Source organism: Myotis myotis, unplaced genomic scaffold (assembly GCF_014108235.1).
Source record: "Myotis myotis isolate mMyoMyo1 unplaced genomic scaffold, mMyoMyo1.p scaffold_m19_p_20, whole genome shotgun sequence".
Lineage (NCBI taxonomy): Eukaryota > Metazoa > Chordata > Mammalia > Chiroptera > Vespertilionidae > Myotis > Myotis myotis.
The window spans coordinates 718,750-985,082 of NW_023416325.1; the positions used below are offsets into that span (position 1 = coordinate 718,750).

General features: G+C 58.4%; 15 protein-coding genes across 27 annotated transcripts; 10 read left to right on the forward strand and 5 right to left on the reverse strand.

Annotated features, from left to right (window-relative positions):
• Nucleotides 1–3,262: 3,262 nt before the first annotated feature.
• SLC35E4 (solute carrier family 35 member E4) lies at nt 3,263–11,077 on the reverse strand. The gene is made up of 2 exons (XM_036353797.1): nt 9,843–11,077; nt 3,263–4,241 (listed from the first exon to the last, which is right to left on the reverse strand). The coding sequence occupies exons 1-2, from the start codon at nt 10,459–10,461 to the stop codon at nt 3,808–3,810; spliced, it is 1,053 nt and encodes a 350-aa protein (XP_036209690.1). The 5' UTR covers nt 10,462–11,077; the 3' UTR covers nt 3,263–3,807.
• A 2,353-nt stretch (nt 11,078–13,430) lies between these two features.
• Nucleotides 13,431–25,197, reverse strand: TCN2 (transcobalamin 2). Of its 2 annotated transcripts, none has more exons than XM_036353789.1 (10): nt 25,058–25,197; nt 24,585–24,830; nt 21,630–21,822; nt 20,559–20,728; nt 19,557–19,718; nt 19,183–19,355; nt 18,863–19,049; nt 17,555–17,726; nt 16,121–16,236; nt 13,431–14,005 (listed from the first exon to the last, which is right to left on the reverse strand). In XM_036353789.1, exons 2-10 carry the CDS (start codon nt 24,646–24,648, stop codon nt 13,944–13,946), a joined length of 1,299 nt encoding a protein of 432 aa, XP_036209682.1. In that variant the 5' UTR covers nt 24,649–24,830; nt 25,058–25,197; the 3' UTR covers nt 13,431–13,943. The 2 variants fall into 2 exon arrangements, with proteins under 2 accessions (XP_036209682.1, XP_036209683.1); XM_036353790.1 differs by having other exon boundaries at nt 24,585–24,789; nt 25,058–25,142.
• Nucleotides 25,198–30,406: 5,209 nt separating this feature from the next.
• PES1 (pescadillo ribosomal biogenesis factor 1) lies at nt 30,407–41,527 on the forward strand. 2 transcript variants are annotated; one of them, XM_036353783.1, is made up of 15 exons: nt 30,407–30,556; nt 32,075–32,154; nt 32,878–33,031; nt 34,653–34,762; nt 35,896–36,067; nt 36,155–36,244; nt 37,315–37,431; nt 37,548–37,622; nt 37,962–38,048; nt 38,151–38,281; nt 38,466–38,591; nt 38,694–38,878; nt 39,323–39,492; nt 39,592–39,753; nt 40,664–41,527. In XM_036353783.1, the coding sequence occupies exons 1-15, from the start codon at nt 30,533–30,535 to the stop codon at nt 40,745–40,747; spliced, it is 1,767 nt and encodes a 588-aa protein (XP_036209676.1). In that variant the 5' UTR covers nt 30,407–30,532; the 3' UTR covers nt 40,748–41,527. The 2 variants fall into 2 exon arrangements, with proteins under 2 accessions (XP_036209676.1, XP_036209677.1); XM_036353784.1 differs by having other exon boundaries at nt 39,595–39,753.
• A 1,499-nt stretch (nt 41,528–43,026) lies between these two features.
• On the forward strand, nt 43,027–53,747 carry GAL3ST1 (galactose-3-O-sulfotransferase 1). Of its 2 annotated transcripts, XM_036353798.1 has the most exons (4): nt 43,031–43,205; nt 46,091–46,169; nt 50,575–50,714; nt 51,539–53,746. In XM_036353798.1, exons 3-4 carry the CDS (start codon nt 50,584–50,586, stop codon nt 52,689–52,691), a joined length of 1,284 nt encoding a protein of 427 aa, XP_036209691.1. In that variant the 5' UTR covers nt 43,031–43,205; nt 46,091–46,169; nt 50,575–50,583; the 3' UTR covers nt 52,692–53,746. The 2 variants fall into 2 exon arrangements, with proteins under 2 accessions (XP_036209692.1, XP_036209691.1); XM_036353799.1 differs by lacking the exon at nt 46,091–46,169 and having other exon boundaries at nt 43,027–43,205; nt 51,539–53,747.
• A 5,718-nt stretch (nt 53,748–59,465) lies between these two features.
• Nucleotides 59,466–81,227, forward strand: LOC118678298 (SEC14-like protein 4). Of its 2 annotated transcripts, XM_036353792.1 has the most exons (13): nt 59,466–59,576; nt 61,303–61,378; nt 62,788–62,831; nt 63,116–63,175; nt 63,292–63,480; nt 64,135–64,230; nt 64,536–64,596; nt 65,653–65,736; nt 66,042–66,148; nt 66,214–66,353; nt 66,451–66,620; nt 67,114–67,817; nt 81,181–81,227. In XM_036353792.1, the coding sequence occupies exons 1-12, from the start codon at nt 59,523–59,525 to the stop codon at nt 67,251–67,253; spliced, it is 1,221 nt and encodes a 406-aa protein (XP_036209685.1). In that variant the 5' UTR covers nt 59,466–59,522; the 3' UTR covers nt 67,254–67,817; nt 81,181–81,227. The 2 variants fall into 2 exon arrangements, with proteins under 2 accessions (XP_036209685.1, XP_036209684.1); XM_036353791.1 differs by lacking the exon at nt 81,181–81,227 and having other exon boundaries at nt 64,135–64,235; nt 64,487–64,596; nt 67,114–68,293.
• Nucleotides 72,213–81,813, forward strand: SEC14L3 (SEC14 like lipid binding 3). Its single transcript, XM_036353795.1, has 12 exons — nt 72,213–72,309; nt 73,979–74,054; nt 74,308–74,351; nt 74,472–74,531; nt 75,502–75,690; nt 76,835–76,930; nt 77,418–77,478; nt 78,347–78,430; nt 79,217–79,323; nt 79,697–79,836; nt 79,941–80,110; nt 81,181–81,813. The coding sequence occupies exons 1-12, from the start codon at nt 72,256–72,258 to the stop codon at nt 81,300–81,302; spliced, it is 1,203 nt and encodes a 400-aa protein (XP_036209688.1). The 5' UTR covers nt 72,213–72,255; the 3' UTR covers nt 81,303–81,813.
• A 2,962-nt stretch (nt 81,814–84,775) lies between these two features.
• On the reverse strand, nt 84,776–87,793 carry MTFP1 (mitochondrial fission process 1). Its single transcript, XM_036353812.1, has 4 exons — nt 87,657–87,793; nt 86,865–86,992; nt 86,295–86,527; nt 84,776–85,365 (listed from the first exon to the last, which is right to left on the reverse strand). Exons 1-4 carry the CDS (start codon nt 87,721–87,723, stop codon nt 85,293–85,295), a joined length of 501 nt encoding a protein of 166 aa, XP_036209705.1. The 5' UTR covers nt 87,724–87,793; the 3' UTR covers nt 84,776–85,292.
• Nucleotides 87,794–89,556: 1,763 nt separating this feature from the next.
• On the reverse strand, nt 89,557–112,672 carry SEC14L2 (SEC14 like lipid binding 2). 2 transcript variants are annotated; one of them, XM_036353794.1, is made up of 13 exons: nt 112,520–112,577; nt 109,908–109,981; nt 109,727–109,802; nt 103,803–103,846; nt 103,119–103,178; nt 102,670–102,858; nt 100,949–101,044; nt 100,720–100,780; nt 100,277–100,360; nt 96,938–97,044; nt 96,718–96,857; nt 96,407–96,576; nt 90,957–91,122 (listed from the first exon to the last, which is right to left on the reverse strand). In XM_036353794.1, exons 2-13 carry the CDS (start codon nt 109,908–109,910, stop codon nt 90,992–90,994), a joined length of 1,161 nt encoding a protein of 386 aa, XP_036209687.1. In that variant the 5' UTR covers nt 109,911–109,981; nt 112,520–112,577; the 3' UTR covers nt 90,957–90,991. The 2 variants fall into 2 exon arrangements, with proteins under 2 accessions (XP_036209686.1, XP_036209687.1); XM_036353793.1 differs by lacking the exon at nt 109,908–109,981 and having other exon boundaries at nt 89,557–91,122; nt 112,520–112,672.
• An 11,009-nt stretch (nt 112,673–123,681) lies between these two features.
• On the forward strand, nt 123,682–129,985 carry RNF215 (ring finger protein 215). Of its 2 annotated transcripts, XM_036353788.1 has the most exons (9): nt 123,682–124,064; nt 124,321–124,464; nt 124,940–125,011; nt 125,093–125,178; nt 125,656–125,812; nt 128,523–128,642; nt 128,716–128,859; nt 129,069–129,171; nt 129,257–129,425. In XM_036353788.1, the coding sequence occupies exons 1-9, from the start codon at nt 123,780–123,782 to the stop codon at nt 129,277–129,279; spliced, it is 1,134 nt and encodes a 377-aa protein (XP_036209681.1). In that variant the 5' UTR covers nt 123,682–123,779; the 3' UTR covers nt 129,280–129,425. The 2 variants fall into 2 exon arrangements, with proteins under 2 accessions (XP_036209681.1, XP_036209680.1); XM_036353787.1 differs by having other exon boundaries at nt 129,069–129,985.
• Nucleotides 129,986–130,640: 655 nt separating this feature from the next.
• Nucleotides 130,641–142,157, reverse strand: CCDC157 (coiled-coil domain containing 157). Of its 2 annotated transcripts, XM_036353781.1 has the most exons (11): nt 141,960–142,157; nt 139,711–139,969; nt 137,551–137,722; nt 136,185–136,830; nt 135,432–135,509; nt 134,900–135,090; nt 133,644–133,820; nt 133,327–133,495; nt 132,307–132,446; nt 131,855–131,943; nt 130,641–131,762 (listed from the first exon to the last, which is right to left on the reverse strand). In XM_036353781.1, exons 1-11 carry the CDS (start codon nt 142,003–142,005, stop codon nt 131,513–131,515), a joined length of 2,217 nt encoding a protein of 738 aa, XP_036209674.1. In that variant the 5' UTR covers nt 142,006–142,157; the 3' UTR covers nt 130,641–131,512. The 2 variants fall into 2 exon arrangements, with proteins under 2 accessions (XP_036209674.1, XP_036209675.1); XM_036353782.1 differs by lacking the exons at nt 130,641–131,762; nt 131,855–131,943; nt 132,307–132,446 and adding an exon at nt 132,473–132,958.
• A 65-nt stretch (nt 142,158–142,222) lies between these two features.
• Nucleotides 142,223–159,888, forward strand: SF3A1 (splicing factor 3a subunit 1). Its single transcript, XM_036353780.1, has 16 exons — nt 142,223–142,362; nt 144,511–144,632; nt 148,948–149,155; nt 150,281–150,538; nt 151,483–151,557; nt 152,567–152,717; nt 153,041–153,234; nt 154,073–154,190; nt 154,466–154,651; nt 155,290–155,411; nt 155,513–155,758; nt 156,287–156,494; nt 156,989–157,143; nt 158,369–158,470; nt 158,565–158,636; nt 159,389–159,888. The coding sequence occupies exons 1-16, from the start codon at nt 142,300–142,302 to the stop codon at nt 159,488–159,490; spliced, it is 2,382 nt and encodes a 793-aa protein (XP_036209673.1). The 5' UTR covers nt 142,223–142,299; the 3' UTR covers nt 159,491–159,888.
• Nucleotides 159,889–165,268: 5,380 nt separating this feature from the next.
• On the forward strand, nt 165,269–190,386 carry TBC1D10A (TBC1 domain family member 10A). 2 transcript variants are annotated; one of them, XM_036353785.1, is made up of 9 exons: nt 165,269–165,576; nt 180,968–181,067; nt 184,956–185,063; nt 186,987–187,093; nt 187,698–187,812; nt 187,892–187,957; nt 188,586–188,775; nt 188,895–189,049; nt 189,549–190,386. In XM_036353785.1, exons 1-9 carry the CDS (start codon nt 165,368–165,370, stop codon nt 190,023–190,025), a joined length of 1,527 nt encoding a protein of 508 aa, XP_036209678.1. In that variant the 5' UTR covers nt 165,269–165,367; the 3' UTR covers nt 190,026–190,386. The 2 variants fall into 2 exon arrangements, with proteins under 2 accessions (XP_036209678.1, XP_036209679.1); XM_036353786.1 differs by lacking the exon at nt 165,269–165,576 and adding an exon at nt 180,815–180,834.
• Nucleotides 190,387–190,531: 145 nt separating this feature from the next.
• CASTOR1 (cytosolic arginine sensor for mTORC1 subunit 1) lies at nt 190,532–197,477 on the forward strand. 4 transcript variants are annotated; one of them, XM_036353803.1, is made up of 10 exons: nt 192,865–193,002; nt 193,557–193,627; nt 194,464–194,528; nt 194,642–194,829; nt 194,916–195,048; nt 195,310–195,433; nt 195,841–195,954; nt 196,062–196,144; nt 196,232–196,326; nt 196,441–197,471. In XM_036353803.1, exons 1-10 carry the CDS (start codon nt 192,997–192,999, stop codon nt 196,507–196,509), a joined length of 948 nt encoding a protein of 315 aa, XP_036209696.1. In that variant the 5' UTR covers nt 192,865–192,996; the 3' UTR covers nt 196,510–197,471. The 4 variants fall into 4 exon arrangements, with proteins under 4 accessions (XP_036209697.1, XP_036209695.1, XP_036209696.1 ...); XM_036353804.1 differs by lacking the exon at nt 194,916–195,048 and having other exon boundaries at nt 190,532–192,970; nt 194,504–194,528; nt 196,441–197,477; XM_036353802.1 differs by lacking the exon at nt 194,464–194,528 and having other exon boundaries at nt 190,532–192,970; nt 196,441–197,468.
• Nucleotides 197,478–209,051: 11,574 nt separating this feature from the next.
• Nucleotides 209,052–213,667, forward strand: OSM (oncostatin M). Of its 2 annotated transcripts, none has more exons than XM_036353800.1 (3): nt 209,052–209,996; nt 210,390–211,503; nt 212,119–213,667. In XM_036353800.1, exons 2-3 carry the CDS (start codon nt 211,048–211,050, stop codon nt 212,668–212,670), a joined length of 1,008 nt encoding a protein of 335 aa, XP_036209693.1. In that variant the 5' UTR covers nt 209,052–209,996; nt 210,390–211,047; the 3' UTR covers nt 212,671–213,667. The 2 variants fall into 2 exon arrangements, with proteins under 2 accessions (XP_036209693.1, XP_036209694.1); XM_036353801.1 differs by having other exon boundaries at nt 211,370–211,503.
• Nucleotides 213,668–228,922: 15,255 nt separating this feature from the next.
• On the forward strand, nt 228,923–234,937 carry LIF (LIF interleukin 6 family cytokine). Its single transcript, XM_036353807.1, has 3 exons — nt 228,923–229,043; nt 230,724–230,902; nt 231,535–234,937. Exons 1-3 carry the CDS (start codon nt 229,025–229,027, stop codon nt 231,943–231,945), a joined length of 609 nt encoding a protein of 202 aa, XP_036209700.1. The 5' UTR covers nt 228,923–229,024; the 3' UTR covers nt 231,946–234,937.
• The last annotated feature ends 31,396 nt before the right edge of the window (nt 234,938–266,333 follow it).

Consider the following 266,333-nt stretch of genomic DNA (forward strand, 5'->3'; position numbering starts at 1 on the left):
ACCACATAACATTTTTTAACTTTTTTTCCGCAAGTGCTGTTGTACATAAGGTCTTGGCAGCCCCCCACCAGCCTTTGCTGGAAGGCGGCATTCGCTTCTCTAGGGCACCCGTGGCGGGAAGGCCTGCCAGCAGGCCCGGGGTTCCTCTCCTAGGCCCTGGCTCAGAAGGCTGGAGCTGCAGGCCCACACCTCGCCTCGTACCAGCGGTGGCCATTTCCTTTTTTCTCTTCATCTCAGTTGCTTGGCCCCGGAGCAGATCCATTCACAGAATGTATGCGGCAGAGTAAGGAGATTAAGGGCCCTGAGTTCCAGCTCGAGGCCTAGAGAATGAATGAAGGGTCTTGGAAACTGGAGGGGGGAGGGCGGGGGGTAGGTCATGGAGAAGAGGGAGCTTGAGAAATGGATCCCACAGAGTTGCAAGTTTCAACTTCAGTCTGAGGCTTCACTGGGGGCGGGGCCAGATGGAAAAGCACAGAATCACTTCCCTCAGTCTGTCTGTCCTGAAGCCGTAATGCTTTCAGGCATAACATTTGGGGATAATTGTCACCCCAGTTCAATACAACTGATGGTGCTGGGCCCAGGACACGGCCCCCCTGTCCCCTGCTCACCCGGACCGCAGCAATAGCTCTTCCCTGGCCTCCCTGCCCCTTCGGTATCTCCTCCACACAGGATCCAGACCGAACTGAAGGGCCGTTATCAGGAAATGTTTCTCCAACATCCTGGCTCTTGCCTGCCGCTCAGAACCTTCCATGTCTCTCCATGGTGTTTGGTGTTTCCAGGAAGTATCTGCAACCAAGCGGGGAGAGCGCGAGTTGCTGGGTCCCTCAGCTGACTTGGGAGCAGAGAAGGAAGCGAGAAGAGTCCTTGTTTGCCCCGCCCCCGGAATGGCAACCCCAGAGCCCTTTGGGGAGGGGGCCGGGGCTCCTGGCAGCTGAGGCTGAGACAAGGCCGCAGCTTTGTTCTGAATTCACAATGGCAGGATGCCCAGCTCAGAGCCAGCTTCCCCGGCTTCCTCCCAGGCAGGGCAGGGTGGTGGGAGCTGGGGTGTCCCTCCCGCCTGCAGCCCTGGGGGCCCTCCCTGTGCAGTGAAGGCTGGGGGTCGGGGAGCATGAGAAGCCTTGGGGGAGAAACGACGGCATCTGGAGTGAGCTGATGCCGTCTCCTAACTTTCCTTGAGGCGGCCTCCCGGGGTGAGACGGGGGTAGGCTCTGCGGCTGCTCCCAGTTCACAAACAGGCACAGGAGGGGGAGGCCCCGGCCCCGGGTCGCACGGCTTAGACGTGCCAGAGCTGGGATTTGAACCCACTCCCACCCCTGCTCTTGGCTATTCGTCTCTTCTGCCTGCTTCATCCATGTCCGTGCTGGGGAGACAGCAGCGGAGGGGACAGTGGCCTCAGCCTTCCCCGGGCCCAGTCTGGTGAGGAGGAGGCGATAAACCAGCGCTGAGAATGGAAGGGGCACAGGGCCCTGCCTGCAGAAATGCAGGGAGCTGCGGGTGACCTTTGACTCGGCGTGGCCAGGGGCAAAGCAGGGCTGGAGGTAGAACTGCCCAAGGAAGGTGACGGCTGTTATCCTGAGTCCCCAGGAGGCTCTGCCCGCCCAAAGCCGTCCATCCTTTGTCCCGTCTCGCCAAGCTGCGGATGGGACCCCGGAGGTGCCTGAGTGACACCAGGACAGGGCTGGGCCACGGGCATCTCTGAGTCACAGGGAGGGGGGTGGTGAGTGACTCACCCTGGGCCCACTTCCCTCTACAAGGCCAGCCTGGATGGAGGCCAGGGCCAGGAAACCCTGCATCTGTCCTTCCTGGGCCAGGTGACTCCCAGGCCTTCCCTGCCCTCATCCCCAGCCGTGGGCTCACACAGCTCTGCCTAGGGCTGGCTGGCATGGCAGTCCTGCAGGAATTCTGTCTGTGCGAAGGAATGAATGACTCCTCCCTGAGTCCCAGGTCCCTGGATCCCAGCCGCAACCTGGTCTAGCTCTCCTCCTCACGAAGCAAGCAGAGACTGTCTCCCTTTCCTGGTGGGCCTGGAGCCTCAGAGAAAGTGGGTGAGAAGATGATAGCCCAAGATGGGGGCCAAGCCAGCTGACACCATCACCCCCCTTCTTCTCGGGCCCTGCCCATCGGGCTTCTCACTGGAACCCTCTACTTGGGATCATCATACCCATTTTGCAGATACAGAAACTGAGGCTCAGGGAAGGGCGGCTACCCACCTAAGACACACAGTGAGGCGGGCAGAGCAGGATTTCCCCTAATCCAGGCAGGGTCCTTGTGGTTTTGGTTTTTTTGTTTTGTAGTTTTGGATTCTCACCTGAGGATATTTTCCCATTGATTTTTAGAGAGAGTGGAAGGAGGGGAGAGATAGAGAGAGAAACATCGATGTGAGAGAGACACATTGATTGGTTGCCTCCCGCACGGGCCCCGAACAGGGCCGGGGATGGAGCTTACAACTGAGGTACCTGACCTTGACCAGAATCAAACCTGGGACCCTTCAGTCCACAGGCCGGATGCTCTAGCTACTGAGCCAAACCAGGTGGGGCAGAAGGTGTGTGTTTTAGGAAGATCCTTCTGGGACCACGTGGAAGTTGGAGTGGAGGGCCCAGAGCAGAGCGGGGAGGAAGCCACTGCCTCCCTGATGGGCAGTGGTGGCCCGGCCAGTGGAGGGACTTTGGAGAAGGGGACAGGTCACAGTGCGTAAGGAAGGATGTCCGCATCTTTCTGTGGGTGGCTGGGGGCCAGTGAGCCCGTCACTCCCCCAGACAGTGGAACCTCGTTTCTCGAACGTCTCCCATCTCGAACAGTTCGCTTCTCAACCTGACAGCCCTTTCATGCCGATACCCATATGACAGTCAAGCATCTCTCAGGTGACAAGGGAGAGCTCGCGAGTATGAGTCTGGTTACCACCGTTAACATCTCAGGATCTGGGGCTCTGAATATTTTCATGGTTTCTTTGCTTTTGTTGCTGCCTATAATTATTATTAAATTTTCGTTTTTTAAAACATTTTTCATTTTTTTATGTACGTTTCCTTTCTTAGTAAATTTTCATGTCCTTTTGTTTTTAAGGTGTTTGTTTATAGATTAAACAGTACAATATATAAGAAAGGTTAAAACGGGATCATTGGGGGGTCTGGAATAGATTAATTTACATGATTTCTAGGGGGGCAAAAATGATTCAATTTTCGAACAGCCTTCCGGAACAAATTACGTTCGAGAAACGAGGTTCCGCTGTATTTCCCTGGCTGTCACCCTGAGGAATGACACGGGATACAAGCAAAAATAGTTTATTTGAGGGCGGAAGACCCAAAACTGGAGGGTCCAGGGATGAGGCTACAGCAGCTGCCGGGAATTGGCACAGATGACACGCTCTCCCCCCCAGGGGAGCCCAGCAGCAACAAGCCCGTCCCGGGGCCCCCCAGCTGCCTCCCCCACTTCCTGGAGGGAGGATTGTACAACCGCCAGGAATCGTCATCGTCGTCATCAGAACACGGAGAGGTCCTCAAAGTTTGGCCAACAGTTTTCGGCGTAGTCGTCGGGATTAATAATAATTACTCTGACAAGCACAGTGAGTGGCCAGGCGTGGACCCACCATCCAGTGGTGAGCGGGGCCTGGGGTGAGGGGAGGGTGGCAGGGACGGGGGGGGGGGGTCTCACTGGGAGGCCCCATGCAGCCCCCCAGGTGGCCTTTCCCGAAGGCACCTCGCCCTCCCAAGGCCGGGTGGCTGCCTGCTCTCCGCTTGTCCCACGGCCACTGGCCAAGGTTGGGTTCAGGCTGGGGGGCTGTCCCCGACGGCCCAGGCGCTCTCCCAGGCCTCAGAGACCCTTGCCAGGCTGGTTCCTCCGCCAGAAGCCCCAGCGGGCAGCCCAGGAGGCCACGACCTCGCAGTTGTGGTAAAGGAACATCCCCGCCAGGGTGAGTGCGATGCCCACGTAGCTGAGGGTGCTGAGGTGGCTGCCGAACAGGAGCCGGGACAGGACGAGGTTGCCCACGACAGTGAGGTTACCCAGGACGTGGACGGTGAGGGCGGAGGTGAGGGCCAGCAGGGAGAAGCTGGCCAGGTTGTAGAGCACGGACAGGAGGCAGCTGAGCAGGATGCAGGCCCAGAGGCGGCAGTCGGTGGGAGCCGGCGACAGGGCCACCCCGGCCTCCAGCACCAGGGCCGCGCCGGCCAGCAGGCAGAAGCTGGGCAGCGAGGTGGCGTACAGCAGGGTCACCGCGTCCAGCCGCTCCTCCTGCAGCAGGGCACCTGCAGGCGGACAGCACACATCAGCACCTGCACCAGGGGGGAGGAAACCCCACCTCGCCAACCCAGCCTGCCCCCCCCCTCTCCCACCCCACCTCCAGGAAGCCTGCCCACCCTCTCGGGCAGAGCTAGTGGCTCCTGCTCTGGAACGTGATAGTCAAGAGTCCGAATCACACTGCCTGCGTGGTGACCTCACTAGCTGTGGCCTGCCACTTAACCTCTGGAGGCCTCGGTCTCCTCCCCTGCAAAGTTAGGTGATAATAAAACCTGATACGGCCCAGCTGGCATGGTTGAGCGTTGGCCTAGGAACCAGGAGGTCTCTGTTCGATTCCCGGTCAGGGCACATGCCTGGGTTGTGGGCTCGATGGGTGGGGCGTGCAGGAGGCAGCCAATCCATGATTCCCATCATTGATGTTTATCTCTCTCTCTCTCTCTCTCTCTTTCTCTCCCCCCCTTCCTCTCTGAAATCAATCAAAATACATTTAAAAAATAATAAAAAATAAAACCTAATATGCAAGGGTTTGTATAAAGATTATAATAGATAGCATACATAAAGCCCTTTATAAGGTAAGTGCTCAGTAAATGTAAAAAAATAAAATAAATGGGCCTATTATCACCCATTTCAAACTGCTCCCATAGATTAAAACGATAACCTACAATGACTTCCAAATGACCAATAAACATGAAATGTGGCTCCCAAAAATCTTCAGGGGCTCCCCAGGCCCAGGGAACAATATCCTAGGTTCTTTTTTCTTTTTTTAAAAAATATATTCTTATTGATTTCAGAGAGGAAGGAAGAGGGAGAGAGAAATAGAAACATCAGTGATGAGAAAGAATCACTGATTAGCTGCCTCCTACACGCCCCACACTGGGAATCGAGCCCACAACCTGGGCATGTGCCCGACCTGGAATTGAACCCTGGCCTCCTGCTTTGTAGGTCGATGCTCAACCACTGAGCAACACCGGCCGGGCTATCCTAGGTTCTTAACCAGTGTAGAAGGCCCTGCACGAAGTGGTCCTGACCCACCTTTTTTGATCTCAGCCCTTATCACACCCACTGCCCCACAGTGGAGCTCCCACCACCATAGCAGGGACAGGCCAGCAGAAGTCCCCAGCTCTGCCACTTAATAGCCACGTGACCTTTATATTTAAAAAGAAAAAAAGAATTTTAAAATAATAAATTGTTTGAGTCAAATGTGGGGTCCGCTCATTGCTCCATCCACTTATGACCACGGGCATGACAAGAGAACAACAAAAGAGTCATTGTTTGCGCGTGGCTGTCATCCGCTAATCAGCATCTTCTGCTACCAACACTGGGGCTTGTCGGGATGGATCCAGGAGTAAGGGGAAAGCTTTCAGCTTTGCAAAGAAAGAGGGGAGGCCGGCCGGCGTGGCTCAGTGGTTGAGTGTCGACCTATGAACCAGGAGGCCACGGTTCAATTCCCAATCGGGGCACATGCCCGGGTTGGGGGCTCGCAGAAGGCAACCAAGTAATGATTCCCTCTCATCACTGATGCTTCTATCTCTCTCTCCCTCTCCCTTCCTCTCTGAAATCAATAAAAATATATTTTTTATTTTTTTTAAATATATTTTATTGATTTTTTAAAGAGAGAAAGGAGAGGGATAGAGCGTTTGAAACATCAATGAGAGAGAAACATCGACCAGCTGCCTCCTACACACCCCCTACTGGGGATGTGCCTGCAACCAAGGTATGTGCCCTTGACCGGAATCAAACCTGGGACCCTTCAGTTCGCAGGCCGACGTTCTATCCACTGAGCCAAACCGGTTAGGGCAATAAAAATATATTTTTTAAAAAAAGAAAGAATGGATTCTACCACCTTGCATATGTGTGAACATGCGTGTGGGTGTGTGTGTCTATGCGTACACATGTTATCACCCAGCCAGTTCACTTAGGAAGTGGTGCCCCTCATCAAAGTCAGACACCGCTCAGGGCAGTGGGAGTATTTGCACGAAGGCAATGATGGTTTGGGGGCTCGTCCAAGTTTTAGCGGCGAGAGATGAGTAACGGATTCAGGGGTTCTCCTCTCTGCATCTTCTGACACACACTTTCCAAAGAGCCACAGAGAGGCTTACTCATGGGCTACGCTTGGAATAGGAAATCTCTATTTCACTCTGATGTTTTGGCTTTGTTCTCTAGGCAACAGTCCCTCCGGCTAGAGCATTTCTAGAAATGAACAGATAATTGGAATACCTCCTGCTCGCTCACTGGCTCGCTCCAAATATAGCACCCTTAGGAGCTGCCTGTGGCCTGCATGTTCAAGGTCCAATCACGGGAAGGCGTTTAGGATTTCAGGTGCGACACAGCCAGGCAGGAGGGTCCTAGCCTCCTCACCCAGCCTCTGTCCCTGTTCTGCATCCCCCTCCCCCCCACCCCCAGTCCTCTGCCTCGCCTCCCTGCAGCCCAGGGAAAGAGGGGTGATCCTCGGTCAGAGGCGGCTCACTGCACCCGGGGCCCCCAAAATGCCAGCTCGCCATCCTGCCTCCTCAGCGACCCCTCCTCTGCCAGCCCCCTCCCCGCCGCCCCCCCCACAACCTTCCATTTCAACCTCTCCTTCTCCAAAGACATTTTTGTTTCAGCATCTGAACATACCAGGCTCTGCCGCATGTAGACAAACATGTTCTCTGACCCTGTTCTGCTGGGCCCCGGCCTTACTCCATTGCTAGCTGTGCGCTATCAGGCAAGCCACCCTCTCTCCAAGCCTTGTCTGCTCATGCGTAACAGGGCCAGGTGAGGTGCTGAGCACAGGGCCTGGTGCCCAGTGGTAACTGCTTACCACGGCAGCTGTCTCAATCCCCACACTCAACTCCTGTGGCCGATACCTGTGCCCTGGCACAGCCTGTTTCCTGCTCCCAGAGTGCCCTTGCCTCATTTTTCTATGTGAAGAGCTGGGCAGAGCATGTGTTTGCTACTAACATTATTTTTTTTTATTCTGAGAGGAAGAGAGAGGAAGAGATAAAAACATCAATGATGAGAGAGAATCCCTGATCGGCTGCCTCCTGCACACCCCACACCGGTGATCGAGCCCGCAACCTGGGCCTGTGCCCTGCATGGGAACTGAACCGTGACCTCCTGGTTCACAGGTCAATGCTCCACCACTGAGCCACGCCAGCCAGGCCTATTATTATATTTACTAGAGGCCCAGCGCCCCGCCCGAGACACCCTGCCCGCCCCAGTGTGTGTGTGTGTGGGGGGGGGGGGGGGCGGGGGATGAGAGGTGGTCAATGCACCTCATGGCGATGGCGACTGGTCGAGCGGTCATTCCGGTCGTTACGCTTATGGGCCCTGGCCTTTTATTATATAGGATTGTTACTGTCACCGCTGCATGCCTCTTGCCTCGGGCAGCCTTCTCTGTCTCCCCTATAGTCACTGCCCCGACCACACCTGTGTTTCTGAGGGCGTCTCCCCACCAGCCGCGAGCTCCGTGGACGGGGATCGGGAGGCTGCTCCTGATGCATAGGTGAGACAAGCTCACACCCACTTCCTAGCCTTCCTGTGAGTGGGGAGTTGGCCTCACTCCTCTCCCCTCGTACCCTCTCCCCACCCCCCGGGCCTGCAACTGGCCCAGGTGGGAGGGAGGCTGCTGGCCGTGCCCAGGACCGCTGGGGTGCTCCGCTTCCCGGACTACCATCCTCTGCTCCGATGGAGTCTGCTCTCGCGAAGGGAGCTGGTGTCGGCCATTTACACTCCAATCGGAAGCTTGCCCTGGCGCCTTTCCCCGAACTTCCGGAAGTAGAAACCTCCTCTTGCCCCAAACCCATGCCACCCCTCTGGCTCCAGTCTGTCCCTCCCCATCTCTGCGGGGCCTCCCTCTCTGTTTGGTGGGGGTCCAGCCTCCTCAGCGCCCTCATGAGCGCACTGAGCCATGCACAGAGGCTCACCATAGCCTCATCGCGGTCAGAGCCATTAATACATCTACAACTTAAGGTCCCAGGCCAGGTGCTGGGGACATGGCGACGCCCCAAGGCAGCCCATGCCTCTCAGAGCTCCTGTCTGACGGGACACAGACAGGTAACCAAGCGGCTATAACAGGGGGCGCTCAGAGGCTTGATGGGGGGCACAGAGGGTGCTGTGGGAGCCTGGAGCAAGCACCCAACCCACCTCCAGGGCCAGGTAGTTGACACGGGACAGATGGAAGGAGCTGGCAGAGGCCAAGAAGGGGCCTAATGCCAGGCACCCACCCCTCCGTGCCTGGGTGCCTAGGTTCTCACCGGCCATACCCATTCTGCAGGTGGGGGCTCCTTCTGGGGGAGCCTCAAGTCTGGAGCCTTCCCAGCCTGCGGCCCTGCGTGGGCTGGGAGGTGGGGTGGTGGGTGTGCCCAGAGGGTCAGGTTTCCCACTGTCTCCTCATGCCCAGAACCCAGGCCTGAGCTCCGGCACCCGCTCTCATATAACCTGAGGGCAAAAATAGAACGAGGCTCCCGCCCTGCCACAGAGCCTGGGCGGATGGGGACAGGGCCTGTCTCTGAAGATGCCAGGGCAGGGCCGGATCCCGGCTGCAACCTCCCCTGGCGGCAGGTCGCCCCAACCCCAGCCCAGTGCCCTTGGGGCACCCCTTCCTTCTCCCAGGACTGGGTCACAGGATCTCAGAGCGGGCAGGGACGAAGAGCCAGAGGCCCCTGGGACACGCCAACCCTTCTCCACCAAACAGATGGGGAGACCGAGGCCCAGACAAGCCCCAGACCTGCCCAAGGTCACCCAGTATGAGCAGAGGGGTGGTCTCCCTGCCCCGAGTGGGTGCCCTGGCCTCCCCCAAACCTCCCTTGGGTTTAGGCAGAGAGAGTGGGCTGTGACTCGGACTCCCCTCAGAGGAACAAGCAGGAAGGCGGCCTCCGCCCTCAGACAGGGTGAGTTAACAGGGTCTCGGCCTGGAGCCTCCACCGCCCTCTGCTCAGACCCTCCCTGTCTCCTTTCAGCAGAGGGGAAGTAACCCTGAGCAAATCACAAACCTCCCTGGGCCTCAGTTCCATCATCTATAAAATGGGAGTGAAGGTGGTGGTTGCCATGACGACTCAAGGTCAACACCCAGCACAGGGCCTGTTACACGGCAGCTCCCAGCAAACAGGAACCCTTCCCCGACTTAGCCAACGCCCTGGCCCTCCAAAGCCCAGCTCAAGGCCTTGCCCGCTTTCTCTCCTCCTGGTCCCCACGGTCGGGTCTCCCCCTGGGGCCACAGCCTTATGCTGCACCTAGGACAGCACGGAGATTGGCTGCCCGGGTTCCGATCGCACCTCCGCCGCTCACTGGCCACACCACCCAAGGCAACCCCTCGCCCCGTCAAATGGGGACAAGATGGTGATTTCCTTGATCGGGGCAGTACAGGGAGATCCAGCGAGATAAAGAGACAAGAAACACTGGACACAGATCAAGGGCAGCTATTATGAAATATTAGCCTAAGTCTGGGGCCTGGAACTCACTGCGTTGTTGGCTCTTTCTGGGTTTTCTCGGTTTCTGCCTCTTCCAAAGCCGCGAGGCTCAGTTGCTTCATCTGTAAAATGGGCTGCCGGCCACCTCCCTCTCAGGGCCACCGAGACCACATACCCACCGCCACCCCCGCCTCCTCAGACAGTGACCCGGGCACTCACTCTGCTGGATGGACTTGAGGCCACGGAGGCAGGTGGCAGCCAGCAGGAAGCCACAGCCAGCGGGCGGTGTCCGGAGCTCACCCGCCAGGCTGCAGGCAGCCCCCAGGCAGAGCGGGCCCATGGCGGCGAACTGCAGCGGGTGGTGACGCCGGCCCAGCAGCAGCGCCGACAGGGCCAGCGTGATCAGCGGTGTGGTCGTGGTGGCCAGCTGTGCCAGGTCCAGGGGCACCGTGCTCAGGCCCACGTTGCCGCAGGCCATCGAGGTGCCGAAGGTCAGGCTGAGCAGCAGCACCTGGCAGTGGGTACCGCCGGGCAGGGGGCGCCGGGCTCCCCGGTGGCACGCCAACGCCGCGGCCAGCATGTGCAGCGCCGAGAGCAGCAGCGGCCGCCCGAAGCCGTGCACCGTGAAAATCCACTTGTTGAGACTGGACATGCTGGCTCCCGCCAGCAGCCACACCAGGGCTGCCATGGCCACCCGGACACGGCCAGGCCGGCCAGGGGCCTGGGGGGTTTCGGGGGGCCACTCTGGGGAACCAGCCCCCCGAGCACTGCGGGCCACTGCCACTGTGTCCGCAGAGGTCATCCTGCTGTCATGGTGCTCCCGAGGACAGCGGCACATCCGTGCCCGTGGGGCTGGGGCAGGAGGCCAGCTCCCCAGAGCCACCAGAGAACCCTGCCCCCTGGTCCTGGCTTCTCAGATCCGGGCCTTCCTTTCAGACAGGTGAGCTAAGGGCCTGTTCTGCCAGGCCCGTGCCAGCCCAGGTCCAGGAGCTGTGCCGAGCCCAGGTCGCGGCTGCTGGGATGCCAGGCTCTCTGGCCTAGTAAGTTCCGGGCACCTCTGCCCTGTGCCAGGTGAAGTCTCTACTCTTCTCCCCACCTAGTGCCCACGCCAGGCTGAGAGAATCCCGGTTCTTCTTCCTCTTCCGTGCAGATTCCGGGACCTCCTGCGCGCATCTCCTGCGCGTTCAGGCCATGACCAGGCCCGGCCGGGGTAATCCAGGCTCCTGCACCCCGTGGTGTCCTGCGATGCCCAGTCGTCGCGGCTCCCTGCCTCCGTCAGTGCCCAGGCCCGCGCTCCGGCCGGTGCCGGGCGGTGAGCTCGGCTGGGCTCGACTCCGACTCCGGCGGGGACTGTCCTCCAGCTCCGGCTGCGGCTCCGGCAGCTGCGACGGGGAATCCGGCAGCCGCTCCCGCCCGCCGGCTCCAGCCCCGGCCCGTGCTCTTGGCCCCGCCTCCGCCGCCGCCCGCCCGCCCGCGCGCCCGCGCCCCACCGGGAAAGCTGGGCCCCGCCCCTGGCCAGGCCGCGCCCCCGGAGCCGCGAGGGATGTCTCGCCCCGCCCCTCGCCACCCTCCTTGATCCGCCTGGCATTCCCTCCATCAGCTGACCGCCCCCCACCGCCCCCAGCTGAGTGGTCAGCCTGTCTGTCCGCTCTCCCCGCACTCAGAGCCGAGGCGAGTCCCCAAAACAGGGAGGGCCACGGATGTATCTTTCTGAGATAAATAACAGGAGACGCCATCTCCTAGGACCCTCCCAGGGGTCCCCATCCCAGGACCCTTCTAGGGCTTCCCATCTCTGGCCACAGTTATCCGTGGGACCTCAGCATCCAGGAGAGTTGGACCACGGGGTCCCCTAAGGTCTCCCCATCGCCCCTCCCTAGTCCCAGCACCTCCTCCCTCCAGCAGCCCGGGCGGAGGAAGCTGAATCACCAAGGCCACCGCAGCTGCGGAAGCCGGGTACCGCTGGCCGCCATCCACCCCGGGCCGCCCGGTCCCACCTTCTGGGCACGCAGAGCTGACTCATCACTGGACTTCCCGGGGTCCACCCTCGGCCTCAGCTCTATCCAGCGGGACGGAGAGCCCTGGGTTGCCTGGGAGACGGGGCAGCGGCCACTAAGCCCTTGTCCCTTCCTGGGTCTCAGCCTTCCCCTCTGATCGAGGGATGCGCCGGGAAGGGCTCGCCAGGTGCCCAGTGCCGGCTGCCCGCGTCTTTCCTGACACGCGGCTTCCTTCCCTGCCGGACAGCGCTCACCCCCACCCACACTGGACAGGCTCACCCCCAGCCCCCCTCCCACTTGACTGGACGGGCTCACCCCCAGACTGCCTTTGATGACAGTAATCTGTCTGGACTCGCAGTGGTTCTCAACCTCCTGGCCCTTTAAATACAGTTCCTCATGTTGTGACGCAACCATAACATTATTTTCGTTGCTACTTCATAACTGTCATGTTGCTACTGCTATGAATCGTCATGTCAATATCCGATATGCAGGATGGTCTTAGGCGACCCCTGTGAAAGGGTCGTTCGACCGCCAAAGGGGTCGCGACCCACAGGTTGAGAACCGCTGGCTGGAGGAACAAGACCTCAAAGGGGGACCACTTAGCCCGGTCCCAGGCGCCCTCTGGTGGCCAGATCGCAGAATGGGGCACGCAGGAGACAGCCCATCCATGATTCTCATCCATGATTCTCTTATAGTTGCTCTCTCTCTCTCTCCCTCTCTAAAATCAATTAAAAATTTTTTTTTATTAAAGAAAGCCCAGTTTGGGGGGTTTCCCAATATGTGCCACCTGCCCTCTCTCTAACCTGGCCCAAGAGCAGCCGGGGCCGTTCTCCCCTGCATGGGAGGGGTCAGTTGGTATCTCAAGGGGTAGAGAGGTGGCAGGGTGGTGCAGTGGCAAGTGCTGAGGGCTGGGGTCAGTGGGTGAGGCGTGGGCCCTGCTACTTCTAGGCTGTGTGCAAGCTGCAGACCTCTCTGGGTCCCCACTTTCTGGAACAGGGCTGTCACGGGGAGTCACAGGGCAGGTCCTGAGTCCTCCTGGAAGTACCCCAGGCTGCGATGACGGGAGGACAAGTGAACAAGCACTCTGGGTTCTGGGCACAGACAATTCACCTTAAAAACGGAGGCCACTTTTCCATTTGGGCTTGCCCATAGTTCGATGTTTGGTTCAATACAAAAGAATGTTTTGCCTGGACAGTGTGGCTCAGTGGTTGAACTCGACCTATGAACCAGGAGGTCATGGTTGATTCTCGGTCAGGGCACATGCCTGGGTAGCAGGTTTGATCCTTGATGTGGGGCGTGCAGGAGGCAGCCGATCCGTGATTCTCTCTCACCATTGATGGTTCTATCTGTCTCCTTCTCCCTTCCTCTCTGAAATCAATACAAACATATTTATTTTTTACAAGGAATTTTTAAATCGCCTACTTCCCCTACCTGCCTGGACCCTACATATCTGACACTGGCGTTCTAGGAAGAGGCACCTGTTTCCTCTATGGTTTTGAGGACTGTGTGTGTGTCACCGTAAACCCCAACGGACGTGCTGCCGATCAGAGGGCCCCTCTGAGGGGTGTTCAGAGTGTCTCCCTGACCTGAACCCCACTTCCCAGAGGATATCCCAGAGCCCACAGCCTTCCCCCGGAGAGACAGGGCCCCCACACTCTGGCTGCCGAGGCCTGGGGTGCTGTCCTGACTGCACTGGGGAGAAGCCAGGAGTGGGAGCCCATGCTCCAGGACCCTGTCTCTGCCGTGTGATCATAACACTCATTGAAGCCCCCAGTTTTCAGTGATTGAGTGAAGGAGCCACGAGGGTACCCCGCACGTGCATAATCAACACTTTAATCATTTCAAAGGTAGGCTTTGAGCAGCCCTGCAGGGTCCTCGCCAGCTGCTATGCCACGGCTGGCTCTGAGGCCGCCGCCCTGACAGGGGACCTGAGAGCTGGGTTCAAGGCTCAGCCCCTGGGCTGCACCGGTCTCCTGGTAGGACCCCACGGCCACAGCGGGTGGTACTCACACTGCCAGAGGCCGGCGGACTTCTTGTGCTAAGGGGTCTGAGGTGCTTCATGCCCTTCAGACTACGAGTGCCCTTCGTGGGACGCCCGCAGGGCCAGGCTGGCCAGACCCAGCAGACAGACATCCCGGGGAGGGAGCCAGGCTCCCTACTCCCAGGCAGGCAGTGGCTTGGGAGCCTTGCAGGGGTGGTGGCTGGCTGATCCGGGGACATTGCTCCAAGTGCACATGAGGCGGCGGCAGGGCCAGGCACGTGCCTGGACGGAGGAGGGTAGAGGTGCAGAGATTGTTCGAGGCGGCCGGGGGAGGTGAGCTTGGGGCTACCAGGTAACCAGCCTCAGCTCAATGGTCTCTCCATCCTTGGGTCTGTAGTCAGCGATACCTGCAGAGACAGTTGGAGCAGGGGTGTTAACAGGCCAAGGTCCCCCCCCCCCCATCTCATCTTCTGGACCTCCAGCTGAGGTCAGGGTCCGTCAGATCTGCTCAGGGCTTGGTGTCCAGAGCCAGGTGACCCTCTGAACTCAGCTGTGACCTGGGATCCCCAAAGCCCACGGCCTCATTTTGCAGTGGGGCAGCCCCCAGAGGGTGGGGGTAGGGGCAAGCACACTGGATATCCGACGCAAGGTGAGAGGAACCAGGGACCCTGACAACACCCGGTGGGCACGGTCTCCATCGTCCCCAAGGGGCGGCCAGGAAGAGGGACTGGAGGGAGAGCCACAGAAGGAAGACTCCAGGGGCCAGCCTCCACTCACTGGAGACAACCCAGGCTCCAGCGTGACGCCTGGGGCCAAGCCCCAGCTCTGTCACTCACTATGGGTGTGACTTTGGCCGGATTATTTCACCTCCGTGAGTGCTGGTGACCCATTTCTGACGGAGGGATAATAAAGACATCACTAATGGGGCCTCCCTCTTCCTATGGGGGTGGGCTCCCTGCTGGATTAGAGGGCTAAGGGGTGGGCGGTGGAGGACACAACCACCCACGCCTGCCTCATGGCTGAGTCCACTGCCCACCCCTTGCCCCCCGGGCTACATGGTCCATATCAGTGATAGAGGCCGGATCTGCAGGCGTCATCTGCGGCGACCCCTTCGTTTAATTTATCAATCGGTTCAGAAGCCAGGCTTCTCCTGGGCTCCCCCAGAAAGTCCCCACCTTCCATAAAGCCCTTGGCTCAGCGGTGGGACATGGTAAGTGCTGACTAGAAGTCCCAGGGAGCAGGAGCAGGGACCAATGGCCTTGAAGAGCCTGTCCGCACCCCTAGGTTCATAGCAGCACAATTTACAACACTGCAGCTAAGATCTGGAGACAGCCTAAATGCCCATCAGCAGTGGATTATGAGTGGATTAGAAAACTGTGGTACATCTACACAATGGAATATTACACTGCTGTAAAAAAGAAGGAACTCTTACCATTTGCAACAGCATTGATCAGTGATGGCGAACCTTTTGAGCTCGGCGTGCCAGCATTTTGAAAAACCCTAACTTAACTCTGGTGCCGTGGCACATATAGAAATTTTTTGATCTTTGCAACCATAGTAAAACAAAGACTTACATTTTTGATATTTATTTTATATATTTAAATGCCATTTACCAAAGAAAAAATCAACCAAAAAAATGAGTTCGCGTGTCACCTCTGACACGCGTGTCATAGGTTCGCCATCACTGGCCTAGAGAGAGCTGGAGAGCATTATGCTAAGCGAAATCAGCCAGTCGGAGAAAGATAAACATCACATGATCTCACTCATGTGTGGGACATAATGATCTACATAAACTGATGAACGAAAGTGGATCCAGAGACAGGGTAGCACTGAGCGGACCGTCCAGCCTCAGAAGGAAGGTGGGGGAGGAGGGGTTAGAGATCAACCAAAGGACTTGTATGCATGCATATTAGCATAACCGATGGACACAGTGGACACGGACACTGGGGCGGTGGGGGCTTGTCCTCAGGGGTGGAAGTGGCGGGGTGGGGGTCAAATCGGGAATAAAGGAGACATGTGATACTTTAAACAATTCAAAAGAAAAGAGTCTATCTGGTGACTGGGCTGCGGCACAAGGATGCTCATGACAGTTTGGGCAGAAGATGTAAAATTGGAGACAGCCTAGCGGTCCACCCATCCCTCTCCATACACCCTCCCCCTTTCTTTCTTTCTTTCTTTCTTTCTTTCTTTCTTTCTTTCTTTCTTTCTTTCTTTCTTTCTTTCTTTTTGTTAATTCTCACTCGAGGATATTTTTTCCATTGATTTTTAGGGAGAGTGGAAGAGAGAGGGAGAGACAGAGAGAAACATCGATGTGAGAGAAACACATCGATCGGTTGCCTCCTGCACGAGCCCCGACCAGGGCCCGGGCCGGGGAGGAGCCTGCAAGCTTGAGCATCAGTGACTATGTGAGGCTGGAACCCAGGAAGGTTCAAGGGAAAGCTGGGGTGAGTTGTCAAAGCCTCACTTTGGGGGCAGGGCTGGTGTGGGGGGCACGCCCAGAGGTGGCCGGCCACCAGACTCACCTTGCTGCAGCGGGGTGTCGGGGGCTCGGATGAGCTGCCAGAACTCACGCTCTCCGACTTCTTTCCCCATCACAGAGGTCAGGTAGGGGCCTGACAAGGAGGCCTGGGTTCCGTACCTACCAAAGGGACAGGCAACGAGGGAGAAAAGGTGACTGTGGATCCCAGCGACCCAAGGACAGAAGTAGAGCTCAACCCACACTAGGAAACTCAGGGCCAGGGCTAGCCAAACCCTTCCTGGCCACCGTGCCATGGGTCTCACCTCCAACCCTCCTCTCCAGCCCCACTGTCACTGCCCATCAGGTGACTTCATCCCCTCTGTGCTGACCATGACCATGGCCTGCAGGAAAGGCACCTATTACATCATCAACCCCACAGCTGGGCCCCCTCTGAGGGTTGATGTTGAAGGGGTGAGAATCCGAAGCTGCCAGCATCACATAAAATGCCAGTGAGAGAGGGCGAAGCCAGTGTGCAGAGAGAAGCTGAACATGGGGGATAGAGGCACGTGGTGGTAGCACTGGGTCCCTGGTTCTGGAAGGCTCTGTGGCTCAGGGCCACTCCCTCTTCCTGTGGCTGGGTTGCTCAGTCTTCTCTCCGACTCTACATACGCCATGCTCCTCGTTATCAGAGAGCACTGGCGTTCGATTTCTCTTTTTAACATATTTTTATTGATTTTAGAGAGAAAGGGAGAGGGAGAGGGGGAGAGAGAGAGATAGAAACATCAATGATGAGAATCATTACTCAGCTGCCTCTTGCACACCCCTCACTGAGGAATTCAGCCCACAACCCCAGGCATGTGCCCTTGACCGGAATCGAACCTGGGACCCTTCAGTCCACAGGCTGACACTTAAAATTCCATGGGCCATGCCCCTCCTCTCTCCAAAAGGCTGATCAATGCTTTGGGTCTTCGGGAGAGAGGGTTTTTATAATTTTAAGAAACAGCAACCCATCCAGGGGGACTTAAGCAAAGGGAAAGCAATGTTTTAGGGGGTGTCACGAAGCCACCCCCTTTCCCAGTCATCTCCTCACTCTGTGGGGCCACAGGGTCCCTAACATTGTGTGGGGGGTCACATGGCTGCTCAGAGCACTTCTCTCTGAACACTGTCTGTCTCTGTTTTTCTCTCTTCTCTCTCTGTCTCTGTCTCTCTCGCCTGAAATTTCCTGGGTCCGGATGACCCCAAGGTGCCAGCGGTGGGCCCTTCCTGTCCATTGGGAAATCCAACTGGGGCCTCTCACACTGGGGCACATCTTTCTAGAGGAGAAGTCTGGGGCCTGGGTGACTGGAAGGAAGGCACTCAACTTCTCTGAGCCGGATTCCCCACTGGTAACATGAGAAGCACCCCCACCTTATTGAGGCGTGACCCCGTTTCAGGGATGTGGGGTTGGGTGGGGTGAGGGCCGGGAGGTGGTGGTGAAGGGGGTTGGGGGGGGTCTCACATGAATCCTCCGAGCTCCTGGGCCTTCATCAGAACCTCTTCCAAGGAGGACCCAGCGGGCACAGAGATGGAGTGTCTGTACGGAGGCCAGACACTGGGGACCTTCAGCATCACATGGATGAACTCTGGGACTTGCATCAGTGAGGGGGTCACCGTGGCTGGCTCCAACGTGACTGTCCCCGGGAGAGAGGAAGTGTCAGCCGGTGTGAGGGCGGGGGGCCTGGGTGTGAGTTCTCCTTTCTTCCCTTGAAGACACTGGGACCTACCAGGACCTCCTCCTTCCTTATGGTCCCATCTCCGTCAACACCACCGCCGCCTGCCCAGCTGAAACCTGGCTGCCAGCCGGGCCACCCCTGTACCTTAGCGCCCATGTCCCCAGCCCCCCAAGATCGGGCCCCTCCATGGTGTCTCTGCCTCCAGGATCCCCCCTCCCACCAATCAGGGGGCTCTTTCTAGAATCTGCACTTGCTCAGATTGCTCCCCTGTGCTCTCTGAGGGTCTCCTCTCCTTTGCATTCCCCTGCCTGCCACTCCAGTCCATCCTCCCAGGCCCCACTCTCCACCCCAATTCCAGTCTTTACACCTCTGTGCCTTTGCTCCTGTTGCCTCTTCTCTTCTCTGCCCTCCCTTTTGTCTTCGCCACCTGCAGATCCCACTCATCAACTCAAGTCCCTCTCCCAGAGGAAGCCCTGACTCGGGCTGCTCACTGGGACTCAGTATCTAGGTATATAAAAGCCTAAGTGACCGGACGACGAAACAACCGAATGACCAGCCAACCGGTCTCTATGACGCACACTGACCACCAGGGGGCAGATGCTCAATGCAGGAGCTGCCCCTGGTGGTCAGTGCGCTCCCACAGCCAACCTCCTACGGCCGGCCAACCTCCCGCAGTCCCTCCTCCCAGCCAGCCGGCCCCCGATCAGCCCCAATTGCCGGCCAGGCCGAGGGACCCCACCCATGCACGAATTCGTGCACTGGACCTCTTGTAATGTATAAGAGCTAACCAAAACATGTCACTCTCCATCCATCCATTCACTCACTCACTCACTCACTCACTCAAACATTTATCACAGAAGGGCGGGAGATTCCTGGCCTGCCCAGAGCTCTCCATTTGGTGTCTCCCTCCCCATACTGTGAGCTGCTGGAAGCTGTGACCACATCTTAGCTGCCAGTGTGTCCCACATACACTCACAAACCCCTGCTGACCCGACAAATCGGGACCAAACAACCGCCCCTCACTGGGCCAGGCAGACTTCCAGGAGCGCCCTGCAGATTGAAAACAGCCAAGCTCCCTTGAGAGGGGTGGCTACCTCTTGGTGCCAGGCAGTCTGGGGAGATGAGATCCACATAGCTCTTGTGGTTCAGGACAGGCAGGAGCTGGGAAATCATGAGAGCGTTCTGGAAGGCCCCGTCTTGCAGGCTGGCCAACAGAGCGGCCCTCGCGTTGAGGCATGCTGTGCCCAACTCCGCCCCGGGCATAGGGGAGGTCATCAGCAGCTGGTGACAGAGTCGGGGAGAGAGGAGGGGGAGGCGGGTCAGCCAGCAGGGAGAACCCAGGTCTCCCGGCGCCTGACGAGCCCGCCTCCCACCAGCCACCAGGTGGACCACAGTCCCAGAGCCTCTGTCCCACCTGCAGCGCCAGGGGGGTGCTGTAGACGTTCCCAAAGTAGCCCTCTGGGGTCTGGGCCTTCAGGACCTTCTCCTGCGCTGTCCTGATGGCCAGGGTGATCCGGTGCCTCAGGTCCGAGTTGAGGCTGGAGCGCTCCAGGCAGGTGAAGGCCAAGCCCGCTACGGCCACTGTGTCTGCAGGGGGCAGAGCCGATTGGAGCGGGGGTCAGGATCCCAGTCCAACTACAACGCTGGTCACAGCCGCTGCACCACACACAAGCCCTCGCTGTGGTGCTCCTGATGGACTCGATAAGCAGGGGTCCAGGGAAAGGTGAGCACAGGGCCCGAGGGGCTGGAGGAGCGCCAGCCTGGCCTAGCGGGGTCCGGCCCACTCACCCACAGAGAGGTGGCCCTGGTGGAGATGGTGGTCGTGTTCCACGGCATAGAGGAGCTTGCCGACCACGCTGTCATGGACCCTCTTCTGGTGGACACACAGGGCCAGGATGCTCAGGCCGTACTGGTAGTAACTGGTGTGGGGCTGGCCCTTGTGATCGTGCCCTGAGAAGGGGAGAACCAAGGGGTGAGGGTGGCACCCCAGGCCTGAGGGGTTGCCTCTCTCTATCCCTTCCCAGCAACCAGCCCCACCAGCACACAGGACGCTTGACCTATACTTTCCCAACACCCTCCTCTGGGTCATGGGATCCTTTGTCCCTTCGACCCAGGCTCGCAGAGGCCCAGTAAGCGTCAGGCGCTGTGCTTGGAGGTATGAATGCGGTGACCACAGGCAGGCGCCATGCAGCTGGGGCCTCTGACAATAACACAACCCACACTCGGGGGAGCACGACCAGAACTGAGATGTAGACGAGGTCCGAGGGGCGGTGTAACAGAGGCCCTTGAGTATCTGGGGAGTCAGGGCAGGAGTCTCCAAGGAGGTGATGCTGGGAGGGGAGGTGGGAGAGAGCTAGAGAGGAGGGAATCCTTCCACATACAAGGAACATATATGGAGACCCGGCTTTGGCAGCTAAGGAAGGCCAGTGTGGCGGGAGCCCATGGAGTAGGCGAATGGGCGAGCCAGAGAGTGGGCAGGCAGAAAAAGATCAGATTTATATTTAAAATGCTTGCTCTGTGTGTGCTGGGTCAAGTCCGGAGGAGGAAAGTTAGCAGAAAGAGGATGAGGAGTAACTAAGAAGAAGGCTGTGTTGTTGCCCCAAAGGCCGATAGTCAGTCAATCTCGGTGGCGTGTGGAGTGCAGGAAAGGCTTGATCAAGGAAGGCTACCGGGGCGGGCCCACGCCTCCAAGTGGACAGTGAGGTAAGGAGAATGGAGGGCAGGAGCGAGGCCTGGAGAGCAAGCCCACAGTTCTGATGAGCCCACCCCTGGCAGGCCGCGTCCCCTCACCAATGGCCCTCTTCTCATCCTCCAGGAACCGCTTCAACAGTGAGACCAGCCTGTCCCCCTTGTGGCCCCCGATAAACTCGCAGTTGGCCTTGAGCGCGAGCATGTAGAGAGCCAGCTGGCCCATGGAGGGCTTGGCCTGGAGGTCACTGTTGTCGTCGCTGGGGGCATGCCTAGGACAAAGTCAGTTAGCAACACTTCCAGGAGAAAATGCCACCCAGGTAAGCCTGGCTCGGGGTGCCGCCCCCTCCCCCACCAACATCACTAAGTGGAAAAAATACCAGCAGTTGGAAAATTTGCTAGAACCTTCCCCAACACAGATATAGCCAGTCAGGTAAGCTGTGAGGTGGATGCCACACATATTTCATAACGATGAAAAATTAAACTCAAGGACACACTCGAGGGTTCTCCCATCCAAATGGCCTGTGCCTGCCCCGCCATGTTGGTCACCCTTTGCCCACATACTCTTCCCTTCCTTTCGTCTCCCTGCCCTGCATCTACTTCTCAAGACAGAGGCCAAGAAGGAAATGCTCCGTGGTACTCCTGATCCTTCATCTCTCATCCAAATTCCCACACTGGACCTCAGAACAGGCCTCCCTTAATCCCCCTAGAAAGGGAGCACAGAGTCAGATGCTGCTTCTGAGCTCAGTTTGGAAGAGTGTGGTCATGGATTAGTGATGTCTGCCCCAGGCAATGGAATAGGAGCACAGACACAGATGCTGCTTCTGAGCTCAGTTTGGCCATGGATTAGTGATGTCTGCCCCAGGCCATGGAATAGGAGCACAGACACAGATGCTGCTTCTGAGCTCAGTATGGAGGAAGAGTGTGGTCATGGATTACTGATGTCTGCCTCAGGTATAGGAGGGTGCAGAAGCAGCACAGGGACCCTGTATTGGCATCTCCAGTCTAATCAAACCAATTCCATTCAACAGACGGAAAAAGGCGCAAGGGAGGTGAAATGTGTCTAAGGTCTCCCACCCAAGCAGTGACAGGCCCAAACCAGCATGCAGGTCCCCTGTCTCTTAGGATATGGAGCAAGACAGGGGGGAAAGAGAAGAGGGAGCATGGCGATACCTCAGGAGGCTCTGCTGGTAATCGACCTTGAGGCTGTGTAGGTAGAAGGCCTCCTTGGTGCTGGCCTCCACGCTGGAGAGGCGCAGGCCCACATAGATACTGGGGTTCAGGTGCTCCAGGGAGAGCTGGTCCATCCAGGGCAAGAGGCGCTGGCCGAGACTCTGCACCAGGCTGCTGTCCACCTCGGGGATGTCTGACGAAAGAGAACAGGCCACGTGAGGTCGCAGGGGCAGGCCACCAGCAAGGAGCTGCCTTTCCCTCACCAGGGCCTTCTCCTGGGAACACATGTCCCCACTCCACCTCCACCAGAACACACCCTGCGCGTATGGGGAAATCTGGCCATAAAGAAAGGCAGAGAGGTGAAGGGTGCAAAGCAGGCACCCCCAAACAGCAGTTGGTGGGGGCCAGGGAAGGGTGGTGGTAGGTCGAGGGCAGAGGAAGCTGGTTGCCAGGCAACTACTCCGCCCATCAGGAGTGACAGAGAGACTGGAGGCCAAGCCGAGTGGTGTGCCCCCCCCCCCCCGGGCACCATGCCTGACCCCATCTGGTCCTCACACCAGCCCCGTGATGAAGGTATTGCCAGCATTGCTTTGCACGCTCACCTCTGTCCAGCCTCTTCCCTCAGGGAAGGCACCTGAGCTGAGCAGGTGGCTTTGCAGTCACCTTGGACTCCTCCCCACCACCGGCCTCCAGGCCACTGCAGGGCTGTGCTCTGTCCTCTGGGCCCTGTCCCGGGATGTGAGCAGGCGGCCCCTCCCAAAGGGACTGCCGGCAGAGTGCCTCCTGGGCCTCCTCTCGCTCCCATGGCCCCATCTCTTCCGGTTTGGGTCCTACCGTCTTACATCTGTTTTCTCCAAATCATAGGTCTTTGTTGCTATGAGAGCAGGAAGGCAGGGGGAGTTCGGTGGGGGGGTAAGTGGGAATCGCTCTCCTTGCCCTTTCTATCTTAGAGTCTTTCTGTGTATCTGTCTCCATTTCTGTCTGTCTGTCTGTCTGTGTATCTGTCTCCATTTCTGTCTGTCTGTGTATCTGTCTCCATTTCTTTCTCTCTCTGTCTCTCGCTCTCGCTCTGAAGACCTGTTTCTACACTACTGTCTCTCTCTCTGGACATCTGCCCCCCGCCCCCCCCCCCCCCCACACACACACATTCCTTTCCTTGTCTCTTTTCTTCAAAATGGCAAAGGAATCCCTGCCCCACCCGGGGCTCTGACCTCGGGCAGGTGAGTCAGCCTGGGGGTTAGAAGAGATAAGAAGAGAAGCTGGAGCAGGAAACAGCCTCCCTCAAAGGAAGGCGCCAGGCAGATGCACCCAGGGTCATAAAGTGCCCTGGCCCAGCACCCTGGCCCCCTGGAGCCTCTGCGCCCAGGCGCCCAGCCCTGCCCGGCCCAGCCCTGCCCGCTGAGGCCTGCCTGGCATCGCCGCTCCGAGGCGCAGGAGCCCACCGAGCACAGGTGTGAGCGCAGCACCCCTGTACGTGACCCCGAGCGCGAAGCCGGTGAGGCAGGCGTGCGGCACACGCAGAGAGGCAGGCTGGGAGCGCTCTTGACCCATTTTGCAGGCACGGGAGTAAGGCTGAGAGCGACTGGGTGACTCAGCCACAGCAAGCAAGCCCACACACCCAGACCCGGGCTCTCCAGGTTCCCTGGGAAGGGGACTTTAAAAATGTTCACAATGGCCCTGGCCGGTGTTGCTCAGTGGATAGAGCGTCGGCCTGCGGACTGAAGGGTCCCAGGTTCGATTCCGGTCAAGGGCATGTACCTGGGTTGTAGGCTCCTCCCCGACCCAGGCCCTGGTCGAGGCTCGTGCAGGAGGCAACCAATTGATGTTTTTCTCTCACATCGATGTTTCTGTCTATCTTTCCCTCTCTCTAAAAATCAATGGAAAAATCAGGTGGGGTTTGAAAATAAAATAAATAAAATGTTCACAATCAGTGAGGTTGGGGACCGGGTTCTAGGTCTCCCCTGGGCACTGGCTAGACAGGAGCCGAGAGCCAAGGGCTACGGGGTCTGGTGGCACTGGAGGAATCCCGGCTGGAGGCTGCTGGTACCCCTGACCTGGCTGTGGGGTTCTGAGAACCGAGTTGGCAAAGCCAGATTCCTGGAAAGGGGCACCCTGGGCAGGTCACCTCGCCCCTCCAACCCCTGACTGCTTCACCCATCACGTGGCCATGACCGGACCTGCCTCTCGGTTTCTCCAAGGATCACAGGAGAGCCTGCTGGTGAGAGCGTACGGCAGGCATCACGCTACGGGCAGAGCGCAGAGGGAAGAGACAGGTGGGTGGCTCAGGCAGCCCCACGCCTGTCGCTCAGACTCACAGACAGGTCCCGAGAGGCCCCTGGGGTCCGGCCCTGGCACACGAGGAATACCATGCCCGTGTCTGACTGCGGCCGCCCTCCCTGCCCCTCTGGGACGCGTCTCCCCAGCAGGGTCTCCATCCTCACTTCCCTCGGCCGGTTTCTTTTCCTCTTTTTGGATCTCAGTTCCCGTGTTGCCCCCAGCTCCTTGGAGATCTTGCCCCCACCTCACTCCCTGAATCGGTGGCCTTCGATGACCTCAGCCCCCACACACAGAGCCGAATCGACTGCCTTCGTCTGTCCCTTCGCTAGAACGGAAGCTGTGGGAGGACAGGGACTGGCTCTGCTTCCCACGCCTGTCACCGAAGGCTCAACCAACGGGCGCTGAATGGATCAAGCACAGATGACTGAATGGCCAGAGGCGAGCGCCCGGTGGGGAGTCAGACCTGTGATTCATCTCAGCACATGTGCGGAATCCTGAGGTCCAGCTCAGCCCCGCCAAACCCAAACTGCCGCGAGAGCCCAAAGAGGCAGGCGGGTACTCGGACCCCGTCCCGCATCGCACCGCGGTTTCCCCAGCCATAGAAGGAGGGGCTCGAACAAGACGGTCCTTTCTCTAAGGACCCAGGAGGAAAGAGGCGCAGGGAGGTCTGTTACTCACTGCAGATGTCAGCCAGGGCCCCCAGGGCCCCCAGCAGGAGGAGGAGCGCCCCAAGGCGCCCCATGGCAGCAGCAGGTGGGTGAGCAGCAGCCGGGGACCTGGACGGGGAACTCCTGGGTTGGGCTGGCAGAGGCTGTCCTGACCACGGCTGGTCGCTGCTCCGAGAGAGGCGGGTGCTGTCACTGATTAATCTCTCCTCGTCTGGCTGCGAAGTCAGCAGAGACGAAAAGGGGGCAAGGTCTGTCGCTGAGGGGAAAGGAAGGCCAAAGATCAGAGGAAGAAAGGGCGCAGTGACCTTCCTGGAGGTAGGGGCAAGGGGAGGGGGAGGGCAGTAGGGGCGGTGTGTGGGGGACGTTTTGAAGCCAGCCACATGTGTCCTTCTGTCCGAAGGACCTGCCCAAGTCTACCTGACCGCACCTGCCGGGTACCCCCCAACTGCTCCAGCGGGGCACGGGCAGTGCGGGGGTGCCTACCTGCTGCCCCTCACAGAAGGAGCCCCTGGAAGTGCCTACACGGGCCTGGGACGGGGAGCAGAACTGGGAGCTGAGGTGGTCACGTGATCGAGACTGCTGAAGTCAGCTGTTATCTGCCCGCCCAGAAGGGTGGGGCTGGCTGAATCGGGACCAGACAGGCAAGATTTTTTAACCAAACGGAAAACTTGGAAGCATCCTGGAGACCAAACAAAACAAGTTAAGGGACAGGATTTAATCATTTGAAACACAAAGCCATGGGCTGCGGGGCTGTTTATCAGGACTAGAAAAGTAACCTAAAAAAAAAAAAAAAATCTCTGCAAGGAGAGAAAAGGAAGGATTTCTCATCTGCCCGGCCCCACAGGCAGATCAGTGTACAAGAGTTAACTCTGGCCATGCTGTGTGACCTCGGCCAGGTCACTTAACCTCTCTGAGCTGGAAATACTTTCTCCTGTGTGAGGTGAAACGTTGGGCAACATCCTTCTAACGAAGCTCCCTTCCAGCTCAACCTGTGAAGACGTTCCGCCCTTAAAACACTTCTAATCATTTCCAAATACGCTTTTTTTATTGCAATCATTTTATGGCAAATAGCCAAGGTTCATTCTTCCAAGATAACGTGGTGTGTGTTTGTTTGTTGTGCCTGACTTATCACAAGTCAAGCTCTGGGTATAGATAAATACAGTCATTTACCTCATGTCAATCAAGGATGGCCTGTATATACAGTCATTACCTCATGTCAATCAAGGATGGCCTGTATATACAGTCATTACCTCATGTCAATCAAGGATGGCCTGTATAGACAGTCATATACCTCATGTCAATCAAGGATGGCCTGTATATACAGTCATATACCTCATGTCAATCAAGGATGGCCTGTATATACAGTCATATACCTCATTTCAATCAAGGATGGCTTGTATATACAGTCATATACCTCATTTCAATCAAGGATGGCTTGTAATACAGTCATATACCTCATGTCAATCAAGGATGGCCTGTATATACAGTCATATACCTCATGTCAATCAAGGATGGCCTGTATATACAGTCATATACCTCATTTCAATCAAGGATGGCCTGTATAGACAGTCATATACCTCATTTCAATCAAGGATGGCCTGTATATACAGTCATATACCTCATGTCAATCAAGGATGGCCTGTATATACAGTCATATACCTCATGTCAATCAAGGATGGCCTGTATATACAGTCATATACCTCATGTCAATCAAGGATGGCCTGTATATACAGTCTTATACCTCATGTCAATCAAGGATGGCCTGTATATACAGTCATATACCTCATGTCAATCAAGGATGGCCTGTATATACAGTCATATACCTCATGTCAATCAAGGATGGCCTGTATAGACAGTCATATACCTCATGTCAATCAAGGATGGCCTGTATATACAGTCATATACCTCATGTCAATCAAGGATGGCCTGTATAGACAGTCATATACCTCATGTCAATCAAGGATGGCCTGTATAGACAGTCATATACCTCATTTCAATCAAGGATGGCTTGTAATACAGTCATATACCTCATGTCAATCAAGGATGGCCTGTATAGACAGTCATATACCTCATGTCAATCAAGGATGGCCTGTATAGACAGTCATATACCTCATGTCAATCAAGGATGGCCTGTATAGACAGTCATATACCTCATGCCAATCAAGGATGGCCTGTATAGACAGTCATATACCTCATGCCAATCAAGGATGGCCTGTATAGACAGTCATATACCTCATGCCAATCAAGGATGGCCTGTATAGACAGTCATATACCTCATGTCAATCAAGGATGGCCTGTATATACAGTCATATACCTCATGCCAATCAAGGATGGCCTGTATAGACAGTCATTACCTCATGTCAATCAAGGATGGCCTGTATAGACAGTCATTACCTCATGCCAATCAAGGATGGCCTGTATATACAGTCATATACCTCATGTCAATCAAGGATGGCCTGTATAGACAATGGCAGTCTCTTAAGCTTATAATGGAGCTGAACAAATTCCATTGCCCAGTGATGTTGAAGCCACCATAACATCATAGTGCAAATGCTACAAAAATCAGTAAGGCCGTGGTTGAGATGGCAAACAACGCTAACCCTGGGTGTGGATGTGGGTGGCATGGAGGAGCTCCTAAAGGTCATTCTTGAGGAACTGCCTAGTGAGGAGTTATTGGAAGTGGAACAGGAATGCATAGCTAAAGAAGAGGCAGAGAGCCCTAGCCGGTGTGGCTCAGTGGATAGAGCATTAGCCTGTGGACTAAAGAGTCCCAGGTTCGATCCCGGTCAAGTGCACATGCCCGGATTGTGAGCTCGATCCCCAATAGGGGGCACGTAGGAGGCAGCTAATCAATGATTCTCATCATTGATGTTTCTATCTTTCTCTCCTCCCTCTCCTTTTCTGTCTGAAATCAATTAAAAATATATTTTTAAAAAGTCATGTGGTAAGACGGGGATCTGGGACTGGCTCGCTTACTGCTTGACAAGCAAAGAGGGTGCCAGCCCAGACAACCTTAGCATATGGGGCTGATGCTCTAACCAGCTGAGCTACCCAGCCAGAGCTGAACACTTTTTTAAAAAAATATTTTTTTATTGATTTCAGGGAGGAAGGGAGAGATAGAAACATCAATGATTGATCGGCTGCCTCCTGCCCCCCACATTGGGGACTGAGCTTGCAACCCGGGCATGTGCCCTTGACTGGAATCGAACCTGGGACCCTTCAGTCTGCAGGCTTATGCTCTATCCACTGAGCCAAACCAGCTAGGGTGAGCTGAACACTTTTTATTGCAGTGTCACTGACGTAAAAATTAACATACAGTTAACGGCATATTGACAAGGGTATACAACTGGGAAACCATGACCACAGACAAGATTATGAGCATGCCCATCACTCTGAACACTTTCCTCCTGTTCCTTTGTAATGCCTCTCTCTCACTCCCTGCTTCCCTCTCACCCACTGCCTCCCTCTCACCCCTGCCTCCCTCTCACCCCCATCCTCCCCCATCCCTAGGCATCCATTGATCTACTTTCTGTCACTTTCCAGAACCTCATATTAATAGAATCATTCAGTATATAACACTTTTTTCCTAGCTTCTTTCATTCAGCATATTATTTTGAGATCTGTCCATGTTGCCCCATGTATTTTTATTGCTGAGTAATATCCCATTGTATGGATAGACCAACATTTGTTTATCCGCTCACCTATTGGCGGACATCGGGCTTTTATCGACTGGCTTCTTTTGCGTAGCAACATGCATTTAAAATGTATCCATGTCTTTCCATGGCTTGATAACACATTTCTTTTCATTGCTGAATAGTATTCCATTTTTTGGATTTACCACAGTGTACTAGGTGTACTGGTTAATAATGGGGATATTTTTTTCAATAGATGGAGTTAGACATATGTTGATATAGACGCGATTTGATATGTATGCAATTTTATTGTATTGACAACAAGCTTCAAACCTTTCTTGTCAAATTTTTTGAAAGTGTTAACATCACAGATATTTTTACGCTTAAAAATGTTGAATTTCATGCCAAAAAAAAGAGCATTTGAGGGAAGTTTTAATTCATTACTTTATTTTGAAGAAAAGTGCTGCTGAAAGCTTTGGGAAGCTTACGGTGAACATGCTCCATCTCAAGATACTTGTGAATGCTGGTTTAAATGCGTTAAAAGTGATGATTTCGATGTGAAAGACAAAGAACGTCCAGGTCAACCAAAAAAGTTTGAAGACCAACAATGACAAGCGTTATTGGATGAAGATGCGTGTCAAACTCAAAAACAACACACAGAAAGATTCAATGTTGCTCAGCAAACAATTTCCGATCGTTTACAAGCAATGGGAAAGGTTTTAAAGGATGGAAAATGGGTGCCATATCAACTGAACGAAAGACAAATGGAAAACCGAAAAGTCATCAGTGAAATGCTTCAACCGCATGAAAGAAAGTCTTTTTTGCATCGAATTGTGACTGGCGATGAAAAGTGGATTTATTTTGAGAATCCCAAACGCACAAAATCACGGGTTGATCCAGGTCAACCATCAACATCGACTGCAAGGCCAAATCGCTTTGGAAAGAAGACACTGCTCTGCGTTTGGTGGGGATCAGGAAGGTGTGGTGTATTATGAGCTTCTAAAACCAGGTGAAACCGTTAATACTGATCGCTACCGACAACAAATAATCAATTTGAACTACGCTTTGATCGTAAAAAGACCAGAATGGGCCAGAAGACACAGCAAAGTCATTTTGCTTCATGATGACGCAGCACCACACACTTCAAAAACAGTTAAAGACATGTTAAAGATCTTGCTTGGGAAGTATTAACCCACCCGCCATATTAACCAGACCTTGTTCCTTCAGATGACCACTTGTTTTCCAAACGTACGCAGAAGTGGAAAATTGGGGCTCTGAATGGTCTGCCTCAAAACATGGAAAGTTCTATTGGGACGGTCTCCACAAATCACCAGAAAGATGGGGGAAATGTGTAGCTAGCGGTGGACATTAATTTGAATAAAGCACTTTTGATATTTCTCTTGAAATTATCATGTTTTCTTTTATTACAAAAATCCGCATTTTTAACCGCTTAATAGCTAAATCCGAATACAGGTTAAAAATGGAGTTTGGAGGCCTGAAGAAGAACCCATTAAAGAAATTTAAAATCTTATCTACTTTCCAAACCACACCACCTTGGTGTGAATATTTGTAATAAATTTTGTAATTATCCTTTGAGGAACACAATACAAAATTCACGTGTACATAGTAAAAGCTAAGATGTGTTAAATGTACATTTAAATATACTCCGAGCTCTAGAACTCTGGTCTTTCATCTTTTTTTTTTTTTAAATTAAGATTTTTAAAAAAATTTTGTTTTATTTTTCATCATTTTTTCAACCCACCACTAAGGCTCAGAAAATATAAGTGGCCTCTCTGGTTTCCCTACCCCTGTAGGATAGAAGTCTGCTTTAGCTTAATTTTACCCACATAACAGCTTTATTTTACGTACATAATTAAAGGAAAAGCCCATGGCAACCGTTACCACGACAACAGAATGCGTTCGCTCCCCTCTAAACGCTGTTCCCCTCTGCTTCCCAGCAGGCACTGCGCTGTTTACAAGCCTTCCGCCCCTCTCCATCCCAGCATGCAACGGGGCTCAGACGCCGTGGGGTCGTCATCGGGATAGTTATAGATATGCCTTAATATCGTCCCTCGTTTAAACGTTGCAACGGTCTGCAATAGAGTCATAGGTGGAAAAAGCTCAACAGAACGGTCTTAGTGATTTTTTTTCCTCCTTAAATCGTGAAGAGGGAAGCCTCGTCTATGCCTAGACGCGCTCAGGCACCTCCTTGGGCAGCCTGCGCAGGCCGGCTGCGTGGGGGCCTCGGGGCTTGAGGCCGGGCACGTGCGAGAGGAAGTGGCGCTGTCAGTCCGCGCGGCGCTCCAGGCCCCATCAGCGTGGAGCCATGGGAGGCCTGGAGAAGAAGAAGGTGCGTGGGGGAGATCCCGGGGCGGGGTGGCGAGGGGGCCTCGGGAGGTGGGAAACGGGGCGCGACGGGGACTGGGGACCGCGCCCTGCCCCGGCCTTGGCCCCTCCTGGGGTCCGAGGATGGGCGAGGAAGGCCGTACTTGTCCGGTGACATCCTGGGGAGAGCCCTGGAGGAGGATTGTAAAAAGAGCCGATAACCGAGCGTAGCGCCCCCCGAAAAGCCGGTCTAGCCGACAGACAGCTGCTTACTGAGTAAAGAGTGATAAACATTGCGTAAAGTTCTCCGTTACGTCGAATTCATCATCTCAAAAAAACTTGTTACCCCCTTTTTTTTTTCTGGAACTAAAACTATCCAGGATGGTTAAATGTGCTGTGAAAAAGGGAGCAAACGAGGGGGGTGTGTGTTGGGAGACGGTGGGCGACCCGTAAACATACCCCCCAAGAGGCTGCAGGGTTACCTCTAGGGCTGCACTTAGCCGTGGAGGCCCTGCCCCCCGCCCCCCGGGAGAGATGGTGTTCAGAAAGGACATGCTGGGCGAGCCTTGCACGGAGCTCGGTACTGTGCACTGCTCCTCTTTACCAGGGAGACAAGAGATCTGAGTGCCAGGCAGCATCTTGGCGCCGTAGGCATCCAGATGGTTGCTCGGTTGGACCAGGCCTTTGGTTTTGATTGCCCTCCTGGCGTCTAGCTTAATGCTTGGAAGGTAGTAGAGGTCCTGTTATTGTCGGTTGAATGAATGAATGGGGAAGGGGAGAGGCTTTGTGGCTTAGAGCCTGTATTCGCAACCAGATGATATCACCCCCAGGGGAACAAACATTGGTTGGTGGGATGCGGGGTGGGGGGGGTGGGGGGGTGCCTTAGATATTACAATGGTTGCTGGCCCTCTAAAGGACCACATGATGCAAACAGATCTACAGTACATCTGTGGTATTAACCTTTTATGGGGCGGCTGTGAGAGGGGGCACTTAAGGGGGGAAAGGTCTAAAAAGGCTGTTGCTGGTGGGGGTGGGTGATTATAAAGGAAAAAGTTGGGAACACTGGCTTCGTGGAGTAGGCACTGAGGTTCTGGACTCAGACCTAGGTGTGACCCGCCCCAGCCCCAGCTCTTGAAAAGCTCTGTGAGCTGGGCAGGTTATTCCACTCAGACGCCTCCTCCCACGTGAAATGGGAGTTTAACGGCACCCACCTCCCAGTGTTGTGGGGATTCAGTGAGATAATGTGTGGAAGTCGCTCATCATAATGGCCAGCACTTGGAGCTACTACTAAGCGCTTGGCACAGCGCCTGATCCGTGGCAGCCTCGCGATCGCCAGCACCGTGCAGAGGTGTGTGTCCTTTATGCTGACCACTGCAGGGACGGTGCAGGGCAGCTCGTTCAGGCAGGCGGGCTCGCTCCCTACAGCCTTTCCTATCCCAGGGGCCACTTGTTCAGAGATGCTTGCTTCCGGCACCAGGCATGCCCAAGATCGAGGTCAGTCACTTCAGTCATTGCTAATGGAAATTTTTTTTTTCTCCCCTAGTATGAACGAGGCTCTGCCACCAACTACATCACCCGAAACAAAGCCCGGAAGAAGCTGCAGCTGAGCCTGCCTGACTTCAGGTGAGGTTGGGAAGGCGAGGAATGCCGGGGGTCGGGGGGTGTCTTGGGGAGTGAGTTACACAAGGAAAACGCAGCTGCATCCCTGTCTTCCCTGCGCTGCCACAAACTCCATCTGGAATTCTGATATCCCTCCTCTTTCTCACCTGGCCTAGCTCTAGTAAGCTACGCTTTGCCAGGTGTGGTCTGTTGGGGAAGCCGGAGGAGACCCGGGTTACGCTGCACTGAGTCATCAGGATGGGCCCACTGGTACAACACACCGCTGCTCTCTGTCTGGGTCTGTCACCCATCTCCTTCCTTCTGGCAGAAGAGACCCCTGGCCCTACAGCGAGGGGTTCTCAGCTCCTTGTGGAGTCAACGCCAGACTCCTGCACAGCTTGTAGGCCCTGCCACCTGGCCGCCTTCTAGTCCTTCAGGTGTGCCCAGCATTTCCCACCCTCACAGCCTTCGTTCTTCTCAGGATGCTCTTCCCACTGTGTATGGCTGCAAGGTTGGCTTCTCAGCCAGGCCTTTCCTGACTCCTCCTGCCGCCTGGCCCCTCTCACCATCCTCATCATTTCCTCCCTGGGGCTTGTGACAGTCTGCATCATGTGACTGCGTCTCCTCCCTAGGATGGGAGTTCTCCAAGGGCAGGCCCCGTGCTCCCTGTTTGGTGCTGTTTCCCGGGCCCCGCGTGGCGGGTGCTCAGCACGTTTACTGACGGAAGGAATGGCCTTTGTCTTGCAGGCGGCTGTGCATCCTGAAGGGCATCTATCCCCATGAGCCCAAACACAAGAAGAAGGTGAACAAGGGCTCCACGGCAGCCCGGACTTTCTACCTGATCAAGGACATCAAGTTCCTCCTCCACGAGCCCATCGTCAACAAGTTCCGGGAATACAAGGTGAGGCCGGGCTCGGGGGTCCGTCTGGATGGGTCCATCGCAGGTTAGGACCCGCCGGCTGTGACCTTGGCCGATTGGTCGGTCTCTGAGTAAGCCCGTGGGAGGAGTGTGCGAGGATTGACTGAGATCTCGTGTGGAAATCATTTGCACAGAACCTGGCAAGTGGTTAATGCTTTACCTGTTGTACTGTTCCCTTGGTTCTTTGGGAAAAGAGTGAATTTACTGCCTCTGAGGCAAGGATCGCGCTATCCAGGGCTCTCAGTGTGTTTTCTGCCCAGAGACACCACTGTTACTCAGTTCTTTCTGGAATTGCTCCCAGGAGACAAAGCTTTTCATTCCACAAGTAGAAACCATTAAGTGCTGAAATACCGCAGGGAAAGTAGAAACCTGTTTATGCCAAATGCAAATAACCGAAAGTAGACTGCTGAAACTGAAGCTTTTGCCAAGCAAGCAGGGCCAGGCTGAGGCCCTCCGTGGGAGGGGTGGGGCGCCACCTGGTGGCCACAGCTAGCTGCTGGCCCACCTGTCCAGCCAAGTCCACCAAGGTGGGTGGCTGGCCCTGTTTTGCTGCTGTTTTGTTGTTGTTGTTGTTTAACATTTATTTTTAATTGATTTCGGAGAGGAAGGGAGAGGGAGAGAGAGATAGAAACATCAGTGATGAGAATCATTGACCGGCTGCCTCCTGCACTCCCCACACTGGGGATCGAGCCTGCAACCCGGGTATGTGCCCTGACTGGGAATCGAACCGTGACCTCCAGGTTCATAGGTCAACGCTCAATCACTGGGCCACACCAGCCGGGCTGCTGCTGGGTTTTAAAACTACAGTCATGATCACCTAACGGTGCATTTCTCAGACAGATCCCCATCGTTAGGTGATTTCATCATAGTGTGTACTTACACACACCTAGACTGTACAGCCTACTCCACATCTAGGCTCTCTGGGATAGCCTCTTGCTCTGTGGCTACAGATCCATAACAGCACCGATACAAAACAACCTGAGGTTAAATCAAGCCCAGAGAACACGATGCCGTCAAGAGATGCAGTGAACGCGAGATGTATGAGGCCACTGCCAGTGTAACACAGCATGCGGTTTCACGGCAAACTTTTTTTATTTTTATGAGTAGAAACTGTGCACTTTAAAATCACGAAAGTATAGTACAGTAAATGCATAAACCAGTAACAGTCCTTTATTATCATTACCAAGTCATACGTCCTGTACATAGGGCGTGTACTTTCATACCACTAGCAGGGCAGTAGATGTGTTTACACCAGCATCACCACAAACACACGAGTAACGCATTGTGCTCCGACGGTACGATGGCTATGACGTCAACCAGCTGATAGGAATTTTTCAGCTCCGTTATAATCTCATGGGATCGCTGTTGTATATGTGGGCTCTGCATCGACTGGAATGTCGTTATTCGGGCTCTGGCCAGCAGGAGTCAGTTCTGATGTTCCTTAGAGTTGGCCGTTTTGCAAATCTTGGGCTGAGGGAGCAGGTGGCACAGCCACACAGCTTCAGGGGCTCTGAGAATCCTCCACCCCACGCATCCCTCCTCCACAGATGAGGGGTCCCCAGGAGCCCCTGCCCAGCATCAGCTGGCTCTTCCTCCCTTCTAGGTGTTCGTCCGGAAGCTCCGGAAGGCCTATGGGAAGAGTGAGTGGAACACCGTGGAGCGTCTGAAGGACAATAAGCCCAACTACAAGCTTGACCACATCGTCAAGGAGCGGTGAGCTGGGGGCTCAGTCTTCGCCCCGGGGGGACGGTGGGGAGCAAGCCCAAGACCCTGCCCAAGCTGCGAGCATCCCATTGGAGGAAGCAGACCAAAAACCAAACTGCCAAATTGCTGTAATGATTGCAAGTCATAATGAGTGCCAGGAGGGATCCTCACTGTGTGCAGGGAACTGGGGGACACATGTTAGTTGCAGGCTCATGAGAGGAGGTATCTCTGAGGAGAGAAGTTCAAGCCAGCCAGGGGAAGCTCAGTCCAAGCAGAGGCAACAGCATGTGCAAAGGCCCTGGGGTAAGAGAGCCTGAGTTCTGGGGAGTGCACATCGTGTACATGGTCAGACCTGGAGGGTACGGCTGGATCTTAACCGTCCCTTCTCCAGCCTCCTCACTAGTCCCACTCACTCATTGTCTAACTCAGTGGTTCTTAACCAGGTTTAAGAACGACTTGGATGGGAGGGTCTGCGGGTTTTTAATGGGTAGATGCCAGGGATGCTGCTAAACACCTCACGGTGCACAGGACAGTCTCATGACACGTATCAGCCTGGCCCCGAATGCTAATAGTGGTAAGATTCAGAAACCTTGGGCTGAATGAACGACCATCCTCTCTCGGGGGCTAATTGCCCGGGAACATTTAGCTCAGGCTCGATGGACTTGCCTTCATTGAGTCAGCCCAGCCAAGGGCTAGTGCAGGGAGAGCTGTGCTGGGAGCGCAACAGCTGGTATTCTCGCCACAGCCCCGCCACCCACAAGCTGCGTGGCCCCCACCCTCCACCGTGGCCTACCCGGGCAGCACCACATTTTTCTGCTTCCTGTCCCAGAACTCTAGGTAGATTTCCTTTGACCCGAAGTTTCCACCTTGAGAAAGAGAGCCATTGGCTTGGCCTGCCCTCTTTGACCACAACATATGAAAGTGGTCCAAGTCCAAGTCCTCGGTTTGCAGTGGGTTCTTGGGGACCCCATCAGGATTTCTCGGATCCTCAGAGCTAAGTGGGCAGTTCTGGTTCCCTGGTTCCTCCCAAGGCCGTGGGAGGCTGGTGCTGCCAGGCCCCTTCGTGGCAAGGCCTCGCTTGGGGGTGGGGCCCCCAGGGTGGCACGTAACCAAGCCTGAGCGTCTGCCCCCCGGCCACGCAGGTACCCCACCTTCATCGACGCCCTTCGGGACCTGGACGACGCCCTCTCCATGTGCTTCCTCTTCTCCACCTTCCCCCGGACCGGCAAGTGCCACGTGCAGACCATCCAGCTGTGCCGCAGGCTCACGGTGGAGTTCCTGCACTACGTCATCGCCGCCCGGGCCCTGCGCAAGGTGAGCACAGGGCCACCTGGCCGGGCCCCCCTGCTCTCCCTCGCCGTCCCCTTAGCTTTCACCAAGCTGCCCCCTCTCTCCTCCCAGGTCTTCCTGTCCATCAAAGGCATTTACTACCAGGCCGAGGTGCTCGGGCAGCCCATCGTGTGGATCACGCCCTATGCCTTCTCCCACGACGTGAGTGTGCCCGTGGGGCGGGGCTTGTGCTGGCGGTTCTCCCTCTGGCTCCCAGACAGATGAGGGCACGAGCAAAGAGGGGCTTTGGCTGTCCTGCGGAGTCCGGCACGTGCTGCGTTCCTAGGTGTTGGCTGGGGTGTGGGGTCAGGTAGGGAGGGTGCAACGCGGCGTTGTAATAAGAACTCAGCCAGCCTGGCTGCAGCACCCCCAGCCGGTTGGCCTTGAACACGCTCCTTCAGCGCTCTGTGCTCAGTTTAGGATGTGCTTCCACTTCCTACGCATTGTTGTGAGATTTCAGGAAAGAATTTTTCAAAGTGCCCTTTGGGATGAATGAATAGTTAGTGGCTGCTGGGGTCTGAACTGTGGGTCTCTCCTCTCCCCTGTTCTGCCCCTCCTCTCCTCCTCCTTCCTTCCTGCCTTCTCCACTCTGCCTTCCCTCCTTCCTCTCTGGCCCCCCTGCTCCTTCCTCCTCTCTGATGTCCCACCCCCGTGCTGCTCAGACTGGGCTTTGTACTTCGCCCAGCGGTGAATAGAGCCCTGTGGAGGCAGCCTCCGCCCAGCTGGCCTGGGGGAAGGGAACAGCCCCGATCCCTCCTTCCTCCACGCCCCTCCTCCCTCCCCAGGCAGCCCACTGCCGCTGCTTCCTCTCAGCAGGAGGATGGAGGACGGTACTGGGTTGTAGGTGAGGCCCTGATGTGCCCCCTTCCTCTAAGCGACCAGTGCTGGGTCCTCCAGGTAGACCCAGGCAGGTGGGGGGACCCCACTGCACACTGTGCTGTAGGAAATGGGGTTGGTGCTCAGATGCTTGCCAGGCCCATCAGGGGTCCTGCAGATGTTTTCGGAAGGACAGAGGTGTGAGTGTGGGCGCAGGTGGGGTACCTCTGGCCCCCGCGTCCCCTGTCCAGTGCCTCACTGGTTCCCGGAATGCCCCTGGGTGGGGACATGTCACACAGTCTCTTTCTGGGGGGCAGAGTTCCACGGCAGGGCTGCCCTGGAGGGTTCCTCACCTCGCGTGGGTTGTCATTGTCATCTTTGCGTCCATCTTGCTGACGTGCCTCCTGTGCCCCCAGCACCCGACAGACGTGGACTACAGGGTCATGGCCACCTTCACGGAGTTCTACACCACCCTGCTGGGCTTCGTCAACTTCCGCCTCTACCAGTCCCTCAACCTGCACTACCCCCCCAAGGTAGGGCCCGCCAGCCCAGCCCTGCCTCACTGCGCAGGGCCGCAGCCCGGCAGTCCCCACGTGGAGGCAGGGCTGGGCCGTGGCAGGCTTTCCCCTGACCTTCCCCTGCCTCCCAGCTTGAGGGTCAGGCCCACGCAGAGGTGAAGGCCCGTGAGGACAGCTATGCACTGGACTCTGAGAGCTCCATGGAGGTGAGAGCGGCTTCCGGAGCACGGGCCCTGCATCCCCAGGGGGGTGGGCCCTGCATCCCCCAGGAGGGTGGGCCCTGCATCCCCAGGGGGGTGGGCCCTGCATCCCCAGGGGGGTGGGCCCTGCTTCCCCCAGGGGGGTGGGCCCTGCATCCCCCAGGGGAGTCCTGGCCCGGGAGTGGTTGTGGCTACATGTGTGGTCTCGGGACTTCCCGCAGAGCCAAACCCACTGATGTCCAGGAACTATCACTGCCTCCCCTTCCCCACCCCAGCTACACCCTCAGATAAGCCCCCCCTAACCTCCCCAAGCAGCCGCCCTGCAGTCCTGCTTCTTTTCTGTAGAAACTGGCCGCCCTCAGCGCCAGTCTGGCCCGGGTGGTGGTGCCTGCAGAGGAGGAGGCCGAGTTGGACGAGTTTCCTGCCGACGGGGTGAGGACCGTGCTGCCTCAGAAGGAGCGGGGGCTGAGGGGTCTAGAGGAAGCTGCACGGGGCGAGGGCAGGCCTGACGGTGGAGGTGCCCTTGCTCCGCAGGAGACGGCGGCGCACGAGGAGGAGCGCAGGAAGGAGCTGCAGGCGCAGGAGCAGCAGAAGAAGCTCTTCGAGGGCCTCAAGTTCTTCCTGAACCGGGAGGTGCCCCGTGAGGCCCTGGCTTTCATCATCAGGTGGGAAGGCCCACAGCACTGGCCCTGCCGCTCTCCGGGCTGGGTCCTCCTGCCCAGGGCAGCCTGGGGGTCCTGGGAGTGGGGAGGGGACAGCTGTGTCCTAGGAGGGTGATCTTGGGGGCCAGCGGGTCCCAGGCAGCACCTCATGCCTGAGTACTTTCATGGGCTCCCCTTGTGCCTGTAGGAGTTTTGGGGGGGACGTGTCCTGGGACAAGTCTCTGTGCATCGGGGCCACCTATGACGTCACGGACTCCTGCATTACCCACCAGATTGTCGACCGGCCCGGGCAGCAGACCCCTGTCATCGGCAGGTAGGCCCCCAGGGCCCTCGCCTTTTGGGGTTCTGAGTGCAGAGGTCTGCGGGTGGAGTGGGGCCGCAGTGGCCCCTGACCCGTCTCCGCTGCCGCTGCCAGGTGCTACGTGCAGCCCCAGTGGGTGTTTGACTCTGTGAACGCCCGGCTCCTGCTCCCCGTGGCCGACTACTTCCCCGGGGTGCCGCTGCCCCCACACCTCTCCCCCTTCGTGTCCGAGAAGGAAGGAGACTACGTGCCCCCTGAGAAGATGAAGCTGCTGGCCCTGCAGCGGGGCGAGCACCCAGGTGAGGGGGTGGGGCTGGGCCGGGCGGGCGGGCCCCTCCGGGCTGGTCTGGGGATGGGGCCCCAGGGTGTTTCCCTTCTTGGCTACAAGGTGGCAAGCTCCAGAGGACAGGGCAGCAGGGCACAAACCCCGCTTTGGAGTGAGGTTTAGGGGACGGGGACGTCTGTGTTCTACAGCCTGCTGGTGATGTTCAGAGTAACTGGGCACAGAATGGGGTCTGGGAGTTGTCACTGTTCACATAGGAGGCGGCAGAGCTTGGGTGGGGGCCTGGGGTTTCCTCTGAAGGCAGCTGGGCTGGGAGGAGAGATGCCAGAGGGGGCGTGGCTGGGGCAGCCCTGCGCTGCCATGGAATGTCCCCGGGGCTGAAGGGGGGGCGGGGGTGGGGCTGGTGCACCAGGTGAAGAGCAGGCTCCCAGGGCGTTCTGCAGCCATCGGCTGTTTATAGGAAATTTGAATGAATCTGAAGAGGAGGAGGAGGAGGAGGAGGAGGAGGATGGTGATGGTGACGAAGAAGGAGAGAAGGAAGAGGAAGAGGAGGAAGATGTGGAGGCTGGCTCAGAAAAGGAGGAAGAGGCCCAGCTGACAGCTCTGGAGGAGCAGAGGATGGAGGGGAAGGTACTGGGGGGGGGGGGGCAGCTGTGCCCAGAGGGCAGGAGCCAGGGGCTGCGGGGTGGGTGGGGACCTGCACCCACTAGCTTCCACCTGTGTTCTCAGAAGCCCAGGGTGATGGCGGGCACCGTGAAGCTGGAGGACAAGCAGCGGCTGGCCCAGGAGGAGGAGAGTGAGGCCAAGCGCCTGGCCATCATGATGATGAAGAAGCGGGAGAAGTACCTCTACAACAAGATCATGTTTGGCAAGAGGCGCAAAATCCGGGAGGTGAGTCCCTGCCGCCTGCAGGCTGTGGCCCCGCAGGTGAACTCTGAGGCCAGCCGGCTCGCTGGGCGTCTGTGGGCCTCTCCTGCGAGGTTGCCGCCTGGCCCGGCCCACCTTCTGAGGCCCTCTCCCAGCCTGTGTGGGCATGGCTTCAGCCTCCCGCCTGCCCACTGGCTGTGGGGAGTCCGCAGGGGTCTGGGGACAGATCTGTCTCGGGACTCGGCCTGCTTTTATGAAGGACCATTGAACAGAAGTGCCTGAAGCCAGGGGGGCAGCGGGAGGTTTTGCCTAAGCTTCTATTTTGTTTCCTCTTAATCACAAAGCCACATATGTTCATTGCGGGGGGGAAGGGGGTGGGGAAGGGAGGGGAAGGGAGGGCGGAGGAGGTTTAAACAAAAATCACAGTTCTGTGCTTGGGAGTGGCTCGCCGTCCTGCCCTCGGGTGACCTGTAGTAGCAGCCCCGGGTCCTTTGTGCATGAAATAACACAGGTATTACTTGGGAGGCGTCGAGCTACGTACAGCATGGGGCAAAATAGGCTTATAGCTGGGAGTACACGGAACTCAGAGTTCGTTCTTGTGGTGGTGGTACTGTTTTCCCTACAAACTGCGGGAGCCTCCTCTGGCCCATGCCCTGCGTGCATTGGCTGACAGTGATGATTTAACCAGAGCATGAACTTCATACAGGACGCCAGCTGTGCCCTGCTGCTGGGATTAGATTCTTCTGTTTGTGGACATTCTTAGAAAACCCTGGACTGTCCCTGCCCCCCTCCCAAGTCTCTGTAGGGGTCACCTTAGGAATATGATTGCCGGGTTGGAAGGCCTGCCTGTTCTGTAAAGACATCCCAGGTGGCCCCGCGTCCCCTCTGCTCGCTTCCCCCCATCACGGCTGGGTCTCCCCCTTTGTCCTCACAGGCCAACAAGCTGGCGGAGAAGCGGAAAGCCCACGACGAGGCCGTGAGGGCCGAGAAGAAGGCCAAGAAGGCAAGGCCGGTGTGAGTGGCAGCGGCCGTTGGTGGGCCAGGCCAGCGCGGGATAGCTGGGCTTGCACAGGCAGGCGAGGACCCAGCCAGGTGGCAGAGCGGAGTCCCGGAGTCTCTGCTGTTTCCATCCCCTCCTCCCCCTGCCGGCCTGGCCGCCTCTCATGCTTCCGGCTGGGCCATGGGCAGCCCGGCTCCATTGGGTGGAATTCTGACAGAGAAGAGGCGCCTGCGCCCCACTGTCTCCCAGGAATCAGCAACACGGGGAGCAGGACCCCACCAGCCCTTCACCAGCGGCTCCCATTCACTCTGGCTTTCTGCAGCCCTCCCCCCTGTACCCACGCCCCCCCCCCACACACACACGTGATTCTCCGGGTGCTGTGATGGAGGGTGGGGAAGCATTTGTTATTAAACGGCTGGAGTCTTGCAGCCAATTGAACTCTGTGTTCATGAGCCTTCCTGAGGTTGGAGAAGAGCCACCTGGTGAGTGCCCTGTGCTCTAGGCTGCACACCCGGATGTTCACAGAGAAGGGCCTGGCCGCCGCTCCAAGCTCCCTGGATCCCAAGGGCCCCTTTGGGTCCGAGGATGCCAGAAGGTGGGTGCGTGGGTTCTGGGTTCGGATTCTGAAGGCAGTCTGCCCTCAGTTCCCAGTCCAGCCCCTTTTCAGTCTGACCTTGCTTCCGCACGTAAAATCAGGAGTAGAAATTCTGGGCCTGCTTCCCAGGGACGTGCGGAAGGATTCCATGACAGGCAGACTCCGTGGTGTTGGATGGCTAATAAAGTGCTCAGTAAACCGGCTGTGGTGGTCTTTACTTCCTGCTGGAGTCAGCCCAGCAGGTAGGCGCCCGTGCCTGAGGATCTGTGGGGTCTGGGCTCTTGGACAGGACGGCCGAGTAACCCCGTGTGGATGTAACAGCGGCCCAACTTGTTACCCTCGCTGGGCCATCCCTACAGCTTCCCACCCGACCTTGGCAATGCCCTTGCTGAGGCCCAGGGGGACAAGCCCTTGCCTGGGACTGCCAGTGCCTCATGGAAGAATCAGGGCTAGAAACTAGGCCCAGACCCTCCTGGGTCGGGCAGGGAGTTTCTGAATAGCCCTCCCCCCAACCCCCCTCCCAGGCTGGCCCAGCGGGCTGCGTGCTGTCAGGAGCATGGGCCAGGACAAAGAAGTATGGGTTGGGACCTGGTCACCTTCACATTGAGGCACTTGAAGGAGAGCCTTGGCCCTTGGCCCCTCGCTGCTCAGACTCTAGAAGTTTTCTGGGCAGTGGCTGCAGGCCCAGCCTGTGGAGGGGAAAGGCGGGAGCTTGGGCGGCTCTGGCTGAGGGAGCAGAGCCCAGGGCCCCTGTCTGGCTGTAGGGGAGGCTGTGTTCCATCTCGGATGCTCATGGTGGTGGGCGGTGCTTCCACAGGCAGGGCCAGGCCCCTGGAGGCAGCACCCAGTGTCCTGGGGCGGGGAGGGGGGGGGGGCGGGACCTGCCTGGGTGTAGGTGCATCCCAGGGCCATGGCACAGAGTGCCAGGGCAAGGCTGGAGGGCAGGCCCATCAGATACGGAAAAATCTGGCAGCCGTGATGTGGAATTTTCCCCATTCCAGAGTCGCCCAGTGACGGCGGGGGCGGTGGGGCTGTGACGCGGCCGGGACCCACTGGGCGTCCAGCTACTTCGGCGCTGCCTGCAGCTAGAGCTGAGCATTCTCGGTTGTGGGTGGGCAATAATGTCCCTTTCCTTGGCCCTCTGGTGCATGCCCCGGGCACTGTGCTCAGCTCCGATGGGCGCTGTGGAGAGCTGGGGTCAACTGAGACCAAGTGTCTGAGCAGTGGGAGAGGGGTCCCTTGCCTGAGCTTCCTTCGGGAATTCTGGCACCACCCCCGCCCCGTCCCCCGCATTCGTCTACATCTCAAACAAGTGTATCCCAGCCTGCGCTGACTCTGAGCAGGGGACCCAACCTCCCATTGAGCCCTCGGGGCTCCAGAACTCCCCATAGAAGTTAAGCAGCTCGTCTAGCCGCCTCCTTCCCAGAGCTGGGCTGCCCGCACCACCACCACGCCACCCGTTTCCTGGGCACCCTCGAATCCCCTCGGGCTAGGAGCTCAGCCGAGCCTCAGGGTCCGGCGGTGGGACAATGGCCCCGTTGGCGCATCCGAGACAAATGCGCCTTGTTGGGCCACTGGCGGGGGCGCGATGCTGAATGCGGCTTCTGTGCGCCCTGGGCGCGCGCCGAGGGCCCGGGAGGGGCCCGGGGCCCGGGGTGCCCATTGGCTGCAGAGCCGGGGGCTGGGCGAGGCTGCCGGCCGCACCTGGCCGAGCGAACGCGATCCGATCCGGCGGGCGCGGCGGCGTCGGGGGGCGGGGCGGGAGCATGGCCCAGGCCGGGCGGAGCAGGGGGCTCCGGTGGGTACGCCCCGCCGCCTAGTAAGCGCCCGGGCGGCGCGGCCCGGGCCGAGCCATCAAGCCCACGCCCCAGGAGGGGACAGGTACGTACTGGGGTGCACCCTGCCTCATCGCCCCAACCTCCAAATTGCAAGTCAGACCGGACTCTCAGACCCGAGTGGTTTAGGAGCGCGCTGAACTACAGCTTCGGGCCGGTGGCTGGGCTGGGGCCGGGGAGGGCGCAGGTGGGTCCTCACCCTGTCCTTGGTGTCTTCCCAGGGTCCCCCGTTTCCAGGGTTTCCCCATTCAGTCCACAGGGGATGGGTGGGGCTGGAGCTGGGCTGGAGCTGGAAGTCCATTAATGATTAATCTTTGGCCCAGCAGCCTGTGCTGGGAAGAGAGGCAGGAATCTCCCCTCTGCCCCCCAGCCTTCCCCCAGAAGCGGGGTTGTCCGAGCAGGGGCTGGGGACCTGGATAAGGGAGGGATCCCCTCTGCTTGGAGAAGGCCCTGACCTGTGCCACAGAGAGGCAAGGCCGCCAAGGAGAGGCTTGTGGGGATGGGACTAACGCTGGTCTCCAGGAGGGGCCCCCCGAGGAAACCCAACAGTTCCCCTGTTTCCCAGACCAGCGCCCAGGAAAGGGGACCAGCTTGGTGCCAAGCCAGCTGTGGTAACAGCTCGGAGCGAGACCGTGGTCCCTTCCCAATGGGAACCCTCTCCCCACCTGCCTCGAACCGGAGAGGTGATGGGTGCACATCTGGCAGCCATAACCCACACCGGTGAGAGGGTGGGAGAGAGGGAGGGAGGGAGAGAGGGTGACAGGCCTGACACCCGATCGCCTGGGTTGCCGAGGTGACAGGGGCCATGGAAATCCTCAGAAGGACAGTCCAGTTGGGAGAACCCAGCCTCTTCCTTTACGAAGGGAGTAGCCCGAGGCCCAGAGAGGGTCAGGCTGTGAGCGGGCCTGGGCCAGGGCAGCCCCGATCAGCTGCCCTGTGCCTTGCCCTGCAAAGGAGATGTGGCCACTATGCCCGGGATCCCGAGGGGAAACTGAGGCTCAGGGAGGTCCCGAGACTTGCCCGAAGTCACACAGTTCAAAGGTGGCTGCAAAGTGGGGCCCCTCTGGGGTCTGAGCCTCTCGAAGCTGTCTGGGCTGCCCCCAACCCCCGCCCCCTCGCCTCACCCCCTGGCTCCCAGCTCTGCCTGACACTCGGGCCTGAGCAGGCTGCTACGCGGGGAGCAGAGACAAGAGAGCCCTGTTCCCAGCTGCCACCTCGAGCAGATCCCTGCCTGAAGGAAATGCCCTGCGGACAGAGCAGCTTGCCTGCCTCCCCTGCATCCCCTCGTCCGATGGGTCAGGTCTGATGGTTGAGAGCTTGGGTCTGAAGCCCTTGTGCCACCCAGCGAGGGAGGAGTGTGTCCCCTGTGGTCCCTCCCTCTGTCTGGGGTCTAAGGGACTGAGTGTGCCACCCGGTGGGAGGGCCATTAACTGGGAGAAGGAGGCCCAGATGGTGGAATTCCGGCATGGCAGCGCAGGCTCTTTTTTTTTTTTTCTTTTTAAATATATTTTATTGATTTTTTAACAGAGAGGAAGGGAGAGGGATAGAGAGTCAGAAACATCGATGAGAGAGAAGCATTGACCAGCTGCCTCCTGCACACCCCCCACTGGGGATGTGCCCGCAACCAAGGCACATGCCCTTGACCGGAATCGAACCCGGGACCCTTCAGTCCACAGGCCGATGCTCTATCCGGTTTGGCCAGGCTCTTTTAAACAAATATTTTTATTGATTTGAGAGAGGAAGGGAAAGAGTGAGAGACATAGAAACATCAGTGATGAGAGAGAACCATTGATTGCCTCCTGCACGCCCCCACTGGGGATCGAGCCCACAACCCGGGCCTGTGCCCCGACCGGGAATGGAACCGTAGCCTCCTGGTTCATAGGTCGACGCTCAGCCACTGAGCCACGCCGGCCGGGCTATTGCTCTACTTCGTCTCCTCCAGCTGCCCTGTGAGAGTCGCCTCCGGCCACAGGAATCAGCCCTGGGCGCTCACCCCACCACTTCCCCTGCCAGGGTCCTGTTCCTGCGGGCACGCCGAGCACACAGCACGAGGCCCATTAGTCAGGGAGCCATTCGCGGGGAGCAGTGGTTCGTCAGCACGTTCTGCAGCCGATGGCTTTGGAGGCCCTTGGTCCTGGTCTCCTCGGGGCATTCCCCCGTCCTGTCTAGACCTTGGGAAAAACCAATAGCGTCTGGATTGGCCCCAACCCCTGGCGGACCTGGGCCACCATCCCTCACACAGGGGAGGAGGCGGGATTCTGGACTGTACTGTTCGATGGAGGACTCAGAACTTGTGAAATCTCATCAGACCCATCCTCCCAGCCTTGGTCAGGTGCTTCCCTCAAGAAGGCCTTGTGGGATGACCTGCTCACCCTCTGGGCTCCCCCAGATTTCAGACAAATGTTTCTCTGGTCGCGTCTCTTTGAGCCCTGGTTTTTGGCAAGTCCGAGTTTGGACTCTGTCCGGCTGTCTGCCCTCTGCTGACTGTGTGACCTTGGGCAGGTGAATTCCCCTCTCTGAGCCTTAGTTCCTTCCCCCAGGGAGTGGGGTAATGGGGGTGTTTGAGGCACAGGACAGTGTTAAATGAGATGTGATTCAAGGAGCAATCAGCCTCCCCACCCCAGGGGCTTCCTTGTCCCTCCCCGTGGCCTTTGAGCCTGTCACGGGCTCTCTGCAGGGCTCTGCGGCTACGTGTGTCCTTGGCCCAAGGACACCAGGGACCTTGCTGAGCCCTTGGATGAAGGATCTGCCCAGCCGCTGAGGTCCAGGGAGGGTCGGGGGCCACCCAAGGGGCAGAGGGTGCACCAGCAGGGTACAGGGACCTACCACCTGCTGTCCCCAGGGAGGGAACTCATGAATATTCACAGCCCGGAGCGGGAGGGAGCCAGCCGGCTTATTACTGGGTGTCATTGGAGCGTTCCTATTTCCCAGTGACCGCAGAGGCAGCCTGGGAGTCGGATGTGGCTCAGGCAGGGAGAGCAAAGGGGTAGCCAGCCCGTCAAGGCCCGAGGTAAGTGTGTCTGCCCCTGTCCCTGCCCTGAGGTCCCCGGGGCCAAGAGCTGCCCGGTGGTGATGCTCTGGGCCAGGAGGCTTTCCACCCTGGCCTGGGCTCCCTGTGCGCACGCGGTGGGGGATGAGTCCTGTTTCTCCTTCGTTCCGTGAAAGGTGCTCGTCCAGCCAAGCTGGAGGATTGCTGGGCCTGGCCTGGAGCCAGCCACTGGCACAGATGGAGGGCAGCGTGGCCGGGGTCACCCACAAGGGCAGGAACAGATGGGATGGGCTAGGAAAGCAGCACCGTCTGCCCCGCGTCCCTGGGACTATCACCACCGTAGGCAGGGGACGAAGGGGATCCGGTTCTAGTCCCGTCTCTGCTGCTGCTGTGCTGTGTGACCTTGAGGGTGGCCCTGCCCTCTCTGAGCCTCGGGCCACCCTGAGGTTGTCCTCAGTATCTCATGGACTAGGACCCGGGGCTGTCAGTTGCCTGCAATCCTCCATCGTGGGCGGGCAAGTCGGCATATACCTCGAAGGGACCGTGACTGGGATCCCGGGAGGGTAATAGTAATGATGATAATGACCGTGGTGGCAGCCCATGCTCAGCGCGTGTCTGCTCTGTGCCACCCCTGGGTCTGAGGATGGGCACTTGAGACTGTAATAGTTGCTGTCCGTTATGCACTCTGAGCACTGGAGGGAGAGTCCTCTTGCTCTGCCCTTTTCTCTTTTCAATATATTTTTATTGATTTCAGAGAAGAAGGGAGAGGGAGAGGGAAACATCAACGATGGGAGAGAGAATCATCGATTGGCTGCCTCCCGCACACCCCCACACTGCGGATTGAGCCCACAAGCCAGGTATATGCCCCAACGGGGAATCGAACGGTGACCTCTTGGTTCCTGGGTCGATGCTCAACCACTGAGCTACACCCGGCCGGGCTGTTGCTTTACTCTTAACGTCTCTCCCAGCGTCCCCGTGAGAGTGTCTCCAGCCACAGGACACTCACCCCACCGCTTTCCTGCGGGCACGCTAAGCACACAGCACCGAGGCCCATTAGTCAGGGAGCCATTCGTGGGGAATGTGGTTCCTCAGAACGTTCTGCAGCCGATGGCTCCGGAGACCCTTGATCTTGATCTCCGAGGGGGGATCTTCCCCGCTCTGCTCCCACAATTGCAGGTCCTTCTCCTTCCTCAGTCTTTCCCTGGTGACTCCAGCTGCTCCTCCAGCCTCAACTCACACCTCTGTGCCCCCGGCCCGCAGCAAGTGTGTCTCCCGCTCCCCCGCACGGAGGTGCGATGGTCAGCTTTGGGGGTGCAGAGGGTTTGCACACCACCCTGGGATGGGGGGAGGGTTGGCATCATCATTTTGGAGGGGATTTAAGGCCCAGAGAGGGGCACAGACTTGCCTCGGGCATCCAGCAAGGAAGCAGCAGAGCCGGGACTCAAACCCAGGCCCCTGGCCCCCAAGTGCTGGCGCAGGTGTTGTCCACCCTGGCCACGTTCTGCCCTGAGAGTCGTGAGGGTCCATTTGTCAAACGTTCACCGGGTGCCAGGCTCGGAGCGCTCGGGGCTGAATCACCATCAGGTTTGCCTGGGGCTGGGCACGGAGGGCATCCCTCCTCCCACACACCTGGGCCCAGGTCAGTCGTGATAATAATAATATGTATTGATTTCTGCCTGTGTACATGCATTCTCCCATTGAAATCTCGCAGCCTCATAATTATTCCTCTCCCCACACCCCCTACCCCCACCAGCCCGGCTCCTGCCTGCTAGTGCGCCCGTCGCTGGGCCTCAGTCTACCCAGGGGCTCTGCCTGGGATCACTAGGGTGCTGCCTGCCCTGATCTTGCTGTTGTGCCCATTGTGCATGGGAGACGGAGGCTTGGAGAGGCTGTGTGCTGTGCCCAAGTTCACAGCGGCCAGGCCGGAAGGGAACCAACCTCCCGTCTTGGGTGCCTCTGGCTGCTGAGGCCGGAGGGACCAGCCACCAGGGCCCTCCCTGCTTCCCCACCCTCTGCCCTGGCTGCCCCGGGCCCAGCCCACGGAGGCCAGACCCTGCTGTGCTGCTGAGCCTTCCGGATGGCACTTGCGGTTGCACACACCCTTCTTCCCAGAGGCTGGGGGCTGGGCCTGGGCTGCACCACACACCTGGGAGCTGTGCGCCGGAGGCTGGCAGACCTGGGTGTGAATTCCAGCCGCGAACCTGCCTTGTCTGTCCAGTGACCCTGGGCCAGTCACATCACCTCTGGGAGCCTCAGTTTCCCCATCTGCAGAGCGCAGGTGACAGTGGGGTCTGCCTCCCAGGGTGGCCGAGTGGAGTCAGTGAGATGTTCTGGAGAAGCCGCTGAGCCCAGAAGGTGGGACGGCCCAGGGCCCCCCTCCCGCTGGGTTGGAGGGAGCCCCAGTGGGAGAGTGAATGAATGAATGAATGAATGAGTGAGTGAGTGAGTGAGTGAGGGGGCTGGGAACACCTGGGCGGGGCCAGACGGGGCCTGATTGACGGCTCTGGGAGCCGGTCTGCCCCCTGCTGCCTGGCCTTCTGCTCGGAGCTTCTCAGCCTCCCTGAGTTCCTTCCAGAAGGTGCCCTGGTGAGTGGGGCTGCCGGTGGGGACGGGGCTGGCGGTTTTCCGAGGGCAGGACTCCTGAGCCCTCCTCACTCCGAAGTCAGGGGAGCCGAGGCCCCAGGTCCTGCTCGGGGTTTGGGCCGGAGTCTGAGGCGCTGGCTGGGCCCAGGACCCCGGGGAATGGAGGCCCCAGGGGGCGCTGGAGGCCTGGTGCAGGTCTGTTTAGGGGGGGAGGTGTGCAGTGGCCGCTCCTTGTTCAGGAGGTACAGCCCGCGGGTCCCCGGGGCCCAGGAGGGGCGGTCAGGGGCTCCTGCGACTGGACCCCAGGACAGGGCGGGGGGTTCCAGGGCCTGAGGCCACGCCTCTCCTTCCTGGGGCCCCTCCATGACCAGACCCTCCTAGCCGGTACCCCTCCACACACACAAGCCTTCTCATCTAGTATTTAAATCTATTTTATTGCCTTTTTCTGATTAAAAAGGTCATAAAATGCAGCCATTGCCCTGGCCAGCTTGGCTCAGTGGATAGAGCGTCGGCCTGCGGACTGAAGGGTCCCGGGTTCGATTCTGGTCAGGGGCGCGGACCTCGGTTGCAGCTCCCGGCCCTGGTCGAGGGCATGCGGGAGGCAGCCAATCGATGTGTCTCTCTCACATCCGTGCTTCTCTCTCTCTGTCTCCCTCTCCCTTCCATTCTCTCTAAAAATCAAACAAAAAAATATCCTTGGGTGAGGATTAAAAAAAAAAAAGAAAGAAAGAAAAAGCAGCCGTTGCAGGCCTGGCCGGGAGGTCCAGGGGGCTGAGTGTATTCTCAGACCCCGAGAGGCTGCGGGTTTGAAACCGAGTCCGGGCACACGCCTAGGTTGTGGGTTCGATCCCCGCTGGGTCCCACGTGTAACTTTTCCAGGGGAAGTACGTGGGGTTCTTTCCAGGCGGGTTACTTGGCCTCTGCCCCCAGGGACCGTGCTGACGTGACAATGCATGTAGTTACCGGGCAGCATGCGTGACCTCTTGTGGCCTCAGGGACCGAGGGCCCCATGCCAGGCGCCAGGACGGGAGTGGAAAGTTTTGTGCCTGGGCCCCTCGCTGGGCAGCTGGTGGGGAGGGTGCCGCCCGAGACGGTGGGACTGGCTGGGCTTTGGAAAGGAGGGGGGTCGTGGCCTCTCCCAGTCGTCAGCCCCAGCCCCGGGCCTGGGGGACGGGCGATGGGACAGGGTCTTCTTTTCCTTCTTCGGAAACGATTTCTTTATGAAGCCGAAAAGGGTGTAAAAAGGAAACATCCATGTACCCAACTCAGCTTCAAAATTAAAACTGAACCCAGCGCCCTGGCCGGTCTGGCTCAGCGGAGAGAGCGTCGGCCTGCGGACCAGAGGGTCCCGGGTTCGATTCCGGTCAAGGGCACGGACCTCAGTTGCAGGCTGAGTCCCCAGCCTGGGCCCTGATCGGGGCTCGTGCAGGAGGCAGCCCATCGATGTGTTTCTCCCATATCGATGTTTCTGTCTGTCTTTCCCTCTCTCCTCCACTCTCTCTAAAATAATCAGGGAAAAAACGTCCTCAGGCGAAGATTAACGAAAAACAACAACAAACAAAAATGGAACTGAGCAGTCGAAACGTCTCCTTGCGCCCCCCCGCCCTCCAACTTCTCTCAGCGTTGGCGTTGCCAGCCGTCTCCGTGTGCAACCCTGTCACCACATTTCTCCACATGTGTGTCTCTCTGTCCGCATTCTGCTGGGGGGCCGAGCTGGTGAAGGCAGGGCCCAATGTCCAAGGCTGCCCCTCAACCCAGCCAGGCCTGGGGCAGTGGTGGGCGCTCCCTGGGGCCGGCCTCCTGACACTTGCCCTGCTGTGTGCCCCTCCCCTCCCCCCGCCAGGTGTCTGAGATGCCGCTGCCTCAGAAGAAGCGCTGGGAGTCCATGGCCAAGGGGCTGGTGCTGGGAGCACTCTTCACCAGCTTCCTGCTGCTGCTGTACTCATACGCAGTCCCCCCACTGCACGCTGGCCTGCCATCTACGTGAGTGGCCCTCCTGGGTGACCAAGGGGAGGGGTGGGCCTGAGGGGGCACCCTGACCATGCTATGCTGAGGGCAGAACTCACTATGTGAGCCTGGGTCTCAGTGTTCGCATCTGTGAAATGGGTATAATTTCAGAGCCTGCCTTATGCAGCAGGGGAATCAGGTAACACCATCTGTGTATATGACTTGGATTTTTATCAACTGAGGCTCCAACGGGGCTGAGAGAGGTGCGGGGGGCGGGGGGCGGGGCGGTGACTTGTCCATGAGCACTCGGCTGGCACAGGGCCTGGATTCAAACTGGGGTCTGTTGGCCTCCAAGTCTGGCTCCTAACCATGAGGCCATCCCACCTTCCCACGGGGCTGCTCAGCCAAGGCCTGGCACAGCCCCTGCCCTTAGTTGGGTGGTATTAAGTTGAACTAGAGGAAATTCCTGATAATTGATCATTTTGGGTCAAAAATGGACCGTTTCTGGCCTACAGAATTTCACGTGGTTAAACCCAATGCCAATTCATGATAAATGTACCAGGATGCAGTGGCCACAAAGGAGACAAGACCCAGCATGCTGGTCTCTCTCTGACCTCACGCCAACACCACAAAAAGAGTGTGTTTTTCCCCCATTTTACACATGAGGAACGTGAGGCCGGAGAGGCCAAAGCAGTGGCCGAGGCTCTGCCGCCCGGAGGAAGGCCCTTCCGGTCCCGTCCCCATCCTGGCTCCTCCCGCCACCACCGTCCCCAACAACCCTGGACACCAGGGCCTGAGGTCCCCACACCGGGGGGCCCCGGCCACCCCTGAGGCTCTCCCCACCCCTCTGTGCCCTGCAGGACCCCGGAGGGCACCGCGTCCTGCTCCCCGGCCCCGGGCGAGTCGGAGACGGCGAGCCCCGCCAACGGCTCCTCGTTGTCGTCCTCGTCGGGGTGCCGGCCCCGCCGTGACATCGTGTTCATGAAGACGCACAAGACGGCCAGCAGCACGCTGCTCAACATCCTGTTCCGCTTCGGCCAGAAGCACGGGCTCAAGTTCGCCTTCCCCAACGGCCGCAACGACTTCGACTACCCGGCCTTCTTCGCGCGCAGCCTGGTGCAGGACTACCGGCCGGGCGCCTGCTTCAACATCATCTGCAACCACATGCGCTTCCACTACGACGAGGTGCGGGGCCTGGTGCGGCCCAACGCCACCTTCATCACGGTGCTGCGGGACCCCGCCCGCCTCTTCGAGTCCTCCTTCCACTACTTCGGCTCGGTGGTGCCCTTCACCTGGAAGCTCTCGGGCCGGGACAAGCTGGCCGAGTTCCTGCAAGACCCCGACCGCTACTACGACCCCCGCGGCTACAACGCCCACTACCTCCGCAACCTGCTCTTCTTCGACCTGGGCTACGACAGCGGCCTGGACCCCAGCAGCCCGCGGGTGCAGGAGCACATCCTGGAGGTGGAGCGCCGCTTCCACCTGGTGCTGCTGCAGGAATACTTCGACGAGTCCCTGGTGCTGCTCAAGGACCTGCTGTGCTGGGAGCTGGAGGACGTGCTGTACTTCAAGCTCAACGCCCGCCGCGCCTCGGCCGTGCCCCGCCTGTCGGGGGAGCTGTACCGGCGCGCCACGGCCTGGAACGTGCTGGATGCCCGCCTCTACCGCCACTTCAACGCCAGCTTCTGGCGCAAGGTGGAGGCGTTCGGGCGCGAGCGCATGGCCCGCGAGGTGGCCGCCCTGCGCCGGGCCAACGAGCGCATGCGGCGCATCTGCATCGACGGGGGCCGCGCCGTCGACGCCGCCGCCATCCAGGACGCGGCCATGCAGCCCTGGCAGCCGCTGGGCGCCAAGTCCATCCTGGGCTACAACCTCAAGAAGAGCATCGGGCGGCGGCACGCACAGCTCTGCCGTCGCATGCTCACGCCCGAGATCCAGTACCTGATGGACCTCGGCGTCAACCTGTGGGTCACCAGGCTCTGGAAGTTCGTGCGGGACTTTCTGCAGTGGTGACGGCCCGGGGCCCATCCCGCCGGGCAGGGACGGGCCGGCCTCCCCCCAGCCCCTCCTGGTGCCACCTCGGTCCCCGGGGGAAGGCGGGGCTGCCGTGGGGATGCCGCCAGCCAGGTCTGTGCCCACAGCGTCAGTATTTGACTAATTATTCCTTTTTTTAAAAAAATTAAATCCCCTGTTCTGTTCTACTTCCTGCCTCCCCGTAAAGGGGAGACCTCAGAAGTAAAGGCATTTCATGTTTTGTTAATCAGCGTCCGTGGTGGTGACTGCCGGGGCCCAGGTGGGGGTAACCGGTAGGGACTGGGGACCCCAAGGGAGCATGGTGGGCGCCTGTGTGACGATGTCTGTGGGACGGAGCCCCAGGGGGTGGCAAGGGCTTGGAGTGTTACATGCTGAAGTCCCGTGTGGCTGAAGGACTCCCATGCGCTACCAAGATGAGGAAGATCGTGTGTGTGTGTGTGTGTGTGTGTGTGTGTAAGTGTGAGTGTGAGATGATCCAGGGGATATACCAGTTGCTTCCTCCCACTGAACACTGGTTGTGTGCCCAGCACAGGCTAAGTACCTTGTGAGCATTATCTCAATTCATCTTCATTGAAACTCAGTGACATGGGGACTGTTATTATTTTTAAAAAAATTTTTAATCCTCACCTGAGGATATTTTTTCCATTGATTTTTAGAAACAGAATGGAAGGGAGAGAGAGAGAAAAAGAGAGAGAAAGAGAGAGAGAGAGAGAGAGAGAGAGACATCGATGTGAGAGACACACATTGGTTGCTTCTGGTGCCCTCTGACTGGGCCCAGGGATCGAACCTGCAACCTGGGTATGTGCCCTTGACCGGGAATCGAACCCGTGACCCTTCGGTGTGCAGGATGATGCTCTAATCACTGAGCAACGCCCACCAGGGCCCCGGGGGACTGTTACTCTTGCATGCCAGAGATGAGGAAGGGAGCTCAGAGCGGGGAAGTCACTTGGCCAAGATCACACGGCAAGTAAGTGATAAGATTGGAGCCGGGGCGGGGGCAGGCAGAGCGTGTGGCCACGTGGGGATAGAGTCCGTGTGTGTGTGTGTGTGTGTGTGTGTGTGTGAGAGAGAGAGAGAGAGAGAGAGAGAGAGAGAGAGAGAGAGAGGGAGGGAGCTGGGGAGCACTCAGTGGGGGACACTGAGCTGTGGCGCTGAGCCCAGGCCACAGGTTCTAGCAGAAGCTCATTCATCTCACAATAATGCTTGCGGCAGGCACAGTAACTCCCGTTTTGCAGATGTGGGGACTGACATTCTGAGAAGGGACTTGCCCAAGGTCACACCTCAAACCAAGAACTAAACCACCTCCCTGGGGCCCTGGGGCCCTCGCATCTCCAGTGCCTGTTTACCCCGACTCTGCCTGTCTCCCCCCCACCCCCTGACCACTCCAGCTGCCCCCCGCCCCCGCTGGTGCCCCAACCCTACCTAGGCCCTGGGCTCCCCTTCCACCCTGGACTGTTTCTTTTCTTTTCTTTTTTTGTTTAAGAACACAAGTTATTGTTATTTTTAAATAGATTTTTATTGATTTCAGAAAGGAAGGGAGAGGGAGAGAGATAGAGACATCAATGAGGAGCCCTAGCTGGTTTGCTCAGTGGTTAGAGCGACGCCCTGTGGACTAAAGGGTCCAGGATTTGATTCCGGTCCAGGGCACATGCCCGGGTTGTGGGCTCAATCCCCAGTAGGGGGCGTGCAGGAGCCAGTCAATCAACGATTCTCTGTCATCAGATGTTTCTATCTCTCCCTCTCCTTTCCTCTCTGAAATCAATAAAAATATAAAAGAGAAAGATTCTTAAAATAAATAAAAGTAATCCCCAGAAGACAAAAAAAAAAAGAAAAAAAAAGTGATCCCCAAGGGTCTCTGCGGCTGCTTGCAGCTTGCAGCTTGCAGGAGCCAGGCTGCTCTTGCCACAGCGAGGCAGCAGGGGGCGCCATGGTGCCGAATTTGGTCTTGGTCAGTCCTGCTATTTCTGTCCAGATGGGGGGCCACGATGACCAGTCATCTGTAGGCCTGACATGTGAAAGCCAGAGCGGGGGTCATGCTGTCCCCGGGGAGAAATTCAGTGGAACCACCTGTTCCTCTCCACTGTGGGTTGAATTGTATCCCCTAAAAGGAGATGTTGGCCCTGGCTGGTACGGCTCAGTGGGCTGAGCATCAGCCTGTGCACCGAAAGGTCCCGGGTTCAGTCAGGGCTCGTAATTGCACGCTCCATCCTTGGTCAGGGTGCAACTGATCGATGTTTCTCTTTCATAGTGATGCTTCTCTCTCTCTCTCCCCCCCTCTCCCTTCTCTCTCTCAAATCAATAAAAACATTAAAAAAAAGAGAGAGAGAGGTTGAATTGCTAACTTCCCCGGTTCCCTCTAACTGACTTTATTTGGAAATACAGTTTTTGTTCATGTCTTCAAGATGAGGTCATGTATGTAACACTTTCAACAAAAAAATATTATTAAGAAAAAAAATAAAAGCAGTTAAAAAAAAAGAGATGAGGCCATGAAGGTGGGCCCTAATCCAATATGGTTGGTGTTTTTTGTTTATTTTAAAACATATTTTTATTGATTTCAGAGAGGAAGGGAGAGGGAGAGAGAGATAGAAACATCAATGATGAGAGAAAATCATGGATCGGCTGCCTCCTGCATGCTCCCCACTGGGGATCGCGCCCGCAATCCGGGCCTGTGCCCTGCCTGGGAATCGAACCGCCACCCCCTGGTTCATAGGTTGACGCTCAACCACTGCATCACACCAGCCGGGCTGAAGAATTCAATTGTTGTGAAAGGCGGGTGAATCAGCCCTAGGATATGCATGGGGCGGGGCGGCCGGTGGGGAAGTGAGACCCCGAGAAACCCTGCCGCAGTGCCTGTTTCAGCCCCCAAGCTGTTCCCTGGCCAAGTCACGCGTGGGTGGGGAGGCACGCAGGGAGGTGGTGATTCCGAGAGGTGAGTGAGCAGCTTGGGGTCTCCTCTCCAGCCCGGAGCCTGAGCCAGGGGCTGCCACTCTGCAGACAGGATGGTTTCTGGGTTCAAGGGCCCTGGGCCCCAAAACCCAGCTGCAATGGAGGACCCCGCTGCTCTGTGGTATCAACTACCCCATCCACGCTCACATCTGTCTTTGACACGGTCTCCCTGGGAACGGGTCAAAGGCCAGAGCCATTGGCCCGATAATGGTGGTGTCCACAGCTGGTCACACCTGCTCCCTCTGACACTGTTGTCCCTCTCAAAGCACCCACGCCGGGCTCCCCAGCCCCTCCCCCAAACAGAGGAGCAGCACAGGGAGAGAGAGAGTCCCACACACTGCCCACCTGCTGTTCCGTGGCTTGGGAAGGCCAGGGACCCCCCGGATTTTGTAGGGAAAGAGACCCACTGTGGCCCCAGATCCCTCACCCACTCTTCCCCCTTGTGCGTCAGGTGTTTGGGTCAGGTTCCCCTTGCCCCTCCCTCTCCCTCCCAGGCCCTTGTGGGAGCAAAGAGTCTGGGGGATGTGGTCATATCAGACCCCATCTTTCCCTGGAGTCACCCTGAGTGAGGGGAGAGCCAAGGAGACCCTCCCGCAGCTGTCCTGAGCCTAATCTCCACTCCCCGGGGCCCAGGCAGGAGCCCACCGCTGCCCGGGCAACTGGGCCAGGCAGACACTCCCTCCCGATCCTTCCTCCCAAGGTCACCCAAGCCCAGGCCTATGTATTCGGAGGAGTGTCCAGTGGCATCTGTCCAGCTAGATGTCCACAGGGTGGGCGCTATTTAGCCACGATGTGGGGCACAGCAGGCAGGACTCCTGCCAAGCCTGGTTGCACCCCAAAAATGGGGATGCCATTCACCCAGCAGGCTTTGTTTCGCTGGCAGGATCCAGGCTTGAATGAGGACTGCAGGAAGGGCACCTGTAGCCAGAGAGACATGCCAGCTGTTTTCCGAACCTCTGGCAGGTGGGAGGAGGAGGGACTGCCGTGAGGGAGCAGGTGTGATGTCAGGGTTACATCCCATGACAACACCCTCATTGCAGTCCAACTTCTCAGCCCACACACCACGGAAGACGGGGAGTTGTCCGTCTCCCAAAACACGGGCACCCAGATGGTGAGAACAAAGGTCCTCCACGCCCAGCAAGAGCTGTGCTGGGAAAACAGGGGCTGGAGGGGGCCGGGAGCCCCATGGCCTGGTGAGCACCTGGCCCTGTACCAACCTGCCTGGTCCCAGCCCTGGCTTTGCTGCTGGCTGGTGTGAGACCTTTAACGGTGCTTCCCTCGCCCGGCCAGCCTGGCTCAGTGGTTGAGCATCCACCTATGAACCAGGTTCGATTCCCGGTCAGGACACATGCCCGGGTTGCAGGCCCGCTCCCCAATGTGGAGCGTGCAGAAGGCAGCAGATCCATGATTCCCTCTCATCATTGAGGTTTCTCTCTCTCTCTCTCTCTCTCTCTCTCTCTCTCTCTCTCTCTCTCTCTCTCTCTCTCTCCCTCTCTCTTCCTCTCTGAAATCAATAAAAATATAACAGCCCTGACTTGTTTGGCTCAGTGGATAGAGCGTCGGCCGGCGGACGGAAGGGTCCCAGGTTTGATTCCGGTCAAGGGCATGTACCATGGTTGTGGGCACCTCCCCAGTAGGGGGTGTGCAGGAGGCAGCTGATCGAGGTTTCTGACTCTCTATCCCTCTCCCTTCCTCTCTGTAAAAAAAATCAATAAAGATTATTTAAAAAATAAATAAATAAAAATATAACAGAAAAGGTGAAGGGCTTAAGAAGTGCACATTGGCAGTTGCAAAACAGTCGCGGGGTGTGTCAATAAAGTATAGCGTAGGGAACAGAGTCAAGAATGTGACGTAGGGAACCAGGTGCTGGAGACATGGGGGAGCGGGGGCGGGGTGGCGGAAGACACCTCGCAGAGTGTGTGACTGCCAACCACTATGATGCGCGCCTGAAACTAATGCACGGTGATGTTGCACGTAAACTGCGATGGAAAAATAAAACTGTAAAACAATAGCCAGGTTACCTGTGTGACTCCCATGACCTGAGCTAATATTGACAAAGCCCTTAGAACAGGGCCTGGCCAATAAGGACTTCTCTTTGCAGGTGACCTGCTACCTGTGGCATTTTAGAAACACGGCTTCCTACGCCTCAGGAACTGGGGGACGTTGGGGAGATATTCCTTTTCTTGTCTGGCCCTCCTCGGACCCGTGGACTTGGTTTTGCATCCCAAAAGCATAAGGCATCTGTAACGTGATCCCGTCTCTTCCCAGTTGTTCTGTGGGTGTGGTTTTTTTTCCATGTCCTTATAAACGCTCCGGCAGCCACAGTCAGCACCAGGGTCTCCTGAGAAATTGCTTCCAATTTTCCTACTAACAAGACACAAACAACTTTAAACTGAAAATATTTTCCGTTACTGAGGACTATTCGTCAGCAAACTATCGAAGGACCCTAACGCATATTGTCAGGTGGTTTTCTAGAAAAGCAGAACCAATTTCCAGCCCTGCCAGCAACGTAGGAACGTCTCCTCTTCACCAACTTTGTGCTGTTAATCCTCATCCGGGGGTATCTTTCCCATTGCTTTTCAGAGAGGAAGGGAGAGGGAGGGAGAGATAGAAGCATCCATGATGAGAGAAAATCACGGACCGGCGGCCTCCTGCACGCCCCCTACTGGGGATCGAGCCCACCACCTGGGCACGTGCCCTCGACCGGAATCGAACCCAGGACCCTTCAGTCCACAGGCCCACGCTCTATCCGCTGAGCCAAACTGGCTAGGGCAAAATAAAGTTTACTAATTTATAAACTTCTAAATCACAAAAAGGTAAAAGAAACAGGTAAAATCCATTTTTATCAATAGAAGACATTAAATAATGAAACATTAAATTTTTTGGATATTAGGTCTCCAAAACGTGGTGTATATTTTTCACTGACATCTCCATTCCCACTAGTGGCAAGCCACTTCTCCCAACCTCAACTGCCACCTGTGGCTGGGAAGCCCAGATGGGTGGACGAAAGCCTGAGACGTGCAGAGGGCAAAGGTCTGCCAGCCTGGTCCCCCACGCCTTTACCTTCACCTCCCACCTGCTTCTCTCTCTGGGAACTTTCTGCTCAGCCAACTTGAACTTTCTCACCTTCCCCAGGGACCTTTGCTTGGCTCTCAGGTGCCATCCCAGACACCTGTGTCAACAGCCTCCCACCCCCTGGCCTTCCAACACCCCCCCAGACCCTCCCGCCACCTCACCCCTGCAGCTTGCTGCTCTGCTGACAGCCTGGGCCTCCTTAGGATGAAGCAATGCTCCTACCAGCCAACACGCGCTGGGTGTGCGATGCCAGGCAAGCCCCCGGCGGGCCATCCCGGTTAATCCTCCAGAACATCTTGAGGCTGGAGCCACTCTGCACACGAGGGCTGTCCTATCAGTGGGTGAGCACGGCCAGGGTGTAGCCTGAGTTCCAGGTCAGGGGAAGGGGTGGGGGGCCACTCCGAGGGCTGAACCACGTTCATAAAAGCGCCCCCGTTTTGCTGGAAGGGGATCCCTGAAACTTGTCCGTGCCCTTGTTGCCCTCCCCCTGCCCTGCCCTGCCCTGTGGGAGCCTGTGGGAGCCCCTGGGAAGAGGAGGCCTGGAGGTGGGCGTTCATGCTTGCTGCCCTCACTGAAGTCTGCTCTGGGGCCCCTGTGGGGGCGTGTTACCTCCTGGCCCGGCTAGGGTGCATCTTGGGGACAGACGGTGGCAACCATCCCAGAGGGGAGGGGAAACCATCGGGCGGGACGGGGCGGGGCAGACCCGGGGCGGGACCAGCATCTGACCTCAGGGCCAAAACCAGGCCCAGGGAGCACCCTGAGCCGCAAAAGCGGGCGCCCTCAGGCACCATGAGCGGCCGAGTCGGGGACCTGAGCCCTCAGCAGCAGGAGGCCCTGGCCAGGGTGAGGTTCTTCGGGGGTGGGGGGCAGGGCCAGGAGGCTTGGCTTGCCCGCCCCCCCCCCCCCAGCAGCCTGATGCTGGAGCCCCTACTGTACGGAGGGGAAAGGGGACCCTGGAGAGCGCCCCTGCCCAGCCGTGGGCACCTGTGCCCAGTTGCTCGGCCACTGTGGACAGGACGCGGGACAGGAGCCCTTCTCTGGGCCACACTGGGGCCCGACCCAGCTCCCCACTCCTGCCGGCTCCTGGCCACAGAGCCCCCTGGCGCCTATCCCCTGCTGGGGGTGAGGAGTGGGAAGGGGTGGGAAGGGGAGGGGCCCCCCTCCCCCCCTGCCTGTCCTGCTTCTGGACAGTTTAGGGGCAAACAGACTCCCAGATCTCCCGCCCAGATTGCAACATTTGTTTGGCTTCTCTGGGTGGCCTTCTGACTCACCAGGGCCTATGTGGTCTCCAGATCGCCAATGTTTTCATTAAAGGGGAAGGGAAAGGTTGGGGTGATCTCAAGAGGGTCCGCAGGGTAGGCCACACCTGGGAGGGTCCTGGCCGTAGGGAAAGGGGGAGCATGTCCAAGTCATTGGTGCCACAGCATGAATGGGGTTTGCAGGTGGCCAGGGGCTGGGGCTGTGACCTCAGGGTGGGGGGAGGGAGGAGGGAGGCCCAGCCCTGGCTGGCACGTGGGCACTGAAGGGCAGCCTCGGGCTTGTGGGGAAGGGTTTCTGTTGTGGCTCCTCCCCTCCGAGGCCCTGAGGGCCCCCCGCAGAGCCGAATGGGCGCCTCTGGTGGAGGAGGGGCCCTGGGTGAATTCCTACTGGAGGAGAGATGGGTCCCAGGTGAATGATGGGGGCCCTGGGGGGATCCCCAGGTAAAGGAGGAGGTCCCAGGAGCAGAGGGTCCCAGATGAAGGCAGGGTTCTCAGGTGAAAGAGAGCGGGCCCCCGGTGAACCCTCCCCCTCCCCCTCCCACACTGGCAATGGCCTCAGAGAAGCCAGGCACTGGGCCCCTAGCAGGGACTGGACACTTGGCCTTTGGGGGTAAATTCCGGTGGCGATGCTTTAAGCAATGTAAAGAGACTTTAGTCTTAGTTTCATCGTTATTCGAAAGAAATGGGCGCTACTTTTAAAATTAGGGGGCAAGAGCCCAGCTGGCAGGCTCGGTGGTTGAGCGTCGACCTGTGAACCAGGAGATCACGGTTCGATTCGCGGTCAGGGCACATGCCTGGGTTGTGGACTCCATCCCCAGTGGGGAGGCGTGCAGGAGGCAGCCGATCCATGGTTCTCCCTCATCATGGATGATTCTCTCTCTCTCCCTCTCCCTTCCTCTCTGAAATCAATGAAAACATATTTCAAATCATAGATGCAGTATCAGGGGCAACGCTCCTAAAATGTCCTGGTTGGCCTGCATCAAATTCACCAGGGATCTCTGCAGAAATAGGGATAGCAGGGCCCCACCTCAGGCTTATAGAGTGAGGGTCTTGGGGGACAGAGATCCCCCGAAGTTTGAGAAGGACACAACTCTTTCTGCCATGGTGGGATGGGAGGGTGGGTGTGCTCCATTCCCAGGTGGCAGAATGATACAGGTAGCCGCTGCGGACTGTGCAGTCCCTGGGCAGGGTCCCTGGGCAGGGCTGACTGGCTGACTGAGGGTGGGCAGGGTCGGGGATGGGGATGGGGTTGGGGGCCCTGGGGATCATGGCAACCCCTCTGACAATCATATCCCTCCCCTCCCCCCCAGTTCCAGGACAACCTCCAGGACCTGCTGCCCACCATGCCCAAAGCTGACGACCACTTCCTCCTGCGCTGGCTGCGAGGTGAGGGCCTCAGGAGAGGGTGTGGGAGACTTTGGGGGACAGAGCGATAAAGAACACGGGCTCTGAGCCCAGCCAGCGTGGCTCCGTGATTGAGCATCGGCCTATGAACCAGGAGGTGAGGGTTCGATTCCCGGTCAGGGCATGTACCTGGGTTGCGGGCTCGATCCCCAGTGGGGGGCGTGCAGGAGGCAGCCGATCCATGATTCTCTCTCATCATTGCTGTTTCTCTCTCTCGCTCCCTCTCCCTTCTTCTCTGAAATCAATACAAATATATTTTAAAAAGAAAAAAAAGAACTCGGGCTCTGGAGCCCGCCCACTTGGGGCTGGAATCTGAGCTCCCCTTCAGGCTGAGCCTCGGTTTCTTCATCTGCAAATGTGGGATGAGGCCGCCGCCCACTGGCGGTTGTGAGTGTTAAAGGAGAGGGTGTAGAGCCTGGCACCGGCTGGGCACGGGTCGAGGCGAGCTCACAGTTAGCACCTCCCTCGGGAGTTCTCGGGATGACAGGCCTGGCCAGGCCTTGAGTCAGACGTCGCTGAACACGGTCTCGGGGCACCTGCCTCTGAGCCTGTCTCCAGGTCCCTGAAGACAAGGCTGTGTGTCCCCGTAGAGAACCTGGCAGCAAGCAGATGCCCCACAAACACCCCAGGAAGTGGATGTAATGAAAGGTGGGGGAGTTTCTTCCAGGAATGGCTGAGCCCGTGTAAAACGATTAGAATAACAGAAACCCTCCGGGGCTTAGGGGAACCCTGATTTCGACTCAGCGCACCCTGGGGGACGGATTTTGAACTTGATCATTAAGACAGAGCTGGTGGCCTTGGTGGGTTTTCTCTGGAGGTGGGTCCTGGTCAGGGCAGAGAAAGCTTCGTGGTCTCTCTCTCTCTCTCTCTCTTCCCTCCCTGCCTTCCATTCTCTAAAAAAGCAATGGAAAAAATACTCTTGGGTGAGGATTAACAACAAAGGTATTATTCCCATTTAACAGAGTAAAAAACTAAGGCTCAGAGAAGTTAAGCAATAGGCTTAAGGTTGCACAGCAAATAAAAGGACAAAACTAGACTTCAAGTCCAAATCATTCCTGACTCCAAAGCCCAAGCTGTTCAGCAGGGGATCGAACCCACAGCCCTGACATAGTGGGACGACACTCTAACCAACTGAGCTACCAGTTTAGGGTCAGACCGACCTTTAGAATGAAGAGTTTAAAAAGCCCTGCAAACCGAAATCAAGACTTTCTCCAAAGCCTTCTAGAGAATTAAAGATCCTCCCATTTTCACAGACTTGCCAGACCCCCAGTGGATCCTTGGGGTGTCGGGAACAGACAGGGGGCCCCCCACAATGTCCTCATGAGTTTTTCAGAGAATAGCTTGCTCTAGACCCAGCCTCGAGCCTCCTCTTACCTTGACTCTTCCCGCAGCTCAGAACTTCGACCTGAAGAAATCCGAGGACATGCTCCGGAAGGTGAGGCCCCGTTCTCACGCGCTTGCCGCCTCCCGCACGCTGCACCCCAGGGATCAGCCACAAAGGGTGGGGGCCTCGCCCTGTCCTGTTGTCACGTTTCTTCTTCCCCCCTCCTTGGACCCCTTTCGGCATCGGACCTAGGCCCCCCACGGTCCTGCTCCCGGTGTCCGTCCCCCCCACCCCCTGTTCAGTGTCAGCAGAGCCCGGGGGATGCTGTGGCCGGTGGCTTCGAGCAGAGGGACCTTCGGGGCACACAGCCTCCAGGCCCTGCCCTGTCTCCACAGCACCTCGAGTTCCGGAAGCAACAGGACCTGGACAACATCCTCACGTGGCAGCCCTCAGAGGTGAGCCCCACACCATCCCCACCTCACTCCCCCCTCCCCCCCCCCCCCATGTCCAGCTGCCTGATGGAGCAGGGACATGGCCGGGGGGTCCGATTTGAGGGAGGACCTTACCCCAGGTGATCCAGCGGTATGACTCGGGCGGTCTGTGCGGCTACGACTACGAAGGCTGCCCCGTGTGGTTCGACATCATTGGGAGCCTGGACCCCAAGGGCCTCCTCCTGTCAGCCTCCAAGCAGGAGCTGATCCGGAAACGCATCAAGGTCTGTGAGCGGCTTTTGCAGGAGTGTGAGCTGCAGAGTCAGAAGGTGAGTGACCCGGGCTGGGGGTTGGGGAATGTCGGGGGGTAGGGGCGGGGAAGGGGGTCAAGTTAGGCCCACTCTGTCTAAAAGGTGGCACGGGGCCCAGCCGGTGTGGCTCAGTGGTTGAGGGTCGACCTATGAACTCAAGGCCACACAGCCTGCCAACAGCATAGCGCTGCAGACGCTGGTCAACGTAGTATCTATTACTGTATCTAAAGGTGCCTAATGATAAGGAACGAAGATTTTTTTAAAATATATTTTATTGATTTTTTACAGAGAGGAAGGGAGAGGGATACAGAGTTAGAAACATCGATGCGAGAGAAGCATCGATCAGCTGCCTCCTGCACGCCCCCTACTGGGGATGTGCCCGCAACCCAGGTACATGCCCTTGACCGGAATCGAACCTGGGACCCTTCAGTCCGCAGGCTGATGCTCTATCCGCTGAGCCAAACCGGTTAGGGCAGGAATGAAGATTTTTAATTGCATAGCTAACTCATTGCAGGGCTTAAATGCAGCATCTTCTCAGAGCCGCGGCAGGTGCATCTGCTGGGCAAACACTGCGGGCAGCCAGGGGTGGGGGTGGCAGGAAGGTAGGAGCCGGCCCAGGTCTCTGTGCCTGCATCTCCTGTCCGACCTATGTACCTGCTCCGTCCTACGCAGCTGGGCAGGAAGATCGAGACGGTGCTGATGGTGTTTGACCTGGAGGGGCTGGGCCTGCAACACCTGTGGAAGCCAGCTGTGGAGGTCTACCAGCAGGTAAGGTAAGCAGCTGGCTCGAGGTCAATAGGGAGCCACTGCCCACAGCAGCTTCAGTCCATGGAGGAGGGGAACCCCCGCCCCCAGGGGTCCCACCGAGCAGTCAGTGACGCCCACCTTAGGTACCTCCTGCAAGGAGGAAGAGGAGCAGGAGTCTCACAGAGGACGGGGTGGGTGCTCATGGGAAGGCGGGGTGGGCCAGGGGACAGGGGGAGGGGGGCTCTTGCCTCCGCAGCCTCAGAGGCCACCCATCCAGGCAGGAATGTTGGAGTGTGGCCTCAACCCGACTCTTCTTGACGTCACAGTTTTTCGCCAGCATGGAAGCAAATTATCCTGAGACAGTGAAGAATATACTTATTGTTCGAGGTGAGGATTAATGGGGCAGCGGGGAAGGAGTGGAGAATGGGGGTGGGCCGTGGGTAAGCCACCACATTCAGGGCTTCTGAAACCAACCTTTGTGAAGAATGGGTGTTTTTTGTTGTTGTTGGTTTGTTGGTTTTTTGGTGCGTGGGTGTTTTAGCTCAGTGCTTCCCAGGCTGATATTTTGGGGCTATACAAAAGCCTGTGCAGCAATGTCAAATACGTCGTAAGTTTCTAAATGTTTGCTGTTATTTTCTTTACTTATCTGGGTGTGTGCACTGGTAACAAATGGTCTATGGGCCACACGGATTGGTGGACACACTTTGGGCGAGAATAGTCTCTGTCTGTGACAGCCGTATAGTGAGGGGGGTCACCGTATGTGCTCTGGGTCAGATACATACGGTGATGGGAAAACTGAGGCTCAGGAGGTTCCACAGGCTTGCTCAAAGTCACAGGGCTAGCTAGATTGGAAGCTATAGCCCTGTGACTGTGAGCAAGCCTGTGGAACCTCCTGAGCCTCAGTCTTCCCACTCTGTAAAATGGGGATGCGGTGGCACCTTCCCCATGAGACAGCTGTGAGGTGAAGTGAGACAGTCTGTGGAGAAGGCGTAGTACAGAGCCTGGCCCACAGAAAGGTCCTAGTAAGTGTGAGTGGTGCAGGTGGGACATGAGGCCTAAGGCAGATGCCCCACCTAGTTGCACCCAAGAGGAGCTCAAGGCAACCTGGGAAAACCTTGAGTGTGAAAAAGAAGAGGCGGCCACTGGGGAATCAACACTCCTGAAGCCCTACAGCTGAACAGGGAAGCCAGCCACGTATCGCGAGCCAGGCACGGTGCCAAGTGTTATGCATGCACTGTTATGTGGAATCTCCATTTTATATAGTTATAGTTAATAGCACTAAAGCTCAGAGAGGGTGAGTAACTAGCTGAAGGTCACACAGCACAAAGCGTCAGAATCTAGATCTGTCTAACTCCTGTCCGGCCCGCGCCCTCGAGTGGGACTTTACATCTAATCCCAAGTCCTTGCTGGGTCAGTTTCCCAAGGGAGTTTCCTGTGTTTCAGCCCCCAAGCTCTTCCCTGTGGCCTTCAACTTGGTCAAGTCGTTCATAACTGAGGAGACTCGACGGAAGATAGTGATTCTGGGCGGTGAGTGACGTGGCCTCCTGGCTGTGCCCATCTCCCCATCTGCCCAGGGAGCAGAGGTCAGTGCTCACGCCCCCATTTCTCTCTGGCTCATCCTCTTTACCCAGGCACTGACCTCGGCCTGACTCCACTGGCCTTTGCACACTCAGACCAGGCTTTGGGCCTGGACGCCAGCCTGGGTTGCCCTGCCACGCTCTCGGGTGCTCTCATGAGTAGGCACCCAGGGGAGCGAGCCAAGGGCACACCAGGGTCCCTTCCAGGGCTTGGCCCCCTCTGCCTTCTGTCGAGCCCCCCTCTTGCTCCCTCAGGCAACTGGAAGCAAGAGCTGCCAAAGTTCATCAGCCCCGACCAGCTACCTGTGGAATTTGGGGGGACCTTGACCGACCCCGATGGCAACCCCAAGTGCCTGACCAAGGTATGGGGGTGCCCAGAGGATGGGGAGTGAGGGTGGTGATGCCACTCACCCACTCTCACCCACAGATCAACTACGGAGGCCAAGTGCCCAAGAGCTACTACCTGCACAACCAGGTGAAGGTGCAGTATGAGCACACGGCGACCGTGGGCCGCGGCTCCTCCCTGCAGGTGGAGTTTGAGATTCTGTTCCCGGGCTGTGTGCTCAGGTAGGGACGGACGGTGGCCACTGACACCTGGGCACAGCTGGGAGGAGGCTGGAGCCCGGGTATCAGGTGGCCATCAGCGGCGCCCTGTCCCCTGCAGGTGGCAGTTTGAATCAGAGAGGGCGGACATCGGCTTCGGCGTTTTCCTGAAGACCAAGCAGGGGCAGCGGCAGCGGGTGGGGGAGATGACGGAGGTGCTGCCCAGCCAGCGCTACAACGCCCACCTGGTGCCCGAGGACGGGAGCCTCACCTGCCTCCAGGCCGGCGTCTGTAAGAGCCGTAGGGTCCACCAGGGTCGTTTGCTTCCTCCTGGCGAAGGGATGGGCTGACATGGGTGGCCAGTCTGGCTTCTCTCTTTGCCTTTTTTTAAAAAAAATATTTCAGGGCAGAAAGGAGAGGGAGAGAGAGATGGAAACATCAGTGAATGAGAGAGAATCGTTGATCGGCTGCCTCTTGCATGCCCCCTACTGGAGATCGAGCCTGCAACCTGGGCATAGGCCCTGACTGGGAATCGAACCGTGACCTTCTGGTTCAGAGGTCGCCACTCCACCACTGAGCCACGTCGGCCAGGCTATTCCTAATTCTTTAATGAGCACAAGCGTCATCCAAAGCTTTGGATGGCTGTGAGCCATGGGCTGGGGGCTGGGCAGTGGCTGACGCTCCAGCCCCATCCATAGTCCTGGGCGGCCAGTCCCCCAGGGCACCGGGTCTGCAGAGGGCTCGGGCTAGAGCTGCCTGATGGCTTCCTTCTCCGTCCTGGCAGACGTCCTGCGCTTCGACAACACCTACAGCCTGATTCACGCCAAGAAGGTCAGCTACACCGTGGAGGTGCTGCTCCCCGACAGGGCCTCCCAGGAGAAACTCCAGGGTCTCGAGGCGACAAAACCATCCCCGGCACAATGAAGACCCTGCTGCCTCTGCGCCTGGGTTCTCCACCCCCCTCTGCACCCACTCCCTGTCCCCTGCCCGCCCAGGCAGGGTGCTGCTGGGGGCGACCCAGAGGGCACTCACCTCCCATCGCCATCTCAGCTCCTCCTGGCACACCTGGCCCAGGGGCCAAGCAGGAGGTGACACCCTGAGGATCCCGACGGGCATCTGATTACCTGTCTGCAAAGGCGGGGGATGAGAACCCGAGGATGAACCAGCACCCACTGAGGAAGGATTCTGCCTGCAGAGCTGCCCGAGTCCCTCCTGACAACGCCCACCTGTCCCAGGACCACCCCCACCTGGCGCCCGGCGTGGCGGCCTGAGCCCCAGGCCTTGCAGGGAGCACAGCTTCAGGCCCTAAGAGCAGGGAGGCCGCGCTCTCTGCCGGAGGCGGCTCAGCGGGGACGGGCAGGGCCAGCTGGAGGCTTGAGAGTCTGCACAGGAGCTCCGACGCCATGAGGAGCAAACCAGCTAAATGATCAAAACGCTAGCGCCTGTGCGTGAGGCGCTCCTCGTCTGCCGGGGCGCATGAGTGGTTTGGTAAGAAAAGAGACTGCTGTGCCTGCATTAGGGAGATGGCCCGGGGCTGGGTGTCAGGCAGAAACCACGGGACATGGTGTTCCAGGGCTGCTCCCCCATCTCAGAGCGGGCTTTCCCACCACCTGGTGGCCCTTCGCTGTCACCCTCCGTGCAGCCTCCCAGATGCAGCCACATCTGGAGAACCCCGGGGCGCTCGGGCATCCCAGAGCCATTTCCGCTGCCCTTGGCAGGCTAGAGAGGGCACCGTGACCGGGGTTGGGGGGACCCTTTGCCAGGTTTTGCTGGGCCCACCTGTTGCTATGACAGAGGCTCACAATAGGTGACTTCCACCTTCACAATCCCCTGCCTAAAATCAAGCGGTTTAGCCCAGCTGTGGTGGCTCAGGGGTTGAGCATTGACTTATAAACCAGGAGGTCACGGTTCGATTCCTGGTCAGGGCACAGGCCTGGGTTGCGGGCTCGATCCCCAGTGTAGGGCGTGCAGGAGGCAGCCCATCCGTGATTCTCTCTCATCATTGATGTTTCTATCTCTCTCTCCCTCTCCCGTCCTCTCTGAAATCAATAAAGATATATTTTTTCAAAAAACGAAATAGCTCTGAGAGGCACTGGCTGGCTGAGGTTTGTTTCCTTGTTCATCCATTTATTCATCAATGTTTATGGAGCATCCGTCCAGCGCCAGGCACTGCAGGCCCCGGGGGCACCAGGCTACTGGGCTGGCCGGACCCCACTGGCAGGAAGGGTGCCTGTGTTAGAAGAGGCAGAAGTGACTGATGATCCATCACCGAGTGAGCATGTCATCACGGGTGCGCTGGGAGGGGCAGGAGCCAAATTCTGGGGGAGCATGCAACAAAGAAACCCGATGGGGGATCGGATGTGCTTTGCCCACAGGAGGGACCCCTGAAGGGAGAGCTGAAGCATGTGTGTGTGTGTGGCGGGGTGCCTCCCAGACAGGCATGGGGTGGGGGAGGCTGTGGGGTCTGAGCTGGAGGAAAGCCAGGAGGGCTCTCGGGTGACACTTGGGTGACAGCTGACTGATGTGTGTTATTTGCGAGCAACTGGGGACACTCAGTTGCTAATACAACCCTGTCATGATGCAGGTTATGCAACCGAGTCTGTTGTTTGTCAGGAAAGAATGGCAAGATCTTGGCAAGAGCCCGCAGGTCAAAACTCTTTACTCAGGATGAGGTGTTGGGAAATACCTGGCCTCACCTGTCAAGAAAACAGACAAGTCCTGGCTGGTGTGGCTCAGTGGATAGAGCGTCGGCCTGTGGACTGAAGGGTCCCAGGTTCGATTCCTGGTCAGGGCACATGCCCAGGTTGTGGGCTTGATCCCTAGTGGGGGACGTGCAGGAGGCAGCCAATCCATGATTCTCTCTCATTATTGATGTTTCCATCTCTCTTTCCCTCTCCCTTCCTCTCTGAAATCAATAAAGATTTATTTAAAAAAGAAAACAGACAATAAATGTAGGTGAGGGAGTGAAGAAGTCAGAACCCTCCCCCATTGCTAGCGGGGGTGTAAAATGGCGCGCCCGCTCTGGGAAGCAGTTTGGCTGCTCCTCAAAAGGATACGCAAAGAGTGACTATACGACCCAGCAAGGCTGCTCTTAAGGGTGTGCACAAGAGAACAGAAAAGATATGTTTCCACAGAAACTTGCACAAAAAATGTTCATCACAGCCTTCTTTATAACGGCCCCAAAGTGGCAACAACCCCAATGTCCCCCAAATGGGGAATGAATAAACAAGAATGTGGTGATTCTATACAAAAGAATATTCAGCCAGCCCCGGCCGGTGTGGCTCAGTGGTTGAGCGTCCACCTATGAACCAGGAGGTCACGGTTTGATTCCCAGTCAGGACACATGCCTGGCTTGCAGCTCAATCCCCGGTGGGGGGTGAGCAGGAGGCAGCCGATCAGTGATTCTCATCATTGATGTTTCTCTCTCTCCCTCTCCCTTCCTCTCTGATATATATATGATATATATATGTTTATATATATAAATAAACAAAGGAAATGGCCGAAACCGGTTTGGCTCAGTGGATAGAGCGTCAGCCTGCGGACTAAAAGGTCCCAGGTTCGATTCCAGTCGGGGGCATGTACCTGGGTTGCGGGCACATCCCCAGTGGGAGATGTGCAGGAGGCGGCTGATCGATGTTTCTCTCCCATCGATGTTTCTAACTCTCTATCTCCCTTCCTCTCTGTAAAAAATCAATAAAATATATTTTTAAAAAAAAGGAAATGAAAAAGGTAAAAGATGGAACACAGACTGTCCCCCAGGTGCTACCCAGAGCACCACTGGGACTCTGATGAGATGCTCCCCAATTCCCTTTCCATCCCCGCTTTTTAGGCCACCCCCGCCTCACCTTACTGTGGCCTGAGCCCCCATTTCCCTCTCCCCCCAACTTGCCTCTTCCCAGCCATGCTCAGGCCTTTGGCTAGGCTCGAGCTCCCCCTGAGCCCCTTCTGTGCTCCCCCCACTGGTTCTGGTGCGGCCCAGCTAGGGGAAGGCAGGCAGGAATGTCCGAGTGGCAGCCCTCTCACATGTCCTAGTGACCTCCCGGAAAGAGCGGTTCCAGGGTGCGGTGTGGGCGGCCCTGTCTACCTCCTGCAGCTGTTTGCTTATGTCCTGGTTGTCGCCATGGCCCCCTGGCCCCCTGAGAGCTTGGCAAAGAGGAGCTAAACACAACCTGGGGACTTATTTGAGAAGATGTGTCCCATGGGTGGGGGTGGGGATGGGGTTCTCTTCTGCCAGGGGCTTTGCCTCGGGGGAGGGAGATTAATTCCGAGGCCTCGAGACACCCTGCAGCCTGGGGGCCCCACCATGATGATTTGGAACAAGCATGTCAAACTTGTGGCCCGTGGGCCTCCTGCGTCATTTATTCGGCCCATGTTAGCCTTTGAGTTTAACATGCTTGCTTTAGACCCTTTATTGAGCACTAGGTATCAGGCACAAGGGTGAGCTCTCCCAGGGAAGGCAGGGCTTGGCTATGGGTCCAGAGTCAGAGAATCGAAGAAGTGGAAGGCCCGAGAGAGGGAGACAGCTTTCTGAGCCCCCCGCCTCCCTGGTGTGGCTCAGTGGTTGAGCGGCAACCTATGAACCAGGAAAAGCACTTTGTAGGGGTGTCTCTGAAAGGCCACAGCTGCTGAGAGGACCCCCAAACCCTCCCCCTGGCTCTCCCTGCCCAGCCTCTGAGGTGCCCAGAAGTAGCTGGGGCACCTCCCATGAGAGGGATTAGGGCGAGAGAAAGGAGACGGGTGAGAAACAGGCAGGATTAGGCTGGGAGAGGGCAGCGGGAGGAAGTGGGCGTGGGGGGCAGCTGAGGCCGTGCAGAAAGAGGCTGGAATGTGAAGTGGGGAGGGACGGGGTGTGGAGGGTTAGCTAACCGCCCCTGAGTGTTTGGGGCAGGCACCCCACATAGATGGAGATGCCACCACAGGCCCCTCCTCCTCTCGACCACCTCTATCAGGGCCCAGAGCAAGGGAGGTGTCCAGCACTACCCACATCCGCCAGCCTAAAGGGCCCGAGAGAGCCCGGGGGGGGGGGGCGGGGGGGCGGGCAGGATGCCCGAGGGCTAGGGGTCCTGGGCGAGCCCAGCTATTGGGGCCGAGGCCAGCCCAGGGGTGGTTTCAGCCCATGTGGCAGCCTCAAGGCCTGCAAGATGTGGCCACAGGGGCATGCTGTGGTCTCAGGCTGATGCATTATTTTTTTTAATATATATTTTTATTGATCTCAGAGAGGAAGGGAGAGGGGGAGATAGAAACATCAATGATAAGAGAGAATTATTGATGGGTCCCCCACTGGGGATGCAGCCCAAAACCCGGGCATGTGCCCTGACTCGGAAGCGAACCTGGGATCCTTCAGTCCACAGGCTGATGCTCTGTCCGCTGAGCCACACCAGCCAGGGCTCAAGCTGATGCATTCCTGACGGGCAGTCGTTAACAATGTGGCCTCTGCTTCTGACGGCTGAAGGAGAGTGATCCCTTAGATGGGTACAACCCTGGACAGTCTACATGGCTCATTAGATCTTCCCTCCAACCACGTAAGGAGGGCAGGGTAAGCGTTGACCCCCCACCCCCGCCCAACCCCCTATTCTATAAATGAGGCAGTGACCCTAAGATGTCATCGTAAAAGGGAGGCCTCTAGCCCGGCCGGTGGGGCTCAGCAGATTGAGCATGGCCTGTAGGGCCCAGCCTTGGTTCCCATGCCCTGGGAGGCCAGCCTCGTTCCCTCCCAGCCTCCGTGCCTGCCTGCCCCTCTGGCCCAGAGCCAAACACGGGACCTCACTTAATCCCAATTATGTAAGGTGCCACTCGACAGTTGTCCGGGGAGGAGGTGCCCGGAGCCACACCCAGCAAAGGGGCAAAAGGCCGGCTGGCTCAGGGCTCCAGACCAGGCTTGGCCGCTGCCTACAGTGGTCCCTCCTCCTCCAGCTCGCCCAGCACCATGAGCGGCCGAGTCGGAGACCTGAGCCCCAAGCAGGCAGAGACCCTGGCCAAGGTGAGAGTCCCTCCCCTGCAGCCCCAGGGAGGAGGGCTGGGGGGCAGAGGAGGGGCGGTGGCTGCCGCCCTGCCTTACTCTGTTGGCTCAGCATGTCCTCGACATTATCTCTCTGCCGTCACCTCTCCCAGGGTCAGGTCTCACAGTGACATCAGCCCTTTCCGGGGAAGGGGTTGAGGGACCAGCACTACGTCCGATCAGTAGTGGGGGGACCAGCTCAAGCCTGACCTCTTCTCGTTCAGGAGCCAGACCCAGAGCTTTCTCTGAAAGCTGCCCCCTTCCCCACCCTCCCAGGCCCCTCAGGTGGGAGCTGAAGGGTGCTGGTGGTGCCCTCCTGCGGTTCCCACCCCTCCCAGGACCCTGAGAGGTGACCGGTGTGTGAGAGCCAGGAAGACAGAGCAGGGGGAAGGAGGATACATGATCCTTAACCATGGTTTGGTAGAAGACAGGACTTTTTAGAAAGGCAGGAGAGCTCTAGCCAGTTTGGCTCAGTGGACAGAGCACTGGCCTTTGGACTGAAGGGTCCCAGGTTCGATTCCGGTCAAGGGCACATACCTCAGTTGCAGGCTCAATCCTCGTGTGGGAGGCAACCAATCAACGTATCTCTCTCACATCGATGTTTCTCTCTCTCTCTCTGCCTCTCCCTTCCACTCTCTCTGAAAAAAAATCAATGGAAATATATCCTCTGGTGAGGATTCACAAACAAACAGCAACCAAGAGGCAGGAGCCTGGGTGGGCTGACACACAGAAGGAATGAAGAGTACAGGAGTCTATCCTTATCCACCACATCGCTTTCCACGTTTTCAGTTACCCACTGTCAACCCCTGGTGGTCAGTGAGCTCCCACAGCCAACCTCCTGCGGCCGGCCAACCTCCCGTGGTTCCTTCCCCCCCTCCCCCTCCTGCGAGACGGCCCTGATCAGCCCCCATCACCGGCCAGGCCTAGTGATCCCACCTGTGCACGAATTCGTGCACCGGGCCTCTAGTATTGTTATAATTGTTCTGTTTTCGTATTGGTTATTGTTGGTCGTCTCTTACTGTGCCTAATTTATAAATTACACTTTATCATAGGTATGTATGAATAGGAAAAACCATAGCATATATAGCACTTAGCACTCTCTGTGGCTTCGGTATTCACTGAGGGTCTTAGAACGTATCCCCCATGGATAAGGGGCGACTACTGTATATCCATACTCCAGTCCACTTACCCACCCATTTATCCTTTCTTCCACCCACCGTCCCACCCCACCACCCATTTGTCCATCCCTCCTCCCATCCATTCACCCACCAAACTCTCCTTCCTCCTACTCACCCGCCCACCTCTCCTTTCCTCCACCCACTCACTCACTGATTTCTCCTTCCTTTTTTCCCATCACCCACCCACTCTCCATCCATCCATCCATCCATCCATCCATCCATCCATCCATCCTTCTTTCTACCCATTTACCCACCCATAAAGCCTTCCTTCCGTTCACCTACCCATCCATCCAACCACCCATCCAGTGATCTATGTCCCTTCCATTCCTCTGCCCGCCCACCCTTCCGTCATCGTGGGCCGGAAGCACGCAGAAGAGACGGGTTGAGGAAAACAGTCGCTGAGTCTCGGGGGGGGGGGGGGGGGCGCCCAGGCTCAGCGTGAAAACCACCTTCACCCGCTTCTCCCTTCCCAGTTCCGAGAGAACGTCCAGGACGTGTTGCCTGCCCTGCCCAACCCTGATGACCATTTCCTTCTACGCTGGCTCCGAGGTGAGGGCAGAGGCGGGAAAGCGCGAGGTGAGGGGGCGGCAAGAGGGTGCTGGTCCCAGAGGCTCCAGGACGGTGCACGGCCCTCAGGCTCCAAGCACACCCCCTGCTCCACACGTCCAGGTTCAGGAGAGGGCAGCGGGCAGGGAAGAAGGCCCCACCCAGGGCCCTCCGCAGCTCCCCTTGGCCAGGACCAGGACAAGGCCCCTGCCGGACAGTCTTTTCCCCACTCACTCCTTCCTCCATCTCCCCACAGCTCGGAACTTCAACCTGGAGAAAGCAGAGGCCATGCTCCGCAAGGTGGGACCCACGGCCTCCCCTGGACATTTGGGGAGGGGCTTCGTGGGAGGCCACGCACGCCTGCGGCCCCTGCTGCCCCTCCCGGGGTGCTGGGAGCCTGACCATTGCTCTCCCTTTCAGCACATGGAGTTCCGGAAGGCCATGGACATTGACCACATCCTCGACTGGCAGCCTCCAGAGGTGAGCCAGCACCTCCTCTCACACCCAGGTCTTTCCCAAACATACCGGGAAGCCGCCTCGGGGCTCACTGGGGACGTGAGTGAAGGGTGGGGAGCCCGAGGAGCCTGTGGAACCTCCTGGGCCTGCAGGTACCTCTCCTGGGGGCTTATGAGGTCCAGGCCTGGGGGTCAAGCCTTTACCTGCGTGAGTTCATTGGATCATCACAACCCTATGGGGGTGGGTCCTATTGTCCCATTTTACAGATGAGCACACTGAGGCCCAGCCAAGATTAAGCAGCTTACCCAAAGGCCCACCACCCTGAGGTGGGGCTGGGATTTGAGCTCAGGCCTGTGAGTCCCTGGACCCCCACAGTGAGCCTGTGCCCCTGCGCCCTCACCCCTGGGGCCTCGCTCAGAGGCTCCTGTCGGGGCGGGAAGGACAGTGAGCTCCCCAAGGCATCGGGAGGACAGCCCCGCCGCTGACATCCTAGTAAAGCAATGGCCATAGCTTCCTGGATGGAGTAAGAGCTCTAGACCAGCCGCTGCGCTTTGCCGGCATGACCTTGGAGACTGTCCCCAACAATCCCACGAGGGAGGAACTATCCAAACCATTTGGCAGCAGAGGAGGTGGAATGGTGCTCAGAGGGGGGCGCTGGGGGGAACCCATTGCTCAGGGATGCACAGCAGGGCAGCAGCGGTGTCTGTATTTGAAGCAGGTCGGTTGACCTTCAGGATCCATGTTTCCCATGACGCGTCCCTCCATGAAAAGGGACATGGGAGATGTCAGGGGCAGAACTAAGGAGCCCAGAGGCCTCGGGCCAGGCCCTGGCTTTGCTGTGTACCTGCTGAGCAAGGCCCTCCCCTGCAGGCCCTCGGTTTTCTCACCTGGACAAAAGTGTGTATAGGCTTGGGATACGCAGGGCCACCTAGCCTGGGGGTCCCCGGGGAGGTGTATCGTGCCAAGTTTCGTGTCTCTCTCTGTGTGACCCCAGGTGGTCCAGAAATACATGCCCGGGGGCTTGTGTGGCTATGACCGTGACGGCTGCCCCGTGTGGTACGACATCGCTGGTCCTCTGGACCCCAAAGGCCTGCTCTTCTCAGTCACCAAACAGGACCTGCTGAAGGCCAAGATGAGGGACCGTGAGCGCATCCTGCAACAGTGTGAACTGCAGACGGAGCGGGTGAGGCCTGGGCTGAGGGGGGCGGGCAGCTGGGGCGGGTGAGGCTGCCAGGGCACATGGTCCCAGGAGTAGCACCTACCTGTTCTACTATTATGGTCAGAGGGCTCTGGGGCCAAACCCCAGTTCTGCTACCTCCCAGCTGTGCAGCCTCGAATAGTCACTTCACCTCTTGGGTCGGTTTCCTCACCTAGAAAACGGTTCATCATAGATAACGGTTGCAAAGATTCGGTGAGATAATGCAAGTATACGGCCTCGCACACAGGGCCTAACCTCTTTCTCAGCCATGCCGGTTATTGTTACTCCTGCTGACTCATGGCCCCTGCTGTTTCGTGTATCTGGATCAGACTACCCCCAGCACACACACACCTGCCTGCCACGCTTCCCCTGGCTCTCTCCTATCTAAGCTTCAGGTCTCAACCTTAGATGTCACCTTCTCTGAGGCCCTCGTCTGGGCTAACGTGTGTTCCCACAGCTCCCACGCTGTCCCACCCCAGCACGCATCTCAGGACCATGATGACCTGGTGGCTTGTCCATCTCCCCAACGAGACTGTGAACTCTTTGAAGACAACAGTGTGGGTTATTGAGCATTTTGTGTTATGCTCTCAGCATCTGGCACACAATAGGTGCTCAGTAAACATCATCCGGACAAATGGAGGAATGAATGAATGAATGAATGAATGAATGAATGGCAGTATGAATGGATGGATGGATGGATAATGGATGGATGGATGAGTTAATGGATAGATGGATGGATGGATGAGTTAATGGATGGATGGATAGATGGATGGATGGATGGATGGATGGATGGATGGATGGATGGATAATGGATGGATGGATGAGTTAATGGATGGATGGATGAGTTAATGGATAGATGGATGGATGGATGAGTTAATGGATGGATAGATGGATGGATGGATAGATGGATGGATGGATGATGGATGGGTGGATGGATGGATAGATCAGTTAATGGATGGATGGATGGATAGATAGATAAAGGTATGCACTGTCTTGTTCATTCATTCATCTGAGGACAGAGTAGGGGGCTGGGAGAAACCCTGAGGTGTCATATGCTAGTGTCACCATGCCCCAAGTCCTGAGCCTGCACCCTGAGCCTGGGAACCGGTCCTTGCTCTCATCCTTGCAGCTGGGGAAGAGGATTGATACCATTGTGATGATATTTGACTGCGAGGGCCTGGGGCTGAAGCACTTCTGGAAACCTCTGGTGGATGTGTACCAGGAGGTGAGGAGAAAGCCCCATGGCACACCGCCCCCCACCCCCCGCATGGTTTAATGACCAGCTCGACTTGCTGTGACCTGGCTGTTTACTCACAGCCAAGATTTGGTAAAAGGTGGTAGCCTCCCGGGGCCCCAGCATGCGACTCAGGACCCAGAGACATGCTTCCTAGAAGGCCCCACAGGACAGGCCTCGGGGACAACACTGTATTGAGACCAGAGGGGCCAGTTTCCTCCACGGCCTTCCTAGCCCTGTCACCCCCAGCTCTGAATTGAGCAAGTCATTATTATGATGATACTATCACTACTGTAATCTTACTTCAAATGATTATTATGATATGGTTGCCATAGTCTGAGGTGAGAAGTTCCCCTCCAGGGGCCAGTAGAGGAGATGGAAAGGAGGGGAACCCGCCCTAGCTCTCTGGATTGCAAAGGCGATGGGGGTAGGGGAAGATGATGTGCAGGCTCTGAAGGTGTCTTTCTTGGTCCCACAGTTCTTTGCCCTCCTTGAAGAGAATTATCCGGAGACGCTGAAGTCCCTGTTCATTTTGAAAGGTGTGCGGCAAGTGACTTTTCTTTTTCCTCACCTGTACCCTGGGGATGAGAATAGCGCCTTCTTCCCTGGGTTTCAGGGAGACAGGTGGGTTGCTTGGCTGCGTGCAAATCACTTAGAGTGCCTAGCACAGAGCAAGTGCTCCCTACATGGAAGCTTCTGTGGTTGGCCTCACCGCACAAGGAGGCAGCTCCAGCCCCAGCTCTTTCAGGACCCCTTCCCCCCAGCTCTCCTGCCTCATTGATCTCTCCCTTCCTAAACTGCCTCTGGCCTTTCTTGTTTGCTGCCTTCTGGGGCCACCAGTTGTCCTGTGTGTATTCATCCTGTTTTCCTTGCTGGGTTTTCCACTCCTTGAAGTCTGGGGCCAGGTGGGTGATCCCTGGGTATTTGGGTGGTTGTCATTTGAGTGGGTGAAGGGAAGGATGGATGGATGTTTGATGGTTGGCTAGTTGATTGGTTGTTGATTGGTTAGTTGGTTGGTTGGTTAGTTGGTTGTCTAGCTGGCTAGCCAGTTAACTGGTTGTTTAATTGGTTTGTTGGTTTACTAATTAGCTGGTGTGTTAATTGGTTGTTTGACTATTAGATAGGTTGGGTGATTGGTTGGTGGGCTGGTTAGACAGTGAATTTATTGGAACTTTGTTGGCTGGTTGGTTGATTGGTTGGTTAATAGACTGGATGACTGATTGAATGGTTGATTAGTTGTTGCTTGTTGGTTGGTTGACCAGTTGGCTGGATGGTTTGTCAGGTGCAGGGCATTGAAGTTTGCCAAGGTAATTCACAATTCCGCCATATTGTTGGCTATGACTGTTATGGAGAGGGTGGGTCGATGGAACTCTTTTCTCCCCATTATCTTTGCTTGTATCTCTCCAGCCACCAAACTGTTCCCTGTGGGCTACAACCTCATGAAGCCCTTCCTGAGTGAAGACACTCGCAGGAAAATTATAGTGTTGGGAAGTAAGTAGTTCTAGTTGCATCCCCTGAGCTTTGTGCTTGAGCTTTGGGTCCATCACTACACCCAGAGACCCACACATCACCTCAAGGCAGAGACTCCTCCTTCTCAAGGGTGAGGCGGGTCTTACACTGTGGAGTCTACCCAGTGACCTCTGCCTCATTCCCTGTTATTGGTGACTAAGGCTTTCACGCCTTCCTCCTTATGGGTTTCAGTTGGTTGCTAGTCAACCTCTGGGCTACGGGCCTCAGTGTCCTTTCAACTCTCAGTACCTCTAAAGGCAATCTGGGCTTAGGAAGATGAGGAAAAAGAGCAGGAAAAGGAGACGTGATTCAGAGAAGGGAGGCTCAGCCAGAAGGGACTGGGTAAGTACATAATGCATGCATGAAAAATGCCTCATTGGGCAGCCATGAGAAATGATTTGCTGTCATGGGAAAGGTCGTTAAGCTTTTTAAAAAGTTGATTATAAAGAGGTGTGAATAGTTAAAAACAAGGTGCATTTCTAGAAGATACATTTCTGTGAGAGAATTAAAGAACTCTTATTCAACAACTGGAGACTCTCAAAAATGTGCAAACCCATCAGCCAAGGGGAAACATGTTTCCATAGCAACACGATGCCGGAAGACTCTTCCTGCAGCCTGAGGCCTGGGAGGCTGGGGAGTGGCCCTGGCTGCTGAGCTTCTGTGTGGTTTCTCCCTAAGCTCAGGTCCCCCTGGTGGGAGTGGGGGTGGGGGAGGGGGGGCAGGTTCCCTTCATGCCCAATAACTGTCCTTCAACGCCTCTGACCCCAGACAACTGGAAAGAAGGTTTGCTGAAATCCATCAGTCCTGAGGAACTGCCTGTCCAGTATGGGGGGACCATGACTGACCCAGATGGGAACCCCAAATGTTTAACTAAGGTACAGAGACCCCCTAAGACAGGGAGGGGAGGGGAGTAGAGCTGAGTTGCTTCCTCACCCACTCATTCGTTCCACAAATGTTTATGGAGCCCCTGTGAGCAAGTGTGGAATCGCACAGGCCCAGCCCTGCCTTTCAGCAGCTGTGCAGGCGAGCAAGGAATGAGGACATTTTGGCCCAGAGGGATGAGCTAGAGAAGGAAGTTCCCGGCCTGGAGGGTCAGGGTTGGGGCGCGGGGGTGGGGGTGGGGTGGGAGAGGACAGGATGAGCAGAAAACTTCCAGGAAATGGTGAAAGCATCTCAGGCAGATACAGCAGCATGAACAATGCAAGGGCTGGAAGCTGGGAGCCAGCCCATCCCATCCTATGTCCGCAGATCAACTACGGTGGGGAGGTCCCCAAGTCCATGTACGTGAGGGACCAGGTAAAGACTCAATACGAGCACTCCGTGCAGATCAGCCGCGGCTCCTCGCACCAGGTGGAGTATGAGATCCTGTTCCCGGGCTGTGTCCTCAGGTAGGGACAGGCCACTGACCCACCCCTGGCTGGGGACTAACCTTGGGGGACCCCTCAGACTGAGCGGTAGGTAACTTGTCCCTCGTCCCCCCACCCATGTCCAGGTGGCAGTTCTATTCAGATGGGGCGGACATCGGCTTCGGGATTTTCCTGAAGACCAAGATGGGGGAGCGGCAGAAGGCGGGGGAGATGACCGAGGTGCTGCCCACCCAGCGCTACAACGCTCACATGGTCCCGGAGGACGGGAGCCTCACCTGCTCGGAAGCTGGCGTCTGTAAGTGCACCCCGGCCGGGACCCAGCTCCTGGAAGCTGCCGTCACCTGTCCCAGGGTGTAGAGAAGGAAACAGAAGGGTGCTGCCCCCTGCCCCAGGCACACAGCTGAGGTTAGCGCCATTCATTCACAAAACTGCTCATTTGGCTCATCCTCACCCGAGGATATTTTTCCATTGATCTTTTAGAGAGAAACAGGGATGTGAGAGAAACACATCCATTGGTTGATTGGTTGATTGGTTGCCTCCTGCATGGCCCCTACCAGGGCCTGAGCCTGGGAGGAGCCTGCAACCAAGGTACCCGCCCTTCCTTGACCGGAATCGAACCCAGGACCCTTAGGTCCGCAGGCTGACGCTCTATCCACTGAGCCAAACTGGCCAGGGTTTAAAGCTGCTCATTTGGTCCACACTTGTGTGCACCAAGAGCCAGAGACCCACGGACCCTACAGGGGTTGAGAAACCTTGGTTCTTGGGACACAGGCAAGGGATGATGGGGCAGGTGCAACTCTCCCCAGGAGGAAGCTGGGCTCAGAGAAGTCAGTCAGCTTGTCCAGAGCCACACAGCCGCGTGCGGGGCCAGGATGCCACCTCAGCCTTGCGCTCGCCGTGTAACCTTGGGCAAAAGTCTTTCCGTCTGGACCCTTGGTTTGCACTCACCTGTGAAGCAGAAATTACAAGCCCTGCTTCTTGGGGTGCCTGTGGGGGAGGCAGAGGGCATGTGCAGGCTTGGCCCAGAACCCCAGGGGCCAGGAGGCCTCTGATGGCCCCCCGCCAACCCGCATTATGCAATCGTCCAGGTGTGAAGACAATGGGATGCCGTGGCTATTGTTCTGGTTGCCAGTTTGTGCAACTAAAGCCAGGCTGGACACAGGCCAGCAGGAGGTCAGTGTCTGTTTACAGGCCCTGTTCAGGGGTGGCCGTTCCCATGGGGAAGGAAACAGTCGTGGTGGGAACTTGACTCGGCTCGGCAAACACAGGAAGGGGAAACACAGCCAGTCCTCCCCCGTGGCTGGGGCAGGGACACAGGAGTGTAAAGCCAGGGCCAACCACCCGTCTGTCCCTCTGTTCCCCCAGACGTCCTGCGCTTCGACAACACCTATAGCTTTGTCCACACCAAGAAGATCAGCTTCACGGTGGAGGTACTGCTCCCAGACAAGGGCATGCAGAAATACGACGAGGAGCTCACCCCCATCTAGGCGCTGCGTCACTGCGCAGAGATCTCCGACCCCCTGCTTTGCCTATAGATCTCCTATCCTCCCGCCAGAAACTGATCATTAGTTCTCCTGAGCCTGACAGTAATGAGTAGAGAAGGAGCCACTTTGGGGGAAGATTCAGATGCTGTGGTCACATCAGGAAGGTATGAGAGACACAGACTTGGAGGCGGCCAATGTGGCAGAAGAGAAAGAAGCAAGGGTCAAAGCAAGATGTAGAGGTCACTGAAACCCTTGAAAGAAGTAGAAAAGTCAATCTCCTACCCTTTGCCCCCACATCTCCTAAGTTGCTTGAATTTCTTTCCTAAGAACTATGAGCCTGGCCAGCGTGGCTCAGTGGTTGAGCGTCGACCTATGAACCAGGAGGTCACGGTTCAATTCCGGGTTAGGGCACGGGGCTAGGTTGTAGACTCGATCCCCAGTGGGGGACATAGAGGAGGCAACCAATCCATGATTCTCTCTCATCATTGATATTTTTATCTTTCCCTCTCCCTTCCTCTCTGAAATCAATAAAAATATATTTAAAAAAAAAGAACTATGAGCAATTTGGGTTGGAGATGTATCTAAATTTGTTTTTTTACTTCTCCTCCCTGTATAGCAGATGTATGTAAGGAGTACAACTCCACAGTGTGTCCTTGTGAAGCTGAATGGAGATAGGGAGCAGGTGATCATGGACGGGCATGAGGGGAAGGCGCCTGCCTACCCGGGCAGATTTCAGCACCTTGGACAGGAGCAGAGCCCTGAATGGGGATGGACTGACTGTCCTGGAGACTCAGGCAATCAGCCCCCAGATTCCTGGCAGTGGCTGGCTGCCCCCTCGGGGTCCCTAGGCGATGCTTCCATGAAGACTCTATCTGATTCAGGGTGCAGAGCTCCCCCCCGTCCATCACTCCCACCCTCATTTCTTTCCCTTGGAACTTACAGCTTGTGTTTTAAACAAAGGGACTTTCCTGGGAACAAAGGAAGTCATATCCGACCCTAGCAGCTGTCTGGCGATAATGATGATGATGATGATGATGATGATAATAATAATAATAATAATAATCAGAGCTATCATTCAGCGAGTGCTGTGTACACACAGACTGCCAAGTGCTTTATGAGTTTAGCTTGTTTCACTCTCGTGCCTCCCCCGGGGCTGTTCATCGCGGCCACCTGATGGACAAGGGAACGAAGGCTCAGAGAGGTGAAGTCACTCACCCAACATCACACAGCTGTTCTGTAGCGGTTCCAAAACCCTACAGGTGGGGTTTTTTGTTTGCTTTTTCTTTACTCCAAAGACATTGTTCTTAATTGCCCCCTAATACCACTTCTCTAAGGCCCTTCTTGTACAAAGAAGGAGAGGAGGGGTGGCTTGTTTGTTCTAGACCCTCTAGTAGAAGTGGCCTGGAGGTCACCATCTCCAATCCACGTCTGTGGGTAGAGGAGGTGTTATGCCCACCGGGCAGCTGGAGCAATGGAGACACACAATGCTTAAGCCACTCGTCCAAGGAAACTCGCAGAAGGCCAGGCAGGGCTTGTGCCCCGAAGCCCAGCATCCTGCCCCTCCTGGCACGGCCTCTGGGAAGCACAGCCCCCTGACGCCCACCTGAACGCTGTGCTGCGAGTCAGGGACACAGACATGCTGGCTTGAGCCCCAGGTCCGGACACAGTCCATGCCTCTTGCCACATTAAGAACAGCCAAGTTGCCCGGCCGGCGTGGCCCAGTGGTTGAGCACTGACCTATGAACCAGGTCACAGTTTGATTCCTGGGCAGGGCACATGCCTGGGTTGCGGGCTTGATCCCCAGCGTGGGGCATGCAGAAGGCAGCCCATCCATGATTCTCTCTCATCACTGATGTTTCTCTCTCTCTCTTCCTGTCCCTTCCTCTCTGAAATCAATAAAAATAAATTAAAAGAAAGAAAGAAAGAAGGACAGCCAATGTTTGTGGAGCTCGCCCTGTGAGCCCCGCCCTGGCTGAATGCCTTCGCGAGCCATTTCTCCCGTAATCCTCACGGCCGCTGCGGGAGATCATCACGTAGAGTTGTACGTGAGGAGACCACAGCTCAGCCTGTGAGTCGGATCTGCCCCTGACGATGTAGAGAGCTGTGGGCTGGAAGGCAATAGTCAGTGCTGGGCTGGGGGAAAGGTGAGGTGAGGCAGTGGGAAGGTCAAAGGCTATGGGATGTTCTGTGTGAGTTTGGGCCAGTGACTCCGACTCCAGGAAACAGGGACCCAACCAGGATGGATGTGTTTGCCAGGAGTAAGTGAGCCGCACACATCACAGGAAGCACTTAGCACAGCGCCTGGCACATTCTAGGAGCAGTTCGCTAGTAGATGCAGCTCTCAAGAACCCTGGGAGCACTTTGAACCAGCTGGCATGGGCACCTCGGGAGATGCTGCCTCCTGGTGGTGATGCTGAGCATTGCGTGAAAGTGGACAGGGAGGGACCTGACTCCCAGCATGCTCTAGGGCGGAGGTTCTCAACCAGTGGGTCGCGACCCCTTTGGGCATGGGTTCTAACATGTGGGTTGCGACCCCTTGGGCATGGGTTCTCAAGCTGTGAACCCACAGGGAGCCGCCCAAGGCCGTGCGGATGGCCAGTGGCAGAGAGGCAGCCTGAGTTTCTGGATTCTTGCCTCTGACTAACTAGATAGGAAACATGCAGAGCTCAAAGGGGTCGCGACCCACAGGTTGAGAACCCATGCTCAAAGGGGTCGCGACCCACAGGTTGAGAACCCATGCCCAAGAGGTCGCGACCCACAGGTTGAGAACCCAATGGTTCTCGCTCATCATTGGCGTTTCTATCTCTCTTTCCCTCTCCCTTCCTCTCTGAAATCAATAAAAATATATTTTTTTAAAAAAGAGAAAGAACCTCCAGATCCAAGGAACCAGGAAGGACAGAATAGCTGGAGTAAAAATTGGGGGTGAGGTTGTGCAGATCCTGATGCAGGATCCCGGGCTCGGGTCTGGATGGTTTCAGAAGTAGTTGGCAAATAGAGAAGCTTGGAGGGAGGCAAGCCAGAGGCCGCTGCCCTCATGCTGGCCTGGAGGGGAGAGACAGGAGATGTGGGGGAAGAGCACTGGGGACAGAAGCGACTGGAGGGAGAGGGAGCAGCCAGGGAAGAGAGACAAGGGCCTGAGCCCGAACATCAGGTGCTGGGGCAGCAGCCACAGGTGGGCGCCCAACCTGGCAAGCAGGGGCTGCCTCCCAGGCCCTTCCCTTCTCCCTACCCAGCCGCCTCTGGAGAGGGGAGAGCAGACCGGGGCTGGGTCTGATCTGTGACCCTACAGGTTGGGAGGCCTCCCCTCCCAGAGGTGTGGGTGCAGGAGGCTGCAGCGCCAAGTGGACCAGAAAGGCCCAGCGCTGGCCACGGCGAGTGCCACCTGGCCCGAGCAGTCAGCCTCCGCCTCGGAGGGCCCCCAGCCCTGCTCTCCACCACCACATCCCTGCTCACCCCCAACAGGGAAGAAGAAAACGAAACTTCTTGAGGATTTATTAGACCAGGGCTGTCTTGCCTCCTAGTGCCCCGGGAATGGGCTGGCCAGAGACGCAGGGCTCAGGGTCCCCCACCGCGGCACACCCAGTGCCTGCTGCTCCCCTGTCCAGCCACGCTGCCATGGGGTGACTTGGCTGAGCCGCTGGGAGTCCTGGGTCCCCAGCTTGCCAAGTGATCGTGGCCATATTCCTCGCCCTCTCTGGGCTCAGTCCCCTTCTCCTCCATGGGAGGATGTTGCTTTCCTGTCAAAAAGACAAGGCTGGGCCCACCCAGTCCCACTGCCACTCGGTATCATGAATTCCGGGGTTCAGGGCTTGCCTCTGAGTCGCTGTGGCAGCTGCTCCTTGAGGCCTTTGTCGTTGTTCTCATCCAATTCACACCCACTCAGGTGCCAGGGCCTTACGGCCCCAAGGAGCCAAGCACTGAATCCCCAGACAGGAGGAGGAGGTTGGAAAACAGGGAGTGTGCCAACCTCCGGGCCAGGTGCCAGGCTGTGGGTCAGGAGGAGCTGGGCTTCTCCACTGAGGGGTACATCTTGCGCAGGCTAGAGTCCAGGAGGAAGTCCACTGACCTGTGGGGCGAGGGAGGGTGATGAACAAGTGACCAGTGGGGGAATGGGAGGCAGGTGGTCAGGGCTAGGGGAAGGGAGTCTCTGGATGCAGGGCACAGGTGCCATCCAGGTGGCGGCCATCACCCTCTTCTTTATTCCGTTAGGACAACCGAGGCACAGAGAGGGTACTAGACTCACTCATGGCCTCGGGGTCAGCTGTGTTCCATTGGAGAAAGACTCCTCCCACTCCATGTTGATCTGGCCCCATGTCTGGTTCTAAGTGCAAGCACATGACCCAAGCCTGGCCAATGAGAGAAGGGCAACTGGCTCAGGGGTGGATACCCAGTTTACAATGGGCCAATGACAGCCTTCCTTGGGATTTTTGCTGTCACTATTAAGAAGATTCCCATGGAGCTTGCTAAGATGGTGGGATGGAAGCTGGGAGCTGCTGGGGGCCATCTCTGCTCCCATGAGGGAAAAGTGTGAGTGAAGCCAACATGGGGGGTGGGGTGGAGAAAAGGGCAGCAAGATGGGGAGACCCAGACCCCCTAATGACACCATTTGGGTGCCTAGATCCAGCCATGCCTGAAAGCAGCTTAATGACTTTTCAGTTTCACAAAACAATTCCTACGTCTGTCACTAACACCCTCCAGGTGCACCTGCTCCTGCCTGCCTCTGGTTGTTTTGTAACACTACCTTTTTTTTTTTTCTGGGAATTTACTAGTCCTGTGTCCTATAGCCTCCAGGCAGCCCCGGCCTCTGCCTTTACTGCCAAAATACCTGCCAGATCATATGCCAAGGGCAAAGACTGTCCTTTCTACCTCTGGAGCCCCGAGTGCCAGCCCTGCCTTTGCTGCGATTGTTCTGTGCAAAGTGGGTACACCCCCTGCCTCCCAGGGCTTCTCTCCATCTGCAGAGAGAATGACCCTGAGGCTGGGAGTCGCGCCCACCTGTCGATGGGGTGGATGATGATGGGGATGACCAGCAGTCCCAGGGCAGTGGTGGTCCACTTGCGGGCAGCCAGAGGCCAGCGGGTGGCAGTGCCCAGGACGTACAGAGAGGCCGCGCACACACGGTTGATGGTGAAGCCTGGGATGGCCACCGAGGCCAGAGCCTGCCACACGAAGGTGTCCACCACAGCCACGGTCACCCTGGTGCGGCGGGTCGCTTCAGGGCCTGGCACCTGGTGGGCACAAGAGAAACTGAATTCAGCAGTGGCAGAGTGCGGGTGGGGGGAGGAGGGGGGAAGGGGAGGTGGGACAAACCTTGCTAGGATTGGGCTCTGGACTCTACCACATTTAGTGCTGGGGGTAGATTTGTCCACATGCAGGACTGGGGTATAAACAAATGTCACACGCAAGGCTGGGGGCGGGGGTGCACTATCCTACAAATAGGACTGGGGTAGGGACTGTCCACATGCTTTATCACAGTGATGGTATCACATGCAAGGCCGGGGACTAACCCACCCTGGGAATGGCCTGGGGGGGGGGGGGCGTGTCGAGGGGCAGGCTCGCACTCACCTCTCCTGCCTTCTTGCCCTTGTCAATGGCATCAGCCAGCACGTAGGAGCTGGACACCCCATAGCTCAGCCACACCACCGCCGCGGGCACCATGGAGCGGAAGGCCTCCCCCACCTCATTGGCGTAGCCTGGACAGAAGGGGACATTTAATTCCGGGGAGCAGCGATCGTTCCACCAGGGGGCGCTCCAGCCGGCTGGTTCTAGCCCCAGCCTGCAACACAGAAGCTGGATGACCTTAGACAAGGGATTGGATCTCTCTGAACCTGGAAAACGGCCACCCACGATGCCTACCTCAACGCTAGGGCCACTGTGGGAGAGCTGAGTGCAGTCACCGTGATCAGTCACTCGCCTGCCTTCCCAGTCTGGATTCTGGAAGCTTCTGCGCTAATGGGGGAACAGGCAGCCACAGACTGAGCTCCAGGTACTCGGGCTCCAATCAGAGCCCCAGCATGGCAGAGAAGGCAACCTGCTCACCCCATTCCCATTTCTCCCAGTAGGGTCCGAGCTTCAATCTGGGAGACTGGACCAGCAGCGACCCACCCCTCTCCCCTTCCCTACGCCCCCACCCCCCAAGGCAGGGCTGGGCCAACCAGAGCTGTGTGACCTTGGGCAAGCCCCTAACCCTCTCTGAGCCCAATCTCTGGTCTGGGCAGAATGAGAACTAAGAGGGAATCATCCCACCTTCTCCAGGATCCAGAACTGGGGTACGAACTGGCAAACCGTGACCCCTGCTCCCCAGCTACAGGGTGGGGGAGTCGCCGTGCCCCTCGTGCCCCTTGCCCCCGCTCTCACCCAGGTATCGCACCCACGTGTCCCGGAAAAGGTCGCGCTCAGCACCCTGCGGGGACGACTCGGACATGGCCCTTCCGCGGAGGCCCCGGCCACTGCAGCCGGTCCAGCCACCACTGCCGCTTCAGCTTCCCCAAGCCCTCCTCCGGTCCAAGGTGGCCGGACGGACTGAAGGTCCCGGACTGAAGGACGGGCAGGTCGCGCTGTCACCAAAAGCAGGGAGCGTCTGTAAATTCCCCCGCGCACCAAAGCCCCTCTCCCAGGCTTGGATCTTACAGATTTCCTTCACGTTTTCTAGGGCTTTCGAGGGTTGGCACGATCCTCTCCCAGGACTGGCTGTGGTTCAAATGGAAGATCCTGTCCTTCCCAGCTGCACGTCAGAGCCGTGTGACCTCACGCTTCTGTGCTTCTTTGAGCCTCACTTTATTCATTTCTTACACGGGGTGCACCCCGGCGTCCACTTCCGGGACGAGGGTGAATAACAAGTCATCTTTGCCTGTGTTTTCTACCGGCCAGACCGTTGGCCAAAGACTAACAGCTGAAGACTTTACCGGGAAAAGACTCTGTAGACTGATTACTTCCTTAAACCCTCCCATCAACCGGTGACCCCCACTTTTCAGACGAGGAAATAGAGGCTCAGAAAAGATGGGGCACTTTCCCAGGTCATACAGCTGCTATGCTGCGATGCCACCGGCATTGGCTCCAGATCCCGTGCTCTTAGATCTCAGTCAGCGAGGCTGGGAGAGTGAGTGGTGAGCACCTGGTGAGATGGATACTTGGGCTCTGAAGTCCCTTCCCGACACGTGCCATGGTCATCGGTCAGCACTGACATCTAAACCGGATCATTTTGAACACTGGACAGAACCTTTTGGGGACAAGACCTTGAATGAATGAATGAATGAATGAATGCATCATGAGGCCAGGGAAACAGGATTGTGATGCAAGACTTCAGGGAAATGAGCAGAACAGAATGAGCGGGCTTGGGGGGCAGTGATGACTAAGGAGGGAGCTCTTCCCCTGCTGAACTTCAGTTTACCCATGTGAGCCATGAGTTCAGCTTTGTGAATATTTGGGGGGGGGGGGGTGTAGGGGGGGTAGAGCAAGCAAAGACACAGCCATTAAAGACAGGCAGTCCTGGGTTCCAGTCCCAGTTGTGCCACCTATTACCTGCTGGCCACCGCTGTAAAAAAAAAAAAAAAAAAAAAGATTAATATTTACTGCGTGCTCACGTGTACCAGGCTCTTTTCCAAGCGCTTTGCACATATTATTTCTTTGTAAGTACAGAGGTGTGTGTTCATTAAAGAATTAGCTTTTATTATCATTAAATAACTTTGGAAAAAATGAAGGCGACTCACTCCCTCCTGAGGGTCTCCTTTTCAGCCCTGGGAGTCGCTGTCTCCGTAGGGTCGGGTTCGACAGCCTGATCAGCGGTGACCTCTCGGGAAGCGGGGCTCGGGGCTCAAAGAGATACCCAGCCCCTGACTCACTGGCAGTGCAGGCGCAGAATTAGAAGACGGTCCCTAACACCACGTGATCGTTCCTCCCCCGCCTCCCTGCCTATTCGGTCCCACCGCGGGCACCGCGCTCGCCAGACCCACGTGTGTCTGCGCGCAAGAACCGCCTGGCGCCCTGCGCACCCTTAGAAACCCGAGTGGGGCGGGGCTTCCGCCCTGACCGTGAAGGCGACCAGAGCACTCTTAGTGCCCTTAGCAAAGATGGCGGAAGACAGCCCACCGGGTAGGCCAATCAGGAGGCGAGTTGGCCGCTGGGCGCCAGAAAGCGCACGCCAGAGAAGAGCCGGGAGTGGTTGCTGCGCATGCGCCCCGCCTACTATTGGCGGATAGATGTCGCTAAGCTCAGGGCTCTGGGTGATGCGTGAGCAGCGAAGAACCAGCCGGTAGGCATGGACTTCCACTTTCTGTGCATTGAACGTTGCTTTATTCATTGGTTAATTTTCCTAACAGAGCGTTGTAAACCAAGGTCGGGATGTCCTCCTGAGTATTCTGGCTGGGACCCATGCGGGCTCAGGGGCTCCCCCCCTCCTCCTGCTCCCTCCCGCTCCGCCAGGCCAGCTCCCCAGGCTGGGCTGCCTGCTCGTGTTCTGTGCCTCTGTGCAGCCCAGGACCTGGTGTGCGTTTGCAGGAGGTGGGATTGGGATAAGCGCGATGATTGCTCGAAGGGGCCTTGCCCTCCAGCTCCTGGTCGCTGAGCGGCCCCATGGCCGTCCCTGCTTGTCCCCGAGGGTGGAGGGGCCGGGGGCCTGCGAGGCTGTTTGTGGCGGCCCCCAGCCCCGGGCTCTCCCAGATGCTGGCCCTGCCTTTGGCTCCCTGCCCGGGCAGCCTCCCCGCCAGGCACTAGGAACCCATGGCGCCCACCATTCCCCTCTCCCAGAGATAGGAACTGCCCAGGCTTTGTTCGGGTCGACAGGGAGCGGGTCGGTGAGCACCGTGGACGGCTCAGACTTGGCAAATGCCCTCACTGAGTTCTACCGTCTGGATCCCACCTGTCATTTTTGTGTGGGGTGCTCACATGGGAGGCTGGAAACCTCAGGCTCACAGGCACCCCGAGCCTCCCTTCTCTCCCCAGAGCTGGGATCCCTGGAGGTAATTTCCCTGTGCTTTGTTTGCATTGGAGGACAGTGGCTAGGTACCGAAGCACACTGTCCCAGGAAGCTCTGAATCAATGACAATCATCAGTAATTAAATCGGCAGCCGTAGGGACCCCGGAGTTGCTGAAGTTCTCAAGGTGAGGGCAAGACCTGCCTGTGTACCCCTGAGTGGGAACTCTATGCCGACTGTGGGCCACCTCCTGAGCCGGAGGTGGGGGGGAAAGCCACAGGACCCCAGCCTCAGTGATAGAGTTTAGAAGCGCCTCTGACCCCCAGCGTAACTCTAGCAACTCCTTCTGCTGCTCATTATGATCTAAGCTTACGTATTCATTTGGTTGCAAGTTCCTCTCCCCTGCTGCTGGCTTCGCTGAAATGTTACGTTTCAGTCTCTCCCCTTTTTTCCAGTTTCTTCCCTACTGCCACCCCATGGGACCCCCTTCCTGTCTCAGCTGTCTCAGGTGGGTGCTGTAGGCACAGTTTTCAGGACAAACAGACCCCTTCACAGTGCCCAGCCCCTGGGGACTCCTTTGTAACTTGAAAGGCCGATAGACCCCCTCCTGCTCTGCTCCCTCTTCCTAACTCTGAAATGAAAACTCCCCAGATTCAAGCTGAGGTCTTCCTTCTAGCCCCAGTTCCTTTGGGCATCAGGGTGCTGGAAAAATGACTGCGACAGGGGACAGAAACTGACGGGGAGACACTGAGGGAGCCAGGCCTGCGGTGCGGGGAGGCATTACATTGGGGTGACCGCCCCCAGCTGTTCGATCTTCTCCTCTGAAGCTTTGTCTGGAAGCAGGACCTCCACCGTGAAGCTGACCTTCTTGGCATGAATGAAGCTGTAGGTGTTGTCAAACCGCAGGACATCTGAGGGGAGGCAGAAAACAGGGCGTTCAGGCGGTTCCGCCAAAGGGCTTGGGGGCAGTGATGTTTTTGGCTGAGCAAGGCCAGGTGTAGGTACTGAGGATGATGGTAGCATAAGCAGGGGCCCTTCACCTTCTGCAAATGCGTCTAGCTGGATGGACAAAGTGTTCCCTAGAACATGCCAAGTGCCAGATGAGTGAGAGAGAACCACTCCTGTAAAGCTTGGAAAGAGAGCGCCCTGTAGGGTGAAATTATGTGAAAGGCCTTTTAGAGGAGTTAGAGCTTGAACTGGGCCTTGAATGTGAGGCGTGGAGCCCAGTTGGCACGGCCCAGTGATTTGAGCATCGACCTAGGAACCTGGAGGTCTCGGTTCGATTCCCGGACAGGGCACATGCCGGGGTTGCGGGCTCCATCCCCAGTGGGGGGTGTGCAGGAGGCAGCCTATCAATGATTTTCTCTCATTATTGATGTTTCTATCTGTCTCCCTCTCCCTTCCTCTCTGAAATCCATAAAAGCGAGGCGTAGAATTCATAGCAGCGATCGGTCGTCGTTACAACAATAAGAGTAATGGTAACGATTGCTCTTTCTGTGAGTCAGCACTGGGTTGGTAATCTATACGTGTTATTTCACTATTTCTCAAAATAACTATGAGTTCAGCATGCGTCCTTGTTTTACGTCCTATAAAAGAGGAGGTTTGGGTCACACAGAGAGGAAGTGATAGAACTGGAATTTCCCTCTGGTCCGAACTGCTGCCTGACTCGGGCCCGGGAAAGAAAGCCCTGCCCTGTCCCGTTCCTGACAAAAGGTAAACTGTGCAAACTTTTCGAAGCAGGACTGTATCCCACAGGAAGATACACGGGCAAAGACGTTCATTGCACACCTGTTTGGGGGACTGAGCGCTTGGGAAAACGCCAGTGTTCTAAGGAGAATTGCTTACAAAGTTTATACTGCAACCCATATGATGAAATACTGTTCCGATGGAAAAGAAAGGAGTCAGCCTCCTAAGAAGTGGCTGGTGGAAATGGCCACAGTTATCCTTTGGCCAAAAAAAACACAACAGAACATGATGAATAGTTTGTAACGTTTGGGTTCATATAGATATGAAAATAACTGTGGGCTTTGCTGCTCTGTCTACCTGCACTCCCAGTTCTCTTGGGTGACAGACACTACTCAGGTGCCTGTTCCGAAAGGGAGGCTTTCACGTGGGGCCATACCACCCTGAACACGCCTGATCTTGTCTGCAAGGAACGTTTCTCAAGCCCTGTGACAAGTGTTACAACTTCAAAATTCCTGCCAACATACACTGAATGACAGACGTGAATGGGTACGTGTGTGTGCACGTCCTGTGTATTGGGGCAACACGTGATGCTTGTAAAGGGACAGGACTCTGATACGTGAATAGATAAGACCTGTTAGGGGCGGGTCCCTCTGCGGAGAGGAAACGGGGCCGACTGCGTTTAATCCAACCCCCTTTTTTGGAGAGTCTGTCCCATTTCGGTCCAATAACCCCTTCGAGAGAACAGAGTATGAGAACAAAACAACCAGCTCTGCCCCTTCTCCATCCTGGGCTTCTCTCACTTCTCCCAGCACAAACGGACAGACAGACTGTGCATTTGATCCCGATACTTCCCCTGGCCCCTTCCCCGCATAGCTTAGACTGAGGGTACACACACCACCCTCCATCTTCGTGGTGTGCAGTGAAGATTAGTCACTGATTCTCTCTTTGCCAGAGGCCTCTCAGGACCCCTGATCCTTCTGGAAAGAGGGGCGCTTCCACTCGGCTCTGGATGACAAAGCCTTAGCAACCAGGGTCCGTGGTACTAGAGGAGTCTTCGCGCTCTCGGATCAAGCACCATCGAGACGGCTCTGCCTCGCGTGATATTCTGCCCTCAGAAGCAGGGAGGGGCTGTTAGGAGGCCCAGGCCGAGGAAAGTGGAGTTCCTGGATTGCATGGCTTGTTTGGACACCAGTCTTGTATCACAGACTCGGAGAGCCCCCAGAATCCTCCAGGGGAGCGAGGGCTCCTCAACTTTTGCTGGGGAACTGACCCCTTGGGAATCTGATGCTTTCATCCGGAGATGAAATTCGCACACCATCTCCGATCCTCTGGGGCCCATCATGGACCCTCCGGGGCAGAGGTCCCCACTGGGAAAGGTGCCAATCTGAAGAGACTGGCTATAAGCATGCCCTCTCATGTATGTACTGAGAAATAGATATAGGGTATCTCCCCTAAAATGTATACACACTTAACCACTGACAGTTCAATGGCTGTTTCTTTCTTTACAGATTGAACCCATTGGAATTAATAATTATTCCAAAGGTGTGTATACATTTTTGGGGACACCCTGTATTCTAAAGTAACCTCTTTTAATTTCTCCAAATAAGGAGATGATACTGATTTTTAAAAATTATCTGTGTGAGTTGTTATATTTTAGGATAGTCAAGGGGACAATAAGATACTATTGTTATAAAGGGGGAGGTGTTTGTTCTTTAAGATTTATAATGACTGCTCTGGGGAGTCCCTGAACCCCAGATTAAGATTTCTTGCTCTGGCTCACTCCCCGAGTTTTAAGGAGAAGAGGAAAACTTAACTATTTAGGGGCACTTGCTCAAAAGCATTCAGAGAGCCCACCTGGCGTGGCTCAGGGGTTGAGCGTCGACCTATGAACCAGGAGGTGGCCCATTGATGTTTGTCTCATCAGTGTTTCTCTCCCTCTCCCTCTCCCTTCCTCTCTCTCTAAAATCAATAAAAACGGCCCAGCCGATGTGGCTCAGTGGTTGAGCATTGGCCTATGAACCAGGAGGTCACCGTTCGATTCCCGGTCAGGGCACATGCCCGGGTTGCAGGCTCGATCCCCAGTAGGGGGTGTGCAGGAGGCAGCCGATCGGTGATTCTCTCTCATCATTGATGTTTCTATCTCTCTCCCCCTCTCCCTTCCTCTCTGAAATCAATAAAAATATTTTAAAAATAAAATCAATAAAAACGTGTGTTTGTTTGTTAAAAGAAAGAAAGTCAAGCGTGTATGTACACAATGACGTGTGCTCTGCGGATGGCCGTATCCGGGCCGGTGCTAAGCGTGTTCTTGCTGAAGCGCACGTACAGTCTATGCCTTCTCCCCCGGGACCCAGCTGCTCACTAACAAGAATACTCTCCTCTCCGGGGAGCTGTATCACAGAACAGCTGTGAGGAGGTGGCGGCAGAGACTGGAAGTTGCCTAGGATGTGGGCGAGGATACAGAATCTGAGGCTGGGGTGCTGGTGTAGCCAAGCACCGAGGCCAGGACAGCTGCAGGCGGAGATCCTGGTGGCGCTGCTATGGAGATGGAGCCCAGGGCCTCTCCCACCTGCAGCACTGTCTCCGGGACGGCCCTTCTCCCCCAGGTCTTGCCCAGATAACGACCACGGTGGCTGAAGTGTGTTGAGGGCTTGGTGTGTGCCAGGCATCACGCTAAGCACTGCCAAGACCTCATCGCATGTAACCACCATGGGCCCCTCTGAGGCAGAGAACTTCATCCCCACCATGGCCATCAGGAAACGGAAGCTCGGGAAGGTTGAGTCACTTGCTTGAGGACTGGTTAGCTGTCAGGTTTAACTCACTGGTTTTCCACGCCTAACCCCTGAGCTCTGACACAACGTATAAGGAAACCAGTTCTACCATAGACGCATTGATAGAGATTCTACGGCATGTTTCCGGTCACATAAAAAACACACACCGACATTCCAAAATAAACACCCCAGCCACTTCTAATATTACACAAACATTGAAATAAATATGAGCTATACACACATTCAAGAAAGATGAATAGCCCGACCGGCGTGGCTCAGTGGTTGAGCATCAACCTATGAACCAGGAGGTCACCGTGCGATTCCCAGTCAGGGCACATGCCCGGGTTGCAGGCCCGATCCCCAGTAGGGGGCGTGCAGGAGGCAGCCGATCAGTGATTCTCTCTCATCATTGATGTTTCTATTCCTCTTGCCCTTTCCCTTCTGTGAAATTAATAAAATACATATACATATTTTTTAAAAGATTAACAAAAATAAAGTAAGATAATGATCTTCCAACCAGCTCATTTCAGTTCAGGGTCACCGGGGACCAGAGCCTCTCCCCAGCCCAGGGCACATGGCGTGAGCTAACTCCATTCCAATGAAGGGCACATTCACACACACTCATTCTCCTGGCACAATTGAGACACACCACTCACCTGACGTGTCCACCTTCGCAATGTGGGGAAACTCACGTAGACATGGGGACAGCGTGCAAACGCCACAGACAGTGGCCCCCGCCGGGAATTAATTTTTTTTTTCTTACCAACATTCTCATGAAACAACGTTGGACAAAATGACGTTATCCGAGGACCTGCCGTGGTGGTAAAAAAATGAACGCTTCTCTCTAAGCTTCCCACCGGGCCAGAGATAACTACCGTGAGCGTCAGCATGGATTCCCCAGAATTCTTTCCTACGTACACACTTTTTATTAACCGACGTGAGTGTGTACCGCATATGCTATGCTTCATGCTTTATTTTTTTAAAACATGTATCAGACATCTTACACGTCAACTTAGTCTCATTAACGGGTATGGATGGACCCACTGTGTGGATGGACCATAATTTAGTTAACAAGACCCTACTGAGGCCATGTCATGTGTTGCCAGCCTCCAGGTTGCTAAGCACATCCTAGTCTTTGTGTCTTTGTGTAGATAGCTCTGTAGGCTTACATTTCTAGACGTAGAATTGCTGAGTCCAAGGGAGTTCTGATTGATACTGCCAAGCTCAGCGAGATGTAATAGCTTTTCAAATGCCCATCTGCCATTCTTACTCCTCCTGAGTTAAAACTTCCTGTTCACGTGTTGTGCCACCTGGAGATGAGTGACGCCCCGAGGGCTCAAGGCTAGGCTTTCCCGGGCCCTGCTCACCCAGTGACCCCCTACACCCCGCCAGCCCGTCCTGCCGCTCTGACGCGTGGGGAAGAATTCCCAAGAGGTGGCTGATCGCCGTCACAACCCAGTTACACCTGGACCAGAGCGGATACAGTCCCCTGTCTTCACCCAGCTCTGTGACTCACTGCTACCCGGTAGGACCGGGTGAGAGTCCCACCCTGCTATTGACCAGCTATTAACCCCGCTATTGAACAAGTCAGGCCACCTGCCCGAGTCTTACGTCTCCCCACCTGCGCGGATGGGAGTTCCGCTTGCGGTTCTAACAGCCTGAGAGCCAACGTTCCTGGGGGGAGAGGGGCCTCCCCGGCAGGCGTCAAGGGTAGAGGCTTCAAGCCAAGATGGACACTTACAGATGCCAGGGGTGCTGCAGGTGAGGCTCCCGTCCTCGGGCACCAGGTGCGCATTGTACCTCTGGTTGGGCAGCACCTCCGTCATCTCCCCCGCCTTCTGCCGCTCCCCCATCTTGGTCTTCAGGAAAATCCCAAAACCGATGTCCGAGCCTTCCGACGTGAACTGCCACCTGCGCGGGACAGCCACCCTTTCAGACCGCAATTGGGGAGTCCCGGGGATCCCGCCCTGGGGCTGCTCCCCACCCGGGCCGGCCGCCAATGCCTGGGGCTGCAGGGCTGGGGCCTCCTGGAAGGATCCGGAACCTCCCTACCTGAGGACGCAGCCCGGGAAGAGGATCTCATACTCCACTTGGTGGGAGGAGGCGCGGGAGATCTGCACGCTGTGCTCGTACTGCTGCTTCAGCTGGTCGCGCACGTAATAGGTCTTGGGGATGTCGCCCCCCCAGTTGAGCTAGAGACGGAGCGTGCCGTGAGCCGGGGTGTGCGTCGCAGGCCGGCCTCCTGGTCACCTCCAGCCCCCGGGGCCCGTACCTTGGTTTTGCACTTGGGGTTTCCATCGGGATCGGTCATGGTGCCCCCGTACTCCACAGGCACCTGGTCGGCGCTGATGTATTTCAGCAACACTTCCTTCCAGTTTGCTGGCAGGGGAGGTAAGGAAGGAGAAAGAGGGGTCACCACCGTCTACACAAAAGAGGCAGGAAAACAACCACCATCCGCCCTCCCCCGCTCCCCCCAAAACACAGGCATTCAGAGCACTGACGCGCCCACAGCACATTCCCCTGTTGGGGGCAGTCTTCGCCCGAGGATTGCCCTGCCCCGCACCGCCCTGCCCTGCAGTCAGGGGGCCTGGGTCCCCATTGCCTCTGGCCAGGTTCTGGTGGGAGTGAAGTGACCGAAGCACCTGAGAGGGCATGTAAAACGCCCTGTACGCGGGCGAGTGGCTCACCCCCCCAGGGAGGTGATGCACACATCTGCAGGGCGACCAGGAGAGAACAAAGCAGGGAGGGCAGGGCACGCCCTGCAGAGGGAACAGCATGTGCGGCACAACCATGCAACACCCTCCCCCAGCTTCCGCTACACATAGTGCGCGCAATTGTGACTGAGTGAATGCACGCATCGCTGTAGGGCGACCCCTTCACATGGGTTCTCTTGGCTCAACCCCAGCCAGGATTTCACATCTGCTCCTGTTTTCTGGTTTTTGTTTTTTTTAGACCACTCAGCGGCCAAGATTTGGCTCTCTCTCTCTCTCTCTCTTTTTGGTAACCAAGCCTTTTCCTGACTAGGAGAGTTTGACTCTAGTGCAACCGATGCTGTGAACCACGTGTCCGCCATCCCAAAGTCCGCAACGAATACCAGCCAAGAACAATATTTTGATGGTGGAAACCTTTCCACGCTGACGCTAGAAGCCACACGAAGGCAGCAGCTCCAAGTCACGGGATGCAACCCGGTGGACTCTGCCACCGACGCCGGCTGGAAACCCACAGAGGCCGTCCGGGGCCTCCCAGACCTGGGACGGCAGGGGCCGAGTCCAAGTTCGTGCAACCCCTGTGGTCTCAGGGCGATGTAATCGGTGCTGCTAAGCTCCAGCAGCCGGCCCGAGTGCCTTTCCTCCCTCCCCTGGTGAAGAGGCTGGGCCTTGGCCCGAGGCGGGTTAGGTTGAGAGGGTTTTAGGTGTGGGTGGGAGAACAGGCTGCACCTCCTCCATGGCCTCGCTGCCCGGAAGCCTGTCTCTCATGCTCACGGTGGGTGGCAGCAGCCGAGAAGCCAACACCACCCGAGCCTTTGCGGGATTTTGTATGTCTCCCCGCAGAGCAGCGGCAGAGCTGGGATGGGGCGGGGGAATTCTCCCCATCTTACAGGGAGCGTCACTGAGGTGACGAGAGGCAGAGCCGAGATCAGAACCGAGAAGCCCCGGGCTTTCCAGGCTGCCTCCCCCCGCTCCCAGGACTCGCCGGCACACACTTGGAAATTCTCCACTTGCCACGTGTGGCCTGAAGGTGAACGTTGAGAAACCTCCCGCATCCCCGTTCCCCACGCCCACGCTCAAGCCCAGAGATGGCCTCGAGTCACCCATAATCTCCCTAGTCCCGAGCTACCCTTCTAGCCCCTTCTCCCACCACACACGCCACTTCCTGCTCCAGCACACGGGCTCCTGGCTGGGCCCTGGCTGGCATCTGATGGCTCCCACATCCCCAGGCTGGAGTCCTCCCCTCAGCTTCAGGTTCAAGTATCCCCAATATCTGTATAAGCTCACACTCTTTTTTTATTGATCTCAGAGAGGAAGGGAGAGAGAGATAGAAATATCCATGATGAGAGGGAATCATGGATCAGCTGCCTCCTGCACGCCCCCCACTGGGGATCGAGCCCACAACCCGGGCATGTGCCCTTGACCGGGATGCGAACCGTGACCTCCTGGTTCCTAGGTTAACGCTCACCCACTGAGCCGCACCGGCCGGGCTCTCACACACCCTTGAAACGCAGCCTCAAGCTCATTCTTCCCCTGGTCTTCCCCCATTGACCTCGTTGTTGCGTCAGAGCGACTGCCCCGCGCAGACAACTCATGCCAGACACGCGGATGTCATTCTCGGTTCCCCTTCCTCCTTTCCTACATCCCAGCGTTGGAGTTCTGCTGCTTTATTTCCCAAAGAAGTCCTTGGCCTGTCCTCCTCTCCTCGCCTCCGCCGCCCCCGCCCCCGCCCCCGCCCCCTCCCCGCTTGCAACACCTGCTGCCTGGGTGGTGGCCACAGAGGCCACTGGTATCTGCTCTTCACCATCTCCCCAGTGGGCTGTGTCTCCATGTAGGATCTGACCCGGTGCTCCCCTGCTCAGAACTCCCCGCTGGCTCCCAGGGCCTGCAGAGTCACGGCCCAGCCCCTTGGCCCCAGGTCCTCCGTGACCTGCTCCCGGCTCCCGGCTCCCGGCTCCCGGCTCCCGGCTCCCGGCTCCCTCTTCAGCCTCATCCCCTGCCCTGCACTCTACGGCTGCCCGTGCCATGGGGCGCGAGGCCTTTGCTCAATGCTGTTCCCTGTGCCGGGAAGCGCGCTGCCTTGCTTCATCCGGCTGCTCTTCCCCACGGCCTCACCTCCTCCCTAGATCGAGTGGGCCTGGTGTCTCCCTTCCCCAAGAGGCCCAGAGGCTGCAAGGGACTGGGTCCAATTCACCTGCGTAGCCTTGGCACCTCGTCCAGGGCCTGGCACCTGGTAAGTGCTCTCAGCGAGTTGCCCCCCAGCTGAGGGCACCCTCCGCTCCCGTGACCCGCGTGGCACCTTCTCTGGGCCATCGCTAGCGCCTTTTCTAGTCTGTAGCATCGCTTCCTCCCTGAAGGTCCTCTCTCCCCTGCGGCTCTGTAAGCTCCCTGATGGCCGTGCCTGACGTTTCATTCATCTTTGAATCTGCGATGCTGGGCTCAGCACTTCCTTCTAGATTGTCTGAGAGCAGGGGCTCTTATGGAGACAGATATGAAGCCCTCGCCAGTTTGGCCCAGTGGATGGAGAGTCTGCCCGCGGACTCAAGGGTCCCGGGTTCGATTCCCGTCAAGGGCATGCCCCTCGGCTTTGGTTGGGGCCTGGGCTGGAGACAGCCCATCGATGTTTCTCTCTCTCTCTTTCTCTCCCCTCTCTTCCTCTTTCTCTAAAAGTCCACGGGAAAATGACCTCGGGTGAGGATTAACAATAACTAAATAAAATACACTTAAAGAAAGAAAACAGATATGAAGACCCCAACCCAGCCCCAGCCTGCTCCCGGGCGCCACTGCCCCCAGAGCAGCAGAGGGGCCGTCCTCCCGCCCTGTGGCTGTGGCCCTCCCTCTAAAGCCATCCCAGGTGGGGCCGCAGGCCCCCTGCGGAGCTGAGAAGGGTCCCGGCTACTCACCCCCCAGGACCATGATCTTCTTGCGCGTTTCCTCGCTCAGGAAAGGTTTGACCAGATTGTAGGCCACGGGAAACAGCTTGGGGGCTGGAACAGAGGCCGACAGCGTGAGGCGGACGCAGCGCCCACCCTGTCCCCGACGGCACCGCCCTGGGTGCCCTGTGTCAGCCGCACATGCCCGAGCGCCCTGGAGCCCACGTGGCAGCCCAGGGGGTGAGGCTCAGCACGGGCACCTCGTTCATTTCCAGCTTCGCCCTCTGCACAGCGGGCAGAGTCAAGTGGGCCTCCCCCTGCTGGCCGGCCGGGAGGCACCGGTGCATCCTAAACACTGTATGGACCCTAAAGCCGTCTGCGCACGGCAGGGTCCCTCGGCTTCCCTGCTCCGGCTCCCGACGTGTCCCTCTCCCAAACCTGCCCATGACTTCCTCACGGAGGTCCCCACTTACCTTTAATGACAAAGAGACGCTTCAGTTTTTCGGGATAATTGTCCTCCACCATGCACAGAAACTGCGGGAACGAAGCACCGAGTCTGTGGGCGCAGACCTCCTCCAGGCCGGCCTGTGCCCCCATCGCCTCGCCCACCCACAGGGCATCCCGGCAGAGGGGCCCCCTTCCCTACTCTCTGCCCCACCTCCCCCTGTGCCCGCCTCCCCAGGCCGGCCCCCTGCCCCTCACCTCTATGTAGGTCTCCACAGCGGGCTTCCAGAGATGCCTGAGGCCGAGGCCCTCGCAGTCGTAAATCATGGTGATGCTGTCTACCCTCTTCCCCATCTGCAGGGCACAGAGGGGCAGAAAGTCACCACAGGCTCCGGCGCAGGAGCCCACCCGGTTCAGGGCAAATGCTGATGGCATCACGTGCTCATACTGCAGCCGGATATGGGGATAGGGGCAGGCCCCTGCCCGGCTGCTCCCGGCTCCCTCTTCAGCCTCACCCCCTGCCATCGCCTGCCATGCACTCTACAGCTGCCTGTGGCATGGCGTGCAAGGCCTTTGCTCAACGCGGTTCCTCCGCCTGAAACGGTGCTTGCCTGGCTTCCTCAGGCTACTCTCATCCATGGCGCTTGGCTGAGGGAGGTCTCACCTCCTCCCTAGATCAAGTGGACTTGGTGTCTCCCTTCCCAAAAGGCCTAGAGCTCTTGCCCGGCCCGCGTGGCTCAGTGGTTGAGCGTCGACCTGTGAACCAGGAGATCACAGTTCCGTTCCCGGACGGGGCACATGCCCAGGTTGTGGCTCAATCCCCCGGGTGGGGCGGGCAGGCGGCAGCCGAATCATGGTTCTCTCAGATCATGGATGTTTCTCTCTCTCCCTCTCCCTACCTCTCTGCAATCAGTAAAAATATATATTTAAAAACAAAACAAAACAAAAAGGCCTAGAGCTCTTCAAGAGACCTGGTCGAATCCACCTTTGCAGCGTTGGCACCTGGTCACGGTGTCCCCAGTGGAGATAAGCGTCCCAGGACCTCGCTGTGACCCAGGCAGGCCACCCTGCCCGCCTGGCTGTCTGTGTTCTCATCCAGTGACCCCCTGGGAGGATCCAGCTGGCATCTGAGGGCCCCTTGTTCTGCAGTCTGCCCTGTTCCTCCGGGGGCAGCACCACGGAGCGCTCGGACCGTGCGGCTTTGTGCAGCCGGTTCTCTGTGCACAGAGGTGCTCTCTGTCCAACCTAAGTCCTCCAGGGTGCATTCCAATCTCACGCCTCTTGGCCGCCCCAGCCCGAGGGGTCCCTGCACACACTAGCCTTCAGTGAGTGTGTGTGGGTGACAGTGTTGAAATGGCCCCCCGCTGATTGCACCAGGTCCTTGGATCTTTACAGTCGCTGAAGGGGAAGGAAGGAAGGAAGGAAGGAAGGAAGGAAGGAAGCAAGGAAGGAAGGAAGGAAGGAAGGAAGGAAGGAGGGAGGAGAGATCACGGTGGCAGCTCCAGCCTGCTCTCCACCACTTTCTCAGCGAGGAAATCAGATGGCCGTGTGCTTTTTAAAACACAGAGTTAGGGCAACACGGACTCTCCCTTTGCTCATCCGCACCCGCGACACCCAAACACTTGTCTGAGGACAAAGATCTCACTGGGGCCCAGATACACGAGAAGAATACCAGGAATGTTGTTAAGTTCTTTGGAAAGCTAAATCTATCCTGTTTAAAGGGCTGCCCTTTATTCGGAGATTTGGTCGTTCCTATGGTTTTGGGGGTTAATGATGGTCATGGTAGCTGGCAAAAAAAAAATTTTAAGTCCTTCCCGGGAAAAATAAAAATTTGGCAACATGTCAGTCCCTATGAGTTTGAAATGTCACTGTCCTGTGCCATCGAGGCCCAGGCCTCAGCCCCAAAGCCGTGGGTAAGTCCCCATGGGACATCCCTGCTGCCACGGGACCGCCTCTCCCGCCATCGGCCCGTCACTCGCCTTTTCTGTCTGGCGGTGACACTCCTGCAGCAGCCGCTCGCAGTCCCGCATCTTGGTCTTCAGCAGGTCCTGTTTGGTGGCCGAGAGGAGCAGACCCTTGGCATCCAGGGGCCCAATGATGTCGTACCAGATGGGAGAGCCCTCCTTGTCGAAGCCACACATGCCCCCCGTCAGGTACAGCCGGACCACCTGGGCCAAGACACGGAGAAGGCGCCTGGTCAGCAGGCGGGTCAGGCACCTTCCCCGTATCCCAGGGCCTCCCTCTGGGTTCCCCAGGCTCTCCCTCCACAGCCTTCCCCCGGGGGCCAATGGGCACCCGTCCTGGGGACCACGAGGGCCCACTTGGCATGGTCAGAGCTTTCTTCTGGGGTTCCAGGCCCACAGACCCAGCACACAGGTTGTGTGCCTCATGACCTCACCAGGGGGTGGCCAGGACCCTCTGTCCTCACCTCTGGCGGCTGCCAGTTTAGGACGTTGTCAATGTCCTTCTGCTTTCGGAACTCCACGTGCTGCAAACACACAATCAGGGCTTTAGAAAAGGGAGCCCAGCCCGGCGTGGCTCAGCGGGTGGCGTGTCAACCACGGCACCGGGAGGTCACCAGTTCGATTCCCGGTCAGGGCACATGCCCGGGTTGCGGGTTGCAGGCTCGATCCCCAGTATGGGACATGCAGGAGGCAGCCGATCAATGGTTCTTTCATCATGGATCTCTCTCTCCCTCTCCCTTCCTCTCTGAAATCAATAAAACTATTTCTTTTTTTTTTTTTTTTTAAGGGAAATCAGGGTAGGGGGACCTCTTAACAGATATCTAGGCTTAGCTGACAGCATGAAAGGGTGCGTCACGAGAAAGCGACTGGCAGGAATGCGAAGCAAGGCCCTGCCTCTTTCAGAGGTCTCGGCAGAACTCGCCTCCTCAGCCAGCCCAGGCCCCAGAAGGCTCTGTGCCCCAGGGGAGGGGATGCACTTTTCCCAGAGGGATCAGGCGGCCGTGGTTGGCTAACACGCAGAGATGTCACACCACGCCACAGGCCGTGATGGAGGTGGGCGGGAGGGGCGGAAGACGTTCCAGCCCAGTGCGATTCTGAGGGGGAGAGACGGAGGCCGCCCCAGGATCTGGAGGCAAAATGGACCTCACCTTCCGTAGCATGGCCTCAGACTTCTGCAGGTCGAAGCTTCTTGCTGTAACAGGGAAACGTGGTCAGGGTTAGGCCGGCAGACCGGGCGTCCAGGGACACAGAGAGCTTCCCTGTTCCCATTCTAGGGCCAGCTCCTCTCCGTCCACACCCCAGCTGGCTCTCAGATCACCCCCCAGGTCGAAGCTAATGTGAGGACCTTCACTGGAGGCGTCTAGAGCCGTGGTCGGCAAACTGCGGCTCACGAGCCACATGCGGCTCTTTGGCCCCTTGAGTGTGGCTCTTCCTAAGCCTTAGGAGTACCCTAGTTAAGTTAATAACAATGTACCTACCTATAGAGTTTAAGTTGAAAAAATTTGGCTCTCAAAAGAAATTTCAATCGTTGTACTGTTGATATTTGGCTCTGTTGACTAATGAGTTTGCCGACCACTGTTCTAGAGAACCACAGACCCTGGAGAGCAGGTCAAGGTTCGGGCATGTGGGAGCAGCATTGCAACTTCAGGGTCAAAAGAGTTTGGCCCCAGTGGGTGCAGTCAGGCGAAGGGTCTTATCTCTGCTCGGGGAAAGTGGACCCTGGACTCCCTTATCACTTAGCCTTCCCCTGACACAAAGCTAATCTCTCCCACAGTCTAACACCCAAACCTGAGAACTTGATACACAGTTCAAAGGTGAACTGGCCGGCCGGCGTGGCTCAGTGGTTGAGCGTTGACCTATGAACCAGGAGGTCACGGTTTGATTGCCGGTCAGGGCACATGTCCAGGTTGCGGGCTGGATCCCCAGTGCGGGGTGTGCAGGAGGCAGCGGATCCATGGTTCTCTCTCATCATGGATGTCTCATCTCTCTCTCCCTCGTCTTCCTCTCTGAAGCCAATATATATATATATATATTTTTTAAAAGATGAACATAGCTGCCCCATCATCTGGGGTAGAGCTGGCAGAACATCCCAGTAGGATGGAGGGGTTGGTGAGGTCCCAGTCAACCTGGCCATGTCTTGCAAGGACAGACGCATCCCCCAGTGGGACCCAGGGGGCCCTCCTGCCAGGATTCCTGGAACATTTCACACTAAAGCTCACCGAGGCCAACCTTATCTCATGCATGAACCCCCAAAAGTTGTCCCGCTAAAGCTCCAACACAAAGACCTCACCGACCCCCACAGCCACCTGCTCCCAGACAGTCTGAGTTGCCATTTGCACTCAGGGCTCCTCGTGATACCGAGTGCAGATCCACTCAGCGATGCTTAGGGAGTGGCCGTCAGCCATGTGACAACCTTCCCAACACTGGCAACCACTGTGCCCCCGCCCCGAGTCCCTTCCTCTGCCCAGCGCTGCCCCTTCGTGGGTCCTTCTGCCATTCCTCACAGCTCAGGTTCAAGTGCACCCACATAACTTCCTCTTGTACGCTTTCCAGTCTCCCAGAGCCCCTCTTCCATCGTGTTGCCCAGAGCTGAGCACGGCGCCAGGTGCTGCCTGCCCTTCTCCAGTAAAGCCCAAGGACCTTCTTGGCAATGGTCACCCCCTTCACTCAGGGGGGACTCAGAGTCAGCGGAACCCCCAAGTCCTTCTCAGCCGTCCTGCTGCTAAGCCTTCACCCCGATGTGGCGAGGTGGTTTTCTGGCTCCACCCCGATCCGATTTCATCTTGTTGCTGTCAGCTTAATTTCATCCTTAGTTTAAAGGGTTTGTGAGATACAGATTCTGGCCAATTCTGTCATCTGACCTATGAACGGTCCCTCCCAGCTGGGTGTCCTCTGTGGGTCTGACCAACACCAAGATCTGCCGGACGGCCCCAGAGCCTGGACCAGAGAGGCTGTCCTCTGGCCTTTTTTTTCTTAAATATACTTTTATTGATTTTAGAGAGGAAGGGAGATGGAGAGAGAGATAGAAACTTCAATGATGAAAGAGAATCATTGACAGGCTGCCTCCTGCACGCCCTACACTGGGAATCGAGCCCACAACCCGGGCATGTGCCCTGACCGGGAATCTAACCATGACCTCCTGGCTCATAGGTCGACGCTCAACCACTGAGCCACACCGGCCGGGTTGCTCTCTGGTCCTTTAAGCGCTGCTCCCAAAGGTGCCCAAGCATATTCTCTGTTAGCGTGAAATTCAGGGCACTCAGGATGCATCCAAAGGCTGCCCCGAGAGGCCTGACCAGCGCCCCACCTTTCATTGCTGCTGGACATACGTGTGTAGAACTGACCAGTCCTCACTGTGGACGGCCCATCATGTGCCAGCGTGGCAGCAGGGGCAGCTCTTAGAGGAACAGAATCTAGGTTTGCATCTCAGCCGCTCCCCATCCCTGCCTGACCTTGAACAAGATACCGCACTTCTCTGACAGAATTATCTAATGAGCTAGAAACGCGTGGAAGGTGCAAGGCAGCCTGCTCTCATGATGGGGAGCATGTGAAAGTGGGGATCCTCTGGAGGAGGGACACCCCTAACTGTGAGAAGAGACCTTATCTCCCCAGCGAACAGGAGTGGCGGTGGACTGTGAGCCCCCTTATCTCAGGGTGGCTCTCCAGTTAACCCTTATCTGCCAGGGTCCAACATCCAGGGGCTTCGAGGGCCCTCCCTTAGCCGCCACTTGCCTCCCGCAGCACCTGGCCTGGTCTCTCCCCACACCTGCTGAGTCAGGCCCCTCCAGGGCTCCTGCTGCCCTGGTCAGGGGCAGCTCGAAGCGTGGCTTAGGCCCCGGTTGGTGTGACTCAGTGGATAGAGAGGACTGCGGGGTCCCGGGTTTGATTCCAGTCAAGGGCATGTACCTCGGTTGCAGGGCTCGATTCCCTGCCCTGGTCGGGGGGCATGTGGGAGGCAACCAATTGATGTGTCTCTCTCACATCGATGTTTCTCTCTCTGTCTCGCTCCCTCTCCCTCCCACTAGCTCCAAAAAAATCAATGGACAAGTATCCTCGGGTGAGGATTAACCAAAAAATAAAACAAAACAAACAAACAAACAAATTTTAAAAAGGTAATGAAAATAAAGGAAGAAATTTAAAAAGCGTGGCCCAGGGCACGGCCTGAGAAGCCCACCTAGGAGTGACCATCGCAGTCTCTCATGTGATCACCCCCTAGGCCTGGAAACGGAGGTGACTCAGACCTGCTCTGCCACTTCCCAGGGTTCCACCACTTCCTTGTGTTTATCTTGTCACCTGACTCTCCTGGCTGGAGTGCCCGAGCCCAGCCGCCCGCGGGGAGAGGCCGTGGAGACCTGTGGGTCCGATCTCAGGGCCCGCGGCCAGGAGAACCCTGAGTCTGCCTAGTGGGGAGCGGGGAGGATGGTGCCCCAGCTCACACCTGGGTTAGAAGAAGCCATTCGAGGGCATGCACCTTACAGATGCTTCCTTTAGAACCAACGGGAAAAGGGAAAGGTTTCTAAAAAAATAAAAAAGAGAGAGGCAACAAAAACCCTAATTGAGATTCCTAGCAGAGTCTGACCAGCCTGAGCTCCTGCCCGGGAAATGGGAGGCACAAATGAGCTCCGAGGAGGTGCTCCTCCGTCCGCAGAGGCGCGGCTTGGCGTTCGGGGCAGCCGTGGCTTCCCGGAGAGGGCACTGGTTTCTGCCCTGATTCTGCTTCACATTAGCTGTGTGCCTTCAGGTAAGTGTCCTGCCCTCTCTGAGCCTCAGTGTTCTCATCTGGCACATGAGGGTGACCACACTCTGCAGTGATCCTGCAAAGAGAGAGGTGACCCCAGGCCTAGGGAGCTGGGGTGCCTGGGCGACCAGCAGCAGGAACCCAGGCTGACCTCCTCTTAGATCAGTGGTTCTCAATCTTGGCTGCACATTAGACTCACCTGGGAATCTTTTTAAAATCCTGATTTCTGGGCCTCATTCCAAAAAGATTCCCAGGTGATTCTAAAGTGCAGCCAAGGTTGAGAACCACTGTCTTAGATCAAAGAGCGAGCCCTAACTGGTTTGGCTCAGTAGATAGAGCATCAGACTGTGGACTGAAGGGCCCCAGGTTCGATTCCAGTCAAGGGCACATGCCTGGGTTGCAGGCCTGATCCCCAGTGGGGGGCATGCAGGAGGCAGTGCATGGGGCACTCTGATTGTCATGTATCTATAGATAAATAATCAGGGATGATTTGTACTTTAATTTTTGAACTATGGTTCCACATCACAACTTAATCTCTGCTAATCTAAGAAAGTGGAATTTATTCTCTATTATTTTTATGTCTAGTAATAAAGTTTCTATAAAGAAGGGAGGAAAAAGCGTGCCAAGCCGGTGTGGCTCAGTGATTGAGCATTGACCTATGAACCAGGAGGTCCGGTTCGATTCCCGGTCAGGGCACACGCCCAGGTTTTGGGTGAACAGGAGGCAGCCAATCAATGATTCTCTCTCATCACTGATGTTTCTATCTCTCTCTCCCTTCCTCTCTCTGAAATCAATAAAAATATATTTTAGAGAGAAAGAGAGAGAGAGAGACAGAGAGAGAGAGACAGAGAGAGGGAGAGAGAGCTGCCTTGCTGTTCACAGCTCTCTGAAACCACACTTCTCCACCTAACAGCAGTTGGGTAGTGGGTTTGATGATCTGGCTTCTCACTCTCTCCACCCACCCACTTGTAGCTACAGCCCTTCGGTAAACTGCTGGGCCAAAATCTCCTCCAGCCCTCTGGCTGGGTCGGCCAGGAAACCCAGCTCTCCACCTGCCCCGAGACTGTGCATGTGTGTGCATGTGTGTGAGTGTGTGTGTGTGTGCGTGTGCAAACTCTGCAGACACTGGCTGAGCATTTGGGGTGCGTGGGGCACTCTGATTGTCATGTATCTATAGATAAATAATCAGGGATGATTTGTACTTTAATTTTTGAACTATGGTTCCACATCACAACTTAATCTCTGCTAATCTAAGAAAGTGGAATTTATTCTCTATTATTTTTATGTCTAGTAATAAAGTTTCTATAAAGAAGGAAAAAAAAGCGTGCCAAGCCGGTGTGGCTCAGTGATTGAGCACTGACCTATGAACCAGGAGGTCCCGGTTCGATTCCCGGTCAGGGCACATGCCCAGGTTTCGGGCGAACAGGAGGCAGCCGATCCATGATTCTCTCTCATCACTGATGTTTCTATCTCTCTCTCCCTTTCCTTTCCTCTCTGAAATCAATAAAAATATATTTTTAAAAATGGGAAAAAAAGTGTTACAAGAACCAGAGAGGGAGCCACGTGACTGGAATCACAGAAGAGGAGAGAGAGGGTCAAGGACAGAAGGATCCCAGGCGTTAGGGTAGGGTTGAGTTTGACCCCGATGCGAATAGAAACATGGATCTCATGCTCTGAGCTCTGCCACGTGACATCTTACAACAGGCAGGTAGCCCTGTCTCGTCCTGCTGTCCCAGAGAGGGGGCGAGGGCAGATGCCCACCCCCTGGCCCAGGTGCCACAGCCAGGCCGGAGCAGGAGTGGAATTGGAACTCGGGACTCTGGAACCTGGCGGCGGCTTGAGGAGGGTCTTGTCCACCTAGCTCCGGCCGAGCCCCCCATGTTCCCCACCTTCAAGCTGCCTGCACTGCAGGTTGAAGCAGGAGGCCACAGAGGGGCCCAGCCTCGCCCAGAAGCCGGGACCCTGGTTCTAAGCCTGCCTCTGCCTGGGGCCTTTCTCGGCGTTTTCCTCCGCCTGTTTCCCCAAGCCCATCAGCAGAGTGGATGCAGAGCGCACTGGGCTGGGACTCAGCCAACCCGGGCTCTCTCGTCCCCACTCTTTGCCTGCAGCTCAAGCACTGTGTGGCTTGGGGCGAGTTACCTCACCTCTCTGAGCCTCAGTGTTATCTATGCAGTAGGAGGGTGAGGTTATGTAATTCCAGGGGCCCTTTTGCCCCTCGGGGTTGACAACTCCAGGTTCTCAGATGGCCAGGCCCGGGGTTTACAGAGGGTGCTGTTCTGTGACCCAGAACGAGCCCTGACCTGCCCCAGCTTCCCGCGGTCCCTCTCCCCTCACCTCGGAGCCAGCACAGCAGGAAATGGTCGTCTGGGTTCGGCAGGGTGGGCAGCACATCCCGGACATTCTCCCGAAACTGTAGAGAGAGGCGGCGGGGTGAGTGACAGGTCCCACCAGCTGCCCTCTGCCCAGGACTCTCCACTGGGGCTTTGCTGGCACCCCCTCCCCCTTCACCATTCACCATAAGTCAACTCTGCAGACGCTGGCTGAGCATTGGGGCTGCGAGGGGCACTCTGTCTGTCATGCGAATGGGAGCTGGGTAGCAGGAGAGGGTGGGAAGGTAGTGAGACACTGCCCCTGCCTGGCTGCGTGCCCGCCCCACTCCCTGTGGTGGGCCGGTGGGCATCATCTCAGCTAACTGAGATAGTAGACACTGTGGGACATGCCGCAATCATTTACCAGTGCCCAGCGCTGAACTTGGCACTTCTCTTATTCCTGCCTCACTCAGAGTCCCTAGAGGTATTACTGTCCCCATTTTACAGACGAGGGACTAGGAGCTCAGAGAGGTTAAGTAACATGCCTGAGGTTAAACAGCAGAGCTGGGCGCAAACCCGGGTCTGTCAGAGGCCAGAGCATACACTCTTTCATGGTTTTCCACACACCCACCTCCCTGCCCCCCCTGCAAAACCCCACTCAGTAATGGAAGGGAGAGCAATGTTCTTGGCACAGCAGAGTGAGGGAAGAGTTTGATTCTGATCGGGGCCAGGAACAGGGTGGTCTCACATGACTTCATATTTTTTTAAAAATGGCATTTGAGCCCGGCCGGTGTGGCTCAGTGGTTGAGCACTGACCTATGAACCAGGAGGTCGAGGTTCAAGTCCTGGTCAGGGCACATGCCCGGTTTTGGGGCTTGATTCCCCATGGGGGGTGGCGGGTGTGTGTGTGTGTGTGTGTGTGTGTGTGTGTGTGTGCAGGAGGCAGCCGATCAGTGATTGTCTCTCAACATTGGTGTTTTTGTCTCTCTCCCTCTCCCTTCCTCTCTGAAATCAATAAAAAAATATTTTTAAAAAATGGCATTTCAGCTGGTCTTGAAGGGCATCAAAGGCCGTGGGAGGAGGGAGGAGGGCTATCCAGGCGAAGGGAACAGTCCAGTGGGAAGCCATGACGGTGGGAAGATGCAGGGAGTGTCACACAGGGAAAGTGGACAGTGACCCCAAGGGCTGGCCACACCCACTTCCAACAGTTCACCACCCCGTATGCGAGCGCACCTGCTGCCAGGCCCTCCCTGGGCCGAACGCTCCCAGCCACTCACCTCTCCCTGTCACTGACCCACAGGGCGGCCGCAGGGGGGGCCAATGAGCACCAGCCACCTCTGCCCCTGGCCCAGGTCAGCCAAGCACTCGGACCATCCATCCCCCAACAACTGCCAGCAGCCCAGGCACACCGCTCAGCCTGGGCTCGGGCATGAAGCCACCACTGACCAAGGACCCTCCCTGGGCCCCCGTTTCCCGTGAAACCACCACCCAATCGAATCCCTTATCTGCCCGGCTTTCCCTGCAGGCCAGCAGTACAACCCGAAACCTTCCTTTGCAGCCTCCCTGGGAAGGGGCGGCCAGGCCTGCGCACAGCCTTCCTGGCCTGCGCACAGCCTTCCTGGCCCACGCGTGCCTCGACCTCTGCCATAGCAGGAGCCGTCTGTTTCCTTCAACGGTCCCAGCCATGGAGCCTGCAAACCTCGAGACCGGACCCAATCGGCCCTGGCTCCCCAAACAGCCAACCTCGCCCTAGCCTGTTTGGCTCAGTGGGTAGAGCGTCAGCCTGCGGACTGAAGGGTCCCGGGTTCGATTCTGGTTAGGGGCACATGCCCAGGGGTTGCCGGCTCGATCCCCAGTGTGGGGCATGCAGGAGGCAGCCGATCCATGATTCTCTCTCATCACTGATATTTCTATCTTCTCTCCCTCTCCCTTCCTCTCTGAAATCAATAAAAATATATTAAACAAACAAACAAACAAAAAAACCCCCAGCCAACCTCCCCTCTTCACACGGGCGACAGGGAAGTGGAGAGTCAGGGGGTGGGGGGCGGCAGCCCTCGAACTTTTGCCTCCTCCTCTGCCTGGGTGCCCAGGTGCCCAGGTGCCCAGGTGCCCAGGTGCCCAGGCAAAGCCAGGCTGACCTCCTGGCCTGGAGAGAGAGCCTCAGGCCGAGTCCCAGGCGGGAGAGGGGCGGGATGGCCGCCCAGCTCAGTGAGACTGGCCTCCGCTCCCACGAACCCCAACCCCCTGAGTCACCGCGGGATCCCAGACCTTGTTGCACAGCATCTGGTGCAACCGCCTCTCAGCTCATCAGGGGGCAGACGGGCGCAGGACGGGCTTGCCCACGGCCGGCGGGGGCCTTGGACCCCGGGCAGGGGCCACCCCGGGAGCTGTCCAGGGCCCTTCCCATCGGTGCCCCTGCCCTGGCGCAGGAAATCCTCCCGGAAATGGAAGGAAACCTGGGGCCCGGCTGCCAGGGCCCGGCTGCCAGCCCCGAGATGAATGTCGCCTTTGTGCCCCGAGCTGCCTCCAAGGGCTTTCGAGCCCCCACGTCTCCCCAGGTGGTACCTCGGGGGCCTCGCTCGGAGCTGGCACCGGCCGCGGTGCGCAAACTTCCCCGGGCGCCTGGGCGGGCGCGCGCGGGGGGGAGGGGGGCGCGCGGGGGGCGCGGGACCGGCGGGCCCAGGTGTCTCCGCTGCTGCTCCTGCCGCCGCCCAGGACCGGGACGGTCGCTCGTCCCCCCGCGCCCAGACCTCCCGGGCTGGCCGCCGGAGGGAAGGGGCCACCACCCCGGACCGGGCCGGGCCAGGATGGGGCTCACCTTGGCCAGAGCCTCCTCCTGCTTGGGGCTCAGGTCGCCGACTCTTCCGCTCATCTTGGCTCGGGCGGCGGCGGCGGCTGCAGTGGCTGATGGAGCTCGGACTGGTCTCTGCCTTCGGAGCAGCTAATGTCCCAGCCCCCGGCTGCCAAGCCCCGCCTTTTAAAGGATCCCAGCAGGGGGGGGGGATGCTCGGACTCCCCTTCGCCCTCCTGAGGTCGGAGACTGGGCAGGAGGCCAGCAGGAGCGCCCGGGCCCCGCCCGGCCAGAGGGCATCGGAAGAGCAGGAAGTCTGGATTGCAGTCCCAGATTTATCTCAAGCTCACAGTGTGCCGTGGACGAGACACCCTGAGCTCCCTGGGCCTCAGTTTCCCCACCTGAGTCCTGTCTAATGGGCTCTTCTAAGATCAGACCCCCATAGCACGGGACCTCTGTCCCCCAGACGCAGGGAGCTTGCCTGGGGTGTCCCTAGGGGAGGGGGTGGGCCGGGGGATCAGGTCCCCTAAGCCTGGCCATCACCCTGACTCTGGGAACGGTGGTATTCATGGGCCGTCTCTCTGGGGCCCTCGCCCTCTTCTGTTCTGCCCTGGGTTTTGGACAATGACGGGCCAACCCAGCTTAGGGCCTGTCGGCAGGGACAGCCTGACTCCTCCTGCGGGTCAGACAGGCCGAGGGGGCGAGGAAGTCCCTGGTCTTGGTCGCTCTTCCCACCCAGGGCCCTGTCCTTTGGGATCTGACCTTCCCCGCATGTTGAGAGCTGCTCCTAAGTTGCTCGCACCCTCCGTCAGCATGAGAACGCTGCCAAGGCCGAGCTTGAGTTCTAAATCCTCCACGTCGATGAGGCTTACTTAGTCAGCTAGCCGCGTCACCTCTGAATCCAGGCTTCTCCATTCACTCAGTGGAGGCAGATGATCTGGGCTTCCAGTCGGCAGGAGAGGGTAAAGGGAGGTAAGGGCGGGGCCCAGGACTGGGCTCCCCCCTGGGCTGCCCTGCTGCCTGCCTGGCCAGGTTTCCACCTCCGGGTGGGGGTGCAGGGTGGACAAGAAGGAAGAAAGTCATGGACCGCCCGGCCCGCTGTTGTAGCTCAGTGGCTGAGCGTTGGCCTATGGCCCAGGAGGTCAGGGCTCGATTCCCGGTGGGGGCACATGCCCAGGTTGCGGGCTCGATCTCCAGTGCGGGGTGTGCAGGAGGCAGCCGATCCATGATTCTGTCTCATCATGGATGTTTCTATCTCTCCCTCCCTCTCCCTTCCTCTCTGAAATCAATTTAAAATAAATAAATAAAAGTACAAGTCATGGCCCAGTGAAATTAGGCTTGCTGTCAGCTTATCTGCTGCCTCAACCCCTTCCCTCCTTACACCCAGGGGTCACAGCTACAGGTCTGACTGTCCTGCCGTACCCCAGTCACAGCCCCTTCCCCCAGAGAATGAGCCAGTTTCCTCCTCTCAGAACCCACAGCTCTCCCCTCCTACCTACCTACGCCACATGCCTGGGGGCATTCTTTCCTCCCACTGTGTACCAGGCTCGAGGCACTGTTCTGGGGTCAATGAATGAACTAGATACCAGCCTGCCCTTCCAGAGAGAAGACACATATGCACCATCACCTACAATGCCAGGGCCAGATGGATGTCCCAAGGAGAGGAGGTGGCAAGTGACCGGGACGGAGCCTAAGAGAGGGACCATTCGTTGGGGATTGGAAGAATCCTCGGGAGCTTCAGGAAGGAGTGGCATTGGAGCCGGGACTGAAAATGTGGGGCGGGAAGAAAATAGAAAGTTCCGTTCATTCCATGGGGACGCAAAGGCGTGAGCAAAGTTGTGGTGGTTGGTGGGAAACGTGAGGCGGGGAGAGAAGGTGGCAGGGGGGACCAGCAGAACCTCAAGGTGGCCCTGCTTACGGCCTTCACCCTGCTAGACCATCAGGTCCCGGGGCCTCGGGCCCTGTTCTACTCACCTCTGAACCCCCACAAGCCCGCTACCCCCGGCAGAGCATCTAGCACACATCTAGGCTGTTAAATAAATGTATGCTGGCCCGGCTGGTGTGGCTCAGTGGTTGGGCATCAGCCTATGAACCAGCAAGTCACGGTTCCATTCCCGGTCAAGGGCACATGCCCAGGTTGCAGGCTCGATCCCCAGTGTGGGGCGTGCAGGAGGCAGCCGATCGATGGTTCTCTCTCATCATGGATGTTTCTCTCGCTCTCCCTCTCCCTTCCTCTCTGAAGTCAATTTAAAAATATATATATATAAATAAATAAAGGAATCATCAGCTTTTGGCTTAGGGCAGGGCCTGGCTGCCTTCCTTGCTGGATATGTGGCCGGGACCTGTGCCTATGACCCTTCCTGGGGCAAGATGTTCATTTCAGTGTCAAAGGAAAATAGAGGAAAGACCCATATGTGGTTTTAGCACTTCACAGTTTACGAGGCCTTTTCAGGTCTAGCTGTTTATTTAAGCCCCCGGGGACCCCCCCGAGTTAGGAAGGTCAGGCGATCTATTGAGGAACCTGTGGGTAAGAGTGCGTGCAGAGTTGGGAATCCAAGTTCCAGGTTTCTAGACCATAGGTTGCCAGGTGCCCGTGGGCCAGGGACGGACTCACCTGGGAGCTGCCTGGAGAGGCTGCTCCGGAAGGACTGCACAGGGAAAACATTCACCCTGCAGGAATCAGCTCCAACCTCCCCCTTTACCCCCCCCCCCCCCGGAGTCTGGAGTTACCCTTCCTCCTCTTCCCTCCCCAGGTGCTGTGGATCCCTTCTCCTTCCTCCACTGAAATTTATCTATCGACCCCACTAGGAGCAGCTACTTAATCTGATCATATAAATCCCGGAGTAATCATCTGGTTAACTCCTCCGGGCTGGTTACTAAGAGAGAGAGCCCCTCTTCTACAGCCTCACCCTTTCTTTATCCCCCCAACCCCTGCCCAGCAACTAGGCCTCCCTGCTAGGTGTGTTGCTCCCCTGCTCAAGAATCTGCCATGGCTCCCTAGTTCCTTGACTCGCATTCAGGACCTACCCATATCCCTTGTGGCTTCGGCTGCCTCTCATTTCCCTTCACACACAACGTTCATTTCAGTGTGAGAAGCGCCCTGCTGCCCCTCACCCATTTCCTCCTCAGCGGTTCTCAACCTGTGGGTCTCGACCCCTTTGGTGGTTGAATGACCCTTTCACAGGGGTCGCCTAAGACCATCCTGCATATCAGATAGTTACATGACGATTCATAACAGTAGCAACATGACAGTTATGAAGTAGTCACGAAAATAATTTTATGGTTGGGTCACAACATGAGGCACTGTATTTAAAGGGCCAGAAGGTTGAGAACCACTGTGCTAGATCCTCCCTGGCCTGCAAAGCCCTGATCCAATGCCGTTTCCAGGAACCTCTCCCTGATCTACCGAAGCCAGGGTGACCTCTGCCCCCTAGTAGCCTCTGTCTCCTGACCTTGACACTGACACTGTGGGTTATCGTGGTGTCTATTAAGCAACAGCCTGGCCCAACAAGGAGAGCTCAGCCTCGGGGGGCCCGGCCGCCACCTGGCAGCTGGGGGATGGTTGTGCTTTCTGAGTGCACCTGGCTGGGAGGAGGTGTGAACAGCTGGAAGCAGGCTGCCTGAGCCCAGAGAGCTCAGAACAGAGGCTGACGGTTCTAGTCATGGGAGTCAGGGCTCTGGGGTTGGGATTCATCCGGGAAGCAGCTCCAGACACAGACAGGAGCACTGGACGGGGAGTCCAGAGCCTGGGTGCTCGGCCCAGTTCTTGAGTGAATGCACTTCAGTGACCAATCCGCGATGTGCACGCGGGGCCTCCTCAGGGCTGTTTGCCCTTGACCGCCTCTCCTCTACGACCAGGGTGTTGACCTGGAGATCAAAGGCTGCCGGGGGCCCTGGCCTCCGATTCTGCGGTGTCAGCGGGAACGGGCTGGTGCGGAGGTTGGCACGGGGGATGGCGAGTTGGAGGCAGCAGACTTTTAAACCCTTCAGCAAATATTTGTGGAACACTCTACCGCCACGAGGCCAGGGCAGCCCGTGTGCCGGCAGGCGGCCCGGGCAGTAAAGCCCTGCCTTGAGCCTCCTCGCCTCCCTGCCTCCTCCCGCCCCGCCAATGTGGGGCTGCAGGTGCCTCCAGTCCTTTCCCCACAAAGTGGGGGAGAAAGGAAGAAATCAGAACTTCCTGGAACTGCACAGCAGGGCCTGGAGTAGAATGAGGAAGCGATGGGCTCCCTCCTGTCCCTGCCCACCCCCACTCTCCCTCCTCCCCGCTCCCCCCCCCCCCCCTGCCCCAGACCTGGGAAGACAGAGCAGCTTTCATTCGTTTGCTCCCGTCGGTACTGTTTTGCAGTGTTCATGGCGCCAGGCATGGGGACGCCTCCGAGGATGAAGCCAAGTAGGCCCTGCCCTCAAGGACTTCCTGGTTATAGGGACTACGGGCCAGGCAGCGCCTATACCCACCTCCCCCTCACCCCCCGTACAGTGCAGACCGGAGGGGCGCCCAGGTTCCCCAGAGAACGGACGGCTGAGCAGGAGTCAGCCAGATTGGAGGGGGCAGGAGGCCTTTTCATTCATTTATTCACCCGCCCATTCATTCAGCACATGTTTCCCGGAGCACTGTGCCGATCACGGAGTAAAAGACTCTCCTCATGTCGCCCTGGCCGGGGAGCTCAGCTGGTTAGAGCTCAGTCCCCATACGCCAAGGTTCCAGGTTCGATCCCCGGGCAGGGCACATACAAGAAGCAACGAATGAATGCATCAATAAGTAGAACAACACATCGAGGTTTTTCTCCCGCCCCCTCTCTAATCTATAAATAAAACATTTAAAATATAGAAATAAAATAAAACTGCCTCCGTGGAACTTAGAGTACTGGGGGTGGGGAGCATGCCCAGGTTGAGATTGGGCTGTGGGGGCCAGATAAAGAACCGGAGTTCGGGGATATGGGGTGCAGGAGGCGTCTAGAAGGATCTTTGAGCCGAGAGGAGAGGCTATCCCGGGATCCCTGCGCTGGGGGCGCCCCAGGAACCGGGCGGGGAACAGGGATGGTGACAGGTCTTCTTCCTTCTCGGCCTCCCCCTGGGGCCTCCTATTGAACAAGGCTGGTCATTTGGGGGGAAATGTAATCCCTGGCTCTTTCCCAAGGCCCCCGTGAGAATTCCGAGGGAAATAATGGCTGGGAAGGTGATGGGCCCACACCTGTGCGGGTTGTTAATACTATTACGTGTTGTTTCTGAAGACACAACAGAAGCGGAGAACCTGAACCCCCCCCCCCCCCGGGCTCCTCCCAGGGGCCCCTTCCTCCTCACTGCTGCAGTCCACCTGGCTTTGTGAGGACACAAATCCTCTCCCCGCCCCGCTGCTTCCCACAGCCGAGCCCCTCATTAAGTCCCTTCCCTTCCCAGATATCCTGGTCTAATCCCTAAGCCCTTTCTCACCCGTCTCCAGTTGTCTCCTGGGGTCAAATCCCTCTAGAATGAGGTGGCCCAGTTACCTGTGAGCTCAGAGGCCGGGGGCAGGGAGCTGGGACTTGCAAACTCCCCCAGGGGACTGGGGGGCTGGGTGGGAACGGGCGGAGGGATGGTAATTGCAACATAGGCATGGGATGTAAAGGACAGCCTAGGACAGTGCTGGCGAACCTTTTGAGCTCGGCGTGTCAGCATTTTGAAAAACCCTAACTTAACTCTGGTGCCGTGTCACATAGAGAAATTTTTTGATATTTGCAACCATAGTTAAAAATATATATATATTTTTGATACTTATTTTATATATTTAAATGCCATTTAACAAAGAAAAAATCAACCAAAAAAATGAGTTCGCATGTCACCTCTGACACGCATGTCATAGGTTCGCCATCACTGGCCTAGGAAATACAGTCAATAGTATTTCTTTTCTTTCTTTCTTTTTTTCTTTTTTTTTACAGTCAATAGTACTGTAATGATTATGCATGGTGTCAGGTGGGCACTGGAAATATTACTGGGGTCGGGGGGGCGGAACACTTTGTAAAGTCTAACCACTATGCTGTATACCTGAAACCCATGCACATTAATGTTGACTATAAACTGTCATTGAACCAAAAAAAATTTAAAGAACTCCCCCAGAGGGCTAGGGAGGGGAGGGGAGGGGAGGGGCAGGGGGAGGGGCTGGAGCCCTGCCCCAACTCTGATACCTCCCTCCAGAAGAGTGGGGTCCTTTCTACCCCAACTCCCTGAATTCAAGATAGAATCCAGATTTATTCTTTTAAAATATATTTGTATTGATTTCAGAGAGAGGAAGGGAGAGGGAGAGGAAGATAAAAAACGTCCATGATGAGAGAGAATCATGGATCAGCTGCCTCCTGCACGCCCCCCACTGAGGATCAAGTCCGCAACCGGGGCCTGCGCCCTGACGGGGAATCAAACCGGTACCTCCTGGTTCCTAGCTGGACGCTCAACCACTGAGCCACGCCGGCCGGGCTAAGATTTCTCCAAGACAATTTGTTCTAGGTCCTGGGTCTCATGCCCACAGTGAAGGGAGGTCAGGAACCCCCAAGGTTCTGTAATATAGCCCCTAGCCTAGCCCCGCCCAGCCCCCTCCTGTTGTCACGGGGCCTCCCTCACGTCTCTGTACAAACAGCAGAAACCAACGCTATCGGCCCCCCCCCCCCCCCCGTGTGGCCCCTTCCCCAGGACTAGTCTGCCACCTGGTGGCCACTGAACTGCATGGCCCCTGGCTGCTCAGGAGGCCAAGGTTCAAGCTCAGGGCCGGCAGGCGGCAGGCACCTGCTGGCCAGTTCCCTGCCCTCTTCCTCCTGCCAGCACCACCGTCCGAGGGCTCCCGGAATGCCTTGTCTGTTCAGCACAGCCGGGTACCACGCTGGAGAGCCCATTCTCATGCCCAGGGAGCCCACAGCCCCCTCACACCCCCTGTTCCTGGCACTGAGTCTAAAACATTTCATGGCCCCGACCCTGTTCCCATTTGGGGCGACACCCCCCCCTCCTCACGCTTTCATTAGTTTCATTTCTTTCTAGGTCCTCCTACGGGAGAGAGGGGGGCAGTGGGGACCTCCAGACGGTCCACGGCCTGGCCCAGAGCCTGGACTCCAAGACAGGAGCCACTCAGAGCCACAGCATGTCTACGGAAAGGGCCGCCCCCCCCCCCCCCCCCCGCCTAAATCCTTGAGTCTCCCACTTCGCAGGTGGGCACAGGCCAGGCAGAGGGAGCTGGCTGGCCCAGAGGACACGGTGAGAGTGCCAGCCCTGCCCCCTGCCAGCTCCCCGCCCAGCCTCGGAAGAAAAGCAAGCTGGAACCCACCCGCAGGCCTGGCTCCTCTGGCTGAGCATCTGTCTGTCCGTCTGGGAACCTGGGGATCGGGGGGTCAGCACCAGGCCCGGGGGCTCCCCTCTTCTCCAGCTGGGATCCCTTCCTTCCCTCTGGGGTCCTCCAGGCTCCCCGGCTTCAGATGCTCTGCTCCCAAGCAGGGCCTTGCCCGGCACTCATCTCCCTGCAGCCAAGCTCTGGTGCCTTGCAGGCCCCGTTCCTGAGCCTACACTCCCTCCAGCGGCGACTTCTGGCTCCTCCGCCAGCCCCCACCCTACCCCACCCTACCCCACCCCACCCCACCCCAAGCAGAAGGCCGGGGCTGGGCTACACCCTCCCACGTGGAGACTACATTCTCAAGAACATGTCTCTTCCTGGGTAACCCAGGGTTGCCCTGCAGGGGGTAACCACAGGGTAGGAGCTCTGGTTACTTGCCAAGTTCACAAGGGCTCCCAGCTGCCACTGATGGGGGCTGGGATGTGTATGTTTGTGGGGAAACAGAAGCACATTCTAGGTCCGCGGGAACAGAGGTTGGGGAGGATCTTCGTCTGTTTGGTGTGTGTGTGTGTGTGTGTGTGTGTGTGTGTGTGTGTTGTGGGGGGGGGGGGACAGTGAAGACCCCCTGCCTGGCTGGGAGGTAGGGGACAAGTAGTGGGAATAGGCAGATGGGGAAGCCACAGACTGGCTAATTACAGGGTGTGTCCTGGCAGTCTTGTCTTTGGGGCTGACAGATGGGCTGGGACATTCAGAGTCCAAGAAGCAAGGCTCTCCATGGACACCAAGGGGCTTCCAACACTTGAGGAGTGATTTCATAACGAATGTGAGGACCTCACACAAAGAATAAAGGATGACATAGGCCCCCAGCCGGCTTGGCTCAGTGGCTAGAGCGTCAGCCTGCGGACTGGAGGGTCCCAAGTTCGATTCCAGTCAAGGGCACATGTCCAGGTTGCCGGCTCGGTCCCCGGTGGGGGGCGTGCAGGAGGCAGCTGATCAATGAGTCTCTCTCATCATTGATGTTTCTTTTTTTTAATCAAATCTTTATTGTTCAGATTATTACAGTTGTTCCTCTTTTTTCCCCCCCTCCATAGCTCCCCTCCACCCGGTTCCCACCCCACCCTCATTGATGCTTCTAGCTCTCTCTCCCTTCCTCTCTGAAATAAATAAAAAAACTATATATTTTTAAAAAGGTCATTAGAATTTGGATAGGAATTGTGTTGAATCTGTACGTTGTTGGGTAGTACTGCCTTTTTCACAAAACTAAATCTATCAGTTCATTAAGAGGGATGTCTTATTTGGGTCTCCTTTCATTTATTTCAGCAATGTTCTGTAGTTTTCAGTGCACAAGTCTTTCACCTCCTTGTTTCAATCTCTTCCCGGGTATTTAATTCTTTGGGATATTACTGTAAATGGAATTGCTGTCTGAATTTCCTTTTGGATTGTTTATTGCTGTTGTATACGACACAACAGATTTTTGTGCGTTAGTCTTATAAGTCCTGGTGGTTTTGAGCTTACAGAGCGTGTCTTATTTTGAAACTTGCTTTTTTTTTTTGTGCTCAGCCTTGCTACAATATCCATGGTGAGAAAGACAGATACCATATGATTTCCACTTACATGTGGAATCCAAGAAAACAGAATAAATGAACAAACTAAACCGAAATAAACTCAGAGATACAGAGAGCAAATTGATGTTTTCCAGATGGGAGGGAGGTGGGGGGATGGGCGGAAAAGTTGAAAGATGAAGAAGCACAAATGGCCGGTTATAAAAATAGTCACGCGCCCTGGCCGGGTGTCTCAGTTGATTAGAGCATCGTCCCATGCGCCAAAAGGTTGCGGGTTTTGACGGACAGTTTTTCATTTTATTGTTAACGAACTTTTTCAACCTTTTCCTTTACAGTCTGCTTTTCTGGATTAAGGAATCTCTGCTGGCCTTAAAGGAATCAAGATATTCTCCTATGTTTCTAAAAATGTTTAAAGTATGACGTTTCCTATTTAGGTCTCCAATCCACGTGAACTTGATGTCTTGTGCGTGAAATGCAGCAGGGGTCCCATGTCATGTCTTCTCTTATGGTTAACCCATTTTCTTGGCACAATTTATTTATTTATTTATTTATTTTTAAAAATATATTTTATTGAGTTTTTACAGAGAGGAAGGGAGAGGGATAGTTAGAAACATCGATGAGAGACAAACATCGATCAGCTGCCTCCTGCACACTCCCCACTGGGGATGTGCCGCAACCAAGGTATATGCCCTTGACCGGAATCGAACCTGGGGCCTTTGAGTCCACAGGCTGACGCTCTATCCACTGAGCCAAACTGGTTAGGGCTGTTGGCACAATTTATCCAACAGTCCATCATACTTCCTTCTCTCCCTCCTCCCAATGTGTTGCTGCCTCTGACACATCCATGTTTATGCGTGTGAGTCTGGTTCTGGTTTCTGTTTGAGGTCACATTTGTCTATTTTTTTTAAAAAAATATTTTTAATTGATTTCAGAGAGGAAGAGAGAGCAAGAGGGAGATAGAAACATCAATGATGAGAGAGACTCATGGATCGGCTGCCTCCAGCATGCCCCACACGGGGGATCGAGCCCGCAACCTGGGCATGTGCCCCGACCGGGAATCAAAACCTGACCTCCAGGTTCACAGGTTGACGCGCAACCACTGAGCCACGCCTGCTGGAATCTGTCTTGGGGCTAATATCATAATATCAATCTGTCTTTTGTTGTTGTCGTTAATCCTCACCCGAAGATATTTTTCCCATTGATGTTCAGGCAGAGTGGGAGGGGGTGGGAGAGAGAGAAACAGCGATGTAAGAGACACACTGATTGCCCCAGAGCTAGGAACCCAGCTTGCAACCAACCGAAATACGTGCCCTTGACAGGATTCCAACCCGGGACCCTCAGTCCACGGGCGGACGCTCCAAACCAGCCAGGGCAATAATATCAGGCTGTCTTATTCTCTCCATCTTCTTCTTCTTCTGGAGCATCTTGAGGATTCAGCATCGGTGGTTATACCGGAGTTCACCGTGACATCCCTTCGCTCTTCCTGTATGTTTGATACTTTTCATAATGGACTGTTAGGGAAAGACTGCCGTGGCTCAGCTTTGCCCTCTATCAACGTTCACTTTTTAAAAGGCTCTCAGACTGCGCCCGCTCTCAGCAGCTGCAGCCCTTGGAGGAAAGGAGGAGCCTTAGGATGGGCGGTGGGGCGTTCACATTCAGTGCAGGCATCAGAAGTCACTTGTGGGGGGAGAGACAGTGCTGGTCTTACGTCGTGCCCACTTCACAGCCCAGGAAAGCGCCTTCCCTGAGGCCCCAGCCTCTCCACCCCACGGAGGCGCTCCGTCTGGTCAGCATCCCCAGCCCCTCTCTCCGCCACTCCAGGACCCTGGCCTCAGGCTCCCCCGCCTGCCTCCCATGTCAGTCTCTGGTTCTCGGCCTCCCGGATTTGGTCTGGGGGAGAGGTAGTGGCTCAGGGAAGAGAGGGCTACCATTTGACCCAGGCCACACGGTGGGACCATCAGGCTACTCCAGCCTCCAGGCCCCTAGACATCCCTCCTTCCTACCCTTCTGCAGCCCTGATCAGTCTCCGCTACCCCGCCCCCCCACACACACCCCCCATAACACACACAGGTCACCCCTTCCAACGATCTCTCTTGCTTTCCTCTGTCCTGTCTTGGCTTCTTGACAATCCAACAGGCTGTGAGCGCCGCCTCTCTGACTGCCCGCTTCTGCCCGGGTGACCTGGGCTCTGCTGGTCTCCCGGGCCGCCTGCGCCAGAGTTCTCCGCGGCCACCAGGGGGCGCCCGAGCCGCCGAGAGTCCACCCCGCTCCCTGCGCCCCGCCCCGTCCGGCCTCAGCCCCGCCCCCTTCCGACGCCCCGCCCCGTCCGGCCTCGGCCCCGCCCCTCCCCGGCCGGCCAGGGCCTCGCTCGCTCTGCTGCCCCGGCGCCCAGGACCCCCGGTGCCCCGGTCTCAGCTGTTTGCTGGGTCCCGCCATGGGCCCCGCCGCCCGCCCCGCGCTGAGGCCGCCGCCGCCACCCCCTCCGCCGCCGCCGTCGCCGCTGCTGCTGCTGCTGCCCCTGCTGCCGCTCTGGCTGGGCCTGGCCGGGCCGGGCGCCGCGGCCGATGGCAGCGAACCCGCGGCCCGGGCGGGGCGGGGAGGGGCCCGCGCCGTGCGGGTGGACGTGCGGCTGCCGCGGCAGGACGCCCTGGTCCTGGAGGGCGTCAGAATCGGCCCCGAGGCCGACCCGGCGCCCCCGCTGCGCGGCCGTCTGCTGCTGGTGAGCGCCGCCCAGCCACCTGGCCCGGCCCCGCGACGCGGACCCCGCACCCAGATCCGGACCCCGCACCCACATCCCCAACAGCCCGGCGCCCCCGCCCCAGCCCGCCCAGGCCCTCAGCGTTCGGGCTTCTAAAACCTGAGATCCAGATGCCTTCCCTTCCAAGCTCGTTCCCAAACCCTGGCCTTGCATCCTCCGTGTGTCTGACCCTCCTAACATCCTCTCCTCCCTCTGCCCATGGCCCGTTGCCTCCCAGATGGACAACGTGGATGCTGAGAAGGAGGTGCCAGGGGGAGGCTGGATCGCAGTGGCCTACGTGGGCAAGGAGCAGGCGGCCCAGTTCCCGCAGGAGAGTCCCAGCGGCGGCCCGCGGGCCTATCCCAAGGCGCTGGTCCAGCAGGTGCAGGGGATGTATGTGGGGGAGGGGGTGGGAGGAAGGGGCGTCAAGGCACTTGCTAGATAGAGCCAGGCTGCCAAGTGGGACCCTAAGGAGCTTCCAGGAAACCCCTAGGCCTGGGTGGGGCCAGGGACCCCGGTTTGGACAATGGAGGCAGTGTGGTGTAGAAACAGGTGTGGGGGGCGGGGGGGGGGGTGGGGGGGGGGGAGTCAGAGAGTCAGGATGCTCCCCAAGCTCTGGGACTATCCAATGGGGAGTTCCCGAGGCGGGCGGAGGAGGGAGGGCACAGCATTGTCTGGGTCCCACAGGGCATCTGGGGGAAAGGCAGGAAGAATAAGGGTTTCTGCCCTTGACCTCGAGGAGGGTATAGCCGGTCCGCCCAGAGGAAAGGCTGCCTCCGACGCTAGGGGCCGAGAATAACTGGTGACAGGTGTGTGGGCAGCGCTGGGGCGTGGGCCAGCCTCTCTCTGTCCTGCAGATGCGGAGGGCCCTCTTCCTGGGGGCCTCGGCCCTGCTCCTCCTCATCTTGAACCACAACGTGGTCCGAGAGGTAAGCCGGAGGAGGCTTCGGGGCACAGGGGCTGGGGTGGGGTGGGGACCAAGGCCTCTGACCTCCCTGTGCCCCCCACAGCTAGACATATCCCAGCTTCTGCTCAGGCCCGTGATCGTCCTCCATTATTCATCCAACGTCACCAAACTGCTGGAGGCCCTGCTGCAGTGAGTCGGGGTTTGAGCTCCAAAGGGCGGGGCTGGGAGCCTGGGTGTTGAGGATGCCGGGCTTGGCCATGGGCTTGGCCATGGGCTTGGCCATGGGCTTGGGGCGGTGGGGTGGGGGGCAGTTGGGAACAGGGCCTTTCCTATTATCCTTACGGCTGAGCTGGAAGATGGGTGAGGAGACCTGAAGGAGGTGCCAGGCCTGCAGCGAGGCGGCCGCTCTGGGGGTAGAGGGCACTGGCTCTCGCAAGGAGGAAGCCTGGCACCTGATTGACAGGCTCCTCCCTGGGCTCGGGGGCCACCCTGGCCTGGCTGGTATGAGAACTGGGAAAACCTATAGCTGGGAAAGGCCTGGGGGCCGAAGCAGAAGGGGTGCAGAATGATAACTGGGGGGAGGAGGGGATGTGGGGGAGGGCGGTGGGGGGGTGGCTCACCTCCCAAGAGCCCTCCTGTCGAGCTCCTCTTGGCTTCCCCTCCCAGGAGGACCCAGGCCACAGCTGAGATCACGAGTGGAGCGTCCCTGTCGGCCAACATCGAGTGGAAGCTGACCCTGTGGACCACCTGCGGCCTCTCCAAGGATGGCTACGGAGGGTGGCAGGACCTGGTGTGCCTGGGAGGCAGCCGGGCCCAGGAGCAGGTGAGTGTGGGGCGAGGAGGCTCGGGTAGGACCACACCCAGGCCGTGTCTCCTGGAGGCTGGGCTACGTCGGATTTTCTCTGGATTCCCCAGTGCTCAGCGTCGAGAGGGTTCTGAGGGGTTCTGCCTGCAGGCATTTCTCAGGTCCCTGTCTGCGCAGAGCAGGCCCCAGTCTCGTGGGATGTGGGCCGTGCGAGGCAGCTTCAAGTCGGGCGGACGTAGGTTCAGGTCCTGGCTCTGAAATCTTAGCTGAGTGGCCGCGGGCTGCGTGCTTAACCTCTCTGGCCTCGTGCTCCTCGTTTGTGAACAAGGACGGCACGGGGCCACGGGATCGGCAGGGCACTGTGTGCATGAAGTGCATGGTGGGCGCTGAGCAAACGGGCTGCTGCCGCCACTTGGAATATCTTTATTGTTACAAGCGTTCGAGTCAAGAGTCACCAAGTAGCTTTTGAGATCCTAGGGCAGTTGGGGCTCTATGCAAAGGGCTGTGGTGGGTACAAAAGGCTGTGAGGCCTGGGCTCTGCCCTTGAAGGGCTCAAAGACAAGTGGGGAGGGGACTCTGACCCAGAGGCGGCCGTGGCAGCCCAGACTAATTCACGTTTGAGCAACACGAAGAAGCACACTTCTGCGGAGGAAGCAGGCCCTGATGCGGGGGGTGGAAGGGCTTTCTGGAAGAGGAGGGAGCCCCCTGGGTCTCCCCTGGAGGGCAGCCTACACAGATCTGGCGGGGGAGGCAGGTATTGGGGGGCGGGGCTGTCAGTGAGAGTCCGGAAGAAGTTTGGGCACAAAGGCTAGAGCTCGGAGAGAGGCAGGCTGGGAGCGGGTCCAAGGGGCCTGGAGGTGGGAAAACAGCCTGCAGTTCGGTCTGGCTGGTACAGAGGGCACAGCTGAGCAGCCATATTGCTGGCCAGGGTGGGAGGCGCCTCCCCTCCACCCCTGGGAGTCAGAGCTGCAGCCCCTGTGTATCAGAAAGTCCGATGGCCAAGCCCCAGCCCCGCCTTCCCTCTTCACCTGGAGGTTCCCACATGCACTGGGCCTGGGGGGGCTGGGTGGTGGGCCTGCAGCAGAGCTCCGGGCCAGCCACGCCTTCAGCCCACGGGGACCCAGGTTCTGCCCGGAGAGCTTACACTTTAATGGCCACTCAGTGAGTCCTGCCACGTGCCAGCCTAGTCAGCGTGGCAGGGGGCACGGCCGCAGGGCAGCGCCAGCCCGGCTCCCGGGGTCCCATCCAGGGAGCAGAGGCCAGAGACGGTCTCTGTGGGGTGAGTGCTGAGCTGCTGGTGGGCACGGGCCCTCCTGGGCACAGCGAGGGCACCTGAGCTTCACTGAGGCGTGTGGGAGAGCTCCCTGGAGCAGGTGCCACCACCCCACCACAGGGACGGGGTGACGGGGACACAGAAACCGGGAGGAAAGGGCAGGACAGCGGGGAACTGGGACTTACAGGTGCCCGTGCAGCGGCCCCCCCAGTGCCTCTGCCCTGAGCAAAAGCAGCGTCTTACGACCCTGGCAGCACCGTCTGTCTAGCGTGGAGGCTTCTGTTACCACAGACAGTTCCTCGGCCCCTTTCCCCCCCGTGATGGCCGTTGAACTTCAGCATTGGCTGGGGAAGAACATGGTGGCAGAGAGCTAAGAGCGCAGAGAGCTTTGAAGTGACCGTGTTTATTATTAGTCATCACACACCCACAGGCCCTGTGAGACGGTGCCCGTGTGGGCGAGGTGTGCCCGCCTGGGGGGCAGGCTGGGTCTGGTGTGCGATGTCGCCTCATTTCCTGAGCCCGCTGCTCAGTAGTCAGAGCCTGGCTGCCACACTGCATGTGGTGGGAGTCTCAGGGCGTGAAGACCCCCCCCCTCCCTGCCCGGGAACTCTGAGCTCCCCCACCCCAGGAGCCGCTCAGACTCAGTGAGGCGGGTCACACAGGGTTTCCTCCCTCTGTCAGGCAGCAGCCAGGAAGCACCATGCAGAGTAGGTGTGCGAGCTGGGCAGGCGAGGCGGGGGGAGCACTGGCCCAGCCCTGGTCAGGCAGAGCTTCCAGAGCAAGTAGCCCAGGGATGGGTCAAGGAGGAAGGGGCTCCCTAGAGGGGAGCAGTGTGTGGAAGGCACAAGAGGAGGAGGGGAGCGAGGGACACAGCAGGGGGAGGGGCTGCGGAGTTGAGGGCCTGGAGGAGGCAGGCTGAGTGAGGGGTTTGGGTTTCTCCTGGACGCAGGGACGGGCCTCGGGGAGGGTGTCCAGGAGGGGAGTGGGGTGACCAGGTCTGCGGCTGTGGCAGGAAACGGTGGGGGAGGCTGGAGCAGTAGAGGGGTGGGCTGGAGAGAGGGGACATGGAACCCAAGGAGAGGGAGGCCACAGCCCCGGGGACTGGCGCCCTGTCGAGGGGTGTGAATGCTCAGCCCGGACAGAGGTGGGTGGTGATGGCGCCAGAAAGCAGAGCAGCAGTGCAGGTTAGGGGTGGGGTGGGGAGTCCTGGCCAGGTAGACACTTGCACGGGTTAGCTGCTCAGGAGGGGCCTGGGCTGGGGACAGTGAGGGTCCCTCATGTGTGGGACGGAGCAGACAGCCGGGCAGACCCTGGGACAGAGGCCTCAGGAGAGGGAGCCAGGAGCCGTGCTGAGGGACCGTACCTGCCTGGTCCCTGGGGTGGATTTACTGGGGGAAGAGGGCCCACCCGGGGACCCCCCCGCTCTGTGTCCCTGACACCCTGCTCCCTCCCCAGAAGCCCCTGCAGCAGCTGTGGAACGCCATCCTGCTGGTGGCCATGCTGCTGTGCACAGGCCTCGTGGTGCAGGCCCAGCGGCAGGCGTCCCGGCACAGCCAGCAGGAGCCCGGAGGCCAGGTGGGAGCCAGCCCAGGGAGTCCGGGGCCCCCAGCCCGCGGCCCTGCCCAACGGTGCGCGTCCTTCCCCCCAGGTGGACCTGCTCAAGCGCCGCGTGGTGCGCAGGCTGGCGTCCCTCAAGACGCGGCGCTGCAGGCTGGGCAGGGCGGCGCAGGGCCCCCCGGAGCCGGGCGCGGAGACCTGCGCCGTGTGCTTGGACCATTTCTGCAACAAGCAGGTGAGGCCCCGGCAGAGGCCCGCCACCCACTGACCTGTGACTCCCCCGCTCCCCCCGAGACCTGGGAACCACCCCCACCAGCACCGTGGAAAGCAGGATGGGGGTGGCAGGGCCCTGGGGTTTCAGTTCCCCAGCCTGGGTGAGGACAGGGGCCGGCACCCCCTGGAGGCCTGCAGCTGTGGCCTGAGCCCTTCCTCCCCTCCCCTCAGTGGCTCCGGGTGCTGCCCTGTAAGCATGAGTTTCACCGGGACTGCGTGGACCCCTGGCTGATGCTCCAGCAGACCTGCCCACTGTGCAAGTTCAACGTCCTGGGTGAGCATCACGGGTGGGGCCCTTGGCTGGTCCCACCTGGTCCCCACCTGACGCCGCCCTCCCTGTTCTCCCCTCCTCCCTGCAGGGAACCGCTACTCAGAGGATTAGCTGCCCCAGCTGGCGCTCTGCACAGGGAGATGCCCCCCACCCCAACCTGCACTCTGGCCCTCTGCCTGGGCAGGACAGGAAACCCTGAGGGTGGGAGGAAAGATGGGACCTTCCCTGCTGAGCAAGGCACCCCCCCACATCCACTGCCCCCAGGCTGAGGGTGCCGGGCCCAGACCTGCTGGGAAGTGAGGGAGAGAGGCCCCTTTGGGACCTTTGTGTACAGTCCTGGGGTGTCTGCCTTCTTGCAGGCAGCCCCCGGGCCTGGGGAGAGGTGAGGGCGGTGGGAGCTCTGCCTGCCCGTCAGGACACCCCAAGGCCAAGGCTGTAGTGGCCACTTTTGTGCTTATTTATTGGGGGGTGGGTCAGGGAGCAGCTGTCTGGTCTTGGGGGCACCCTGGCCAGACCATCTTTCAGGACACATCTTGGTCAAGGCTGGATGTGAAACCCAGGGGCCTCCTGCCCGCGGGCCTTGGACACTGGGAGCCAAGGGCTCCTGGCCATCCAGGGGCGTCCCTCCTGCCTGGGGAGACCAGAGACCGCAGAAACCGTCCAGTTCCGTGCTGCTCGGGGGGGCGACGGTCACTGCCCAGGACACTGGAAGCCCCGGACAAATGTGGTGCATCTTCCGGGGCGTCCGTTTTTTAGAAGACTTGGGGGAGGGGAGGTGGTTTACTATGAAAATAAACAAGGATATATTTTAACGTAAGAAATAAAATGTGCGTGGATGTTTTAAGATTGAAAAAGCAAACCTCGGGCTCTACTGCCTAAGGGAGGTAGGTGGGCTGTAAGACGGCCCCAGGAACACGCCTGCACAGTCCGGGAACTAGGGCTCGCATGGCTTTGACTCCGTGATGAATGTCAGGGAGCTGGGGGCACCCCGAGAGGGACAGATCCAGGTGGGCTTCACCCAACCACGCGAGGAATTCTCTGCTGCTGACTTGGAGACGGAGGGGCCACGCGGCAAGGAGGGCCGCCGCCTCTGAGCTGTGCAGCCCCGCGGACAGCCGTCGGCCACACAGCTGCAGGGGCAGCATTCTGCCAGGACCGGAGGAGCCTGCATGCTTCCCCGGAGCCATTGGACGGAACGCAGCCTGGCAGACACTTTGATCTCAGCTTCGAAGACCCTGAGCAGAGAACCCCGCCACCCCGGCCAGACCTTGTGAACCACGGAGCTGGGAGCTGAGGATGCAGAGGGGCTGAGCTGTGATGTCCTTTCCCTGCACCTGGGCCTGGGCCTCCGGCCTCAGGGAGCCCCCAGCCTCCCTCAGGGACGCCGGGCTCAACAGCAGCAGCTGGACAGCCCCTGGTCATGCCAGCTCAGCTACACACGTGGCCCCTCTGGACACTTTTCTGTAAACGGGGTGCTCCACCTGTTGGCCTCCTCACCGGGGAAAATGTCAGGGAGCTGGGGGCACCCACCCTAAGCCCTCAGGTCTCAGGGCCTGTCCCTCACCGTCGTGGCTCAGGGCAGGCTGGAGGCCCTGAGGAAATTGGACTGCAATGGGCCTGGCCTGGCTGCTGGCACCAGTGCCGGGCTGTGAGGGTTAGGCCTGGGAGAGCCAGGGCTGGCTGGAGGCCCCGATCTCTGGCTGGGTGGGGCCCTGCCCAGCTTTCAGTGGCCTCCTGGGGATCCAGTCTCCTGGCTTTAGAGAAACCCTTTGTGACTTACATTTCCTGAAGGGACTCCTCAAAGAAAGGGGTCCTGAATGTCCTCAGAGCCAGGCTGGGAGGCCCCAAGTTCAGACCTGGGGCTAGGGAAGGCATCACTGCCCCCTGCCGAGTCCAGAGCAGGGACCCCAGCCTCAGACTCCTTTCTTAGCTCACGTACCCCCAGTGGACCCACCTCCAGCTGCTCTCCATCCTGCACACCCCCTCCACTGACTCTGCCCTTTTCTGGGGTGTCACTGCGCCCCCTTTGGCCCTTGGTATGGGGGTCAAACGACTGCCTGTCACCTGGCCCGGGTGCCAGGAGCTTCTTTCTGCCCTCGGTGAGCCCTCTTCTCCCACTGCCTGTCGGGAGCTCCCTTCACTGAGGTCCCACGGTGCACCCGGCCTCTGCTGGCGCTGATCTCCATGGCGGGGGACTCGGTGGTCCCTGCCCAGGACGGGGAAGGAAGGCTCTGCCCCGGCTCAGACAGTGCTGTGAGCCCCAGGTCGCTGTGGGTAGATGGTGTGGCTTTATTACGTTGGGGGGGTTGCCAGCTACCCGTCCTTTAGCCCCACCCACTGCAGGCTACATGGGCGGCTCCTGGAGCTGGTGTGCAGGGCTGGCCGGCCCCCGGCTCGGTGACATTCTCCTCCTCAGCCTGGCCAAGACCTGGATGGGGTTCTGGGCACAGGTGGTGGAGTAGGTCACATCCTCCAGGGGGGACTTGCTGGATCGGCCGCAGGACTGCGGAGATGGCGACGCCCGGCGCGGGCCCGGCAGGATCCTGCCCGCGCTGGCTGCCCTGCTGCCAGGTGAGTGCCACCTGCCCAGCAGCCTGAGGAGGACCAGATGGCACGAGCCCCTGTGAGCAAGAGGGCCCAGCCCCGCCCCGCCCATCAGCCCCACCTCTGGCAAAGCCTCACTCACCCTGAGGACACTCTCTGGGCCTGGACGGGGGGTGCTGCTCCCTGGATTCCCTGGCTGGAACGGGCCCAGAGCTGGTCCTGCGGGATCAGCTGCAAAGAGAGCCAAGCTCGGAAAGACCCAGGCCCCCTCCCCTGCTCAGAGGGTGGCACAGCCTGAGAGGGCGAGGGAGGGCCCGGGCCTGTGCCCATGGCTGTGCCTCTGAGGGGCAGGGCTTGGGAAGCCTCCAGGGCCGGCTAGGAAGGGTGGGGAGGTTTGCTTTCTGATTAGGCTCCTGGCTGCACTTGGAGTAAGAGTATGAAGGGCCGGCGGGGAGGACCTGGAGCTAGAGGCCCTGTGACAGCCTCCCATCTTCACACACGGATGTTCCCAGCAGGAGCCTAGAGCCGCCTGCGTCAGGGGGCTCTCAACAGGTTCCCAGGGTGGGCTCGCAGGTGAGGGCCCAGGCTGCCCACCTTGAGGCCCCCCTGCTGGGCCACCTCCCGAATCTTGGACAGCATGGCCTGGAGCCGCCCGTTGTCCTCCTGCAGGACCCGGATGCGGATGTCGTTGGCCTGCACCTGCCTCTCCATGTCGTCCATGACGTTGCCGGAGCCTGTGGGACAGGTTACCTAGGACCTCCCCGCCAGGACAGGGCCTCGGAGGGCAGGCGTGGTCGGTGGCCCAGCAGGCACAGGGGAGCCGGGCAGGGTCCTGCACGGGCCTCCCATCATCCTCCCTCTCCCGAGGCCTGGCCTCCCTCCCACCCGCACCTGCTAGGAGGCTACGTTATAGAAGCTGAGAGCTGGGTGCAGACCTAGCAAATAGACAAGCCCGTTTCCGGAAGGCCAGAGAGACAACGAATTGCCCAAGGCCACGCGGCCGCTCTTGGGCAAGAGCCAGGGATTGGCAAGGATGCGCTTCCCCATCACCCTGGGAGTCATGCTTGGGGCTGAAGTTTCCGGGGCAAGCGCCTGCCCTCTTTGGTCCTGGATTTGTAAAGCAGCTGCTCCCTGCCTGCCAGGGCAATGGAGAGGGCAACAGAGGGTCTGGCGTGCAGCGATAGGTCAGCGCTCAGGATGACGACTTATCGTGGCCAGTTAAACTGCATGGATCTTCCTGGCGGCTCTGTGAATGGATTCACCCCTGGAGCTTAGAGGAAGGGCTGGAGGGGCCGGACCAGGACCCAGGTCCTCTGCTGAGACGGGTCCCTAGCACCCCTGGGTGATGATGGGGTCCGGGACCCTGGACAATTGGGGCTGTGCCCCGGCGCAGGCCGCATGGTGTGGTTTGGGAGATGCTCGGACAGGGGCCCAGGGAAGTCGAGTAAGGACTGGCATTTGACATGTGGGAATGAGCAGTCTACACGGGTAGCCAGACCTGTGTGACCCTGGGCAGTTACCTCACCTCTGGGCTTCCGTGTCCCCGTCTACACAAGCTGGGGAGTTGCAGACCCCCGTGTCCCGCTGCCCTGTGCACCATCCCTGGGCCCTTACTTTGGATCTGGGTCTCGACGGGCCTGTGCAGGTCCGGGAAGGCCACCAGCAGCCGCTCCCGCTCCCTCAGCGCCTCGAGCTCCCGTTCCAGCCCCGAGATGGTCAGCTGCAGATCTGTCGCCGCCTGCTCCAGGCCTTGCTTCTCCCCGTTCAGGCTCTGCAGCAGCTCCTGGGACAGAGGGAGGCTCAGGCCTGGCCCGAGGAACACTTCCTGGCTCCCTTGGGAACACCCACCCCTTCTACTCCCTGGACACGGGACAGGCCTGCAGGCACCCAGCTACCTGGGGGCTCCTCCCCCTCCCGCTGCCCGCCCCTACCTGCTGGGCCTGGAGCTGGCACTGGCCCTGCTCCCTCTCGCTCTGCAGGCTCTGCAGCTGCTCCTCCATGTGGGCCCGCTGGGCCTCGGCCTCGTCCAGGCTGCCCCGCAGCTCCTCGCGCTCCTGGTCCAGGCTGTCCAGCTGCTGCAGCAGGGCTCGCTGCTTGGCCTGTAGGGACTGAGCAGGCAGGGAGGCCGTGAGGCCCATGGGGCTCGGCTGAGCCACGTGGGACTAAGGAGGCTACAGTATCCGTGACCTCTGCCCCCAGCCCTCCCTTTTGAACGGAGTCAGTCTGTGTGTGTGTGGTAGTGGTGGTGGTGGTGGTGCGCCTGTGCACACGTGTGAAAGGCAAGGGGCAGAGGGAAGAGGGCAAGGGGTGACACACATCCCAGCCCGGTCAGAGCCAGACCCCCGGTTTGCAGACCCTGCCCCCCTGGAAAGCAGTTGGCTGACTATCGGCCTCCCCCCAGGAATTTTAGGAAATGTTTTCTTCTTTTCCTTAGGTCTTCAGCCCATGTCACTTGGAACCCACAGTTCCTGACACCCACTGAGCGCAAAGCAAAAAGAACCAGCCCGTCATTTCTGAGTCCTGGGTCGAGCTCTGGCTAACTGTTGGCCTTCATCTCACCGAGTCTCAGTTTTTTCACCCATAAAATGGGGGTGATGAGCACCTGCCACCTGCTGTGGTGGGAAGGAGGAAGGACGAGGGAGCTGCAGAGGCTGGGCCCAGCGCCTGGCTTACAGAAGCCACCTGATGTGTGGGCGACCGTGACTGTTCTTGCAGGGCACTGAGAAAAGCACCCCAGTGGGGACTCCTGCAAGACCCCATTGCTCAGGGCATAGATGTATCCTGTGCTCTGGTTCATCCTCTGTCCTATCCTTCCTGTTGCGGATGAACTAACCACCAGCAATTGGAGTACAGTGCAAAGGCCACCTCCTCCCAGAAGCCATCCTGGATTACCACAGATGTGACTATCCATCCCTGGATCCCTGCAGCACTTTTCCTGCCCCTCTTAGCCACCTGGCAGGAGAGCTGTGGTGGCACAACTGCTTGGCTCATTTGGCTGTATCTGCCCTGGGTCACCTTTCTCTCAGTTCTTGGCTCAGACCCTCCATAGAGGTGAGTCAATCCAACACCTGGGTATGTGTCAGGGAGGAGGTACCTTACACAGCTAAACCCCCACCTCCCCCAGTGGAGCCCTCTCCCTGAAGCCTACATCGCAGGCACCCAGGGCGCTGGCGAAGCCCGGCCTCACCTCCTGGTGGCGGACCATGCTGTCGACGCGGGCCTTCTCCTTGTCCAGCTCTGTGCTGGCCCAGCGAATCTGCTGGCTGGCCCCGTCCAGCCTCCCGGCCAGCAGCTGCACCTGCTCCTCCAGCTGCTGCACCTGCCTCTCGGCCTCCAGCCTGCGCTCGGCCTCCTCCTGCAGCTGCTGGGCCTTTGCCTCTGTAGGATGCAGCGGGTGCAGGAAAGGACAGGGCAGGCGAGTCCTGGGTGCGAGTCCCGGCCCTGCCTCGGACCCAGGATAGGACCGGGGGTGAATGTGTTACAGCACATCCCTGGGTCTGTGTCTTTGGCCACAACATGGTGCTTGAACCCCACCTGAGATGGGTTCTGAAAACAGAAGTGGCACCCCAGTCCGGGTCACTGCCCAGCAGTGTGGTCGCTCAGGCCCCCTGCCTCGGCTGTTCCCTTCACCTTTGCCCCAGGAGCCCAGGGGACAGAGATGGAGGGTGCTCGTGCTGCACCACCGAGCACGGGGCACGGGGCACGTGAGGGCTCCTCACCCACGGCCTGTGTGGACTCCTGCTGCTGCTTCAGCTCCCTCTCCAGGGCGGCCACCTTCCTCTTGAGCTCACTTGTTTCTGTGCAGCCAAGAGAGTCCCCTCAGAGTTCCCTTCAGATGCTGGCTGGTGGCCGGCATGCCCAGCGCCCCCTAGAGAGTGGTGGCAGCCATCGCCCTGTGGAGGGTGAGCTCCGGGAGGTCAGGAAGCCTGGTCCCCGTCCGCCCTGCTTCCTGCTGGCTGGCTGCCACGTCCCTACCTCCCTGGGCCTGTGTCCTCCACGGAGGCAACGCGAGGCTCAGAGAGACCAGGGACTTGCCCACCTCCCTCCGGCCTCCCAGTAGCGGGCACTGGCCGACTCCCAGTGGCTGCGTCTCTTTGCCTAATGGCTTTTGCCAAAGCCAGAGGCCACCCTGCTGGCTAGAGGTGCCAGGGGGGCAAACTTTGGGGACCAGCAGGAGCAGGTGGGTGAATGCCCCGCTCCCTCCCCTCCTCTCTGCCCTGGCGCCAGTGTTCCCAGTGGGCTTAGGCCCAGTTGCCTGGGTGGGACTGGCCTGATGACTGTACTTCTTTGGCTGCCTTCCTGCCTGCTCTAGGGCTCACTCCCCAGCCAGGGTTCCTTCCACCCCAGCTACTTGTCCGGAGCCCCGCTGCAGGGTCTGCTACGGGAAGAGCCCACGCTCAGGCCGCAGCAGAGCCCGCAGGGAGGGCTCCCCGGAGGAAGTGGCACGAGGGCCCAGCCCCTGGGGCACAGACCTGCGAGCAGTTGCTGCTTGTCCTGCTCCCACTGGGCCAGCTGCTGCTGGGCCTCGTTCGCCTGCCACCGCCGCTGCCTCTGCTCCTGCTGCAGCGCCTGCTCCAGCTGGCCCACCTGCTCCCTCAGCCCGCCCTTCTGCGCCTCAGCCTCCTCCAGCTGGGCCCGCAGGGGCCCCACCAGCTGCGCGAGGGCGCCCACGTGCTTGCTGAGGCGGGCCAGGTCTCTGCTCTGTTCTGCCGCCCAGTGGCCCACAGTGGCAGCCGGCAGTGGCTTGAGCCCCATGGTGTCCTGCACCAGCTGCTGAAAGTGGCCTAAGGACGAGGGCAGGTTCTGGCTCTGACACAGGCCGATGAGCGCCCTGCCCACCTCCCGCAGGCTGCCCTGCACGCTGGCGCAGGCGTCGCAGGGCACCAGGGCGGTCTCCACGGTCTGCGAGGGGACGCTCCGGGTGCTCTCCGTGGTCCTGGCGGGAGAGTGCAGGGAGACGCGCACGGAGAGGCTGCCGGGTTCTTTGCAGGTCTGGGGCAGGCCTGGAATTGGGGAGGGGGGCTTGATGAACTTGGCGGTCACAAACTCGGGACTCCTGGTGGGCTCGCCCTTGGCTGTGGGCTTGCAGATGGGGGTCTCCCCTTGGGCTGCCCTTTTCTGTGTTCAGGAAAAGAAAGGGAAAGCAGGTAAGTGGGGGGGGGGGGGCAGGGGACTGCTTCCCTGGGGGTTTCTGGGACAGCGTCGCCTGAGGCTCAAACCCTCAGATGTTGCTGAACACCAACGTGAACAAAAGAACCTTCTTCTGTCTTCCCGTTGCCGCGAGTCACTAAGCCCAGGCCTCCTCCCTGCTGCTCCCCACCCCCGGCTCATGACACTGGGAGAGGGACAGTGACAGGCACAGGGCGGGTGCTGGGCTCTTTCCTAGTGGGTGTGACTGCTCTCGTGCCACCGTGGCCCCTCGGTTTCGTTCCTCCCCCATTGGGGCGACAGTGGTCCTTCCCTCTGGGTGGTTGTGAGGATGACGGGATAACCCTTCACAAACGGTGCTCATACGAACACTGACACCCAACAACGCCCTGAGAGGTGGGGACCGTCGTTGCTCCCATTGTACAGGTGAACACACTGAGGTTCAGCGGAGGCAGCATTTTTCAAAAGTCCCGCAGGGTCAAGAGCAGAGCCCGGTAGCCCAGACGTGTCCCCGAGGCCTGTGCTGTAACACAAGGTCTTGACTGGGCGGCTCTGGAGTTGACACTCGCCCTCAGCAGGGTGGAGCCAGGAGTGGGCACGGGGCATGTGCGGTGTGCCAGGCCAGGAAGCTGGGGCAGGTGGGCTGGTGTGAGGGTGACCACGGTTGGGGAATGGGGGTAGCTGACCCACCTGGGGGAGCATCTGCTGGTAGAGCATGCCCAGCTTCAGCAGGCTGTTCCAGAAGCACCGTACCGTGAGCCCCACGGACATGCAGGGCCCCACAGCCCTGGCAGGGGGCACTGTCTGCTCCGAACTGAGGGTCTCCAAGTAGCTGGCACAGCTCTGAAGCAGCAGCAGGAGCCTGTGGGCAGGGACAGCAGGGTCAGCGGGGGCAGCGCCCAATGCCAGTGCGCCCTCTTGCCATACAGTCGGCAGCCTCTGGCTCTGGGGAACTGGCCCAGGCATCAGGGCCTGGCGCATCTCAGAACATGTTCTGCCAGGCCAGCTGCAAACCCAACCCAAGTGCCACCTCCTCCAGGAAGCCCTCCCTGAGAGCCGAGCTTGGGGGCCTCCTTGGGGCAGCACTCTGCCCGGCCCTCTGCCCGTGTTGCTCTGGGAGGAAGCTCTGGGGGCTGGGCCTTGCCTCAGTGGCATCCTGAGGCTCAGAGACGCTGGGCAAGCGGCTGCCTCATATCACAGGGCACAGGGTGCAGAGCCTTCAGCTTACAGGAGACACAGCTGAGACCTGAGCGGGAGGAGCTTGCCCACAGCCGCCGGTGAGCATGAGCATGCAGGGCCAGGTGCCCTGCAATTCCCTGATTCTAGTGTGTGTGGGGGGAGGGTTGGGGGGGGGGCTCAGAAGGGCAAGCTGCTCCTGTGACCATGGAGACTTGGAGTGAAGAGATCTAGGTCTCTGTCCTGACCTCTGAGGTCAAGATTAGTCACGGGCTTACTTTAAGGAAGACGGGTGTTGGGGGGGTGTTTGTATTTGCCTGGGAACCAAGCTATTTTACCAAACACACCAGGCAGGTAAGTGACCTTCTGCTGCTGCAGGCACAGGGGGGTCACCCCAAACCCCCTGGGCCTGGGCAGAGAGGGCCAGGGGAGGGGGTGCCAACTGTCTCCAGGCCCTGCTTCTCTCTGGGCCGAGGTGTCCTCCTGGGAATGGGGTCAGTGTGCCCGCTGCACGGGTGAGCAGCACTGGGGGTGGGAACGCACTCGGAAAGAGGAGATGGCAGGGCCTGACAGCGATCTGTCTGCTTAGCCGGGGAGGAGCCCCTCTCCGAGGGATACTTCTGTGCGAACTGCGTGACCTTCATCCTTAGCCATCACCCCCTCGACATGAGCTGAGCACCTCCCCATGCTATACCCTGAGCCGGTGACCTTGCCCTTCCCCCAGGGCCCCCAGCCTGCTCTCGCTCTCAGACCCAGCAGCCTCTGCCAGGAGTTCCGCACAGGCACGTGGAAGCCAGGGAGGCTCTGGCTAACTCAGCAGGAGGTGGGCAGAGGGAGGAGGAATGGGGTGGGAAGACATGTCTGTCCACAGCAGCGTCACAGCGGGGGACGCGTACACGGGACCTGGATGGATGATGGGAGCTGAGCAGACCAGCGAGGAGTGGGCAGAGCAGTCCTGGAAGAGGGCACAGAAGGGGTGCTCTGTGCTTACACATCAGCCCCTCACGGGCTCCAGATGGTGCTCGGACACCAAGGGCTCCCCCAGGCCTCTGGGTGGTACCCTGGCTTCTTGGTCCCAGGCCGGCCATCCCCCAGCTGCTGGGGTCCCTGCTTGATGGGCCCCCATGACTTCATTAATGTGCAAGGTTTCGGAGCAGGGGGAACAGGAAGGGAAAGCTAAGGACCACGTTAATGTTAGTAATAGCATCGAAGTGTCGGGGGCGTGTGTGTGTGTGGAGGAATCCACTGGCCTCTTCCCAGCAGGGCCAGGGTCTGGAAGAACACACCCATGTCTGGCCCCATGACACGGCCCACAAGTGGGAACAGCACAGCCCACAGGTGCTGGATAGGAACTCTGAACGGCAGCCGGGGTGTCCCCGACGCACAGAAACCCCGAGGAGGCAGCTGGAAGCAGCCAGAGAGGCCGTGGTCAGAGCCGGGAGCCACAGAGCCCAGCAGGGCAGCCAGCAACTCCCTGAGGGCGGGTGGGAGAGGACAGCACAGCCCACGGCACAGGTGGGACCACCGTGAGGGCCCTGAGCTGACCTGGCCCCCCACGGTACTCAGAGGTGATTGTTGCTACCAACGTTGCTACCAGGGGGATCCCATGGCTGCTACTGGCTTAAGGGGCGGGTATCAGCACCCCAAGAACACCAGGTTGGTCAGGGCCCTCACCTGTCAATGACCAGCTCCAAGAGCACGGCGTGAGACAGCTGTGTGAACTCCGGGTCCCCCGGCACGTGGTCATAGTGCTCTAGCAGGGCCACCATGTCCAGGTCGCAAGCCACATGGTCCGGAAACTTCCAGGAGGGAAAGCGCACAGGTCCAGCTCGGGAAAAGACGTCTACGATGGTGCCCTGCAGGTCGGTGAGGTCCTTGCGCAGGCTGTCCATGCAGGCCTGGCTGCCCAGCAGGTGAGCCATCCTCAGGGCTCCTGGGATGGGCAGAGAGGAGCCCCATTGGCCAGAGCCACGTGGCTGCTGCTACAGGAACCTTCCTCAGGCCCCTACCTGCCCAGAGGCTCCTGGGCCCAGACCCTCGGAGGCCTTTACAGGTGTCTACAAGTAAAGCGCTTGGTGCAGATAAGACACCAATAAAAGTTCCCCATCAATAGTAGTTATGACTATTGTGATTACATTGTTAGCGCAACAACAGCAAAGGCCGTCCTTGTCTGGGGCAGCTGTCTGCCGGCTACATCTCCCCTGTTCCTGCGGCCCACACAGAACGCTGCTTGTCCATCTTCGGAGCCTGTGGACCCGTGATCTGGGTGAACTGTGTTCATGGCCCGCGACTCAGAAGGTGGGCAAGCGACACTGTTCTCGCCCCTCCCGTGGCTCCTCGCGTGCCCCCAGCAGGTGCTGTCAGAGCCAGCGCTCTGCTCAGAGCTGGGCAGCCCCATGGATGCTGAGCCCTGGCCCTTCCCCACCCTGTAAGTGGGGATTGTATGTCCCCAAAGAACGAGGCAGAAACAAACAGAGAAAAAAAACAAACAGACACACATCCTGGTTTTCCTTCCTGAAAAGGGAGGACATAAGCGAGTCAGCGACGCCACGCTGGGAGGAGGCCCTGGAATTCGGGAGCGTGCCGAGATACCAACTCTTATTAGATGCCAATTCTGATAAGCAGCACAAATGTCAAAGAACAAGGAAAAACAGCTCCGCGTACCCGTGTGGATCACTAGCAACAAGGGAGATGGGCAGATGTGAGCGTGGTTTGAAACCACGGTAGGTACGTGTCGGGGGAAGGAGCATTCGACACGGGCTTTCCCATTTCTGAGTCAACGCTGCCCTGAGGCAGGAGGGTCAGCTTCCAGGTGGACGTCTGACCCCCAGACACCAGAGGGAACCTTCCCTCCACTCCCATTCCACATTCAGGCCCCTTCCCCCTCTGAGTCCTAGGTCTCAGGTAAAGATCATGCCTGCCTCCCACCGAGATCCGAGGTCACCTTTCGAAACTCTCAAACCAAGTCTGTGACGGGTCTTTAGCCTCTGACTCGGGAATGCTAATCGCCTGGATCCCTGGGGATAGCGAAGACGTGGAGTGACGACAAGGCATAAGTAACTGCTCGAGGAGAGGACCAAGAGTGGCCTGGGTTGGGGTGCCCACTCCACCCCATAAGTTGCTATAATAAGTGACGGAATGCCGGTGATGTTTGGCACAGAGTCTGGCTCGTGGTCATGTTCAAGAAATCCCAGCAATCGTTAGTATTCTACATGAATGACACCGACATGAACTAGTTATGGGGGGTGTGTAAGGGAAGACTCGAGAAGGCACCCCTTCCTATCACGGCCCCATTTCACAGATGAGGAAGCCAAAGTCCAGGCAAGCGCTTAGAGCCTTCCGCATTCGGGGGTTGGGCAGGAGAGGGGACAGGCAGGGAGGGGAGGATCGCAGGGGTTCCTGGGGGACCTGGGAAGCAAGAGAGTAGCCTGCAGGGAATCACCTGTGGGAGTGAGGGGTGGAGCCCAAAGAAGCAGTCCCATGGTGAGGGGCGGGGACAAAGGGGACATCTGTAATGCTTTCAACAATAAAGACAAATGAAAAATAAAAGAAAAGCGGCAGCCCCTACTTGAGATGGCCCCCGGGGCTTGCAGGCGGGACGATGGGAGGCAGGGGGTGGAACCTACACAAGGCAGGCCCGTGGGGAAAGGGTCCAGCGGTCCTTAGAGCCTGGGACTCGGGAAGGGGTTGTAGAGGAGGTGGGTCTGAAGCGAAAGAGGGGGCTGAGGGGGTAAGAAGGGGGGCTTTGAGGAGGCAGGATTGAGGGGAGGGGCTCTCCAAAGTGAGAGGCCGATGGGAGGGAGCTGGGGACTAGGAAGGCGGGGTTGGAGAGAGCGAGGGACCGGCTTGGAGTAGAGGAGAGGGGGGCGAGGGCCGTGGGGTGCGTGCGGGGGGCGTCCGGCGGGTGATGTAGAACTTCTTACCGGTCTCTGGTGTCGCAGCCTCGGCCCCTGCGTCGGATCGGCTCATGGAACTGCCCCCGGCGCGCCCGCAGCTCTGGGGAACCCCAGCCAACCCTAACCCGGCGCCCCGACCGCTGCCATGGCAACGGCGTCGGGCACGCGCCACTCCGGTGGGGGCGGCAGGAAATGACGTCAAGGAAAGGGGCGGGCCCGGAAGTGCGTCAGCCTGGCCTCCCGGGTGACGGCTCGCTCGGCTGCCGCCATCTTGCGGACTTGTGGTAGCGCCGCTGCGGGGGAACCGCTCTGAGGCCGCACCGCTCACCCACACCGAGGCGGCCTGGCAGCCCTGAGCGTCGCAGTTATGCCGGCGGGACCCGTGCAGGCGGTGCCTCCGCCGCCTCCCGTGGCCACCGAGCCCAAACAGGTATCGCGCCCCCCTCTCCGGGACCGGCAGCCCGGGCCTAGGCCTAGGCGCGCCTCACTTTTGCTGGAAGTAGCGGCCGCTTAGGAGGCCGTGGAGGGACTACAAGTCCCAGGAGGCAGCGCGCTAGACCCATGGTTCTCAAAGTGAGGTCCGCGGACCGGCAGCTTCAGCGTCCGCTGGGAGTTTATTAGAAATGCGAGACTCTGTAAAGCACAGCATAGGGAATATAGTCAGTGATATTGTAATAACTATGTATGGTGCCAGGTGGAAATATGGGGCGGGGGCACTTTGTAAAATATATGAGTATCTAGCCGCTATGTAGCCGCTATGCTATACACCCGAAACTAATACAAAATAATATTGAATGCAGACTGTAATTGAAACACTAAATTAAAAAAATTAAAATGTGTGTAAACAAAAAAAGAAAGAAATACACCCCAGCTCCTCTAATAGAAATCTGCATTTTTAACAAGATCCCAAAGGTGACTCATTGAAGTTTGGGAAAAACACCGATCCCGTGCATCTGCTGTGGCAATTGGGCCCACCGGCCCCCAGTAATTTGCCCAGTAATTTCTAATTTCCCAGCCTGCAGGGTCACAGCTTTGAATGTTAATTCTCCTGCATCCACTCAGTACTCAGTCCAAGGCAGACACGGAGCCTGGGTCCCACGTTACTGGGATGGGTGAGGCACAGCAGCTGCCTTGGAGAGCCAGCTTGTAAGCTAGTAAGGAGCCAGGTACCCGTGAATATTCCACAAGTGTGTATTGCTCAAAGGGCCAGTTAAGCGCGCTAGACCTCAGTTTTTCTCATCTGTGAAATGGGGATAATCAAGTTACCTACCTCATAGGGCTCTCGTAAGGGTGATACAAGTTAATGTATGTAAAGTGCTTAGAAAAGTGTATGGCACCTCCTCTGTCGTCACTGAATTTGGAGGCTGAGGGAGGAGGAGGAGGAGGAGGAGGACCACGTTTCTGGCCTGGTTGACCAGGTGCCTGTCTGGCCATTCACGAGGAAAGCGGTCAGAGATGACAGAAGTGCCCCGGAATCAATCGATCTGAAGCTCTGGCTCGCAGAGTGATCGGGGCATCCATGTGGGTGGGATTGTTCAGGCTGGAGGTGGCTGTGGGTGCCTGAGGACGGAGTGAAGACGGAAGAGAACCGAGAACAGGAGTTTGGGGGTGCCCAACATGATAGAGCAGGAGGTGAAACAGAAACCTGGAAGGTTTCTTGGGGGGCACGGTGAGCAAGAAGGGAAGACGGGTGAGAATGGGGCCTGGGAGTTGGGCGGAGAGCTTTGTGAAGGAGTGGGCATTGGTCAGATGGCCAGACGGCCGCTGCACTTGGCCATAGGCAGCTGGCAAAAACACTTGAAATGGATGGGGACCAAGTGGGGGTGAGGAAGTGGGAACTAAGGCTGAGAGAACTCAGGATGTTTAGCGGAGGAAGAGGGTTGGGGGAGAAGGCAGGAGGAGGAAGGAACATGAGGGCAGGGGAGAGACTTTATTTTTCTGAGATGAGACTTGACCCTTCGTTTACTAAGAAAGACCAGCGAGGAAAGACTCGGAACTGACGGGGAGTTAATGCTGAATGTCCAGTGCAGTTTCACAGCACATTTGAGCGTTGACTGGTCGTTAAGACTGTGGAGTGGATGCAGAGAGAAAAGGCTGTAAGGCAGAAGGAGCTGCCCCGAAGGAGTTCCCTTTTTCTTTATTCAGCAAACAGTCACTAAATACTAAGTATCCCATGCCAGGCACATCGCTTGCTCTGGAACATGGACCCATGCTCTGGATTCTGGAACGTGGCTTCTCAGTATGTGGTCTGAGACCTGCATGTGAGTCACCTGGGCACCTAGTAGAAATGCAGACCCCTGGTGTCATGGACACAGTCTAGCTCAGCAGTCGCCAACCGGTGGTCCGCGAGATCCGAAAGGTTGGCGACCGCTGGTCTAGCTGGTGGAGCCAGAAAAGCTGCAGCTGCTTTAACTGATTCCCCAGGAGGGTCCCTCACAAACACAGTGCAGGTAAAGGACCCCTCTTCTGGAGCAGAGGGTTCTGACCCGAAGGAAGTCCGAGGGAGAGCCTGGTGCTCAGGTATGTCCAGCCCCAAACCAGGAACTTCAAGACTTTCTTTTCTTTTCTTTTCTCACAGCCCACAGAAGAGGATGCGTCTTCAAAGGAGGACTCCACCCCTTCCAAGCCCGTGGTGGGGATCATTTACCCGCCTCCAGAGGTCAGGAATATCGTGGACAAGACTGCCAGCTTCGTGGCCAGGTAACCTAGCTCTTCTGCTCCTGTGGCTTACACGTGGATTTTTAGTGCCAACAGCTCTTGAGTCCACACAGGTTCACACTAGGTTTTAGAGAGGTGTTGTCAGGCGGGGCTCCACTGACATTAATGGTCAATGCACCTTTGAAAGCACAAGTCATCTGAGCAGTTAGTTCACCTGCCAGGCACACAGGCCACAGGCTTGATCCACATAGAGAGGCGCTCTCAGTGTGGGCCCATTGGCTCATCTAAAAGCACAGCGTGGCGGTGAGGTGGGCAGTGGTCAGGACTGGCCTCTGACACAGCGTGGCGGTGAGGTGGGCAGTGGTCAGGACTGGCCTCTGACACAGCGTGGCGGTGAGGTGGGCAGTGGTCAGGACTGGCCTCTGACACAGCGTGGCGGTGAGGTGGGCAGTGGTCAGGACTGGCCTCTGACACAGCGTGGCGGTGAGGTGGGCAGTGGTCAGGACTGGCCTCTGACACAGCGTGGCGGTGAGGTGGGCAGTGGTCAGGACTGGCCTCTGACACAGCGTGGCGGTGAGGTGGGCAGTGGTCAGGACTGGCCTCTGACACAGCGTGGCGGTGAGGTGGGCAGTGGTCAGGACTGGCCTCTGACACAGCGTGGCGGTGAGGTGGGCAGTGGTCAGGACTGGCCTCTGACACAGCGTGGCAGTGGCGGAGTGTGAATCACACAAGCCCCAGAGTCACCAGGAACCCGTGTTTCCACAGCAGGCCTGAGGACATGTCTGGAAAGCCGCTTTGTCACCCATAGTAAGTGTGTCTCTGTCTAAGCCACTGGCCTGAGGAAGACAAAAAGGGGTTGATCATTCTCGTTGTGCAAGGACCTCAGAGCCTCCGATGACCCATCTGCGGAAGGGAAGGGAATGAGACGCCCCTCAGGGTTGTCGTGAGGCAGGCATGAGAGAGTGAGTTAGGGGGACGGCACCGTTTGGGGGCCTCATGCAGGTGTCAGCTGTCTTCTCAGGTGGCGTGGAAGGCAGTCCGAGTTCCTCGAGTCCCTCCCCATCATACACACACACACACACACACACACACGTCCTCCGATGGAATCCTCTTGATGGCCACGTGACCCCAGAGGTCAACACGTCCCCTAATTTAGGGTCTTTAAAGTATTCCTTCAGCAGCCAGCAGGCCCCGTCCAGCCTACAGATCTTTTGTTTGTCTTTGCAATTTTTTTTGTACCCAAATTACTTAAAAATGAAGAGATGGCACAATAAATCTGGACAGCTCCTTGCTTGGAAGCTCAGCTGGTCCTGAGCAGACTGCTGCCCTCAGTCATACAATGTCTACTTCATAGATGTATTCCTTCCCCACCCTGCTAGGGAAATGAAACGGGAGGGAGTCAGGGTGGCCGGTGCCAGGCAGCTTGGTCTCATCACATTTCAGAGGCTTTGATGGACCTGGGTATTGGGTTAAAGCTTTCTGTGCTTGATTGAACATCATCAGCCCCTGTCAGGTTTAGGACAGCAGGCGGTGTATCTGTAATAATGTTTATAATGTCTCCGAGCAACATGCCTGCTTCCCCTTCTCCCCTCATATTTTAAACACAAATGGGAAAGGGGTGTTGGAGGAAGAATCCACACAACCTCGCTACCAGATCGTTTCTGCCAGCCGCTTTCACTTTTTCCCGTTTCCTTCTGGCCCCCGGTCCTTTTTTAGATCCTTGTAATAGCAGCAGAGGTACCTTCACATCCTGCTTCCCCTCGTGCTTGTTAGAAGCGTTTCCCACGTTGCTTCGTGGTCTGGGGCTGCGTGGGCCGCTTGGGAGGCGCTGCGCCGAGTGGAGCAGTGGGCCTTCCTTGACTGGCCGTCTCTAGCTTTTCCTTCGAAGTTGTTTGCAACATTTCAGTTTGGCAAGTGAAGCTGCGGGGAAGTCTCCGAGCATTTCCTTTCCTGTGTAGATTGTTTCTTTAGAAGGAAATAGTGTGGCCGAAGGAGGATTTTAAAGATTTCTTAAACACTTGCCAAGTAGCTTTCCAGTAATTTTGTGTCAGCCTCTTCTGCCACAGAAGTCAGAGTGTGTCCAAGTTCCCTTAAAAATAATAAATCTACACACCCACATCTCTAGCCCTGTTGTTGGCTAGATGTTGCCTTGTAGGCATTTCTAAAGCCTCTGCACATGCTTTTGTTGACATTACAATGAAGGGACGACTAGCAGTTCAGTCTGGAATACAGCAAACATGCAGGACCCTTCGTTTCACACGTACTGATTGACGGAGCAGAGCATACCGTAAACATCACTAACCAATATGGTTTTCCAAAAGAAGTTGTGTTGTTTTTTGTAGGTTAGGTCTCCCCTTCTCTGCATTTTCCTTTCAAGGAACTGAAGTGGAAATTACCATTAAAAGTCCCACCAGCTGGGTTGAGTCAGAATCCTGTCTTCTTCTGTTGAAATCTATTTCTTTTGGGAGAGAATACAATTTTAACATTAAACTAATCTAAAGCAACAGAAGAGCTGAGAATAAACATGGCTGCCTTTTCACTGTTTTAATCGTCAATTGTTCCCAGATGTGGCGAGGTTATGGCTTCAGAGGCCGCGATAGAGGAGACAATCGGAGCCCCCTGTCCAGCCGCCCCTTACCTGCCCCGGCGTCCGCTGGGGGGGGGGTGGCCTCGTTGTGGCAGCGTCTGCACTCACTCCCCTCCTCGTGTGTAGTGTGCCTTGTGTGAGGAGTGGGACAGAAGCTGCTTCCTCACGCGTGAGGTTCTGGTTGTACTAGTTCACTGTCAGATTAGACCTCAGGGTGTCAGTCACATACGGAGTGTGACCAGAGCTTGTGGAGGAGCTGGCCTGGGTGTTGCCCCCACCCTGGCACAGATGGTTATGGTGCCTCATCGGGAGCACAGCATCGCCCGCTCCCTGTCTGCCCCCCTATCTTCAACCAACAGGACCAGGGTGTGAAAGTCTGAAGTGGGGCAGCCAGGCTGTGTTGGGGGCATCTGAGAGCCGGGCTCTGCTGGAGGAGCGATGGAGGAAGTCCCGTCGTCTCCTAATACCCCGTCATCTCTACTGTTAATGGAACAGCTCTTCTAACTTTTACAGAAGCGACAGCACTCGCATTTGCAGGCCACTCTATGCTTCAAGAAGGCTGGCATCTCCTTAATACATTTGATCTTACTAGTTCGAGGTAGAGAAGGTGGCGTGAGCGACTTTTCATGGGAAATTGAGTCAGAGAAGTGTGGTAGCTTGTTGCATCAGTAGTGAACCCAAAACTTGAACATGTCCATATCTCGTGTCTTTAAGGTTAGTGCACTTTCTGACTGACACAGTGTTATATACAGGGTGGGGCAAAAGCAGGTTTACAGTTGTGAGTATGCAAAACTGTTTATTTTTGTATTATTTAGTAATTATTATATTATCTTCCATATGAGCCATTGTAAACCTACTTTTGCCCCACCATGTATGTATGACACCTTGAAATATTACTGTTGGGACTCTAAAAAATCAGCGTTCCCTAGACATTCTGAGAGAGTCGTTTTCATTATTTTGAGGTTTTTAAAGGCAGGCAAATTGGGGTCATGAGGTGTAGGTAGGAAACTGGCCCAGATACAGAGAGATGGGAGGCCTCCTGCGGTCTCACTGCTTCCCTGCATCTGAATGTGCCTCACCCAGCAGCACAGGTTCGCGCCCTCGGAGTGTTTCCTGACGGCCTCACCCAGTAGTGAGTGAGGTGATTTTAGGCGGTGCTTGGACAGGGCATAAGTCTCATTGTCCACATTTGTGTGGCTGTTTTAATCCTTCTCGTTACCCAAAGGACAAAGTCTCAGCTTGGTGCTAGGATAACTTGAACACCTTTGCAGCATCTGTAATCCACTTTTTAACTAAGAAAACTGGCCTCTGGCCCAGCAAACTTGGAGCTAAACTTTAATAGTCTAATACTTTGTTTTCCTTGTTTAATTTTAAGCCTGCCTTTTATTAGTGAAGTCATATTGATTTTTATGTGAAGTAGTAATATATGCCTTCCCTTGTAAGTACATTTTTTTTAAGTAAATAAATCTTACTTAAAAAACAAACAAAACAGAAGGCAATAGTCCAGATGGGTTTTGGAAATGGCGAGACTGGCAGAGGAGCTGCAGGAGTGATGAGCTGGAGGGCCTGTGGTAGAGGAAGCCTGCGGCAGGCCTAAGGAGGCAGATGGCCCTGGTGCTGATGTCAGGGGTCTTGAAGAAGACCTCTGCGGTGCTGAGAGACGGACCAGTTGGAGTGATGGCTGAGGCAAGAGGGTGGCTTGAATGGGCCGTGTTCTGGGTCTCGGCAGTGGCAATGGTTGTGGTATTAATTCTTTTTCCCTCCTTCTAGAAATGGACCTGAATTTGAAGCTAGGATCCGACAGAACGAGATCAACAATCCCAAGTTCAACTTTCTGAACCCCAACGACCCTTACCATGCTTACTACCGCCACAAGGTCAGCGAGTTCAAGGAGGGGAAGGCTCAGGAGCCCTCAGCCGCCATCCCCAAGGTCATGCAGCAGCAGCAGCAAGCCACCCAGCAGCAGCTGCCCCAGAAGGTTGGAGCCAACCCCTCCCCTCACTTCCCCAGGCCTGAGAGGGAGGCCAGGATCGGGAGGGAGAGGAGAGTAATGAACTCTGCTATCCAAACCGCACAGCCACCCAGGGAGAGCCCCCCCCCCCCCCTTCCTCCTCCAGAGGCAGACACAGGCTGAGAGAGCAAAGTCCTGCTGACAGCTGGCATTCTTTAGCACTGCTCGTCAAGCTCTGTGCTCAGTGCTTCAGGGGTCTTGTCTTATTGGCACCCCCGGGGGCTGCATGAGGAGGCCAGCGAGGTGATCATTTTACAATTGAGAGATCTGAGGCTCGGGGAAGTGTGATTTACCCACGACCACAGAGTCGGGACTGAAAAGTGCGTGCTTTCAGCCTCTTCGCTTTGCCTTGTCCAAGGCTTTGGGGCCCTTTCTTACGCCATCATTCTATCTCACTTTCCGAGGCGGCCCTCCCCCACCCCCAATCTGGCCTGCCCAATTACCCCTCAGCACTAGGCCCAGAACTAGGGGTGATTATGGTTGTCAGTGTGGACAGGAAGGGCTGGCACATTTTGTTTTCTTTGTAGGCCTAGACTGGTCCCTTTTCCTTCTCTGCTCCTTTGCTCTGGCAAAGGTGGTGCCTCGTTTTACAGTGGGAGGGAAAGGCTGGCGTAGGCTCTGAGGCCTTGCGTTGCAGTTTACTACCCTTCGGGCCTCAGGCTACTTATCTCAGTTCCTCCCTCTACAAAGAGGATTCACGGTACCCGTTCTCTCCACCTCATGGTTCCGGTGGAGACCAGATGAGGTAACAAATGTGGAAATCCTTCCTCCAGTGGGGTCCTCTGCACACACAGAGGGCCTCCTGCATCCTCTCTTGCCCTGGGTTGGGATTTATGAGCCCTGCTCCTATCAGGTCTCCTGCTCCCCAGTTTTAATCTTTGATTTCAGGGCAGCAGCAGAGATAAAGAGGGGCATGGATCTCACTGGAAGCCTTTCGGGTTGTTGAGGCCACCGTTGGCCAAGAAATTGCTCTTGTAGTTAGGACTCTCTCACCAGGTGCCAGTGGTGTCCACATCATGAACAGAGGCATGGAACCCCCTCTGGAGCCAGTCCACTCCTGTGCCTCTTGCTCACACGTCTTCCGCATCTTAGGTCCAAGCCCAGGTGATCCAGGAGACCATCGTGCCCAAAGAGCCCCCTCCTGAGTTCGAGTTCATCGCAGACCCCCCCTCCATCTCAGCCTTTGACCTGGATGTGGTGAAGCTGACAGCTCAGTTTGTGGCCAGGAATGGGCGCCAGTTTCTGACCCAGCTGATGCAGAAAGAGCAGCGCAACTACCAGTTTGACTTCCTCCGCCCACAGCACAGCCTCTTCAACTACTTCACGAAGCTGGTGGAACAGTACACCAAGGTGCCTGGTCAGGGTGCAGGCGGGGTGCTGGGCCCAGAAAGCATGCTGTCCACTCACTGTCTACAAGGACAGTATTCCTCTGTGGGGCCCCTGGGTGGACATTAACACTTTATTTCCGTGTGAAATCTTGGTTTATATTCGGGTTTCCCTCTTAAATGCAACATTGACTGCTGTTTCTAAAGAAAATTGAAAAGCATGATTGATAACTGCATTAGGTGAGTGCCTGCTGTGTGACAAGGCCACGTGCTGTTAGCTGCTTTTTAAAAAAATATATATATTTTTATTGATTTCAGAGAAGGGAGAGGGAGAGAGAGATAGAAACATCAATGGTGAGAGAGAATCACTGATCGGCTCCTGCACGCCCCCCACTGGGGATGGAGCCTGCAACCCAGGCATGTGCCCTGACTGGAAATCGAACTGTGATCTCCTGGTTCATAGGTCAACGCTCAACCACTGAGCCATGCATGCCGGGCATGCTAGCTGCTTTTTAGTACATTTACATTTTTAGGCGCCTCGCATAGGGCCTGAGAAAGCAGCAAGCCCGTAGTAATTGTCTCCTATTACCTAATTTAACTCTCATAAGAACCCATGAGCTAAAAGTGTTTTCTCCCCTTTTTTAAAAGCAGGAACAGGCTCAAAGAGCTGAAGTCACTCATGGTCTGTCAGCTAATAAGTAGCTACATACTGACCGTGTGCCGGGTGACCTGCCATGGTTTTGCATACTTGCCTGCTTATTCTTACAGCAGCTTTTTAAGTTGATAATGCCAACTTAAGTGGTGTCGCCATTTTGTAGAAGGAAACGAAGCTACAGAAGTTAAATAACTTCTGGGATTGGGACCCAGACTCCCATGCTCTCCCTCCGCACCTCTCCACAGCCAGGGAAGGGCCCCCCTGTCCCGGGTTGTGCTGCGCTGACCGTGGCTTTAATAACTTCTGTGTTTCAGATCTTGATTCCGCCCAAAGGCTTATTTACAAAGCTCAAGAAAGAGGCCGAGAACCCCCGAGAAGTTTTGGACCAGGTAAACTCATTTTTTATGACCAGTTACTGATGTGGGAGTTAGATTGTTGGGTTGTGTTTCACGTTTGTGAATAATCTCCGAGGCAGTGCCTTGTTATGTTCTGGGCACAGGAGTGGTGGAGAGGGGCCTTCTGCTGCAAAGGCCAAGGAACCTGGATTCTGTGCCCCAACTCTCTGCTCTGCTCTCAGCGTCACTAGGCCTCCCTCTTTCCTACCCTCAGAGAAGCCAACTCCTGAGCAGGTGCCTGTTGTAGCCCAGGTTTTCAGGGTTGAGGACAGAAGGCATGTCTTCAAGACTGCCTTTTGTGGCCCAGGTCTTGTTATATTTAGAGCAGTAGCTTAATAATTTTGTAGACGAATATGTTGTTCTGTGGGTAGCAATGGTCATTTCTAGAATCATTTGATATGATTATGTACTGTAGTGCTTTGTGCCTACACGGTTCAAGACACCTTCATGTAAGTATCTTCAAGACTTCATGTCATCAAGCACCTGAATAGGTTCAAGTTCTTCCTTCCGGGAGTCATCAGAATGACATGGATCGAGGAGACTTCTGACATTTGCCATCTCCTGCTGCTGTAAACATTTGTTCAATTTTTAGAGAAGTGTTGTACATATTTCAACAAATATGGCTGTTTTGGATGGTCGTATGATGTTTTGTTTCACAGGCTCTGAGGCCGTTTCTCTTGTGGGCACTTGGTTGTCATGCAGACTTCCTCTGAACACAGCTCCTCGCTCACTCGAGCAAAAAACTCCGAGATTAGGACAAATGGCTGGCCTTGGGGCCTCGGCAGAAGGTTTCTGTGGCTTTTAGGGTTGTCATCCTGTCCGAACTCTGGGCCTGGCTGAAACTAGACACAGATGCCATAGTTTGCTCCACAACGTCCCCCTTTGTAGCGGGGCAGCCTCCTCCCTGTTCTGCAGGAGGTGCTGGCTTGTACAGGCCCTGGGTGACACCTCCATCGGAGCAGACCCTGTCCGCTCAGCTCCTTGCTGTGTCCTGGCTCTTCAGGTGTGTTACCGCGTGGAGTGGGCCAAGTTCCAGGAGCGTGAGAGGAAGAAGGAGGAGGAGGAGAAGGAGAAGGAGCGGGTGGCCTACGCGCAGATTGACTGGCATGACTTTGTGGTGGTGGAAACGGTGGACTTCCAGCCCAACGAGCAAGGTAGGTCTGCGAGGAGGGAGGCCTGCGGCCCGATGGGAAGCCAGGAGTTGAGAGCCACCCCGGGAGAGCTCGTGCGGGTGTCCCAGAGGACAGCAGACTTCCTCGGAGGCTGTGTCAGTGTCTTTCCCCTCTGCTCCTGGAGGACTTCAGTTCTCCCACACTGTCCCAGCCCAACCTAGTCCGACGAATACTCACGGTGTCAGACTCCGGGGGGCTCTGGAGATGGGAGAGCAGTCAGCCCCAGCCCTCGGGGAGCTCAGGCGTGCAGAGAGGGTAGATGGGCCTTTGTAGGCTTCCCTTTGACTCCGTCTCCCCTCCCCCAGGGAACTTCCCTCCCCCTACGACCCCGGAGGAGCTGGGGGCGCGGATCCTCATTCAGGAGCGCTATGAGAAGTTTGGGGAGAGTGAGGAGGTGGAGATGGAGGTTGAGTCTGATGAAGAGGACGAGAAGCAGGAGAAGACGGAGGAGCCTCCTTCCCAGCTGGACCAGGACACCCAAGTGCAAGACATGGACGAGGTGTGTCCCTGGGCCTGGACAGGCGTGAGATGACCTTGTCCCTGGAGCCCAAGGAGAGGGGGGTGCTCTCCACCAGAGTCTGAGATCCAGCCCCTTGTGAACCTCGAAGGGAGGCGTGGGTCCTGAATAAGGCAGCTGCCCGAACCCAGCAGCACAGAGCCCCTTTCCAGCTCGGGCAACAAAGGTTCATTCACAAGCAAGGATCTGAACGCTGTGCCAGCCTGTTCTGCCACCTTCCCCCTCTGCCCCAGGCCCGTTCCTCACCACCCAGGCCAGCTCTCAGCCAGGGAACCCTCTACACCTCAGCTTCGGCCCAAATGATCAGCAGATCCCGAGCTTTTCTAAGTGCGGCCTGTGCTTCCTTTCGGCCACCTCCACCCTCTTGGAGCCAGGCCTTCCGGGCAGGCATCGAGGCTCCAGGCCAAGCCGTTCTCCTTCCCTCAGAAAGAATCTGCGTGCAGCCTGAGAAGAAAGGCCCCTGTGTCTGTGGGAATGGACGTCCTCTCTCCCTCCCAGCATTGCTCTGAGCAGCAACCCTCGAGCGCTGACTTGCTCCCCGCCCCCTCCCTGGCATGTTAAGTGCCCTTGGCCTCCTGGGACCGCCCGGTGCCAGCTGCTGGAAATGCCTGGGCAGAGTGCTAGCACCACGGCCCCCAGCACTCCCATTCATGCTGCGAGGAAGCAGCTTGGCTGGCTGCCGGCTGGCCTCGCTGCCCGGGAGGCTTAGCACATGGACACTGGCTGCAGGCCTAGGCACCTTGCCGCCCTGGGAGCCTCAGGGTTCTGCTGTAGAGAGGCGGCTTCTCGGCCCCTCTTGAAATCCCGCTTTGCTTTTCAGGGTTCAGATGATGAAGAAGAAGGGCAGAAAGTGCCCCCACCCCCAGAGACCCCCATGCCGCCGCCTCTGCCCCCGACGCCAGACCAGGTCATTGTCAGGAAGGACTACGACCCCAAAGGTACAACCTGCTTTCCCGCCCCATATGTGCCTCAGACCTGCCCGTTTCTAGAATGGCTCGAGGTAGCTTGTTAAAGGCTTCGGTAGCCCCTCCCTCCCAGGCCTCACCGTGGGTCACAGGGAGTAGCCATCTCTGGCGCCCTGACAGCTCACCCAGCGCCAGGTACCGTGTGGCACTGACTGGTGTGTCACGGAGGAGTGATGCACGAGTGAAACCACGCCCTCTTCACCCAGGCTGCCGCCGGGGCTCTCACTCAGGCATCTCTTCCCTTCTAGCTTCCAAGCCCCTGCCTCCAGCCCCTGCCCCAGATGAGTACCTCGTGTCCCCCATCACGGGGGAGAAGATCCCTGCCAGCAAAATGCAGGAACACATGCGCATTGGGCTGCTCGACCCCCGCTGGCTGGAGCAGCGAGATCGCTCCATCCGCGAGAAGCAGAGCGACGACGAGGTGTACGCTCCAGGTGAGGTGGGGGTGCCCCCACCCAGTCCACACCCCTTCTCTGACTCAGCCCTGACTCGCTTTGACCCATGGGAATCTCTAAACTACAGTTAACTTGCCTTAAGCAAACATAGAAAGCAGCAGTTGAGCTCCACAAAAGCTTTCAAGGTTATGTACAGCCTGTGGTCCTACAAAAGGACCCCCCATTTTGCAGAATGACTATTGATAGGACGCCTCCAAAGACAGGCACCTGACAGGGATGGCATGAGCCCATTGACATCCCAGAGCCAGGTCTGACTAGCTGGGAGGGGTGCCCATTCTGCGGCTTAGAATGAGACTCGACACGGCACTCCTGTGACTGTTGTGTGAGAAGCAGCAACAGGGGGGAGACCAAGCTTTCAGCCTTAACTCTGCTACTTGTGACTCACGTGACCCTGTCCTCTCAGTTGCCTTTCATCCGTCAAGGAGTTGGACGAACTCCGGTTTATAGGCTTCTTTAGAGCTGATGGGGCAGCCTTCCCTCGGCTCAGAGGACAGGCATGCTGGGTTGGACTCAGTCAGCCTTGTCCCACGGGCCCAGCCTCCACCTGCACCAGGAGAGCTGCTGCCTTGTCAGAGGGCACGTGGTTTAGAGTCGCTTTCTGTCCCGTCTCTCTCCAGGTCTGGATATCGAGAGCAGCTTGAAACAGCTGGCCGAGCGACGTACCGACATCTTCGGTGTAGAGGAGACAGCCATTGGTAAGAAGATCGGTGAGGAGGAGATCCAGAAGCCGGAGGAAAAGGTGCAGTTTGGATTATCCTAGAGCCTTCCCTGCCCTCAGGCTCCCCCGTGGGGCTCTGTTCTCGGTGTCCTGACAAGCTGTGGTGTCGCTTTCCCTTGCAGGTGACCTGGGATGGCCACTCAGGCAGCATGGCTCGAACCCAGCAGGCTGCGCAGGCCAATATCACCCTCCAGGAGCAGATCGAGGCCATCCACAAGGCGAAGGGCCTGGTGCCCGAAGATGATACCAAAGAGAAAATCGGGCCCAGCAAGCCCAATGAAATCCCCCAGCAGCCACCACCTCCATCCTCAGCCACCAATATACCCAGCTCAGCCCCGCCCATCACCTCCGTGCCCCGGCCACCGGCAGTAAGCCAGCAGCCACCTTGTCACTGGTCTTGTAGAGTGTGGTTCTTGGGGTTGGATGCTATTGGCTGAGAAGGGCAACTGCCTGAGTGCAGGGCCTGAGTGCTGAGTGGGTCAGATACAGAGAACCCTTTAATTGGGAGTCAGAACCTCTAGCCTGACCTCCTCTCTGTGTGGGAGGATCGAGCAGGGAGGGAGGCAAGTGGCAGATGCAAAGCAGGCTGGGGGCAGAGAGGGGCTGCAGGGCTTAATGGGCCTTTGAGGAGCGCTGGCTCATCTCCAGGAGCTCAGTCAAGGTCAGCCTCTTTGGCTCTCAGTGTCTGCCATGAGTGGCTGGTTGAGTCCAAGTGGAAAGAGTGCTGCCCCTGGGCCCCTCTCAGCGAAGTTCCCGTCAGAGCTTCGGGTGAGGCTGCAGTTTCTCAGCCCCGAGGGGCTGAGTCGGAGCCCCCTCCTTAAAGTCTGCAGGTGACCAGTTGCCAGCTGTGAGCCCGCCTTGGCTTTCTGTGACCTTGGGGCCCCTTCTCCCCACAGATGCCGCCTCCTGTCCGCACCACAGTTGTGTCCGCAGTGCCCGTCATGCCCCGGCCCCCGATGGCTTCAGTGGTCCGACTGCCCCCAGGCTCGGTGATCGCTCCCATGCCGCCTATTATCCACGCGCCCAGGATCAACGTGGTGCCAATGCCTCCCTCAGCCCCTCCGATCATGGCACCCCGCCCACCTCCTATGATTGTGCCAACAGGTCAGTGTCTCATGGTGCTTTCCAGGCCGTTTGGTCAGGACTGCAGGCCAAGCACTGTGAGCAGAGCAGTGGCTGGTGGTGGTGCTAGCTGGTCCAGCCCAGGGTCTAGCCCAGAAGAAAGCCATGGCTTCCCCGTGTGAGTTCCCTGAGCCAGGAGCTGGGAACCACGGCTCTTGGGGGAGATGGTGATGTGACAGAGCTGGGGTTTGTGCAGCCTAGGCAGGCGCAAAGGCCTGACAGTGATTACTGCTGGCAGGCATCCCCTCCATCCATCAGTCCTGCCTCTTTTCCAGTGCCCGGCTACCCAATCTGGGCAGCATCCCCGGTCCCCATGCCAGGAAACCTGCTGGCTGCCAGACTCGGCAAGGAGTGGCCCTTCACACCTCTCGCTGGGAGAAACAGGAAACCTTTGCAATCTCCCCTCTAAGTTCTCACCAGCCCTGATTCCTGGGCTTTCCCCCCCCTCATACAGCTGCTTATTCCTGTCCTTCCAGCCTTTGTGCCCGCTCCACCTGTGGCCCCTGTCCCAGCTCCAGCCCCAATGCCCCCTGTCCACCCTCCGCCTCCCATGGAGGATGAACCTGCCTCCAAGAAACTGAAGACAGAGGATAGCCTCATGCCCGAGGAGGAGTTCCTTCGCAGAAACAAGGTATGTGATCCCGGAGCGCTGCCCGTGGCCCCGAGCGTCTAGCTGGGAGTCCAGTCCCGCCCCATCACACACTGCCTGGCCCACCCCATTCTGCTCCCGTGGTTTTGGCTTCCAGAGCCTGGGTCAGCCAGTGTGGCCCCTGAGGGCTTCTGAGCACGTGCTTGACGTGGGTCAGCAGCTGGAGGAGCAGACAGCATTGGTTCCCTGGTGTGAACTATCGTAGAGGCCGGGAGGAGACCAGGCTGCAACAGGCAGCAGGACTTGAGTGTGGAAGGGACCCTCAACCCCAGAGCAGCGATTTTCAACCTTTTTCATCTCCTGGCACACACACACACAATTACTAACATTCCACTGCACACCAAAAATGTGTATTTTTTGCCAACCCGACCAAAAACATAGGTATAATTTTGATTCATTCACAACAGACAGCTGTTGTTATTTTCTTACTAGACAATCTAAGGGAAAAGATGTTAGATATTGCATGTTTTAAAAATTCTAGCAGCACACCAGTTGAAAATTGCTGCCCTATAGGAAATCCTGGGTGCAGGTCTTACTTTGTGGCCTTCTCCAGTTTCAACCCTTAGGAGGTCTGCCTGTTGTGGGCAACCTGTTGGGGTGCTAGCAATAAGGGGAGGTGGGGATATTGGCACTTCAGTCCCTAGGAAAGTTGTTAGGCTCCATGAGGAGGCAGGAACAGTCCCAGCCCCATCCCCCCAGTGCATTTGACAAATCTTTTTTTCTTTCATTTTTTCCCAATAGTGTTTCCCATCTCTTGAGGGCCCAAGTGCCAGGGTAAAGCGACCTACTGTACGCGCATTTGTCCAGTTAGTGCTCCCAGCAGTACCGTGCAGTGGTTGTGATTAGCTGCCTAATAAACATGGCATTGAAGTTCAGAGAGACCTACTTACTAGTTAGCGGGGAGGCTGAGTTGGAAACCCAGGTCTTCTGATTTCACAGTTCATATTCTTACCCCCCATGGTAATTCTTGGGATTTGCAGAGCATTTTCATGTCACTTCTTCAGCTCCAGACTCACCAGGAGGCAGGGTAGAGATCATTTTCAAGAAGAGAAACCAAATCTTGTGCCATGTCCCCAGTGGCATCAGGGACCGTGTCCAGGAGCCCAGATGGAGAGGTGACACCGTCTAGACTGGCCCAGGAATAGGAGAGCATAGTTCCTGATCGACTCAGGGGTCCCAGGAATAATGGCCACCTTCTGTTTTGCAGGGTCCAGTGTCCATCAAGGTCCAAGTGCCCAACATGCAGGATAAGACAGAATGGAAACTGAATGGACAGGTGCTGGTCTTCACCCTCCCACTTACTGACCAGGTATGAGTTGCTGCCGGGGAACCAAGGGGTCAAGGGGCAGTTTCCTTCAGCTGACCTTAGCAAAGGGGTAAATGTCCTCTCCTTGGTCCCCCAGGTCTCTGTTATCAAGGTGAAAATTCACGAAGCCACGGGCATGCCTGCAGGGAAACAGAAGCTGCAGTATGAGGTGAGTCAGGTGTCTGGTCCTAGCCCTTGGGTCGTCCCAGAAGCTAAGTCCCCTGTGGAACCAAAGGAGCGGGGAGATGCCTGGATGTGGCCACCTGAGTTCATCCAAGGAGTAATGATGCTGCTGGGAGAGAGCGCGGGGGCAGGTTAGCCTGACAGGTGAGGCTGCAGTGGGTCACAGTACAATCTTGTGTGGGATCTAAAAGCCCTCTGCCTCAATGACAAGGGTGGACACCTGGGGACAGTTTCTCGGGGTGCTCTAGTGGGTTTCTGGTCCAGGGGTGGAGCCACCCAGTCCGTGTGGTTCCAGGTAGCCTGGCTTTGTGCGCGGACAGAGGTGACAGTCCCGCTAGGCCTGTGCCCACCAGGTCTCACAAGGCTGCTATTTGTCCCACTTTGGACTTTGACAAATCTCCACTCTGGGCCTCAGTTTCCTGCTCTGCATATGTGGCTGTTGGACTAGTTGATCTCTAAAGGTGTTGTGGTTTAAAATTCCGTGGGGTTGGTCAGGGCCAGCTTCTTGGAGAGTTGACAAAAGGGAAGAACATGACTTGGTAGGAAGGAAGGAAGGAAAAGCAAAGCATTCTGGGAGGAACCAGAGACCTGCCCTGTGCCTGCATCCCCCCTTGCCCCCGGCCTTCCTTCAGGCTCCTGTGTTCACTCGGTTCAGATCGTGAGCAGACATTGGGAGTGAGGCTGCGTTGTATGCTCAGGGCCAGATTGCCCATGCTAAGCACACTGTCTGTTTTCCAGGGCATCTTCATCAAGGATTCCAACTCACTGGCTTACTACAACATGGCCAATGGCGCTGTCATCCACCTGGCCCTCAAGGAGAGAGGCGGGAGAAAGAAGTAGAGGAGGAAACCTGTCAGGTCCGTCATTGCTGTTCCGCCTCTCTGGTCCCTCACCCCCTGCCCCAGGTCCCGGAGACCCTGCCTTGTACGTGTTTCCCTCAGTTTGGAAATTTAAATTGTCCTGCGTTTCCTCCCCTCCCCCTTCCCACACTGGTGAGAGGGCTGCCTACCCCGCTCTCCTCCCCAGTGTCTCTGGAATTCCTTTGTGTTCGAGTCTTGATTTGAAGGGATTCGTTTCTTCTGGCAGCCCATTAGGAAATGTGAACCCAGGAATGTTCTGGGGATAGTGTCATCGTGCCGATTGGTGCTTGGCTGATAGAATATGCTTGTTATCGTCATTAATCATTTTGTGTTTTGCCACAGGCTGTCTAATAAACCTCTTGGACCCTTCTTGTGAAATCAGTGTCATAAGACTGGTCTCTTGGCCACCTGCACCCTGTCCAGACTCAAGGCGGGGACGGGGGGGACACGAGGGGGGAGCATGGCACGGTGCCTTATGGCTGTTCTGCTCTGAGGAATGCTGGGCTTTTAACTAACTTATTGACACCATCAAGTCTTTCATGACTCATGGAAAGATATATTTTTATTATCCTTTTAAAGCATTCAGACTCTCTAAAGGCATAGCCCTGTGTGTTTAAGAGACTAATACAGGTGTCTTCACAGAAGCACAAGGACAGGTGAGATGCAGTTTCTGGGTCAGGGGACAGTGTGAGACACATGCAGATGAGACGAGGGTAGCGGTTCCCCGCAGGCAGGCCTGGAATCACCCATCACCTCATTGGCTCCTGGCCTTGGGCCGGTGGCTTATGCTGAGTGAGCACAGGGACATGAGGTTTTTTTAAAAAATGTATTGTGCTGAGGCCATGAACTCTTCCAAGGACTATAAAGTTTAACCAGTTCACCCCCTATTGTCCTAAACACTTCATCAATGTTAACTCATGGAATACTGAGGTGAGTATTCCTGTTTGTTTTTTTAAACAGCACTTACCTATTAATTCACAGTCTGTAAGTCACAAGTCCAAGTGTGACTGGGTTCTCTGCTTTGGGTCTCACAAGGCTGAGATCAAGATATTGGCTGGGCTGCGTTCCTCTGGAGGCTCGGTGGAAGGATCTGCTCCAAGCTCCTTAGCTCCTTCTTCCTGGAGGAATCCAGTTCCTGTGGTTGTAGGATGAAGTCCCTGTCTCCTTGCTATCTGTCAGCTGGGGGCGGGGGGGTGGCGGGGGGGGGGGCTCTCAGCTCTGAGGCCACCTGCATTTCTTGGGACTTGGCCCTCTCCATCTTCAGAGTCAACAATGGCACGTTGAATCCTTCTCACGTTCCGAATCTCTGACCACTGAGTATTCCTGTTTTTACCCTTAAGTAAACTGAGGCACAGAGGGTAAGTCGTATACCCACAGTCACACAGTAAAGAGACGAAAAGAAAATGTGTGCAAAATACTTGTCACAGTCCTTGCTCCCGAGTAAGGGCCAGATGCAGGCTGTTACTTTTGGAATTGAGCGATCACAGGGAGGGAGGTGAGCCTGTTGGTAACTGTTTCCTGGTTTTAAATATAAAGCTGATTTCATTCTGAACGTCGCATGCGTGTTTTCCCCAAGAGTTCCCAAAGCCTTTTCTTTGCAGTCCCTCTGTTTGATCCTCCTAGCTGCCCCATGAGGTCATCGCTAGGCCTCAGATGTTATTCTCTGTGGGATGTTCTTCCTCACCCTTTTTGACATTTGCCTCCTGCCTGGTTGGTGGAAGTTTTCTCCAGGAGCCAAGGCTAAAATTTGGCTTTCTGAAGTGAGCTCTGTACACCATCTGACTCTCACTCCAAGAGGGAAGGATCTGGAGACCTGGGGAGTCCCACACTCCAGGCTCTCCTTTCTTCCTGCGATTGGCTCTTGCGATGGACACGCCTCCACTGACTGGCAAGCCCCCCGGGATGAGGCTGGAATGCTGCTGGGAGGAATGCGAGTGAATGGGACCTTTGAGTGGCCCTCTGGGGCCCACACCCAGCTTCCCAGAGCTTCTGAATGGGCATCTGTCCTGGCTCAGCCGCAGAAGCCCATTGACCACAAGGCAGCCTGTGACCCTCAGAGGCCCAGGCCCAGCGTGTGGCCCAGCACTGCAGTTCTTGTTCAGGGCCTGCAGCATGGAGGCAGCTCCTTGCTTGCATAGCTTTTCTCGTCTCCATCTTCTGAGGATTCTCTGCCTCACTGTTTGGATGAGGTAAGTCCGCGGTCAAGCAGCCAGTGAGGGCTCTGGAAGGCCAAAGCAGCTCTTCCATTCCTGGTGACCACACTGCCCTCACGGCTTCACCGGGCGGGACTGTGAGTTGGGGACTGTGAGATGTTCCTGGTGTGGCACTGCTAGGAAAACTAGGCACAACTTGATGCTTTCAGAGTCACCATGATTTTAAAGAGTTGCTTCAGGAGGAGTAGCCGTTCAGGAATTTCGCTTTCAGTTGCAGTAGCTGTTCAAAATGAGCACTTCTATAGCCCAGAGGAGGCCACTAATGATTAGACCCACTTCACTTTTTGAATGACAGCATTGCATTAGAGAATATACATAAAGGTTTTATTAGGTTATGTTAGGACATATACTTGAATGGAAATCTGTGGTGTAGTATAATTATAACAATCCTATGTAATATTTCATTTATCCCTATAATTCAAAAATCAAAAGAAGTACAACATAGCTTATGTTTAAGAGTATACACACTGGTATATAAGATTTTTTGTTGCTAATGCTTACCTGAGGATATTTTCCATTGATTTTTAGAGAGAGTGGAAGGGAGGGGGAGAGACACATCAATTGGTTGCCTCCCGCACGCACCCTGACCAGGGCCAGGGATCGAGCCTTCAACCCACATATGTGCCCTTGATTGGAATCGAACCGGGACTCTTCAGTCCGAGGGCCAACGCTCTATCCACTGTTTAGAAAAGAAAAAGAATGCTACTGCCCTGGCCGGAGTTGCTCAGTGGTTAGTGTTGGCCCTTGCACCAAATGGTCAGGTTGTAGGTTCGATTCCAGGTCAAGGGCATGCACCTGGGTTGTAGGTTTGACCCCTGGCCCCAGTTGGGGCATGTGCGGGAGGCAACCAATCAGTGTGTCTCTCTCACATCAGTGTTTCTCTCTTCCCCCTCCCTCCCTCTCTTCCACTGTAAAATCAGTGGGGAAAAATATCTCCGGGTGAGGATTAACAACAAAAAAAGGATAGATGTTTCTCAAGTAAAGGCTGCCTAATTTTCTTACATAAGACCACCCAGGATTCACCATTGAGCAGAAGCTATCAGAAGAGTCATTCATTGTGTGGATGCGTGGAAAAGAGATGTGAGCCCAGAGCTGCTGCCATGAGGGGCTCTAACTTGAGGGTGAAGCAACCATGGGAAGAACGAAAAGGAGAAAAAAGAAAAAAGGCTGATAGCCCTGGTGGCAACCTCTGAATCAGACTGCTCCTGAAGCTTCCTCCCCTTTGAATTTTCTAAAGACCCATTCAAATGCACCCATTATGGCACCCACTAAAATGCAGGACCAGAATTATGGAGTCAAAGGGCTGCAGATACTTTGCCAGCCTTGGGGCTTCATATCTGCTCCAGGTGTATGGCTCCTCTCCCTTTCTTGGGATCGGCTCACATCCCGATGTGAGGCCCACTATGCCCCTCCTGGGAGCTGGGGCTGAGAGCCCACCACTCTGTCTGGAGCCACTGGAGAGGAGGATCCTCCCAGACTGAGAATTTAAGACCAAAATAGCCTGTGCCCACTCCCATGTCTGCTATTGCCCTGTTTATGGAAAACCAGAAGCCTATGGAATGTGAAGACTGTACAGCAAAGTCTTCAAGAATGTCTGGGCCACACGGCATCAAGGAAATGACTGGTGAGATCACCGAAGTCATAAGACCGCCTCTTGGGGCTCGCTTCGGGCCCCTGAGCCAGCCAGCCTGTTCCAGGCCCTGCTGCTCAGGTCTGCCTCTTTCGGTCCCTTCCCGGTTCTGGGCCTGTCTCCCTTATAGCTCTATAGATTGTCAGATGACAACATGGTACTGGACTTAAGTGAGGAGCTAGCATTATGGCTCCAAGTGCTGACAATCCCTGGGGTCAGAAGTAGGCTGCTGGGAGCTAAGTCTGTGTTGATACAATGGACTCATGCCTCCCAATATAAGCAGTTGGTAAGAGCTAGGTTCAAATCCTGACTCTGCCACAGCTAGTTCTCGGACCCTAGGCTGATGACGTCACTTCCCTGCACCTGTCTTCTTAACTGTAAAAGGGGACTAATAGTATCTACCTTGTTGCTAAAAGATTGTAAGAGACTAGAGGCCCAGTGCACGAAATCTGTGCACAGGTAGGGTCCCTAGCGGCTGCTGGCTGTGGCTGGAGCCTTCCTCTGTTCCGCGCCGCCCCCTGGTGGTCAGCGCATGTCATAGCGAGTGATCGAACTCCCAGTTGGTTGAACTCCTGAGGGGATACTTTGCATATTAGGCTTTTATATATATAGATAGATGGATGGTTGAACAATTTGGAAAACAGCTTGCCAGTTCCTCAAAAAGTTTAAACAGAGTTACTAGGGGCCCAGAAATTCCCACTCCTGGATATTTAGCCAAGAGAAACAAAAATATTTTCCCACAATAGTTTGTACCTCAATGTTCATAGCAGCATTATTCAAAATAGCCCCCAAAGTAAAAACAACCAGAATGACAAAGGGCACATATAGTCCCATTTATATGAAATATCCAGGAAAAGGCAAATCTATGGAGACAGTAAACAGATTCGTGGTTGCCAGGGGCCAGGGGAGGAAGGCTGGGGAGTGACTGCTAGTGGATAGGAATTTCTTTTGGAGTGAGGAAAATGTTTTAAAATTAGATGATGGTGATGGTTGCACAACTCTATAGGCTTAAAACCACTGAATTATACACTTTAACGGGTAATTTTTACAGAATGTTGGTTATATCTGAAAGATGTGTGTGTGTGGGAAGATTGTAAGAGAAAGTCGGCAGTGCATGGCTCAATAAACATCGGTTATTCCTTTTTTAATTTAATTTTTTATTGTAGACACCGTTACGATGTCCCTCTGGTTATTATCCTTGTTTGTCTGTTGGTTAATCCTCACCAGATATTTTTCCATTGATTTTTTTAGAGAGAATGGAAGGGAGGGGGAGAGACAGAAAGAAACATCCATGTGAGAGAGTCACATGATCTGGTTGCCTTCCCCCAAGGACCCCTGCACCTGGAGCCGGGGATTGAGCCTGCAACCGAGGTCCCTGCCCTTGACCCGAAGCGAACCCAGGACCCTTCAGTCCGTGGGCGACGCTCTATCCACTGAGCGAAACGGGCCGGGGCTGGTTGTTGTTCTTCAAAGGTCTCCCACGAGCTCACTTAAAGCCCCAGAAGCAGTGAGCAGGGGGAAGGGGCTGCTAGTCCCCGAACGCATCCTGAATCTCCTCCGAGCCCCTCATAAGTGAGCAGATGAAATCATCCTCATCCACGTCCTGGGGGGGTCTCGCGAGGAGCCGGGAGGAAGATGCGGAATCCTCAGCGGACGCCCGCCGCCCCGGCCAGCACGGCCTTACAGGTGACCGACCTGGCTCCGGCCAACCCGGAAAGGCCAGAGGAACGCTTTCAGGTGAGCTCCCGTGATTGGCAGCCCCGAGGGGAAGTGGGGCTGCCCCGCCTCCTCACGTCGGGCCTGTTGGCGCCGTCCTGGGGGAGGTGGGCGGACCCCGGGGTCCGTGTCGCCCATTGGGTGTGGGAGGAGAGCCCGCCTCTGGCCTTGCCGCGACCAATGGGTGCGATGCGTGGGCGGGGCGTCGGCGGCCTCGGCGGCGGCTGGGCGGCTGGGCGGCTGGGGCGGCTGAGGTGGCGAGGTGTCCGCTGAGGCTGAGGCGGCGGGCGCGGCCGTGATGGCGAAGAGCCCTGGCGAGAACGGGCCGCGATCGCCCGCGGCCGGGGGAAGCCTGTCGGGGACCCGCGAGAACCTGGCCCCGGGCCCCGACGCGGCAGCCACCGACGAGCTCAGCTCTCTCGGCTCCGACTCAGAGGCCAACGGCTTCGCAGAGCGCCGCATCGACAAGTTCGGCTTCATCGTGGGCGCGCAGGGCGCCGAGGGCGCGTGAGTAGCGCCGGGGGCCGGGGGCCGGGGGCCGGGCCGGGCGCGGGACCCGCGGGGGAGGCGGGGGGTGGCCTCGACGCGGACCGAGCGCCCTCAGGACCGACCGACGCGTCCCTCTCCCAACCGGGAACTGCCGACCCCTCTCCCCCTGCCCCGCCCCCAGATGCCCCGGGCAGACCGACCCGTCCCCACCACGATCCCACTTCCGACCGGTGACCCACAGGCTAATCCCACCCCCCCTTCTCCCCCCGCCCCCCGGGAAGGGCCGACAGGGTCCTGCTCCCAAACTCAGGACAGACGCTTGTCCCGGCATCACTGCTGCCCCCCACAGGCTCCCTGATGGCGGCCCCTCCCCCAACAGCCCCCCCGCCCCCCAGGACCCACAGGCGCCCTCGCCTCCCCTCCTCTCTGCCCCTCCCCAGGGGGCATCTAAGGAGAGGTCAGAGGGACAGACTGCCCTGCCCGCTCCTCGCTCCAGAACAGAAACAAAGACCCCTGGACAGTCAGTCCCTCCCCTGGCAGGAGGGTCCCAGTGCCCCCCCCCCCGGGGGCGGCAGGTGGGCAGACTGCCCCCTCCCCGCGCCCACAGGGGCTGCCGGCCGGTTCTGTGCATCCCCTGCAGATGGGCGCCTGGGGGAAGGGGTGCAGGCGGGGAGCCAGCAGGGTCCCGTCAACGACCCCAGAGTACCCAGGCCCTCAGCCGCCAGGCAGGGAAGGGGGGGCCGGGGAGCTGGGGAGAACCCCCAGGGCCCAGGCCTCAGAGAGATGGATGCACAGGCCGACGGGCCCTGAGCGAAGATGGTCTGGACCCCCACTCCCACCCCAGCTGTGCTGTCGCCAGGCCTCCCTGGGGCCGGGCCTCCCCTGCAACAGAGACAGCCCCCTAAAGTCACCTGGGGGCCTGCAGCGCTGCGGGGGCCGGGACCCTACCCCCGGGGCCCTTCCTCCCCGCTGCTTGGGACCACCCCGGCCCCTGCAGCCTCCCTGGCGGCCGCTGGAAGTGAGAGCTCCACCCCCCGCGGGCAGCCGGGCAAGGTCACTTCCGGGGTGCTCCCCTGGAGACGCGGAGGCCCCTCCCCTAAGGAGGCTCTTGTCTCCCCACTAGGTGCTCACCCCAGGCTGAGCCAGTCCCGTCCAGGGCTCAGAGCGCCCTCACTCGGACCCTCAGCCCCTCAGCCGGTTGTCACAGTTCCCTGGGGATGACCCCGGGAGACCCCAAAGGGGGTGGAGGTGTAGTTCCGATTGAGGGGCAGGCAGCAGGCTCAGGGCCCCGGGAGGGGTGGGGTCTTGGGAAGTGGGGAGGGGTTCCCAGTGGCATCTGTGGGTTCTTGGAAGGGAGAGCTGGACTTGCTGGTGAATTCTGGGAGATGGGAAAGCCCACCGCAGGTTTACCGGGTTAACCAGACGGCAGGGTCAGGGCTGCTGCTGCAGTGGGGAAGGCCGGGAGGAAGCTCCCCACTTCCCGCTGTGTGACCTTGGGCAGGTCCCCGCTCCGAGCCTGTTTGCTCTGTAAAGGGCAGCAGTAACCCTCCTCCCAGCCTGACGGGGGTGAAAGGCGATCAGGTCTGTGAAGGGGTTAGCACAGCACCTGGCCAGAAAATGCTAGTTTTCTTTCTTTTCCTTCTAAGGGTCTGTAAATTGAGGAGAAAAATGAGGGCGTACCTCTGGTATTTGTAGACAGGCAGAGAGAGGCCCCAGTGGGAGCACCTCCCTTTGGCTGCCGTCCCCAACCAGGCCGCCAGACATCTGTCTCCCCCACCCTCTCACCACAGACCGGGCTTTGCAGATGCCTCTGCTCCGCTGGTGTCTGTAGGCCTGGGCTGAGGTGGAGTCCCAGGTCCCTCCTCTCTCCCTGCCTCACTTTCTTGACCCTGTAGGTCACCCTAAAATCTCTGGTGTCTGAAAGCTTTGATGTTCCCTGCGTTGTTTATATTGTGGTTCCAGAAAAGCCAAAAGTTAAGTCCCTGCCCAGGCTGGAGAGGGGAAGTTATGCGAAGTTTCAGGGTGACCGCCCTGAACCCAGTCTCGTGGTTGAGGGCTAGGAGTCCATGTGCTATTCCAGAGAAGTGAAACATTAGCACTGATGGCTGCAGTGGAGATGGCGGGACTCTGACACCAGATTAAAGGTCCATTTCAGGCATCCCGGGCCAAAGGTTGTCTCAGAACCGTCAGTTTTGACAGTTATTGGGGGAAGGGGGGAGGGGAAGAAAAGGAGGCCAGAGGCTATCCCACTCAGGTGGCTCTTAGGTGCCTGGCATGAGAGCATCTTAAAATCGTAGACTGTTTGAGCTGGAAGGGATCTTAAGATTGATCAACTTAACCCTTACGCATTATGCAGATGAAGAAACTGGCCCGGAGAGGAACATAACTTACTTGATATTACACAGCATATTAGCAGAACCAGGACTTGAAGCCAGGGTTTCTGACTCCCAGGTCAGGACAGTTTCCACTGCCTTCACCGTCCGTTAATATGGTCTGTGGTCCCAGCGGAAAATCAGGTGCTGGGCAGGTAGAACATAAGGTTCCTGGCAGGAACCCACCTACCCACACCTTCCCTGGCTCGGCTCAGCAGGTGGGAGTGTGGGTCATGACCAGCTCATTAGACCCATCAGCTTTAGGGCTGGCACCAGACTTACCTTGTCTCCGCAGGCCTGCAGCACGGTAAAGGCTCAGTTAATGCTTATTTACAGAGTGGCATTTACTGACAGGCATTTCAAGTCAGAAAGCTGAAGTGACCTTAGAGATGGCTGTCATCGTACAGATTGATAAACTGAGCCCTGAGAGCAGTGATTAGCAGCCTTATCTCTTCAGTCTATTAGGAGCAACATCAGGAATTGAACCCCAACCTGATTCCTAGCCCTAGGCCTTTCTACTTCTTTACCTTCTCTGTCTTTTGAGCGTACGCTGCAGGGAACCTTTGGTGGGACTGAGACGATCACTACCCGCTTTTGAGCAGAAGCCAGTAAGTGGGGAAAGGAAAGAAAGCAGCCAGCCAGCGCAGGGCCTGTGGGTGGCATGGACACAGACAGGGTGCTGGCAGCCTTGGTGCTTTTGGCTTGGCTGGGAACGGAGCTGGCCGTTGAAGCCAAGAAGGACCAGAAGGGGAGGAAAAGTGTCCTCAGTGGAGAAGGGTGGGAGGAGTCATTTCTATTCCTATAACGTTGGGGGTGGGAAGAGCAGACCTGTTTATTTGGTGGTGGTGGGGGGGGGGGTCCATTTTGTAGTATAGAGGAGGCAGTCAGGAAGGGAAGGGAAGATACAGATCCTAGCTCACCTGGCCTGAGGGAGATACCCTGACCTCCCTCTGCTTTTCCCATGTGATTGCCAGGACTGGCCTGAGGCTGGAGCTTCCCACCCAGCTTCAGTCTGCTCAGTGCAACAGGCCAGATGAGGTGAGGAGCTGTGTTCTCTGGGATCCCGTGGGTGTTGGCTTCCTGTTAGGGGAGAGAAGGATCGGAATTGGGCCCAGGGGAGAAGCATCTGGAACAGCAGTATTGTCTTCTGCGGATTCACTTCTCCTGTCCCTTGGGTCCCCCACTACCCCTAGCCAATTATGGCAGCCCTATGACTGTAAATCATAGCATTGGCTAATTGGCATCCTGATAGTTTGATCTGTGCCAGGTTTTTGTTGGGCTATGGCCAGGGCCCTCTTGGCAGACCAGAGCCTGCCTCCCTGCCTTCCCACCACCTTCTCCACTTTACAAGCCCAGAGCATCCTATTTTCTTGAACTAGTATAGTTCCCAAGAGAGCATGGAGCTGGCAATAGAGTGGTCCCTGGGTGGCCCATCTGGAAAGAGGCAATTGCACATGTGGGCCCTGGTCTGTGACTAGACCACAGGCCCTCCTTCTCTCCTCCTTCTCATCCTCCAGCTTCAAAGGAAAATCCGGTTTGGTGGCCCTGTGGGTGTTCTGAGCCTCAGACAAGACTTGACTTGATGAAGGAGGGGCCAGCGCAGCAGCTGCTACCCTGGGAAGGTGCCTGTGTGTCCGCCTGTTAGGAAACCCTAAGCTGTGGGAAAGAGATAAGGTGGTGGGCCTGCTTGATGTTTTGTCTTCCTAGCATCTGTGTCTGAAACAGGACCTCCAGAGGGCCGTGCGGCCTGGCTCTGGTCCGGCCACCCAATCTGCTTACACTAAGGTGGGGGAAAGAAGGTGCTCGGTGCTCCTCCCCCAGCCAAGCTCTGGAGTCCTGCCTGCTCCACTGGCAAACCAATGCTCCTGAAGAAGCCCCCTCTCCAGGCTTTCAGGGCAGCTGCCAGCGTTGGCTTCCTTTACTTCATCTTTCTCTTTCCCTTTCCCTTTTTCTCACCCTGCCGTGCTCCATTCTATGCCCTCAGAGGCTCTCACTGTGCTGCAGGTAGGGAAATGGAAGCAGACTCAGGAGCCTGGGAGAGAAAGCCAAGGTTACTTTTGCTAGTTTATGCATCTTAGCAGTGGGCTTATTTACAAAACATCAATTGAGCACCTACTCTGCCAGCCCCTGTGATAGGGACAAGGGGTACAGAACTGAACAAAATATCTGTGCCTGGTTGCCCTCAAGAGGTTCACAGACTTATGAACCACACACAAATCATTCTAATGTTGAGCAGTACAGGCTATACTGGAGGTATGTGGTTGCTCTGGGAATACAGAGGAAGAAGCAGCCAGCTCCACCTATAGGAGCCCAGAAAAAAAGAAGTGGCATTTGAGCCAGGGCTCAGAAGGAGCAAGGGAAGGCATTCCATTGGATGGGAGGGAATCGTGTACAAAATTTGAGAAATGTGTGCGGAGATGACAAGAAGAGCAGGAAGCAGGAGGATCATGTGAAACAAGAAGAGGCTAGGAAAGTAGGTTGGGCTGACCAGGCCCAGCATTGAACAGCAGACAGAGGTCTCCTGCGTTTCATCAGGTCAGCCTGGTGCTGGCGTGGAAGGTGGTATTGAGACTGGTGGGAGAGTTTGGGAAGCCCGGAGGGGCTATGGAGAGGCCTGGGAGAGGTCCGGAGCTATGAGGATGAAGAGGCCAGCAAGTCAGCAGGGCCTGGGGCCTGACTGGCTGTGTGGACTGCTAGGGAGCTGGGCAGGCTTGGGACAGGCTGACGTGCTCCGGACTCTCACAGAACCCATCTGGGGGCTGTCTGGCCACCAGGAGGGAAGGGTGACTGTGATCTTCCTCTGGAGTGGACAGCAAGCTGCTGTGGACTCTGCTTTGTCACAGCACTGGGCTCCCCAAGGTGCCTGGCATGGCTGGCATGCCCAGGGCACATCAAGGGGTTCTTTGTCTCTCTCCAGTAGGAGAGCGGGTTAGCTGCCTGGCTGGGAGGGGGTGGGTGAATGTACTGAGCTTTGTGGTCTCTGCCCAGTAAACATATTGGATGGCAAGGAAGGCTGCAAGGAGAGAGGAGTAAGGTCGAAGGGCATGGAAAACCTACCTTAGGGAGATGTGCAGCTAGGCAGGGTAGGTTTGGGGTTTGGGCACAGTCTTAGCTGATCAAGGGGAGGCAGATGATAGCTGAGGGCTGGCTTGACCTCACCTCGAGTCATTATTGTTTTCCTGGAGCTGGTGCCTCAGCTGGGATGGGTGGAAGCAAGTCCAGCGCCTATAAGAAGGCGAACACCTCAGCCTTTAGGAGCACAACCAGCCATTTCTCAGCGTTGAGAGATTCTGGCTGGAAATGTGGACTTAGGCTCCTAGTGGGAAAGGGCTCTGCCGGCTCCACCATTGACCTTTGTAGGTGTGCAACTTAGGCAGGCCCCTCACCTGGCCATGGGGTTAATGCTCCCTGTTTTTCATTCAGCGCTTGTTTCATGCAGCCATGTGCTAGGCTTAGGGGATACAGACCTGGTCCTGCCCTCCCAGAACTTAAGTCCTAGCAGGATGTCAGACGTTCAACACGTAGTTAAAGGCACAACCTATGTATAGAAGGATTGTGAGGATCAAATGAGATAACTGGGTTGGGAGCAAGTGTAAAAAAGACTGCTGAACAGGGGGTCAGCAGACCTGAACCCAGGGCCTCCTAGGGCCCCCAACTTGCTATGTGACCTTGAGAAAATTGCTTAAGCTTTCTAAGCTTCAGTTTCCCCTAGATATAAACTGAGGCAGTTTTAATGGGATGATGTTGAATCGTTCCTCTGCCTCTAACATTCTGAAACTGACCTTGGAATATACGAAAACTGCTTTGAGAAGTGTTTTATGAGGCACCACACACATGCAAGGAGTTGGCATGGCACAGCCTACAGAGGCCAGTGCTCCTGGCCTGCTCTGCTCCTCTTGTGAAAGGATCTCTCTTTGTATGTAGGACCAGTAGCCCTCATATTTTTGGGAGTATAATCAAATCCAAAGACGCTTTGATTTGTCTAGTTCTTTGGTCGGCAGAGTGCTTTCAGGCCCATCGTGTGATCCTTGCAGGCGCCATGGGAAATCGGGAGGGTGAGTTTTATGTGACCCTGCTTGTAGACAAGGAAACTGCGACTGAGCAAGTGATGGAACTGGCCTGGAACCAAGGACTCCTCCTTTCCAATTTTTCATTTCCCCAAAGCCAGTGGCCACCTGTGGCTTCTCCTCCCCCTCCCTGTCCAGCCTTAAGACTTCAGCTCACCCTCAGTATCTATACTTCTAGTAGGCTCCTCAAGTCGGTTTTTTAGTTTAGTTATTATAGTGGATGACATGCTTCCTGTCCCATTTCTCCACACACAGCTGCTCACACAGCCCAAGACAAGGCAGAAACAGGTGGGTAGTGAGGGGGCCTAGGGACACAGTGCAGAGAACGGGTGTTCCTCCTCAGTGCGCTCTGGGCTCTGAGTCTGTGTGTCCAGAAGTGATCATTCCCGGCTAGCGACTTTTGGAGGATGCTGCTGCTTTCCCTTCCCTCTCTGTCTTGGTTTCACAAAAAAGGACCCAAATTTGGGCCTGGGAGAGCCTGGGTTCAGAACACCAGCAGACCTGACTTCAAGTCCTGGCTCTGTCGCTTTCTTGCCATGTCACCGCTCTGAGTCTGTACATGGGCCAGGTGGTAGCATTGGGGGGAGGGGTGTCATGAGGATCTAGGGAGGCAACGTTAGTAAAGCATAGTCTCTGCCACAAAGTAAGGGATCCAGGGCACATAGGGACTCTTAAAATTTGAGTATGAATTATACTCAGAGGTTCACTTCAGGTCTTGGCAGAATGGTGAGGCAACAAGGAAGCATGGGTGTGAAGTGAAGATCCACATTGTCTCGTGTGCTGTGCTGCCCGCTCGCCCTTGGGCCTTGGGGGTGAGGCAGGAGCCGATACCACTCAGCTTGTAGTCTGGTGCTTTCTGGCCTGCCAGGGCAGGTTGGAAATCCCCCATCAGTTCCTCAGTGAGTCATTCGGAACAGAGTCTTCAGGTGACCCTGACTCCGAAGGCCCTAATTTTCTCCTTGGCCTGTGAAGGCAAAGCAGAAGTGAGAACAGAGGTGGGTCTCTTGAGAGAGTCACTCAAAGCGTGCAGCCACAGCTGCCTGGGGCCTATGCCCTCCTGGGCAGTGGCAGTCACTTGTGGAAGGAGCCCGAGTTTATTTCATAATTACCACCACCCTCTTGTGTTTTTTATAGACTTTCATCCCGGGCTTCTTGGCCTGCCTCCGAGTGACCCCGTCCATCCTCCCAGCATAGTCACATGGTATTGCCATTTTGTACGAAAGCCTGCCTGGTGGACCAGGCTTTCCCTGACACCACCTCATTTAATTCGTTTAATTCTGAGATGTACTTATCATTGTAATTCCCATGTTACAGAGGCAGACTCCAAACTCCAGAAAGGCAAAATGAGTTGTCAAGCATCACACAGTTTATGGCTCTGAATCCACTAAGGTCCAAACTCCCTGGGAGCAGAGCTGGTGTGCACTCAGCCGGGTGGACAGCACTCAGATCTGGAGTCGAGTGAGAGCAGGAGCGGAGCAGCTGGATCACCTCCTAGGGTGTCCTCTGCTCACCTTGCGCCTTGGATAGTGACGGACTGGCTGGCTGAACCCCGAGTTTCTTCATCTGCAGAAGGAGAATGATATTACAGGGCCTTCCCATGGGCTTGTCAGGATTACATGGAATAGTGTGAGTTAAGTGCTGAGCACCATGTCTGCTGCATAGCAAGTGCCTGGTAAGTGTTACAGCAGACATTCAGTTACGTTAATTGGCTATTAGAATTATAATGGAAAAGGCCATCATCAAGTACATCTGTGCTCAGTCCTGTGCTGGGCTTCCAGGAACATCCAGAGCTGGTATCAGGCCAGAGAGGGAGTGCTCTTTATCAAGCACAGTCTGCTTTACCCACCTGATCTGAAGGTGGAGGACAATTCCCATCAGTGCCCGAGGTCACAAAGCTAATGAATCTGTCAACACAGAGCCAGCTAGGCCCTGGTCTAGGCCCCGGACACAGGGCAGAGAAGGAGACAGGCAGAGCCCCTGCCCTCCAGGGGCGACTTTGTGGAATGCTGCCTCAGCGGAGTGGACCGTTGGGTGGAGAAGCCTCGCCTGCTCTGCTGGACTGCTCACATTCCCCAAACAAGCCGGGCCCTGTTCTGTTAACTGTGCTTGCTCACACTGGGTCTTCCACCTGGAGTGCCCTTTCCCCTTTCTCCATCTGGCTATGTCCTGTCACCCTTCAAGGGCCATCTCAAAAGTCAGCTCCCCTTTAAAGCTTTCCCTTAACATCCTGCTCTCACCCTGGGGGCTTCTTGCAGTCCCCTGACACCTTCTGCATGCTGCTGTGACAGCGCTTGTATGTGTGCTAGCTATTTACTCATACATGTGTCTCCTCTGCCAGATTGACCTCCTCAAGGACAGGGAATGTATCTTTTCATTTTTGTAGATTCAGGGCCTGGAACACAGTCCCTAGAGAGACGTGTATGGAATATAGTGAGGTGCTGATGGTGACTTATCCCTGGAGTGTAGTTAGGAAAGGCTCTGTGGAGATGAGAGGAAGTTCTGCATGAAGCCTCAGAAGATGGGTGGGACTCAGTAAAAGTGGGGGTAGGGGTGAGGGAGGGCAGCTCAGGGAGGGCTACCTAGAGATAGGACGGGGGCGGGGGGGGGATGTTTAGAGGGAATAGGAGTAGCCTGAGATTTCTGTGGGACAAGGAAGGCAGTAGGGGGCCTTGAAGAGGGACCTTATGTAAGTAGTGAGTCAAGATAGATTTGGTAAGGTATATCAGTAAGATCTAGCAATTTGGTAAGGATGTGTAAGGGGACCTTACGTCACTCAGGGTGGCTGCAGGTGCCCACAGTGAGATTGCAATCTGAGGACCCAGTTGTCGGATGGGGAATTTCAAGCATTCTTCTTCCCGGGTAGGGGTGGGGCTTGGGGAAAGGGTGTCTTCAGTTGTAAGTAGTCTCCACACTTTTCTGTAGGTGTCCGGGAGAGCTGTTCTGGGGGTTTCTGTTTTGGTCAGTGTCTTTCCCTAGCTGTGGGGGAGGGGGGTGTCCTTGCTTTTTGAGCCAGCAGGGCGGGTGCCTAAAGGAACCATTTCTTCCATCTGAATCTCAGGGTGGGGGTGAGGGTGTTGAAGCTGGGCAGAGTGGAGAGCTGGGCAGAGGCCCAAGGCACCGAGGCCAGTGAAGGGTCAAGAGAACCTGTTTACCATTGTGCACTGACCCATGGCTGGAAAGAGCAAAGCCAGGGAATTCCGTATGGGAAAGGGAGGCAGGCCCAGAACTACTTTGTATTGGGAGTGTGGGGGTGGGGGCGGGGGACGGGAAGAAGCAAGCCAGACTCTCTCACCCAGACAGGGAGCCTGGACACTGCCCTACCTCCAAGTCTGGGGCTGCCAGACCACAGAAAGGAGCACCAGGCTGCTACCCACCATCTTCCTTCTCCATAGTGACTCACAGTGTGGCCTTGGGCAGATCACTTATCCTCTGGGCTACAGGCCTCAGCCCTCACTGTGGCCATTTGCACACCACCAACACACCCTCTCTTGCACTCCAGTTTCCTGTGATTATGGCCCTGGCATAAAAGCCATTTATACTTCAGTCATTACCAGCTCTTAGGTTAATGAACTCCAGAAGTTGTTGCCCAGTGTGCAAAGTAGGTCAGCTCTTTGTTTATCCTCACTTCTTCTTCTAGCTCCTGGTGGGAGAGGGGACCCTGTTGTTCCCTGGATCTGTGATTGTCCATGTTCTCTCTCAGTTTTCCACATTTTCATGTTGCTCACTCCTGCCCTTCTCTGCACAGAGGGAAGCGGCTCTCTACTGGGTAGGGCAGGAGAAGGGAAGGAAATGTGACAGGTATTGAAGTGGTGTTGTATGTGGGCACTCTGTCTTTATTGGACAGTTTAGTGACCAAGTGGCAGCTTTTGCTTCTAGGTTGTGTAACCTTGGGCACATTACTCACCCATGCTGAGCTGTAGTGTTTTTGTCTGTTACATGGCGATAATGGAAGCTACTTCCTTGGGGAATTGTGTGCCTGTGTAGTGGTTGGCAGAGCCAGGAGGCAGCCCGTGCTGGACATGTGTCAGCTCTACTGTCTGGTGTGATCTCTACCACTGCCCTTGGAGAAGGTGGCATTGTCTCCATATTACAGAAGGGGAACCCGAGGCTCAGAGAGTGGAGCTGTCTGCCCCTTTACACGGCCATAAGGTGGTGCAGCTGGGATCAGAAGCCAGGAACTATAGCGTGTGTGTCATTAAATACATTCCTTAATTTCTTGGGGCCTCAATTGCTTTTGTGTAAAACGAGGAGAATCCTGCCCTGCCGCATGCGTATGTGCCTGTGTATATGGACCAGTCAGATGAGAAAGGGATGTGAAGGTGTGAGGTAAGCTGCAAATACTATTTGCTGGCCACCCACCAGGCTGGGCCCTTATATATTTATTCCTCATTGAAGCCCTATAAAATGTGAGGTGGTGTAATGGTCCCACTTAAAGATAAAGGTAAGCCTTAAGGAGGGCAAGTATTTTGCCCATGGTCTCAGGTGGAGGATCTGCATTGGAAACCTAGGTTGGTAGGCTTCAAAGTCCCCACTCTGTTCACTCTCCCCCACACCCCATTTGGCCTGTGACCTTGGCTTTCTGATGGGCTGTGTTTTTCTTCCTTTGGGCTGGTTTGGAGAGTAAAGCTTGGAGGAGGGGCTTAGATTGGTTCCTTGGGACCAAGGTTTATCTGCCACCGTCACATAAAGGGGTCATGGGCACAGGGACCGTACCTGACTGAGCCTGCCAACCAGAAGAGCTATGGTATGCCTGGGCAGAAAGCAGACAGCTAGAAGGACCAGGGGAGCAGGAACACCAACCTGCGGTCTCAGTAGCCTTGGGAGACAGTCTTGTCCCTCTGAGCTCCTAGAAGCCCCCAACCTCTGGGTTTAGGGAGAAGGCTAGGGAACTGAGAGCCTACAGAGCATATGGAGCCAGTGGTGTGCCACTGACACGTTGGGCCATGGCGTAGCACAGCACAGCTAAGCCTAGCTCAGCCCAAGAGCCCAACAGAACCTGGGACCAGGGGCTTCCTGGCAGCCCTCCTTTGCCTCCTCCGTGCCGCTCTCCCTCAGGAGAGGGTGCTGGCAAATGGAACATTGCCCAGGCTTGCTGTCTCCAATGGAGGTTCTGCTTGAAAGCTGCATCCATTCATCATATCGAGCTCACGGAGCATTGCTAGATATGGGCACAGCACTCCCTGGGGCGGTCAGGGGGAGGAGGTTAGACTGTCTCTAGGGACTTGAGGCCCAGAGATAGAGCTCTACGGCTGCGTCTTTAGAACAGCCTTCTTTCCCCACAGCCTTCCCCAGGGAGTCAGAAGCAGCGCACGAGTCACTGTGACAGAGGGGAAGTCCTGGTTCCTGCCATTTATTAGCTTTGTGACTTTGCCCAAGTCATATAACCTCTCTGATTGGGTCAAGTTTCTCCTGGGCCAAATGGGCATAGTAATTAATCCAGGAGGGATCCACCTCACTGGACTATTAGGGGCACAAATAAAATTTCTGTAGGCAGCAGTGGCTTGTAGCCCCGAATGCAATGCAGATGAAAGTAATGATGTCATGGCGAAAACCAGGCAGGCATCTGATGAACACCTGTGAGGTACATGGTGCGAGTTACAGAAGTTAAGACCCAGTCCTGTTAGGGAGGGATAGTGCAGAGCAAGATGAGCAAATTCCGGTAATGAGTTGCTCATTTTATTTTATTATTATTTCTTAATACTCTCCCGAGGATATTCTTCCATTGATTTTCAGAGAGTAGAAGAGAGAGGGAAAGACAGAGAGAAATATCGATGGAGAGACACATTGATTGGTTGCCTCCTGCACGAGCCTGGACCAGGGCCCAGGCTGGGGAGGAGCCTGCAACTGAGATATGTGCCCTTGACCGGAATCGAACCTGGGATCCTTTGGTCCACAGGCGGATGCTCTATCCACTGAGCCAAACCGGCTAGGGCCCCAGTTTTTAACGTGGGCTGCTAGAAACTGTTCTCATTAAGTTCTTTTGGTTGCAGACTCCTTCAGACCACCTTAAGGGTAAGAGGGGTTTTCTGAAGGGTGAGTGAGGCCCTCAGACCAGAAGCATCCCCATGGACCATTTCGTCCCTTAAACTGGCCACACGGTCAGCTTCCTGGTCCCTAGAAATTGGCTCCTGTTCTCCCACTATCAGGAGAAGCCACCTCAAGGCCTCTATCCCATCATGCTGTTTTCAGGGACAGCCTAGCCTCAACTTCATCTCATGGGCATCTTTCGAGGGTCAGTTCACAATGCAGACCACCTAGTCATATAGGGAAACTGAGGCTCAGAGAGGGCAAGGGACTTGCCTGCTGTGGAAGGGATTCCTATATCAGACAGCAGTTTGATCAGCTGCCTTTTGAGGTCCTCACTGATTAGACTAAAAGATACATGACTCTTCTGACTTCCCATAAGTAGATAGCCTACAACTCTTCAGGGTACATCCTGTGCATAAAGGGATGTCTCCCTGCAGTTAGAGAGCATGCGATGTGCTGAGTGCTGGGCACAACCAGACCTGCAGTGTCTTCCTTCTCACCACCTCCAGGTGGGTTACACTCCTCTGCTATTGGAGGAGAAGGCATTCAAATGACCACATTTTCTCAAAATTTTTTCAGTTTAAGCTTTTAAAAATCAAAACAGAATCTTCCCATTGACATGTACATTTAAAGAAGTGGTGGGCTTTTTTGTATATTCCTGAGAAAGTCTTGCCAAATCAATGGTGTAGCTGAAAATCAGTAGTGTCTTAGCATCCAGGAAATACGGTCGCTTGTTTTGTACCCGATTGAAATTCCGGTTTGCGGTCTGATGTTCGGGCTTTGAAACTGCCAAAGCTGTTATCTGTCATCAGTTACAGAAAAAAGCACAGAACTTGAATGTGTTCCCCTGTGTGTCTGCAGTTCCCCTGTGTGTCTGCACTTGGGAAAAGTGGATATTTCTGAGGCCCTGCAATCAGAGCTTATCAACAGAGACAGACCCGAGGTGTCAAATAGGCATGTATTACGTGGGAATTCTTTGAAAACTGGTAATCTCAGGGGAAAGCCTTGCCCTCTCTGAGCCTGTTTCCTCATTTGCTAACTGGGGGACTTGACCAGATATGATCCACATCCGTGACTGCCAAAGCTTCTTGCTGACTGACTCGGTGTGGACACTCCCTTTCATTCAGGGAACTAGAAGGCTCCTCCTCTGACTTGTGTAGTTGAGTGTTTGTAGGTGGTGAAAGGCAGGATGGCTTGTGATGCATGGTTCTTTGGTTTTCGCTTCCTCGGTGTTTGGGGGTTGCAGGAGCTGATCTGAAGGCATGGTCTCTGCTTTTCTCTTCTCAAGGAGGGAAGGGGAGTGTCCTCAGGCCTTGATTTTGCCTCTAGGCGGTGAGAGGGTCAGACGTTTAAGACCGGGATGACCCGTGTCGGTGTGCCTAGGGTGGCCAGGTTGCCCGCCGCTTGTCGTCCTTCCTCAGCTGTTCAGCGCTGAGGCTATTCTCAGGCGTGTGCAGTTCCCCAGAAAACTTGCACTGAAGTAGAGGACCTGCCCTTTTGTGTCTCAGAGGCCTCGGCTGTGCCAGGGCTCCTCCCTCCGCTCTTCTAACCAGTAAAAGTCAGCAGTGCATTTCCTTCCGGCAGAGAGAGAATCAGAACCGAGGCCTGGGCCAAGCCCTGGCCTCACCATGTCCTGTTCCTGAGAGCCTCCTCCCAGGCGCCTCCATGCCTTCGCCCCTCCTTTCTGGGAGGTCAGGCAGGACCGAGTGCAGGCTCTTGGCTAGTTCCTGACTTGGGTTTGAGTCTGGGTTTTTCCACTGATTTGCTGTTTCACTCTGAGCAAGACGCCCTCTCTGGATATCTTACCTCTCACTATTGTCAAGTACTTTTTAAATTAGAAAAAAAAAAAAAAAAAAAAAAAAAGGAAGCACAAAAAGGAAATTTACAAGCTCCATAAGCCACCACTTTAAAAATAGCTTTAATAAGAGAGTGTGCATAGAGAGGCACACATATACATTTTGTTGTTGTTTTACTGATATTGCTCTATAGGTTAAGTAGTAAAACATATGTAAACACTCAGACTGCAAATGCTAGTCTCCTCTTTCTCATTGCCCCTCCTGGAGACTCACTCCTTAGAGGAAACCCACTCACTCGAAGTATCTTCTGGCAAAGCCAGGGATTCAACCCCAGCCTCCCTCAGCTGCTTTGGGGCATGTCTGCCTGCATGGGGCGGATCTCCATGCTAATGTCTTTTCCCCACTGAGCATTCAGTGCCAGTAGAATGTTAATGCCATGAGGTCCAGGACTTTGGTCTGGTCACATGACTGCTTCCCCACAGCCTGCCCAGATGCCCTGGCCCTAGAACAATGCCCACACAGCTGTGATAGCCGCTCAGTTGGTAGATGGATGTACAAATACAGGTGGTATTTGTTGGGGCTTTGATGTGTGTGTAGGATTTTGATTGGTAGAGACAACTTGGAGAGTGTTCCAGCAAAAGGACTGGCATGAGCAAAGTCTGGAAGGTGGGAAAGGGCCAGGGTGTAATTGGGGAAACTATGAGTAACTAGTTCTGCTGGAGTGAAGAGGTGAGCATGTTATTTCTGTAGTTGTTAGACTAGTTTTTTCATCCACCTCTGCACTTTGCAAGCAGGCCCTCTGAAGAGGCTGATTTATCAAGACAGATCTAGAACAGGAATGTTTTGCTCTGGTGCACAAATGCAGGCACTCCAGCCTCTGCCTCAGAAAGACATGGTGACCCTTGGCCCCTTGACACATTGGGGGAGTAGGCACTTGAACCTGACGTCTCTCTGGACCATGCCTTTCAGGGAGGGGGCAGCGTTTCCTCCCATCTGTGTCAGGGCATTCATGAGGTAGCAGCCCCAAAGGGAACGGCGGGGATGGGGGGCAGGGGGAGAAAGAGGACAGACGACTGCTGGCCCGGGCCTACGCCAAGGCCTTTGCTTCTCTTGGCACCTCTGATCGACCCTGCCCTCTGCTCCACAGGCTGGAGGAAGTCCCTCTGGAGGTGCTGAGGCAGAGGGAGTCCAAGTGGCTGGACATGCTCAACAACTGGGACAAGTGGATGGCCAAGAAGCACAAAAAGGTGAGGGGCCCAGCCCTGGGCCTTGGGCTGGGAGTTGGTAGCCGGGGAGGGAGAGGGAGAAACTGTGTTAGCTTAGAGGAGCAGGGGCTTCTCCAGGTGCCAGTTGCCTTAGGTGTGCCCCATCTAAGTTCTGCAGTGGGAACAGAAGCTGTTTGGAGGGCACGCCCAGCCTTCACTTGGTCCTCCCACGTGACTTCAGACTTATGCAGAGTTTGTCCTGGAATCAAACTTCAAAGCCGCTCTCAGCTAAAAGCCCTTACAGGCAGCTTTCCTCCACCCCCTCCTGGGGGAGTCCTTACTGCTGCTTACCTCTGGGGAGGACTTTATGATGCTGATAAGAGCTAACGTGTCGAACATTGGCCGCGTGCTGGACAGTTGACTTGGATAATCCTTACAACAGTCCAGTGAGGTTGGTAGTAGTGATACCCCCACTTTACAGATGACCCGCAGAACTAAAATTTGAACCCCGGTACCTAATAATGTTAGTGCCTATGCTCTTTATCACCACACTAAGGGGATTTCTTCACCCTCTAGATTAATTTGATGAGTTTCCTTTTGCCTCCTGGCCAAAGCAGAAAGAAAAGTACCTCGCAGTTTAATAGCCATAAAAACGAAAATGCGAGTGGGCCTTGTCTAGTCAGGCTATCTTTAGGCACCAACTCTATTGTCTGGTAGGAATGTCTTAGATGTGTGTGTATTGGTACTCTGGCCCCATTGGCAGGTTCTGGTTGCTCCCTGGCCTACTGGAGGTCTGTCCAGAGCCTCACAGCTGGGGTCTCTGCATAAGTTCCTAGTGCAGAGAGTGAACCCCTGGCTCACTGTCAGCAGTTGGCACACTGGTGTGGTCTAGGCTGGCACAGCTAGCTGCAGGGCCTAGCTGGGGCCCAGCCCCACTGCCTTCCTCTCTTCATGCCCAGGGTTAGCTGGGTAACTTTGCCGTTACAGCCTCAGTGTCACTTGTCACGTGGGAATGACAGTACTGTTGCCAGGCTCTGCTAGGAGGTGTGACTGTAAAGCCCTGTGCCCGGGGAAGAGAGGTGCAGCGAGGCCTGGATGCTTTCCTGCTGTTCTGTGTGGGCGTTAGGGCACTCATTTTTTGCTTATTATTAGAATGTCTTTCTCTCTTTCTCTTCTCTTTTTTTATTTATTTTTATTGTTTAAGGCAGCTGCTCCTCAGCTGCCTCCAGCCTGCCTCTGGGGTCTGTTTTCCTGCCTCCTCACCCCTCAGGCTCGTACCTGAGCTTCAGCTCCTCCACTGTCTGTTGTGGTGACTAGTGGCTCTCACCTTCTTGCCGCAGCCTCCCTTGCAAACGGGGATTCCAGAGGGGTGCCTTGGGGAGCTCCTCTCAGCAGAGCACCCAGCAGCACTTCCTCTTCCCCTTTGCTTCCCTGACACTGTGGTTAGAGGCTGAGGGCTACCCCTGCCCAGCAGGGGCCACCACAGGAGGCCTCACTCCCGCCCCTACCCAGAGGCCCTAACCTTCTGCTCTACGCCTGCCCCCTCGGCTGTGGCCACACTGGCCCTGGGAGGTTTGCCTGCCTGACTGTGCAGGCTTGGGCTCTCCCTGTGGTGAAGAAGTCATGGCACAGGAAGGACAATACCTGTTTCAGGAAGTGTGTTCAGACCCAGCACTTCTCCTGGACTTATCCGGAGTCCCCAGGAGGGGCCCAGCCCTGTGGCTAGAATGCTGTCTGCCCTATGGCTCTGCTCCAGCAGTGAGTTCGGCAGGCAGCGGGCTCACGCTGCAGTCACAGCGGCCTCCTTTCCCCAGGCGCTGCCTCGGAGAATGGTAGCCCCTTAGGCTTTCTGTTCACCCGAGCACTCTGTGCTGCTTTACCCTTGCTGATCCCCATCATTGCCTCTCCCCTAAGGCAGGCACGTGAGATTCCCTCTGTGCTGAGGAGGGTTCCAGAGGCCAGAACGGGAAAGGCTAGCTGAATGCTGGATCGCGCTCCCCAGCCCTGAGCCTGAGCGAGAACCTTAGTGGACTGAAGGTGTTCCAGGGGGCTTCTGGGGCAGACCACAGATGACAGGGCTGTGATGAGGCGGGGGCTGGTTCGGCTGATGACCCTGAGGGGAGCCTGAAGGCCGGTGACTGGGCCACACTACATCCCTTTGTCCAAACCTGCCCAGACCAGTGGCTTCCTTAAGGAGACCCTTGTCCCACAGCAGCAGGAAACTGTTCCGAGTCTGGGCAGTTCCCTGCCGCTCCCTTTCTCCCCCCACTTTGCAGGCAGCCCCAGAGCTTCAGCTTGGCTCCTGTGACCAGTGACTGCCTTCCCCCACTGCCCTCAGCCTCTGCCTCCTTCCTGGTTCTTGACTCTCTCTGACCCTTGGAAAGTTTTCTCTTGTTTGTGCTGGTCATCAGGAAGGCCCGGCTTTCTGTGCTCCCTCCTCTGAGGGTTTCAGTGGGATTGTTTGAGGGGGTTTCCAGGTGAGGGGAAGGTAGGTATGATCCCAAGGCCCTGGAGCTCCTGTGTCAGGCATCCTCCTGGGATGGAGGGGTGGAGAGGACACCCCTCCTTTTACTGAAGACAGACGACTAGGCATGGTCCCTCACACCCCCATTCTTTCTTTTTTTCTTTTTTTTTTTTTTTTACGAAGAGCCAAACCCAGACTCAAACAGCCAAACCCAGTGCTGAAGGGTGGGGCCTACCCCCAAGAGCCGACTCTAGACCTGAAGAGCTGACCCTTGTCCTGAAGGCCGGAGCCTAGCCCCTAAGAGACTAGCCTAGTCTCAAAGAGTCCAGCCGAGCCCTGAAGAGCCGGAGCTAGTTTCCAGCGGCTGACCTTGCTTCCCAAGAGCCAAGCCTAACCCAAAAGATCCCCTCACCCCATTCTGATAGAATCCTAGGTATTGTCATTCTGATACTGCAATCAGGGAAGCTGCCTCAGGGCCTCATTCAGTCCCAGGCCCAGGGTGAGCCTGCCTCCTGCCTGGCTCTGAGAGGCCAGTGAGGTCAAAGGTGCACGGGACTGGATCCCTCTAGCTGGGAGTGTATCTCAGAGCTGGTGGGGTCCTCTATGGTGTGGTCTCCTCTGACAGTATGACCTTGATATTCTTCCCACTCTTTGCCTCATTTTCCCCATTTGTGAAAGATACGATGGTTTTTCAGAGTAGGTTTTGGCAGGGAGGCATTTTTTTTCTGATAAAGAATAGCTAGGATATGAATTGAGCACTAGCTCCGAGTCCTGTGCCACCCAAACACTTCCTCTCTCCCCTCTCCGGGCCTTGAGTGGTGGGGAGGACCTGTGCCATTTTAGCACCCAGGCTAGCTGCCTCTGACCGAGGGAGCTTGGGGCTGGGGAGAGCAGAAGAGAGGCAGGGACTCTTGACCAAAACAAAGAGGAAGCCATTGTGATCAGCTCCGACCTTTCTTCTAAGTTGTGCTGAGATCTCTCCTCTCTAGGCTGGCTGTGTCCTGCTACACGGCTACTTACACACCCCCATGAAAGTGTCCCAGCCACATTCTTGGGCATTTCATGAGCTACCCTCCATGTGGCTATAGCTGTGCACTGCACTGTGCAGATCCTTCCTGATGACGTCCTATGGGGCGCCTCCAATTTGTACTGTTCCATTTTGATTCCGAAAATGGTGATAAGTATTCAGAATTTGCGGTAGCCCTCAGGAATGCCTGCACTGTCACTGGACTGGGGGATGTGAGGACTCTGCCATCACCTGGTGGCAGCACAGTTAATTGCAGCCACCCCCCTCCCCCCAATCACAGGCTCTGCATTGTAGCAATAGTAGGAAAGTCCTCTTTTCTCCCCTTGCGAATGTGCTCACTGAGGGCCTGCCATGCCCCAGCAGAGGGGCTGGGCTGGCACGAAGCCTCTGGCGGAGCTGCTGGTGGATGCATTGGCACATGCCTCTTTTTCGCTTTCAGATCCGTCTGCGGTGCCAGAAGGGCATCCCACCTTCTCTGCGGGGCCGTGCTTGGCAGTACCTGTCAGGGGGCAAGGTGAAGCTACAGCAGAACCCTGGGAAGTTTGACGTGAGTGGCCTTTCCTCCACCCTGTCCTTCCTTCCTCGTCTCTTGGCTCTCCCCCACGGCAGTGATCCTCCGTGCATCCCCCGGACCTCAGCACTGTGAGCAATGGCTAGAGCCACCCGCCAAGCACTTGACTGCCCGTTCCAGCCTTTTCTCTTGACAGTCACTCAGGTTCGCTTTCTTTGGCTCAGTGGGCCACCTCCCAGCTCTTGTCTATCAGGAAGGGACACTTAGACCAGTGCCCTGACTGTCGTGGGCCCTGTGCTTAGGGCCTTTGGGCGCCTGCCCAGTAGGACTACAGAACCCCGAACACTTCCTGGCCTCCCAGCTTCTACTCTTTCTCTTGTCTCCTCCAACCCCAGCCAGACATGGTTCACCTCTGTTGCTTGTGGGGTTATCAGCCTGGGGATGGCAGAGAGAAATTAATATCAGGGGTCAGAAGCCATTTAGTGGCCAGGATAAGAACACCCCTTCATTCATGGGGCTTCTTGGGCTTGCCTGGGCTGGGCAGCTCCTCCAGCCTGCTCCAAACTGTGGGAGGCAGTTGGCTTTCCTGGCGTTGCCCCAGTTTACCTACCAGAAAGGCATTAGGGTTTCTCCCCAGCTCTTGGGACGGGTGACAGAAAGACCGTGAGAGAGCTGCTAACATACTTCATGCTTCAGTGAGCACTGTTCCCAGGAATGGTGGGCAGAGCAGGGCAGCCTAGAGTTTCTGCTGTTTACTGGGAGAGGGTGAGAGCTGTTTGCAGGAAGAACTTGGCACTGGAGGTCAGGAAATCTGGTGGAGTGTCTGCCTGGGGGCAGCTCTGAATTAGGGCAGTTGGACTGGTTGCCAATACCTGGCCCCACTCAAGCAGCCTCTCAGTTTCAGAGTCTTACTCCCAGTGAGGCTACAAACCTTCAGTTTCAGGGAGCTGCATCCTGGACACAGGGAGTCTCGGGGCGGGAGCCCCACCTAAATCTGTAGCTTACTTCTGACCGTCAGAGGTGCAGCATGAGATCTGAGGGCTGGGGCATCCTGGCCAACCTCCTGTTAGCAGCTGTGAGTGCATCTTGGGTGAGCAGCAGAGCACAGAGCTGTGTGTGCGCTGTGTGTGTGTTGAGTGGTGTATCTGGAGAGGGAAGGGCCACCCCTATGGGGTCTTCAGGGTTGCTGTGGAAGAAGGTAGATTTGCTAAGAAAGGTCTTCAGGATGTCCTGAAGCAGAGTGCTGGGCCCCTGAGGCAGTCCTAGGGGTTGGCACAGTGGCTTGTGAGTACCCCTGCCTCTGCCGCAGGCTCCTGACTGTGGGAGCTCAGAGTTAGGGAGAGCAGAAGAGAGACGGGGATTCTTGACCAAAACAAAGAGGAAGCCATTTTGATCAGCTCCGATCTTCCTCCTCTCTCTCTCTCTCACACACACACACACACACACACACACACACACACCACCTTCCCTACAGGGAGACCGGTAGCAGAAGAGTTGGGATTGACAGCTCTGAGTCAACCTAGCTTCCAGGCCCAACGCAACTCCACCATTTTTCTAATCACAAAGCCTGGGCAAATGGCTGTTCTCTGGCCCTCATCTGTGAACAGTCTGATGCTAGGACCTCTATGGTAGCCTTCCATCTTCAGGATGTGACGTAACGTGAGTCCTGAATGAAATTCCTAGACGTTGCTTCCAGCTACAGCTATGATGGACATTCTTACCCACAAGGTCTTCCTGGAGCCAGAATCACCCCTCAGGTTTCCAGGTCCTTCCCCACCCTTGTCTCTTTGCCCCTCCCAGGCTTTTTCATTTGGGCTTCCTGGCCTACCCTCAGGAAGGCCCAGTCCATGATGGGATTGGGTGGCCTTGCTCCTGGCGCGGGGCTCCTCCAATATTTAGGACAGTTGTATCACCCTAGCCATCCTAACTCCTAATGTATCCCCTTGACCTTGCTTCCAGGAGCTGGATATGGCCCCCGGGGACTCCAAGTGGCTGGACGTGATTGAGCGTGACCTGCACCGGCAGTTCCCTTTCCACGAGATGTTTGTGTCCCGGGGCGGGCATGGGTGAGCAGGCTGGGCGTGGTGGTCTGGTAGCGGCTTTAGGCCCTGTCCCTCAGGAGCCAGAGGAGGTCAGATGAGTTTGGGGGTATTGTGGGGTCCAGGAGCTAAAACTATAGAGTTTTCCGTCTTTGGTTTGAGTCTGATGGTCCCCTTAGCATCTCTTACCTCTGGGGCAACTTTCATCATTTACTTCTCAGAGTGTTAGAACTTGCCTGGCCTGATCATCCCCTGGAAACAGGTTTCAGTGGGGAGAAAGAGTGTGAGAGACAGTGGGGTGAACAGGGGTCTGTAGGGAGAGAGATGGCAGGCCAGGGGACCGAGACAGATCCCTGAGATAAAGGTGGGCTGGCTGAGGTGCTTCTGCTTTCTCCTTGAGGCTCTGCTCTCACCTGTCAAGTGGGGAAGCCCCTTTCTTCCTCCATCCTCTGGCCACGTGAGAGTTTGTGTGCTGCAATGGGAGACTGACCCCTTCGTGACCACAACCAGGTCACGTCCCCTCTCCAGAGAAGTACAAATTCTGAGACAGGTCTGGTCTAGTGCGGCACAGGTGAGGGCAGTGGTGGCAGAGTCACACCTGCCATTCCTGCAATGCTTGGCATTTCTACAGCCAGCAGGACCTATTCCGTGTGCTGAAGGCCTACACGCTGTACCGACCTGAGGAGGGCTACTGCCAGGCCCAGGCACCCATTGCCGCTGTTCTGCTCATGCACATGCCTGCTGAGGTACCACCAGGCCCCGGGCAGGCAAGCGGGCGGGCAGGGAACACCCAGCAGCAAGGCCTTATGTCTCTGTCACCCACAGCAAGCGTTCTGGTGCCTGGTGCAGATCTGTGAGAAGTACCTGCCCGGCTACTACAGCGAGAAACTGGTGAGTGCTTGCTGGGCCCGGGACCTGTCTCCAGGCCTCTCTCTCCGCAGGTGCTCCTGCCCCTGCTCGACACCTTCTCAGCCTTCTGTTGCTTTCAAACTAAGTCCCCGGGCCTGCAAGGGCCAGGCCTCCCAGGCGCCAGCATCATCGGTTCCACACTTGTTTCCATCCCAGCCTTCAGCTGTCTGGCCACTGCAGACTCATGGTTCCTCCAGTGCGCCATGTGCCTCCCTGCCTGGGCCTTGGCACAGGCTTCACCCCGTCCCTTTCCTTCCCTGCCTTCTGACAACAACTCCTTTCTGCCCTCGGGAGCTTTCTTTGACCCTTACAAGTGGGACTGTGGCACATACTCACCCAGGGTTCCTGTTCCTGCCATGTTCTAGGCACTCAGTCCCCCGCCCACTCCCCTCGTCTGTTTGGTCCTGTGACTCATGTCTTCACTACATGCTCACAAGGGGGACTGGCTGTCTATTGGCTCATCATTGTATCCCAGAATCCAGCATGAGGCTGGCTCCCTGTAGGAGTAGCCACCTGAGGAATGAATGAATGCTTGCCTGGTGCTGGGGCCTGGTGTAGTCCCTGCCCTGGCTGATGCTGGCCCATGGTCATGGTCTCACTGTTCCCCCAGGAGGCAATCCAGCTGGATGGGGAGATCCTCTTCTCTCTGCTGCAGAAGGTGTCACCTGTGGCCCACAAGCACCTCAGCCGGCAGAAGATCGACCCCCTGCTCTACATGACGGAGTGGTTCATGTGTGCCTTCGCCCGCACCCTGCCCTGGAGCTCGGTGCTGCGCGTCTGGGACATGTTTTTCTGCGAAGGTACCAGGTTGAGCTCTGGGGAGCACTCCTGCCCCCAGCCCAGCCCAGCCCACAGGGGATCTCTGTTTTCAGAAACTCCCTAAAGGCCTCTTGTACTCACTGCCTGCTCCCCCTTACAGGAGTCAAGATCATCTTCCGGGTGGGCCTGGTGCTGCTGAAGCATGCGCTGGGATCCCCGGAGAAGCTCAAGGCCTGCCAGGGCCAGTACGAGACTATCGAGCAGCTGCGCAGCCTCAGCCCCAAGATCATGCAGGAGGCCTTTCTGGTCCAGGAGGTGCGGCCCTCTGCCCCCGAGGGTGGGTCATGGGTACCAAGCTCAGTGCCCAGCAGTCCAGCATGGTGTGGTAGAGCTCATCCTTCTATCTGAATGAGAAGAGGGCACAGAGAGGCCCCAGTCTGGGGGCCTTCCCGTTCTGGACCTCTTGGGAATGAGAAGAGCTGCAACCCATCACCTCTCTTCCTCTGGTACCACATCCACAACTTGGCTTTAATTTCCCTTTTTTCTTTCTTTTGTGGATTTTTCTCTCAGGGGCTGTAATTAGCTGACACATAATTAGGCGAGTGGAGTCATGAGTTGTGGGCAGCGGGTCTCAAGTGCCTGGCTCACCACCACTAGGGGACTTGTGACCACCACAGGGGCCAGACCTTCATTCTTCCTGTGGTCAGCCTGTAGTGACCAGACTGGGGGACTCCAAGGCAGAGCCGGGACCCAGGCTGGAAGACCGAGGGGAAGGTTCTTCCTGGTGCCCACCTGCCTGTCACTGCTCCCACAGGTGATCGAATTGCCAGTGACAGAGCGCCAGATTGAGCGTGAGCACCTCATCCAACTACGGCGCTGGCAGGAGACCCGCGGTGAACTGCAGTGCTGCTCGCCACCCAGGCTGCATGGTGCCAAGGCCATCCTGGAGGCAGAACCAGGCCCCCGGCCCACCCTGCAGCCATCACCGTCCATCCGTCTGCCCCCAGATGCCCCGCTCCCTGGCTCCAAAAGCAAGCCCAAGCCACCCAAGCAGATTCCGAAGGAGCAGCAGAAGCAGGAGAAGGCGAGTGGGCAGCTGGACAAGACCCCAACGCCAGGTCAAGCCAAGATGGCGATCGCTGGCGGAGATGCATGTCCTCCACAGGATGTGCCCCCGAAGGACCCAGTCCCCCAGGACCCATCCCCTCAGGACTCAGCTCCCCAGGTTTCAGCCCACCACTGCTCCCAGGAGAGCCTGGTGTCCCAGGAGAGTGAGGACACCTACTTGTAACCCTGGCATCTCAGGCCTCCAGGGCGGGGTCTCCACACACCTACATGGTTCACGGACTGACACACTCCAGGGCCTGCCCACCCTCTGAGGGTCTGGCTGCCTGGCTACTGGGTGCAGAGAGTCTGGCTGGCCCAGTACAGGTTCTGCCCAAGCCTCCTTATTTATTTTCTCGAGAGTGGAGCTCGGGCCGATCCAGCTGGGGCAGGCAGAAGTGAGGGCCTCACTCAGGCCTCTCCTTCTGGGGGGATGCTCCCCAGGGCTAGGGCACTGATGAGGGGGGAGAGAGGGGTGCAGGGTGGGGTACTCTTTGTGTAAAATAGAAACATGGTTTTGTACAGAAATAAACAGGTTTGTATAGAGAGCTGGTGTGCAGCTAAGGGCTGGGCAAGGGGGTGCCACCACCCCTGGTGCTCAGCATCCCTTCCATTTCCTACAGAGCCCACATCTTGGCCTCAGCCAAACACCAGAGCCTCTCTGAGAAGTACCTTGCCAGAGGGGATGCCAAGACCAGGGCCAGCCCCTGTTCCGGGTCCCCATTTCCCTTACTCCATCCCTCAGCCCCTTGTCCACCATCTACCATGGGTGAGAGTCACCAGGGCTGGAGCCCAGTGCTAGGGCAGAGCGGGCATACTCCCCAGGCCTTGATTCCTGCTCATCACTGATGGGGCAGAGTTCCTAAGATCCTTTTAGGGTGTTCTCCTTAAGGCCTGGCCTGGATGCTACTTTTGGACCTGAATAAGGTTCTTTTTTTTTTTTTATTGATTTGGGAGAGAGAGAAGTATTTTGTCGTTCCACTTATTTATGCATTAATTGGTTGATTGTTGTATGTGCCCAACTGGGGATGGGAACCACAACCTTGGTGTACTGGCGACGCTCTAACCAACTGAGAAAGGTTGAGTGTTCATTCTGGGTTGGCTGCTGGCACCATAGGTGGGAGACCATGAATGCCCTTACATTTACAGTCCAGGTTTCCATTGATAGGAGGGGAGAAGGCTGGGTCTTTGATAACAAGCCACCTGTCGCTTGCTGAGCACTTAGCATGGTCCACGCTGGGTTGGTTGCGTCACCAGCTGACCATCAGGTAGCTCTATTATCTCCATTTGACAGATGAGGCAGCAGAGCTGAGTGAGAGGTAAGCTGGTGCCAGTTTGCACCCAGAGCCCCTCAGCTACCTCTCCTGGCCAGGGTGCCAGATGACCGGACTGCCATGGAGGGCCCAGGCAGGCTCTATGGTCACAACCTGATGACTGTTGAGGTTACGGACAGGGTGTCCCTGGGAGAGGCCCCCCTTCTGCTGAGGAAGCAGCTTTTCCAGTCAAACAATAGCGGTTGTTCTTGGCAGGCCACCAGGCGAGGCTGGGCTATGGAGGGAGGAGTAGCGCCTCCCTCGGAGCTTTCAGGCACCTCGGGGCTTTAGTCTGGAACATCTTGTTCTGGTACAGCTGGGTATACTGAGGCCTGGGGAGGTCAAGGGTCACATGAGCCTGTCAGGGCAGGCCATCACTTCCTGCTTCCCAACCCTCACACCTGTGGTTTTCCCACCCGCTCTGCCCCATTGGTGAGAAGAGGGGTTCAGCCTTTGAGGTCAGTCCCCTCCCCCTGACCCTCTAGGGGACAGGCCAGGATGTGGTGGCTGCACAGTGTTCCACAGGAACCCACTGAGCCAGAGTCCAGGGAGGGGAGGCACTGCGCCACTTCCATCCGCCTACAGTGGAGGCTCCCAAGCAGGCAGGAGGCCTGTGGAGGCCTGCTGGGTCCCAGTCAGGCCTGAGGCCTGCTTTAACCTGCTTGGTTCCAAGCCTCAGATCTGAGGCCCCAAGGTGCTTGAGCCAGACAAGGGCCTCCCAAAGCATGCTTAGTCCTGCTACTGGGCCAGCCTGGGTGGGCTGATGCCTGCTCAGCCTTGGGGTCTGAGACCCGAGGAGCCTAAGCAGAACCCAGTCCTAATGTCAAAATGAGCCCAAGTGGGTCCTAACAAGCCTCAGATCTGGGGCATCTGCCAGTGCTGGGGGCCTCCTTGGGCACAAAGCAAGTTTAGATACGCTCAGGCTGGGGGTTTCGTCTAATGGCTGCTGGCTTAGGGAGGCTCAGCAAGGCTCAAGCCTCAGGTCTGAGAACACTACCCAGGGAGCCCCAGATGCCTGGGCCCGTCCTCGGAAGTCTGAGCCTTGGGCATTACTGGCCTCGGTCTTGAGGGGCCTCCTTCCCCCTGGCTGCCTTCAGCACCCTACCCAGCAGTAGGACAGAGGTGGGTGGGGCCCTGAATATCTCTGCGACCCTGGTGGGGAGACGGATCCCACGAGAGGAAGGAGGAAGAAAGGTGCCAGGATACTTTGTTGGGAGAGAATCGTAGGGTTCCTGGGGCTGCAGAGTAGACCCTCCCCCTCCACGCTTCAGGGTTTTGGAGGCAGCGCCTCAATGACAATCATAAGACCCGCATGAGGGCCTGAAGGACAGAAAGGACCCCACGTTTCCTGCAAGCTTCGCAACCAGGAGCCACCGCATCTTGCAGAAAGGGTGGCGCTCCGAGAAGAGGCGCGGCCTGGGCGGGGTCTGAAGGACGACGGGGCGGGGTCAGCTGGCGATCCTTAAGCCAATGTTAACGGGGTGGAGGCGGGGCTCTGTTGGTAGAAGGGGGCGTGGCCTCCTCTGATAGGCCGCGCTCCTCGCAGGGCGTAGCCGGCGCGGCGCCGGGCTGGGCGGGTCTTAGGCCTGGTGGCCGGCGTGGACTGGCGTGAGCAGCGGCTCCTTTAAGCCCCCGGCCCCGCCCCCCGCCCCGTCCTCGGCGTGGCCCGGGTCTGGCCGCGGAGGGGTCGGGTGCGCGGGACCGCGATGGAGCTGCACATCCTAGAGCACCGCGTGCGGGTGCTGAGCCTCGCCCGCTCCGGCCTCTGGCTCTACACCCACCCGCTCATCAAGCTGCTCTTCCTGCCCCGCCGAAGCCGGTGCGCGCGCGAGTTCGGGGCCACAGATGAGGGTGGGCTCCCCTGGCGCCCCGGGACGGGGTCGGGAGGGTAGGGACGCCGCGGGGCCCGCGGGGATGAGCGGGGAGGGCCCATCCCCCTCCCGCCCCCCCACCGCGGCCGCCATCCGGCCTGGCCTCACCCTCCCCGGGACCGCCGCCTATCCGGGCCAGTTTAGCGCAAACAGCCTCAGGTGGGCGATGCTTAACTCCGGGCGGAGTCACATGCGGTGTCCCTTCCTGGGACTGCGGGGAAGGATCCCTCCCAGGCGCCTCCCCTCGGGGCAGAGGGGCAGGTCTAGGCGATGCCAGGTCCGACGCCCCGGGGCTGTCGCCGCGCGCGGGGCAGCCTCTCCTCCGGGAATGGGGGGGCGGGGGGCGGGGGCGCTCCTACGGGGGAGGGAGAGGGGAGACAGCTCGCGATTCCCGAGATGGGGCGCATTCCCCACTGGGAGGAAACGGAGGTTTGAAGGGGCAGGGGGCGCCCGGCCAAGGGGTCTCTGCGGGCGGATGGAGCGGTCTGCACACCCCTCTTCCCAGCCCAGCCTGAAGATGTCTCCCCCCTCCAGGTGCAAGTTCTTCAGCCTGACGGAGACTCCCGAGGATTACACGCTCATGGTGGACGAGGAAGGCTTCAAAGGTGGGGCGGGGCTGGGGAGGGCGGCCGTGCTTCCCTCTCGGCGGGTTCTCACTGATGCTGGGGTCCAGTGACTCAGGGCTGAGGCTTGGACTCCACGGCGGGCGGGCGGGCGGGCGCACTGGCTGGGCGCCCTTGAGCAAGTCATTTCCCCTCTCCGAGCTGTTTGTTTCCTCTTATTTAAAAGGGGTGTAGTGAATGGTTCTGATCTAATGGGGTCCCCCGAGGGTTTTATAAACAGGCTGCGTGTGACGGGCATTTGGCAGCGCCAGCCTGGCAGCAGGCCTCGGTTATGCGTGCTGCCCGCATCAGGGGTTCCCGCCCCTGTTCCCCCCGCCCCCCCTGGCCATTATTTTTCCCTGGATTTCTCTCCCTGGTGCTGGCCATCTCCTCCCTGACTCTCTGGGAACTCCAGGCGGCGATGAGGGCTGGGGAGGGACTGGAGGCAGGGAGCAGGCAACCAGCCCAGGGCAGGGTCCTGGGGGCGGGTGGGGAGTGGGGGAAAGGGACCGCTTCGCTGTGCTTGGGCAATTAGCAGCCACCCTGGCCCCAGCCCCTAGTCTGGACTGGACGCCAGCCTGGGCCCTCCCTGGCCTCTGGAGCTGACATCTGGCTCCTACTCCTGTCAGCCTGGCCTATCCAGGCTGGAGGCCTGGAGTCTCGGGCCAGCCAAATGGGGCTTGACCCATCTCCCACTGCACTGCTTCAGGCCTTAGTTTCCCTGTTTGTTCTGCCACAAAGTTTGGGTCTGTTAAGAGGGAAGGGCATCCCTCAGCCAACCTGATCTACTGGCGCCCCCTCCTGGCACCACACGGTATAAGGCCCCTGTTAACCCACAGAACACTGTCAGGAAGTCCCTACCGTCACCCCCTTTTACAGACGAAGAAACTGGGACTCAGAGAAGGTAAACCACTTGCGCCAGGTCAACAGCAAGTAGATGGCGGAGCCAAGGCACAGACAGGGGAAACGAGGGGTCGGCCCCGCAGGCCCTGACTGGTCCGCGCCCTCTGCCTGCAGAGCTGCCCCCGTCGGAGTTCCTGCAAGTGGCCGAGGCCACCTGGCTGGTGCTGAGCGTGTCGTCCCACAGCGGAGCAGCGGTGCAAGCGGCGGGGGTCACGAAGATTGCCCGCTCGGTCATCGCGCCGCTGGCCGAGCACCACGTGTCTGTGCTGATGCTGTCCACCTACCAGACGGACTTCATCCTGGTGAGCTTCCCACGGCTGCCCGTGTCGGGAAGGGTGGGTCTGGCTGCCGGGGGACCCGCGTGATCCGCCATCTTCCTGTGGCCCAGGTGCGGGAGCAGGACCTGCCCGTGGTGATCCACACGCTGGCCCAGGAGTTCGACATTTACCGAGAGGTGGGCGGGGAGCCTGTGCCTGTTGCCAGGGACGATTCCAGCAATGGCTGTCCCCGTGCTCAGCATGGTGAGGGCACCCTCTGGCACCCAGACCTGGGTGGGGGGGCTCCTCTTCCCACTGGGGCCCATTGCTTGTGTGGGGAAAGACTCGCTGCCACTGATCGACTGCCTCGCAAGATAGGGGCACGGGGCTGGGGAAACCAGAGCAGATAGGTGACTGCAGAACAGGAGGCTACGCTCAACCCAGGCCCCTCCCTGGCCAGCCACCAGGGGGCGCCCCAGCCCACGGGCCTTCTCTCACTCTCCACCTCCTGGTTCCCCCCAACAGGGCCCAACCCCACGGTGCATCCTATCCAAAGTCCACAGAACCGCTTTTGTGTCCTCACGCTGGACCCCGAAACACTGCCCGCCATCGCCACCACCCTCATCGACGTCCTCTTCTACTCCCACAGGTGGGCCTCTTGCACCTAGTCTCTCCGTCCTCACATCATTGTCCTCTGTGTTCTGTCCCACCGCCTTCTGCCCCTCCGTTGGTTCTGCGCCTCGGTGCCCTTCACTGGTGTTTGGGGACGGTCCCAGTGCCGCAGTGGGAGCCCTCTCCTGTGGTGTGGGCAGAGCCACCCTGGAACCATGCCCTGGTCAGGCCCTCTGGCCATGGGGTCCTTTAGAACAGACAGGGTTCATTGTCCTCTCCCAGCCCCTCCCCCACCTGGCACCATCAGAAGCTCGGGGTCCTAGGACAGGGAAGGAAAGTGGCCCAGAGACAGGGGGGGCCTGCTCAGGGGTCTCGGGGCCGACTGGAGGGAGATGGAGTGGGCCTGGGACCAGCAGCGTACCTGAGCCTCCTGTCCATCACCAGTGCCCCCAAAGAGGCAGCCCCTGGCGAGCCTGGACCCAGCTCCATCACGTTCTTTGCCTTCTCCCTCATCGAGGGCTACATCTCCATCGTCATGGATGCGGAGACACAGAAAAAGTACGTGACCCCTGACCGAGGGTGGGCCGCCGATGCTAAGCCAGGCCCAGGGAGGAAGGAGGTGGAGCGTCAGACCCTGAAGTCACCAGTCGCGCCTGCCTCCCCAGGTTCCCCAGTGACCTGCTGCTGACCAGCTCCTCGGGGGAGCTGTGGAGGATGGTGCGCATCGGAGGACAGCCCCTGGGCTTCGGTGAGCGCGGCGCCCTGTGCGTGGGGGGCTGGGGAAGGGATGTGGAGCGACCAGCGTGATCCACACGGACCCCTCCTCCACCCGCAGATGAATGTGGGATCGTGGCCCAGATCGCGGGTCCCCTGGCCGCGGCCGACATCTCTGCCTACTACATCAGCACCTTCAACTTCGACCACGCCCTGGTGAGCACCCCGGGTGGGGGAAGGGGCTCCCGAAGGGATGCTGAGGCCCATGAGGGTGGAGGGAGGAGGGAGGAAGGAGGAGGGTGACCCCTTCCTCCCCCAACCTGCCCACAGGTGCCTGAGGACGGCATCGACAGCGTCATCGAAGTCCTCCAGCGGCGGCAGGAGGGCCTGGGCTCCTGAGGCCACGGGGGAGCCGCAGCCCCTGCGCTCGCCCCTCACCCCCAGGCTTCCAGAGACTTCTTTAAGCTATTTCCCCAAGCTCTGGGTGAGCCCACTTCCCGCTCCTTCCTCCCCCACTCATGCAGGGGGACCCCCCTACTCTGTATAAGCTGCGTGCAGGCACCGGCTCTCACGTGGACGCGCGTGTCTGCCCACACCGGGAACACGGTGCTCTGGGCTTCCACCGGGAAGCCCTCAACCCATCACTCCCCACCCAGCCTCGGCGTTTGCACATTCCCTGCCTGAGGCTGAGCCACTCCCCTCAGCACCCGGCCGGCTGCTCCCTGGACAGGGCCCTCGTCTCCGTTCTGCGTCTGGTCGGGTTGCCTTCCCCGACCAGCTGGGTTCTGACAGTGCCTTCCCCTCAGGGGGCCTTCGAGAAAAGTATTTTTACGTCTCTCTGCTCTTTTTTTTTTTTTTTTTTTTTTTTTTACCAACTTGTTAATAAAGGGCTTGTAGTGTCCAGGCTGGGCTGTGGTCTTTGGGGTTGTCTGACCCCACCTGGGCCCCACTGCCTGCGGTGCTGGTTCCCCGTGTACCATCCCATTGTCGATGCGGAACCGGAGCTTCAGGAAGTGAAGTGACCTAGCCAGGGTCACACGATTCCCACCCAGGGCCGCCTGGCCCTGAAGTCTGGGCTCTTTCTTCATTCCTTGCTGCTCCCAGAATAGCCCAGAAGGTCCTGAACGCAGGTAGAAACTCCCAGACCTCCTGCCTGGGGACCCCCAGCTTTCCCTCCACCACGGGCAGGGCTGACCAGTGGTGACACCCCACAGAGGGCCCAGGAACCCCTTTTCCTCTGGGCTGCTGCCTGCTTGCTGTTGGGCCATGCCCGCGTCTGCCTGTCCTTTACAGGAGGCCCTCTGGCCAGGAGATCTTCAGTTCCTGCCCCCAGGGCTCTCTTGGCACCGAGTGGGGAGGGGGCCAGCCCCAGTGGGAACTTGCGAATCTGCACTCCCTGTCCAGGGGGGCAGGATGCCTGGGGGGGGGGGGCCCACTCTGTTCTTTTTTTTTTATTGATTTCAGAGAGGAAAGGAGAGAGAGAGAGAAACATCAGTGATGAGAATCATTGATCGGCTGCCTCCTGCACGCCCCCTACTGGGGATCGAGCCCGCAACCTGGGCATGTGTCCTTGACTGGAATCAAACCTGGGACCCCTCAGTCCACAGGTCCACGCTCTATCCACTGAGCCACACCAGCCAGGGCCCACTCTGCTCTTGATGGCTGCACGCCTGGGCCAGTGGCTCAGTCAGCACATCTGGCCCCACGTTTCCTGTCATGGAGGGGCCGCCTCCCGCTCTGAGCTGGGATTCCACTGGGGCCTGATGGGGCCCCACAGATGCGGCGGGAGGTTATCAGGTGCCCTCAGCCCAGGCCCGCCCGCGCTCAGGAAGGGAAGAAGGGTGTGACTTCGTCGTACTCAGCTTGCGGTGGCTCCCCAGAAAAGTCAGAACGGGGCCCCGGCCTCTGGCAGTGCGCCCGCCCTGGCCCTGGGGACCCGGGGGCCTGCAGATCAGAGGAGCTGAGACGCATCCAGGCCTGGTGAGTGGGCAGTCAGGGGCCGTGGGCCAGGCATTAGCCCTTGGCCTCGGTTTCCCCAAGTGCATGGAGACAGGAGTCGGCTCCTTCAGGACCCTGTGCCCCATGGCCCTGGGCAGGGGGCGTTTCTCTATAGTTTGTCTTTGTGGGGGGCGGGTAAGTGGGTCCCATTTCTCCTTGTAAGGCCCGTCCGAGACCTTGCCGGGCTCGGGCAATGTCCTGGGCTGAGGTGGGGGTTTTAGAGCCAAAATTATTAGGGGTCCTTGATGTGCAGCCGCGGAGTTCCTGGCCCCAGTCAGCTCTGGGGTCCATCCATCGGTCTGTCTCCCCGAGTCCCTGCTTGGTTTCAGTGCTTCTGTCGTCCTGGCTTTCCAAGTGCCTCGGGCCTCACCCATTGCCTCGAACCCAACGTCAGTTAGTTCTTGGAGCTGCCCCTGGGACTGGCCTGGGTGAGGGGCCAGGCATTCCATGGGCTGGCCTGCCTCGGACCCAGGCCTTCAGCTCGGCGTGCCCACGGGTCTCTTCATGTGGGTGTCTGGATGGAGGGTTTTCAGCTCCCAGCTCTCGGCCTTCAGTGAGTTACGAAAAGGGGCATCTGCCCTTGGAGACCGAGCCCCACTGGGGCAGGCACACGGGCCTCAGAGGTCCCCAGGGACACTCGGATCTGACCCTGGACCTCACCCACTGCTGGTGCCCGGATGTTGTCATCAGACACGCCTGGAGTTGTCCCGGGCTGAGGTGGGGGCTCACAGAACCATGTCCTTGTCCCAACCGGGCCCTGGAGGGTTTTAGGGCAAAGAAGTGAGTTTGGTCAGCCCAGGCCTGGGGTTGGGCTCCGCTGGGGTCATTCATGATCAGGTTTGGGGGTGCCTGCTGGCCTGTAGCCCACGTCCTTGTCCTCCCAGCCCCGGGAGCCCCAGTGCACCTGTCCCATCAGCACAGCCTCTCCCGGGCGAGGCTCAAGGCCCAGACTGTGGAGTCCATGCTTGTCGTCATCAGGGTGGCAGCCTCGGCCTGGGCGGACCCTGCCCACGGTGCCTTGGGGAGTGGGAAGGTGCTCAGCCTCCAGCCGACCGCCAGCCTGGTGTCTGGCATCGGCAGGGAGGATGTGAGCCTGGGTGGGGGGCTCCTGGGTGGGTGGGGACGGAGATGAGGAAACCCAGGCAGGGAGAGTCGGCGGCTCATTTCCACCCTCTCTGATGTTCATGCCCGTACAGAGGAAGTGACCTCTTAAGTCCTCCTCGAAGATATTTAAGCAGAAATTCGGGGTTTCCAGCCCTCGCCCCCACCCCTGCCGGGCAGGGCCGTGTGGTCCCATGCTTGCCAAGTTGCTCCAAAGCTGGGTTCTTGGTCCCATGTGGAGGGGAGAGTGAACTGCACACCTTGTTGATGCTGCACCGGCCGCAGGGCTCCCCTGGGTGGGAAGGGGCGAGGAGGGGGAGCGCAGTCTTCCCGTCACTGACTGAGCATGGGGCGCCGCAGCCCCGTCCCCATGTGGGAGACTCCATCCGCTTGTGCGTTCAACACATGCTCTTTATCCCCCTTAGCACACGGGGAAATGAAGCACAGAGAGGTGAAGCAGCCTGCCCCAGGCCACACAGCTGGGCACGGCAGAACCGGAACTCAAAATAGAAGGAGCCTGGGGAGTTCCCGGGGGCCGGGGCACTTTATCTGAACCCTGAGGGATGGGGTGATTTTGCAAGCTCCCTCGCAATCCCAGCTGTCTGCGTTGGTGGCTGGGTGTCTGCTGCCGGTGGCAACGCGTGCGTGGGCAGGCACGCGAGGCCTGGCCCTGGCTCCTCCCTGACCCTGGGCCGCCGGATGGGTGTGTTGGGCAATGGCTGTGATGTGTGTCACTTTCCCAGGCCAGCCCGGTGCTGGGGCTTCAGAGCCAGGGCTGCCTCCGATGGGGCTGCGGGGAGCTCCCCTCGCAGGGGCATGGTCACGGCCAAGTGGGTGCATGAGCCGCACTGCACCCACAGGCCTTCGTGTATGTGCGTCAGGACAGATAACTCCTTTGGCAGGAAGTGTGTGTATGTCCATCCACATGTGTCCCAGTGTCAGTGTATCCCGGTATGTGCCTGTGTGTCTGTTGTAGGTCTGTGTGTCTGTACGTGCATCCGATCGTGTATGGCGGCAGCTGTGTGCCTGGCTCCATCTCTGCATGTGTCCTGTGTGTGTGTGTGTGTGTGTGTGTGTGTGTGTGTGTGTGTGTGTGTGTGTGGCTGGAGTGTGCATATGTGGCTGTGTGTACAGGCGAGTGTATGTGGTACATATTTCTGTGTGCTTTTGACTTTGGCTGGGGAAGTTTTGTGTGTGTGTGTGCGTGTGTGTGTGTGTGTGTGTGTGTGTGAGAGAGCACACATGCATCTGCATTTTTTGTGTTTTCACGGTCACACATGTGCCCACGTGTGCCCTACTGTCCACTTTCCTTCCCTGGCTCTGTATCCCCTCTGGCCTTCCTGCCTCTCCCTGATCCCTGAAGGCCCAGCTCCCGGCAGTCACCACGCCTCCACCTCCACCCTCACCGCCCGCTGCTTCGGCCGCATCCTCCCCGGTCTCCCTCCTACCTTCCCGCCCACTCCCCTGTGCCTTCTCCTCTGCAGCCCGCAGCAAGCCTGGCCCTGCTTGCTGCCCCGCTGGGCACGAGCCTCAGCCTGGACACCCTCACTTCCCACGGCCCTGACTCAGCCCCTGCTTGTCCTCACCTGTGTGGCTGTCCCCGACTTCCTGCTGGTCTCCCTCTCGTCCGGCTGCACAAGCACATTATCCCCAGCACAGCCCTGGCCTGTCCCCTCCTTCCCTGGTCGGCCTTCAGGTCTGTCTCTGAGACCTCCCCGGCCGGCACCAGCTTTCCTGGTGGCCTGGCCACCCAGTGCCCTGGACTCTCTCTCCCAAAGCCAGGAGCCTACCCTCCCGCCGGCGCAGACCCTGGCCTTCAAGTGGAGACGAGTCGACAAGAGGCCTAAACGGCTGTAACACAGGAGGGGCCGCGGGAGGCCTCTGACTCCTGCCCCTTTGTAGCCGGCTGCTTTCCACACTCTGGGTTTTCCTGGGGTTGCTGTGTTTTTTAAGCTCTGCCTTAAAAAGGAAACCCCGTACCCGGCCAGCGTGGCTCAGTGGCTGAGCATCAACCTATGAACCAAGAGGTCAGGGTTTGATTCCCGGTCAGGGCACAGGCCCGGGTTGCAGGCCCAATCCCCAGTGTGGGGCGTGCAGGAGGCAGCCGATCAACGGTTCTCTCATTGATGTTCCTATCGCTCTCTCCCCGTCCCTCTCTCTCTCAAAATCAATGGAGGGCCTATCCTTGGGTGAGGATTAAAAAAAAGAAAGAAAGGCTCAGAGCCCATCCACTTACCCCTCCATGCCCTCCGCCCCTCCTGCCCCCGTCCTCACGCTGTGGCTGGACTAAGGACTCCCCTCTTTCAAGGGCCGGGGAACCAGTCCAGCCGGCAGAAGAGAGACAGCCATCACTTCCCATGCGGCCAGGACACGCGTGCTGGCCTGGGCTTCAGGCAGGGACCAGAGGCTCAGGGAAGTCACTCCGCCTTCCTGGCTGCCCTGTCCCATTGGCAGGACCCCACCCTGCCCTGAGGGATTGGAAGGTAGCTTTCCACAGGGACCGACCCGTGAGATCCTGGCTCAGAAACCCGGGCACGCGAGGGAGGCGCGTCTCCTGGCTCTGACGCCAGTCCTGGGAAAGGGTTCTGACGGTCCTGCTCAGGACGCAGGCGCATGGCTAGACCCCAGGCTACCGCCACGGCCGGGCACCAGGAGCGGGCAGCTTGACAAATGGGCCTTCCAGGCCCTCCACGTGCTGGACGCCGGTGCGTGCGTCTGTTCGCCCTGCAGGCCTGGTACGAAAAGGCCTTCAGGGTGACTTCACTCGCCCCCAGAGCTTGTCCTTTTTGCCGACGTATCCCCTGCACCAAGGCTGGGGCCTGACACACACAGTGAGTCACTTAAGTACAGGTTGAACGAGGGACTAAAAAGCCCCTGACTTGTCTGTTTTTCAACATGTGGGGTTGTCCCTTCACGTGAAGACTAGCCCCTTTTTCATTTTATTTTAAAAAATATGGATTTTTATTGATTTCAGAGAAGAAAGGAGAGGGAGGGAGAGAGAAACATCAATGATGAGAATCGATCGGCTGCCTCCTGCACGCCCCACACTGGGGATCGAGCCCGCAACCCGGCCTGTGCCCCGACCGGGAATCGAACCGTGACCTCCTGGTTCCTAGGTCAACGCTGAACCACTGAGCCACACCAGCCGGGCAAGACTGGCCCCTTCCTCTGAGGCTGTCGGGCGCCACTGAGGTAGTATCTGCGAAGTGGATGCTTGAAAGGAAGCAGGGGAAATGCCTCGTCTCTTTCTTTTTCAGTTCGTTTTCCAGGAAACGGTGAACATCTGCAGCGAGCGGAAGACCAGCTTTGAGCTTCCGAACAAGCGCCATAAAGGAAGACGTCAGCGTCTTTGACACCGAGCCTTCCCCAAAACGCGGTCATGTGCCTCGGGACATTGTGAGTGACAGGGTTCTGATTTCCTCGGGGAGAGGCGACCGGAGAGGGCGGGGCCAAGGCTCCGCGCGGGGGGGTGGGGGGGGGGGGGGGGGGCCTGTCCGGGTCCTGCACCCCGAAGGCCACTGACGCCTCTCCTGGGGCTTCGGTACGGCCGTGCCTGCGTCCGTTCACTGAGGATTTAGTGAGCACCCACTACATTCCAGGCCGGTGATGTGCTCCCGAGAGGGGCGATGGGGAGTCACCGCAGTGCACAATCTCGGCATTTACAGTCCTGCTGAGGAGACAAGCCCACAGTTGTAAAAATTTACAACTCCAAAGAGTGCTCCAATGAGGGGTACCATAGCGCTCTGGGAGGGCCCGGGGAGCAGGGGCACGAGCCAGCCTGGGGTGCAGGCAGGTCGGGGAGGGCTTCCCCGAAGAGGTGAAGCTTGGCCTGGACCTTGATGTCCAGGCAGATGAGCAGGTGGAGTGCTGGGAACAGCATGTGCAAAGGCCCTGGGGTGAGAGGATTCAGCTCCCCGAGGGACTGAAGAGGACCAGGAGGACCGCAGGCTGCAGAGGTGTGAGTGAGGCTGGGAGGGGCAGGTCCTGGTGGCTGTGGTCATGACTTTGGCCTTCCCCGGATGGCAGTGGGGCACCAGGGGAGTGGGACGGGGCCGTGTGGTACAAGCCGGTCCAGAGGGGCTGCAATGGCAGCAAAGTGTTTTGCAAGTGGCTCGCTGTTCCCCTCCCTCCTCGCCTCCCTCTCTCTCTGGTCACTTCCTGCCACACCTGCTGTTCTCTGAACTGGGCCTGTGGGGTCTTGCCTGCATGTGGCCTCGTGCAGTTACCTGGAAGTGGAATGTACAGCATCTTTTTCCGGGTTCTGAATTCAATGAAAGCGCTATCTTTAGACCTGCAGAGACGGCCCCCTACTTGCCTCTGGCAGCCCCCCAACTCCCCTACCCCAGGAGTGGATCTCCTGTCCCCCCCGACGAGGCCCCTTCGTGTTCCTTTCAGTTGAGCCTTTGCTCCCTCCCAGCTGTGTGCCAGGAGCCCCCCCCCCCCCCCGTTCAGGCCTCAGTTTCCCCACCTACAGGATAAAGACGATTTCTGCCTCCTAAGGTGGTTGTGAGGCTCAGTGAGCTCGCCCGTGGGAAACACTCGGCGCTGGGCCCGGCGCACAGAAAAGTCCGGAAACATGCCCACTGTCACCGCTGGGTGCACGCCTGGGCACCAAACAGTTTTTGGCAAGAATGTGATGTTTCAGAACAGGCGTTGTGTGTTGTCATCGTGAGGAAAGACGGGCTCCTTGGACTTCCTGGTCCTTGGCTCACGGTTAGGGTTGTTTTATCTCCACGGCTGCTCAGGGCGCAGGGCTGCGGAGGGACCCCAAGGGGCTGTGTGGGGCTGTGGTCACCTCGCCTGTCCCCTCACCTCACGGAGGCCCGGGGCTCAGAGAGGGTGGCCAGGTGGGGGTGGGGGGGAAGTGGGGCTTCCAGGCCAGCCAGAGAGGGGACAGCAGGGCAGCCCCTCATCCCTGGTCATTCACTTCAGAGATGTGCCGGCCCCCACCTGCCTTTTGGCTGGAGGGTTTCCTGCAGAGGGGCCTGGCCTAGGGTGAGCGGACAGGAAGGTTCCGGCACAGAAGTGAGTTCTCTCTCTCTCTCTCGCTCTCTCTCTCTCTCTCTCTCTCCCCCCCCTCTCCCCCCTCTGCTGTAATTCCCTGGATTTTGGGACACTTGGAAGGGGGATCCGTTATCCAATTTGGGGGAGCCACAGGGAGCAGGCGGACACGCCAGGTCCCAGAAGAGCTGTGTGGCGGTTCTCAGGCCGAAGCATCCCCCAGCCCAGCGTGACCTCACTGACCTCCCGATAGAATCTTGCTCACCCTGGGGTTTATGTAACGACGTCTTTCCCAACCGTCCTCACAGTCACCCTGTGACATAAGCAAACGTGAGCCTTCATCCGCCCAGTGGCTGGCGGGTAAGAGTTCAAAAAAGTGCCTACTAAGGGCCCGGGTCTCCCCAGCGCGACCTCCCTGAAGCACGCCGACCGTCCCGTCAGGAGCGCTTGCCACGCCATCTTAAGAAACGGGGGCCCAGCTCCCACACCACCACACGAGGCATCTTAAAGCGCACACTCAGCGTTGTTGTTTTATGTGTTCGCAGGATTGTGCAACCATCGCCGCGACCTCATTCAAACACATTTCGTCACCCCAAAGAAACCCTGTCCATCGCCACCACTCCTCATCCCCAGACCCCCCAACCCCAGCCCTGGGAGACCACGGCTGTCTCTATGGACGGTTCACCGACAGGGGCCCCTACAGTACCTGGCCCTTGTGACTGGCCCCGCTCACGTGGCGTAATGTCTTCGGGGGTCGCCCGCAGTTCCTCTCCATGGCTGAACGATATTCCATTGTATGGAGAGACCGCAGTTTTTAAATCCATTTCTGTTGATGGTCATTGGGGCTGCGTCCACGCTGGGGCTGTTGTGAATAAATGCTGCTCTGAGCATGTGTGTGCACATCCGTTCTCAGTTCTCTCGGGCGTATGTCTAGGTGTGAGACAGTGAGGTGTCTGACACCTCTATGTTTAACCCTGTGAGGCCCTGACAGCCTGTCTCCCCGGGGCTTGGGTTCCTCCCCATCCTCTCCAGCACTTGCCCCGTCTGCCTGTGATTATAGCCAATCGTGGGTGTGAAGCGGTACCTCACTGTGGTTTTGATTGGCATCTCCCTGACGGCTAGTGATCTTGACCATCTTTGCTCGTACTTGCTGGCCATTCGTCTTTCTCTTTTGGAGAAATGTCTAATCAAATCCTCTGTCCGTTTAAAAAAAAATTATACATGTATATTTTTTATTGATTTTAGAGAGAGGAAGGGAGAGGGAGAGAAACATCAATGATGAGAGAGAATCATCGATCAGCTGCCTCCTGTGTGGGCTCTACTGGGGATCGAGCCCGCAACCTGGGCTCCTGCCCTGACCAGGAATCAAACCGTGTGACCTCCTGGGTCATAGGCCAACCCGCAACCACTGAGCCACACTGGCCGGGCCATTTCTGTTTGTTTGTTAAATATAATCCCCCCCCAAGAGCTTTTGGGGGTGGTCCTTCCAGGCCTCACAAGAAGGACTCCTGGCCGCCTCTCTGCGAAGGCCCAGCCCACACAGCCGTGGACGTTCACACGCAGCTTGGGAAGCACGCAGGCGGCGAAGACACTCGCTTTGCAAATGTCCCTAACGGCTGCGACTCTTCTGTGTTTCAGAGGACGAGGTTCCTAATGGCCTTGTCCTCGGGCTTGCAGCGGGCGCAGCTGGTGCCGCTAACGGGCCTTCTCCAGCATGACCATTGCTCCTTCCTCTCCTGGTCGCCTTGGAAGCGAGGGCCCAAGCGAGAGGCCCCTCGGCCCACTTTTGAACTGGGTTGCTTGTCTCTTGATACGTTGTGCCGCTGTCATCCACAGAGTGGACACGGAGGCTCAGAAAGGCGCGGTGACTGGATCGAGAACACGGCACAGGCCGGGCGCAGGGCTCAGGGGTTGAGCGTCGACCTGTGAACCAGGAGGTCACGGTCAGGGCACAGGCCCGGGTGGTGGGCTCGATCCCCAGTGCGGGGCGTGCAGGAGGCAGCTGATCCATGATTCTCTCATCATGGATGTTTCTCTCGCTCCCTCTCCTTTCCTCTCTGAAATCAATAAACACATTTTTAAAAAGAACACGGGGCTCCCAGCGGCTTGGTCTCCGACTCCCACCCCGCTGGTCAGGGGCCAGCGTCTCTCCACTCGGGACCGGCGGCGTGGCCTGCCACTGTGGCCCGTCCCCCAGGCCGCCCCAGGCTCCGTCCTGGCAGCGGGCGGGCCAGGGAGCGAGGACGCAGCAGTTCTGAGGAACCAGCCGGCCCTCTCTTCCCCTCCAAATCACGCGGAACTGGCTGACGTGGCCCGGGAAGAGGGGACAGCCCGGTGCTGTGGTCAGGGAGCCTATTTATACTGACTGCGCCGTGTTGCAAGCTCTTCCTGCTGGCGACAGGGACGTCACTGGGCGCTGACCTCACCAGAAACGCTGACGCATCTCCCCTTCACGCTTCGCTCAAATGGGCAGCCGGGCCTCCTCACCTGGGGGGGCCACTCGGGGTCCTCCTGCCCCCCGCTGCCCCTCCCACCCAGCTCTGGCGTCTCACCCAGGGTCCCGACTTCCTGTGGCCCCCCCCCAACCACGTCCCCTTTTTTTAAGCCATGATGGGCTGGATGGTGTTGCTCCGTCCAAGTCTCCAGAGCCTCAGCATGTGAATGCACTTGGAGATGGGGCCTGGAAAGAGGCGATTGAGGTAAAATGAGTCATGGGATGGGCCCTCATCGAATAGGACTGTCGTCCTTATAAGGAGAGGAGATGAGGACACAGATACACACACACAGGCCGAGGGAGGACCACGTGAGGCGGCAACGAGAAGGCGGCCGTCTGCAAATCCAGGAGAGAGGCTGCAGGATGCCATCGGCCTTGCTGACACCTGACGACCCCTGACTTCCAGGTCCAGGACTGAGAGAAAATACATTCCTAGTGTATCAGCCACCGGGCTGTGGTATTTTGGTCTGGCATCTGGAGCAAGATGACAGATCGGCCTTTTTTGCCTTTGGTAGCCCTGGTCCCTGGGGCCTGCACAGGCACCTCCATGAGCCCCGTGCTCAGAGCATGGGCTTTCACATTGCACAGCCCTGGAATGAATGCCCCGCCTCTGAAATGTCACCACGCAAAGTGACGTCATGTCTCTGGGCCTCAGAGGCATATATATACTAGAGGCCCAATGCACGAATTTCGTGCAAGGAGCTCGGCCCTCGCAGCCGCAATGGCTTGCCTCGGTCCTTGCAGCCCCACCTTCGTCAGGAAGGTCATCGGGAAGGTCGTTTGGCTGTCTGGTCTAATTAGCATATTACGCTTTTATTATTATAGATATATATATTTATATATTTAATTGATTTCAGACAGAAAGGGAGAGAGAATGAGAGAAACATCAATGATGAGAGAGAATCATGGATCAGCTGCCTCCTGCACGCCCGCTCCTGGGGATGGAGCCCGCAACCCAGGCGTGTGCCCTTGAGGGGGAATGGAACCATGACCTGCTAGTTCACAGGTCGACACCAACCACTGAGCCACGGCAGCCGGGCTCAGAGGCCTTTTTAAGCCACGGAGACAGTCGGCCCCCCTGGACCACGGGGAGAGGAGGATGCACATGGCTGTCCCCCAAGGGTGGAGACCGGTCAGCAGGAGCTGAGAGGGGCCAGGAGCTGCCCCGCCAGACCTGGCCCTGGAGCCAGGCCCCGAGCTTCCCTGAATTTCGGTTTCCTCGTTAAAGGAGCCAACGCCCCCCGGCCGGCCACTCCCCCTCAGGGGCTGTTGCAAAACGAGAGCAGGGATGTGAAATGAAGAAGGAGCAGCGGCCTGGGCGCAGGAAGCAGCCTTGTGGGGGTGGGCACCGAAACGAGGAATTTAGCGGAAGCAACACGCTCAGAGGAGAATCCAGAACTGGCCCTTTGGGTGGCGATGGGGTGATTGGGCATGGTGGGGTGATTGGGCACGGTGGGGTGATGGGGCACGGTGGGGTGATTGGGCATGGTGGGGTGATTGGGCATGGTGGGGTGATTGGGCACGGTGGGGTGATCGGGCATGGTGGGGTGATTGGGCCCAGTGGGGTGATTGCGCATGGCACAGCAAGCGCCGTGTTGGGGTGCCAGGGAGTGGGTGGGGCTGAGGAGCCACCTCCTGGGCATGGGGGTGCATCTGGTGGTGCCGACTGTGGAGCCGCAGCACCTGGGGTGGCTGGCACAGAGGTGGCAGGGGGACATTTGTTGAAGGAATGCAGGCTTGATTGGTCGTCTCTGCAGAGGGGACAGCCGGTGGGCACGGCGTTGGTGGCTGTGACCGGTGCCAGGAGTGGAGACGGACAGGAGCGCATCAGCCCTGGCACCTGGGCTTTGCCCGTCCAGGCTCTAGAGGCCCAGCTGGAGCAGCCCAGGCCTCCCTGGCAGCCCGCAGAGGCCCCGCCCTGGCTCCCCAGCCTCGGACACCCCCCTTCCTGCCAGACTCCGGAGGCCTCGGGCCAGCGAGCGACCTTCTCCCAGGCCTGGCCAACGTGCTGGACTCCCAGGCAGGGCCTGGAGGCCCGGCCAGCCCCTCTGCCTCTTTTGCCCCCACCTGGGCCTCAGTTTACCCCATGGTGAGGGAGCTGGTTGCCTTGGGAGGCGCCGACTCCAGGGCCCCTTCCCTCTGATCTCAGAGGTCTGTGAGACTCAGGACCAGCCCACGATCGCTATCTTTCAGAGAAAGTGAAACCGGGTGCCAACCGTCACCAGGGCGACTCCCCTCCCCGGCTGGTTTCCCCTCTGAGCTCACAGCTTCCCCCTCTCCTACACTCCCCTCCCCACAACGCCCCCCCCTCTGCCTCCCCCCCCCCCCCCCCTAGCTAGTACTTGGAATTAGGCTTTCATCTTTCCTTTTTCCTTCAAAGAGTCTTTGCCTTTTATGTCCATGACGCTAGCGGCCCTGAGAGGTGGGCCAGCAAATGCTTTTCAAATCCTCTTTTGCAGGTGGGGCCCCGAGGCCCAGAGAGGTTAGGCAATTTGCCTCAGGCCACAGAGCGTGTCAGCGGGCTTGGACCCGCTTCTCTGGGAAGAACCAAGTGCCGGCTTCTCCCCGGAGGACCCTGTCTGTAGGGAAGGGGCCCGGCTGCTGGGGTGCGGGGCGCTCGGTGGGTACAGGCGATGCCAGGAGCCCCGTTGGGGGAGGCAGGTCCTGGGGCTGAACCACAATCTCGGGGCTGCCAGCCCGGGGCTGGCTCTGTGCCCGGGGCCCAGGGTTTCCGCTCACAGATGTCCCAACAGCCCCGCGAGGGCGGGAAGGGCACCCAAAAAGGAAGATGTCTTGCTCCCCTCAGCCCCAAACCACAGTGGCCTGTGAGACCGCGGCTCCTGGGCCGAGACCGGCCCGCAGGCCAGCAAGGGGCCCGGCCGGCCGACCTGCCCCTCCGTCCCCCGCCCGGCGCCTGGCCGGTGGCACGGACCCCCGGCTGCCCGTCACCCCAGGAAGGCTGAGGCTGCACTTTGCATCATCCTTGGGCGTGGAGCTGACCTCGAAGAACGAATTCGAAGAAAACAGGAGGAGGAGCAGGCATCCCGCGGTGCCCAGCGCCCATTGGCCGCCCGTGGAAACTTTGGTTTTTGGGGTCATGTTCCCAGAAGGCCTGCCCTCCCCCCTGCCCCTCCCCACCCACCTCACGAGGTGTTGGCCAATCGCTCTGGCAGGCAATAAAGTGGCTGTCAGCCCGCAGGGCTCCCAGCCCGGAGGTGTCATCCCCAACAGGCACAGGCCGGAGCGTGGACACCCAGCATGTGGGCACAGCCTATGAGGAGGACGCTGCTCAGTAAGTACTTCCTTCCTCCCCGCCAGCACCTGCTTGCTGTGAACCGCGGGTGTCTGCGGGGAGCAGGGTACCCTCTGTCCCCTGGGAGCTGGGGAGACCGGGCCCCGGGCAGAAGGATGCTGAGACTGAAAAAAAAGCAGGAGGTCAGGCAAAGACAGGGGTCCACTGAGAACACGGCATCTTCACAGGGTGGAGAAGGGGTAACCCAGGAGGGCTTCCAGAGGGAGGCAATGCAGAGACAGCTCAGGGAGCCAGGGGAGGGGACCGATTGGGTGAGAGGCTGGGGCAGCAGGAGGGAGGTGGGAGTTGTGCTGTGGAGAGGAAGCTATAGAAGCTGAGGGGCAAAGCGGGGCACCCCGTCTCGAGGGGCCTCCTTCTCGCCTTGATTTGCAGGGTCACAGTCAGCCAGGCACAGGGGCCCTGGAGCCCACACAATCACACAGCCACATAGCCACACCCACAGGGTGACACACGCCGGGCGATGTGACATCATCCGGAACCCTCAATCTCACCAACCCGGGAACCCCCACATGCAGCCCTGGGCCCCACGGTGGATGGGGCCCGTCTGATCTCTTCAACCTTACACAGACCTGCACCCACAGCAGGCGCACACCTGGCCCCACGTGCGCACTCAGCAGACACCTGGGGAGGCGGGGAGGCGGGGAGGGGGCCCAGTGGTCGCTGTGCCTGAGGCCCCGGCCCCTCCGCCCGTCCCCCCCCACCCCCCAGCAGCATCTTCCCCGGGGCCGGGCGATTATTAGGAAGGGAACGTGGTGTCACTGCCTTCCGGCCATTGCACCACAGGCCCCTTCCGACCACGTGGCTGCTGGTGAGTGGGGGGAGGAGGGCGAGCGGTCACTGTGCCTGCCACCCCCCTCCCCAAACATTCCCACAGGCTCCCAGCCTGGCAGCCAGGCTCCCTCCCCTGTGGGCCTGGCAGACAGGGGTGGCCACCTATGGAGAGAGGAGGAAGGCTCAAGGTTGGGGGACAGGCTGGCCCTGTGTGACTTGGGCAGCCCTTCTTCAGCACCTTGGTTTTCCCGTCAGTAAAATGGGTCGGTCACAGGGGGCCCAGGGCCCTGGGGCAATCCCGTCCCTTAGCCTGGAGGCCTTGCCAAGAGCAATCCCACCTGGTCCACCCCTGTCGGCTCCAGGCCCCACTGCCTCCTCTCCATGGCCTCCTTGGTGGATTGCAGCCCCTGTTTCAGGTGCTGGGCAGGTGCGGTGGCCCCAGCAGGTGCGCCCATGCCCCCTCCGCGGCACAGAGCCGGGAGGATGGGCTGCACCCTCTGAGCGCCCTCCCCCACCCCTGAAAGCTGGCCCCCGCATGGCTTTCTCGCCAAGTCAGGTGACACCCCCTCTTTCTGCCCCAGGTCTGATCCTCAGGCTCCTGTTCCTGAACCCAGTGTTCATGGGTGCCTGCCCGGGCGATGGCCAAAAGCTCCTCGAGCAGCTGTGGAACCAGGCGAACCTCCTGCAGGACACCAGCTTGCTCCTGGACCCCTATGTGAGTGCCCGCCCCGGGGGCATCTGAGTCTCGGAGAACGTGGGGCTTAGGGCGGGAGTGAGCCGCAGAGAGGATGGGGACGGGGGTGGGGAAACCGAGTCCCCCTGTTACTCCAGAACCGCGTCAGACACCCACCCGAGGCCTACTCCCGAGACAGTACAGCTTCCCTAGCTCAGGGGGCCTGGGGTGTGAACCCGGCCGCACTACTTCAACCCTCCATCTGTCCAGCACGCTTACTGCACCCCGCCCCCCACATGCCTTGTCCTCGGCCCCCGAGATGCAGCAGCGAACAAAACAGTCCTGCTCTCCTGGGCTCATGGTCACCTTCCCATGGACACGCCCCCCACCACAGTCACTGCCTGTGCGGTCACCCCCAATAGGCCCCCTGCATCCCTCCGACCCTGCCTGCAGTGGCCGAGGAGTCCTCTCCCCTCTTGGGCCTCAGTTTCTGGATCTGTACAATGGGCAGGTTAGCTAGGGGGTGGACGAGGTCGAGCATGTCAAGGCTGACCAGAGCAGACGTGTGTGTGTGTGTGTGTGTGTGTGTGTGTGTGCGCGCGCACATGCGCACAGTGGGGGCTCCAGCACTCACCCCCTGGTTCTCCTCCCCCCCAGGTCCACATCCAAGGCCTTGACATGTCTGGACTGAAACAGGGCTGCCAGGAGCGCCCCGGGGTCTTCCCCAGCAAGCAGGCCCTGGAGGGGCTCAGCAGGAAGGACTTCCTGCGGACACTCAACACCCAGCTGGGCCAGGTGCTGCGCAGGCTGCACGCGTTCCAGCGGGACATGCCCAACGTCCAGGCCTGGGGGATGGCCATCAGGTACATCCACGGGATCAGGAACAACATCCACTGCATGGGGGAGCTGCTCCCGGGCTCCCCGGACACGGCTGCACCCCCGCAGGCGGGCCCGGGGCCCTCACCGCCGCCCACCCGCACCCCGGACGCCTTCCAGCTCAAGTTGAAGGGCTGCCGGTTCCTGCGTGGCTTCCACCGCTTCATGCACTCGGCAAGGCAGGTCTTCCACGAGTGGAGGGAGACCTGGAGTCGGAGGAGCCGGAGACAAAGCCCCCGCCAGGCCCGGCCGAGGGGGGTGCGCAGGGCGCGCGGGATGCAACCCTCCAGGAGGGGCAGGAGACTCGTGCCCAGGGGGCAGCTGCCCCGGTAGCCCCCCCACCGCCCCCCCAGCAGGGGGAGGACCAGCAGGTGCTCTCAGGATGGTGCCCGGGTCTCCACACCTGCTTCCCATCTCTCCCAAGTGCACTTTAAGGGGTGAGAGCCTGGTCGGCTCCTCTACCTCCTCCCGGACTGGGGGACAGGACCTCACCATTGTGCCCCCCCAGCCCCGACTTCCCCAGTCCCAGTGGGGTGGCTGGGTCAGGCCACGCGGGGCCAACTTTCCATTGATTCAGGGGTCTGATGACACAGGCTGACTCATGGCCAGACTGACCGCCACCCCCCACTCCGCTGCCCGGAGGTCTGCTGGCCCTTCCCTCTCATGACTTGCAGAGCCGTGGCCCCCAGACTTCCTCCTTTTAGTGGCGGCTGGTTCCAAGGGGGAGGGGGGTGGTGGTCAGGGCCTGAGCTGGCCTCGGATGCCTCATTGCCAGACACCTGGACGTCTGGTGACCTCACTGCAGGCAGCTGTGACCGGGGCGAGTGTCCTGCAGGAAGCCCTGATGGGCCGGTCCCAGGAAAGGGGCTCAGGGCCCAGCGTGGCCCCTCGGCCACGTGACCTCCCCGGCCCTCGGGTTTTGTCTTTGTGAATGGAAGGGGGTGGGGGCCGGGGAAAGCTGTGCCTGTCAGCTGCTGGGACTCACTGACACAGGATGGGTTTCAAGTTCTTTCCATAAACTGGGGTCCGGGTGCAGACGGACCGGGGTGCAGACTGAGTTCTGTGCAGGGAACCTCCCAGCCAGCGCCCGGCAGCGCCCGGCCTCGGGTTCTGGCTGCCGGCTGCTCCCCCTGGTGGTGGGTCGTGGAATTTCTCTCAGGCCGAAACCGATTGTCCTGCGGGTTCTGGGCCAGTTCCTTGAAGGAATGTGATTAATTTATCGTTGTTTTTTTTTTTTTTTTTTTATCAGTTTGTATCTGTTTTTTTTTAAACATTTTTATTTATGAGGCTTATTTATGATGTGTATTTAATGTTAATATTGTGCCAATGTATATTTAAAACATGTCTGGTTTCTAAGCCCCTGAGTCTCTGTGTGTTGCCTTGGGGGAAGGTGTGGGGGAGGCTGGCCCCTTGGAGACGGGGTGCCCCTAGCTGGCACGGTCACCAGCGCCCACCACGGAGGACCGGACTGGGCTCCCTGCCTGTCCAGGAAGGGAAGTCTCCCGCGCCAGTCTGACTGTGGGGGCGCCTCCCACGCAGACGGAGCGTTTGTTGTGTCTGACGGGCCTCCCTTGAGACGCTGGGGCTGGGGCTGTCAGGGTTTGGGGGCACGTGGGCAGGGATGCAGGCTGCATGGGGTGTCTGGCTCGCTCTGGCCCATGTGGGTGTGTGGCTGGGGGCTGGGTGCTGATGAAACGAACGAGATAATGACGGATCCTGCCTCAGACGTGGCCCGTGGCCTGGTGTGTGCTTGGAACTGCTCCCTGAAGGGCCCTAGGGGTGTGGGGATCCCGTCTGTCCCCCAGAAAACGGGGCTGCCTCTCGGTGCTCACGGCCCCACCTCAGAAGAGGCACCTGTAGGCGGATGGATGATGTGCTAAGGCAGAAGCTACCAAGGAAAGGCTAGCGGAAGCCGGTGAACTTGACCTGGATCAGGCCCTGGCGACTCCCACTTCCTGGGGTTGGGGCTGAAGGTGGGAACAGTCCCACGCGGGACTCTCTCCAATAGATAGGACCCACTTGGCAGGTGAGAAGACTGAGGCTCAGAGAGTTCGAGTCACCTGGCCACGTCCTCAGAGCACTTTACTGCGGGGGAGCACATTCTGAATTCGGGTCCCTTCGATGCCAGGGCGGGAGCCTCTTCCTGTTACCCTCCAGCCTCTGTCACTCTGCTGACAGCTCCCTGAGCCCCTGCGGGCACGGAACTCCCAGGTGAGGGGCAGACAGACAACAGACAAGCGAAAGTGCTCCCAGGAGCGTCTGAGATTGCAGTGTCAGCCCGGCAGCCAGAAGCAGGTGCAGTAGCAGAGAGTGAGAGGGTCGGGTGGTGTGGGCGGTCGGGGTGGCATCTGGAAGAGGTGCCATCCACTCCTCAGCCTGAAGGACACAGGTGCCTCCAAGCGGCATCGTGAGGGCAAAGGCCCTGAGCACTCTAGGGTCAGGGTTACCCAAACGGCCTGGGGAGCAGAAGCGTCTTGTTCAAGGTCACAGTGCAGGGGTCAGACGCGGCCTCTCAGCCCCTGGCTCCAACCAGCCGTCTTCCCGAGCCGCGGCCCGAAGTATTCCAGGCTATTTACCAAGCAGCTAGTCAGGGCCCCCCGCTGCCCGCCACTGGGCCCCCCTCCCTTCACTCAGGTTCCTGCCACACTGGGCGCCTCTGGGCTGCCGAAACGCCCAGGCTCTCTCCTCCTACAACGCCTTCGCCTATGCTGTTCCCTCTGCCTGGCATGCTGTTCCCTGTTCTATTGGGGAGTGTACCTTTAACAAGTCTTCCCCAGCACCCATGGGCTGGGTTCAGCAAGTTGGTTATTTGTTCTCTCAAAACTGCCCCACCCATCAGATGAGAAGAGACAAACCAAGGAACACACATACTGACATGCAAAGCTCAAGGAGACGGGCGATAGGTAGGAAGACCTGGGGAGTCGGTAGGGGCTGGGAGGAGGGGGGCAAGGGGGGAAAACGGGAGATATCTGTAATACTATCGACAATAAAGAATGCATTAAAAACCCGCCCCATCAGGGCCCGCACCATCCACTTCCCTCACTACCTGGAACTGCCAAGGATGGAGGCCACCTCCGCCTCCCTGCTCTGTCCCAGCACCCAGCCCCGTGCCTGCGCGCAGTAGGCGCTCAGCGAGGAGCAGAGGGCAGAGGAGGCCTGGAGGGAGTCACAGCCCCGAGGAGTGTGCCAGGCAGGCAGCGGGGCCCGGACAGGTGCCAGGCGCTGGCAGCGGCAGCAGGCCTCCTTTCTGCCCGCCCCAGTGTGGGGTGGGGGTGGGGGATGCCTCGGGTGGCTGCTGGGAAGCTGTGGGTGGCAGGCGGCAGACACCAAACACCAGGCTCGCTCAGGTGCTCGGAGCGGAAGGGGACTGGCGCTGCCGCGGCCGTGCGGTTGCCCACGGAGAGGGCAGAGGTTGGTCTGCGGAGGAAGAGCTGGCGAGCCTGGGGTGCTGCACCCGCCCTCTGCCTGGGCCCCTGGCCAGCCCCCCGCTCTGTGGATCAGCCCCAGGAGCAGGACCGAGGCTGGCACCTACTCCCCAGGACGCAGATCCAGGGTCTCCAGGCTCGGGGGGCAGGGGTCCCAGGCCCGCCCCGCCCCCGTGAGGATTTGTCACCTCCCCACTGTCTCCTGAGGAGACCACAGCCTCAAGTGCCCAAGCCGTCATCCCCATCTCATTCTTTCCAAGCCCACACCCACAGCCCGCGGCCAGGAGCACCCATGGGCGCCTCAAGGCCAAACGCACCCCGACCTCTCACCTTTCTGCTTCTTATTGCCCCAACTGAAGCCCCAGAACCCCAGCCCACCCCCTTCTCTTCCCTCAGCCTCTCCCCTCCCCGCATTGATCACAGAGACCTGCACCCCATCTCGGGCACATGCCTTCTCCTGCCCCTACCGCCAGCCAGGCCCTGGCTCCCTGCACACGGTCTAGACCAGGGGTGGGCAAACTTTTTGACTCAAGGGCCACAATGGGTTCTTAAACTGGACCGGAGGCCGGAACAAAAGCATGGATGGAGTGTTTGTGTGAACTAATATAAATTCAAAGTAAACATCATTACATAAAAGGGTACGGTCTTTTTTTTTTAGTTTTATTCATTTCAAACGGGCCGGATCCGGCCCGCGGGCCGTAGTTTGCCCACGGCTGGGCTAGTGTCTCACCATCATGTCTTCTGCTCACAGACCTTTGCTGACTCCCCCGTCTGACGGTCTGTGGCATCAATTCCCGATTCCTCCTCACAGCAGCCAGCCCCCCGCTCAGGTCCAGCCACCGCTGCCAGCTCAGCTCAGCACACTCAGCGGCCCCCACACCCCCGGCCTCCCCGCCCCTCCCACCGCCTCCCAGAGGGTCAGCTTATGTCTCCTCCTTCTTTTTCTTTTTTAAAAAACGTATTCTTATTGATTCCAGAGCGGAAGGGAGAGGGAGAGAGAGATAGAAACATCCATGATGAGAGAGAATCATGGGCCGGCTGCCTCCTGCACGCCCCACACTGGGGGTCGAGCCCACAACCCGGGCCTGTGCCCTGACCTGGAATCGAACCGTGACCTCCTGGTTCCTAGGTTGACGCTCAACCACTGAGCCACACCAGCCGGGCTGCCCACCAGTTCCAATGTGATTTCCCCCTTTTCTTGTGGGATGAGCGTTAAAATGAATGGAAACCCCAGCCGCCTGCCCTGAAGCTGTGTAACTCCCAGGCTGGGCCTCGACTTTCCCCTCTGCACAGTGGGCCAGCCTGGCCCGCCTGCCTCTGGGGCAGATTTTCTGGGAGACAACACACACGCACGCACACGCGCACACACACACACACACACACGTACACACGCGCATGCACGCACACACACGCACACACACGCACACACACACGCGCACACACACGCACACACACACACGTACACACGCGCACACACACGCAGCGCTATACCCGCCAGCCACCAGCTTCACTGAGCAGGTGCACCAGCACGATCCCTTTCTTCTCTCTCCCGTTTTCCCGTTTCCTTGGTTTCCCTCCTCGCGGCTTTGTCCCCGTCTCTCCCCCCCCAGGCCCGGGCCTGGGTGCCCACAGCTCCCCCCCCCCCCCAGGGAAGGTCACAGTCCATCCAGCGGGGAGGCCGGGGCAGGGCCGGCCTCACTTCCTGGGGCGGCCCGAGGGCTGGGCGGGGAGGGGAGGGGCGAAGGTCCCGGAGGGAGGGTGGCAGGTGGGGCCCGGGAGTGTGTGGAGGCGGGCAGCCCGCGGGCAGGTGGCTCCAGGTTCCGAGGTGGGTGCCCAGACAGGGAGTGGCGGCGGGCCAGGCGCTGTGTCCAGGGGGTAGTGCGGCCGGTGGCTCCTGGGGACCGGGATGGGGACGGGGAGCGTGGCCCCGGTGCACACGGCCCGCGGCAGGTCTGAGTCAAAACGGCTAAGGCCGACCCTGGCAGGTCATGCGGAGGGCTGCCCAGTCATCGCCTTATGCCTGGGCCACTCAGAAGGGCCGGGCACCGCCCCATCAGCTGTGACTCAGGTCCCAGCAGCCCTGCCACGCAGCACGGCCAGGGGCTTGAGACACGGGGACACACCCCCCTCCCCCCTCGGGGCCCCACTTTTCCCCTCGGCCACCCTGAAGCCCCTGCCCCACCTGTGCCAGGGCCCGTCTGGCCGGGAACCTGGGGTTCTCTGCCCCTGTTGCCCCCAGCCCTTCATCGGGGGGGTGGGGTCGAAGTGGGGGGAGCCTCCGAGACACCCGGCCCTCGACGGGAAGTCAAGTGGGGGGTGGGGTGAGGAGCCGGCTCCAGAGAAGATTCAGCAGGAGAGGGAAGCAGAGGGGGCCCTGGCCCCGAAGCCGACAGTGTCCCACGAGAGATCCAGCACTCACCCCGCAAGACGCCGGAGGGTCCCCTGCGAGCACAGACCACGGTAGGCTCCCCGATGGGGCAGGGCTGGGGGGTAGATGCCAGCCCCCAAATGTATCCTCAGCAGGGCACACATTCCCTCCTCCCTCGTGCGTCTGGGAGGCCCCCGGTGGCCCGCACGGTTCTCCGGGCCTCAGTCGCTCCATCTGCGTAATGGGTATGGTCAGCTGTGCCCTGCACATCTCTCGGAGGATGTTGAGGCAAAGAGGACAGACCAGATGTGGAAGTGTCAGGTGGCCACGTGAGGGGTTAAAGATCGTCTTGGGGTTAAAGGGCAGAGGAGAGAGCGCAGGATGGGGAGGACAGAGTCCTGGCTTGGTGTGATCCCCAAGTCACCGCTCTGGGGATAGTGATTCCTGGATTCCCAGGGAACCTTCCCGTTCCCTTTTCCGATGAAGACGAGGCCGAGGGTCCCTGTTCCTCCAGGAGGGGCTGCGGGGGGTCCCGGGGTGGCCCCTGCCTGCCTGTGCTTTGGGAGGAAGGAGGGCGATGGTGGCCTTTGTCAAAGTGAAGTTCCCCACGGGGGGCTGTGGGCAGTGTGGTCCGTCAAGGTCATGGCCCCTTCGTTTTTGACCTTGGGCCAGCCTAGGACTCAAGGACGCGGCGTATTCTTTGCTTATTCTGTGAGGCAGGCCCAGCCGTGGAGGCACCGGCTCAGGGGCCACAGTAAGGGGGAAGGAAAGGCAAGGTCTGCCTGGAGCTTGGAACCTGAGGGCAGGCTTCCGGGAGGGCGGAGGGCGGCAGCACTGTCCCCAGGGTCTGTCCTGGAGGGGAGGGGCCGGACGGGGGTGGGAAGGGGCAGCAGCGTCCCTCCCTCCCTCTTCCTCCTCCCAGACCTCCATCTGGACCAAGGCAGCTGCCCCCAACCCAAGCCCCGGGCGCGTGGTCCTGGCGCCCCCTGGTGGCCAGTTATTGCGCTTCCCACCCCCTCCTCCTCCCAGGAGGTGCTGGGCAGCGCGGAAACCCGGCCAGGACCTCTCAATCGTGCCCCCTTTCCCTGCCTTGGCCAATGGCCCCTGCCCACCCTCCCCTCCGAGCCTCGGGCATCCCTGCCCACTCCCTCCATCCCCAGATCCGCCCCGCGAGGCTCTGGAAGAGGCACTGGCCAAACCAGGTCGGCCTGGAGCTGGCGGTGTCCCGGCCGCTGGGCAGCGGGGGGCGCTGCAGTCCGCAGCTTGGAGCGGAGCTGAGGGCTGGGCATGGCCCTGAGCCCTGGCCCTGGCCCTCCTCCCTGCAGGCCCCGCTTTCCAGGGTGCCTGCTGGCCTGCAAAGCTCCCTCTACCCCCCCTCACAACGCCCCGCTTCCCCCGTCCACTCCTCGAAGAGCCTTTTCTAGCTCCTTCCAGACTGGTGCCCCCCGACCCCAGGCCTGTCTTACAGATGGGGAAACTGAGACTCCAAGGAGCTCCTTTCGGGAACTCTCACAGCCAATCAGGGCCGAAACCCAGGGTCGCCGACTCCCTGTCTGGGGGTCCACGGGAGGCAGGCGGCTCACACGCTGTTGTTCGGGATGTGCTGCTAACGAGCTGTGTTGCCTTGGGAAAGTGACTTCCCCTCTCTGGGCCCCACTGTTAAGAACAAAGATGATCATGTCAGTAACTCAGGTGCAGCGTCAGTGCCTGCCTCCCAGGCGCTGCTAACCTCATTGATAACATGGGGTCCCCTTGGGTAGCGGCCGGGACGGAGGCCTGAGGGGCGACGTCCGCTGTCTGAGGCCCAGAGCTGATCAGCGGCAGAACGAGGACTGGACCTGGGGCCTGGCTGATTGCAGAGCCCACCTGGCACCCCCTCCCCCTCCCCCAGCCTCATCTTTCCAGCCTTTCCCCTTTGTAAGTGAGGATGCCCACGAGGCCAGCAGAGGCCAGGATGGTCTGCGAGCTGCCCCAGGCCGACCTGACTCCAGTGGGTGGGTGGGTTCTCGGAGGCCAGCCCGAGGGGGAGGAACTGCAGGCCACCGTCCTCCCTCATGCAGCCTGCCGGCCAGAGTAGGCTTGTGGGGGGGACACGGCCACGGAGGGGCTTGTATGGGCTGTGGGCTCTCATGACAGCCCCTGCGATCCCAGGGCAAGCCGGTCCCACCCAGAAAGGGAGGAAGAGGAAGCGGGTCCGGGTGGGGCCGGGCGGAGGGGCCGGCTGGGCAGGAGATCAGAGCAGGATTGTGTCATGGTGTCCGTGGCTGATAAGCAACCCCGCAGCCTGCCGGCCCGGGCAGGAGGGGGCCCCCGGGGCGGGGGGAGTCACCTCGGACCCCCATGCCCCCTGCTGCCCGTGAGCCCTGCCAGGCTGCCGGACCCCACGTGGCCTCCCGGCTCCGAACGGTGGGTGGAGGGCTGGCTCCGTTGCACCCCCGAGACCCACGACAAATCGCGTCTGCTCGCCCAGCCTCAGTTTCCACGTCTGCACAGCCTGGATGAAAACGCCGCCCTTGGGCACGGGGGCGAGGACTGAGATCACCGGGGGCTTTAGCCAGCGCTTTGGGATGGCTTGTTGGGGGGATGTGGGTGCCAGAGAGGCTCATGAAGGCCTTTGGGGTTGGCGGCATGCCAGCCACAGGCCGCAGAAAAGGCGGGAAGCAGCTCAAGTGGCCCGAGGGCGGAGGAGCCGGGCATCATACCCAGGTTGCCGGGTGGATGCGGGAGGCGGTGGGGGGGCAGGAGCTGCTCTTTTACCTGGTCCCATCCGCGCCCCCACCCCCCGATCTCAGGGAGCTCAGCCTTTATTCTCTTCCCAGGGGAGAGGATGGTCCGCCCTCAGCCAGGCTCCCCCACCCACCAGGCCAGGACCACCCCCCCTCCTCCTGTTGTCCCCTCCCCCCCAACATCCCCAAACGCCTCAGTGTCTGCGGGCACCGAGGGACAGTGTGGGGAGCCGGCCTGCTGCCTCCCTGACATCACCTCTGGGGGAGAGTCCAGGTGGCCCCACAAAACTTGACTCGAGGTGGGGGGTGGGGGTGGGGGTGCCGCCGGCTGCAGGCTGAGTGGGTCCGGGGCCTGCTTCCTGTTCTGTTTATTGCCTCTGAGCTCAGGAAATCACTGCGTGAACCCTCCCCCCCCGCCCCCCTCGAGATTCTTTAACGGGAGCCGAGCTGTGGGCTCGCTCTTTTGGAAAATCCAGTGGGAGAAGGAAGCTGTCAGCTCAGCTCTGACATCAGCCTTGTCCCTGGGCCAGGAGTCAGGGTGGCCGGGTGGAGGGGAGGGGGGCGGGCGGGGTGGGGAGGAAACCAGCTGCTGGTGGCCCCTGTGACGTGAGGCTGCCACACGGTTCCCAGGGGCGGGGGCTGGCCGGCGCAGAGCGGGGATCATCGGAGACACATGCAGGGGCGCAGGCACGCGCGTGCGCGCAGGGTCACGTGTCCCCGCTCATTCCCAGAAACTCCCACCGTGCGGGACTCACAGACACGGGGTCAGACACCCGTACAGGATCCACGCACTCCGTCCCACGGTCCCACAGCGGGCTGGAGAGTCAGCCAGAGGCCTGCACGCTGCAGCCCCCTCCCAGCCGCACACAGGCCAACAGACAGCATAGGCACACGTATGCACACACAGACACACGTATGCACACACGCAAGGCCAGGCACCTCTGAACCCAGACGTGCAGACACACAAAGGCCCTCACCACACACGTACATGCATGGGAATGGCCACTTGGGCCCAGACGGACAGGCCCCTGGGGAGGAGAGGTCTGTGACTACCCTGTGCTTCACCCGGGTAGGGCCAGGCGGGGAGGGGAGTGGGGGCGGGGGGGTCTGAGGCTACAAAAGGGAGTGGACAGTGAGGGGCTGGGCCCTGGGAGGGCCTCTGTCCCCACATAAGGTGGTGCCAGCCCCGCCCCCAGGAGCACCTGCCCGCCACACCCCACCCGCAGAACCTCAGGCCCATTCATGCCGGAGCTGCAAGGGGTGGCAGCTGAGGAGCCCGTCGGGAGCCCCACGCTGACCGCTGCCCAGTGACCTGAGGCAAGTCGCTCCTCAGCCCCTCGGGGCCTGGCCGTCGTCATCGATACCGGGCGGCTCACCCACGGTTTGACCGCGACCCACAGTTAGAAACACATTGCACCTTGCAACCCGAGGATGATGCACACGCTGACACATCCGGGCAGCAGCGGAAAGAAAAGCGCTGGGAGGCAGAGCCGGCCCTCGCCCCAGGCAGTGCCGGCTGACTTTTGTGATTCCATCTCCTTCTCAAAATCGCAGGCGGCAACCCGCAACCTGGTGTGCGAAGGTCACTCTGACCTTGGCCTCCTGCAGCCTCGGGCTAGTGTGAGGTTCAGGGAGAGCCCGGAGGGGGTCAAAGTGCTTGCAGAGGCAGACAGGCCCCATCCGCTAAGTGCTGATGGTGAACGGGGAGCAGAGCGACCCATTCTACAGATGGGGACACTGAGGGCAGAGCATGGCCCTTGGAGCCAGGCCTGCGGCTCCGCCAGTGATGGGAGCCCACGGGCTGCTGCCTCCCTTACCGTTTCTATCAGAATTGAAGAGAGAAGCAGCCGCTCCGATTCACCTTCCCGGATTCACCTTCCCGGGCTGATCCCTCGTGCAGAACCGGCCGGGAAATGCTGGGGGCAGCTGGCAGGAGACCAGGGCAGCTTCTGGAACTTCCTTGGCCCCAGGGGGTGTAACTGGTCCCTGCCAGAGATTTGATGGAGTGAGGCTGAGACGGGGTGCACAATAGGCCCCCGAGCCTGGGCCTGAAGAACCCCAAAGACAGCGGGCTCTCCAGGGCCCCGAGGGGGAAAACATTGCTTACACCTGGCTGAGGCTCTGAGGGGCTGCCTGCGCCCTCAGCCCCGCCCCCCACGCTCTGACTGAGAGGACCAGGAGGCCTCCCTGGCCAAACTCTCAGACCTCAGGGGGTGCCCTGGCCCCTGGACGCCTGCCCAGCTCAAGTCCTGTGGCCACCCAAACCCTGGTTAGAGGGGCTGTCACATGTTAGAGGGGCTATCACATGTTAGAGGGGCTGTCACATGTTAGGGGGCTTTCACATGTTAGAGGGGCTGTCACGTGTTAGAGGGGCTTTCACGTGTTAGAGGGGCTGTCACGTGTTAGAGGGGCTATCACGTGTTAGAGGGGCTGTCATGTGTTAGAGGGGCTTTCACGTGTTAGAGGGGCTGTCACGTGTTAGAGGGGCTGTCACGTGTTAGAGGGGCTATCACGTGTTAGAGGGGCTGTCATGTGTTAGAGGGGCTTTCACGTGTTAGAGGGGCTTTCATGTGTTAGAGTGGCTGTCACGTGTTAGAGGGGCTTTCACGTGTTAGAGGGGCTTTCATGTGTTAGAGTGGCTGTCACGTGTTAGAGGGGCTTTCACGTGTTAGAGGGGCTGTCACGTGTTAGAGGGGCTTTCACGTGTTAGAGGGGCTGTCATGTGTTAGAGGGGCTTTCACGTGTTAGAGGGGCTTTCACGTGTTAGAGGGGCTATCAGGTGTTAGAGGGGCTTTCACGTGTTAGAGGGGCTTTCACGTGTTAGCTTTCACGTGTTAGAGGGGCTGTCACGTGTTAGAGGGGCTATCACGTGTTAGAGGGGCTGTCATGTGTTAGAGGGGCTTTCACGTGTTAGAGGGGCTTTCATGTGTTAGAGTGGCTGTCACGTGTTAGAGGGGCTTTCACGTGTTAGAGGGGCTGTCATGTGTTAGAGGGGCTTTCACGTGTTAGAGGGGCTATCACGTGTTAGAGGGGCTATCAGGTGTTAGAGGGGCTTTCACGTGTTAGAGGGGCTTTCACGTGTTAGCTTTCACGTGTTAGAGGGGCTGTCACGTGTTAGAAGGGCTATCACGTGTTAGAGGGGCTATCAGGTGTTAGAGGGGCTTTCACGTGTTAGCTTTCACGTGTTAGGGGCTATCGCGTGTGAGGCACTTTATCTGCCTTTCCCATTTAACGTCCTCACGACAGCCTGTGAGTTTGTTCGGAGGAGACGTGGAGGCTTAGAGAGAGAAAGCCCGTGGCTCCAGGCCTCGCCACTCGGAAATGGTGTGGACAAGGACTTGAACCACGTTTACCTGGCTCTGAGCCACGCCCTCCCCCACGGGCACCATCACCAGCCTCGCCCCAAAGCTGACTTGCAGGGAAGTCCACGAGGTGCGTGGAGGGTCCCATGGTGCGTGGGGAGAGGTGAGGGGCCGCCGGAGTAGTTACGCCCTCATTTCTGAGTGCTGAAGAGTGAGGTGCTTTTGCCTCTTGGGATAAGACACCCAACTTCCAGGACTGTGCCAGGCATCACTGAGCATCTCGGTCTCCTGGCTGCCTCTCCGGCCCCCCCATCCTCTCCCGGGGCCACCTTCTGATTTCCTTACTCATTTCCCAGGGGTGGGGGGGCAGCAAGGCAGGGGCCGGGGTTGAGCTGGTGGCCGAGAGCCGCGGCCGGCTGGGCTTTCAGAGAACTGAGACCTGAGCTGGGCACAGGGGAGGGAGACGCTGAGGCGGGAGGGGGGCCGCCTGGGCAGCGGGGCTCGCCCGCCCGAGCGCTCAGTTTCTGGGTCACTGGTCTTGGGGAATTCCCCGATGCCCAAAAGGCTGCTCACCTGGTGACTAACCGCGGCTGGCTGCCCACACAGGATGCCTGGCTGTCAGGGTGCCTCCCTGCCACCTTCTGCCCATGGCCATGGCCAGGCTGCCCTCTACCCTGAGTGCCCCGGGGGTTCAGGAAAGAGACAGACAGACAGGCAGGGGGCTGGCCCCCGCCCCCGCACCCCCTGGGGCTCCACAGGGGGCGGCTGGTGATTCAAGCCCCTCTGAGCTGATCTCTGTCTCCTTCCTTGTCAGAGGGGGCCCCGGGGGGTGAATCAGCTGCTGGGGGCGGCGAGGTCGGCTCAGCCACGGACCTCAGCCCAGGCCTGGGAGGTGGTGGTCAGGGGCCAGGATGGCACATGGGGGGGGGGGTGAACACACTGCTATGCCAGCCCCCCCACGACCCATCTCATTTTTTCTGAGGCCCCCCTGAGGCTGGAGGCTGTCGGGGTGTCTTGCCTCCATTGTCCATCAGAAGAGGGTGGACAGGTCTCTCTCCTGCCCAGCTGTCCCCCCTCGACCCTGGAGTGCTCCCACATTTCCTCATCATCTGTTCAATGGGAACAAGGAACCCCTGTTTCACAGGGAGGGGGTGAGGACCCATGTCGATGGGTAGAGGGCTCGCAGGGCGCCCAGAACTGCGCTGAGCCCTGAGCCCTCACAGCAAACCCCTGGTGTCGGCCGCCTAATTCCCATTTTACAGATGAGGAGACTGAGGCCAGGAGGTGAGAACTCCCCAGTGTCACACCCAGCCCACAACGGGCAGAGCCAAACCTCCATCTCGGCTCCGACTGAGGCTGAAGTCCACGCTTCAAACCTCCAGACACTACACCTTCTCTGCCTTCGATAGGTTTGGCACGGACAGTTTTGGGAATGACAGGGTGCGTCGAAAAAGTCCTTAGCCTGCCCTGACCAGGCAGGCAGCTCACTTGGTCAGCACATCGTCCTGATACCCCAAGGTTGCAGGTTTGATCCCTGGTCAGGGCAATACAAGCATCGACCGATGAATGCACAGATAGGTGGAACAACAAATCGATGTCTCTCTTTCTCTCTCCCCCCTTCCCTCTTTCCCTCCTTCCTCTCTCTCTTCAATGAAAACAACACAAAACGCAACTTAGCATCTACTCTGCTGTAACCCCGAGCCAGGTGCTGTCAATAGTACAAATGAGTGTCAGACCCCACCCAGGTCCTCAAAGGCTGGGGACTAAGACCCGTCCCCACCGAGGGACGAGGCCCTGGAGGGCTGCCTGGAAGAAGTGGCCTTGGTGCGCCCGATCCCCTCGTAGCGTGAGGTGCTCCTGGCACCGCTGCGGCCGGCAAGCCAGAGGCCTGGGTCCCAGACCCCGCTCTCCCGTAAACGCTCTCTGCGGCCCCGGGCAAGGGCGTCACCTCTCTGAGCCTCAGTTTCCCCACCTGGAAAACAAAACATCTGTGACATTCTCGGAGAGGCTTGTGGGGGGGAAATGAGCAGAAAACGGGGGGCAGGTGGAGGCACACACCAACGTGTGTAGGAGAAAGAGCCTCGAGGGGCCCTGGGAAGGCCGGCGGCTGGAGCCTGGGCTGGCTCTCTGGAGAGGGGAGAGGAGCCAGTGGGCGGCACGGCCACCTGGAGAGGGCCCCCAGGGCCCCGCTCAGCAGCCCCCGTCCCAGGCGGAGGTGCCCCCCGTGGGCCCCGACTGTCCCCCTCGCCCCGAGGCCGGTCCAGTCCCCAGCAGGCCCCGTGCACAGGAGAGGACAGGCTGGGGATGAGGTCACGGCTGGAAGGGGCCGGGCTGGGGCTGCCACTCCAGGGTGGGGCCTGGGGTCACGACCCCGGGAGCCGGCAGCCAAGAAGGGAGGATGCCTTCCGTGAGGAAGCCGGGAAAACACACACACGCAGCAGTTTGGGGCGGGAGGGAAGAAAACAGACTCGAGGCCGCAGCTGGCCCGGGGCTCGCCCGGCTGCCTTTTCCACGTCGCAGGCGGCTCACCCCCTGGCGTCCCCGCGACCCTGCCCAGCCGTGGCCCCCGGGGCCCAGCGCACGTGGTGCTGGACATGGACAGGAGCGGGGGGCTGGGCCTGGGGCGCCGAGGGGCCCGCCGCGCTGGGGGAGCACGGACCACATCAGGTACCACCAGAGGGGAAACCGAGGCACGGAAGGGGCCAGTCGGGATAGGGGTTTCTTCTCTCCTAGACTCTGCCCCCACTTCCTGTTTCCTGTGGGGTGGGGCTGAGGTTCTACAGTGATTGGGGGTGACTGTAGGGTTGATGGGGGCTGGGGGGGGCGCAGAGGGCGGTGCAAGGCCCTAGAAGTCCGTGCAGAGGATGCTGGGGCGAGGCTGGGCCAGGGGAGCGGGGGAGGGCGGCCCCCGGAGAATCAGGACATCTAGTAAGACTCAGGCAGGGAACCCCGGGGGGGCCCCCTGTCCAATGGATTTGGGGTCCATGTCTGAAATCCAAGCTGCGTCAGGTGACAGGTCCGAGAGATGTGGGGGTGGGGCTGGGGGCTGACCCAGAGTTCACGTGCTCCCAGTGTCCAGGCCCTTGTGCAAGAGAGGCTGCGGGGGGGGGGGGGGGGGGGGGGGGTGAGAAGAGGGAGGGGAGCTGCATTGCCCTGGGCTGTGGGGTTGTCTGAGCCAGGCTGGGTGGGTGGGCATCTGGGGGATGTAGCTGACCACAGAGCAGGTTTATGGGGGGCAAGTGCCAGGTGGGGCCTTCTATGTCCCCCCCAGGAAGACACAAGGTATTGGGGGGCAGGGAAAAGGAAGGAGAGCTGGCCTGGGTTCTCCCAGCCTCCTTCCTGCTGGGAAGTGCAGGTGGGACAGGCAGTTTTATCGCCCCACATCCCAGGTCCCCCGAACATGGGGTAAGTGAGCCTGCAGGGGGCAGGTGTGTGTGTGTATGGGGGGGGGGAGCGCAGCAGGCACTAGGGCCGTCCTGGCACGAGGAGGGAGGGGCGCCTGGCTGGGCAGGTCTGGGGTGTGGCGAGGAGCAGGAGTGGGGGTCACACATGGAGGATGGGGGAGGGGTGGGAGGGAGCACTGGGGGCCAGGGAAAGGCTGTGGGGCTCCCCGACCTTGGAAACCCAACTCTCCCGCCCTCCTTTCTGCTCAGGGCTGCGGTGGGGTCCCAGGAGAATGAGCTCAGGGGGGCCCCGGGTTCCTGCTCTCTGACCAGCACCCCCACCTCATGTTAAATAAGGGAGGCGCCCCTGTGCTCATTTCGCCCTGGTCCCCCCAAATAGGATGAGTGACCCTGCCTTCGAGACTCGGGAAGCACCTGGCGGGGCCCCCACCATTCTCTGGGGCTTCCAGGGCAGGTGTGGGGGGCACACGGCTCCGTCCTCCCCAGCCAACCCTCTGCAGCCCCAGGAGGGACCCAGGCCCCACTTGCTAAGCCCCTCACGGTCTCCGCTTCAGGGTCCTTCCCCGCGGGAACGCTGGCCTACCTTCCACGTGGGGGGGGGGGGGGGCGTGTAAAGAGTTTAGGTAAAACCCAGACCCCAAACGCCTTCCCAGAAGCTGTGTGTCCCCAAATGACCCAGTCACAGCAACCTCCCACCCCCATCCTCCCAGCCCCCTCCCCAGCCATGCAGGCGTGCTGATGGGGTCAATGGGGGGTGTACCCCGGACAACTGTTCCCTGGGGAGCTCCCCTTTGCCCAGGGCAGGTTCGGGGAGGCTACCTATGAGGTGGCTCCCTGCGCCCACGTTCAGTTCCGCTTTACTACAGTCTAAAGTCCAGGCCGGGTCCCAGCCCCTCTTCCTGGAATCTCCTTCTCAGCCAAACCCCAGCCTGCCTCCTGCCCACTGTCCCCCAAAACCCTCAATCAGGGGTGGGCACAGGTGCCAGCCTCCATCTACTTGCTTAGTCTCAAGCCACCTCCCCAAACCCAGGTGAGTCAGGGCTGTCTGGGGCGCCCACTACCTGGGGACCCTGATGACTCGGCCTGGGGACCCCCCCCCCCCCACACACACCTTCCCCATCTTCAGGGCAAGCCACTCAGGAAAACCACAGCGCGTTTTGTAGAAGAAGAGTTCATTATAATTTTATCAATCAAATTCTTAGAAGAGGGAAAAAGTCTGGTCTCCCCACCCTCCCCCCTCGATCCCCCCCCCCTTTCACTCTCACTTTCTTCCATTCATAATTTCCTATGATGCACCTCAAACAACTTCCTGGACGGGGTTCCCTGCTAAATATAGCTGTTTCTCTGTCTTACAACACAGGCTCCAGTATATAAATCAGGCAAATTCCCCCTTTGAGCATGAACCTCTGAAAACTGCCGGCATCTAAGGTCTCCTCCAAGGCCCGCTGGAGTGCAGCCCATAATGAAGGTCTTGGCAGCAGGTAAACCCACCCGCCCCGCGCCGGCTTCCGCGCCCCGCTGCGAGCCAGCACCGGGCGGGCGATCGCGGACGGGACACCCACCCGCCGCCGCCGACACATGGACGCTTGGGGCGCCCGCGCAGCCGGCCCGGCCGCTGGAGGCGCTGGGTGCCGCCGGCCGGCCCGGGCGAGCGCGGGCACATGGTCCCGGCACCGCGCGCCTAGCCCTCCCGCCCGGGGGCCCGCCGGTTGGCGGGCCAAGGAGGGGGCGCCGCCGCCTTCCTCCACCTCCTGCTCCTGCTCCTGCTCCTCCTCCTCCTCAGTCCTGCCAGCTCCCTGCTGCCTTGCTTCTTCGCTGCCTCCGGACTCACCCTCCCTCCTTTCTTTCTGTCTGTCTTTCCGCTTTCTCTTTTCCAACTGCGTCCCGGGCTGCTCCCCGGGAGGGGCGCCGCCGCCGAGCCGCTTGCAGACTCTGGCTGGGACGCGAGCAGGTGCCGCCTCCATCTGCTAGAACCTGAAAAGCTGCGGGCTGTGCTAGGTGAGCTGGGCCCGGGGGAGGGGGTCCCCGGTTACCCCGGGGACTCCGCCTGGCCTGGGGATGCTGGGCGGAACGGGATCACTCAGAGAGTGAACTTGAGGCGGCCACTGTCCCAGCTGGGGGGACCCGGGCACCAAGCTCCTGCACCGCAGCCCACCCCCCCCACCCCCCCACCCCCCCGCCTCAGGGCTTCCCCAGCCTCACTGGTCTGCTGACCCCGGCCCCTCGGAGGGGACTCAGGAGTGAAGGGGGGAAGCGGGCACCTAGGGGAGGGGCGATCGGGGACGGGCCCCAACAGCTCCCAACTCTTCGGTCACCTTTCACTTTCTTTCCTCCCCCGCCCACCTGTCTGCCTGCGACCTTTTCCCTTTTCTGGTTGCACCATTTCCTCTTCTTCCCCGAGGCTCCGGGGGGCCTGTGGGACCCCTGGATTCTTCTCGCCCGGACCCAGGGCCTGGGGCAAGGAGTAGGAGAGAGGCGGGGGAGGGCATGGAGGTGAGGTGCTGGGCAGGGCTGGGGGACAGAGAGTTTTGAATGAGGATTTGGGGATGGATGGGGGCGCAGGGCCACAGAACTGGATGGAGTTCTGGGAGGGGAGTGGCCGCATGGGGAGGAGGACAGAGAGAAGAAACGGGGCGGGGAGGGGGACAGAATTAGGGGACCCATGACCCAGGGAGCCCACGTCACGTGACAGATTCGGGAGGGATCAGAGGGTCGGTAGAAAACCTATACAACGACATGTAGGAATCCGACCGCCCGGGGAGCTGGGACCAGAGGGGTTGTTCTTGTTTTGTGTGTGTGTTTAGACCTCCTGGGCCGGGGCCTCGGGGCCTCCCAGCCAGAGGGCCAGGAGGCTCGGGCTGGATAGTTGGTGTCATCCTGGGCCCAGCTCCCAACGGGTGAGAACAGCTCAGGTCCTGCCCCTTCTCTCCTGTTCTCGGGAAAAAGCAGAGAGAGAGGTCAGAGGGTGGAGAGAAGCAGGGACAGGGAGTTAGCCGCCTGGAGAGGGAGGCGCACAGACGCAGCGAGTCCAGGCCCCACGAAGCTAGAGCCGGAGGCTGAGAGGGGACGTGGTGCCCCAGGGGGACGAGGGCCACCCTCTGCCCGGAGCCCCCTCGCCCACCCCCACCTGCCTGCTCATGACTCCTCTTGCCTGTCCCCAGGAGTCGTGCCCCTGCTGCTGGTTCTGCACTGGAAACACGGGGCGGGGAGCCCCCTGCCCATCACCCCCGTCAATGCCACCTGTGTCACGCGCCACCCATGTCACAGCAACCTCATGAGCCAGATCAGGAACCAACTGGTGCAACTCAACAGCAGTGCCAACGCCCTCTTCATTCTCTATGTAAGCCCCCCCGCCCCCCACCCCCCGCCCCTACCAGGCCCCGAGGAAGGAGGGGGAGGGACGAGGTGTTTGTGGCACTGACCCTTTTGTAGCTGGAGGGAGAGAACGGGGAGGGGACTTGGTTCAACGACCCCAGACCCCCCCAGCTCCCGCCCCGCCCCCCAGGTGCCCAGTTAGGTGGGCAGAGGAGTGGGGAGATGGGAGTTCTCCCCCACATGGAGCCAGAGGCCGATGATGAACAAAGGGGACAGAAGTGGGGGGGGGGGTAAATGGGGGGGTGCAGCTGGGAGTGACAGTGGCTGTCAGGAGGTGCAGAGCCACCCAGGAAGACGGGGAGTGCAGTGGGTGAAAGGGCAAGTGTGTGGGCACCCGGTCCCTCCATGGTCCTCACCGTGATGATGATGATGATGATGATGATGCTATACCTTTCCTGGCTCCGGCCTTGACCCTTTCCCAAGGGCATCCACACTGTGATGACTTCCGGCTCTCACGGCCAGGCTGAGATGCCTACAGGACAGTGGTGGGGTCCCTGCCCCATAGGTGGGAAACTGAGTCCTGAGAGCTCGCCCAGCGGGCTGGGATGCCGGCCCCCGGCTCTCTGGTCACCTCCCCTCCACCCCTCTGCTCCTCAGTACACGGCCCAGGGGGAGCCGTTCCCCAGCAACCTGGACAAGCTGTGCGGCCCCAACGTGACGGACTTCCCGCCCTTCCACCCCAACGGCACGGAGAAGGCCCGGCTGGTGGAGCTGTACCGCATCATCGCCTACCTGGGCGCCTCCCTGGGCAACATCACGCGGGACCAGAGGACCCTCAACCCCCACGCCGTCGGCCTCCACGGCAAGCTGAACGCCACGGCGGACACGCTGCGTGGCCTCCTGAGCAACGTGCACTGCCGCCTGTGCAGCAAGTACCACGTGGCTCGCGTGGAGGTGGCCTACGGCCCCGACACCTCGGACAAGGACGTCTTCCAGAAGAAGAAGATGGGCTGCCAGCTCCTGGGGAAGTACAAGCAGGTCATCGCGCTGCTGGCCCAGGCCTTCTAGGGGGCGGCCTCGGGGCACGCGCGGCGGCCCACGGTCTCAGGCTCGGGGGCTCTCGCACCGTGGCCCCCCCGGCCGAAGCCTCACCAAACGCAGTGCCATCGGCCAGCAGACCCCGAGGCCCTCCCGGCCGGCCCGCTCCCCCCGGGGAGGACTGTGCCGAAACCCAGCAGCATCAGAACTCCCGTCGGCGAGGCCTGGATCCAGCCTCTTTTTCGGGGAGATCCAGCCGGGCCCTGGGGTGTGAGGCTGTGAGGGGCTGGACTTCTGCCCCACGTGTCCCCGCGGCCGGGGCCTTCGTGACCAAACCGAACACGTGATCTCCGGCGATTCTGGCCACAGGGCGAGGCAGCAGGGCTGGGGGGGGGGTGCCCGACCCCCAGCGAATGACCAGCGTCCGTGCCTTCGCTGCCCATTGGGTAGACTTCGGAAGGTCTGGATGGGGCAGCCGCAGGGGCCGGGATCCCAGGACCCCTGGGCCTCTGTGTGAGGAGCGGGGAGTGGAAGTCGGAGAAGGGAGCTCTGGGGGAGACGTTGCCTCTTGAACACGGTGGGGAGCTCAGGCCTCGGAACTGCTAGGCCGAGGGTTCCGGAAGGAGGTTCCTGGGGTTCAGGCCCCTGGGGAGGCAGAGAAGCCGCCTGCAGGCCTGGGAGGGAAGACGCTGGAAGGAAGAGAGGCCCCGAGAGTCCGGACGGGCTCTCCTTCCTCTTGCCCGCATCTTCCCCGTGGCCCAGGACAGCTGGGTTCTGGCGGCTGGACCCGGAGGGGGGTATGTGGAGGCGGGCAGGTGGCACGGTCAGGTGAGGCGGTGGGGAGGGGACCCAGGTCTTCCTTCTGGGGGAGGATCTGTCGTGGAGGGGAGGGGCGGAGCCGTTCGGAGTGGCAGCTCACATCCCCGTGAGGTCACGCAAAGGTACTTGAGGGGGACAGAGGCCGTCCCCGAGCAAGGGGACAGCAGAACTTGAGGTCAGGGTCTCAGGGAAGCGCCTGAGGCCCCAGAGTGGTGTGTGTCGGACCCGGCACATTCGTCTATTTATTATGATGCCCTATTTATATTAACTTATTGGTGCTTTCCATGGCAAAATGAATTCCCCCTTCCCTGTTCCCTACCCAATAGAAATGGTAGGGTGGCCCCTTCCCGGGGGGCCAGGGCCAGGGCCAGGCCTTCGCAGGGCTGCTCTGGAAACTGAAGATGTTACAAGTGGGACGAGCCTTCTGGGCGAAGCTCAGAGAAGGCTCAGAATCCGAGGGAACCGGTCAGCCATCCCTCCACCCCAGCTGCGCTTTGGGGTGCCAGGGTCCTGGCTGCAAGGCAGGCTGGGGGCACTCTGTGGAGTGGCTAGAGGGGGGCCCTTTCCCAGGGCCGCATGCTGCTTGGTTCCAAGGGGTCATTCGACGCTGTTCTCTGGGGGCCCCCGGAATTGTGCAGAGAGGGGGGCAGTGGGCCAGGCAGCCCGAGTGACCTGCCTGCTCCTGCTTCCTGGTCCCCATGCTGCCTCCTCTAGACTAGCAGTCGAGGGGGGCCCTGGAGCATCCCCGACGACCCAGCACCCAGCACCCAGCACCCAGCAGGCTCGCACACAGCGCGAGGCGCCTTCTCTGGTGGCCCGGACACCCACAGAGGGAGGGCGGGCGAGCGCGCAGGCCGGGCTGGACCTCAGGAAGCGGGCAGGGCTGGGAGGAGGCCCCTGCTCCGGAGGCCAGGGAGGCCCTGGGATGTGGACCAGGAAGCTGTGGTCCCTCCCCCCACGCCCCCACCCATGTCTGGGCTCCCAGGCAGGGAACCCGATCTTTTCCTTTGTGCTGGGGCCAGGCTAGTGGAGGAACGCCCTCCAGGCTCGGAGCTCGGGCAGCTGCAGAGAGGAGAGCAGCATCTGGCTTCTTCTCAACGCTAAGCGCTGAGCGGCCGTCTGAGCAGCTCGGCCAATGCAGTTACGGTACTTTGCACTCGCTCTGCCCCTCTCTGTCCTCTCAGAGTGCCTCCCCCCGACCCCCCAACCCCCACCCCAACCCCACCGAGGGCAGGTGAGCAGGCAGCGGCCAGCCCTGGGCCTGGGGTGGGGGTAGGGGGTGGAGTTGGAGTGGGTGTAAGGGGGGTGGCAGGGACCATGGAGATCCCATGTTCTCCGATGAGTCGATTGGTCGATGGGTTCGAATCTCAGCCTGCTGCCTGCCTCATCTCTCTGCCTCAAAAGGCTTGGCTGGTGGGTCGCACATCATGCCATCACCCCATGAACACGAACAACACCCCCGCCCCCCCCATTCCAGGCTAACCTGGGCCGCCTCTGAGACTCAGGGGCCAGCACAGCCCCTGGCTCCCAGGCTCCGCCCTGCAGGGCAGCCGCTGTCCTGTCCCCGTTGTTCCTGGGCGGGGGTGGAATCCTATGTGCAGCCCTGGTCGCCCGCTGGGCCCAGGAGGAGGGAGAGGGCCATCATGTTGCATTTTATTGAGAGAGGAGTATTGGGGACCTTATTTATTATTTAAATTGTTAAACAACCAAGCACCGTTAGTTCATTTGTCTCTTCTCCTCCTTGTTGTCACCCCCCCCTTGTCCCCTCCGTGGGGACGTCCCCCGACAGAAGCAGCCCAGCTCTGCCCGAGGGCTCCTCAGAACAGACGGTGTGTGGGGGTGGAGCTGGGCATCCGGCGAGAAGTTCATCTCCTTTCAGATGGTACAGATTTTTTTACCTTCGGATCACGCCCCCGCCCCGCCCCGTCCCCCCAAACCCCAGTACCTGGGCGTCCCTCCCACCCACCCCGCCAGCTCCGTGCTCCGTGCGCCCTCCCGGATTTCCCACCGTCCTGTCCGCTGGAGAAGACTCGGCCTTGGGGACAAATTCCTCTGTGATGAATGTACCCTGTGGGAATGTTTCATACTGACAGAATTATTTTTATTTATTCAATGTCATATTTAAAATATTTATTTTTTTATACTGAAGGAATCCTTTTTTTTTAAAGAAGAAAAAAAGAAATTAATAAAGAATCTGCTCTTGGCAAGCTCTCCAGAGTGTCCTGATGTGGGAGATGGGGCTGGAGGGGTCGGGGGTGGGGGTGTCTCTGTCCTGCACACGCTGTCGAGTGGGGCTCTGTTCCGCTCAGGGCGGGGGGGTGGGGGGGAAGGGGGCGCCTCCACCCACTAAAGGTGCCGGCGAGGGTGAGGGAAGGGATGGGCCTCCCCAAAGAGGGGCGGGGTATTAGTCGATGTCTTCGCTCCTTCACTCACCTCTTTCTGTCGTCCCATGAGCCCCCTGAGTCATCACGCCCATTTAACAGAGGGGAAAACTGAGGCTCAGCGACGAAGCCACTTGCCCAGGATCACGCCTGGTTAGGGCCTCCCTCTAGCTCCCCTCAGGCTGTCTCCCCTCCACGGAGCTTCAGGGACCTGGGTGATACCAGCTGCCCAGGCCTCTGCCCTCAAGGAAAGGACTAGGACCATCCGCGGGGACACGAGAGCAGCGGGCATGAATGAATGACCAACCGCAGCGAGAAGTTCAAGGTTCCTGTCCGGACTCAGGCAGGATGCTGGGGCCAGAACCAGGGCCTTTGCGCCCGGCTCTCCTGGGCCCGAGCAGCCCTCCACAGCCGACACTGCCCTCCCTCCTCCTGCCTCGCCCCTGGGGCGGCTTGCACCCTCCTCCCCAGCCTCCGGGGACCCTGTCCTTGGGGAAGGAGAGAGCCTGGAAGCACCTGACCACAGACACAGGGGCCCCGGGGAGCCCCGAGCCTCTTCCCTGTGCTTGGCGCTAGGGCTTGGGTCTGGGCTCCCCCAGCGGAGATCCATTTGGGGACCTGGGACGTTTTCCTGATGGTCCCCCCCCTGGCTTGTTCACGATGTCTGTAAGTGTCAGGTCCTGTGTTGGTGACCAGGATCCAGGCCGCTCCTCCCGGGAGCTCGCAGCCCGGTGGGGACAGTGGGGGAGCCACCTGGATGCTGGGAGTGAGGGGTGAGGCTCCCAAAGGCCCCAGGTGACAGTGGGGAGACCACTCACAGGGCCCCCTGCTTCCTGTGCAGTGAGGAGCTGACCAGAAGCGCGGAATCCTGCCCCCTGTCCCCCCCAAGCCCCCCACCCGAGGCCTGCTGGCCAGAACCCGCCTGTTCACAAGGTCCCAGACAGTCCCTGCGCCCGCTAACGTCTGAGAGAGGCCACCCCGCGCTCCTCCCATCGCCCGCTCCTCCCGAGTTTACTGAGATCCCCATTGCGACCTGCCAGGCGCACAGCTGTTCTAGCCTCTTCCTCCCGCAGCCCGGCCCCTCCCCTCCCTGCAGGCTCCATCCCAGGCCAGGCCACACCCGCCCCGTCCGCTCCCTTCCCCTTCGCGCTTGGGAGCCGGGGCTGGAGGCTTTTTCAAAAGAACCCTTTCCTAGGAAACCAGGGAAAACAAAACAAACGCCAAAGCGCAAAAGTGACGGAAGTTACGGGGCCGCAGCCCTCAGGGCTGTGCTGCGGGGCTGGGGGCGGCTGCAGGTTCTGCCGCCTCTGCCTGGGGGCTCCCGGCCCTGCCCGCGGGGAGGGCAGGTGCTCGCTTGGCCCTGGCCCAGCCCGGCCAAGAGAACAAGGGACTGCCCCTCGGTTATTGGTGGTGGGGAGGGAGGTCCCCTGCTCTGCTGGGAAGCCCCCCCTCTCCGCCCCAGGAGACTCAGGTCCTGTGACCCCCCGCCCCTTGCCTGTGACATTGCCACCGGAGTCGGCGATGAAGGCAGGGCTGCCAGAGGAGCCCATGAGGCCGAAATGCTGTGAGGGGGACCGGCCGGCCCATCCACAGGTGGAGATGGGAGAGAATGAATCCCAGGCAGGGACGCCCTCCCTGCAGGGCCAAGGGGGTCCTCTCCCCCTGTGAGTGCGGAAGGGAGGGCCTCACAGCTCTGAGTCCCAGGCCAGGGGCGGGGAAGGGGGCGCGCAGGGTGGGCCCGTGGGGGCGGAGGGGGGTGGCGTGGGAAAGGCGCTGTGTCTGACGGGTGGGGGTCAGACCAGCCTCGGTCTGTGAGTTCCGGCGAGGAAGGAATTCAGAGCCAAGACCCAAACGGTAAGAGAACGTTTCCTGGGTAAATCGCAGAGGCAGGAAAAGCAACTCCTGGAAGAAATGGGCCGAGCCGACAAGTTCTCGGGGCAAAGGAAGGGCCGGCCCTTGGAGCTTGGGAATGAGGGAGCTCAGGGTGACCTAGGGGTAAGGTGCTGGGGGTGGGGGAGGGAATGGAGAGGGAAGGGGGAGGCCTGGGCCTGCACTGGGTCCTCCGTCCTAAGGCAGCAGTTCTCAACCTGTGGGTCGCGACCCCTTTGGCGGTCGAACGACCCTTTCACAGGGGTCGCCTAAGACCATCCTGCATATCGGATATTTACATGACGATTCATAACAGTAGCAACATGACAGTGATGAAGTAGCAACGAAAATAATGTTATGGTTGGGTCACCACATGAGGAACTGTATTGAAAGGGCCAGAAGGTTGAGAACCGCTGGTCCTAAGGGGTTTAGGGTAGAGATTTTAGGGGAGATCCCAGGGAAAGATCTTAACAGAACGTGCGGCAGCTCCCCAGGTGTGTCCTCTCAGGGCTGTGGTCTCCGCTGATGGGTGGATTGGCCGGCACCAGGGCGGGTCATTATTCAAAGCAGCTGGTCCTGACCTCAGCCGTGGCTGCTAATTGCTTCTCTGGGCCTGGAGCTGAAACACAGGGAGGCCTAGGTGTCACCTCAGCGAGGAGACGTCAGGGGGTCCAGAGCGCAGGACCAGCCATGTGCTGGGGGCGGAGGGTCACCTGGGGGCGAGGTCCCCCCGCAGTGGATGGTCCATGGCTCGGCACCGGGCTCTCCGCCTGGGGACCTCTTGTGCCTGCCCACGTCTGCCCAGCGGCCTTTAGCTGACAGACCTGCAGCGATGGCGTCTCTGAGGCCCCGGAGCTCCAGTTCCGAGAAGCCCGGCACAGAGAGGCTGCCTCACCCCATCGAGGTGGTGGAGTCAGGGCCTCCTCCCACCCTGGCTTTTTTTGGGGGGGTTCAAAGGCCAGGAGGACCCCCACCCCCGGAGGAAGATGGCCAACAGCCATGCCCCTGGGTGCACAAGCCCACGGCTCGGCGGTGGTTCTGTCCCTTGCCATTTACGAAGCGTTTTCTGCCCCGTCATCACTTCCCCCGGCTGTTCTGAGGGTCGGACCCGTGACTGTGCCCATTTCACAGGCTGAGGCCTGGGAGGCGAAGGGACCATCTTGACCTCACTCAGTTTGGGAGATATTTGCTTATCTTTCTCTTCTTTTTTAAATATTTTTATTGATTTCAGAGAGGAAGGGAGGGGGAGAGAGAGAGATAGAAACATCAATGAGGAGAGAGAATCATGGCTCGGCTGCCTCCTGCACGCCCCACACTGGGGATCGAGCCCGCAACCCGGGCCTGTGCCCCGACCGGGAATCGCATGGTGACCTCTTGGTTCCAGGATCGCCGCTCAATCGCCGAGTCACACCGATCTGGGCGATATTTGCTTATCTTCATGTTCATCACCTGTCACTCACCTGGTCGGGACCCTGAGGGCTTCTATGAGCCAAGGTGCTGAGGCTCAGAGGTGGAAGGGAGAGAACTTCTCAGGTCACCTCTGCCCTAAATACTGACTATGCGGAAGGGGAATTCACTGATCACGCTAAAAAACCCACATTTTCAGCAATAAATCTAACGTCACAATGGAACCACTGTCCTCACTTAGGGTTCTCTTTGTTCCAAACAGCACGGAAAGCAGCTTACAACAGTAGGCACATCATAAAAACACTGATACAACTGATAAAGCGAATCAGCATCAGGGGAGATAGCAGCAGGCAGAGAAAGCTAAGCCACAGGAAGAAGGCAAATAAATGTTTCAGGTCACGAAGGGCCACAGAATTGCCGTGGCTTTGAGATTCCTAGCAGCCAAAGGGAAAAGGGAAATGTGACCTGAACTCAAGCAGTTCTCACAGTCAGAAAGGGGGAGGCTTTCTCGAGCCTCCGGGAAAACGGAGCCTGTTGGGGGTTGGGTGGGGGGCAGGGATTTCTCCCTCGAGACCCCCGGAGGGTGGTGGTTGATGAGCCGGCCTCCACCTGTTCCTTTGGCAGCGGCCTTTGCAAAAGCGAATGCCCAGCATCCAATGCAACCCAGTGAGGGGGTTTCTAGAAGGACCCAGGATGACAGAGACACCAACTGGGGCCTCGGCCTGACCCACACGTGGACTTCTGAGTCCCGAGGGTGCAAAACAGGGGTCTCAAGCTCCCTCTGCCCCCCGGATTTTGAAACACCTTTTAAGCAACATATGTTCTTCCTACAACATGGAAGATCCTGTGAGGCTGGAGTGAGGCCCGGTGGTGCACGAGGGGGAGGGCTGGGAAGGACAGCACTGGGACAGAGGCAGGGACGTGGGGTCAGCGAGCCTTGGGCCTCCCTCCCGGCCTCACTCCCAGGCCACTGGGGTCCTCTGGGGTCCGGCGGAGAGCCTGTCGCCGGGCTGCTGGCTTCAGCATCCCAGGACGCTGCCCACGCCCGCTCCCGCCTTGAGCGGAGCCCAGCCCGAACCCCTCCCTTTGACTTGGGGGAAGCACCACCCTGCTCTGGCCTACATGCAGGGGCCAACTATTTCAATTATGAGGACGCGGTCAAGCCCGGCCCACTGCGGCCGCCCTGACCAGGCCGTTAGGAGAGAGGGTGTCTCCTCCGGGGGGAGAGGTGGGCGGCGTGCAGACAGGAGAGGGGACGGGGGCTGCGGGGTTAGCCGAGCAGACAGGCCTTCTCTGCAGACCGAGCATAAAACCGCCCGCCGGGGGAAAGTATGTGTGAGGCATTTTTGTAATTCCTGGAGGCTCGGGCCAGCCCTTGCCCAGACGGTCAATGAATCAAAGCCGGGAAGGGCCCTACCTGTCAGCAGGCCTCCTCTGGCCCCGCTCCCCCAGGCCCCACCCCTCTGGCCACCGCAGGCCAAGCTGGAGGCTGCCCCGTCCCCAGGAGGACGGTTCTTTGAAGAAGAATGTGTCGCAGGCCAAGGCCAGACACGGGCAGAACGCGAGGCATTTTCCTTCGCCTGCCCTGCACCGGCCGTGGCAGGGGCCCCCCGAATGAATGGATCGTGGCCCCCGAAAGGCCATGTCCACGTGCTCGCCCAGGGAACCTGTGCATGTGGCCTAATTTGGAAAAAGAATCTTTGCAGATGTCATGAAGCTGAGGATCTCGAGGTGAGATCCTCCGGATTATTCCAAGTGTCCTTAGAAGAGTGACGGAGGGAAGGAGAGGAGGCCCCGTGAAGGCGGAGGCAGGCATCGGTGTGATGTGGCCGCAGGCAAGGAGTTCGGGGCCACGGGAGCTGGACGAGGCAGCAAGGACCCTCCCCAGAGCCTTCAGAGGGAGCTCAGCCTCCCTGACCCCTGGGCACTGGGGCTTCCGGCCTCCGTACTCATGAGAGAATCAGTGGCTGCTGTTTTAAGCCACCCACTTTGTGATAATGTGATATAGCAGCTGGAGGACACGGATCCAAACACCCATCCCCCTCCAAGCGGCCCTGCATTTCCATTTTGCAAATCACATAGCTGGTCCTGCGCCACGTAACCTTTTCGGGTCACCTGCCCCACACCCCCTTCCTCCGGCCACCACGTGGCTTGGGGCGGGGGCGGGGGGGGGCGGTCTGTGATCTGTCCCATTTTTTCACCTCTCCATACCTGGGCTCTGCTCTCCCCTTTGTCTCCAATGCCCGGCCTCCTTGGCTCTACGGAGAATTCTTCCTGGTCCTTCAAGTCCCATCTCAAATGCCACCTCCTCCAGGAAGTCCTCCGTGATGCCTCCGCTTAACTCTAAGTCCACTTCAGTTCCGATGACCTGTGGGCACAAGGCTCTAGAATTCACCAAGCTCCTCCTCACTACGGTCGTGTTTCACAGGGGACAGTGACACCCACTGTTTATCGAGCACCTTTTATGCACACAGCGTGTTTTAGGGACTTTCACAGGAAATAGAGAGCGTGCGTCCATTTACTGAAGGCCGATGCCAGGACCTTCACCGTTTTACCTGACGTCAAGGAAACAGAGCACAGACCAGCATGTCCCCAGCCCCGGGAGCTGAGAAATGCGGGACCCAGGCCCCACCTCAGGCCAAATGAAACGCTGCATTGCAGTGCGGCTTTCAGGAGCTTCTGTGCATCCCAGGCCGAGAAGGGCTGACCCATGGGGCTAGGGCTCTGGCACGCCCGGGTTTGCACACCGACCCTCTCCTTTCCAGCTTAGGCAAGTTTCTTCAATCCTCTGTGCCTCAGTTTCCTCCTGTCACATGAATGCCCACGGCCCTTGAGAGAAGTAGGTGTGATGATGCCTGGGCAGAGGGTGAGTGGGACAGGTTAGCATATGAGTGTCCAAGTCCCCTCTGCCCTCTAGAACTTTCTAAAGCACCCCCCCCCCATGGTGACTCTTCTAAGGGAAACCTCAGATCTCCCAGAGGCAGCAGAGGAGGTTTTGGGGTTCAAGGAGGCCTTTCTGTCTCCTCCACACCTGCCCCTGCCCCTGGCTGGGGCCTCCAGGACCCCCCACTCGGTTCAGCCTGCCTCATCTTCTAGGTGCCTCCTCTCCCCCCGGGACCCCCGGGAGGTCCTGTTCCCAGCAGCAGCGAACCCCCAGGAGAGGCGCTGGAGGAGGGGGGGCGGGTGTGAGGTCAGTCCCACGTCAGCCCCTCTCACTTTCCGAGCCGCGGCTGGGAAGAGGTCCCTGAGCCGGTGCCAGCCACGGGGGAGGTCTGTCCCCCGCTCTGGGGCCAGACCACAGGCAGCCACTGCTGGGCTGCAGCCAGGCCGGGGGAGGGATCCCCACCCCCACGCTCCTCTCTGTCTGGCCCTGGGGACCCCTCCCCGACCCCAGACCCCAGCACCAGCCAAGGGCTTCTCCAAGCAGGTGAGGTCATTCTCTCCACCAGACCAGCCTGATGCGAGAAGCCAGCCACCCACATGCAGGGCTCCTGCACCCCCAAGTCTCCTGCTCACACCTCTTCCCCAGCAGCAGCCCTGGGCCCCCAATTCTCTCCCTTCATTCCCTCCTGGGGGCCCTCGGGTGCGCCCCCAACACCTGTTGAGGGAACGAGCGGGGGTGGGGGGCGGAGCGGAAATGGGAGGACAGGTTCCCTGACCACCCTGCGGGGTCCGCGTGGGCCTCTGAGCAGGGGCAGGGGCGCCTGGTGCACAGGCAGACCCCGCACCTCGGGGTCCAGGCATTGCCCCCAGAACACAGCCTGCACAGTGTCGTCGGCGACTGTCCCCGCTTGGCTAGACGGGCCCTTTCCTCTGCTGTGAGGGCTTCCCCATGGTCCCTCCTGGCTGCCCAGGATGCTGTTGCCGAAAGCCTGGGGAGGATCAGGGGTGAGCATGGGTCCCCCTCTCACCCTTCCGCGGGCGCAAACCTCCGCGTTCATCGGAATCGGTAGCTCCCAGCTGGGCGTGATTGCGTCCCCTCCCTCCCCTCCCCCCACCCCAGGACACAGTGACGTGGCTGTTCGTCACACACGACTGCTGCCTGTGCTCCTTACCGGGCTATCGTGGGTGGGGCCAGGGGTGCTGCTAAACACGTTGCAATGCACGGGAGGCCCCCCCCCCAACAGTCATTGGCCCACATGTCGCTGGTGCTGGGATTGAGAAGCCCTGATCCCAACGAACCCATCCATCAACCCCTCCCCTCTCAGAGCCCAATCTGCTCCCAGACAAGACCCTCCTCCCCAGAAACTGTGAGGTCTACGCCTTCAGGTCTTATTTGTGCACCCGTGTATGCATACATGTACACACATGTACACACACACGCACACACAGGAACCCAAAAGGTCAACAGCAACACAAGTTCGGCCCCTGGGAACCTCAGAGGACGGGGAGCCAGGAGGCCTTCATCCGGGGCTGGACAGGCCTCTCCCCATGGCCGTGGGCCCCAGACACATCACCCCACCTCTCTGAGAAAGGTCCCTGGTCCGGGAAGCAGGGGCCTGGGGTGTGGACTTGGCCTTTCACCGATTTTCGAGTGAACTTGGCCACGTCCTTTCCCCTCCTTGGGCCTGATCCTGACTCCCTTCGTGTGTTCAACAAATATCTATTAAGTGCCTACTATGTGCTACTAGATGCCGCTGGACACGGGCCCCCTCTCCGGTGGTTTCAAGTTGTGGGAGATGCGGCAGCGTCCACACCGCGGTGTCAGCAGGTGGGAAACGTCCCGGAGGAAATGGCGAGGGTGCGGAGGCAGAGCGGGGCGGCTGGGGGGCGGGGGGTGACCTTCAGCAGAGACCCGACAGGAGGAGGAGCCTCGTTTCTCCATCCGCTGCCCCCTCCGGGCGGCCTGGGCCAGCTCTGGCCAAGAGGCAGCGTGTCTCCTGCACCCCTTTGCTTGAGACCCCCTGAGAGAGGTGCCTTTCGCTTCACCCCTTGTTTTTGTTGTTCTGTTAATCCTCACTCAAGGATATTTTCCCATTGATTTTTTAGAAAGAATGCAAAGGAGGGGAAGAGACAGAGAGAAACATCGATGTGAGAGAGACACATCGATCGGTTGCCTCCTGCATGAGCCCCAGCCAGGGCCAGGGATCAAGTCTGCAACCGGTACATGCCCTTGACCGGAATCAAACCCGGGACCCTCCCGTCCGCAGGCCGACGCTCTATCCACTGAGCCACACCGGCCAGGGCCACCTCACCCTTTGGGGTAGAGAGGACAGGGCCACCGAAAGGGCTGCCATCGGGTGGAGGGTGCAGGTGGGGGTGTGGGGAGTCAGGGGTGGGGAGGGGAGAAGGGTGGAAGGCCTAACCCTGACCGTGCCAGCAGCTGCCTCCCTTCCTGTTTTCCTGTCCCCGTTCCCAGGAGTGTCCTGTCCGGAGCCACAGCTGGCCAAGCTGGCCTGACCCCGGTGGCCAGGCCGGGGAACCGGGATGGCCGCGCCGTGTGGACTTCCTGCCGAGCACAGCCAGCCCCCGGCCGGGCAGCCCTGGGCAAGTGGGCCGGCAGCTCCCTCCCAGCCGCCTGCCCCGGACAGTCGGTCGGAGGACCGGGGAGGTCAGGAACATGGCCCAGGCCGTCTGGATGGGAGTGGCTGTGGGGGGCGGCGGTGCGACAGCCCTCAAGCCCGGCTTACAGCCCCACCCGCGCTCGCCGAACCCCGAGAACCCCCAGCAGCCTCGCTTTATGCCCCTCACTCCCTCCTCCACGTGGGAGTCTCCCAAGACGAGGTTTTTTTCATCTGCACCAGTTTCCCGGCGGGTAATCTGATGAGCACATTGCCAGCGATGAGGGCATGATGCAGAGGTGCCCGCTGGCCCCTGGAGGCACCTCCAGGTCACACACTTACGTTTTAATTGGGGCCTGCGGCGCCCCCGGGCCAATGAGTGACGCAGGGTGGAATTCTGGGCCCATGGCGAGTCGTGGGGGGTCGGCCCCTTGGGGGTTACGGTGCGAATAACAAAAACAGTCCCCCCTCGGCGGACAGGGCTGTAAAGTTTACTGACGCGGAACTCACCCCGTCGGCATGCGCTCATTTAATTTCGCGCGAGCCCCACGGGGAGGCCGGCCTCATAGCCGCCCCTTCGTGTGTTCATGCCGCGCCTGGCCCTGCGCCGGCTCCTCCAACGCCAGAGCGAACACACAAGACCCTTTTCACGGGGAGGCCGTGTGGTCGCGGGAACCCGGGCGCCCTCTGCCGAAGCGAGCCTCAGAGAAGTGGGTGTCTGCCCCTGCAGGACCCACCCTACCCAGCCCCTGTCCCCGGGTCTGGTGCTCCTTCCTCTAGACCCGTGGTCGGCACACTGCGGCTCGAGAGCCACATGCGGCTCTTTGGCCCCTTGAGTGTGTCTCTTCCTAAGCCTCAGGAGGACCCTAATTAAGTCAATAACAATGTACCTACCTATATAGTTTAAGTTGAAAAAATTCGGCTCTCAAAAGAATTTTCAATCGTTGTACTGTTGATATTCGGCTCTGTTGCCTAATGAGTTTGCCGACCACTGCTCTAGGCCCACTGTGGGTTCCACCGCTCTCCATTCCCCAGGGAAGTTCATGGGTGGTCAGAGAATTACACACACACACACACACACACAAAATTGGGGAAACACTGGGTTACACAAAATTTTTTTAAAAAGATGTTTTGGTTGCAGGACTTCTCAGAGCCTTTAGGGCAGTTGGGTGGGGTGAAGCCTGCGGCGTGCACGCGGATCTCCCAGGGCTGCATTCCGTAGACAGTGTGGGAAATCCCGATCCATTTGCTTCCTTTACTGTCTGGTTAGGCACCTTTTCCCAAGGCCAGCCCCTGCCTGGCCCACACAGAGGCTGGCGCAGGGCTGTCTGTCCACAGGCCGTTTCTCTTCCAGGCCCCCAGACTCCCAGCGTGACCTGCGCTTCTTGAACAGAAGGGGAGGGAGGAGAGCCTACTGAGCCCCCATTTGCCCCGTCCCCCGTCCCCCCCCATCCCCCATATCTCAGCTGAACTCCAGGTGCAGGGCACATGGCATCTATAGGAGGGGTCCCCACAGAGAGGCCCCCTCCACTCCCAGCCGCACCAGGCCTTGCCCCAGCTCCTGTTTAAAACCCTCTGTGGCTCCCCCCCAGTTCCCTCAAGATCAAGTCCAAAGCCTCGGCCTCTGCTCGGCCCACCCTCCAGCCCTATCACTTCCTGCTTTAAGCTCCAGCAAAATCAAACTGTTCGTGGTCCCCAGGACACGCCACGTGCATCCCTGCCTCCCGGCTCCTGTGCCCCGGCCTGGGACATCCTCCCTCCACTCGTCTCCCTAAATGACTTCAACCCTCCTGAGAGGGTCAGTGGGAGCCTCTTCTGCTGTGAGAAGCCTCCCTGTCTCCCCGGCTGGCCTCTCCCCCACATTCTAGGAAATAATCTTGTCTGAGTTTATCTCCCCGGCTAGACCGCAGACTCCTGCCCCTCCCCCGCCGCGGCCTCAGGGCTGCACAGAGCACTGCTTGGTTGCTGACACCTACAAATGTGTACCGGCTCCCGCGTATCAGGAGACACACGGGGTATCGCAGGGGAGGGCGCAGGCCCACGCACGGGCTGTGTGGCCTGGGGCGAGTTCCTGGGCCTCTCTGTGCCGGCTCCTCCCCTGCAGAGCGGAGTCTCTCTGGGTCTGTAGATGGACAACGCAGACCAGTGTCTGGCCTGTGGGAAGCACTGTGCGTGTCATGCTAGGATGCAACGGGGGCCTCAGCACCCGTCCCTGTGCCCGCTCTGCCACTAGCTGGCGAGCCGGGGCCAAGAGCTTTTCCCCAGCTGCGTCTCCGATCCCCAGCCTCAAAATGATGAGGCTGTGGGCCCAGCCAGTGTGGCTCAGTGGATAGAGCGTCGGCCTGCGGACCACAGGGTCCCGGGTTCGATTCCGGTGAAGGGCACGTACCTCGGTTGCAGGCTCCTCCCCGCCCCGGCCCTGGTCGGGGCTCGGGCAGGAGGCAACCTGATCAATGTATTTCTCTCACATCGATGTTTCTCTCTGTCTTTCCCTCTCTCTTCCAATCTCTCTTAAAAAATAAAAAATCAGTGGGGAAATATCCTCGGGTGAGGATTAACATAGATAGGTACATGAGGCTGTGGGATGGTTGATCCAGGTGGGGGGTCGAATGGTAGCTTCCTCTCCCCAAAGGCACATCCACGTCCGGGAATATGTCACCGCGGCCTCATCTGGAAAAAGGGTCCTTGCAGAGGTCAGGAGGTCAAAGACCTCCAGGTGAGACGACCCACGTGGGCCCTGCATCCAAGGACACGCGTCCTTGCGGGAGGAAGGCAGAGGGGGGCTTGGGACTCACGGGAGAGAAGGCAGAGGCAGAGAGCGGAGTGAGGTCGGGTTGCCTCCTGCACGAGCCCCGACCAGGGCTGGGGCCGGGGAGGAGCCTGCAACCGAGGTGCGTGCCCTTGACCGGAATCAAACCCGGGAATGCCCGGCCTCACTTTCTAGATGAGAAGAATGCTTCCCTCGAGCCTGCAGAGGGAACCTGACCCGGCCAGCACCTTGATTTCAGACGCTGGCCTCCAGCCCGAGGGAGGGGAAACGTCTGTGTTTTTAGTCACCCGGTTTGTGGTCATCTGTTACGGCAGCCGTGGGAAACTAATACGCTCCTTACAGGGCTCTCCCCATTCCAACCAGGACTGACTCAGAGAGCCGCACAATGATAGGGCACGCTCCCAGGGCGGCCCCAGGCTCCTGGCAGCCTGAGACTCTGACTCTAGAACAGCGGTTCTCAACCTTCCTAATGCTGCGATCCTTTAATACAGTTCCTCATGTTGTGGCGACCCCCAACCATAACATTATTTCGTTGCTACTTCATAACTGTGATTTTGCTACTGTTATGAATCGTCATGGAAATATCTGATATGCAGGATGTATTTAGGCGACCCCTGTGAAAGGGTCGTTCGACCCCCAAAGGGGTCTCGACCCACAGGTTGAGAACCGCTGCTCCTGAAGGAGAAACCTTATTCTTTCTCTAAGATATTGATCCCAGCACCCCCATCCTTCCTCCCTCATCAGCCCTTAATGACCCACCAATACCTGAGGCCGTGAGGGCTGGAGGAAGCCTTTGAAATTCTCCCTCCTGTCTCTACACCTTAGCACAGGCTGTTCCCTCTGAGGGGAGTGCTGTTCCCTGCTGCCTCCATCTGCCACTTGGCTACTCAGCCTCCAAGTGGACTCAGACATTCCCTTCTTTATATATATATTCAGAGAGGAAGGGAGAGGGAGAGAAAGAGATAGAAACATCAATGATGAGAGAGAATCATCCATCAGCTGCCTCCTGCACGCCCCCCACTGGGGATCAAGCCCACAACCCGGGCCTGTGTCCCCTGACCGGTAATGGAACCATGACCTCCTAGTTCAGAGGGCAAAGCTCCACCACTGAGCCCCACCAGCCAGGCCAGACCTCCCCTCCTGACGAAACCTTTTCCCAAAGCTCAGCCACCAGCCACCTGGCAGAGTTAACTCTCGGACCCTGGGACCCCTGAGGGAGCAGCGGCCATGTCTTGATTCATTTCCCTCCAATCAGCATCTCACTCAGCCCCCAGCCCGGAGCAAGTGAGCGCAACCCACGTGCGTTGATGGAAAGGCGCCCTGCAGCCCGACACCCCCAGTTTCCAAGCGGGGGGACCAGACCGGTTTGCTCGGGGCCGTGGGGCGGATGGTGTGGGAGGCCCCAGGCGGTGGAGCTGAGACTCCGGCTTCAGCCACGTGCACGTGACCGCACCTCGCTGAGCCTGGGTTTCTTATTCAGTAAGAAAGGGGAGAGTTTACCGCAAACCTCAGGGGGACGCGAAAGTGCTTGTGTGGCGTTCTAGCGTGACGGGCGCGTGACAGCTCCTCCCACGGCCGTGGGCTGCAGGGGACCTGGCGTCTCCTTCTCTGGTCTCTGTCATCCAAGCACCGCGGGGGGGCCCCCCTCTCCCCCGGGGGTGCGCGGGCCGTGGCCTGGAACCCTCGCCGGGGTAATGAGTCCCCTAAGTTTATCTGTGCCGGGTACTGTGAATCCGTGTTTATCCAGGCGCCCACAGGAGTAAACAGAACGCTCGCATGACCGGAATTTTCCATCGCCGCGTGTTTAAGGATAACCCGAGTCGCAGCTGTCCCCTGGGCCTTGCAAGACCCCGAGGCCCCCCACATATGCACCCCCCGCCCCCCATGACGTTCGGTTGCATTGCACCATTTGGTGGGGGCAGTTATGGAAGTACAGCCCGCCCGAGCTAGAAAGGCCTCAGAGAGTCCCCGTGAGGTTTCTTAAATATATATTTTTTATTGATTCCAGAGAGGAAGGGGGAGGGAGAGAAAGAGAGAAACATTAACGATGAGAAAAAATCATGGATCGGCTGCCTCCTGCACGCCCCACACTGGGGATCGAGCCTGCAACCTGGGCATGTGCCCCGAGCGGGAATCGAACTGGTTCATCGGTCGACGCTCAACCACTGAGCCACGCCAGCTGGGCCCCTGTGGGTTTCAAATTGGGCCCCGGGATCCCTGTGGGGTGAGGAGGTGACCCAGGGGCATAGGGCGATAGAAGACAGCGTTCAGGGTTTGACATGTTGGGATAGCACATGAGAGCTTCCTTTAAGAAGGTTTCTCTCTCTCTCTCTCTCTCTCTCTCTCAACAAAATAAAAACACCCACAAAAGCTGGGAAACCGCGGATGTAGTTCAAACCCTTCTCACTTTACAAAGAGACCTCGCGGATCCTGAGCCCAGCGCTGCAGGGCCTTGCAAACCCCAGGGGGCTGGGTCCCAGGCCACGAAGGGCGGGGGCTTCCTGCCACTTGGGCCAGGACTCCCACCCCATCAGGACACCCTCTTCCCTGACAGCCGCCCCCCCCCACCCCCAGCCAGGACTTGCCTGGGCTTCCTCCTTTATCCCAGAGTGACCTCCGGCCAGCTTCGAAGAAAGGGGACCCTCCTGCCCGGGGACCCAGGGTTCCTGAGTTTGCTAACCGGTCCGGGTCGCTCTGCAGGAGGTTCCCTCCTTCCGCAGGGAGAGAGGGTTCTGCCACGCAGCCCCCGCCGCGTCCTTCCTGTGCGGACAGCAGCTGCCCTCAGGGTCAGACAGCTGTGCTGGAGCCGCTGGGGAGCAGCGGGCAGTGGTGGGCTCTCGAGGGGCAGGTGGGGCTCTCGGGGGCAGCACAGGCGAGGGGCAGCTCCGGCGGCAGGCATGGCGGCCCTGCTCGCCAGGTGGGCCAGCCGCGTATCGAGATGACATCTCGGCCTCCCTCCCTCAGGCAGGTATAGAGTCCCTGCTGCGTGGGGCCCAGGGGTGAGCAAGACCCAGGAGGCCCTCCTGGAGGAGGACAGATAGGGAGGCACTCAGACTATTTAGGGGAGCAGCGGCAGGTGGAGTGACACTGGAGGTGGGAATTGGGGAGAGCCAGGCGGAGGAGGCGGGGGAAACCGTGTGAGAAGATAGGGCTGCTCAGTGGGTTGGGCCGTCATGCCGATACGCCAGGGTTGCGAGTTCGACCCCTGGTCAGGGCACGTACAAGAGTTAACCCGTAGGTGCATGGGTAGGTGGAACAACAGGTTGATGTTTCTCTTTCTGTCCTTCCTCTCTCTCTAAAAATCATTACGTTAAATAAAAATCTAAGTAGAAAAGAAGACAGCCCTAGCTGGTGTGGCTCAGTGGAGAGAGCATCAGCCTGCGGACTGAAGGGTCCCGGTTTCGATTCCGGTCAAGGGCACATGCCCAGGTTTCGGGCTCCATCCCCACTGGGGGGCGTGCAGGAGGCAGCTGATCAATGATTCTCCTCTCATCATGGATGTTTCTCTCTCTCCCTCTCCCTTCCTCTCTGAAATCAATAAAAATATATGGGAAAACAGTAAAATAAGAAAGAAGACAGACTGACCAAGGCAGATTGCGACACTAAACGAGATGATGCATCTACTGGTAAGATTCTTAGCATCATACAGGCCACAAGGGGCTCCAACTATGACAGCAATTCTTGTGGTTTCTTGTCTAGAATGACAGGATCGGGGATCTGAAAGGGCATCAAAGCCAGGGGTTCCCAGCCAGGGGTGACTTTGCCTCAGGAGGCACTTGGTAATGTCTGGAAACGTGTCTGATTGCCACACACGTTGGAGTCGGGGAGGGGAGGAGGGACACGCTGCTGGTAGGTAGGTAGGGACCAGAGAGGTTGCTGAGAGCTCCTGAGGGTGCACAGGACAGCCCCTGCCTCACAGCGTGTCAGTGGCTCTGAGCTTGAGAAGCCCCGTTCTCGGCTCCCCTCCCTCAGAATCCATTCCCCTCGGGGTCAGCTCCGGCAGCTGGTTGTCAGGCCTTCCCTTGAGCCCCCGCCAGGGATGGGGACCTCACCACCCCTCAGGCAGCGGGTCCATCTGGAAGTTCAGGTTCTTCTTTTCACAACGAGTGGAAATCCCTTCCACGCTCCTATGACTTCCAAGCCTGTGTCCTAGACCCGGCCCTGGAATAGCCCAATTCAGCGCCTTCGTGAGAGGCCTTCAAATAGCTGAGCATACGTGTGTGACTCCTTCCTGCCTGGATGCCACCACCCCTACATGTCCAGGCCCCCGACATCCTGCCTGCTACATGGTGCTCTCAGTCATACGGCCGCTCTGAGCCTCAGTTTTACCATCTGTCAAATGGGTAGGCCACCTGCCTGGCCTTCCTTGCCCAGTGCTGCGATGCTCAGAGGAGGCGACCGATGGGAAGATGCTTTGAAAGGTGAAAGCCCCGCCCGGAACACAACCCGTGCCCACGGCGCACCAATGATCTATGTGCATCATTGGCCAGGGATCCCGACGTCCGGGACTCTCTTCCTCCGTATTCGTTGACAGCAGAGGCCGAAGAGCAGTGAGCCCATTTTACAGATGCACAAACTGAGGGGCAGAGCCTGCCGTTAAGACACGGCGGGACCAAATACTGAACTCGGTCCTCTGGTTCCAAATTCAGGACCATAAATGCCAGAGCCAAGGCGGCAGAAGGAGGCCACGGCGAGGAGAACAAGAAAGGGGGCAGGCGCCATGGACGGGAAGCACCCGGGGGCCGCTTCCTCTCCGCACACACTGCTTTTGTGGCTTTGAAGCTGCCCGTAGCTGGGTTCACCCGGGCACACCTGGAGGGGTGGCCGTGGCCCACGCCCGGGGCCCTGCCCCTGGCTCACTCCGCCCCTTCGCTTTCGTTTCCCCTCGCGGCCTGCGTTTCCTTCCTCCCTTCAAAGCGCGTGGCTTTTCTCCTTTAGAAGCCACTTTCTTTTCTTTCTTGGAATCTGCCCAGGGAGGGACGCCTGCGTTTCTGTTTCAATTTCTGCTCAGCCGCGCGTTTCCTGGGAAGGTCAGGGTGGAGACGGGGCCCGTGGGCAGCAGGTCAGCATCCGGCTCCACCAGGCTGGGAAGCTGGTGTCTGCGAGGCCCCGGGCCTTCTGTTTCCAGGCCCTGACACCCGCCAACCTGCCCCCTCCTTCTGTCACCAGTTTGTCCTTTTTACTCCAATCTCAGCCCCAGAGACTCCCAGCTTCAGAGAGGGGAGGGTTGCTATGGAAATCCAGGCCCAGGGAGGGGCAGGGGCGTGTGAGAGGGAAACACAGCCCAGTATGGGCAGACGGGCTTTCCCACAATGCCAGGCAGAAATCCGTTCTCAGCCTCTCCCCCACTCCCACCTAGCCCCTCAGAACATTCTCTGAATGTGCTTCTGGCCCCTCTGCCTGTGTTCTTTTTCTTCCCCTCGCTTTCTTGCCCAACTCATTTTCTTAGGACTCGGCCCAGTATTGCTTACTCCAGGAAGCCCTCCTGGATTGCCTCTCCCTCCCCCCAGTTCCCCGGGGCTGAGAGGGATTTTTCTCTCTTTCCATAGCACTATACCAACATGGCTTCATGTGCAAAATATGTTAAACTTTCACACCAGGGCTCCAACCCTTGTCCCCAGCCAGCCCCACTTACTCTCATCCCGGCCTGCGTTTTCCGGTGCTGTGAATGAAAGCGCTTCTCTGCCTCCCTCACCTGGGAGCTCCCTACAGGCTGTATCTTAAGTCTTTTCTTTTTAAGACAGTTTTACTAAGATAGAATTTATTCACCACACAAGGCCCTCCTTTAAATAATTTTTAGTATATTCACAAATGTGCGCACTGATCACCACAGTCAACTTTAGAATATTGTCATCACCTCAAAAAAAACACACAAAGAAAGATCATACCCTTTAGCTATCACCCTCCCTCAACCCAGAGCAACCTCAAGTCTCTCGTCTGTCCCTATGCATTTCCCTATTCTAACCAGGGGTGGGGATTGAGCCTGCAACTGAGGTACATGCTCTTGTCCGGAATCCAACCCAGGACCCTTCAGTCCTCAGGCCAACGCTCTGTCCACTGAGCCAAACCGGCCAGGGCGAGCCTCACACCTTTTACCTGCGGGGCAGTGGAGCCCTGGAGGCAGGCCCCGGGGGACTTCAGCCAGCTCCCCTCCCCTCACTGAGCCCCACGGTTCTCTCCTGGGGAACGGAATGATGGTGGGTGCCCGAGAGAGAATGGATGTCAAGTGCTTAGCATAGCTGCCGGCACAGGACACGTGCCCAGCCCCTGGGAACTGCGGTAACAGCTGTGATGATCACGCGAAAAGCCTCGAAGTTTCTGGCGCCCGGTGAACCCTCGTGGGTGTGGGAAGTGACCGGCAGCAAGCGTGCCCCGCGGGGAGGGAGGGAGGGTGCCAGCGGAGGCCCTGGCCCGGGCGACAGGGGCCTCTGGGCCACAGCCCTGCCCGGGCCGGCTCTTGTCTGCAGGCAGGACAGCTGTCTTTCTAGGGGCGTCTGGAGACTCCGCACATGCATGCTGGCTCCTGGCGGTTTGAATTAGAAAGCAGCGGGCGTCTTCTGGAAAACCCAGGGAAAAACATTATTGTTGGAGGCCAGTCTCCTCCTTGGCACGGCTGGCTGCCCTGGCCTGGCATCCAGAGCACAAAAGCCTTTGCTGGCAGAGCCGGAGCCTCCTGGATGGGAGCTCCCACCCCCACCCCCCCAGTCTCCGTGGGCCTGGCAAACACTGGGTGTTGGATGGGAGTCGGGACAAGAATCCCAGGCTGTCTGGGCCCATCCACCCCAGAGGCATTTGGTGGACGGAGGCCTGACTCCGCTCCTGGGCTGGCAGAGGCCTGGCGTCTGGTGCGGCGCAAAGGTGGTGCCCTCCGGGGAAAGGGGCGGCGACGGGGGAGGAACCAGGGCCAGGAGGAAGGTGGCATCGGGCTGGCTGGACCCCGAGCTCTGCAAGAGAAATCCGGCGTTCCTGCTTTCGCTGGACAGAGGAGGAAACTGAGGCCCAGAGAGGCGATGGCACCTGCTCGTGGCCACAGTGCCAGCGAGGGGTGGCCTGAAGACGGGCCCCCGGCCGGCTCCCGGGCCCCACCTTCCCCTTTTCGCGCCAGGAAAGGGAATAAAAGCGCTTTGCAAACCCGAAAGCACAGCACACACATGAGGGGCTTTGACGATCATTCTTCCTGCTTTTTCCTCGTCCAGATCCGCCCTCCTCCTGCCCACCTCCCCGACCCAGAGCCGCCCCGGGGAGCTGGTCAGAGGGGTTTCTGGGCCTCCCTGGCAGCTGGCGTCGGTGCTGCTGTGGCTTCCGCCTGGTCACCGACAGTTACAGCCACATGGCGGGGGCTGCGTTATCTCCTCGGGGGCCAGGCTCATGTTCCGATGGGCAGAGTGATTGTGGAGATCTGCAGGGCCCTGATAAGGCCGCGGCACTCGGGACCAGACAGATGGGAGGTCCCCCCCATGTCCCTCCCTCCGCCTTTACGCCCCTGTCCCTCCTCACCAGGGCCGATGGCACCCCACGGGTCGGTCCACTCCAGCCCCCGGGACACCACCACTAACCACCTGAGGTGTCCCATTTCTAAGGCTCAAAGCTGCCATCTAAGGGCCTCTCAGCCCGGCCGGCGTGGCTCAGTGGTTGAGCGTCGAGATCTATGAACCAGGAGGTCTTGGTTCGATTCCCAGTCAGGGCACATGCCCGGGTTGTGGGCTTGATCCCCAGTGTGGGGTGTGCAGGAGGCAGCTGATCAATGCTTCTCTCTCATCATTGATGCCTCTCTCTCTCTCTCTCTCTCTCTCTCTCTCTCTCTCTCCCTTCCTCTCGGAAATCAACAAAAATATACGTTTAAAGTGCCTCTCAGATCCTCTGGGCTCCCCCTGCCACCCCTGCCCTGAGCCTGGTTCCTTCTTCGCTGCCTCCGGCCACAAGAAGTTCCTTGGTTACAAGGGGTGCATCCTACACACACACACACACACACACACACACACACACACCCTGCCTCCCACCGCCTGGCACCGTGCCAGGAGCGCAGAGCAAAGCCATGATGATTATGGCGATAATGATGGCAGCCACTGTGCCCTGCACCCTGACCTTGAGCCTTCTCACCTGCTCAGCTGTGGACCTGGATGTTACCTAATGCCCTGGCAACCCGGAGACGCCGTCGCCACTAATTGCATTTGAAGGAGGAGAAAAGGCCACTGTGAGAGGAAGGCCTGAACCTCAGGCTGTGCCCGAGGCCTGGCGCTGGGAAGGCCCGTGCCCCTGCGGCCCAGGGCCTGAGACCTGCTCTCCCTTCTTCCCGCCAGGTGGTTGCAGGGGTCATGGCACAGCGAGCCCGGTGTCAAGTGCAGACGCTGCCCATCGAGTGGCAGGTGGGGGAAATGCTTATTGGAGAAGCTACCCAAACCGGGTAGCTGGGAAGAAATGGGGATTTTTTTAAAAACATATTTTTATATTGATTTCAGAGAGGAAGGGAGAAAGAGAGGGAAACATCAACGATGAGAGAGAATCATCATTGATCGGCTGCCCCCTGCACGCCCCCTACTGGGGATCGAGCCCAGCAACCTGGCCATGTGTCCTTGACCGGAATTGAACCCGGGACCCTTCAGTCCGCAGGCCTACGCTCTATCCACTGAGCCAAACCGGCTAGGGCTGGAATGAGGATAATTAACATTCCCTTTCCCCCTTGCTCTCCAAGGATAATAGAGAAAGTCAAGATGATTCCAGTAGCCCTAGTTCTGTATGGGGGGGCTGGGTGCTGGGCAGGTTGGCGCCGACGCACGGACCTCGGCATTCCTCCCCCAACTCTATTCCTCCTCCCGCGCCAGCTCCGGCCACGCGAGCTGTCTCCCCACCCCCGTCAGAGCCAGGCTGCCCAGGCCATGCCCTCTGCTCGCCTGGCTCCTCTGAGATGTCAGCTCCGGGAGGCAGCCGTGCCCAGCTCCCAGCCCTGCTCTGTGCCCATGAGAGACTGGCAGGGCCCTAACCCTCCCAGCGGCCCTTATCTTTGCTCTAATGAAACAATTAACTGCACCATTATCACACTGGTCTCTCTTGCCAGGCAAAGGTGCTATGGGGGCAGGGAGGGCCCGTCCTGCCCGGGCTGTGTCCCAGGGCCCCTTGGCAGAGCAGGTGGGGCTCAGCGAGGGCTCGCTGACGACAGAATGAATGAGGAGGGGGGTGAGTGGACATTCCATTCAGCCTCATCCCTCGCCAGGGCTCAGCCTGGCTGTGCTGTGAGCCTCCCTGGGTCCGGCCAAGGCTGCTGAGGGATCCTGGCATGTTAGAGGCGGGTGGCCTGTGGGCTCCGGTGTCCGATGGAGTCTGAATCCCAGCTCTGAGCTGTGTCATGTTGAGGAAGTTGCTCAATCTCTCTGGGCCTAACTATGCAACTGAGATGGCAGCTCGTTGGTGCTGCTGATAGAAGAAGGCTTATGTGAGACACAGATGACAGCGAGTGGGACTGCAATGATTATTTCTGGGAATGACTAAGAGGATTCCTTCTCCCAGTTATGATCATTCTCCCATAGTAGCAGGGGCCCAGGTCAATGACAATGGAGTTGGAAAGGCCTGGAAAGAGAGCCAGAATCCAGGGCCTCCAGCTCAGTGGCCCGGTGAGTCGGCCGTGTGACCGGGAGGATGCCACACCATCTTGCCCGCTAGCCAGATGACTAACAGCAGCAACCATCGCATTTCCTAACTTGCTACCTCCCGGGGGTGTGGGGGAAGACCACACAGAGACGTGAATGAGACCTATTGTCCCTGCAACTGTTTGCTGAACACCTACTATGTTCCAGGGAGCAAGACCGCAGGAGCCCAGCCCCTGGGAACCAGAGCGAAGAGGTTTCTACAGGGTGAGTAAGTACCCGTACACGCCCCTTCTGCTCACCGAGGAGCCACGCGGTGGCCGAGGCATCTCTGTAAATCCCTGGGACAAGCTAACGGTTCTGGGGAGGGGCACCTCCACGCCTGCTTCCTTTTAGTGATGCGATCGGGGCCACGCCCTCCCTCTCACAGCCTCAAGTCTACATGAGTGAGGCAGGCTTTGAGTGGGGCGTGGACGATCCCTTCCTCGCCACACCGGCGTAAGGACGAAGTGAGTGCATGCGTGAGAACTGGCTCATCTCTCACTGGGTGGTGCTTATGGCCAACGCCATGAACTTGGCGTGACCTTGTCATGACCTTGTTGCCCGACCCTGAACGGGCACCTGGGGTTTGTGAGTGCAATGCAGATACGATATTGTCTTCCAAACGGAGAGACCCCGGCCGGCGTGGCTCAGTGGCTGAGCATCGACCTATGAACCAGGAGGTCAAGGTTCGATTCCCGGTCAGGGCATTGAACTTTGCCTGGGTTGTGGGCTTGATCCCCAATAGGAGCGTGTAGGAGGCGGCTGATCAATGATTCTCTTTCATCATGGATGTTTCTCTCTCTCCCCCTCCCTTCCTCTCTGACATCAATAAAAAAAATATTTAAAAAACAAAAACAGAGAGAGAGAGAGAGAAAGCAGGAGTGTGGCTGGCACCCGGGGACCACACTTCCTTCCCTCATCAGGGCCGACGTGGGTCTCACACACACACACACACACACACACACACACACACACACATACGTGATTGTATGGGGACATGGAAAGGGCGGACATATTCCAACCTGTTCCTTACAGAGGGTGGGTGGGACATCTACCAATGATCTCTCACTTGCTATGATTGTTTGAACAATAGGTTACTTTGTGTGGTTGGTGTTTCTTTATTGTGATAAAATATAGATAACATGAAATTTCACGTTCTCACCATTTTTAGGGCTTACAGTTCAGTGGTATTAAATGCATTCACTTTGTTGTGCAGCCATCACCACCATCTCACGTTCCCCAACTCAAACCCTGCACCATTAAGCACTAACCCCCCTGCCTCCTCCCCCCCGGCCCCTGGGAAGCGCTACTGTACTTCCTGTCCCTCTGACTTTGACGACGCTTGGTCCCCCATGTAAGGGGACTCACATAGCACTTGCCCATTTGTGACTGGCTTAGCTCTCTGAGCACAGTGTCTTCAAGGTTCATCCACGTGGCAGCATGTGGCAGATTTTCATTCCTTTCTAAGGTTGGATAATGCTCCATAGATCACTTTTGCAAATGAAAAAAAGAGAAAGATTGGGCGGGAGTCCAACAAAAAGGGTGACGCTGTGAATGACTGAAGAAGGAACGGGGGCGGGGGGCGGTGAATGCTGGGGGCTTCCCAGGACTGAGTCCGACTCTGTGAATTTTGGATGGGGGCAGCAGCAGGTCAACAGGGTGATCACTTTGGCCAGGCACCCCGTGAATCAGCCCCGGGCCGCTTCTGTCATAAAAGGAGGGCGTTGGGCCCCCCGTCAGGGCTCCGGCCTCACTGTCCCACGGCCGAGTGGACAATGAAGGCACTCAGCCTGCTGGCCCAGAGCTGTGACTCACGGGCCATGAGGCCGGACAGAGCCCCCGCGCTCGCCCCCGATGCCCCGGCCATGCAACCTGAGCAGCGAGCCGCACGGAGCTCCCAGTCCCCTTCCGATACGGCCCTGCTCCGGGCTCTGGGGACGACCCAATGAGCTGGTGAGTAAGGAGGCCTCGGACAATCCTTCCTTTCATAAGCCTCCCCTGCTGACTAATGACTCCCAGTCACGCCGCCCGTCCCCCCAGAACCAGTCCCTGCCCCGAGCTGGCCCTGCAGGGAATTGAGGGAGGCTCCCTCTTCCCCCTGGGGCTGCCCTCATGCCCTGTCCCGCCACACCCCGCAACCTCTGGGCTTTGCTGGTCAGCCCCCTCTCTCCAGGCAAGTTTTCCTTTCCTCCTCCTTCCACCTGTCAATCATGAGCCCTCCCAAGCCCTTACCCCTGGGCCTTGCTGTCAAGCCTCAGGTGGGTCCTGCCATAATCCAACCTTGGCTGAGGGCCTTCTTGGAAACCCTCCTCCTGCCCATCCCTGGCCTTTCCTAGAGATGGGGCCACCAGGAGATGGGGCGCTTGGGCAGGTGGTCAGGGGAGCGCTTGCTGAGCATGTGTGCAGAGGTGTCCTGAGATGCCCCCCAACTCCTTCAGGGCACAGGGAGAGGCTTCGTAGAAAGAGACGGGCTTTGGAGTCGGACCTGAGTTCAAATTCTGACTCTTACTAGCTGGGTGGTCACGGGCAGGTAACTCAACCTCTCTGAGCCTCAATTTCCACGTCTGTTTGACGCAGTGGAACGGGCATGGGAATGAGAGACCCTCCCTTCCCTCGTGGATAGGAATGAAGCACCTTCCAGAGAGACTCTCCGCTCGGGGGACAGTCCCAACAGAGGGACTAGGAAACGGGGTTGGGCCAGGCCGGCGTGGCTCAGTGGTTGAGCATTGACCTATGAACCAGGAGGTCAGGGCACAGGCCGGGGGTGCGGGCTCGATCCCCAGTGTGGAGTGTGCAGGAGGCAGCCGACCCATGATTCTCTCTTATCATCGAAATTTCTATCTCTCCCTCCCTCTTTCTCCCTCTCCCTTCCTCTCTGAAATCAATAAAAATCTATTTTAAAAAAGAAAAGAAAAAGAAAATGGGGTGAGGAGGCTCTGGGGAGACCCTGCCTTCCAAGGGGAGGCGTGGGCCAGGGAATGTGTGGCCGGGAGGGACCGGTTGAGTGCCCCCGACGCCGGCACGCAGGGCGGCTGGCCCCAGCAGCCGAGCACTAGCCTCTGCTCTCGGGGCTGGCGGAGGGTGAATGGCATTCCTTCTGGACACCACGTGAGCACAGGGCCTGCACCCTGGAGGGGAGCCTGGCCTGGGCAGCGCGCGGCGTCAGGCGACAGGAAAAACGATCCCTGTTTTTGGTTCTGGAACGGACTCGCTTGCCTTTGTGCGAGAAGGGGCCACGCCAGCTCCCAACACAAGCGAATGTGGGAAGACCTTGGCAGCGCCGAGGGCGGCTTGGAAAACCGGGAAGAGCTCCCGCCCCGAGGCCAGAGCCGCAGCGCCGTCCCGAGGAGCCTCCCGCCAGCCCCGTGGCCGTGTGACCGTGTGACCGTGGCTGAGTCTCAGCCTCACCGGGGGACGGGGCCCTGGTCTGCAGAGGGAGGAGGTGCGACGGGAGGTCTTTGCGGGCCCTTCCCGGCTCGAAGACTCCGGACACCGGCAGCCATCTCTTTAAAGATGAGAAGCAGAGAGGCTGAGCTGAACCAGATGTGGCGGATGAAGCCAAGATCATCAGCCAGCGGCTTCTCCCCTCCGGCGCCCTGCGTCAGCACGGCCTGGGGTGAATCCTGGCGTTGGCTCATTTCGATGGGCTATCCAGGCAGCGTCTGCGGCCCCGGCTTCCGGAGAAGGGGCTGATCGAGCCACTTCCACCCTCAGCCCTGCCTCCTTCCCCCCGTGGCCTGCGAGTGGTGCGGACCCTCTGGCTCCCTGGGCTCCAGGCGGGCTCCCAAACCAAGCATTTCCTGCAAGGGGCGTCTGTGCTCAGACCCCCACATCCCTCCCACCTCCCACCGTCAGCCGGGGCGGCCCATTCACTACAGAAGTATTTCTATGTGTCTCCCCAGCGCCTGGGGCCACGTGTGCCGGAGGGAATTCGCAGGAGGCACTGGTGTCTGAGGGAGCTATGCTTCATGTCCCTGTGGGACGGGGTGGGGGGGACATGAGAGGTGAGCCAATATCCACAGGGCAGATCAGCAGGTGGGTGAGGGAGGGCTCAGGGTGGGGGAGCAGCCCACCCCGCTGCCCCCTGGAAAGGAGGGCGGGAAGGAAGCCGGACGGACAGGGAATGACATGAGCGGAGGCGGCCAGGCAGAGGGCACATGTAGGCAGCGAGCAGCTCTGCGGGTTGAGTTTCATTTCTGTCTCCAGACCTGGTTTGAGGGAGAGAGAGAGAAAGAAACATCAATGATGAGAGAGGGAGAATCATTGATCGGCCGCCTCCAGCACGCCCCCTACTGGGGACGGAGCCTGAAACCCGGGCCTGTGCCCTGATCAGGAATCGAACCGTGACCCGGTTCCTAGGTTGATGCTCAAGTGCCCGGGCCGAGCCCTGCGCAGAGAAAGTGCTGGAAAAGCTGCCGCGTGTGTAAAGCCGATGGAGCAGGCGCAGGACAAAATCAAAGCCGTGTGTGAGGGTGGCGGAGTGGCCAGGCCGGGCCAGAGTTGGCCAAAGAGGTCTTTGAAGAACCGGGGACGTTTTTTCCCTCCTGCTTCCCAATCTGTGGTTTCTTGCCCTTCGCTGGAGCCCTGGGCCGGAGCCCTGGGCCGGAACCCTGGGCCGGAGTCCTGGGCCGGAACCCTGGGCCGGAGCCCTGGGCCGGAACCCTGGGCCGGACCCTGGGCCGGAACCCTGGGCCGGAACCCTGGGCCGGAGAGGAGCACCTGGGCCTGGAGGCGGGCGTGCGGGGGAGGGATGCGAAACTGTGCCGCAGCCCTGGGAACAGGATTGGTCTTTGTCCTCATCTTCTGGTGCACCTGTCGCCCCAAACCCTTGACAAACATTGTGTCACTCACCTTCCCAACCTCTCGGTGGATTTGGCCTGGGGGGCGGGGCGGGGGTGCAGGCAGGAGCGCAGGGAGCGGCATTCCGCACATTCCTGCCTCCTGACAGCTCCTGGTACCAGGGCTGGGAGCCCGGGGTGTCCAAACATTCCAGCTGACTCATCCGTGGGTGAGAAGGCCACGACCAAGGGACGGGAGGGATCTCCTGGAGCCCGGCCTCTGTCCAGGTCCCCGATTCGGAGGGGACAGTGGGGCGGGGCGGGGGGGTGGCTGGGATGCGGGCTCTTCCTGCTTCAGGGATGCTCGGGCGTCACCGGAGGTCCCGGGAAGCAGTGACAGGTGCAGCCCGGTGCCCTGGGTGGGAGCCTGGGCCAGGCCCGTGGACGCCCGGATTCGAGTTCTGGCTCCACCCTTATTGCCTTTGCAACCTCATCGCACCGCTCTGGGCCTCGGTGTCCTCGACGGGAGACAGGGGTGGGTCCTGGTTCCGGCTTCATGCCTTGTGGTAAGGACGGAGCAGGACGTGGGTAAGACAGGGGCACGGTCCCTGGGCCACGGTCCCTGGGCCACGGGCGATGCTTAACCAGGGTGATCTGTGCTTGAATGTCAACCTTTGGCTGCAACGATGTCAGCATCTCTTCCAGGCGGGCTGGCCAGTGTGTCATGGGCCCTCGCGGGGGCCCCCAGGACTCAGGCTGCAAAGCAGCACGGTGGGGGTGCCCCGGCTCTGTTTGGGGGTTCCAGGTAGAGCCACGCTCTCTCTGAATATCTCCTGTCGCGGCTGACCCTCCCAGGACCACACTCAGGGAATGACTCGGCACCGAACAGGCAGCAGCTTGCTGGTCCTCACACCGGCTTCCAGATGGCCTGTAACCGCAACTGCCAAATCCGCTGACCGCCCCCCGGGCCTTGTCTTGCCAAAGCGTTTCTCAAAAGGGGGAAACACAGGCCTGTCGTCATCAGCTCATCACCGGCTCCCGGGCCGCGGCGTCCAGCTGTCCTCCCCGGGGACGGCTCAGAAGGAAGGTTTTTCCCCAGCTCCGTCCGGGGGCTGCAGGGAGAGCGAGGTCCGGGAATGAGGATGGGGACACGGGGCGGACGTGACCCTGGGCTGCGCGCTGGCCTCCTTCACTTTCCCGGCGTCTGTGAAAGGAGGCGGCTGGTTGAGGTCATTTGTTTCCGGCCGTCGGGTCCCGGGGGTTCTGGCTACTGAGCGCGGGGGAGAGGCCGGCAGATCTGCCTCCTGACACTCCTCCCTCTTTGTTAGGGGAGCACAGAGATCGGGAGACAAGCAGCTCTGGGTTCTGATCCCCTCCCCGCCCCCTCCCCCCCACGGCCGGCTGTGTGACCTCGGGCTGGGCTCACACCCTCTCTGAGCCGGGACACTATCTGTAAAGGGAACATGCCAGCTGCCACCCCGGAGTTGTCATGATTAGGCGAGATGACGCCGGGGCAGAGCTGGGCCTGGTGTCTTGGCACCCGGGACCCGGTCGTTTTATTTTTCCGCGGGTACATGCACGGGCCTGCTCGTCTCCACTGAACCGCTGGCCTTCGTGCGGGGGCGGGGGGGGGGGGGGGCCGGGGAGGGGGGGGCGGGGGGGAGAGGTCAGGCTGTGCTTCCATGTTTCCGTGGCCACACCGGGCCGGCTTCGGAAGGGAGCTGCCGTCACCCCGGGGACTAGGCCCACGGCGTCCGCTCAGCCCCTCGGCGGCTGTCACAGCTCCTGCCGGGGGTGGCCTGGCGGCGGGCTGTCTCCTCCGTGCGCTTAGCTGCTCCAGAAGGTCCGGGCAGCAGCCGGGGAGCGTTGGCAGGTTCCGTTTCGTTGTCTCACCTTCCCTGTCGCTTCGCTCTCTCGTTGCTTTCCCCCAACGAGCCATCGGAGCTTCGCAGACAAAAGAACGACCTCCTTCCCATCCCCGTCGGAACCCCCGGCCGCAGGCCCTGTCTCAGAGCCCCCTGGAAGTGTCTGGCCCGTCGGTCACGGAGGAGGGGCGGGCCGCTGGAGACCCGATCAAACGCTCCTTCCTTCACCGGTCACACAGCTGCCTGCATATCGCACACGCATGTTCTCTAGTTCTGTCCCGCACGCGCCCGGGGCCCTGGGAAATGGTGGCCCGGGGAGCTCTGGGGACCAGGCCAGCAACATGGAAGGCGCTGTCTCCGGAACACCCACTCTGGGTGCCCGCTTCACCCGTGCCATCACCACAAAGTCGGTGATATCAGCCTCCCTTTTTTTGGACGAGAAACGAACTCAGAGAAGCTGTGTCACTGGCCCAAGGTCACCGAGCTACTGAGATGAGCGCTTTGGCCCAGCGCGGCCGGCTCTCTCCATGACGGATGTCGGGAGCTTGCCTGCCCAGCCTGCCCAGCCTGGGCTCTGGGCCTTTGCTACCGGCATCTACCGACCTGGTCCCAGGCCATGGGCTCCAGGTGAAACCTGGCCCGGAACGCAAGTCACCGGCCTTGCCTCACCCAGGAGGAGAGCGTCCAACCCACTCCCGCGGAAGCATCCGCAGCAAAAGGGGTGTGTGCGCGCGCGTGTGCATGTGTATGTATGTGCGTGTGTGCATGTGCATGTATGGGTGCGCGTGTGTGCATTTGTGTGCTTGTGCACGTGCGTGTATGTGCGTGTACGTGTCTGTACGTGCATGTGTGTGCTTGTGCATGTACGTGTGTGCGTGTGTGCATGTGCATGTATGTGTGCGTGCGTGTCTGTACGTGCGTGTGTGTGCATGTGCGTGTGTGTGTGCGTGCGTGTGAGTGTGTGTGTGAGCGTGTGCATATGTGTGTGTGTGTGTGTGTGTGTGTGAGCGTGTGTGTGTGTGTGTGTGTGAGCGATCCAGGATGGAGGCGGGAGGGTGCATGCCTATGGAAAGGGGTGTGTGTTTGTGTCTGAGGATGCACATAAGCATGTGAACCTATGTGTGCACGTGTGCGAGGACATGTTGTGCTCTGAAAATGTGGACTCGCATGTGTGTTTGTATGTGAAGGTGCCCTTATGTGTGAGGATGTGTGTGCTCGTGCACCAGAATTCTCTATTTAGAGAGACCTCCTGGGTGTTGAGTACCAGGCATTTCTGGCATCTGTTACAGATCTTTTTATTTTTGTTCATTTTTTAAAGTTTACTTTTTAATGGAATTTATTGGGGTGACATTGGTTCACAAAATCACACAGGTTTCAAGTGCACAACTCAACAAAACCTCATCTGCACGCTGCATCGCGCCCATCACCCCAAACCAAGTCTGTGTCCCCACTTCGCCCCCTTTGCCCACCTCCACCTCCCTCCCCACCCCCTTTCCCTCTGGCTGTCACCACACCGTTGTCCATGTCTATGTATCTTATATATATGGGTTGCTGTTGTTCTTGCTTAATCCCTTCATATTACAGATCTTTTTAAAAAGTGTATTTATCTTCTCATGTACATATACATAGGTGCATACTAGTACACACATGAGGACTGAGTGTCCGTGTCTGTGTATGGATGCGTGTGCAGAGTGTTTATGTGTGGATGTTTGTGTGAGGATGCGTATGTGTAAGAATATGCGTATGCATGTGTGTGCGGGCCTGTGCACGTGTGTATGTGTACACATGTGAGGACACGTGTTGGGGTGAATGTACAGAATGGAGAAATATAGGGTGAATGCATGCACCCTGGTGTGTGTGCCTGGTGTGCATACACGTGTGTGTGCGTGCACCCACATGTAAGGATGTGTGCGCATGCGTCAGGCAGCAGGGCGCGGATGATGGCGGGGGTGGGGACCCTGTGATCTTTGTTTCCAGAGCCCTCCTTGGTGCTGAGTACCAGGCGTCACCCAGCACCGACGGCAGGGCTTTTTAAGCGTGTGCTTATCTTCTCGCGTGGTCACAGGGCAGCACGCGAGCAGAGAGAGGGTTTCTTCCCCCCAGGCCTGAGCCTGCTCCCCGCCGGGCAGTGCGGCTCCGCTCACCGCGGCCCTGAGCGGGCTCCGCAGGACCAGCTTCCAGGCCCACAGCGCCCTGGCCAGGCTCCCTCTCCGCTTCAAGGGGTGGCTCCGCCTGCCTGGGGCCGATTACCTTCCCTGGCACCGGCTTTGTTTGGGCTCATGAAGGAGGAGCAGCCACCGAGAGCAGAGGCCTCTCCCTTCCGCCCCGGGCCTGGTTCAGCTGAAAACATGGATGTAGGGCCCTCGCTTTGCATGCCCTGGCCGGGAGCCCCGGCAGGAGGGGAAGCACCGCGGGCCAGGCTGTGTGGCTGCTGAGATGGGAGGGGTCTGGTTTCCCCACGGAGGTGGCGGCGCTGGGCCCTGAAGCCCAGTGGGCCTGGGAGGTTTGCTTGCTGAGCGTCTGTTCCGGGGTTTGGGGGTGGGGGTGGGGGTGGGGGTGGGGGTGGGGGTGAGAGGGGTGAGGCTGAGAACAGGGCAATGGGAAGCAGGCGCGGGAAGCTCAGGCGTGTGCAGGGGGAGCCTGCTTTTCTGGGGAGAGGGCCTCTGTGTCCATTGAAACCCTTTCTAACTTCCTCTTAAACGCGTTCCACTCCCAAGTCCCCACGTCCCCCTACACGTCCCCTCTCGGGGACCTTAAAGGCCACAGCGCCTTAGCTCCGAGGGACACGGTGGTCACCTGGCCGCACCCTCCGCAGAGAGAATCTTTTCCATGGCGCTGAGCATCGTGCCACCCACCTGCCTAGACTCTTTCGGGGCCCCTGGCATGTCAGCTTCCTGAGGGGAAGCCCGGGATCTCGCTGAGCCCGGCACGGCCCCGGCATCTGGCCCGGCGCCTGGCGCCTGGCACGGAACAGGCCTCGGTACGGATCCGTCCGTGGGGACAGGATGAGGTAACTGGCTCCTGCTGCAGGTAGACGGCCCTGGGGAGACGGGCTTAATCCGAAGATTCCCTGGGATCTTGGAGTCCAATTAAGTGGAGCCCAAATGTGCTTCCTTCTGAGTGTCACCCTCGGGAACTCGGCTTAGCGGGACCACGGGAGGCCTGTAGCTAAGCAGACGTCACACTCCTCGCCATGCCTCCCGGATCCACGCTGGATGCAGTTCCCACACCATTCTTCACAGCAAGCTCAAAGGAGCAGCGTGTTTTTGTTTTTTTCTTTTATAAAAATATGTTTTTATTGATTTTAGAGAGAGGGGAAGGGAGAGGCAGAGAGAGAGAAACATCAATGGGAGAGACATCCTCAGGCCGCCTCCTGCACGCCCCCTACGGGGGATCGAGCCCACT

Coding starts and splice junctions, on each gene's coding strand:
- SF3A1 (XM_036353780.1), top strand. CDS start 142,300: ATGCCGGCGGGACCCGTGCAGGCGGTGCCTCCGCCGCCTCCCGTGGCC. Junction 149,156..150,280: donor AGCAGCAGCTGCCCCAGAAG/GTTGGAGCCAAC, acceptor TCCGCATCTTAG/GTCCAAGCCCAGGTGATCCA. Junction 150,539..151,482: donor TGGTGGAACAGTACACCAAG/GTGCCTGGTCAG, acceptor TCTGTGTTTCAG/ATCTTGATTCCGCCCAAAGG.
- RNF215 (XM_036353787.1), top strand. CDS start 123,780: ATGGGCCCCGCCGCCCGCCCCGCGCTGAGGCCGCCGCCGCCACCCCCT. Junction 124,465..124,939: donor CCAAGGCGCTGGTCCAGCAG/GTGCAGGGGATG, acceptor TCTGTCCTGCAG/ATGCGGAGGGCCCTCTTCCT. Junction 128,643..128,715: donor AGCAGGAGCCCGGAGGCCAG/GTGGGAGCCAGC, acceptor CCTTCCCCCCAG/GTGGACCTGCTCAAGCGCCG.
- TBC1D10A (XM_036353785.1), top strand. CDS start 165,368: ATGGCGAAGAGCCCTGGCGAGAACGGGCCGCGATCGCCCGCGGCCGGG. Junction 187,094..187,697: donor GTGTCCCGGGGCGGGCATGG/GTGAGCAGGCTG, acceptor GCATTTCTACAG/CCAGCAGGACCTATTCCGTG. Junction 187,958..188,585: donor GCTACTACAGCGAGAAACTG/GTGAGTGCTTGC, acceptor CTGTTCCCCCAG/GAGGCAATCCAGCTGGATGG.
- LOC118678298 (XM_036353791.1), top strand. CDS start 59,523: ATGAGCGGCCGAGTCGGGGACCTGAGCCCTCAGCAGCAGGAGGCCCTG. Junction 63,176..63,291: donor TCACGTGGCAGCCCTCAGAG/GTGAGCCCCACA, acceptor ACCTTACCCCAG/GTGATCCAGCGGTATGACTC. Junction 66,149..66,213: donor ACCCCAAGTGCCTGACCAAG/GTATGGGGGTGC, acceptor TCTCACCCACAG/ATCAACTACGGAGGCCAAGT.
- GAL3ST1 (XM_036353799.1), top strand. CDS start 50,584: ATGCCGCTGCCTCAGAAGAAGCGCTGGGAGTCCATGGCCAAGGGGCTG. Junction 50,715..51,538: donor CACGCTGGCCTGCCATCTAC/GTGAGTGGCCCT, acceptor TGTGCCCTGCAG/GACCCCGGAGGGCACCGCGT.
- PES1 (XM_036353783.1), top strand. CDS start 30,533: ATGGGAGGCCTGGAGAAGAAGAAG. Junction 32,155..32,877: donor CTGAGCCTGCCTGACTTCAG/GTGAGGTTGGGA, acceptor TTTGTCTTGCAG/GCGGCTGTGCATCCTGAAGG. Junction 36,068..36,154: donor CCGCCCGGGCCCTGCGCAAG/GTGAGCACAGGG, acceptor CTCTCCTCCCAG/GTCTTCCTGTCCATCAAAGG.
- MTFP1 (XM_036353812.1), bottom strand. CDS start 87,723: ATGTCCGAGTCGTCCCCGCAGGGTGCTGAGCGCGACCTTTTCCGGGAC. Junction 86,993..87,656: donor CACGTGGGTGCGATACCTGG/GTGAGAGCGGGG, acceptor CCTTCTGTCCAG/GCTACGCCAATGAGGTGGGG. Junction 86,528..86,864: donor AGGGCAAGAAGGCAGGAGAG/GTGAGTGCGAGC, acceptor TGTGCCCACCAG/GTGCCAGGCCCTGAAGCGAC.
- SEC14L2 (XM_036353793.1), bottom strand. CDS start 112,573: ATGAGCGGAAGAGTCGGCGACCTGAGCCCCAAGCAGGAGGAGGCTCTG. Junction 100,361..100,719: donor GCGTCTCTTTGTCATTAAAG/GTAAGTGGGGAC, acceptor CCTCTGTTCCAG/CCCCCAAGCTGTTTCCCGTG. Junction 96,577..96,717: donor TTCCCGGGCTGCGTCCTCAG/GTAGGGAGGTTC, acceptor TGTCCCGCGCAG/GTGGCAGTTCACGTCGGAAG.
- SEC14L3 (XM_036353795.1), top strand. CDS start 72,256: ATGAGCGGCCGAGTCGGAGACCTGAGCCCCAAGCAGGCAGAGACCCTG. Junction 75,691..76,834: donor GTGAACTGCAGACGGAGCGG/GTGAGGCCTGGG, acceptor TCATCCTTGCAG/CTGGGGAAGAGGATTGATAC. Junction 76,931..77,417: donor TGGTGGATGTGTACCAGGAG/GTGAGGAGAAAG, acceptor TTGGTCCCACAG/TTCTTTGCCCTCCTTGAAGA.
- TCN2 (XM_036353789.1), bottom strand. CDS start 24,648: ATGGGGCGCCTTGGGGCGCTCCTCCTCCTGCTGGGGGCCCTGGGGGCC. Junction 19,356..19,556: donor CCAGGGCCACCTCTCTGTGG/GTGAGTGGGCCG, acceptor TGCCCCCTGCAG/ACACAGTGGCCGTAGCGGGC. Junction 14,006..16,120: donor CGACACCCCGCTGCAGCAAG/GTGAGTCTGGTG, acceptor CTGTCTCTGCAG/GTATCGCTGACTACAGACCC.
- LIF (XM_036353807.1), top strand. Junction 230,903..231,534: donor ACGCCCTCTTCATTCTCTAT/GTAAGCCCCCCC, acceptor TCTGCTCCTCAG/TACACGGCCCAGGGGGAGCC.
- CCDC157 (XM_036353781.1), bottom strand. CDS start 142,005: ATGAGCCGATCCGACGCAGGGGCCGAGGCTGCGACACCAGAGACCG. Junction 136,831..137,550: donor ACCAGCAGATGCTCCCCCAG/GTGGGTCAGCTA, acceptor TCCTGAACACAG/AAAAGGGCAGCCCAAGGGGA. Junction 132,447..133,326: donor CGTCGAGACCCAGATCCAAA/GTAAGGGCCCAG, acceptor CCTGTCCCACAG/GCTCCGGCAACGTCATGGAC.
- SLC35E4 (XM_036353797.1), bottom strand. CDS start 10,461: ATGTGCCGCTGTCCTCGGGAGCACCATGACAGCAGGATGACCTCTGCG. Junction 4,242..9,842: donor CCTCAAGTCCATCCAGCAGA/GTGAGTGCCCGG, acceptor GTCCGCCTGCAG/GTGCCCTGCTGCAGGAGGAG.
- OSM (XM_036353800.1), top strand. CDS start 211,048: ATGGGTCGGTCACAGGGGGCCCAGGGCCCTGGGGCAATCCCGTCCCTT. Junction 211,504..212,118: donor GCTTGCTCCTGGACCCCTAT/GTGAGTGCCCGC, acceptor CCTCCCCCCCAG/GTCCACATCCAAGGCCTTGA.
- CASTOR1 (XM_036353802.1), top strand. CDS start 192,858: ATGGAGCTGCACATCCTAGAGCACCGCGTGCGGGTGCTGAGCCTCGCC. Junction 194,830..194,915: donor ACCAGACGGACTTCATCCTG/GTGAGCTTCCCA, acceptor CCTGTGGCCCAG/GTGCGGGAGCAGGACCTGCC. Junction 195,955..196,061: donor GATGCGGAGACACAGAAAAA/GTACGTGACCCC, acceptor CTGCCTCCCCAG/GTTCCCCAGTGACCTGCTGC.